Consider the following 278,452-nt stretch of genomic DNA (forward strand, 5'->3'; position numbering starts at 1 on the left):
CAAAACGCTTTTCCACTTTGCATCAGTCCATTTTAGATGAGCTTGGGTCCAGCAAAGCCGGATGCGTTTCTGGGTGTTGTTGATAAATGGTTTTCGCTTTGCATAGTAGAGTTTTAATTTGCACTTACAGATGTAGCGACCAACTGTAGTTACTGACAGTGGTTTTCTGAAGTGTTCCTGAGCCCATGTGGTGATATCATTTACACACTGATACCGCTTTTTGATGCAGTACCGCCTGAGGGCTCGAAAGTCACAGGCTTGCCGCTAACGTGCAGTGATTTCTCCAGATTCTCTGAACCTTTTGATGATATTACGGACCGTAGATGGTGAAATCCCCAAATTTCTTGCAATAGCTTGTTGAGAAATGTTGTTCTTAAACTGTTGGACAATTTGCTCACACATTTGTTGACAAAGTGGTGACCCTCGCCCCATCCTTGTTTGTGAATGACTGAGCATTTCATGGAAGCTGCTTTTATACCCAATCATGGCACCCACCTGTTCCCAATTAGCCTGTTCACCTGTGAGATGTTCCAAATAAGTGTTTGATGAGCATTCCTCAACTTTCTCAGTCTTTTTTGCCACTTGTGCCAGCTTTTTTGAAACATGTTGCAGGCATCAAATTCCAAATGAGCTAATATTAATATTAATATTAATTATTTTCCAGTTCAAACGTTAAGTATCTTGTCTTTGCAGTCTATTCAATTGAATATAGGTTGAAAAGGATTTGCAAATCATTGTATTCTCCATCCATCCCTTTTCTACCGCTTGTCCCTTTTGGGGTCCCTATTTTTATTTACCATTTACACAACGTGCCAACTTCACTGGTTTTGGGTTTTGTATAAATGTTTGTGTGTGTGTGTGTGTATATATATATATATATATATATATATATATATATATATATATATATATATATATATATATATATCAGTGACGTGCGGTCACTAGAGGCAGGTGAGGCAGGGCCTCACCTGCCATCATGGAAAGAAAAAAAATCTAAAAAGAAAACAAATTAATTAAATTATTATATGTATCCAGTGATTATACTATAAAGTTATTTTCCATTTAACTTCACCAGTTGTAGATTATTTTTATTCAAAATCGCTGAATTTTCACATTTGCCGTTCAAATACTGAGAAGAGACGGTGCGGTGATCAGCAGCCAGTTGAGGCACGTCACTCAGTTGTGCCTCACCATGGATTGCGCAATGACTCGGCTAACTGTTGGCCTGCTGTGCAGTGAGACCGTATTGCTATATGAATTATATTATACATTTCCATAGTTTAGTTAGCTGAGGTATATAATGTACAGCGTATTTTGTCAACAACTGTATGTGTGTAACATATTTCTTGTGCTGAGCAATCATAAAACTGCTGCGAAGACGCACTGTGTGAGGCTCGCAGTAATCCCGCCTCCTGGTGCCGGTTAATGCACCCCTGCCGCAGAATGCACCCCCCGACGGGAGCGCCACACCAACCAAAGCCCACACCCAAACCCTCCACGTGCAAGACCGAATCCACCCAAAAAAAGTCACTTAACAAGAAGCCAAAAAGTGCAAAAACAACAATGCTCGCGCCGGGGGAGCCGTGAACGACTGCAGGGACACAACATTAGGTACACCTGCAGACTGCAGCACGGATTTCATATTTCATTCATTCACAACTCCTCCAACACCAACACCACTGTTCCCGCACTTATAAGTAAAGGTAAGACCATAATAAGGTTTTTTTAATTAAATGTGCTTTTTTGTGTGCTACAGTTTGTATGTGTAAAGTTAAAGTTAAGTTAAAGTACCAATGATTGTCACACACACACTAGGTGTGGTAAAATTTGTCCTCTGCATTTGACCCATCCTCTTCTTCACCCCCTGGGAGGTGAGGGGAGCAGTGGGCAGCAGCGGCGCCGCACCCGGGAATAATTTTTGGTGATTTAACCCCCAATTCCAACCCTTGATGCTGAGTGTCAAGCAGGGAAGAATGCTGGTATGAGCTTTTAAAAATAACCTGTTAACTGCTGCCAATCAAATGGTGAATAAGATACTCTTTAGGGTTCATATGTTTGTAAATCTGACTGTGATGAAGTCAGTGCCTCACCAGCCATCAACCTCACTGCACGTCACTGATATATACCGTATTTTCCGCACCATAAGCCGCCCTGGGTTATAAGCCGCGCCTTCAATGAACGGCATATTTCAAAACTTTGTCCACCTATAAGCCGCCCCGTGTTATAAGCCGCATCTAACTGCGCTAAAGGGAATGTCAAAAAAACAGTCAGATAGGTCAGTCAAACTTTAATAATATATTAAAAACCAGCGTTCTAACAACTCTGTTCACTCCCAAAATGTACGGTAATGTGCAAATGTGCAATCAATAAGCATCAATAACTTAATGTTGCTCGAACGTTAATGTCACAACACACAAAATAAACATAACGCTCACTTTCTGAAGTTATTCTTCATTCATAAATCCCTCGAATTCTTCTCCTTCGGTGTCCGAATTAAAAAGTTGGGCAAATACGGGATCCAAAATGGCCGGCTCCGTCTCGTCGCAGTTCTGTGAATCCTGCCTTCCGGAAAGCTCGGACCACAGTTGTGACCGAAATATCCGCCCAGGCATTTACGATCCACTGGCAGATGTTGGCGTATGTCGTCCGGCGCTGTCTCCCTGTCTTAGTGAAGGTGTGTTCGCCTTCGGTCATCCATTGTTCCCACGCCGTTCGCAGTCGTGCTTTAAATGCCCTGTTGACACCAATATCGAGCGGTTGGAGTTCTTTGGTTAAATATTGCCTTAAGTTTAAATTCTGCGTTATACGCGTGTCGCTTAGTAGGAGCCATTTTGTGGTCTTTACAGATGTAAACACACAAATGAAATGAAACGCAATATCCGGGGGCTTCTTCTTCTATGGGGGCGGGTGGTTGCTTACAGTAGAAGAAGAAGCGCTTCCTCTTCTATGGGGGCGGGTGCTTACCTTGGCGGTTGCTTACCATAGAAGAAGAAGCGCTTCCTCTTCTACGGGGAAAAAAGATGGCGGCTGTTTACCGTAGTTGCGAGACCGAAACTTTATGAAAATAAATATTTATATTAATCCATATATAAGGTGCACCGGGTTATAAGCCGCACTGTCAGCTTTTGTGAAAATTTGTGGTTTTTAGGTGCGGCTTATAGTGCGGAAAATACGGTATATATATATATATATATATATATATATATGAGTGTGTATATATATATATATATATATATAAAATATATATTTTTGAAGTTGATTTTTCTAAATTATGAATCGATTTAGAATATATACATATATTAAAAAAATGTATATACACAAATATATATATATCTATATGGTTTTTTTTCTCACTTTTTTTTTTTAATCAATTCTTTTTTGAAATTATGAATCGATTTAAAATTGAGAGGACTAAGAATGGCGATTCGGATGTTACAGTATTCCCCATCTGAAAGTTTTTTTGTTTTTTTTTAAAAGGCACGTTAGGTGTTAAAAGTGTGCTGTATTTGGGGGCAAACCACCAATTAAATCGTTTTCAATTCATTTCAATGATATCTTTTGGCATCACATCTTCTTTCATTTTTTTTAAAATTGATATTATGTTTATAAACTCAGGAAATATGTCCCTGGACACACGACGACTTTAAATATGACCAATGTATGATCTTGTAACGACTTGATATCGGATCGATACCCAAATTTGTGGTATCATCCAAAACTAATGTAAAGTATCAAAAAAACAGAAGAATAAGTGATTATTACATTTTAACAGAAGTGTAGATATAACATGTTAAAAGAGAAAGTAAGCAGATATTAACAGTAAATGAACAAGTAGATTAATAATTCATTTTCTACCGCTTGTCCTTAACAATGTTGACAAAATAATAGAATGGAAAAGGACACAATATGTTACTGCATATGTCAGCAGCTAAATTAGGAGCCTTTGTTTGTTTACTTACTACTAAAAGACAAGTTGTCTTTTAGTTCACTATTTAATTGAAGGACAAACTTGCAATAAGAAACATATGTTTAATGGACCCTAATATGTTTTTGTTAAGATAAAGCCATTTTGTGGCCCCTTTATTTAGAAAAGTACCAAAAGTACCCAAAAGTATCGGAATAATTTTGGTACCAGTACTGGTACCAAAATATTGTTCTCGGGACAACACTACAACAGAATCATTTCACTTCTTCATTTGCTGCTTACTTCTGACTCTTATTTTGAAAAGATGCTGACCCCTGCTACTCTATGTACGGTATGTCCACTGTCAGTAATATGCTGGGAAAGACACATGTGGCGCATGTGATCGTCCTTGAACGCCGCAGACATATACATGACGTGTCAGTAAGTTTTGGACTTTTTCGTAGTGCAAACTTAACGCCTCTTAAATATTGGGCTTTTTCCGTGAAGGTCAAAGGTCGGGTGATAAAACCGCTGGCATGACACTATAGGAGGACTTTGGTAAGACTAAAGAACATGCGAGTGGTCGTCATCATCAGCTGCAAACTTCCCACAACCTGTCCAAATACCGTATTCTGGCTCCGCCTCCCCCGCCGACCGCGCCCAATCAGGGGCCGGCTTTGGTGTATAAAAGCTGCCGGCTGAGACGGAGAAAGCATGATCGAGCCATGGCCTTCCTGTGGATCCTCTCTTGCCTCGCCTTCGTCGGCGCCGCCTACGGTAAGCGATCGCCCTGAGGCAGCGCAGTTCTTGCGTGGGCCAGCAGGAGGTGAACATTTTGTCACATTGATGATGTCATCAGGTTGCGGCAGCCCCGCCGTCGCCCCCGTCATCACCGGATACTCTCGTATCGTCAACGGTGAGGAGGCGGTGCCTCACTCCTGGCCCTGGCAGGTGTCCCTGCAGGTACACACACACACACACACACACACACACACACACACACACACACACACACACACACACACACACACAAAAATTTGTTGGAATTTCACAAGAAAAACTTTGAATTTTGTCAGTATTATAATAACAGTCATCATTTTACTCAGCGGAAGTCAACATTTTCCGAGAAAAACTGCACATTTGTGCAATGTTATGATAAAAGTTGGAATTTTACTCAATATCAGTCGCAATTTTACAAGAAAAGCTTCAAATTTGGACAATTTTACGAAAATAGTCGTAACTTTACTCGACAAAAGTCACCATTTTTAAAAGAAAACTTTACAATTTTGGCAATGTTACGATAACAATCGGAATTTCACTTGGCAAAACGACGACAGACGTCATCATTTTACTAAAAGAAATGTCACTATTTTACAATAACAACAAACAAATTGGCGATATTGTGACAAAAGTCAAATGACAGGTGACAAATGTCACCAATTTTGCGTCAAAAAGTAATAATTTTACATAAAAATGTAATAATTTTCCGAGAAAATATTGCAATATTACAGAAACAGAAAGAATGTGAGAATTTTTTTCCCAATTTCATAAGAAAAAAGTCGACACATTGTGAGAAAAAGACTGCTTTTAGTTATTTAATTTTGTTTTGTTTGTAATTGGTTTTTAATCTTCATTACAGTATATCTCTATATACATATTTATTTAACTATTTTTTATTAATTTTGGCCAAAGGGGGCCCATTTCAATTCCTTACACACACTTGTTATTGAGTATGATGGCCAGAGGGGGCGCACTTCAAATTTTTGGACACACTTGTTATTTTATATTTTGACCAGAGGGGGAGCACTTTTAAAACCGACACACAGTCCATTTTTGGGACCACCCTAATTTTGATAGACTTCACCACCAGGGGTGCAAATGAGACATTCTCTGCAATGGTTTTCTGTATTGGGGCCATGATTTATGTCCTAACTTGTTCACACCTCCTCATATGGACGCTACTTTTCCTTGTTGATGTCTCAAGAAGGGTAGACATACAAGAACACACACGCGCACACACACACACACACACACACACACACACACACACACACACACACACACATACACATGTCTTGCCTACTTTGTGTGGACCCACGTTTGGTCAGTAGGTTGTGAGGGCCCCCCTTTCCACTATAGCTAGAAGGATGAAAAAAATATATTTAGCACTTACACACACACACACGAACACACACATGTTGTGATGTCACGGTTGTGTTGCAGGACTACACAGGCTTCCACTTCTGCGGCGGCTCCCTCATCAATGAGAACTGGGTGGTGACGGCCGCTCACTGCAACGTCAGGTGACATGCTACCTGTCACACGCTACTTGCTAAATGCTACATGCTACATCAGAGGTTTCATAGTTTAATGTAATGAATTGAAATAAGAGCTAAATTAGACTAGACAAGAACTACAATAACAGTGCAGACACAAGGAGGAACTCTGAATATCTCAACAGTGTCAAAACGTGATTTTTTTTAAGGCAGGGGTAACCATAATTGTTCCACTAAGGGCTCCAGACTGACAAATGAAAGGGTGCTGGGCCCATTTTGCTAGGTTTTACCTTCAAAACTATTACTATAGATGGATTTACTACAACGTAGATGCAATTTTAGCAGACATTTCCTGTGAATGCTGAAGATCCAAAGCCGAACTGAAGTGATAACAGTTAGCTAATAAAGCAAAAATGAGCTAATAGTAAAACGTTAACAATAGCATGCTTATAGTTAGCATTAGTAAAATACCAAATTATATGACACTTAGGGGTATACCTGCTAAATCATCTAAAAATAATGGCTAGCATGCTAATGTGAGCACGGTAAAATGTTAACGGTAGCATGCGTCAAGCACCAACATATATATATATATATATATATATATATATATATATATATATATATATATATATATATATATATATATATATATATATATATATATATATATATATATATATATATATATGTATATATATATATATATATATATATATATATACATATATATATATATATATATATTAGGGATGTCTGATAATGGCTTTTTGCCGATATCCGATATTCCGATATCGTCCAACTCTTTAATTACCGATACCGACATCAACCGATACCGATATCAACCGATGCTGATATCAACCGATATATACAGTCGTGGAATTAACACATTATTATGCCTAATTTGGACAACCAGGTATGGTGAAGATAAGGTCCTTTTTAAAAAATAAAATAAAATAAAATAAGATATAAATAAATTAAAAACATTTTCTTGAATAAAAAAGAAAGTAAAACAATATAAAAACAGTTACATAGAAACTAGTAATTAATGGTAATGAGAAAATTAACTGTTAAAGGTTAGTACTATTAGTGGACCAGCAGCACGCACAATCATGTGTGCTTACGGACTGTATCCCTTGCAGACTGTATTGATATATCCATCCATCCATTTTCTACCGCTTATTCCCTTTTGGGGTCACGGGGGGCGCTGGAGCCTATCTCAGCTACAATCGGGCGGAAGGCGGGGTACACCCTGGACAAGTCGCCACCTCATCGCAGGGCCAACACAGATAGACAGACAACATTCACACTCACATCCACACACTAGGGCCAATTTAGTGTTGCCAATCAACCTATCCCCAGGTGCATGTCTTTGGAGGTGGGAGGAAGCCGGAGTACCCGGAAGGAACCCACGCAGTCACGGGGAGAACATGCAAACTCCACACAGAAAGATCCCGAGCCCGGGATTGAACCCAAGACTACTCAGGACCTTCGTATTGTGAGGCAGATGATATTGATATATAATGTAGGAACCAGAATATTAATAATAGAAAGAAACAACCCTTTTGTGTGAATGAATCTTGTGTTTTTTATGTTGATTTAATTAAAAAAACACACACAAAAAAAAAAAAAAAAAAACCCGATACAGATTAATTAAAAAAACGATACCGATAATTTCCGATATAACATTTTAAAGCATTTATCGGCAGAAAATATCGGCAGGCTGATATTATCGGACATCTCTAATTAGAATTCTAACGATTGTAACAGGGTGTTAAGGAACTGCATACTGACCCGGGCCGCACCTTGGACACCCCTGACTTAAGGCCTAATTAGCTCAGGGTCACTATAGCTGCTGGTAGAAGTAGTTAACAAACGTGATTCTGAAGGAACCTAACCCAGACTGGGTTAGGTTGCTACATGCTACATGCTACATACGGCCTACTGTACGTACATTATTGGTCAAAACGCTATAAATGACAAAACATCGACCCGTCGTGCGTAGGACCTCCCACCGCGTGATTCTCGGCGAGCACGACCGCTCGTCCACGGCTGAGGACACCCAGGTCATGAGGGTCGGCAAGGTGTTCAAGCACCCCCGCTACAACGGCTTCACCATCAACAACGACATCCTGCTCATCAAGCTGGCGAGCCCCGCCCAGATGAACATGCGCGTGTCCCCCGTGTGCGTGGCCGACACCGGCGACAACTTCCCCGGCGGGATGAAGTGCGTGACCAGCGGCTGGGGTCTGACCCGTCACAACGGTGAGGGCGCCGACAGCAAGCGGGCGTGGCCTAGCGACACCCAGGGCGGTAACATGGATGTGTTGCGTTGCAGCTCCCGACACGCCCGCCCTCCTGCAGCAGGCCTCCCTGCCCCTGCTGACCAATGAGCAGTGCCGTCGTTACTGGGGCAGCAAGATCAGCAACCTGATGATCTGCGCCGGGGCCTCCGGAGCTTCATCCTGCATGGTGAGCGGGCCCCTCATCCGATGGCTCCTCTCTTGACACTCTCTTTGCTCATGATCTCGTTATTGTTTCCAGGGCGACTCTGGTGGTCCCCTGGTCTGCCAGAAGGACGGCGCCTGGACTCTGGTGGGTATCGTGTCCTGGGGCAGCGGAACTTGCACGCCAACCATGCCTGGCGTGTACGCCCGTGTCACCGAGCTCCGCGCCTGGATGGACCAGACCATCGCCTCCAACTGAGCAGTTTTTCCTTTCAAGTTCAATAAAAAAATTTAAATAAACTAATTGTGTCAATCAAATCGTTTTACTTCCATCTTGGCAGTCAGAATTTAGTACCAATATATACAGTCGCGATCAAAAGTTTACATCCACTTGTAAAGGGAAGTGAAGTGAAGTGAATTTTATTTATATAGCACTTTTCTCTAGTGACTCAAAGCGCTTTTACATACCGATATATCTAAGTTACATTTAAACCAATGTGGGTGACACTGGGAGCAGGTGGGTAAAGTGTTTGCCCAAGGACACAACGGTAGAGACTAGGATGGCGGAAGCGGGGATCGAACCTGGAACCCTCAAGTTGCTGGCACGGCCACTCCACCAACCGAGCCACACCGCTCCAATAATTGTCATTCTGCGCTTTATTCCTATCAATCCATCCATCCATCCATTTTCTACCGCTTGTCCCTATTGAGGTTGCGGGGGGTGCTGGAGCCTATCTCAGCTGCATTCGGGCGGAAGGCGGGGTACACCCTGGACAAGTCGCCACCTAATCACAGGGCCAACACAGATAGACCGACAACATTCACACTCACATTCACACACTAGGGCCAATTTAGTGTTTTAAAAACAAAACAAGTCGCCACCTGCGATGAGGTGGCGACTTGTCCAGGGTGTACCCCGCCTTCCGCCCGATTGTATCTGAGATAGGCTCCAGCGCCCCCGCGACCCCAAAGGGAATAAGCGGTAGGAAATGGATGGATGGATGGATGGATGGAAAAACAAAACAAAAAAAACACCCAAAAAAACCCGATACCGATTAATAAAAAAAACCATACCGATAATTTCCGATATTACATTTTAAAGCATTTATCGGCAGATAATCAACCTATCCCCAGGTGCATGTCTTTGGAGGTGGGAGGAAGCCGTAGTACCCGGAGGGAACCCACGCAGTCACGGGGAGGACATGCAAACTCCACACAGAAAGATCCCGAGCCCAGGATTGAACTCACGACTACTCAGGACCTTCGTATTGTGAGGCACATGCACTAACCCCTCTCCACCGTGCTGCCCACATAACAAGAACATGATGTCATGGCTGTCTTGAGTTTCCAAGAATTTCTACAACTCTTTTTTTTTTGTGATAGAGTGATTGGAGCACGTACTTGTTTGTCACAAAAAACATTCCTAAAGTTTGGTTCTTTTATGAATTTATTATGGGTCTACTGAAAATGTGAGCAAATGTGCTGGGTCAAAAGTATACATACAGCAATGTTAATATTTGCTTAAGTTTCACTGCAACAAGACGCTTTTGGTAGCCATCCACAAGCTTCTGGCAAGCTTCTGGTTTAATTTTTGACCACTCCTCTTGGTGCAGTTCAGCTAAATTTGTTGGTTTTCTGACATGGACTTGTTTCTTCAGCATTGTCCACACGTTTATGTCAGGACTTTGGGAAGGCCATTCTAAAACCTTCATTCTAGCCTGATTTAGCCATTCCTTTACCACTTTTGACGTGTGTTTGGGGTCATTGTCCTGTTGGAACACCCAGTGTTCAACTTCAACCTAAACCCTTTCGGTCTGCAACATTTTCAATTTATGAATGTACAACTGTTTGTTTATGTAAAACTGTTTGTTTATTTTGTTGACCACAATGCAAAAACTGAAATCTAAATAAGATTAAATACCTCAAATAAGGGTGATATTTGCTTATTTTCTGTCTGATAATATAATTCTTCTCACAAAGCATATTTTATGTTAAGAGTGTTTTACTTGTTTTAAGTGTTTTGGTCCTAAATGATCTCAGTAAGATATTACAGCTTGTAGCTGAGATTTGATGACCTATATTGAGTAAAAACGTGCTTGAAACTAGAATATCAACTGATGCAAAGCTGTGTCATCAACACTCACAAGTGTAAAACTACGTTTTTGAAGTAATAATTTCTTACTTCAAGCATGAAAAAAAACAACATGATGCCGAGCGCATATCATCATGTCAAGATAATGGCACTAGCATTTACTTATTTAAGAATATTTTTCAACATATTGAGCAAAAAGGTCTAATTTTTTTTTCTACCAAGAAAAGTGCACTTGTTATTAGTGAGAATATACTTATTTTAAGGATTTTTGGGTTCATTGAGGTTAGCTAATTTTACTTGTTTTGGAAAGTCTTGACAAGCCAAAATTTCTTGTTCTATTGGCAGATAATTTTGGTTACATGTCCCTTGGCAAGTTTCACTGCAATAAGGCGCTTTTGGTAGCCATCCACAAGCTTCTGGTTTAATTTTTGACCACTCCTCTTGACAAAATTGGTGCAGTTCAGCTAAATGTGTTGGTTTTCTGACATGGACTTGTTTCTTCAGCATTGTCCACACGTTTAAGTCAGGACTTTGGGAAGGCCATTCTAAAACCTTAATTCTAGCCTAATTTAGCCATTCCTTTACCACTTTTGACGTGTGTTTGGGGTCATTGTCCTGTTGGAACACCCAACTGCACCCAAAACCCAACCTCCGGGCTGATGATTTTAGGTTGTCCTGAAGAATTTGGAGGTAATCCTCCTTTTTCATTGTCCCATTTATTCTCTGTAACGCACCAGTTCCATTGGCAGCAAAACAGGCACTAGTGATGGGTCCGGCAACACCGATGCATCGGCGCATGCGTCGAGCTCATAGAGCAAAACCCTGTGTCGGTGCGCGTATCGCTTTTAGAAAGTCACGTGACCGATACGCGAACTGTGTCGAACTGACGCCTGCGCGCCAAACTGTGTTTATAAGGAAGCGCATCTGTCAACGAGATGCTGCTGCCAACAGAATCGCCGCACTTCTGTCGTTGGTCATTTGTAATTTATCGTCTACAGCCGGAGAAATAATAAATAAATGATAAATGATAAATGGGTTGTACTTGTATAGCGCTTTTCTACCTTCAAGGTACTCAAAGCGCTTTGACACTACTTCCACATTTACCCATTCACACACACATTCACACACTGATGGAGGGAGCTGCCATGCAAGGCGCTAACCAGCACCCATCAGGAGCAAGGGTGAAGTGTCTTGCTCAGGACACAACGGACATGACGAGGTTGGTACTAGGTGGGGATTGAACCAGGGACCCTCGGGTCGCGCACAGCCATTCTTCCACTGCGCCACGCCGTCCCAATAATAATAATAATATAATAATAATGATAACTAAGAGGAGAAATCGTCTAAAATTTAATACGTTGGAAAAACTGTTTTTTTTAATAAAAATGTGTAAAAAATAAATTAAAAAAATTCCCAATCCACAAGCATCCTCATTCACAACACGTTCTCTTAGATTTCCATGTTATGATACATCTTCACATTATTTATTGACTGTATCTAAAAAAGATAAAAATATGTTTTTATTTAAATGAAGATATGAAATAATCCTAAATGAAATACAATCAATGTTCCCTCAAATTGTTCATGTGTGTGAGCAAACACAAAAACTCCCTGAGCATTCAGTGGAGCACATGTGAGCAACATCACACGTGGCAATACCAGCAGCACACCTGTCTCAAACCAATCTTTTATAATAACACTCAAATGAGAGGAGTCATTTTCATGACATTATTTTGTAATATTAGTGAATTGGCCCACTTGTAATGAACATAAAATAAATCTTGTTTTTCATAAGCTATGGATTAGTATTGTACAATATGTCTGGGTGGGGGTCCTGCTTTGGAAATCCTTTGTACCCCTTTCAGAGATCACATTTAGTTCCCCTTAAACATCCTCATGTTGCACAATGAAATGTAAGCATAGGATGAAGTGTGCATTCCTGTAACTTTCTCTAGTAACAGCATTCCATGATTAATATCAATAAATTAACATTAATAATAAATGACAGTAGAATAAGCACACGTATGACTGAGGAGTCATAGTGTAACTTTGTGTGGTGTTTGAGTTGTCCGACTTTTTGTGTGGCCATAAACGCACCAGTGGCTTAGTGCTATGCGTGTTGGTGACAGATGACAAGTTGGTTTTGGCCTGGTTTGTACGGCAGAAAATGACTACTTTTTCGAGATAGAAGTTTTTTACTCATGTTTTTGGTGTGGTTATGGCCGAACATAAACAGTTTTGCTCAATAAAGTGATCGGTATAATTCCTGTCCTCGAAGCATCTCGATAGACGTTACTATAATTGAACGGTGTTGACGAACACCGTTAGGGCCGCTTGTTGTCACTGTCACTCAGAGTTGCATTGCAAAATTACACAGAATAAATGTGTTTATTTTGTTTAGAATTCAGATGGGTTTGATTTGGTGCGCGGCATATATTTGCTGTGCGCAGAGAACGCTTGAGCAGTGCGCAATTGCGCAGGCGCGCACCTTAGAGGGAACGTTGAGTACAATGACTTGGTTTATATTATTGTATATACTAGGTGTTATAAATTCCCTCTGTCAGTGATTACGATAGAAGATAAAGTTCCCTAGTTAATGTTAATTGTTGAATATAATTGACTATATTATTGCTGACGTAAACAAGTTACTAATGTAGTAATGCACCTTTAAGTTGAGTTTTTTTGAGTCAGGCAGTTTACCGGGCAGCTATGTTTACCTCTCGGGGTCCTTCGGGCAGTGTGTTGAACAGTGTGTACCAGAGTGTGCTTAGCTGCTGCTGCTACAAAGTCATATATAAAGAAGTTGAAACGTAAAACGGTGTCCTTATTCCCTAACCGGAGTACGCTCACGGGTGAAGAGTCCCAGCACAACAACAACATCAGTTTATCCATATAGTTCTTCAATATTGGTCCTTCGAGCCGGATTGCTTCACTCGCGACGGAGAAATGGACACCGCGCTAACAACAGCGGCAGACGGCGGCGCACTCGGAGCAAGACAGCGACAGCTTCCAACTCGTCTAGAAAGCTACCAGGTTAGCCTTCCACAGTCCCTCATTCCTCACGGTGCCCGCGCGGAGGACCGAGGAGAGAGCGTCGGCGCCCAGCGGCTGCAGTCACTCAGCCGCTGTGTGTATGGAGGATCAGCCGCACGGAGCGCACGCTATCTCCGATCGTCCATTATCGCCGGGAGCGGCCGACAAGGTGAGCGAGTGGAACATGGCGATACATGCTAGAGACTTGCCCAGCCAGCTAACATGCCATATGAGCCATCCATCGGCGGCACACGCGGGGCGGAGCTATCAAAGCAGGCAGGGTTCTCCTGTCCTACGGCCACCAGCTATTCTCAATATGAGCGTCCCAACATATCAATCACCCTGGCTAAGCTGTCCAGTAGTTCACAGCACCCCTCTGTCACAGCCATCCAGCCTCCATCTTGGATCATCTAGGCTGCTTCAGCATGAGCCACACCTGTCTACACTGCCACATACCACCTCTACAGCACTAAAGCTTCAAGCAGCGATGACTCCTACACCAGGTAGTAGACAGGAGAACTACACACTGACGCAGTCTCTGCCTTCAACTGTGACATCTGCATGGGCACCGTCTCCCCTCACTACGCTGAACGTTTCTATGCTGCAGCCTACACCTCAAGTTTCACAAGCAGTGAGTTATGCCAGCCCACAGACATCAGTTAAATCAGGCTACCCGTCTAACCAGCCTACCACAGTAATGATTAACAATGTACAGGAAAGAGTGCCACCAGCTGCACAACTGCAATACCTGCCCATGCAGAAAACACCAGTAAATCTAGCACCAGTGCAGCAATACACCCCACTCCCGTCCGCACAGCCAGTGTGGCAATACACCCCACTCCCATCTGCACAGCCCGTGCAGCAACACGCTCCACTGTTTGCACAACCAGCCTATCAACCCCCCCAGATAGCAACAGCGCCATATTCTGCACCACAGCTACCTGTTGCGGCTGGCACTCAGCCAGTTATCAATCCATCGCCCTACAGCGCTGCCACTCCCCTGGGGACTGTCTATCATTCTCCATCAACCATCGCTACACAGCCATTATACCAGTCACCACTGCCACCGCAAAACCAACAGCTGCAACTCTACCAGCCTGTGTCTCCGCCGTCAACTCAGCCAGCATATCAACTGGTGTCTCCCCCTGCTGGTTTCACTCTGCAACAGCCCCCATCAGCTCAACAGGTTCAGTACAGCCCCCAGTCTCAGTATACACCACTGCAGGTACCGTACACTACCCAGTCCCCCAGACAGCCTGTTCCAATACCTGAACTACCTAAGTTGATGCACGACAGTGAGAGAGAGTTTGCTGACTTAAAAATGGCGTTAGATCACCTGCTCAATCCACACACTGAACTTTCTGAACATTACAAATACCGTGTGCTTATAGAACACTTGGTCCTGGATGAAGCCAAGCTAATAGCTCAGTCACACAGACATTATGTACAGCCCTACACTGCCGCCATGCAGGCTTTGCAGAGACAGTACGGGCAACCACATCAGTTGGCACAAAGTGAGATTGCAGACATCCTGAACTCTCCTGATCTCAAATCAGGAGACCCTAAATCTTTCCAGAGCTTCGCCCTCAACGTTGACTTGCTGGTGGGAATGCTAACCTCATTGGAAGGGCCTAATGGGATGGAAGTGATGTCTACTGGCCATGTTGACCGGCTACTTAGCAAACTCCCTAGACACATGAGAGACAACTTTGTGGAGCATCTGCAGGTTGAGGGGCGCCTTAGCACCAGCAGCCTAAATCCATACAACCTCAGAGACCTCGCAGAGTGGCTCAAGGTGAAGGCAGAAGCTCAGAGACTGTCCGCAAAAATGGCACAGCGCCATCGAGCTGAAGGAGCACAGCCTGCCAATCGAGACAGACCTGTCCCTACTCCCCGGCCTCGGACTCGGCCTGTTTCTGTGTATCACGGTCAGTGTTGGGACTAACGCGTTACTTTGTAACGCGTTACTGTAACGCCGTTAGTTTCGGCGGTAACTAGTAATCTAATGCGTTATTTTTTTTTATTCAGTAATTTAGTTACCGTTACTACATGATGCGTTACTGCGTTATTTTACGTTACTTTTGATGTAGTATCGGCTAGAAACAGAAGCGCTGCGGTGCCGTTCTTCTGAATCTTCCTCTGTCACAAGCCGGAGAGAAGAAAAGAGGCGCGGTCTATGTGTGTGTGGGGGGGTGGGGGGGCGGGGAGGGGAGATTTGATCCGCGGTTTGATATATGAAACAAAAAAAAAAAGTTGTTGGCACGTTCAGTCCACACACAGCGTGGTCATGGCGAGCGCAATAACGGAGGAGCTTGAACGCCCAGCGCCATTGAATCGGTGTGTTTATAAGTGCAGATTCGGTTGTGCAAAACGAGGGTTTTAAACACATGCTGAATGTGCTTGAACCACGTTACGACATCCCGCCGCGCACCCACTTCAGCAATAAGATTGTGCCAGATCTTTATGAGCAGGAGAAGAAAAAAGTTGTGGATGAACTATCCCGAGCATCATCTGTTGCGCTCATGACAGACGGGTGGACGTCCAGCGGAACTATAAGCGCTCACTTCATCACAGCAGACTGGGAGATGAGAAGACACGCCCCCTCTACGAGAGTCACCTTGCGCAGGTACTGACACAAGCAGTGGAGGAATGGAAGATAAAGATATCCCAGTCACACGTGATAATGCCAAAAATCAAATAATTACAGAGAATGAGGCAGGACTGGGACCACAGATAGGTGCTTTGCACATGTAGTGAATTTGGCATCACATCTCAGTCAATAGGATGGAGCGCCTCCTTGGGAGGATCAGGAAGGTTTCTTACTTCCACCCAAGCACAACAGCTGCTCATGTGCTTAAGACAAAGCAAGAAATGCTAAAGCTGCCTGCTCATACATGATGTCCCAACGAGGTGGAACTCCACTTATGATATGTTGGAGCAGCAGGCAGCTATATACTCTGCATTGACCCACAACACCCTGAAGACAAATGTCACCCTGTCTGATGATGATGTGAGAGTGGCAGATGAGGTCCTCCAGGTGCTTAAAAGTGTTCCATCTCTACTGAGCACTGAAACTTCACCATCTGTGTCAATGATCCTGCCACTGAAAACAAGTATTCTACAATCCATGGCTCCAAGTGTGGAAGACAGCAGCATCACTCCAGATGTCAGGCTTTATTTCACTACCTATGTTTCAAGGAAGATGATGTTTCTTCTTATGTTGCACTTAAACTTGTTTTTTATTAATGGTCATTGGTCCAAGTTTAAAGAAAGGAGGAATGCCTTTTTATGTTGCACTGTTTTTCATTCATTATGTTAAAAGGAAAATAAAAATGCATGTCAAGTTGATCAACAGATTGTATTATTCTCCAGTGCAATAACAGTACTGAAATGAAGGCAAAAAGGGCATTAATGGGAGCTTTAAAAAAAAAAGAAGAAAAAAAGAAGTAACTAAATAGTTACTTTTCACAGTAACGCATTACTTTTTGGTGTAAGTAACTGAGTTAGTAACTGAGTTACTTTTGAAATAAAGTAACTAGTAACTGTAACTAGTTACTGGTTTTCAGTAACTAACCCAACACTGATCACGGTGCAGACCAGCCCAAATCAGCCGAAACGACTCGGCCAGCAGCTAAGCAACAAAAGTTTAAAAGGATGTGTCTCTTCTGCAAGAGTACAGAGCACTACTTGTCGCAGTGTCCAGATATTATTCAACGCTCAACACAGGAAATCGAGAAGTGGATAACAGGCGGAAAGCGCTGTCGTAACTGTGGCCGTACTAACCACGATGAAGAGAGCTGCACGTTAAAGAAACCTTGCAGTGAGTGTCAGGAGATCCACCTGAGAGTGCTGCATGACATCACCAGGCCGGGCCCCCAAATCTTCCTCATCACACCCAAAGACTGCACCTCAGCGGCTAACTCGATGCAGGGAGGGAAAGTATACCTCAAGGTGGTGCCAATCATCATCAGTCATGGGACCAGATCACTGCAGACCTATGCAATCCTCGATGATGGAGCTGAACGCACTATAATACTCCCGGCTGCAGTTCGAGACCTGAAGCTCAGAGGCAGAGCAGAGTCCCTCACCCTGCGGACTGTTCATCAGGATGTGGTTCACCTCAAGCAGATGTTGAAGCAGTGATGCCAAAGCTACGCAGCACAGAGAGACGACTGCTTAAAGACACTGTCAAAGCTAAAATATACAAAGCAGAAATCCAGAAGCTTATAGATGGTGGGTGTGTCACAAAGCTCCAGGAGGGAGAGGGAAACCGCTCCAGTGAGTCATGGTTCATACCTCATCACCTCGTCCATCACAATGGCAAACATCGCCTTGTCTTTGACTGCTCCTTTAATCATGGTGGTCTCTCTCTCAACGAGCAGCTTCTCCCAGGTCCAACCCTCGGCCCATCTCTCATCGGGGTCCTCCTGCGGTTCCGCCAGCACGCTGTCGCCATCAGTGGAGATATCCGAGCCATGTTCCACCAAGTTCGGCTGCTACCGGAGGACCAGCCGTTGCTGAGGTTTGTTTGGAGAAACCCGCAAAGGGAGAAACAGCCTGACGTATACCAATGGCAGGTGTTGCCATTTGGTACCACGAGCAGCCCGTGTTGTGCAACATTTGCTCTGCAAAAACATGTTAAAGAATGTGCTGCAGGAAATGAAGACGTCCTGCAGTCCATCGAACAGTCTTTCTACGTGGACAACTGTCTGCAGAGCCTGTCAACGACTGAGTCAGCCAAGCTCCTGGTGGACAAGATGCGACAATGTCTGGCCTCAGGAGGATTTGAGATTCGACAGTGGGCAAGTAACTTCTCATGTGTTGTCTCCCACTTGCCTTCCAGTGCTCAATCTGAAAGTACAGAGCTGTGGCTGGCCGAGAAGAGCAACGATCCACAGGAGCCGGCCCTTGGTCTGCGGTGGTATTGTCCATCTGATCAGCTCGGTTTCAAGCCAAAGCCTCCAGAGAGTGAGACCCCTACTATGCGGTACATCTATAAGGTACTCGCCCGCCAGTATGATCCGATCGGGATCATTATCCCGTACACTACATGGGCCAAGATTCTTGTCCAGAGACTGTGGGCAAAGAAGAGGAGCTGGGACAACCCGAATCTCCCTCCTGACATCCTCCAGGCTTGGTCCAGCTGGGAGAGAGAACTCCCCGAGCTGGCCAACATCTCCCTCCCTCGAACCTATGCACCATTGGAGCTTGCTACTGACACCACAGAGTACACTCTCCACGTCTTCTGTGACTCCTCTGAGCAAGCCTACGGGTCAGTGGCATATCTCACCACAAGAACTAATGACACTGTCTATGTCTCATTTGTGATGGCAAGGTCTAGAGTGGCCCCAAAACGCCAGCAGTCAATGCCACGGTTGAAGCTCTGTGCCGCGCTGACAGGAGCCCAGCTGTCCTCCCTCCTTCACAAAGAGCTCACCTTGTGTATTGCCCAGACCTTGTTATGGACTGACTCTACAACAGTTCTCACCTGGCTGACATCTCAGTCGTGCAGGTTCAAGGTTTTCGTGGGAACAAGGGTTTCTGAGATCCAGGAGCTGACTGCCTCACACACCTGGAGGTATGTGGATACAGCTAACAATCCGGCCGACGATCTCACCCGTGGCAAGACGTTAGCTGAGCTGGCTGCGCCAAATCGTTGGATCCAGGGACCAGCATTCCTTCGCCGTCCACTGGATGAATGGCCATCATGTCCTAGCATCACAGAGCCAGAGGACCGTGGTGAGTTAAAACACAGTGTTTTTTGTGCTCTCACACAGACCAGCCCACCACCCAAGATACCAGATCTCACCCGATTCAGCAGCTGGAGAGAGTTGGTCAAGGCTACGCAACAGTCTCTTCATGGGGCGGCAGCTGACCCTGCTTCACCTCTGTGTGACCTAAGAGATGCTGAAGTCCACCTGCCAAGCAGACGGCTTCTCTGAAGAAATCAGATGCCTCAGAGCCGGCAAGCCTGTACCACCCAGCAGCAGGCTGAGTACGCTCGCCCCAGAATTAGACCCTACATTGGGTCTTATACGGGTTGGAGGACGCCTGCGCCGTTTAAACAGCTCTAGCCCCACTGACATTCACCCAATACTGTTGGATCCCCGTCATGCAGTCACCACACTCCTCATTAAAGAGATGGATGCTCAGCTACACCACCCTGGACCTGATAGGGTGTTTGCAGAGATGAGGCGCTACTACTGGGTTCTGCGAGGAAGGCAGGCTATCAAGAAGTATCAGAGAGCTTGCACTGGTTGCATGAAGTGGAGAGGGAAGCCAGTGGTGCCGAGGATGGCAGACCTGCCCTCAGCCCGTCTGCGGCTGCTCAAACCTCCATTCTTCTCAACAGGCGTGGACTGCTTTGGGCCGTACATGGTCAAGACTGGGAGGCGAAGCGAAAAGCGCTGGGGGATCATTTTCAAATGTCTCACGACGAGATGTATACATCTGGATCTACTCACCAGCCTCGACACAGATGCTTTCCTCCTCGCACTGAGACGGTTCATCGCACGGAGAGGCACTCCCTTTGAGGTCCTCTCTGACCAAGGGACTAACTTCCGAGGGGGAGATAAGGAGCTGAAGGAGGCATTTGCAGCAATGGAGTCACAGTTGCAGGAGCGGCTTGCAGAAAAACAGATTAAGTTTCGTCTTAACCCGCCAGCATCTCCCCATTTTGGTGGTGTCTGGGAGCGTGAGATCCAATCAGTCAAGAAATCCCTACAAGTGGTCATAGGTGCACAAGTGCTCCAAGCAGAGGTTCTGCTCACACTCCTCATCGAAGTGGAAGGCATCCTCAATGCCAAGCCTTTAGGATACGTATCCTCGGATGTGGCCGATCCAGACCCAGTGACGCCCAGCATGTTGTTGATGGGGCGGCAGGATGCCTCTCTTCCACAAGTTACCTATGCCCCTGACACCCTCACCAGGAGGCGCTGGCGTCATTGCCAGATGATGGCCGACCACTTCTGGACACAGTTTATCAGGAACTACTTGCCCTCTCTTCAAACCCGCCAGAGATGGCGCCAACACACAGATCATCTCCCCCTGGACACAGTTGTGATGATTGTTGATCCTCAGCTTCCACGTGCTCACTGGCCAATGGGGAGGGTGGTAAAGCTGAATGCAAGTGATGATGGATGTATACGGACTGCTGAAGTCAAAGTTGGCGAGAAGACTTACCTGAGACCAGTTGCTCGGCTGGTCCAGCTGTCAGCTCTTCCTGAAGATAATCCTGGTTAAAGGATTGCTGTGGGAATTTATGTTTGTTTCAAAATTGCCATGCTATTTAGGGGGCGGCTGTTATAAATTCCCTCTGTCAGTGATTAAGATAGAAGATAAAGTTCCCTAGTTAATGTTAATTGTTGAATATAATTGACTATATTATTGCTGACGTAAACAAGTTACTAATGTAGTCATGCACCTTTAAGTTGAGTTTTTTTGAGTCAGGCAGTTTACCGGGCAGCTATGTTTACCTCTCGGGGTCCTTCGGGCAGTGTGTTGAACAGTGTGTACCAGAGTGTGCTTAGCTGCTGCTGCTACAAAGTCATATATAAAGAAGTTGAAACGTAAAACGGTGTCCTTATTCCCTAACCGGAGTACGCTCACGGGTGAAGAGTCCCAGCACAACAACAACATCAGTTTATCCATATAGTTCTTCAATACTAGGTCATAAAATCAGTGTCAGTTGAGTCGGTCCATAGGTTGCCTGTAGGGATTTTTAATGTCCAGCAGATGTCAGTATTTAGTGACACAGTATCGACACAGTATCAATACAGTTTTGCAATGTGTCGAAACGCTTCATGACGCCTCATCAACCCATCACTTACAGGCACAGAGCATAATACTACCACCACCATGCTGGGACGGTAGGAACGGTGTTCCTGGGATTAAAGGCCTCACCATTTCTCCTCCAAACATTTTGCTGGGTATTGTGGCCAAACAGCTCAATTTTTGTTTCATCTGACATCACATGGACAAAGATAAGACCTTCTGGAGGAAAGTTCTGTGGTCAGATGAAACAAAAATAATGTATGTAAACTTTTGATCACGAATGTATATATCGCTGTATACCACGTTATGAGTTCCCCCTATAGGTGGGTGGTGCAATATATTTCAGCTTTATTTTTTAGAACTTAAAAAAAATGTAAAATGAATAAGAGGACCAGATAAGTTGAAGGCAAGGGGAAGGGTCGAACCCCTCTGGCTTGGTGTGGTAATACCAACCTAACCAGCTCATCGCCTCGCCCTGCTGGCGGACAAACAAAAACAAACTCAGAAAACGTCAAGTTGATATTTGACGACATTTATTCCCTGGCTAACGAGAACATGCTCGTGTGTTAGGTGCGTCTAGGCGGGCAGGCGTGGCCCACGCGGCGGCAGTAGCAGATGGCGTTGAAGAAGCGGCAGTAGCAGGTGTCGCAGGGGTCGCAGCACGGCAGCGGGTAGCCCAGACACGACTGCTGGTGAGGGATACAGCGGCGAGGCGAGCGCATGGCGCGGCCTTGCTGCTGCTGCAACGCCGCCGCCGCCGCCACCGCTGCTGCCACAGAGTCCTGCAGGAGGACGTTGACAAGGTCACATTTGAGCGACAACATGGGGTTTTGGGTTGGGGTTATAGTGTTAAAGGGAAACTGAAATTTTGGGGTAATTTTGTTCCCATCATTCACAATGCTTGTGTAAGACAAGAACACATACCGTATTTTCCGGACCATAGGGCGCACCGGATTATAAGGCGCACTGCGGATGAGCGGGTCTAGTCGGGTCTATTTTCATACAAAAGGCGCACCGGATTATAGGGCGCGTTGAAGCAGTCATATTTTTTGATTATATGATTATATGAATTATATTATATGATTATTTTTTTCTAAATTGAAAACACTTCTTTGGGGCAGGGGGGTATTTTATTTTATTTTATTTTTTTGTCATAAAGAAATACAATCATCTGTGCTTATGGACTGTATCCCTGCAGACTGTATTGATCTATATTGATATATAATGTATGTATTGTGTTTTTTATGTTGATTTAATAAAAATAAATAAATATATATATATTTTTTTTTTTTTTACATTTCTTGTGCGGCCAGGTACCAATCGGCCCACGGACCGGTACCGGTGGTTGGGGACCACTGGTCTACATAACATGTAATGGTGGTTCTTTGTTCAAAATGTTGCATAGATTATGTTTTACAGATCATCTTCAAGCCACTTTCTGACAGTTGCTTTAGGATGCGCCGTTTTGTGGGCGGTCCGCGGAAAGTCCCAAGTCAAAAAAAAATAAAAATAATAATAATAATAATCATTTGAATTATTTTTTTTTTTAAATCGGTCCTTTCCAATCCATTTTCTACCACTTGTTACTCTCGGCGTCTCCTAGCCGCTCAGGCAAATCATATTGTCTAAAAATGCATTTTCCCATCGATAACGTGATGTATACAAAATAACCCCAAAAAACGACTTTCAGATGGGGAATACTGTAACATCCGAATCGGCATTCTTAGTCCTCCCAATTTTAAATCAATTCATAATTTTAAAAAAAATCTATTAAAAAAATAAGTGAGAAAAAAAAAACATGTAGATGTATACCGTATTTTTCGGACTATAAATCGCAGTTTTTTTCATAGTTTGGCCGGGCTCCAGTGCGACTTATATATGTTTTTTTCCTTCTTTATTATGCATTTTCAGCAGGTGCGACTTATACTCCGGTGCGACTTATACTCCGAAAAATACGGTATATATTTTTTAATCTATATTTTTGTATATTAATTTTTTATTTTATATGTATACATACATATATATATATTCTAAATCGATACAAATATATATATTATATATATATATATATATATATATATATATATATATATATATATATATATATATATATATATATATATATATATATATATATAGATATATAATTGTATTTTTTTAACTTTATTTATTAATTTATTTATTTTTTTCGGGTTAGTAGGATTTGAGTTAGGTGGTTTGAAAGTTAGGGGCCTTTAGCGCCCATCATCAGCCTCACCTCGGCATAAGAGCCCGCCGCCATCAGGAAGTGATCTTCCACTGAGTCGACAGGAAGGAGGGCGAGCGCAGGGCCTCTTTCTGCCCATTGAAATAAACAGACACATAATAAATCATATATTTAAGTGTCAAATGATTTTGAATTCATCATGAGTCACTTGATTACCACAGCATCACCGTCAAAAATCACTGACCCGTTTCGGACAGGTAGGAGGAGTCAGGCTGGCCCGGGGCCGCCAGGTCGTTGTCCGCCTGGAGGTTTTGGAGGTTCTGGTGGACCAGCGCAGACGAGAGCGTCAGCAGACCGAAGGCCCAGCAGGAGAGCAGCAAAGATCTCGCCATTCTGGAGTGACTGTGGTGCTGCTAAAACTTTTTTCAGTCAAACTTGTGGAGTCCTTTCTCTTTCCAGCCAAGTCCCCTCCTGACTAGGGAGAAACGTTTTTAGTTGAAGAATAAACAACCTCATCATAACATTTCCATACTGTTCATTTCTTTGTATGATGCTATCAGCAGGGGATAATATATATTTATATAAAAAAAAAAAATAAAAAATAAAAAAATAAATAAATAAATAAATAAATAAAAAATTAAAAAAAAATTATAATAATAAATAAATAAAAAAAAAAAAAAATATATATATATATATATATATATATATATATATATAAAGAATATATATATATATATGTACATACATATATATATATATATATATATATATATATATATATATATATATATATATATATATATATAAATTATATATATATATATATATATATATATATATATATATATATATATATATATATAAATAAAATATACATATAAAAAAAATTAAAAAAATTAAAAATAAATATATATATATATATATACATATATATATATATATATATATATATATATATATATATATATATATATATGTATATATATATATATATATATATATATATATATATATATATATATATATATATACACACATAACATTTTTTGAACATTTACATGTCAGGCACCCCCGGACTCTGTTGGGACGCGGCGGGACTTGTGGGACTCTAACCTGGGTGTGATTTTTTATCATTTTCCGGACTTTTGCCCACTTTTCCATCTTTTTCCCCCACTCACAGTGCGACTTTGCTGGGTGGGTTCTGGACATGTCAGGCACCCCCCGACTCTGGTGGGACGCGGCAGGACTTGTGGGACTCGAACCTGGGTGTGATTTTGGACCAATTTCGGGACTTTTGCCCACTTTTCCAAGTTTTCCCCCCACTCACAGTGCGACTTTGCTGGGTGTGTTGTGGACATGTCAGGCACCCCCGGACACTGGTGGGACGCGGCGGGACTTGTGGGACTCGAACCTGGGTGTGATTTTTGATCTTTTTCGGGACTTTTGCCCACTTTTCCAACTTTTTCCCCCACTCACAGTGCGACTTTGCTAGGTGGGTTCTGGACATATCTGGCACCCCGGGACTCTGGTGGGACGCGGCGGGACTTGTGGGACTCGAACCTGGGTGTGATTTTTGATCATTTTCCGGACTTTTGCCCACTTTTCCAACTTTTTCCCCCACTCACAGTGCGACTCTGCTGGGTGGGTTCTGGACATGTCGGGCACCCCGGGACTCTGGTGGGACGCGGCGGGACTTGTGGGACTCGAACCTGGGTGTGATTTTTTATCATTTTCCGGACTTTTGCCCACTTTTCCAACTTTTTCCCCCACTCACAGTGCGACTTTGCTGGGTGGGTCCTGGACATGTCGGGCACCCCCGGACTCTGGTGGGACGCGGCGGGACTTGTGGGACTCTAACCTGGGTGTGTTTTTTGATCAATTTCGGGACTTTTCCCCAGACATCCCCCACTTTTCTACCCCACTTCCCCTGTGCCTTTGCTGGGTGCGTTTTGGCCATGTTGGGCACCTCTGGGCACCCCCGGACTCGGGTGGGACGCAGCGGGACTTGTGGGACTCTAACCTGGGTGTGATTTTTGATCATTTTGTGGACTTTTGCTATGCATGCCTTCTCCCCGCTAGGTTGATGTGTGCTGCTGCAAAAGTCTCAAGAGGGCGTTTTTGCCCCCCCAAACTCCCTCTCTTTGTTTATAGAGTGTTACATGTTTAACAAATGTTCAAAAACGTTCCTGGGTGACATTCTGACAATATTATTGCATCTGTGTACAAATAACGTTAGCGTACCAATGATTGTCTCACACACACACTAGGTGTGGTGAAATGATCTTCTACATTTGACCGATCCCCCTCACCCCCTGGGAGGTAAGGGGAGCAGTGAGCAGCAGCGGTGGCCACGCTCAGGAATCATTTTGGTGATTTAACCCCCAATTCCAACCCTTGATGCTGAGTGCCAAGCAGGCAGGTAATGGGTCCCATTTTTATTGACTTTGGTATGACTCAGCCAGGGTTTGAACTCACGACCTACCGCTCTAAGGGCGGACATTCTAATATTGCGGTCTTTTCCTAAGCTAATTTCAATTATGCAATTAATCACCTGTGATTAATCACCATTAATCCAAATTCCAAAATGAGAGTGATTTAATTAGAATAAATAATCATTATATTATATCATTATATCATAATTATTATAATCATATTACATATTTTAATATTTTAAATCAAATTAATCACACTTTTGAATGTAGATTAAACGTGATTAATCACTGGTTATTATTCACCTAAAAAAACCAGCCCAATATATGGACACAAATGCAATTTTTTGCAACGATTTGAACGATTCTCCCAATATAATGTTTAATATAAAAATGATAATAAAACCTTTTTAAAACAGGTTACAAATTACAAAAGCTCCTTTCGGCTGCTGACATGGCATATAAGCGCAGCAAGTTGTCATGGCGTGGACTATGAGGCATGTTTTCCCGAGGTGCAAACGGACTTGACTGGACATAGTTTGCAGGTAAGTACATGAATAAATTTTACTCAAAAAAGAACAAACAAAAGGCGTGCACAAGGCGGAGACACAAACTTAGCGTATGGAACAAAACTAACACATGGACAGAAACTATGAACATGAAACCAAAAAAACACTTACTGTGACATGAAAATGATCAGCATAAACTATGGTATCAAGAGTAAACAAGAGTATCAGGGGTAATGTCTCCAGGCTGACTACCTGGCAACTACAGGCTTGAATAGTTATGTCATGATTGACAACAGGTGCGAGTGTCCAAACACCAGCAACAGGTGAAAATCATGCCACCATGGCAACCAAAACAAACAAGAGTGCATCAAAAAACAGGAACTAAAAGAGTCCAAAAAACAACGGAACATAACCAAACAAAACATGACCAAAGAACATGACACAAGTAAGATCAGACATGGCCTAAAAAAATATTTTTTTCCTAAATATATTCTTAAAAAAAAGAAAAAACATTTAAAAAATATGTATTTAATATATATATATATATATATATATATATATATATATATATATATATATATATATATATATTTGAAAATGATGACGTGATTTCAAATCTGAACGAATTATAATCACAATTCGGATGTGAATTTCATTGTTTTGAAATTTGAGCACCCCTAATATATAGAGTATATATATACAGTACAGGCCAAAAGTTTGGACACCTTCTCATTTAATGCGTTTTCTTTATTTTCATGACTATTTACATAATAGATTGTCACTGAAGGCATCAAAACTATGAATGAACACATGTGGAGTTATGTACTTAACAAAAAAAGGTGAAATAACTGAAAACATGTTTTATATTCTAGTTTCTTCAAAATAGCCACTCTTTGCTCTGATTACTGCTTTGCACACTCTTGGCATTCTCTCAATGAGCTTCAAGAAGTAGTCACCTGAAATGGTTTTCACTTCACAGGTGTCATAGTTTTGATACCTTCAGTGACAATCTACAATGTAAATAGTCATGAAAATAAAGAAAACGCATTGAAATGAGAAGGTGTGTCCAAACGTTTGCCCTGTACTGTGTATATATGGATATATATATATATATATATATATATATATATATATATATATATATATATATATATATATATATATATATATATATATATATATATATATATATATATATACAGTATATATATATATATATATATATATATATATATATACATACATATATTAGGGCTGTGAATCTTTGGTTGTCCCACGATTTGATTCAATATCGATTCTTGGGGTCACGATTCGATTCAAAATCTTTTTTTTTTTTTTTTTTTCAATTCAACACTATTCTCGATTCAAAAACGATTTTTTTCCCCGATTCAAAAGGATTCTCTATTCATTCATTACATAGGATTTCAGCAGGATCTACCCCAGTCTGATGACATGCAAGCAGAGTAGTAGATTTTTGTAAAAAGCTTTTATATTTGTAAAGGACAATGTTTTATCAACTGATTGCAATAATGTAAATTTGTTTTAACTATTAAATGAACCAAAAATATGACTTATTTTATCTTTGTGAAAATATTGGACACAGTGTGTTGTCAAGCTTATGAGTTGCGATGCAAGTGTAAGCCACTGTGACACTATTGTTCTTTTTTTTTTATTTATAAATGTCTAATGATAATGTCAATGAGGGATTTTTAATCACTGCTATGTTGAAATTGTAACTAATATTGATACTGTTGTTGATAATATTAATTTTTGTTTCACTACTTTTGGTTTGTTCTGTGTGGTGTTTGTGTCTCCTCTCAATTGCTCTGTTTATTGCTGTTCTGAGTGTTGCTGGGTCGGGTTTGGTTTTGGAATTGGATTGTATTGTTATGGTATTGCTGTGTATTGTTTTGTTGTATTGATTAATTAAAAAAAAAAAAAAATTCAATAAATAAATAAAATAAAAATAAAAATCGTTTTTTTTTTAAATGAGAATCGAATTAATAAAGTCAAATACAAATAAGGCAACAAGAGAAGTATCCTACACTTCTCTTTTGTAAAGTAAATCTGAACAGCCGATGTGGGCATCTACATCAACTATATGATTTGCCTGAGAAACTGGACAGGACAAAAAATAAAAAATAAAATTAAAAAAAAGAAAAGAGAATCGATTCTGAATCGCACAACGTGGGAATCGCGATTCGAATTCGAATCGATTTTTTCCCACACCCCTAATATATATATACACTAACCATAATCCTTTAATAAAAATATTAATCATAATACTAATGTATTTAAGCCTGCAAAGCAAGAAGCAGGCAACTGTCAGTTACAACATGTTTTTTTGGAAGAAAAAAAATGTAAATATGAATACAAACATTAATCAAAAAGACAACTTTTAGGACAGTGTTTCTTCACCATAGGTGAATCCCCCCTACAAAGGTGCCAAATAAATATCTGTTTCTCAGCTGTAGTTTGTATGGGCCGTAGCGGTACCCAGTTGTAATACACTTTCCACCACTTGAGGCAGTAATGTAATATATCAAACAAGCAGAAAAAGTCTGTAGCTATAAAATCAGAGAGATGTCTTAAGCGCAAAAATGATGACTAAAGTGGTGAAGCTGTATTTTATGCAGTTTATTTCAGAAACATATCTAGTTTTATCATTTATTATTAATTTAGTTAGAATTAGTGTATTTTAGCACTGTGTATGTGTATGTAAATGTATTTTATTGTTATCTTATGCAGTATATTTGATTAGTAATCATTTTTGTAATCAGCCTGACCTAACCTTGATACTGATACTTGTGGTTAACACGGTTTCATATCAGAAAAAAAGGTTTATCCTGTTAAGCTGTAAGTACTGTAGTTTAGCTATTATTGTTGAACATGATTAAAATCAAGAGTAAGACTACTAGTGTTAATATTTGAGTAGTGGAAATGTTGGGCCCCGAGGTCGAAAAGGTTAAGAACCCCTGCTTTGGGACAAGATCTAACATCAAATATTCCCAACATATCAATATTCCCATGGACAAGACAAATAATAAACATAATTGACATCAAGTGGAGCGACAACATATGGAGTGGAAAAGAGAGGAGACTCACCTGCGTCCGTGACTCTCCGCCGTCTCTCTCGCTCCAGGGCATGACGGCCATTTAAAGTTCATGAGAGGAGGTCACATGACCAGCCCAGGGATGCTGAGGGGGGTGCGGGGGGCGGGGTTACCCTCACCATCTCTGCAATGTCGCTGTGACCTTAAGGGTCATTAGAAAACTTCCCGATGACATCATCGCATCGTTTGTGCCAATTTTTGGTCGGCTTTCCCCCCCTCTACTCCTATACATGTTACCATGGCAACCAGCTCTCCTGACAACTTTTGGGGTCAAATGGAAACACTCGGGGGCGGGGGGTCACTTCATTAGGTACACATGATCAATTCAAGAGTGAAAACAAGCACAATAATAAATATAAAAAGTGTCAATCAAAAAGCAAAGCAAAAGCAGATTTCAGGTTAATGGTTAAAAACACATATTGCGTCACGTGTTCTTCTCCAAGCCCATGTTCCCCTCCTAATTGTCGTCTCCGCGCAGAACATTAGTTCCGTACTACTTTTATTAGCGGCAATCAGCGTGCGCATTAAGCTCGCAAACATGGCGCCCGTTCTCTCGGCCCGCTGGCGACTTCACCGCTCCACTCAGCACAAATTAAATCAGCGCTCTGAGGTCAAAGTCCAATCGGCAGGAAATAAGTTTTAACGAGAACGTAATGAGGCTGAACAACAACAGGACTCGGGCACTTCCTGTTTTTTTAAGATGGCTTGCGAGCGCTACCATCAAAGTTGTCATTATTTAAATCACCGTTTAAAGAAAGTAAGTGAGTGAAGAGGGGGATTTGGGGTCAGAGGTCACGGTTTGACGAGACCAGGGGTGTCAAACCCGTATTCATAACTGTATCGCAGTTATGGCCGCGTGTAAGAGTGAATAATATATGAGTTTGAATATAAAAGGATTCACTTCATGATATCATAACACAATTACAAATTTTTGTACATACACTGTAAAAAAAATGTATATAGATGTTTTTTGCAGTGTGGTGGTTTTATGGTAAAAAAAAATGACAGCTCAGTTGCCAGAGATTTACTGTAAAATGAACAACGTTTTTTTTTTTTTTCCCCCCACATATTACTGTAAATGGAAAAACGGGTGTTTTTACAGCAGGGTGGATTTTACAGCCTATTACTATAAAAGGAAAAACGTGTTGTTGTTTTTTACAGCGTGGTGATTTTTAGTTATTGTGTTATTGTGTAGAAATATGGGGGAACAACTACAAATGTGCGCTTCATTGACTAACGGTGTTACAAAAAAGATCAGTTAGAATAATACATAATGTTGGATATAGAGAACATACAAACTTTTTATTTATTGAATCACAAATATTGAAATTCAACGATTTGGTGCATTTGCAAACAGGTGAAATGATGTAAAAGCAAACTATAACCTGCTACCTAAGAATGTGCAACAATTAAATTAAAGTTAAAGTACCAATGATTCTTCTCAACAAAAGAGGAGAAATATAACCTTAGAGGAAAATCTAATTTAAAACATTTGTATGCGCGTACAACACTTAAAACCTTTAGCATATCAGTATGTGGAATTAAATTGTGGAATGGATTAACCAAAGAAATCAAACAAAGCACCAATATGATTCCGTTTAAGAGACTGTTCAAACTACAAAATGTTCACAAAGTACACAGAACAAGAATTAGGATGAATATCTTGAAACCTCTTTTTCTTTTCTTTTTCTTACTGAGACAAAGATTATTTATGTATTCAATATTGGTTTGCTTATTTTTTTAAATGTATTATTTATTTGTTCACTGTTACAGAGGACAAGGAAATTGGATAAAATTGCTAAGGTATGAAAAGGGGTAGGATTAAATAGGATCCGCTTCTCCCTACTCTTTTTCGGACATGCTGTAATGAAACAACTGGAATTGCGTAATGCATCACATTGTATTTTGGCATACTTGCCAACCTTGAGACCTCCGATTTCGGGAGGTGGGGGGTGGGGGTGGGGAGCGTGGTCGGGGGTGGGGTCGGGGGGCGTGGTTGGGGGCGTGGTTAAGATATATATATAAGAAATACTTGACTTTCAGTGAATTCTAGCTATATATATTTATTTTATTACATATATATATATATATATATATATATATATATATATATATATATATATATATATATATATATATATATATATATAAAAATAAATAAAATAAATACTTGAATTTCAGTGATCATTTATTTACACATACACACACACATAACACTCATCTACTCATTGTTGAGTTAAGGGTTGAATTGTCCATTCTTGTTCTATTCTCTGTCACTATTTCAGAACACACACATTATACAAATATACATTATAAAATCAATAAGAAAACGGGAGCTCTAATTTGGGAGTCTGAATTAGGATCAGAAGTTCCTATATAAACATTGCGCACTCACGTCGCCTTTTTGTATTGATTACTGCAGCTGTGCACTGGATTCATTCACAAATACAATCTACAACTCACAAACACTTTAGAGTTAGGCTCCACCATCAGAATGTGTACTTAAACTTATAAAGATCACATGGATATTATTCAGTGAGTTGATTCACCAAAACTAACCTGTTATACGGGAGGAAAAAGCACACAGGACGTTTCAGTTGTTCACAGACTGGTCGCTCTCATCAGAATGACAAGACACTTCCGGTCTGCAGGTGATAGCATTCAATTGGGAAGAAACGCCCTACTGCCCCCTACTGACCAATGTGAATACTGATAAATGTGTAATGACAGCTCCAAAAACGAATTCAAACCACAAAATAAAATAAATAAATCAACACAAAAATGTGACACATTATGGGTGGGTCACATATGCATGTACAGTAGATGGCAGTATTGTCCTGTTTAAAAGTGTCACAACATTGCTGTTTACGGCAGACGAACTGCTTTACGGTAGACGAAAACGTGACTGCTGTTGTTGTGTGTTGTTGCCGCGCTGCGAGGACGTTAATGAAACTGCCTAACAATAAACCCACATAAGAAACCAAGAACTCGCCCTCGATCATTAGCTGTTTATATTGTGAGAAAGCGGACGTGTGAACAGGCTGTCAACTAGTCACTCAGGTACGCATGGAGCTGGAGGGGGCGTGACCTCCAGCTCCGCCTGAATTTTGGGAGATTTTCGGGAGAAAATTTGTCCCGGGAGGTTTTCGGGAGAGGCGCTGAATTTCGGTAGTCGCCCGGAAAATCCGGGAGGGTTGGCAAGTATGTATTTTGGTAATGTTCCAAATAAACTGAAACTTGTATACTATTGGTTAAGTTTTATATTCATAAATGTAAGTTTCTCAATACCCGACTTGTTTTGTGTGCCTTTAAAAAAGATTTAGAACTAAATGGGTTATACTTGTGTAGCGCTTTTCTACCTTCAAGGTACTCAAAGCGCTTTGACACTATTTCCACATTCACCCATTCACACACACATTCACGCACTGATGCCGGGAGCTGCCATGCAAGGCCCTTACCACGACCCATCAGGAGCAAGGGTGAAGTGTCTTGCTCAAGGACACAACGGACGTGACTAAGTTGGTAGAAGGTGGAGATCGAACCGGGAATCCTCAGGTTGCTGGCACGAACACTCTACCAACCACGCCACGCCGTCCCCAACTCTACATTAAAGCACTCTCTATCTCTAACAACCAAAAAGCTGTGAAAATGATGATGCTGTGTTCCAAATTTAAGTTATTTACTGAGATTGAGTGAGCCTATGGCTTTGCACTTTGTTTGTTATTAGGGATGTCCGATAATGGCTTTTTGCCGATATCCGATATTCCGATATTGTCCAACTCTTTAATTACCGATACCGATATCAACCGATACTGATATATACAGTCGTGGAATTAACACAATAGTATGCCTAATTTGGACAACCAGGTATGGTGAAGATAAGGTCTTTTTTAAAATATTAATAAAATAAAATAAAATAAATAAATTTAAAAAAAATTCTTGAATAAAAAAGAAAGTAAAACAATATAAAAACAGTTACATAGAAACTAGTAATTCATGAAAATGAGTTAAATTAACTGTTAAAGGTTAGTACTATTAGTGGACCAGCAGCACGCACAATCATGTGTGCTTACGGACTGTATCCCTTGCAGACTGTATTGATATATATTGATATATAATGTAGGAACCAGAATATTAATAACAGAAAGAAACAACCCTTTTGTGTAAATGAGTGTAAATGGGGGAGGGAGGTTTTTTGGGTTGGTGCACTAATTGTAAGTATATCTTGTGTTTTTTATGTTGATTTAATTAAAAAAAAAAAAAAAACATACAAAAAAAAACAAAAAACAATACCGATAATAAAAAAACCAATACCGATAATTTCCGATATTACATTTTAAAGCATTTATCTCTATTTGTTGTATATATATATATTGCATTCTATTTTAGTTACTTTGAATTTACAACCCCCTGGCGCTGTTTTGTACAGTTTTTGTACTGTTTTGTACTTTTTTTGTACTTACTTTGATTATTATTTTCAACTGTTTGTAAATGTTGAAATTTATAAATAAAGGTTTGTATAAAAAATTTGAAAATAATAAATAAAAATAATAAAAAATAAACTCAAACTGAACTAAACAGACACGCCCTTCAGAAGGAATCAGCTGACTGATCGATGCGCTCCGCCCGCACTTGCTTCCCGCGTACGCACATACATGACTAATCGACGCAGGCGGCAGTCGCACACAGAGTCATCTATTATAAAGATGATAAAAAAAAAACGCTTGCAAGATGCGGCTAATGGGAGTCGCAAAGCCCTCTAAAACAACTTCAAAACCCTCCATCCACGTTTTATATACACACTGGAAGTCTTTATATAATGTAGTGACAGACACATTCATAACAATATTTAATATGTTCAATGTTTACCGTATTTTGATAATTTTAATCATTTACGGGACTGATTTATTCCGCGCATTGATTTCTGTTTCCATAGCAGCGCACGTCTGACTTCTGGCAACAAATGTATGTTCCTACTTCCGGAATGAAACACGAGTGTGTTCTAATCATGGCATACTTGGTAACAGACAACAAAGACAAATACATGGAACAAATGAGGATTCACAACCTTATACTTTTGAAGCTGAATATACTGAGGATGAACTGCTGCTTATAGAAGCCAGCACGAAGGAAGAGTGAGACGTTGGAGTAGACGGAAGTTGGGAGAGTGAGGTGAAAGTGATTTTGACGCTATAAAAATGGAACTTGGAGACAAGCTATTTCGACAAAAATGGATCGCTTAACCAAAATAAACCGGCTGTACCAAACCGACAACTGTCCATCGAGTGAGTCACACTTCATATTGATCATGATACACGCAGTTTATTAACATAATGTGAATTTTAAAAATCAAAAGAAGATTGTGTGATGCTAAAAAATATCGATGTAATCATAGTAGTATCGCTTGGATACGCTTCTGTACTTTGTATCATTACAGTGGATGTCAGGTGTAGATCCACCAATGGCGTTTGTTTACATTTTGACGCCGGTGAGCTACGGTGTGTAGTGAAACATGTTTAGCTATTCCTCGTTCTGCAGGGATGATACTTGAAAGAAACTTACTTTATTTGTCGCCATGGAGGCGAGGATTAGTGATTTAGAAGTAGCTACAACACTGCAGACGGATGGACTTTAGCCGCTAGTTAGCTAGCCATGTCTTAAAGCATCTCTTCCTGAGGCCGTTTCTGTGTTGTAACTTCACCTTTATTGTTAGTTTTTAAGCCAAAATGCATCCGTTCTCCCTTTTCTGTCTACACACCGTGTCTGCGTGTAAGTACTCTTTGATTGTGCGCTGCCGAACATGCTCTTCTTTTGTACTGTTTTGTACTTTTTTTTTGTATTTACTTTGATTATTATTTTCAACCGTTTGTAAATGTTGAAATGTATAAATAAAGGTTTATATTTAAAACAATAAATAAATAAATAAATAAATAAAAATAAATGTTGGCCCTGCGATGATTTGGCGACTTGTCCAGGGCGTACCCCGCCTTCCGCCCGATTGTAGCTGAGATTGGCTCCAGCGCCCCCCGCGACCCCGAAGGGAATAAGCGGTAGAAAATGGATGGATGGATGGAAAATAAAAAATCAACTGAAACTGAACTAAACAGACACGCCCTTCAGAAGGAATCAGCTGACCGATCGATGCGCTCCGCCTGCACTTGCTTCCCGCGTACGCACAGACATGACTAATCGACGCAGGCGGCAGGCGCAGACAGAGTCATCTATTATAAAGATGATAAAAGAAACGCTTGCAAGATATGGCTAATGGGAGTCGCAAAGCCCTCTAAAACAACTTCAAAACCCTCCATCCAAGTTTTATATACACACTGGAAGTCTTTATATAATGTAGTGACAAACACCTTCATAACAATATTTAATATGTTCAATGTTTACCGTATTTTGATCATTTTAATCATTTACGGTACTGATTTATTCCGCGCATTGATTTCTGTTTCCATAGCAGCGCACGTCTGACTTCTGGCAACAAATGTGTGTTCCTACTTCCAGAATGAAACACGAGTGTGTTCTAATCATGGCATACTTGGTAACAGACAACAAATACAAATACTTTGGGACAAATGAGGACTCACAACCTTATACTTTTGAAGCTGAATATACTGAGGATGAACTGCTGCTTATAGAAGCCAGCACGAAGGAAGAGTGAGACGTTGGAGTAGACGGAAGTTGGGAGAGTGAGGTGAAAGTGATTTTGACGCTATAAAAATGGAACTTGGAGACAAGCTATTTCGACAAAAATGGATCGCTGAACCAAAATAAACCGGCTGTACCAAACCGACAACTGTCCATCGAGTGAGTCACACTTCATATTGATCATGATACACGCAGTTTATTAACATAATATGAATTTTAAAAATCAAAAGAAGATTGTGTGATGCTAAAAAATATCGATGTAATCATAGTAGTATCACTTAGATATGCTCCTGTACTTGGTATCATTACAGTGGATGTCAGGTGTAGATCCACCAATGGCGTTTGTTTACATTTTAACGCCGGTGAGCTACGGTGTGTAGTGAAACATGTTTAGCTATTCCTCCTCCTGCAGGGATGATACTTGAAAGAAACTTACTTTATTTATCGCCATGGAGGCGAGGATTAGTGATTTAGAAGTAGCTACAACACTGCAGACGGATGGACTTTAGCCGCTAGTTAGTTAGCCATGTCTTAAAGCAGGGCCGGCCCGTGGCATAGGCCGTATAGGCAAATGCTAAGGGCGCCGTCCATCAGGGGGCGCCACGCCAGTGCCACAAATGTTGGAGAAAAAAAAAAAAAGTTGGTACTATTATTTCTAAATACAAAAAATAATCCCACGTTAATTAAAATGCAAAGTAAAGCCTATATACCGTAATAGAAATATTATTTGTTACAACATTACGTCCTCAGGGACATTTGTATTAGATCTTTTAAGCAGGTGTTTTTTGTTTACATTGTTATTGTACCATATGTCCCGGCAAGAAATCTGCGTTCAAAGAACTCCGGCTTATTAGTGATTCCCAGAGCCCAAAAAAAGTCTGCGGGCTATAGAGCGTTTTCTATTCGGGCTCCAGTACTATGGAATGCCCTCCCGGTAACAATTAGAGATGCTACCTCAGTAGAAGCATTTAAGTCCCATCTTAAAACTCATTTGTATACTCTAGCCTTTAAATAGCCCCCCTGTTAGACCAGTTGATCTGCCGTTTCTTTTCTTTTCTCCTCTGCTCCCCTTTTCCTTGAGGGGGGGTGGGGGGGGGGCACAGGTCCGGTGGCCATGGATGAAGTGCTGGCTGTCCAGAGTCGGGACCCGGGGTGGACCGCTCGCCTGTGCATCGGCTGGGAACATCTCTGCGCTGCTGACCCGTCTCCGCTCGGGATGGTGTCCTGCTGGCCCCACTATGGACTGGACTCTTACTATTATGTTGGATCCACTATGGACTGGACTCTCACAATATTATGTCAGACCCACTCGACATCCATTGCTTTCGGTCTCCCCTAGAGGGGGGGGGGGGTTACCCACATATGCGGTCCTCTCCAAGGTTTCTCATAGTCATTCACATCGACGTCCCACTGGGGTGAGTTTTTCCTTGCCCGTATGTGGGCTTTGTACCGAGGATGTCGTTGTGGCTTGTGCAGCCCTTTGAGACACTTGTGATTTAGGGCTATATAAATAAAGATTGATTGATTGATTGATATTGTCTTCTGGTTAGCTAATGTTTGCCCTGCAGGTAATAGTCACTTTTCCACTCCTTTATATATTAGGTATAGTTGTAAGCCTAGTTGTTAAAGTGCACATCATTAATGTAAATTAAGCAATATGTATGTAAAAAATATTGTATTTCATATATTCATTTTTTATATTTTGCATTCATTTATTTATTCATATTTCTTTTATCTTGTTAACTATTCTGATTGTTAATTTGCTTTATTTAAGTAAAAAAAAGGTCAAAGACAAAGCTATTCGGTTTCTTGTGAGTATATACACTTCACTGCCGATGTGGGGGGGGGGGGGGGGGGGGGGCGCCACCTAAAATATTGCCTAGGGCGCCAGATTGGTTAGGGCCGGCCGGGCCTGTCTTAAAGCATCTCTTCCTGAGGGCGTTTCTGTGTTGTAACTTCACCTTTATTGTTAGTTTTATAGGCCATAATGCGTCCGTTCTCCCTTTTCTGTCTACACACTGTGTCTGCGTGTAAGTACTCTTTGATTGTGCGCTGCCGAACATGCTCGTCTTTTGTACTGTTTTGTACTTTTTTTTTGTACTTACTTTGATTATTATTTTCAACCGTTTGTAAATGTTGAAATGTATGAATAAAGGTTTATATTTAAAACAATAAATAAATAAATAAAAGTAAATGTTGGCCCTGCGATGAGGTGGCGACTTGTCCAGGGTGTACCCCGCCTTCCGCCCGATTGTAGTTGAGATAGGCTCCAGCGCCCCCCTCGACCCTGAAGTGAATAAGCAGTAGAAAATGGATGGATGGATGGAAAATAAAAAATCAACTGAAACTGAACTAAACAGACACGCCCTTCAGAAGGAATCAGCTGACCGATCGATGCGCACTTGCTTCCCGCGTACGCACAGACATGACTAATCGACGCAGGCGGCAGGCGCAGACAGAGTCATCTATTATAAAGATGATAAAAAAAACGCTTGCAAGATATGGCTAATGGGAGTCGCAAAGCCCTCTAAAACAACTTCAAAACCCTCCATCCACGTTTTATATACACACTGGAAGTCTTAATATAATGTAGTGACAAACACCTTCATAACAATATTTAATATGTTCAATGTTTACCGTATTTTGATCATTTTAATCATTTACGGGACTGATTTATTCCGCGCATTGATTTCTGTTTCCATAGCAGCGCACGTCTGACTTCTGGCAACAAATGTGTGTTCCTATTTCCGGAATGAAACACGAGTGTGTTCTAATCATGGCATACTTGGTAACAGACAACAAAGACGAATACTTTGGGACAAATGAGGATTCACAACCTTATACTTTTGAAGCTGAATATACTGAGGATGAACTGCTGCTTACAGAAGCCAGCACGAAGGAAGACTGAGACGTTGGAGTAGACGAAAGTTGGGAGAGTGAGGTGAAAGTGATTTTGACGCTATAAAAATGGAACTTGGAGACAAGCTATTTCGACAAAAATGGATCGCTTAACCAAAATAAACCGGCTGTACCAACTGTCCATCGAGTGAGTCACACTTCATATTGATCATGATACACGCAGTTTATTAACATAATATGAATTTTAAAAATCAAAAGAAGATTGTGTGATGCTAAAAAATATCGATGTAATCATAGTAGTATCACTTAGATATGCTCCTGTACTTGGTATCATTACAGTGGATGTTAGGTGTAGATCCACCAATGGCGTTTGTTTACATTTTAACGCCGGTGAGCTACGGTGTGTAGTGAAACATGTTTAGCTATTCCTCGTCCTGCAGGGATGATACTTGAAAGAAACTTGCTTTATTTGTCGCCATGGAGGCGAGGATTAGTGATTTAGAAGTAGCTACAACACTGCAGACGGATGGACTTTAGCCGCTAGTTAGCTAGCCATGTCTTAAAGCATCTCTTCCTGAGGGCGTTTCTGTGTTGTAACTTCACCTTTATTGTTAGTTTTTAAGCCAAAATGCGTCCGTTCTCCCTTTTCTGTCTACACACTGTGTCTGCGTGTAAGTACTCTTTGATTGTGAGCTGCCGAACATGCTCGTCTTTTGTACTGTTTTGTACTTTTTTTTGTACTTACTTTGATTATTATTTTCAACCGTTTGTAAATGTTGAAATGTATAAATAAAGGTTTATATTTAAAACAATAAATAAATAAATAAAAATAAATGTTGGCCCTGCGATGAGGTGGTGACTTGTCCAGGGCGTACCCCGCCTTCCGCCCGATTGTAGCTGAGATAGGCTCCAGCGCCCCCCGCGACCCTGAAGGGAATAAGCGGTAGAAAATGGATGGATGGATGGAAAATAAAAAATCAACTGAAACTGAACTAAACAGACACGCCCTTCAGAAGGAATCAGCTGACCGATCGATGCGCTCCGCCTGCACTTGATTCCCGCGAACGCACAGACATGACTAATCGACGCAGGCGGCAGGCGCAGACAGAGTCATCTATTATAAAGATGATAAAAAAAAACGCTTGTAAGATATGGCTAATGGGAGTCGCAAAGCCCTCTAAAACAACTTCAAAACCCTCCATCCACGTTTTATATACACACTGGAAGTCTTTATACAATGTAGTGACAAACACCTTCATAACAATATTTAATATGTTCAATGTTTACCGTATTTTGATCATTTTAATCATTTACGGGACTGATTTATTCCGCGCATTGATTTCTGTTTCCATAGCAGCGCACGTCTGACTTCTGGCAACAAATGTGTGTTCCTACTTCCGGAATGAAACACGAGTGTGTTCTAATCATGGCATACTTGGTAACAGACAACAAAGACGAATACTTTGGGACAAATGAGGATTCACAACCTTATACTTTTGAAGCTGAATATACTGAGGATGAACTGCTGCTTACAGAAGCCAGCACGAAGGAAGAGTGAGACGTTGGAGTAGACGGAAGTTGGGAGAGTGAGGTGAAAGTGATTTTGACGCTATAAAAATGGAACTTGGAGACAAGCTATTTCGACAAAAATGGATCGTTTAACCAAAATAAACCAGCTGTACCAAACCGACAACTGTCCATTCAGTGAGTCACACTTCATATTGATCATGATACACGCAGTTTATTAACATAATATGAATTTTAAAAATCAAAAGAAGATTGTGTGATGCTAAAAAATATCGATGTAATCATAGTAGTATCACTTAGATATGCTCCTGTACTTGGTATCATTACAGTGGATGTAAGGTGTAGATCCACCAATGGCGTTTGTTTACATTTTAACGCCGGTGAGCTACGGTGTGTAGTGAAACATGTTTAGCTATTCCTCGTCCTGCAGGGATGATACTTGTAAGAAACATACTTTATTTGTCGGCATGGAGGCGAGGATTAGTGATTTAGAAGTAGCTACAACACTGCAGACGGATGGACTTTAGCCGCTAGTTAGCTAGCCATGTCTTAAAGCATCTCTTCCTGAGGGCGTTTCTGTGTTGTAACTTCACCTTTAATGTTAGTTTTTAAGCCAAAATGCGTCCGTTCTCCCTTTTCTGTCTACACACTGTGTCTGCGTGTAAGTACTCTTTGATTGTGCGCTGCCGAACATGCTCGTCTTTTGTACTGTTTTGTACTTTTTTTTTGTACTTACTTTGATTATTATTTTCAACCGTTTGTAAATGTTGAAATGTATAAATAAAGGTTTATATTTAAAACAATAAATAAATAAATAAAAATAAAAAATCAACTGAAACTGAAGTAAACAGACACGCCCTTCAGAAGGAATCAGCTGACCGATCGATGCGCTCCGCCTGCACTTGCTTCCCGCGGACGTACAGACATGACTAATCGAGTCGCACACAGAGTCATCGATAAGGACGCAGCTGTCATCGTCTAATGCGGAAGTCGCGGTAAAAAAGTGACGCTGTCCTCGGCAGCGAGGTGTTCTATCCGCGGGTGTCAGTCATGGTGTTCGAGTCTATGGTCGGTGACCTCCTCAACAGGTTTATCGGAGACTACGTGGAGAACTTGGACAAGTCCCAGCTCAAGATCGGGATCTGGGGAGGTGAGCTGCGCAGCTAGCTAGCTAGCCACTTACTGTAGCGTTACGCTCCAGAGCCAGACTTGGTGCAGTTTTGTCGCTATTCAAAACTCTCTTCTCTCTCTGCAAATAAATCCTGATTACAGTGAACCGTGGAGCATACAAATCCACACAACAAGGTCTTATCTCAACTTCGGCATTAATTTGAGCGTTTGAATGTAGTTTAATTCGGTGCAACTGTCATATTGTCAACAAATAATGCACCTTCCGCCAATAACTGTAAATATTGAGCGGTTTGTCATGCGTAGCCATTGGCAATAGTTCATCCATTAATGTGATTTAAAATACAATATGACACTTTAAAGTAAAATGTATCTATAAATGTGTGTTTGTAGAAACACTAACTCGTCATAATTCGCTTCATGTTTTCCCGCCTTTGTATTACGTCATCAAACAAACAAACAAGCCATCAAAACATTTTCAATTGTCAGTCAGCAGGAGCCACTTCATTTTGTTTAAGGGGAACTGCACTGTTTGAGACTTTTGCCTATCCTTCACAATCAATATGTAAGAGAAACACATATGCTTTTATTTTTTTTATGCATTCTAACTCGTAAATAAACGCTAACAAAAAGGATAAATATAATCTTAGAGAAGGAGAAATATCATCTTAGAGAAAAATGACATTTTAAAACATTTAAGACCTTCAGTATATCAGTATGTGGAATTAAATTATGCAATTGGATTAAGCAAATAAATCAAACAATGTACTAATATGATCCACTTCAAACTTTTTCTTTTTTTTCTTTAGTGTATTTCGAACATGAACACACTTACATCATAATACATCACACAATTTCATATCATTTCATTTTACATCATGCCCGAAAAGGAGTAGGAAGAAGCAAAGCTTATTTAATCCTACCCTTTTCCCCACTTCAGAGCGTTTACAAATATATAGAATCATTTACTGACCTTTTTATATAATAAAATAACATCTGTGAATTAGTATACACAACAGTTTTGTAATATGCAACTAATTAATTCAGTCATTATTAACATACTGAGATGAAGAATATCTTATTTTCAATAAGGTTGAAAGTATTTCTCATAATTCTTCTTCTTTGTACTTTGTAAGCACTATTATTTTGAACAACCTCTTAAACTGGATCATATCAGTACAATGTTTAACTTCTTTACTTAATCCATTCCATCATTTAATTCCACATACTGATACGCTAAATGTTGTACGTGCATATAAATGTGTTAAATTATTTTTTCCTCTAAAGTTATATTTCTCCTATTTAGTTGAGAAGAATTGTTGTACATTCTTTGGTAGCAGGTGATAGTTTGCTTTGTACATCATTTTAGCTGTTTGCAATTTTACCAAATCACCGAACTTTAATATTTTTGACTCAATAAATAAAGGGTTTGTATGTTCTCTATATCCAACATTATGTATTATTCTAACTGATCTTTTTTTGTAACACGGTTAGCGAATGTAGCGCACATTTGTAGTTATTTTCCCATATTTCTACACAATAACTCAGATATGGTAACACTAGCGAGCAGTAGAGAATATGAAGTGATTTTTGGCCCAGGACGTATTTTGCTTTATTATTATTTGCTTAAAGTGTTTACAAAGTACAAAGAATTAGAACCATGATAAACATTCTGAATTTATCTCACCCATGAATCTTACCATGAATTGATTAACGTGGACCCCGACTTTAACAAGTTGAAAAACTTATTCGGATGTCACCATTTAGTTAGCAATTGTACGGAATATGTACTGTACTGTGCAATCTACCAATACAGGTTTAAATCAATCAATCCATCCATTCATTTTCAAGATAATCTTACTCATCTCACCATATGAAATATAACTTACTTCACCAATTAATATTTGTTTATTTAAATTTTGTATTGTTATTACTTATATTGTGAATAAATTGAGAACAGGAAGTGAACAAAAGTTTTAGTGACTGCTATGTAAAGGAAAAGGGGTAGGATTAAATAAGCTCTGCTTCTTCCTACTCCTTTTCGAACATGTTGAATAGAGAAACTGGAAAACTGTGATGTATCATGTTGTATGCATGCATGTTTCAAATAAACTCAAACTCAACTCAAAAAACAAAAGGCAGTTAACAATGGAGCCTGTGGTAGTTGCTGTATAGTGCTCTTAAAAACATCCAAACACCTCAATCAAGGTTTTATATACATGCTGTAAGTATATATGTAATGTAGTAACAGGCACATTCATAATAACATGTCATATTTACGTATTTTGCTAATTTTAATTATTTGGCAGCACATTCATTTCACGGACACATTACACCGTTCGCTATTTCCTTCAACATACAACTGCTTCTACTCATGGCAGACTTCATAAAAGACAACAGACATACTGAAACAAACACTTAGTGTACAATGTCTGCTCTCACTGGGATGACGACTGATGAGATGTTAATACATTCCCGTTGAGATGAAGAAATACCAGCTTTTTGTGTCTTTCTCGCCATCTCCGGGTATAGGTTGGATGTCATAGTTGACCAACTTATTGGTTTATGTCCACACCCTTCTACTATCTACGTGAGAGGTATGATTTATAATCTAGAATTAACTTTCACCAGCTCAGAGGCGGTGCAGCAGCGCACCGGTTGATGATGTCAATATAGCAGCAATGGCTAGTTAGCTCTCTGTGATCAATGCGCTGCTAAAAGTAGGTACTTAACGTTAGCCCGTCTAATAACAAAATCGCTAATACTATTGTTGAGTATTGTTGGCATTTTAATGGGCCAATTACCTTGACTTGTATTTACAAGTTAAAATGCATTGAAAAAAGACGTGTTCTTGTCTCACAAAAGGATTGTGAAAAATTACAAAAAGAAAAGTGTAGTTCCCCTTGAAACTTTGCCCCATTATGCTTGTTACTCTCCTGTGAGGACACACAAACGCACGCATAATTATTAAAACACAACAACTTTTTTGACAAGTCCACTGGAATGTTGTAAATGTGTAACCTTCTGATGTGACGGTCACAATTAGAAATTGAATTTATGGCTGTTAGCAGGGATTCGGATCTTGTGGAGCTGTTCCTTTTAAAAGGGCCGTTCAAAAGACTGGCTCGTTATTATAGTTCTTTTTTTTCTTCTTTTTTTTTAAGATGTGGATCAGAATATTTTACATTTTCATAAATATAGTATTGGTAGGAATTATTCTGAAATATTGACAATATGTCTTAGTTTTAACTGTACAATAGGGAAGGGATTCATTTGGCCCCATTCGCTGGGTGGATCCTGCGTGAGAAGAAGCTGGTGGGGTTGGTTAATCATTTTGCAATGCAGTCTGCTGAAAAAGATGGAAAGCGCTATTCTACATAGCAATTTATGCTGTGGTTAAAGTTGGAATTGCAACAAAACACATTTTAAGACTTAACACTTGACTGCCGTTTGGTGGCTTAAGTGGATCATGCATTTCTCCAATTTGTCACGTTTCATGTGTCAGGTAAACTGCAATGAATGGGGCCATACAAATTCCCTCCCTACTGTAAATATTCCTTAAGGTGGTCCCACATATCCATGCTTTGACAGTAATATCACTATTTAGAATTTTTCCTGACCTAAAGAACGTTGGAGCATTTTAATGATACAGATAAAAATAGACAAATAACAAGTGAGACTAAAATGTATATATGTATATGAAAGAGTAAATAAAATTAAATAAAAATTAGGACATAATAGAAAAACTTACATAGGACATAAGAAAAATGTAAATAGAAAATTGTGCGTAGGCTTGACCTACATCAGAACAATAAGCCATAAGAGTGAATCTAAATTAAATAAAGTAACTTAATGAAATAAAAATAAATAAACAAATGATTTGAAAAAGTTGTATTTTTTAGTCCAGTTGCCTTGTGGGGGACATTGTATCTGCGTGTGCATAAAAACAGCTCTCAACTGCCAATCGGTTCTCATCGTTCACTTTTAAGAACCGTTCAAAAGACTTGATTCGTTCATGAACGTCACATTTCTAGTCACAGTGTTGGCGTGCAACATGCGCAGTGTTGTTGTTGTTGCAGAGAAAGAAGTGTAATTAGGTAGTTTCTTTAGCACTAACAAACCTGTATGTCAGGATGACATCCTGCTGGCTTCACATGTTTGACACACATAAAAGCATTCTGCCTTTATGGAGCCGTCAATCAGCCCTGTAAGGAACAGAAAGTAGCTGAGGCTGGTTTGTTGTTTTCATTTGATCCTTTTTTTGAGCGCCTGTGACTGAAAGTCATTTGGGGAAATAACAAAGAGCATCTCTTATACTGTTACGCTCCCGGGGGGTGGGAGCCTCGCCCAAGTGACTTGACAAAAATGTGAAAAGACTTCCAAATTTAGTGTTTAAAAAAAACAAAAACAGTTTGTGTCTGTGCACAAGATCATTTAAATGTTGTCCTATTTGCCCAAATATTGTGTGTCACCTGCATAAAAATGTTGTTGCCCCACAGTAAATCAAATAAACTCCTCTTTCTTCTGCATCCCCTTAGGAAATGTTGTGCTGGAGAACCTGAAAGTGAAGGAAAATGCGCTGGTAAGGCTGCCGCTGCTCCTCTGATGTCATCATCATCAGCCAGTATAAACTATCCATCCATCCATTCATTTTCTACCGCTTAGAGAAGTATACATATTTAGCTGTGATCTTCTTTCCCCCATCATTTTTCTGCATATTTTCACCGATTGAAATCAGCTCACACTTACATGGAACCCAGAAAACATTGTGAATGTTTTGTTTTTTTATTGCCTGTGCATGGATCCTATAACAAGCCTAACTTAACAACTTTTACAAAAAAAATGAGCTCATGTTGCACATGTTTTTATGACACAAACAAAAACGCTCCATTTTACCCGTCCACACAAGCATCGAGTTTTACAGCATGGCCAGTTGTGCAAATTAGACAATGACATGATTTAGTGCACCCTGAGGAACAAAATGGCATTACAAATAGGGGTGTTAAATTAGTGCATTATTTGCGATTCAATAATCCCAGTCATAATTAGGGTGTTATGGTTTTTAATGGCGTCAATATAATTTTTAATATCCGACATTACTGCCTCTGTATGCCTTTGTGTTTCTTCGCCCTCTTGTGCTTGACTCAGAGCAGCAACATCGTAATATCTATAAACAACACTCCCGCCATGCAGAACAAAGATAATACAGTATGCATGCAATTATTATCTAACAAATAGTGTAAAATATTCATAATACGCCTGAAGGAGAACTACACTTTGTAGAAATTTTGCCTATCGTTCACAATCATTATGAGAGACAAAAATACACGTCTTTTTTTTTTTTTTTTTTTTTTTTTTACTATTTTAAAGATGATTAAAAAACGCATGCAAGATGCGGCTAATGGGAGTTGCAAAGCCCTCTAAAACAACTTCAAAACCCTCCATCCACGTTTTATATACACACTGGAAGTCTATATATAATGTAGTGACAGACACCTTCACAACAATATTTAATATGTTCAATGTTTACCGTATTTTGATAATTTTAATCATTTACGAGACTGATTTATTCCGCGCATTGAGTTCTGTTTCCATAGCAGTGTATGTCTTGACTTCTGGCAACAAATGTGTGTTCCTACTTGCGGAATGAAACACGAGTGTGTTCTAATCATGGCATACTTGGTAACAGACAACAAAGACGAATACTTTGGGACAAATGAGGATTCACAACCATATACTTTTGAAGCTGAATATACTGAGGATGAACTGCTGCTTACAGAAGCCAGCACGAAGGAAGAGTGAGACGTTGGAGTAGACGGAAGTTGGGAGAGTGAGGTGAAAGTGATTTTGACGCTATAAATATGGAACTAAGAGACAAGCTATTTCGACAAAAATGGATCGCTTAACCAAAATAAACCGGAAACGTCCCCCGGCCAGCTGTACCAAACCGACAACTGTCCATCGAGTGAGTCACACTTCATATTGATCATGATACACGCAGTTTATTAACATAATATGAATTTTTAAAAATCGAAAGAAGATTGTGTGATGCTAAAAAATATTGATGTAATCATAGTAATATCGCTTAGATACGCTCCTGTACTTGGTATCATTACAGTGGATGTTAGGTGTCGATCCACCAATGTCGTTTGTTTACATTTTGACGCCGGTGAGCTACGGTGTGTTGTGAAACATGTTTAACTATTCCTCGTCCTGCAGGGATGATACTAGTAAGAAACTTACTTTATTTGTCGCCATGGAGGCGAGGATTAGTGATTTAGAAGTAGCTACAACACTGCAGACTGCGGATGGACTTTAGCCACTAGTTACATAACCATGTCTTAAAGCACCTCTTCCTGAGGGCGTTTCAGTGTTATAACTTCACCTTTATTGTTAGTTTTTAAGCCAAAATGCGTCCGTTCCCCCTTTTCTGTGTACACACTGTGTCTGCTTGTAAGTACTCTTTGATTGTGCGCTGCCGAACATGCTCGTCTGCTCGTAAACCAGCAATGACACGACGTGACGACGACGGGGCGAGAGGGGGTTGCGGGACCGGTACTTTTTAGAGGTGGTATAGTACTGAAAATGATTAATTGTATCGTGGTACTATACTAATACCGATATACCGTACAACCCTAATTTGAACAAAACCTTTTCAAAACAGATTCCAAAAGCTTCCCTGGGCTGCTGACGTATGACTTATTGTGTATGCACAGCGTTGGCCAAAAAACATCTTTTTAAAAATGTATTTTCCAAATTGTATTTACAATGTCACAGAATGTTAATCTAATAAAATAAAATACACAAACCCCTGCTGTAACCCATTCACTGCTTTACAATATTTAGGATTAAAAAAATTACAAATCAATTGAGAAAACATGCAAATACAATACTAAAAAAAGGAAAAACAAATATACTAAAAAAAGGAAAAACAAATACTAGTAAAAGCAACAGTGTCAATGACTCTTTTTTTGTTTTCTTTTTGTGTTCAGCACTTTGTTTGCCACTTGCCTGTGTATTAAATGTGCTATATAAATACAGTTAGATTTGATTTGAATAATGACAATAGTAATATCAATAAATTGATTCTTAAAAAAAAAAAAGAAAAAAAAGTTGTATTTTATATTTTTTAAATCGATTTTCGAAAATGATTAAACAGTAACAATTGCGATTTGGATGTAAATTGATTTTTTGGAGCACCCCTAATCTCTATACTAATGTAAATAATTTAAATGAAAATACTTCAAGTTGAGGGCTTTCCTCAGCTTTTCTGGTGAGTTCATTACATTTATTAATTACAGTTAATGATTAATTGATCACAATTTTTTTCTGAATCACCTCACAGCACTAATTACCAGTGAGTTGTAGTGGTGACATTGTTCTTGTATTTTGTATTGTAGAGTGAATTTGATGTCCCGTTCAAGGTGAAGGCTGGACAGATAGGTGAGTGGCTGTCAATCAAAAGGTGACGTCGCCTGATGGCGTGGTCCTCTCTATGTTTAGAGCGCATGTGATGAAAGTTCTGATGTGTCATGTTGAGCCAAAAAAAAAGACTGTACTGTGTATGTGCATATAATTTGTTCATATGCATCTTGACTATGGAGGTTAATTTGTGTCTTGATCCTGAAATCTTTTTTTTGGTCACATAATTTATGTAACTGCATTTTTTGCATTTGAATTTTGTGAACTTAAATTTTGTACACAATTTTCATAGAATAAAAAAATTGAAAAAAATTCAGTGCAGAAAAATTCAGTGTAAAATAAATTAATTGCAAAAAAAAAAACGTGTGTAAAAATTTAGTGTTAAGGAAAAAATCAGTGTGTAAAAATTCCATGTTACAATATTCAATGTAAAAAAATTAATTGCAGAAAAAAATCACTGTGAAAAAATTTAGTGTGAGGAAAAAATCAGTATATTAAAATTGTGTAAAAAACATTTAGTGTATAAAAACTGTGTATTCAGTGCAGAAAAATGTGTTGCTTCAAAATGTATCTATTTTCTACCGTTTGTTCCTCTTGACTTCTGCTAAATAAAAACTGAAGCACCTCGCTGTCTGGTTCTGAGACAGGATCGATTCAGTCTTAATTTACTTGAATATGGAGTTTTGAAGCAATGAATATGTCTGCATTGAATTTCTGGGCACTGAATTTTTATACAATGTTTTTTTTTTCCACACTAAATTTTAAAACACTTTAGTTTAATAAACAGAATTTTTAAACACGCAAATTTTTCTCACTATTTTTTATTCAATAAAATTTGATTCAAACGCAAAAAATTCACATTTAGTGTCAAAAAAAGCTGTCGTAATAAAGACACAAATGAACCTCCATACTTGACCTTTTTTGTGTCAGGTACGCTAACGCTGAAAATTCCCTGGAAGAACCTCTACAATGACGCTGTTGTGGCGACCCTAGATGGACTCTACCTGCTGGTTGTTCCCGGAGCCAGTAAGTAAACTTCCTGTTACTTGAGTGACAGCTGCCATTGTTTAGTGTGTACACAAGATTTTGATGCATGACAGGGAATATAAGCCTCATCTCGACTCCACAATGGTCCTGGGAATTCTAACGAGGCGACAAAACAAGGAAGTGGTCGTGCCATGAAGCGGTCACATGTTCTGGCCACGTCCAAGCCACTTATTTCCCAAACTAGCACACGTGTTGTTTTGTGTGTTCTCACATTACGTGTGTGTGTGTTCCAGCTGGATCTCAGCTGATAACATGTCCCTTTAACGGTAAGGCTGACGCTCACGACTGTGGTTGAGGTCGCTCCAATTGCCAGTCTTCTGTCAGGCTGTTGAGCATTTCCTGTTAGGCTGCTTGATCCCCGATTCACTGAAAAATATGTCATGTGACCAATCACAAGATGGCTCTGTGCAGCCCATTTAGCGCTTGGTATGGTCTGAGTGGTCTTAGCTGCAGACTAGTCTGGGCTTTCACTGGGTCATCCTTCTGGTGGGTTCTGGTTTCTGCACACTCTGAGACAACTACCCATAGAACCATGCTAGCTGAGGTGTTGACCTTCTTGTCTTCCTGGCAGCCATCAAGTATGACGCGGCTAAGGAGGAGCGCTACCAGCAGGAGGCGAAGCAGCGCGAGCTGCAGCGCATCGAGGAGGCGCTACAGATGGCAGCCCGCCGAGGTGAGCCCCTCTGGCCTCTTCACTGATGGTCACTCTGAGCTATGCTAATCCCCCACCTCTAATATTGGAGATTTCAACACGAAATTGTTAGACACAACAATAATGGCGTATTCCAAACAGGAGCTCAACTATGTGACAGTAGAACCTCTAAAGTGGAACACCCTATCTGTGCGCAATACTAGGAATTGTAGTATCGATCCGATACCAAGTACCGGTAAATACAGGGATAGTGTTGCTGATACTGATACTTTTGACTCGGGTTGTCCCGATACAACCTTTTCACTTCTCAAACAAAAGCTATATTGCAGCCTTGACTATTGGCCAATATCAACCTGATACGATATCAGCAGGACTAACACAGGCTTGTTTACTTATTTTATAGTGTGGAATGTTACAAAAGGTTTAATCAAATGATATGTTGTAATCATGTGAGCTCTGCATGCTGGATAAAAGTGCTCGAGCGCAGTCTAAAATGGACTGGATACTATTTTGTTTTTATACCTCGTTTTCTTTCAGTAAGTATGTTGCCATGGTCAAGAAGTAGGGGTGTTAATCATTGGGCATCTAACGATTTGATCTGATTCCGATTCCCTGAGGTGATTATTCAATTCGTAATAAATTCTCCATTTAAACCGATTCTCGCAATGTATTTCTATTATCTGTTAAAATACTTATAATGATGAAATGGAGCCTATCTCAGCTACAATCGGGCGGAAGGCTGGACAAGTCGCCACCTCATCGCAGGGCCAACACAGATAGACAGACAACATTCACACTCACATTCACACACTAGGGCCAATTTAGTGTTGCCAATCAACCTATCCCCAGGTGCATGTTTTTTGGAAGTGGGAGAAAGCCGGAGTACCCGGAGGGAACCCACGCAGTCATGGGGAGAACATGCAAACTCCACACAGAAAGATCCCGAGCCCGGGATTGAACCCAAGACTACTCAGGACCTTCGTATTGTCTGCCACCGTGCTGCCGACTTGAAAATCATTATTTGTAAATCAACTATTTTCATAGTTAGACATAAAACATTTTTTTACGACCTTTTAAATACATTTTTCAACATTATGAGAGCCCTCTAAAAATAAGATAACACCTTTTGGTCAACTTTAAACTCTTTCGATCCAATATAGCAATGCTGCATGAGCCTGAGCCAATCAGTGCCCACCATACTAAACAGTGCGCTCTGGTTGGTTTGGTCTCCTCTAGTGGCCAATACAACTGCAGTATTAATGTCTTTAGTTTATTTAGCAGTTTTTATGGTTGAAAATAATTAATTTAGGCCCAAAAAATAGTAGAAAATGCTTTAAAAATATATATAAATATCTTTAAATACATTTGCATTGTGGAGAAGCCCAATGTGGAAAGCGATGACTGTAATAATCTACATTTTAATCATTCAGTTTTACTACACATTTTTTTTATTACTTTACCGCAATAATTTCACAACATTATAGAATAAAGTACCTTGTCCTTTAAATGGTAAATGAGTTATACTTGTATAGCGCTGTTCTACCTTTAAGGTACTCAAAGCGCTTTGACACTATTTCCACATTTACTCCTTCACGCACACATTCACACACTGATGGCAAGGCCCTAACTACGACCCATCAGGAGCAAGGGTGAAGTGTCTTGCCCAAGGACACAACGAACATGACTAGGATGGCGGAAGCCGGGGATTGAACAAGGAACCCTCAGGTGGCATGGCCGCTCTACTCCCCTTTTTTTTTTTTAAGAAATAAATAAAAATTACAAAATACAATAAAAATGAAGTAAAGAAAAAAGTAAATAATTGTAGTACAAAAAAACTACACACAACTGTCTGATGAAAAATGTCACTATTGCAAAAAACTAAAATGAGCAACAATTTAACAAAGATATAAAATTGTCAAATGTAAACAAAACCACGAAAATAATAACATTACACGCAGATATTTATGAAAAATAACGTCAGTTAGTAGAGCAGAGAAGGGAGAGGAAAAGCATTCCTGACAGACTAGAAAAGATGCTGCAGTCCTATAATAAACTCTGTGACGTATAGAAAAAAACCTGCAACAAAAGTATCAATCCCATCACGCTAATATCGATCTATAACCGAGGTCTCTCTACTATCGACAAAAATTGAGCTACTATCGATATTTAGATCCCACTCCTACTCCAGAACACCCATGAGGGTGTTTAATTCCGAATTCAACCAAAATTGTCGGGATCTCTACATAAAACTTCAAACATTGCCTGTACACTTAAAGGGGAACTACACTTTTTTGGGAATGTTGCCTTTCGTTCACAATCATTATGAAAGACATGATGACAGATGTTTTTTTTTATTTATTGCATTTAAAATAGTAAATAAAAGTCTGCTTACAACGGAGCCAATGGGAGGTCCTCTATTCCGCCCATAAAACCCAAAACAAAAACATCCAGAAAGCGCCAACAATACGCCATTTACATTTCGTGACTTGAATATTAACCAAGTATTAATTATATTGTTATTATAAGCGCTAACACAGACAAACTATTTATAGCGGCGCCGTGATCACAACCTTGTGTGCCAATGTTGACATGATCGCCTGATCAGCTGCTTCCTCGTTTCCTTGCTCGTCAAACTTTATTGTAGATCATAAATCATGCCTCTCACCTGGATAGTAATAGGACGAGGATGTAATCCAACAAGTTGGTACACTTTGACAGCCAATTTAGACCTGGCAATGGCAAGAATAACACAAAAAGACGCTTGGTTCCACCCCCCTTTTCTTCACAAGGATTATGAGTCATTCGTCATCTAAATGGGAACATATGAACATCCTAGGAGTTGGCATCCTAATGACAGCAGACATTGTACAATATGTGATGAGTTTTTTGGCTCTCATGAAATCTGCAGTGAGTAATAATCAGTGATGTACTCACCCCCAAATCCTCCACGCGACACCTCCGCTCCGGACAGGATAACCTCCTCCAACCTCAGAGGACAAAGCTACGAACTATGGGAGACCGGGCTTTCTGCTCCGCCGCTCCCAGTCTGTGGAATGCTCTCCCTGACCACCTGAGGGAACCACAGACTGTGGATGCTTTTAAAAAAGGCTTCAAAACCGTTCTTTTAAAAAAAAGCCTTTTTATAGATATATGCATACTAGTTCTAGCTATTAGGCTGTTATAGCTTTTTTTTAAATTTATTTTAATTGTATTATTATTATTTTTTTTTTTTTTCAATACACTGTAGCACTTTGAGGTTGTTTGCTCAATGTAAAGTGCTTTTTTACAATTAAAATCTATTATTATTATTATTATTATGTGGTAGAAATGAATGTGCCGCGTATGCTTAAAATGATCAAAATATAAAATATTGTTATAAATGTGCCTGTTACTACATGATGTATATACTTAAATAATGTATATAAAACCTTATTGGAGGGGTTTGCCTGTTTTTTAAGGGCGTTAAAGGCAGAATACCTTAGGCTACTTTGTAAGCGGACTTTTGAGCATTTATTTACTATTTACAATGCATTAAAAAATACATCCGTCATCATGTCTTTCATAATGATTGTAAACAATAGGCAAAAAAAAAAAAAAAAAGTGCAGTTCCCCTCAAAAGCTTTTACAATGGCCACAGCTGGACTCTAGAACAGATCATTTCCATTTCCAATATTTCTTAAGTTGAAAAAAACGGCTTCTAAATCTGAACATTTCAGACTGTCCCTGAGACTGGTGTCCTGGAAGGGATTGTGTTCCACTTTAGAGGTTCTACTGTATGTTACATGACGTGTGGTTCTCAGGAGAAAAAAAAAAAAAGAGTTCTAGTCCAGTGAAAGTGTTTGACGAACGTAACAATTTTGTGTTGTGTTGTGTTCACGCTGCGTTGACTGACAGCGTCGCACACTGGCGAGCTGCTCTTCAGTCTGGAAAGCGTTGTTTATAAGGAGCCCGTGGATGGTAAAACACACATGCATGCATACCTGAAAGTAGCACTAGCGTAGCACTGGCATGCTAAAGCTAGGTTAACATGGTTCCCGTGATTGTATTGTGGAATTTAATGTTAAAAAAGAATGTGTGTTCCTTTTCTTCCCGATAACACATTAATATCATCCAATACACATGTAGACATAAATGTGCAAAGGTTTCATTCAGTTCCTCAAACTACAATATGAACCTCCAAATGTCTTTGCTGTGCGTTCTAAACTCTGCTCAGTGATTAGTTGCTCTACTCACACGTCCACCTACCTCCTCCAGGTGGGCGCTTTTGACCTCCTTCTTTCTCCTTCTCTCCTATTGACTGCTTTCTCTTTCTTTAATGCTGCCAAAGTCCCCAAAGGACATAAAAAATTTAAAAAGCACAAAAAAGCTCTGAAGAAGCTGAAACATCGCGTGAACAAATCAGGTGAGTCTAATGATTTTTACTGCCAATCAAAGATGGCGTTAACCTCCAGAGTGAAGTTTCAACTGAGCAAAAAAGATGTGATGTGGTTTTTGGGAGCATCTTCATCGCCTAAAAGACGTTTTACTGATTCAAGCTTTTGTCTAGGACCGCGTCTGGTCAGTCCGGGTTTAGATCTTAGGAGTCTTCTGCTTGCTGCTTCCAGAAAAGCCTCAGGAGGAGAAGAAGGACACGTTCATGGAGAAACTGGCCACCCAGGTGATCAAGAACCTGCAAGTAAAGATCAGCAGCATCCACCTGCGCTACGAGGATGATGTAAGCTTTGCTTTTTACAGCCAGGCTTAAGAAAGTGTAGGAATTTTTAGGTTAAAGTTCCAGTCAGGATTTGGTTCTGTCTACTCGGCCTGGGCAGTATGGCTAAAAACTGTATCATCATCTGTGTCATCATTATGACCTATCAAAAATATGTACCAGGACAAAAAAAAATTAAATTAAAAATGTAACCTTCTTCTGATTGTAATCCCCCCTGCTATCAAGGCAGAAAGGAAATTATATGTCATCACAAGCATGGAAAACACTAAATCAATGTTAATAAAATTCTAAAATCACATTGAACACTCTGAACCTCTTAGAATGCAAAAATAAGGAATATGCAAGAAATGCTGAATAAAGTGTAGCAAAATAGTGCAAAGTGTGAAAATGTAAACATAGAAACCTGAGAAGATTTATTTTCTGCAGTTGTAGTGCCAGGAAGTGTTGGCTGTGCTCTAAAGGGTGAGCGCGGCTAAGGTGGTGTGGTGTTACCAGTCTTGGTGGGGACGAGCGCCGTGTGTGTGTGTGTGTGTGTGTGTGTGTGTGTGTGTGTGTGTGTGTGTGTGTGTGTGTGTGTGTGTGTGTGTGTGTGTGTGTGTGTGTGTGTGTGTGTGTGTGTGTGTGTGTGTGTGTGTGTGTGTGTGTGTGTGTGTGTGTGTGTGTGCACGCACATATATATATATATATATATATATATATATATATATATATATTTTAGGGCTGGGTGATATATCGAGTTTGTAAAATATATAGATATATTTTAAAACAAGATATGTATTAAGAAAATATCGTAATATCGATATAATTTATTTCACGTTAAAATTGCCAAACGCCGCTTATTTGTTGTGTTCCTTGTTCTCCCCCGCTTCCCCTTCAAGGGCTACTAAACCGCTCCCCTACCTCCTTCCAAGACGTGCTTGCACGTATAAGAACATCCATGATTGGTTGGTTGTTTACTATGATGAGTCACGACTGGTTAGAGACAGGCCAATCAGAAGCAAGATAGGGCGGGTCATGGAACCAGGAAGGGAAATCACAAAGTGCCTGCCTGCAAATGTATTTTTTATCGGAGTTTTTGATACATTTTGTATTATTTGCACAGCTATGTTATTTATTTTACGTAGAAAGAATATTTTTCTATTTTATTTATGTTGTGTAATTCTGTGCTACTTTTGTTTATTTTCTGTGCTGTTAATACCCATCTTGACTAACTGGGTTAATAAAAGTGCCACTGACTGTTTACAGTACAGTTGTCATTCACTTCAATTTCACTGAATATCGCTCAAAAATGAATATCATTATACATATACTTTCACTGAAAAATATATCGAGATATACATCAAATATCGAGTTTAAGTAAAAATATATCGAGATATACTTTTTCGTCCATATCGCCCAGCCCTAATATATATACAGTACATACTGTATGTATGTATATACATAGGTGTGTATATCTATGTATACATATAAATGTGTGTGTGTGTGCGTGTGTGTGTATATATATATGTATATATATATATATATATATATATATACATATATATATGTGTACATACTATATATAAATATATATATATATATATATATACATATATATATGTGTACATACTATATATAAATATATATATATATATATATATATATATATATATATATATATATATATATACATATATATATATATATATATATATATATATATACATATAACGTTTTATCAAACACATTTTTTATAGATATCGATTACGTGTCTATCGCAATATATATTGATATCGACTTATCACCCAGCCCTACTGTCTACTGAAGTTGAGGTCCATCTTTCCATTAAGGCTTTGATTATGAGTGCTCTGGTCATGAAACTTGACTTACCTGGAGATGTTTGTGGATTTTTAGGTTTCTGACCCACAGCGCCCCCTGTCCATGGGAGTCACTCTGTCAGAACTCAGCCTGCAGGTAAGACATGCCCTTGTGTGTTCTTGGTCTGAAGACGTCTTCTCATCCTGCTCTTGCATCTTTGTCTTCCCTTAGACCACTGATGAGAACTGGAAGTGCTGCATCCTCAACGAAGCAGCAAAGATCACCTACAAGGTGAGGATTTCAATTACGTAGATCTCGTTTGTTTGTTCTTATCATCATTGATGCATTTTATGTTTGGACCTGTTAGCTCGGCCGTCTGGAGTGTCTGTGCGCCTACTGGAACGTCAACAGTCAGATTTTCTACAAAGACTCATGGCAGGACATTGTGGTGAGTTTTAAGAGGTCACAAACAAGCTACAGTATGTACAATCTTTGGAAACAGGGGATCATGGCTGTGTCCCCATTCACACACTTCCAGGCGTATACTGAAACACGTGCAAACTTGATAGCGCACGTAAAGCTGATCTAATAAATGTGTGCAAAGTGGATTGCGTCTGTTAAATGAGTAAAATAAGGCGTGCAAGCCATTTTGCGTCTCTGTCTTCATCAATATACAAAATATATGCTGATCAGCAAAAGGCCCACAATACTGGGAGAAGAAGATGCAAATATAGATAATTTAGCTCGCGTAATGTGATTTATCAACACTCTTCACCGTTTTGCGAGCACTATTTTACGTTTTATATGTCATGTCAGAATGACGAGAAAACTGACAGTTACACACACGGCTGCATGATCAGTGCTCGTGCTGCACAGACAAATGATGGACAGACGAGAATCCCCCGTCCTACATGTGTGTGTGTCAACATTTTGCACGGTCAGAAATAAAACATATTAGACACATTGTTTATTTAGCTACATCATTTTATAGCTGCCAGAGGAATTAAGCGGCGAATGAAAACAAATTCTATTGATGCGTTTTGGTGTCTTTTAGTATTTTTTAATGACGTTTGTTTAATTTACTTATAATATGTATTATTAAAATACTTCTTATATGAAAAAAAAATCCTAAATATTAGCGATATTATCGGCCGATAAATGCTTTAAAATGTAATATCGGAAATTATCGGTATCTGTTTCAAAAAGTAAAATTTATGACTTTTTAAAACGCCGCTGTATGGAGTGGTACACGGACGTAGGGAGAAGTACAGAGTGCCTATAAACCTTAAAGGCACTGCCTTTGCATGCCAGCTCAGTCACATAATATCTACGGCTTTTCACACACACAAGTGAATGCCAAGCATACTTGGTCAACAGCCATACAGGTCACACTGAGGGTGGCCATATAAACAACTTTAACACTGTTACAAATATGCGCCACACTGTGAACCCACACCAAACAAGAATGACAAACCCATTTCGGGAGAACATCTGCACCGTAACACAACATAAACACAACAGAACAAATACCCAGAACCCCTTGCAGCACTAACTCTTCCGGGACGCTACAATATACAACCCCCCTACCCTCTACCCCTCACCCCCCCACCTAAAACCCGCCCCCACCAACCCCGCCCTCCTCAACCTCCTCATGCTCTCTCAGGGAGAGCATGTCCCAAATTACAAGCTGCTGTTTTGAGGCATGTTAAAAAAAATAATGCACTTTGTGACTTCAATGATAAATATGGCAGTGCCATGTTGGCATTTTTTTCCATAACTTGAGTTGATTTATTTTGGAAAAGCTTGTTACATTGTTTAATGCATCCAGCAGGGCATCACAACAAAATTCGAAATAATAATGTGTTAATTCCACGACTGTATATATCGGTATTGGTTGATATCGGAATCGGTAATTAAGAGTTGGACAATATCGGAATATCGGCAAAAAAAGCCATTATCGGACATATCTACTAAATATGCATTTTTTGCGTTTTGAAAAAAAAAAAGTGGTTTCAGTAGATGCAATGCAGTCAATAAGATTGTCCTTGTGGCGATGCCCCGTACAGTACACGCAAAATCCCCCTTTAAATAAGGCGGTCTGCACCACTTTTCAATTGCACAAGTATTGTTAGTAAACCGCACGCAACACGCCCCCTTATAGTACACGCTATTTTATATATTACACACGTTGTTTAACGCATGGTGTTAGGATCTCAGTTAATCAGGCCCTTAGTCTTTTGAGTATTTACATTGAGAAGTCTAAAGGCCGAGTGTGCAGTGATGGACCTTTTACCACCCTCTGTAGTCGCCATCTTGGCTACGTAGAGGAACGGGAGGGACTAACTCAATAACTAGAAATTCATAATTTAAAAGGAGAGAAGAAAATGTTTCCAGTAAATACACAACAATAGTAATGGATCCTTCCCATCATGCCTTGCTGCAGCATGGTCAACCATGGTCTCAATTATTTTCTGCTACACTCCCTTAGGAAGAAGAAAACATTTTGCGCCCCTCCCCCTACTCTCCGCCATGACTATAATAGTGTAATTTGTCTATACAATTGTTATAAAGTACACCTATGCACAACATTGTATCCAAAGTCTTCTCAATAATAAGGTGACTGTATCAAACGAAAACTTGGTGAGTGTATTTTTTTTCTGGCGTTTTGTAAATAAACTACATCTCCCAGAATCCTCTGCTCAGCGCAGGAACGGCATGGTGGGGGCATTGAACACTGTAAGCGGGAGGTGAATTATGTTCGTTTTTTTGGACATTAAATCTGTCCATAACTGGTTGAGTTATGTTGTTAACAGACAAACAAGCAGGCCAAAACATAACCTCTTTGAAGAATGAAGATATAATATTATTCTATTAGCCGCAACATGTAAGTGTAAAAAACAACAACATTATGATTTGTACATTTTTAGAATGTGATTGTTCTATTTTTAAACAAAGAAAACAATTTGAAATTGTCGTTATTTTTAAGTTATTGTGCTTAGATTTTACCAGTCCGGCCCACTAGGGAATATATTTTCCTCCATGCGGCCCCTGAGCTAAAAATAGTTTGACACACCTGCACTAAACTGTACATTATTGTTTTACACTTGTTTACATTGTTACTTTAAATACATCAACTGGAAGTTATTCTCTTAAATATTAGCTTGAATTATTTGGGGCCTGATTTACTAAGATCCAAACACCATGCAGTAAACAAGGTGTACAAAACATAAAATAGCATGTACTATAAAGGGGGCGTGTTGCGTGCGATCTACTAACACTACTTGCAATTGAAAAGGGGTGCAGACTGCCTTATTTATCTTGAATGTATAATAGACTGTATTTATATTATTCACTTATGAATAATGCTGTATAATAGACTGTATTTATATTATTCCCATGTGAATAATGCTGTATAATAGACTGTATTTATATTATTCACATGTAAAAATACCTAAGTGTTTATTGTTTATTGTGAGCGAACTGTGGTGCTGAATTTCCTCCAGGGATCAACAAAGTACTTTCTATTCTATTCTATTTAAACAACAGTAATGGATCCTTCCCATCATGCCTTGCTGCAACATGGTCAACCATTAGAGCATTGCTTCTCAATTATTTCTGTCACGCCCCCTTAGGAAGAAGAAAACATTTTGCGGCCCTCGCCCCACTCTCCGCTGTAAATAGTATAATCTGTCTATAAAATTGTTGTAAAGTATACCTGTGCACAACATTTTATCCTTATTAACATTTAAAAAAATATATATAGATCAACTTACAACAAAGAATAACTTTACCAACATTGTTTGTTGGTCTGTTACAGAAAATATTTAAAGTGCATCAATTTGCCTGAAATGTAAAAAACATTTTTAATCCTGCATTACATGAAGGGTTCTGCAGCTGTGAAACATTTCCATGTCTCCTGTCATAATCATGATTTACAATGTAGTAGGATTATTTTTTACATTTAATGATTTCACATGACCCTCAATGGCTTGCACAGGACTGTAATCTATTTGTGGCAGTGGGTTGCAGTGTCATCCTATAATGTGTATAATTGGCCATGACGCATGTGCATGTCATTTTTGGATGCTGTGGAAGAGACAACAAGTAAAAATGAAGAGCAAAACAAAAAGGTTTAGAAAAAAAATAAGTTGCTAGATTTATCGCTAGTCGTTTTTTTTAAAGCTTGCGAAATACTCATCCCTCCTGCTGAGTCATTTTATTTTCTGACAGACCAGGTACGTATTAGAAGTGGAGATATGGTGCATGCCGCCACAAGCTACATTGACAGACAGTTCCGTTATAATGTGTTTATGAGTAAGGGCGGACAGATAGCGACAAATCTAGTGGTCGTGTGCCACAAATAAATGAATGTAAAACACTGACATTATTATTTTCAATTTAGCTCAGCCATTAGATATTAGCACTGTAAAAGATAAAATTAATACTAACTAAATAAAACACATGTAATTTTTCTGCATTGATTATGTGTGAAGCGTTGTAATTCCAACTAATCGTGTGTGTGTGTTGCAGGATAAATTGAAATGTGGGATCAGCACTAAGGATCAGGAGCTACCTCAATATCACTACAGTGAGTCCACCAACAACTCAGCCAAGTCTCCTTTTCATCGTTCGCCTCGTCTTACTGGCCGATGGGTCGCTTTGTTTGTGCTTTTCAGTATTTAAACCCATCTTTGCGTCCGCCAAAATGCGCATCAACCCAAACGCCGAGCAGGAACTGCAATCTCCAAAAGCCAAGCTGCACCTGGAGGTCCAGGACATCGCTATAGAGATGACCAGACCTCAGGTAACATGTCTGCCTGACTGTTGAGGTCACATGACCACTGTTGTCCATGACTAGCAGCTTTTGACCATCACTTGAATGCATACTGGCTCAGTGCAGATGTTTGTGTGTTGTCACGTGCAGTACGCCACCATGGTGGAGCTGCTGGAGTCCATTGACCGCATGGTGAAGAACACTCCTTACAGGAAGTTTAGGCCTGAAACTCCCATCCATGCCAACGCCAAAGTTTGGTCAGTCCAACATTAAAGCAAACATCACATCACGTAGTAGGGGATAGATTTGAGACATTTGGGGTATTTGCAGTATAGGGACCCTCCCTCATAGAAGGAAAAACTCCTACCAGATCATTTAGTTCTAAGGCTGTTTAAAATGATGAGAGGTGGCTACAATAAAAGTTTAACAATTGAAAGAACCTAGCTACCTAAAGCTCGAAGCAATCTCTAAAATGGACACCCCCCTCATCTGCGTTTGTCCTCCTTGGTTTGCAACGCCTTGGGGGAAATCAAAACTGAAAGTTAACTTGACGTGTGTGCCTAGCTCACACACATTCTCCTCCACTCTCTCTCTCCCGGCTAATAATGATATATGTGTGTGTGAGGGTGCATAGATATAAAACACAGGGTGCGTTCATTGTGATTATTTTCTTCAAACAGAACCAAGGCCAAATCTAGTCATTTCTAAGGTGTTCCATTTTGTCCAAATGAGGGAAATTATACCTCAAACAGCAGCATGCATATTTTATTTCAAATTCGCTGGAAGAAGTTAGATTTTACACAACGGTGGCTAAAATCTAAATCTTCTCCCGATCTCATTTCCACTAGGTGGCGTTACGCCTTCAACAGTATCCTGGAGGTCCACATCCGCCACACCAGCCGCATGTGGTCCTGGTCCAACATCAGACACCACCGCGAGAACGTGAAGGCCTACAAGTTGGCCTACAAGACCAAAGTACTGAGCCAGAACAAGCTCAACGCCGACACCGAGCGCCACATTCAGGTCCAAAGAGTCTCATGGACAACCCCATCCCCGCACCCCTGCCTTCTCAGTGGATCAAACAGCCTCATGTGACTTCTTTGTCTTTCTGCCAGGACCTGGAGAAAGTTCTGGATGTGTTCAGCATCACATTGGCTCGCCAGCAAGCTCAGATGGAGGTAACGCTATGGTAGGGCTGGGCGATAAAACGATATCAATACATATCGCGATAGACACGTAATTGATAACTATAAAAAAAATGCTAAAAATGTATAAAATATGTATACAAATTTAAAAAATGTCTAAGTCTAAGTTTGATTATTTTTTGAAATTCCATGGCAGAAGACAGTTCTGAAGTTGCGATTAAGGTTGGTTGCATGAACAAAGGCAGTCGCTCTATGGTAACCCAGCAACACAGGATAAGATCAGTGGGAGTGACACGCTAACAGCCAATCAGGTAACAGTGTCAACTATCAAGATTGGTTTCGCCATCTTGTTGTCTCGCTGTTGATTCTTTACATGGAATGAGAAGAGAAAGTAAAAATGAGTGCTGCAGAGAGCGAATAAATAAATAAAACTTAACAGTATGGCAGTTTTTGGGGGGATTTTGTCAAACGGATCATAGTCAGACCAGTTTGGCCTGTAAATTTAGCAAGTGGCTCGTCCCTACCAAGATCAGTAATACCACACCACCTTTAGAGCACAGCTGTTACTTCCTTCCAAGCACTAAACCTGCAAAAAATGGTTATTCTCGAGTTTCTCTTTTTACATTTTCACGTTTTGCACTATTTTGTTACACTTTATTAAGCATTTCTTACATATTCCTTATTTTTGGATTTTAAGAGGTTATTGTTCAATGTGATTTTATAAATGTGTTTACATTGATTGTTTTCCATGTTTGTGGTAACATTTTGTTTCCTTTTTGTCTTGATAGCTGAGGGGATTATAATAGAAGGTTATGTGTAAAAAGAAATGGTTACATTTAATATGTTTAGTCCTGGTCCTTTTTTCGATAGGTCATAAAAAATATAAATGATTTTCAATACCGACCGATATAAAACACTTATATCATGATATATATTTTTAGCCATATCGCCCAGCCTTACACTATGATGATGATGCATAAGGCTGCGAGGTATTTAGATCTTTCCCCTTCCTGCAGGTGGTCCGCTCAGGGCAGAAGCCGGGGAGCAAGAAGGCATCGGGAGGGCAGAAGCAGGGAGGAGGCGGTTTCTTTAGCAACTTCTTCAGCAGAAAGGCCAAGAAGGAGGAGCAGGATCCTGAGGAGAGCAAGGAGGCTGAGGGTGGGTGGTCGACTGCGTGACGGCAAGGAAAATGTCAGGTGACGCCAGCGTCTTTCTGCTCCCCAGGTTCAGCTTTGGACGGGATCATGACTGCAGAGGAGAAGGACAAGCTCTACACTGCCATCGGCTACAGCGGCAGCTCTCACAACCTGACTTTACCCAAACAGGTAGACACGCCCACCGGGCTGCGTGGGTCCTCGTCCGCCGTGTCCATATCCATCTGATCTCTTTCATCTTCACGCCGCAGTACGTCGCCGTGGTGGTCACCTTCCAGCTCTGCAGGACCTCGGTGACAATCCGAGACCAGCCGGACGTCCCAGAGATCCTCAAGGTCCAGATGATTGACCTTAGTTCTAAAATCTCTCAGCGCCCTGGAGCTCAGGCCGTGAGGTGTGTGAGGTCACACGTTGGACTCTCCTGTAATGTGACCGTGTCTACACTCTGACGTGTGTTGTTGTGTGCCCCTGCAGGGTGGAGGCGGCCCTGCAGCACTGGTATGTGACAGGCTTACTGCAGCAGGGGGCGGTGCCCTCGCTCATTGCTTCAGTAGGTGACTCCACCTCTTCACTGCTCAATTTTACCTTTGAGTTGAACCCAGAAGAGAGCGCCGCCGACCAGCTGCTGAGGGTGGACTCGCAGCCCGTGGAAATAATCTATGACGCTGTAAACGCCAACACTGCAGTCAGCGTGTCAAAATCGCAGGATCACTGCTCATCTCTCTGCTTGTGTTCCTTCCTCAGATGACTGTCAACAGTTTGGTAGAATTCTTCAAGATGGGGAAGGGTGTGGACCTGGAGGTCTTGGCCTCTGCTACACTCTCCAAACTGGAGGAGTTTAAAGAAAAAACAGCAACAGGTTAGTTAGATTGTTCTACAGGTTCTCGGAGCATTAGAACAGTCCTAGAGGCTTCATTAGGGGAAATTTAGACTCAATCTGTCGTCATTTGGCTCCTCCTCCTTAGAATGTTGATGATTTAGCCCAGGGGTGTCCAAACTTTTTCCACTGAGAGTTGCACGCTGAACAATCAAAGCATGCAAGGGCCATTTTGATATTTTTCAAACCAATACAAAATAATTAAGGTTTTTTTTACCTTTGGGGCCTCTCTCAAGTTTGGTTCTGGGGACCCGAAATGTTTTAAAAAAAAAGGCTCATGTAATTTGAAAAAAACCCAGAAGATGTATCCAATGCTTAAATCTCTAGATCAGCTTGTCAATATAAAGGTTTTTTTAATTTATTTTTTATGCCTTTTTTGTCAAAAGCCTGTTTTTATTGCAAAAACACTAAATAGGCAATATTTTACCCCAAAAAATATGTCTAAATAAAATATTTGATCTGAAGGAATGTGGAGGCTTCAATAGGTCAATGTCATGACAGAATTTATTGTAACTCACTATTGTTTTTTGAGCAAATACAGTTAAAAAAAAAATCCCACCAAAATTCTTGGGGATTCAAAAGAGCCCCACTCATAAAAGTGTTTAAAATTAGGTCTGTTTTTTTTTTTTTTTTACTTTCAACGCTTAAGTCTCTAGATCAACTTTAGAGCTATTTTATGTTTTAATCTTTGAAAGAAAAACAATTTTTTATGACAAACACACAAAATATGCAATATTTCCCCCCAAAAAATATTTCAAAGTTGAATTTTTTATGTGAAGCAATTGAACTTTTGAATAGGTCAATAATTCATAACAATGATTGTGATTTATTATTATTTTTTAAACAATGACAGCTTTAAAGAAAAAAAACAGCCTGTATGGCAGCTGTGTGTTATTAGTCAACATTGAAACATTTTCTTGTTACATTTCACCTGTTTGCTCTTTTATTCCACTTTTTTTTTTGTTTAATAGTATTTTCAGAATGTGCTGCAAACCGTTAAAAAAACCACTTAGGACACCCCTGATCTAGCTTTCTGACCCAGTTCAGCTCAGTTTCAGCTCTTTGCAGGTTTATCCCACATCATTGAGACCCGTAAGGTTCTGGACTTGAGGATAGACCTGCGTCCGTCCTATCTGCTGTTACCCAAGTCAGGATTCTACTGCAACACGTCTGAGCTCATTATTGTCGACTTTGGCAGCCTTAAAGTGAGTCGCACCTGAATGAGCCAATGTAGGCGTGGCCTCCCTTGTAGACCACACACACACACACACACACACACACTGAGTAGAGCGTGCATGCTTAACGTGTGGACACCATGTGTGGCAGTTCAACAGCGTGGAGCAGAACGCTCATCAGACGTTATCGCCATCCTTTTCGTCTCTGGAGGAGATCATGGATCGGGCGTACGAGCAATACAACATAGAGCTGCGAAGAGTCCAAGTCCTCTACAGCAAGTCAGGTACACACACTTACACACACACACAACTTTGCTTGTGGGGAAGGCGTCACACTGTCTTTTCCTGCTCAGGTGAGACCTGGAAGTCAGCTCGGTTGCAGAGTTCGTCCGTCCAGCACATCCTTCAGCCGCTGGACTTCACTGTGCGTTTGTCAAAGTGTATGGTGGACAATGACGCCAGAATGCCTAGGTACGCTTCCCACCTTTCTGACGCCACTGCCAATGACTGGCTCGCACACCTCCGACCTCATCCGCTCTGTTCTTCGTGCTGCAGGTTGAAGGTTTCAGGCGAGCTGCCGCTCCTGCACGTGAAGATCTCAGATCAGAAGATCCAAAACATTATGGAGTTGGTAGACAGCATTCCTCTGCCACACGTGGGCTCAACCCCCTCCACTCCAACTGAGAAGGTAACCATTCTAGAACATTAGATATTTCAATAGCAGTTCATTAGGGCAACTCAACTTTTATTTGATTGATAGATATCGTTGACTATATTTGGGCGTGTTTCCTTCTGCAGGTGCTCTCATTGGCGGAATCGCGACCACGTGCGCTCAGTCTTCCCCCCGCCCTCCTCAGCACGGCAGAGACAGGTTTATTGTTGTTGGTAATTATGATGATGATGCTCCTACTCTAATGTATGGTCATTGGGATCAATTCTGTCACATGTCAGATTCCGATGAGGACGCCAGCGGGAAGTCCACTGATGATGAGCATCAGCGCTTGGCTGTTGAAGATCTCACAGACCTTCATTTCAAATTTGAGGTCAAAGAGGTTGGTCTGCTGCCGTTTGCCTCCTTCTACTACGTCCAGTTCAGGTGAAAGTAACAGTGTTGCGTTCAGGTGCTGTTAGAGCTGACGCGGCAAGCGGACCAGGAGAAGACGGTGCTGTCGCTGAGTGTCTGTCAGCTTGGAGCTGAGGGGAAGAGTCGGAGCTTCGACCTGAGCATCACGTCATACCTGCGCACAGTCGCGCTGGATTATTGTGATGTTCCAGGTAACATATCTGCTAGGAAACTTCTAAACCTGACCTGCTCAGTGGTCTTGTGGTAAGAGTGTCTGCCCTGAGATCGGTAGGTTGTGAGTTCAAACCCTGGCCGAGTCATACCAAAGACTATAAAAATGGGGACCCATTACCTCCCTGTGTGGCACTCAGCATCAAGGCTTGGAATTGGGGGTTAAATCACCAAAAATGATTCCCGGGCGCAGCCACCACTGCTGCTCAATGCTCCCCTCACCTCCCAGGGGGTGATCAAGGGTGATGGGTCAAATGCAGAGAATAATTTCACCACACCTAGTGTGTGTGTGTGACAATCATTGGTACTTTAACTTTTAAAATCCCATTTCCACCAGGTGGTCCAGTCCAGTAAATGCTGTTTTTAGCTCCGGTGTTGTGCGGTGCAGTTCGTGCATGGGCTTTAACCGGCTTAATCCACCTCCTAACACCGCCACTGTCACGTTATAATTATATAAACCATCAATAATATAGTTTAGAAATCTAATTGGTTAAATAAACAGGCCCATTGGTATTATAGATTAAGGGGGGGTCTATTGATTGATTGATTTAAACTTTTATTAGAAGATTGCACAGTACAGTACATTATCCGTACAATTGACCACTAAATGGTAACATCCGAATAAGTGTTTTAACTTGTTTAAGTCGGTGTCCACGTTAATCAATTGATCTACATGAGTTTAATCTACATTGAAAAAACGTTTTTGTGGTCTAAACCAGTGTTTCTTAACCATAGCTGGGCCAAGAGGGCTCCATAGATGGCCACCAAAAAAGATATGTTTCTCTGTATGGGGCGCAACAGTACTCGGTTGTAATTCACTTTTCTCCCACTTGTGGCAGTAATGACAATCTCAACAAACAGAAAATGTCTGGACCTTAAGTCATAGAGAAGTTTAAGCGCAGAATTTATGACTTAAGTGGTAAAGCTGTAATTTTATGAACAGTTAAGTTAAGAAACATATTAATTATTAATTTAGTGTATTTATTTTGGCACATGATTATATGTACATGTATTTCCAAGTTATTAATAAGTCCCTTCTTATACGGTATATTTGATTAGTACTTATTTTACGAATTAACCTGACCTAAGGTTTATGGTTTATGTGTTAAATGATTAATCATCTTTTTGATTAATACATGCTTTCGTATCATTTGACAAGCCCAATGCGGCCCCCCAAGTCACAACGTAGCCAGACTGCAAAACCCTGCAGAAAAAGGCATCCAAAACTGCAAACAAGTTCACGCCAAAATACATGAACTTCATGATTTGGTTCTTTGACATTGTTTAACATGAGTATCCAACATTGTAAAAACATTTGTAAGTCAGAAAAGACTACATTTATCATAGGTCCCCCTCAAGTGACATCGGCCTGCGCTACTAATTCTGAAGGCCCTGGGCACAGAACTTTGACATGGCAACACATAGAAGATGAAATCTGATTGGACGTAAAAATCTAGCAGTGCAGTCAAAAGAAACTTTGCAAAATGAAGAATAATAGACTATATGGAATAACGAGTACCGTTTCATGGAACAAATACTAGAAGTGAAGTTATGTCAGTGCTTTTGAAAGTGTTTAGGCCAGCAGAGAAGGCCTTGCTGGCCTTGAAATGGAGAGCCGAGCGTAATGTGACAGGGTTATTAATAAAGGATCTGTCAAGCCATATTTAATTGGACAATCACGGCAGCGTATTTTAACTTTGCAGATGACGGCAGTCCTCCACTTCACCTGATCAGCTGCTCCGAGCAGCAGAGTTCGGACCTTCTCAAGGTGGCGTTCATCAAGGTAAGTAACAAAATAACACACAGGAGTCCCTTCCACTGAGACACCAAAGGTGACGCCGCTTTGACTATTTTCATGTCGTCGTGCAGGCTGATCCTAGCGGGCCCAGCTTCCAAACACTGTTCAATAACACCGAGCAAACGCTGAAGGTGGGACAAAGAAGCGTTTCCCTAGTTACCACAAGCCATATGTTATCCGTGCAGCCTGGACCTCAAGGTGTCGCTCTGCTGCAGGTGGAGTTTTCTTCCCTGGACTTCCTCCTTCATGCTAAAGCGTTGCTTGCAACCATCAACTTCCTGACCAGCGCGATGCCACCACAGCTGCTCTCTCCTCGCAACACTGATGCAAGGAAGCAAGTGGAAAAGGGACGGGGCTGGACGGGTGAGTCGGAAGATGCTTGATGCTTGTACATTCCATCAGTAAGCTAAGATTTTTAACTGCCCCTCCAGTGTCCAAAGGAGTTAAAAATGTTGAAGTGTTCAACTTCAAGTTGTTCGCCATGTTGGGATGTTTCCACGTGGAGGTGTGTGACGACCGCCGTCGCATCGCCGACATTCGGGTCCAAGGTAGGAAATATGAAGGGAAGAATTTAGGGTTGTTTTTGTTGCTGTGATGTTTGTGCGCATGACTGTCGCCGCCCTGCAGGTATTGACGCGTCAGTGCTGGTGCAAGCGAAGCAGACCGAGGTCTTTGCCCGACTCCGAGACATTGTGGTCAGAGACGTCAACCCTCAAAGCATTCACACCAAGGTCTGTTTGTTGGAGTCCCCGTGAAGACCCACCCACCACATCTTTCTCACCGCAGTTCTGAACCTCAATGTTATCTTACTACTGTTTGTGTATTTATTGTTTATAACAGGGGTGTCCACAGTGCAGCTCGGGGGCCATTTGCGGCCCGCAGCTAATTCTTTAACGGTCCATTCAAAGAAATATTCCCAAAAAAACCTTAAAAAGTGGCATGACAGAGCAGACAGGTGAAATGTAACAAGAAAAAAATGCAATGTTGACTCTAATAACACTAAACTGCTATGCATTCTGTTTTTTTCCCTTTAAAACTGTCATTAGTCAAAAAATAATAATGAATCAAAATTAATGTTGTTATAAATTATTGACTTAGTCATGGCCCCGATTCCTTCACATCAAAAATTCCGCTTTGAAATGTTTTTTGGGGAAAGTAATGCATATTTTGTGTGTTTGCCATAAAAAACAAAGTTTTCTTTGACAAAAAGAGCATAACACCCAAAAAAAAAATTTTTAAACTTATAATCGAGATCGAACATATATTTAACACTAACCCTTTTCCATCCCTAAAGATTTTAGTGGGATTTTTTTTTTCACTGTCATTGCTCAAAAATAATAATGAATAAAAATGAATGTTGTTATTAAATATTGACCTATTCAAAGCTCAAATGACTTCAGATCAAATAATTCACTTAGAATTTTTTTGAGGAAAACATTGCATATTTAGTGTTTTTGACATTAAAAACAGGGTTAAATCATAAATCATAAAAATCCACTTAATATTGACAGATAGATCAAAAGTTGATCTGAAGTGGATTTACTGATCAAGATATTTAAGTGTTGAAAAAAAAATATTGTATGACTTATTTTTAAGATTTTTATGACTCAGACCCTTCTGGGCCCCTGGGACTAAACTTGAGGGGAGTCCTAAAGGTGAAAAAAAATCAATATATTGTATTGGTTTTTATTATTAAAAATATCAAAACAGCCCCCGCATGATATGATTTTTCATTGTGCGGACCTCTGTGGAAAAAGTTTGGACACCCCTGATTTATAGGAGAGGATAGACTTTATTTATCCCACAATAGGCAAATGATGTGGCTGCAGTGCAGATTAAAAAATATTAGGTCAAAAAACACATGAAAACAAGAGGGACACATAAACAACACGAAAGAGGACAGTTGTTCATTGCTCACTGGCATCTTGTCCTTCTTCACCAGGCGGTTTCCATCGTAGGGGAGGAGGTGTTCAGCTTCCAACTGTTCTTGTTTTCGGGGGCGACCGAGGGGGACAACTACAGCGACATGTCCAAGGTGGACGGGAAAGTCACCATGCGTCTGGGCTGCATTCAGATCGTCTACCTGCACAAGTTCCTGATGTCCCTGCTGGTCAGACAACTGCACACAAACACAAACACATTCATACCCAGAAGCGCGTGGTCATGTACTCAAATCCTGACACGTGCTGAAGAACCGGCCGAAGGTTTCTCCCTCCTGCGCCCCTTCCTTCTGTCGCTCATATTTCCTGTCTTTTTTGTCATGTCTTTTGTCCTTTCAGGCTTCTTTAAGCTTTCATTGTGCGTCTGCTGACGAGGTATAGCCTGTAGCATGCGGCCACACCACACCACGACACCCCATCACACCTTCACACCTCAGTAATCATTTGCTTGTTGTTGGTCCAAGAAAGCCTGTTTTTGTTTATAGCTCTAACATATCATGTACGATTTTTGATTCAGTCTTGATTAGCTGCAAATTGTTCATTTAGATAATCTAAGTGACACTTCAACAGCAGACTTTCAAATCTCATATGCCGGATTTTACCTTAACTTGAGCGGCCTTTTTTTAAAAAAAATTTTATTAATTAAACCAGGCACTGTCCCGTAAACATAATTGAGAGCACTTCCATCCATTAACCCCGCCCCCTCACAGTCATATGACCTGCCTGTTCCTTCTTCACTTCCTGCTTCATCCAGGCGGATTCATGAAGAATCAATTTTATTTTAAAGGGGAACTGCTGTTTATCATTCACAATGTTTAGGTAAGACAAGAACACATGTTTTTCTTTTTTCAATGCATTCTAACTCGTAAATAAACGCTTGTAAAAGTCACCTAACAATGGAGCAAATCGGATTCGCTCTATTCCGCCTATAAAGCGTGCTAAAAACATCCACCTCCATCAACATTTTATAATACAGGGTGTAAGTATACACTATATTGCCAAAAGTATTTGGCCACCCATCCAAATGATGAGAACCAAGTGTCCTAATCACTTGGTCCGGCCACAGGTGTATAAAATCAAGCACTTAGGCATGGAGACTGTTTCTACAAACATTTGTGAAAGAATGGGCCGCGTTCAGGAGCTCAGTGATTTCCAGCGTGGAACTGTCATAGGATGCCCACCTGTGCAACAAATCCAGTCGTGAAATTTCCTTAATATTCCAAAGTCAACTGTGGGCTTTATTGTAAGAAAATGGAAGAGTTTGGGAACAACAGCAACTCATCCACCAAGTGATAGGCCAGGTAAACTGACAGAGAGGGGTCAGCGGATTCTGAAGCGCATAGTGTAAAGAGGTCGCCGACTTTCTGCACAGTCAGTTGCTACAGAGCTCCAAACTTCATGTGACCTTCCAATTAGCCCACGTACAGTGTGCAGAGAGCTTCATGGAATGGGTTTCCATGGCCAAGCAGCTGCATCTAAGCCATACATCACCAAGTCCAATTCAAAGCGTTGCAGTGGTGTAAAGCACGTCGCTACTGGACTCTATGGAGACGCCTTCTTTGGAGTGATGAATCACGCTTTTCCATCTGGCAATCTGATGGACCAGCCTGGGTTTGGAGGTTGCCAGGAGAACGCTACATTTCGGACTGCATTGTGCCGAGTGTGAAATTTGATGGAGGAGGAATTATGGTGTGGGGTTGTTTTTCAGGAGTTGGGCTTGGCCCCTTAGTTCCAGTGAAAGGAACTTTGAATGCTCCAGGATGCCAAAACATTTTGGACAAGTCCATGCTCCCAACCTTGTGGGAACAGTTTGGAGCAGGCCCCTTCCTCTTCCAACATGACTGTGCACCAATGCACAAAGGAAGGTCCATAAATACATGGATGACAGAGTCTGGTGTGGATGAACTTGACTGGCCTGCACAGACTCCTGACCTGAACCCGATAGAACACCTTTGGGATGAATTAGAACGGAGACTGAGAGCCAGGCCTTCTCGACCAACATCAGTGTGTGACCTCACCAATGCGCTTTTAGAAGACTGGTCGAAAATTCCTATAAACAAACTCTGCAACCTTGTGGACAGCCTTCCCAGAAGAGTTAAAACTGTAATAGCTGCAAAATGTGGACCCATATCATATTGAACCCTATGGGTTAGGAATGGGATGGCACTTCAAGTTCATATGTGAGTCACGGCAGGTGGCCAAATACTTTTGGCAATATAGTGTATATCTAATGTAGTAACAGCCACATTTAGAATAACATGTAACCTTTACGTATTTTGCTCATTTTAAGCAAACGGCTTAATAGACTCATTAAAACGTTTGCTCTTTCCTTGAACAACAACAACAACACTACTACTCATGGCAGACCTTGTGAGAGACCCCAAAGACTACTTTGGGACAAAGTTATGATCTAGAAACTTTTATTTTTTTAGCATGAATATAGCTGGGTTGCATATGACACAATATTTCTTCTTCACAGCCTAATTTGCATGATGGTCAAGCAGCTTGAGCGTAGCATTAAAACAAGTGAGAGTGAGTGTAGAGTTTGATTAGAAAATGCGGTATTGCTGTTCTGTTCTTGGATGTTCCAATTGTTCAAATGGAGAGATAGGTAAGAGCTTTGATGGAGTCGGGAAAGAAGTGGTTCATAAAGATAATAAAGTCAGGGAAAAAACAAAAGTGTGTCAAAGAAATTGGCTCTTGAAAATATCACTTTCATCATCTTGTGGAATACAATCAGACCATGCTTGTGTCTGCAGCAATCACTTTGTGAAATGTTTGTTTGAACATTTGATTTGTTTGAGAAACTTTATTCTCGACTATATTAGTTTTCGAGAGCTGAACTAGACGTAAAGAAAGGTTGCTCTGTGTAAATATAACTATGAAGAAGTGGCTGTGCAAATAAACTAACATCATGTTAAGTCCTAGTAATATTGTTATATTTCAGCTGTATTGTTGGTCCAATCCACCGTATATTTTTTTTCTCGATTTTCATAACCGAAACTAAAAAGTTAGTTGTTGTTGTGCGGGAAAACCAAGTGCTGTATTGGACACGGATGACCACAGTATAGCGTCTTTGGTTTTATTTGTTACCATTATTAAAATATCCTTAATAGTATTAATAAACTAGATCAGGGTTCGGCAACCCAAAATGTTGAAAGAGCCATATTGGACCAAAAATACAAAAACAAATCTGTCTGGAGCCGCAAAAAAATTAAAAGCCATATTACATACAGATAGTGTGTCATGAGATATAAATTGAATTAAGAGGACTTAAAGGAAACTAAATGAGCTCAAATATACCTACAAACGAGGCATTATGATGCAATATGTACATATAGCTAGCCTAAATAGCATGTTAGCATCGATTAGCTTGCAGTCATGCAGTGACCAAATATGTCTGATTAGCACTCCCCACAAGTCAATAACATCAACAAAACTCACCTTTGTGCATTCATGCAAAACGTTAAAAGTTTGGTGGACAAAATGAGACAGAAAAAGAAGTGGCATAAAACACGTCCTAGAAAGTCGGAAAAAGTTATACATGTAAACAAACTAGGGTGAGTTCAAGGACCGCCAAAATTAGTAGGACAAAACAGCGCTCGCCAAATACTCGAATCAGTGAAGCATGTTTAATATAAACAGTGGGATTTATAACAATTAGGGAGGTTTGTGTCATGTTTGTCCTCCTACAGAAACCATATTAAAACAAAAAAAAATTTTTTTTCCCCTCATCTTTTTCCATTTTTCATACATCTTTGAAAAAGCTCCAGGAGCCACTAGGGCGGCACTAAACGGCTCTAGAGCCGCGGGTTGCCGACCCCTGAACTAGATGAATACATCTCTTGTAGGCTCAACAGCATAAACTGAATCTTGATATCTCTAGCAAACATTGCTCTATAACAGGGCGATATAAAGCTAAATAATGAGACAAAATATGAACTTCACAGCATAAAAACAACTCCAGACATGAATTGTAGATGAGACTAATATTTGAAGCAGGAAATCAACTGGCATTCTTTACTGGAGGTCTTCATCTCGTGGCGTCATGTCTGCCTCTCCTCTCTGATTCTTCTTCCAGATGTTTGTCGACAACTTCCAGACAGCCAAAGAAGCTTTGAGCAGCGCCACCGCTCAGGCAGCCGAGAAAGCGGCGTCCAGCGTTCGCGACTTTGCCCAGAAGAGTTTCCGTCTGTCCATGGACATCAAGCTGAAGGCGCCGCTCATCATTATCCCCCAGTCGTCCACCTCCCAGAATGCCGTGGTAGTGGATCTGGGTCTCATCAAGGTGTCGAACAGCTTCTCCTTGCTGCCAGCCGAAGGCTTCTCACTGCCGGCCGTGGTGGACAAGATGGACGTTCGTCTGACGCAGCTAAAGCTCTCCAGGTAGCCGCTACACACCAGCATCAGAAACCAAACGCCACTGAACTGGCATTCCTCCACAGAACTACGCTGAGCAAAGACTCCTCATTGCCAGAGATTGAGATGCTGCAGCCAATCAACGTTGAGCTCCTCGTCACCAGGAACATGGCCGCCGCCTGGTACACCAAGATCCCTGGTGTCCACGTCCAAGGAGTCCTGCGGTCCCTGAAGGTAACACTTCTTGGGTGTAGTGTTGGCTTTGTGGTCGCAGCGACACTCACGTTAGGTGTGTCCGCCAGGTGGGTCTAGGAGAGGAAGACGTGAGTGTGCTGATGAAGGTTCTGCTGGAGAACATTGGAGAAGGAAGCAGAGAGCACAAAATGGACGCCAACCCACGCAAACCTCAAGGTGAGCATGTTGGGAGATGATGGTGATGTTAAAATGAATCTCTTCTCTTCTGTGATTGGACCATTTATTTGCATCCACAGACACTGCGGAGCTTGCAGAGCGGCAGGTAGAGGTGACGTTGCCATCGGAACGTGGCGGCGGCGCCATCGCTAACGGCGGTCCGTGTGAAAACACCGTCAACGTCCTGCTCAACTTTGAAGTCCAAGAGGTAGTGTGGCGGCGTGAGCGTGCCGGATGTTGGATGGTGGGTGACCATAGGTTGTCCTTCAAGGTTCTGCTGACCGTGAAGAAAAAGAAGCCAAGCGAGCAGAAGGAATCTCCTTTCTTGGTCTTCACCCTTGCTCACCTGGGCGTGGACACTAAAGTCAGGAAGTACGACACCTGTGCCACCACCTACATCAAGAAGATGCTCCTCACCTGTTTGGAGTTCAAAGGTCAGCGGTTGCCCTCTTTTCACCTGCTTCATATTCTAACTTTGTCGACACCCCTTGTCCGTGGCACCAGACGCCAACGGCGAGCCGCTGTGTCTCGTCAACTCATCGGTGGGGTCTGGAGCCGAGCTGCTCAAAGTGCAGTACTTCAAGGTGATGACATCACTGATCACCTGATCTCACCAGGCAGGGATGGGCAAGGCACTCAATTTGATTTAATTGGTTATTGAGAAAAATTGACCATGGATTATTATGCCCTTTCCTAGCACCAGGTGTATTGTGGGACGTAGGTGCTGCCAACCTAGTTGACAGCAAAGTAAAAATTCGGACTGCCTTTATCTTAACGATTTTTCCACAACTTCAGGCTGATCGCCACGGACCCAATTTCTCCAGCGTGTACAAGAACACGGAGCAAATGATTAACGTGAGTACAGTACATACAAATACGTATGAGAAAATGTAACATTAGACTTTCTCCACTGAGAGCCGCAAACTGAAAAATCAAAGCATGCATTTTCTACCATTTTGATATTTTTTATTTTCAAAACCAGTACAGTATATAAACTTTTTCAACCTTTAGGTCTCCCTTCAAATTTGGTCCAAGGTACCTGGATTGGTCTCTGTCATGAATTTTTTTTAAATAAGTCATCTTTTTTTTCCCCTATTCAACGCTTGAATTGCTATTTCAACTTTACAAGGTCTATCTGATGATATAAAGTTTTTTTTATGTTTTATTCCCTTTTAGTCAAAATCCTGTTTTTATGGCAAAAGCACAAAATATGTAATATTGTCCCCCCAAAAATGTCAAAGTGGAATATTTGATGTGAAGTAATGGGAGCCTTAATAATTAATCACGACACTGATTTTCATGTATTATTTTTTTTTTATGACAGTTTTTTATTAAATCCTACTAAAATTATTGGAAATCCAAAAGGGCCCCACCCATAAAAGAGTGAAAAATAAGTCATACATTTTTTACTTCCGCTGCTTAAGTCTCCAGATAAGGCCTAGCCAACCCCGCGGCTCTCTCATGAGGCTCTTATGAGTTGACACAGAGGTTTTGATTAGTGCAATAAATAAATAAATAGTATTTGTTTTTTCCCCCGCCATCACAGCCATTTGAGTGTACAGCAAAGTAACAAAAAATAGGAATATTTCAGCTTCAAATTGGATGGGCAATATATGCCCATTAACACGGATGAACAAGCAAAATGCGGTGATCACGTGATGGCAACAAACAAAAAGACAACACAACCCTGTTTTTTAACTGGCAAAAAAATGCACTTTAAGATGTTTAATATTTATTGAAATTATTATTATTATTACCTTATACGTCAGATGTCATTAGCACATTTCAAATCTTCAGCGCCTTGGACTTGGTGGAACTTTGACCTTGCCTGTGTGAGACATTGAGACTGGCCTGTGGTCTTAGGACTGTAGGAGGCAATTTTTGTCATTATGTTGGTGTGTGACATTTACAATAAATCTGGCTAAGCAGAAGTGGGCGTGTGCTACTACTACTACTACTACTACTACTACAACTACTACTACTACGAGGGAATAATGAACAACAAATCAAATAAGTGACAAGCTTGCAATCCTACAATACAATGTCTGACTGTTGGCCACCCCTGCTCTAGATCAACTTAGATCTATCCGTCTATTATACGTTTTTGTTATTTTTTTCATAACACAAATGGCCAGGTTTTGTCAATAATAATTACCAATAATCATTTTTCATTACAAAAATCCGCCAATAGGTGAGGGATCCACTGTAATGCCATAGTCGCTCCAACAGACCACCTCGTCAGTACAGTACAGTACAGTACATCTTCTCCAATTGTCCTCCCTTTCAGGTGACTTTCGCCTCGCTCGACCTCATGCTCCACACCCAAGCTCTCCTGTCTGCCGTCAACTTCCTGTCAGGAGCGCTGTCTTCAAGCAGCATGACGTCTTCAGAGAAAACTGTTAGGCTCAAAGCGGAAGACAGCAAAATGATGACCGCCAAGTCGAGTACGTACAAAGTCACAGCAGTACATTTTCACAAGAGACACTCTTACAGTTCAGTTCTGTTCAGTTTCAGTTAATTTTGAACATGCATACGATACAATGTAATGCATCACATATTCCCTGTTGTTTCATTACAGCATGTCCGAAAAGGAGTAGGAAGTAGCAGAGCTTATTTAATCCTACCCCTTTTCATATTTTAGCAATTTTATCCCATTTCCTTGTTCTCTGTAACCGAACAGTGAATAAATAAATAATGAATATACCATAGTAAGTAAACAAATATAAAATACATAAATAATCATTATCTAAAAAAAAAAAAAAAAAGTTCAAGATGTTCATCATATTTGTTCTTCTATGTACTTTGTGGACACTTGTAGTTTGAACAGTCTCTTAAACTGTATCATATTGATTCTTTGTTTGATTTCTTTGGTTAATCCATTCAATATTTCAATTCCACATACTAATATGCCAAAGGTTTTAAGTGTTGTACGCACATACAAATGTTTTAAATTATATTTTTTTCTAAGGTTATATTTCTGTTCTTTGTTGAGAAGAACTGTTGTACATTCTTGGGTAGCAGGTAATAGTTTGCTCTGTACATAATTTTAGCTGTTTGCAAATTCACCAAATCGTTGAATTTCAATATTTGTGATTCAATAAATAAAGGGTTTGTATGTTCTCTATATCAAACATTATGTATTATTCTAATTGATATTTTTTGGTAACACTATTAGTGAATGAAGTGTACTTTTGTAGTAGTTTTCCCATAATTCTACACAATAACTCAGATATAGTAACACTAGCGAGCAGTATAGAATATGAAATTAATTTTGGTCCAGAGCATATTTTGCTTTATTCATTATTGATGTATTTCTTGCTACTTTATGTTGTATATTTTTTACATGAGGTTTCAAGTTCATTTTATCACCTATTATTACACTTATTTTACCCTTTCAATGTCTTTTGACTTTCCCTTCTACTGTTACCAAATAACATTATTTTAGTTTGACTGAGATTCAAAGATAGTCTGTTTTTGTCAAACCATCCTTTTAATTTGTTAATTTTTTCTGTTATTTGTATTAGCTTTTCTGTGTTTTCTCCTGAACAAAACGCAGTTGTACAGTGGATAAACTCCTTTTTTTGGTTTCTGTCAGACGTGTCCACGTCGCCCGCACATAGCGAGGTCATCGACCTGAAGGTGATGGTGACACTAGGGGCCTTCAACGTCCTGGTGTGTGACCAGAGCAGCAACATGGCCGACATCAAAATCCAAGGTACCAAGTCACAGCAGTTTGGAGTCCATCTTTTACGTCAGGGGTGTCCAAAGTGTGGCCCGGGGGCCATTCGCTTCCCATAGCTAATATTTTAACGGCCCGCTGCACATTTTAAAAATACTGTTAAATAATAAGTGGAATAAAAGAGCAAACAAGTGAAATGTTACGTGATAAAGTTGCAATGTTCACTCTGATGACACAAAGATGCCATGCAGGCTGTGTTTGTCTTTTAAAGTGTAATTGCTAAAAAAAAATAATAATAAATAAAAATCAATGTTATGTATTATTTAACTATTCAAGGCTCCTACTACTTCACATCAAAAATTACACTTTGAAATATTTTTGGGAGGAAATATTACATATTGTGCTTATTATTCTTTGACAAAAAGGGCATAAAACAAACAAAAAAATATGAAAAAATAATTAAAACTTGTTATCGACAAATAGATCTGAAGTTAATGTAGAGAGTTAATTGAAATTGAAAGTTATAAAACAAAGAAAAGAAAAAAAGATTTAAACCTTTTTTTTAACACTTTTGGATTCCTAAGAATTCTAGTTGGATTTTTTTTGAAGCTGTCATTGCTTAAACAGTAATAATTAATTAAAATCAGTGTTGTCATGAATTGTTGACCTTTTTAAGACTCCAAATACATTAGATATAATATTCCACTTAGAATTTTTTTTGCGGGGAAATATTTTGTGCTTCTGCCATAAAAAACAGGGCTTTGACAAAAAGGGCATAAAATGTTAAAAAAATTACTTTATATTAACAGATGCCTGAAATTGAGCTAGACATTTAAGTATTGAATTTAAAAAAATATGTGACTTATTTTTTAACATTTTAATGACTGGGACCTTTCTGGTCCCTCGGAACAAACTTTAAGGGAGCGCTGATAGTAAAAAAAAAAAATCTATATTTTGTATTGGTTTTGAAAATGTAAAATATTAACATAGCCCCCGTATGCTTTGATTCTTCAGTGGAAAACGCTTGGACACCCCAGTTTTACGTGTTTGTTTTGACATGTTGACTTGACATGTTCTACAGGTATAAACGGCTCGCTGCTGGTGCAAGGACCGCAGACTCACATGTCAGCACGCCTCAAGGACTTCATCGTCCTCAACGTGGATCCTGCAAGCATCCACAAGAAGGTCATATATGCACCTTTATTTTACAGCAAAGAATGAGAAAGTTGGAAACCATCAGTGTCTTCGCAAACGTTTTCTTTGTGAATGAAGTTCACCGGCCGCATGTGTTCTGCCATCCTCAGGCCATCTCAATCGTGGGCGATGAGGTGTTCAGTTTCTCTATGAGTCTGACTCCCAATGCCACAGAAGGCTCTGGATACGCAGACACGGCCAAAACCGATGGCCGTGTGAAGCTGAACGTGGGCTGCATCCAGGTGGTCTACCTGCACAAGCTGGTCATGTCGCTGCTGGTGAGTCTCAGCTGTGTCCTCTTTTCAGTCAAAGTCGCTTTTTGACACGTTTCAGCTCATCCCTTTGTTCGTTTTGAATATTATGACGTCCACAATGGATGTGGCTCACTTCGGTGTCAATGACCTTGCCTCTAGAACTTCACCAACAACTTCCAGACAGCAAAGGGAGCTCTAAGTGCCGCCACAGCTCAGGCAGCGGAGAGGGCGGCATCCAGCGTCCGGGATTTTGCTCAGAAAAGCTTCCGCCTGTCCTTGGACGTCAAACTGAAGGCGCCACTCATCATCATCCCCCAGTCATCCACCTCCCATGATGCCCTGGTGATGGACCTGGGTCTGATCACAGTGGCAAACACCTTCTCTCTCCTGCCAGTTGACGGATGCCCCCTCCCCGCCGTCATCGACAACATGGACATTCAGCTGACACAGCTAAAACTATCCAGGTCAGTCCCGCTATAGAAAATAAGACTAGCTGAAAAGATCCACCTTCGGAAACTGTGATAGGTGAACGAAGCTCTCCTTTGCAGAGTGACTTGTTGGATAATATCTGTTGTCCTTCAGGATCTGTTTGGACCAGACTTTGGGTCGACCCTCCAGCGATCTGCTGGAACCCGTCAACCTGCACTTGAGGGTCAACAGGAACTTGGCAGCATCCTGGTACAAGAAGATGGCTGCTGTGGAGGTGGACGGCGACCTTAAACCAATGAAGGTAGGAAGAGTAAGAGGTTCGGTATTATTTCGGAAGAATGGAGGATCAGTCTGAAAGGGCAAGAGGATCAGTATATGATGAGTTTCAGGAGGATGTTTTTTAGGGAAGTGGATTGTTTGTGCAAAAAGACGAAACAAAGTTTTGTGGTGATTTGATGCTGATGCTAACTCGTCTCTCGTTGTCCCTGCATCCAGTCCATGTGTCATCCTCCGAAGGTATTGTGTGTCCTCAGGTCCCCTGGAGAGTATTATCGCTAATATTGCTAGTCTGAGAGTTACCCTTCCTTTCAAGTTCCACTTGTACCTGTGATCCTTTAAAACAAGGCTGTCCAAACTACAAACTATGGCCCGTCGGCCAAGTGCGGCCCACCAGCCCCTTCAATTTGGCCTGCAAGACATCATGAGTTCAACAAAGCATCGCACTACGGAGTGCTTTTAAATTCATCTTAATTACCCCGATTACTACGTATTTACTGCCATCTTGGGGACAATGTGAGTAAATCAGATCTATGACCCTTAAAAGCACTTTTGAATAGTAGCACAGCAATTACTTATATGACACAATCCAAACAACCTTCTTTGTCATGGTGCAAAAAAAATATGCAACTAACATAGAGGTCCACACACATAACACAACCTGCTCAATGAACATCGTGTATATAATGAAAACACCTTAAAATAGTTGAAAATTACACCCATTTAAATCCATTATAGTGCATGATGGGAAAATGTAAAACACTCTCCACACTCATCCAAGTTTGGCGCATTTTAGCTGCTTGATATTTCTGATTGATTACAAAACTTTAAGGTCGTTACAGAAGTAAAAAAGGTAGGAGTCAAACTTTCACATACTCTTAATTTTCATTTATATCAATTATGTATCCATTTTATTAATCATACATCCATAATATTTATATATATATATTTATATTCAATTTATATTGTATATATATTCAGTTATATATAGTGTTTTATACATATATATATATATATATATATATATATATATATATATATATAGCCATATGTATATATAGCCATATGTATGTATGTATATAAGTATGTGTTACTTTACATGCAGTCGGCTGGCCAAATTCTTTTAGCTCAATGCAGCCCCAAGTCAACAGGTTTGGACTTCCATGCTTTAAAAGTTGTTTCTCTGTGTCAAAGGAATATCTTTCTTTCAAAACTTTGGTCCACGCTTGTTTTGTGATCTTGGACTGTTCAGAAGGACTGGGTTTCAGTTTCAGACCAACCCCATCCTCCTTGGAACTATCTTTGATGCTGAGAAACATCCAGAGACTCCCTGGCTATAGTTTAGAAAACCAGAACGGTCTACTTAGGCTAAACTAGGACCTTGGATCCCTCTCATCTGATCTGATCACTCATGCTTCGGTGTTCTATACTGCTTGGCCCTGTAGGTGGAGATTAGCCAGGAAGATCTTAAGGTGCTGCTGAAGATTCTCACAGAGAACCTTGCAGAGGCTGCTCAAATGGAACCAAGTGCCCCAAAACCAGAAGCAAGTCTACCGCTGCAAGCACCTGTTGGCCCTCAGACAGGTCTCAAAAGGGTTTATCTTCTTCATGTTTTGTAGTTTGTTCCAACAAACTTGAAGATATTTTAAATACTTACAATCCTGCTGATGTGTTGGTGCTTCAGGTGGCGCTGAGAAGCTACGTGTGAATTTGGACGAAAAGGATGAAACTTTGGAGTCTGTGAAGTTTAACTTCAGCATTGAATCTCTTGGTCTGGTTCTGTACAGAGATGAAGCCAAACAGGTTGGTGAAGAAACCTCAATTGATTGTATTATTTTCAGACAAGAGCTGAATTCCGAAGTTTAAAATTTTGAAACAAGGATCCAGACGCTTCATCTTAGATTTAACACATATTTAGCGTGGACCTGTGGAAACAGAACCTCTTCTTAAAGAGCTATAACTGACATCAGATAGTATCTGTATCATATCAATCACGTGCTCCACGATTAGGTGATTTGGTTCAATATACCGGCAGTCTGAGTCTCAGTGGTCTGTCCTGCAGTCTTCCGGCGTCCAGCACCAGGAGAACCTCCGCCTGGGGGAGTTTGCCCTCCACCTCTTGAAGGCTTCAGGGAAGATCCGTAACAACGGCAGCATAGAGGTCAGCACCATCCTGACTAACTGCATTCTGGATGACCAGAGGACGGGCATGGAGAGGGTGACCTCACGGTTAGTCCGCCTATATCCAGTTTGAGCACAAGTCACATGGTGGTCATTTTGGTTTCGCCGAAACTAAACATTTACCCGCAGGATGGTCGGCCGGCAAGACTCGGATAGCTCCGAAGTGATGATCGATGTGACGTACCGGCAATGTGCTGGGGAACGCGAGGTGGTGGCCGTACTGCAGAAACTCTATGTGTGTGCCAGCGTGGAGTTCCTGATGGCCGTTGCAGATTTCTTCCTCCAGGCTCTGCCGCAGGTGCCGACTCACGGTGTCAGCTCAGCACCGAGTGATAGGTTGGCCCTCAAACAGGTGGCAGAAACTCAAACTGATGTGAAGAACGGTAAGAAACAGACAGGGAAGACCTCCGATGTTTCAAAATAAGAACATGCATTCTGTAGCTGTTAATTTATTCAGTTATCCATCTTATTTGGGTGAACGAGACAGAAAAGATAGAGGCAAAGGACTGAACTCTGAGGCACACCACAACTAAATAAAATCTAAACTCATTGAAGAGTTAATAAAGTTAGAGCTAAACCTAACATTTTTTACGTTTGTTGTCTTTGCCCTTATTCTTAAATGTGTTCTCAGTCCCAAATAATAATCAATAATCCAGATGCTTCATTGATATCAAGAAAACCAAGTTCTTAAGATGCTAACATGCAAACACGTTTTGTTTTTTTACTCGGCAGCGTCCATGACGAGGACACGTGTCCGTGCGGTGGTTGTGGACCCAGAGGTGGTGTTTGTGGCCAACCTCATGAAGGCTGACGCCCCCTCCCTGGTGGTGTCTTTCCAGTGTGACTTCAACATGCAGGTGGAGGATGACGGTGCCCAGACCATGAGAGCTAACTTGAGAGCACTCAGGGTCCTGGCCTGTCCTTTCATCCGCAACAAGCAGGACAAAGCCGTAACCACGGTAACTTTTCCCAAAGTGATGATGTGTGGGAATGTTTTAGTAAGGACTGAACCACCTATTATAATGGTTTAATGACAGTCTGCTTAGGAAGAGTGGACTGTATATCAGGGGTGTCCAAACATCTTCCACTGAAAAATCAAAGCATGAGGGGGTCATTTTGATATTTTTCATTTTCAAGACCAATACAACATAAAGATTTTTTTAACCTTTAGGGCTCTCCTCAAATTTGGTCCCGGTAACCCCGAAGGGTCTCAGTCTTAAAAATATTAAAAATAAGTCATGTTTTATATTATTTTTTTTACTCAACACTTAAATCTCTAGATCAACTTCAGAAGTATATCTGTCAATATAAGTTTTTTTTGTTTTTGTTTGTTTGTTTTATGTTTTATGCCCTTTTTTGTCAAGCCTTGTTTTATATGGCAAAAGCACGAAATATGCCATTTTTCCCCCATAAAATGTCGAAGCGTAACATTTGATGTAATTGGAACATTAAATAGGTCAATAATTCATACCAAAATGTATTTTAATTTATTTTGTATTTATTTTAAAAAATCCCACTAAAATCCAAAAGGGACCCACTCATAAAAGTCTTAAAAATAAGTCATACATTCTCTTTTTTACTTTTAACGCATAAGTCTCTAGATCAACTTCAGTTCTATTTGTCGATTATAAGTTGATATTTTTTATGTATTTCTTTTATTTATTTGTAAAAAAAAAAAAAAAAACATTTATATGGCAAATACACAAATTATGCAATTTTTTTCCCCAAAAAATATTTCAAAGTGGTGAATCTTAGAGGTGAAGTAATTGCCGCCTTGGATAAGTCAATAATTCACAACAGCGTTGATTGTGATTCAATATTATTTTTTGAGCAATGACAGTTTTAAAGAAAAAAACAGCTTGCTTGTCAGCTTTGTGTTATTATAGTCAACATGGCAACTTGTTCTCATTACATTTCAACTGTTTGCTTTTTTCTTTAATAGTATTTTTACAATGTGCCGTGGGCTGTTAAAACATTATCTGTGGGCCGCAAATGGCCCCCGGGCCACACTTTTGACACCCCTGGTGTATATGAACGTGAAAAGGGAGGAATCTCCTGACTGAGGTGACATGCTGACTTTGTCAAATAGGTGTTGAGGCCCTGCTCCGTTGTCCTGGAAACCAAAAAAAATCCCACCCAGCCACTAAGCGGCTCAGTGACGGTGGAAGAGGTCATTGTCAAGGTAAAAAACAAAAAAAGTTATAATTTACGCGAGATGTTTAATCGTGTAAAGTTATGGATCGCGATGTCCTCATCATCATCGTCTTTCGGCAGATCTCACCTTTCATCCTCAACACAGTCAGCACTATAACAGCGGCCATGACAGCGAAGAAGAGCGGCGAGCAGAGCCATGACTTGCGGCCGGATGTCAGCACCCTGTGGTCTGTCAGTAACATCTACACGTGTAACTTCTGGTTTCTGGGAGTGGACCAGGCCACCGAGGTCACAGAGAGCTTCAGAGACCAGGATGGACTGAATGTGGGCGAGCGCTTTGCCGCCGAGGTCAAAGTAAGACTTTCCAGCTTCTGGAAAAAACGTTTTTATCTCAAAGGCTGATTTTTTGGTGTTCTTGATGGTGTTCTTTCCTCGCAGGTCATCCAGGTGACGCTGGAATCTGGTTTAGGTCATCGGACCGTCCCCCTGCTGCTGGCAGAGTCCTCCTTTAACGGCTCCGCCCAAAACTGGTCGTCTTTGCTGCAGCTGAAAGCCAACATGACGCTGGAGGTAGTGAATGCTCACCCTACCATACATACATACATCTGTCAAACGTCATGGCTGCACAATAATAAGAGCCATGGAACTCGTTTTTGTGTAGGTGAACTACTTTAACGAGATCCATGCCGTGTGGGAGCCTTTGATTGAACGAGTCGACGGCGGCACACGCAGATGGAACCTGGACCTCGAGGTGCCACTGTTAGCTTTTAAATGCTGATGCTAACTGCTATCTGTTTTTGCTAACAGAGCTGCTGTGTTTAGAAATACATCAAATGTGCAGCTAACCATGTCAAAGAGTGTCGAAAAGAGTCAAAGTGGATGTGATGAAGCACATTTTCTGTTTCTCAGTTTCATTACAGTCTGCTGTTTTTGGTCCTGCAGATAAAAAGCAATGCAGTTCAGGACAAGAGTCCTGTCCATGGAGACGACTTTGTCATCCTCCCTGAACCTCTTACGGCCATCAACATCTGCTCCACCGACACCATGAACGTAACAATGACTCAGTGCACTGTCAACGTCTTCAACAACCTGGCTAAGGTAAGACAACTAATAATTACATCATCCCTGCAGTAAAACATGTAGTAAGTACAACCTTGCATACTCCAAATAACTACTGTACATTATTCCTAAGTTTTATCGAGATAAGGTAAACTTCTTCATAACTACAGTGCATGATCTTAATGATACAATGAAAATGGATAAGTTAAAAGTTAAAGTTAAAGTACCAATGATTGTCACACACACACTAGGTGTGGCGAAATTATTCTCTGCATTTGACCCATCACCCTTGATCACCCCCTGGGAGGTGAGGGGAGCAGTGGGCAGCAGCGGTGGCCGCGCCCGGGAATCATTTTTGGTGATTCAACCCCCAATAACAACCCTTGATGCTGAGTGCCAAGCAGGGAGGTAATGGGTCCCATTTTTATAGTCTTTGGTATGACTCGGCCGGGGTTTGAACTCACAACCTACCGATCTCAGGGCGGACACTCTAACCACTAGGCCACTGAGTAGGTTACGAGGCCTCTGAGTAGGTCATGCTTATGTCCACAAAACCTGGGGCCTCATGTATTAAAGGGAAACCACACTTTTTTTTAAATGTTGCCTATCGTTCACAATCATTATGAAAGACATGACGACGGATGGATTTTTTAAATTTAATACATTCTAAATATTAATTAAACGTAAATAAAAGTCTGCTAATAGTGGAGCCAAAGGGAGCTCCACTATTTTGCCCATAAAATCCAATAAATAACCATCCAAAAAGTGCCAACAATACTCCATTTACATTTCGTGACTTGAATTATTAACCAAGTATTAGTGATATTGTTATTACCAGCGCTAACACAGACAAACTATTTAAAGTGGCGCCGTGATCACAAGCCTGTGGGCCGATGTTTACATCATCGAGTGGTCTGCTGCTTTCTTGCTTCCTTGCTCCTTGGAAGTTTATTGTAGATCATAAATCATGCATTTCACCTGGAAAGTAGATGTCTGAGTAGGTATTCCGACAAGTTTAGGACCTGGAGCTGGCGAGAAAGATACGAAAAGCGCTTCTTCCCCGCTGCCCCACCACCCCATTTTGTGATGATTATGAGACATTTTTCATCTAAATGGGAACATCCTAGCAGTCGACATCCTAATGACAGCAGACATTGCACAGTAAGTGATGTTTTTTTATGTTTGTTGGCTCTCATAAAGTCTGCAGTTAGTAATTAGTGATGAAGAAAAAGAAAAAAAAGAAAACGTCGTGATGGGCTTTTGAAATTAATGCGCCGCGAAAGCTTAAAATAAGCAAAATACATAAATCTTATTATAATTGTGCCTGTTACTATATTACATATATACTTACATTATGTATATAAAACCGTAATGGGGGTGTTTGGATGTTTTTTAAAGGGCTTTGTAGGTCGGAATTGCGCTGTTACTATAGGCTCCATTGTAAGCGGACTTTGATTGCATTTATTTAATATTCAAAATGCAAAAAAAAAAATCCATCGTCATGTCTCTCATAATGATTATGAACAATAGGCAAAATTCCCCAAAAAATGCAGCCCCTTTAAGACTTGTGTGGATTTCCTACTAAACGCACAAAAACATTCAGATGTATTAAAATGTGCGCACGCATAAATCCAAGCACATTTATTTTGTACATCCCAATTAACGTAGAATTAAAGCGCACGTGTTGGAGTGGCCCGCCACTCCCCATCTACAGCCACATTTAAATACTCAAATCATATTTAAATTAGCAAAGTGCCTGAGATTCTGCGCTCCACACAGTCAGAAAACACAAAGATAACGAGCAAGACAGCAAAAAATAAGAATTTCACAGACAATGAGTTGGAGGTGCTTCTTGTTGGAGTAGTATATTCTACTATTGTTGAAAACAGCAAGCTGCCAACTTTAACCACTGATGCTGTAAAGAAGAGGTACAACATTTGGGAGGCACATGTGCTTCCCGTCAGGTTAATATTAGGACAATTACATCAATAAATGTACTCACCAAGAACCTACAGATCACACAATGCCAGCTTGTAGTCTGTTCACAACCATGCTGTTGCTTAGAACGTAAGAATCATGCGTTGAACCAGGCCACATCGCTACAACGTTGCTTCCATACATTTACGCATCACATACGATCTGTACATTGATCAATTAAAATGTTTCCTGTTGACATGTACATTTTGTCAAATGACGGCGCTTTTATAGCAATGTGTGTGTGGTCGATACCTTCGATTACATTAGGAAAACTGGCCGTTGCTTCAAAATGAGCTTTAATGTTGGCCTGTTGTATGGGCATTTAATATACTTGGCTAACGTGCCAATGATGTTATGTTTTTTGCAGCACTTTGCCTATGCTTTTATGTCCATTTGTGCAATTGTGATTGTTTAACAGTTCTTCGTTTAAACAGTTAGCCAGCATCACCTCTGTGTCCACAGCTTGTAGAAATGTTTGTACGACAGCCATTAAGTTAGCGTGAGGCACCGCACATTTCGAAATAATAATAACAGCGTTACTAAATAGTAACAAGTAATCTAATTAATTACTTTTATATATGTCACAAAACCTTAGTGAGACGTTTGATGTAACGTGGCATGCTACTTTTGATGTGGTTGTATGTCAACAAGACAGCGTCAGAAGTACAGAAAGTTCAATGCAGGAAATATATTTTTGCTAATGAAAGTAATAACTATCACCGTTAACTTGATATCAAATAGAAGGAGGCAACATCACACAGCAAATATCACACAAGTTCACGCACTCATACACACAAAGAGGGAATAATGAGCAACAAATGAATGTTCAAAGTGACAAACTTGCAATGCTACAATACACCGTTTGTGAACATGAGTCTACAGCCACCCAAGCACAGTCAATCTCTTTATTAACTAGTGCGAACACAATTTAGATAAAAGATTTAACAGAGCTGCCGTCATTGCGTGCAAACTGCGAATCTGAGCTAACAAACACAACTGAGCTGTTGCTGCTCTGTCTGGGCGCTGACATCACACTTCACTTAGCAACAGATACCACCTTTTAAAGGCACACCAGCACACTTTGGTCTCATGAAACATCTCAACTGCACATGTAATATATTTAAAGTAACACAATAAGTAATTCCCCAATTATTATTACATTTATTAAAGAGTAATTCTGTTAGCAATTAAATTACTTTTTGGCAAAGTAACAAATAACTATAATTTATTACATTTTAAAAGTAATCACTGCTCTTGATACATCTCAATATTTCCGTGAATAATGGCGTACACCAGGTTTTTGTGCGTATGCACGTTTGATACATGAGGCCCCTGGTCCACCGTGTTCTTAAAATTACTAAAAAGTCCCCGCTGAGGTCAATGTCAACAAACATGGCGATTTATTTTTCTCGACATTAACTACAAGAACCCAAGAGATAATTTGTATTTAAAAAAAAAGCTGATCAGTTTATGTCGATGTATTGTTGACTTCATCAACAGCAACACTGTCTATTTACACAGCATTTGAAAAGGCCATACATGGACTTCCTGTTAAGTGCAAAGTACTGTAATCCTTACAAGAAAAGCATGGCAGTATTAGCCAGGATTTAACCACAGCAATAACAAAATTAATCCGTTAAAAAAAATGTTGTTGACTTTTTAGCCACAGGAAAAAAGATTTGCATATGTGAGAAAGCTTTATTGCCATTGTAGTCAACGAGATTACTGCAGCAGCTGTGTTATAGTGTGAGATCATATGAAAACAGAGTAATAAACAATAACATTTACAAATGGAGAAAAAGCATGCCAACAAACAAATATATTGTTGTCATTAGAGATGTCCGATAATATCGGACTGCCGATATTATCGGCCGATAAATGCTTTAAAATGTAATATCGGAAATTATCGGTATCGGTTTCAAAATTATCGGTATCGGTTTCAAAAAGTAAAATGTATGACTTTTTAAAACGCCAATAAACCTTAAAGGCACTGCCTTTGCGTGCCGGCCCAGTCACATAATATCTACGGCTTTTCACACACACAAGTGAATGCAAGCATACTTGGTCAACAGCCATACAGGTCACACTGAGGGTGGCCGTATAAACAACTTTAACAGTGTTACAAATATGCGCGACACCGTGAACCCACACCAAACAAGAATGACAAACACATTTCGGGAGGACATCCGCACCGTAACACAACATAATCACAACAGAACAAATACCCAGAACCCCTTGCAGCACTAACTCTTCCGGGACGCTACAATATACACCCCCGCTACTCCCTACCCCTAAACCCCGCCCCCCCAACCCCGGCCACCTCAACCTCCTCATGCTCTCTCAGGGAGAGCATGTCCCAAATTCCAAGCTGCTGTTTTGAGGCATGTTAAAAAAAATAATGCACTTTGTGACTTCAATAATAAATATGGCAGTGCCATGTTGGCATTTTTTTCCATAACTTGAGTTGATTTATTTTGGAAAATCTTGTTACATTGTTTAATGCATCCAGCGCGGCATCACAACAAAATTAGGCATAATAATGTGTTAATTCCACGACTGTATATATCGGTATCGATTGATATCGGAATCGGTAATTAAGAGACAATATCGGAATATCGCATATCGGCAAAAAAGCCATTATCGGACATCTCTAGTTGTCATCCATTCCTCTCAAGTCTCTGGCCAAAGTCACAAGTATACAGTCGGGAATGTTGTATTTATGCCTTATTCCTTTGAGAATCCTACGAGTAACTGAAGCATTAAAATGTGGGACTATCCAGGTCTAGCTGCAGTGTGCTCAAATAACCACCAAGTGGCATCTTTGAGCAGATAATACTGAATCATATCTTTCTCTTTCGGACGTATCAGGTCTTATTAGGCCGGTAGTGCATTCTTCACTCACGCTTTAAGTGAGGGATGAGGCAAAAACTAACCCAGACCCACTTTATGGTTAAGTTTCTGATCTTGTTGTTGACAGCCACTAATTTCAACACGAACGCTTTTCACAATAATTATGCTGTTCATGCTGTGATCAGGCCTTCTCAGAGGGAACCGCCTCCACCTTTGACTCCTCCATGAAGGAGAAGGCTCCATTCACCGTTCGCAACGCTCTAGGCATCCCCGTCATCGTGCAGCACAGCGCCAACTTGAGGCCGGTGGGCGTCCCACAGCAAGGGAAGCTTCTCGAGCTTTCGGTGGACCAGACCATGGACCTGGAACATTCCGTGTTTGAATCCTCCTCTCGGGGCAAACTGTCAGCTCTGCAGCGTCAGGAGAGCTCCTTGTTCTACTTCACCATCGGTCAGAACGTTTCTTTCATTTATTCTGAAGGCGTTTCTGAGAATGAAGGGTAAAGATGTCCGACTGTCTCTGATCCCGCAGTGCCAACGGGATACAGCGAGATTGCCAAAATTCCCGTGGACAAACCGGGCCGCTGCCTCTACAACATCCGGGGTCCGATGCTGCAGGAAGCCGTGTCCGTGCTGATGCAGATCGATGCTGCCGAGGGCAACAAGGTCATCACCATCCGCTCTCCTCTGCAGGTTTGCCCCATCTACATGTCTGTGTTGTCATGGTTACTGCGTCCATTCAACATTCTTGCTTTCAGATCAAGAATCACTTTGCGATGCCCTTCAGCATCCTTAAGTTCTGTCCGAAATCCCGTAGCCTGCAAAGTCTGGGACAGGCCCACCCCGAGAAAGAATTCCACATCCCGTTAGACACTTACAGGTAGTAACCTCGTGCTGCCCGTATGTGGCGTCACACAACATGAGCCCACTCTGACCGCTCTCCTTGCAGGTGCCAGCTGTACGTGCGTCCAGCAGGGCGTCTGGACCACCAGTACGGGCCGTCGTCCACATGCGTGGCGTGGAAGGAGGAGGTTCACCGTAGCTCGGAGGTGCGCGCAGTGCTGCAGTGCCCGGCGGCCGACAGCAGCCTGCTGCCACTCATGGTCAGCACCCTGGCCATGCCAGACGTCCTGCGCCACATCACCAGTTACGGCGAGGACGACTGGGACCCCGCCTACGTCATCCACCTCCACCCGGTGGCCACCTTGCGAAACCTGCTGCCGTACACAGTCCGCTACATGATGGAGGTACCAGGACGCTCACTCATCTTTGCAAAGCAGGACATCACACTTTTGTCTTGCTTCATTTTTTTTGTTGAGTCGGCTTATCTGGCCAGGTTTATGTTTTAGTTACAGCGCCACCTACAATCAAAAACTGGGGGTTTGCAACACCAATGGCACAGGTGTCCAAAGTGCTTCCTGCAAATTTTGTTGGCCCGCAGTATATTATAACAGTGAAAATGTAAGAAAAAAGAGCAAAAAATTAAGATGTAATGAAAAAAAGTAATTCATAATAATATACTTAGTCACCTATAATAACAAAAATCTGACACAAAGGTTTGTCTTTAAATATACATAATATCTGATTTCAGCATTTATTTTAAATGAAAAGATATGAAAAGGGCCCACGCATACTTTCCAGTATGCGGCCCTTGGTGGAAAAAGTATGGACACCCCTGATCTAAAATATTACAAGCTCTAAAAATAAAAAAATAAATATATAAACAAAGTATAGTTAGTTAGTTCAAAAATAAAAAATAATAGTCATTTATGCTTAAATATTAGAAAAATTACAACATCAATAATAAACACTGTAAAATGTGTAACTGAACATTAATACTTTTGAAACGGCACCATTTTTTAAACACTAGGTTATGATTGATTGATTGGAACTTTTATTAGTAGATTGCACAGTACAATACATAGTCCGTACAATTGACCACTAAATGGTAACACCTGAATAAGTTTTTCAACTCCACGTAAATCAATTCATGGTAAGTTGCAGTTAGAAAACTGCAATAATATTATTCTATTTATACAGGGAAAAAAAGCAGCAAGAGTAAAAATGTAAGAAAAAAAAAAAAGAGCAAAAAATCGGAATGTAATTAGAAAAAGCTGAATAGTTCTAACTAATAATTAATATTATTATACTTAATCCCATATGACACAAAGTTTTGTTTTTTAATACATATACAATATCTGTTTTTAGCATTTTTTTTCTTAAATGGAAAAATATCCAAATGGCCCCCACATACTTTGACACTTTGACTTTTCAGTATGCAGCCCTTGGTGGAAAAAGTTTAAACACCCCTGATCTAAAATATTGCAAGCTGTAAAAATAAAATAAATATATAAACAAAGTTTAGTTAGTTAGTTAGTAGGGATGTTACAGTTTAAAATCTCACAATACGATATTATCACAGTATTAAAGCCACAAAACAATATTATTGCGGTTTATGTCCAAAGAAAATACTTAAAAATGCCATAGTGTGTAAAATGAAGTGTCAGGAATGTTTAGGATGAACAAACACACTTAGTGTAATGGAACACAAACATTATGTTAAAATGTTCCAATTATATTTATTACTGCAAACAAATATTTCTATGTTCAAATAATTGTGCAGGAACATCCACTGTTTCAAGCAAATATTTAAAATAATAACTATAAAGTTATTTAAAGTCTGTTTAAAAGTGTAAAACAAAAATGTACTGTTTAGTGTCTCTCAATGTTTACATTATGGGAAGCAGTGTCCTCTACAGCAGTGGTCCCCAACCTTTTTGTAACTGCGGACCGGTCAACGCTTGAAAATTTTTATTTTTTATTTTTTTTTGTCATAAAAAAATACAATCATGTGGCTTACGGACTGTATCCCTGCAGACTGTATTGATCTATATTGATATATAATGTAGGAACCAGAAATATTAATAACAGAAAGAAACAACCCTTTTGTGCAAATGAGTGTAAATGGGGGAGGGAGGTTTTTTGGGTTGGTGCACTAATTGTAAGTGTATCTTTAGTTTTTTATGTTAATTTAATTTAAAAAATATAAATATATTTTTTAATTTCTTGTGCGGCCCGTTACCAATCGATCCACGGACCGGTACCAGGCCTCGGCTCGGTGGTTGGGGACCACTGCTCTACAGTGGTCATTTTTTACATCAGTCTGGAAAATGTTGTTTCTCAGAAAAGTAAACTACCAGTATAACTTTTGATAATGTAAGTACTTCACAAACTCATGTTTGGCTTCACTGGCTTCCATTATCTTTTCTGTTTGACAGTTCATGAGGTGGCAACTTGTCCAACCCTGCCTTCTGCCCGAGTGCAGCTGGAATAGGCTCCATCCGCCGCGCGAAATCAACAGACAAGCATTGAAAAATAGATGGATGGGTTGAGGATGTATCAAGTAGCTTTTTAGTTTACTATTATTTCCCGCGTAAATATTTTTTTTGTTTTGGGTGAATTAAAACCGTGCAATGCACCGTGATCGGCTGACTCTGTGTCGCCTTGGAAACGTTCCAAACGAAAGCGGCGCGCTTCGCTTTGCGGAATGCAGACTTTCTTACCTCCGCCAAAGAGGTTATGTTTTGGCCTGTGCTTGTTTGTCTGTTAGCAACATTACTCAACCAGTTATGGACAGATGTAATGTCCAAAAAGATTTCATTTTATCTACGACAAGTACGAACACACTTCACTTCGTGCTTATGGCGTTCAATGCCCCCATCTAGGATTCTGAGAGATGTAGTTTATTCACAGCCCAGGCCAAAGCTTAAACGCCAGTTTAAAACCGTCATGCGTCACAGTATTATTGAGAAGAAAACATTGAAAAAAATCTCAATACGGGCTAATTTCTAAACTACGACAATTTTAAAAAAAAACATTGTTTTACAAGCTTTATCACATATAATGGCTGCCATTTTACTCAAGGTATCATGCTGCACTGTTGTTAGCATGATGCCCGACATTTTCTCGGGCCTTGCCGCCATACTTGCCAACCTTGAGACCTCCGAATTCGGGAGATGGGGGCGGGGTTACGGTGCGGATGTTCTCCCGAAATGTGTTTGTCATTCTTGTTTGATGTGGGTTCACAGTGTGGCACATATTTGTAACAGTGTTAAAGTTGTTTATACGGCCACCATCAGTGTGACCTGTATGGCTGTTGATCAAGTATGCCTTGCATTCACTTATGTGTGTGTAAAAGCCGCATATATTATGTGACTGGGGCGGCACGCTGTTTGTATGCAGGAAAAGCGGACGTGACGACAGGTTGTAGAGGACGCTAAAGGCAGTGCAGTGCCCAATATTGTTGTCCGGGTGGAAATTGGGAGAAATTCGGAGAATGGTTGCACCGGGAGATTTTCGGGAGGGGCAATGAAATTCGGGAGTCTCCCAGGAAAATCGGGAGGGTTGGCAAGTATGCTTGCCGTCCAGGGCGAGTTGGCTCTGTTGTCCTGTCCAGCTGCCAGTCATTCATCAGTTATTTCAGTGTTTCTCATACAATTCATGTGTAGAGAAATAATATGGCCACAAAGACATGGACCGCCACAATTATTTGGCGCTACCTGTTCGCCGTCGCTCATGAACACATTATAATGGGACTCTCTGTGAGTATAGCTGGTAGTTACAACTCCATTCAGTAGATGGCATCGTAATGCTGCTGCGTCTGTCAGAAAATCAGAAGGTATTGCGACTTTGTCGTTATAATTGATAATGTTTCCTCACCAGAATTCTGCCGATTCCTGTGAGCTTCCAGAAGGCAGCACGTCGGACCTCCTGAACGCTCGCGTGGCGGGCGAGATCATGTCGCTGGTTCTGATGAAGTACCAGGGTCACGACTGGCACGGGCACATTCGCGTGGAGCAAAGCATACCGGAGTTTTTCCCCGTGTGCCTCACGAGCGACGCCAACGCCAGCATGACGGTGGACGTGAGTGTGCACGTGGCGCGCACGCCCAGCCGCCTGCTGCTGTCCCTCTTCAGTCCTTTCTGGATCATCAACAAGACGTCCCGGGTGCTGCAGTACCGATCGGACGACATCTTGGTCAAACACCCGGCTGACTTCCGAGACATCATCCTGTTCTCTTTCAGGAGGAAAAACCTTCTCAGCAAGAACAAGGTCAGATGCTGTGCGACTGCTCGGCACCACCAGACGCCGAATCAGAACTCTCCATTTGCGTCCCTCCGCACTCTAAGTCAACTTAGTAATCTTTTGTGTTGACATTTCAGCTGCAGTTGTGCGTCTCTACCAGCTCGTGGTCCGATGGGTTCTCTCTGGACACGGTGGGAAGTTATGGCTGCGTTCGCTGTCCTGCCAACAACCTGGACTTCCTGGTAACACCCCGCCTTGTCCTCACAACTCATCGCTGTTACTTTATGTGGACGAAAGTATTGGGACAGCTGCAGGAAGTGAAACGTGAAAATATGGGTTTGTTTTTGCGGCTATAACAGCTTGCACTCTTTCTACAAGATCTTGGGGAGGTCAGAGGTCACGGATATGAAAACCTAGAACAGACAAGGACCTTTTGACAATGCATACAGTTGTCCAAAATGTCTTGATGAAATGAATAATTCAGGACAATAAGAACTCTCGTCCAAAAGTTTCATTTATGTATTAAGACCCGTGTCTAGGATAGGTACCAAATCGAGTGATTTTTTTGCCACCATCCGAATCCGTCCAGTCCTACCGATTCACGTAAAAGCCATGCCATGTTACAGTACCTGGGTTGCGTATGACGTCACGGCAGTCACTCCAGCAGCACTGAGAGCGGTCTCAGCCAAACTACCTCTAGGTAATGTTGCAATTTTCAACGGCTACAAAGAAATTGACTCAAAAAAACGCTCCAACCTAAGTAACGTAAGACTCAACTTTTCCAAAAATGCACTAGTTTGATGCCAATATACATTGGCTTTGCTTTTGACATGCTACTTATTAGCATTAGCGATTATACATGGCGATTTCAACACCTCCTAATCTGTTGATGGAAACTATAACTTAGATGCACGTTACAATCAAACACCTGGTGTGTAATAAGTACAACATTTACAGTATTAACACTTGTTAAGGCGCAACAACACCCAAAACAACACACCGTAAACTATACATTACTACCCTCTAACGTCTTGGACTTGCAACTGTCATAAATGTGAGACTTAGGAAATGTGGTTATAAAACAATATGCAACAACTGGACAGCAGTTACCATAATCAGCTCATTTTTAAATGTCAAAATAAAAAACATTATTTTGTGTATATATATATATATACAGTATATATATATGTGTGTGTATGTATATATATATGTATGTATGTATATGTATGTATGTATGTATGTGTATATATATATATATATATATATATATATATATGTATATATATATATATATGTATATGTGCGTTGTGAAATGAATTATTTACACAGAAATATTTTATAAATGTTTATTTACATACCTTAATTAAATTGTTTCCAAACGGTGCCTGTAACATGGCAGTAAAACAGCTGATCAAACAAAACAGAAGTCAATGTCATGGACCCACTAGCTGCAGAAGCTAGATCTCCAATCAGCTAAACAGACTCAATAACGTCTCGGTGACGTTTTGGTAAGTTTACAAAACTGAAACAATACAAAAAGAACGCCATTCTAAGTTAATACCAACACTGACACTCGTATACGTGTTAGCATATTAGCTAATGCTAACAACGCTAGCTTCATTACATTACGATAGCACGTACAAATATGCATGAAAACACTCCTACAGACATTACACATGGAACAATTTAAGTATGAATTTTTTTAGTTGTAAAACTTACAAAGGTTGCTTGGAGTGATGAAAGAAGAATCCATACGAGTAGAAACGGTCTGGATGATTAGAAGACGGAACGGCAATTGTACTTCCCGTTTAAAGCTCTAAACAGAATGGCACTGCAGCAACTGCCGTGAGCGAACACGCTCAAAAGAGCGTCATAGCACACACATATTTCAGTGTCTTTGACTGTTTTTGTTTTTTGTAAACTATTTGCAGTATGGCTGTCAGCAAAGAAAAATCCATAAATTAGCCGCACAGTTTTATAAGCAGCAATGTTTAAAGCATTGGAAAAAAGTAGCGGCTTAATGTCCGTAACTTATGGTGATATTTAGTAACACACAAAAAAGTACTGAAAATTGATACCCTTGAGTACCGGTATCGATTCCCAGGTATCGGGAATCGGTACGGTATTGGTACAAATGTGAATGGTACCTGTGTCCCTCTACTTCTGTCCACATAGTTATTGTAAATGTTTCGTTATTATTGTTATTTTCCAAATGTTTCCTTGTATTTTTGGGTGCCTTAACTTGTATGAAAACTGACCAAAGTTTGCGAGTCCATCAGGCTTGGTACAAAATGGAGTACTTTAACTCACCCAGCTGCGCACCCTAAATTCAAAAGGAAAAAAAATTGCCCTTGGCACCAGTTTCACAGATTGTCAGTAAGTCTGGGAGAGACGTCTGTCATGACAGGACACATAACATTTTCAAGAGTCCATGTTGAAGTTGGGCCATTTTTGCTGAAAATTACGAACTCATCTTAGGGACTTTGACCAAATGATTTCAAATAAATCCCAGATACTCCACAAATGGGTGATGACAAATTGAATTGCCTACACTGCAAAAAGTCAGTGTTCAAAAACGAGAATAAAAAATATAAAAATTATGGGTATTTTATTTAAACTAAGCAAAATGATCTGCCAATAGAACAAGAACATTTGGCTTGTCAAGACTTTCCAAAACAACTCAAATTAACCTCAATGAACCCAAAAATACCTTAAACTAAGTATATTCTCACTAATAACAACTGTACTACTATATGAGTACGTATTTTCTATTGTTTCATTAAAAATGAAACAGCAAAGTCCATTTGGCTGTCATCTGTTTTAATATGAGACACAATTGTGTCAAAGTCATGATTTTTTTTTTTTCATGCTTGAAATAAGAAATTATTACTTTAAAAAAGTAGTTTTAAACTTGTGAGTGTTGATGACACAGCTTTGCAACACTTGATATTCTAGTTTCAAGCATGTTTTACTCAATATAGGTCATAAAATCTCAGCAACAAGCTATAATATCTTACTGATATCATTTAGGACCAAAACCCTTAAAACAAGTAAAACACTTAAACATAAAATCTGCTTAGTGAGAAGAATTATCTTATCAGACAGAAAATAAGCAAAGATCACCCTTATTTGAGATATTTAATATTACTTGGATTTTAGTTTTTGCAGTGTACGCTTCAGTGTGTGGGCGAGGCATGGTGACAAACTCTCATTCTGAAGATTTGCCCAAAAAAGTGCTTACCTGCGTGAACCCTGAGTTACATGCTCGCAGCTTTAGTTGTTTGATCGGCTGTAGCTGACCACACCGAACACGTTAACACAGGTGGGCGTGAGCATCCAGATGAGCAGTTTTAACCTGACCAAGATCGTTACCATGAGTCCCTTCTACACCCTTGTCAACAAGTCCTCCTATGAGCTGGAGGTGGGAGAGGTCACCAGCCCGACGACGGCAAGGTGGCACTACATCTCGTCCACTGAGGTGAGAGGATCTTGTCTGCGTGTCCCTGCGTCATCGAGCATGTCACGCGTGCTGAGAGTTTGTGGTCACGCCGTTGCAGTGCCTCCCTCTATGGCCCGATAGCAGCTCGGAGAAACTGTGTGTGCGCGTGGTTGGATCCGAGTCGGCCTCCAAGTTCTTCTTCTTTAATCGCCAGGACAACGGCACGCTGCTGTGCCTGGCCACGGTGGGTATCTCCTTTTGGACCATTCACATGGCAGCTTACTGATGAGGAAATATTTATTCATGCAGTGTGGCGGTATCATCGTGGACGTCAACATCTCCGACCACTCGACGGTCATCAGCTTCAGTGATTACTACGAAGGAGCGGCGCCCGCCTTGCTGGTCAACCACACGCCGTGGGTCAACCTCAGCTACAGACAGAGGTCAGAGGTCAATCTGCTTCCCACTCACACTACCACTGCCACTTTAGGCATGTGAAATGTCCACAAAATTGTGCAAATCCGCATTTTTAAACAAAACATTTTTTGCGTCGAAATATCACTTGTGCTTTTTTTAAATGAAATATCAATAAAAATAGGATCCACACAAAATGTGTTGAACGCTCGCTGTTTCTCTTGTCTAAAATGCAGCACCGAGTTGCAAGACGGGAAACAAGCTCGCTAGTTTACTAACCATCAAGCTAGCTTACTAGTTATCTCCTTCGTTTCGCTCTCCGAGCCACAACGTTGATGCCGGTTATCCACTTTGCTAATCATATTTGGATAATTACAATCCAAACATTGTTAGTTCCCAACCAGTTGTAGTTCTAGAGCAGGGGTGTCAAAGTCATTTTAGCTCAGGGGCCGCATAGAGGAAAATCTGTGCAGAGCGGGTCAGGATATTAAAATCATGGCATTAAAACTAAAAAATAAAGACAACTTCAGATTGTTTTCTTTGTCTTACTTTGGCCAAAAATAGAACAAACACATTCTTAAAATTATACAATAAAAATATAGAAAAAAATACCGGCAGCGGTAAAGTTTAAATCCATGAAGTAAAGAAGAAACAGAAAGTGAATGAATGTTTATAACTGAATACATTTACATATGCATAACATTTTTTTTTTTTATGAATTAAGTAACGTTTATGACAACCTTTTTCCAAAACACAATATAGAATGTAAGATATAACAGGATAATGCATACATTTATCATTTGTTTTCAAAACGGTTACAAAAAACTGGGACCCCCCTAAAATTTACTGTGGGACCCCATTTTTATGACTTGATTTTGAAAATTCCTAGCGCCAACACTGATGGAGTATTGGTGCGTGCAGCAGCAGGCGGCTGTGGCCTGCGGGCCTGGTTCTAATACTAATCAAATATCATCTCAGGGGCCATAGATCCATCCCGCGGGCCTTGACTTTGACACATAGGTTCTAGAGTATTAGTAGCCAGCAGGAAGGTGTATTTTTGACGTGACGGATAGTAAACAGAGGTCACCGAAAATATGTTACCCAAGGGAGCGTGGCTACATGTTAGAGTTGCCAAATGGGGAACATTTTCTGAGGTTTTTGCATGCAGGTTATAGAATTTTGCTTTACATTTTCAATTATCATAATGTGAGAAAATGATGTACCGAGCTGCTGTGATCGTGACGCTAATGAGAAAAAGGAAACGTTTGTTTGCAGTTGATTTCCTGCTACAAATATTAGTCTCATCTACAATTCATGTCTGCAGTTGTTTTTATGCTGTGAAGTTCGTATTTTGTCTCATTGTTTAGCTGTATATCTCCCTGTTGTTCAGCAACGTTTGTTAGCGATATCAAGCTGTTGAGTCTATGAGAGATGTATTCATCTAGTTTAATAAAAGTATTAAGGATATTTTCTTGATGCTAACAAATATCACCAAAGACGCTATAATGTGGTCATCCGTGTCCAATAAAGCACTTGGCTTTCCTGCATACCAACAACAACTAAGCTTTTAGTTTCTGTTATGAAAATGGTCAATGAAAATACGGTGGATTGGACCAACAATCATGATATTTATTATTAGGACTTAACATGAAGTTAGTTTATTTGCGCAAGCAGGTCTTTGTAGTTAGTTATATTTAGGCATAGCAACCACAAAATAACACAAACTAATGTGATCTATTGTTTTTTTTTATTTACGTTTAGTTGTGCTCTCAAACACTACTAATATACTAGAGAATAAACTCGATTGCATCACAGAAAGTTTCTCAAACAAATCAAATGTTCAAACAAACATTTTACAAAGTGATCACTGCAGACACAAGCATGGTCCAATTGTGTTCCACACAAAGATGAAAGTGATTAATTTTAAGAGCCATTTCCCTCGACGCACTTAGGTTTTTCCCTGACTTCATTACCTTTATGAACCACTTCTTTTGGGACTCTATGAAAGCTCTTTCCTATCTCTCTGTTTGACTGACTGGAACACCCAAGAACAGAACAGAACAGCAATACGGCATTTTCTGCTCAACTTCTACACTCACTCTCACTTAATGCTACGCTCAAGCTGCTTGACCTTCGTGTGAATTAAGCCGCGAAGAAGAAAAACAGATGTGATGTCATATGCAACCTTCTTATTGCTTGGATTTTACTGATGCCACGTCCATCTCACATCCCGCCCAATAAATATGTGTGGTGGTCAAGCTCGCGCTGTTCTCAATGGGTACTAGGTGCCATTTAGCCTTTCTAGATGAAAAATGCCTTATTATTGTGTTGTTTTCAGCTGTACAAATCGTTCAAAAGATAAACCTTTCTTCAGACTTCGAAAGGTTATCAATAGGGCGGATGATGCAAGATTTTACAAGACGACATCTAGAAAAGCAGCTCACACTACAGTCCAAGGGAGCAGAGTTGAAGAACGCACTTCGTTAAAGTTTTGTTTGATATACTTTTAACGTTTAATATTTCCCATTTAAGTATTATCTTGATATTATTTGTATTTCTTAAACACGTTTGCTACGAGTGTTTCGAAAAGCACCAACTCGGCGAGCCAAAATAAAATAAATCAAATGTGAGCAAAACCTGAAAGAGTTAAGATTTTACCAAAGGCAACAATCATAAATGAAACTTTCAGCACATACACAATGTTGACATCTGTAGTTATATTTTGATAAAGGCGGGAAAAACACGCAACTCGTTAACAACGCGTGCAACAGCAACAAACATGGCAGTTGTAAGTAGGCGCAATTTCATGAAATGCAACCTTACCTGAGGAGAAACGATGCAGGAGAGTCTTGATACCAATTTCCTTGACCTAGCCACACACAAAGAAGTTGTAGACCTCCTTGCTTTTCCAAGTTTTCATCTGTGTAGAATTATGTCTGGAGCACAATCGTTAGATATGTCTGGTAAGGCGACCAACGTATAATCCTGGATATCACTTGACAAATCTTTTTTCAATAAATTATATGGATCTATTCCATTGCATAGTTTAATATTTGCTCATATCTGCTTTTTGCAGGAAGATTAAAGCCTGTTTTGTACTCAGGTAGTTTACGCGCTGCTTGCTGTATAACAGCCATCTTAGCTTGGTTGACAGCCACTGCTTTTCAATTCCGGGAAGAAGTCACATGACGGAATACAAGGAATTGCAGGAAATGTAGTCTTGATTTTCAAAATGTTATTTTCGAGTTTTGCATGGCAACACTTTGTGCTGATAGAAATGTCCCCTTTTTCTCTCAATTTTCCTCTTTTTTTTCTTAATTTTCCACTTTTTTCTAAACAGTGCTCACATCTCTGCTGCTTTGTGTCTGCCGATGCTAACTGTATGTCTTGGACTCCACTGAGACATCTGCGGCTTTAGAGTAGAAAAGACACTCAGATCTGCTCTTCTTTCTCAGTGGTTGTGACGCGGTACATCAGCTGAAACCCGGCGAGGCTCGACGTTTTGCCTGGGACGACCCTGCTGGGCTTCGAACCCTCAGCTGGAGCTGCATGGAACACTCTGGACAGACGGACCTTCTCAAGGTCTGACGCACTGGAGTGCACTTGACTTCAGGGACCCTCCAAGTTTGACATCTTCTGAACTTTGTCACAGGACGAGGTCGGTCAGTTCTCCTACGACAGCCTGTCCCAGGTCCACTGGGTGTCCTTCTTAGACGGACGCCAGCGGGTGCTGCTCTTTACCGAAGATGTTGCTGTGGTGACCAAAGCTCGACAGGCCGAAGAACTGGAACAGTTTGAACAGGAAATCAAGGTCTCACTCCAAAACCTTGGCCTCTCTCTGGTCAACAATGCCAGCAGACAGGAAGTCGCCTACATCGGCATTCCCAGGTATCGTATTTGTGTGTTTTTTACACATGTTATGCTGCTATTAACACCATGGAAATATTAGGATTTGTTTTATTTAATATCGTTATGGTTTAAGTTTATTTCGAACATGTATACAATTACAATATGATACATCACATATTAGATTTTTTTCATTTCTCTTGAAACATGTCCGGAGTAGGAGTAGGAAGAAGCAAAGCTTATTTAATCCTCCTACCCCTTTTTCCAATTAGTAATTACTAACACATATTCACTTCCTGTTCTCATTTTGTAAAACAATTTACGTCACTGAATTCTAGAGACAACAGCTATCTTAATAAGTATTTAAGTCAGTTATGATTCACATAATGAGAGGAATAATATCTAATTTTCAATAAAGTTCTAAACATTTATCATTATTCTTCTTCCTTGTACAGAACTTTGCAAACCCTTTTAGTTTAAACAGCTGTCTAAACTGGATCATATTAGTACATTGTTTGACTTCTTTGCTTAATCCATTCCATAATTAATTTCCACATAGTAATATACTAAAGGTTTTAACTGTTGGTATATTTCTCCTCTTTTGTTGGGAAGAATTGTTGTACATTCTTAGGTAGCAGGTTATAGTTTGCTTGGTGCATAATTTTAGCTGTTCACAAATGCATCAAAGCTTTGAATTTTAGAGGTTCAACTACCTACTTTTTAAGGGCTATCAAAACACATCACAAGTTAACATTTATTAGGAACGTATTTTGTGCACTAGTGAACTACAAAAAAACAAACAAAACTGATAAGAGTAACTTTACGCACAGAGCCCTGACACGTTCTACACTAATGGAGGCTGTGGTAAGATAAACACATGTTTGTATCGAGGAAATACTTGTATGTGACAAAGAGCTGCCTTATTTTTGATTAGGTGTTTAAAATGGAGCTAAACAGCATTGAGGACATGTATATTGGATCTGCGCAATTTCTTGTAAACTTACAGTAATTATGCAATATAATTATGTGTAACTAGATATGTTAGTAAGTCAATTTTATTTATATCGCACTTCTCACAGAGAGAGCTCACAAAGTGCTTCTCATGGTTAAAATACAACTAGTACAATCAAAACAAGCAACAGAAACATTGCAAATAAAATAATAAATATATATATGATAATAAAAATAACAAAATAAAATAAAAACTATATATTTAGATGCAAATATGTTAACAAAACAACCACTAAGCCTACGCATGGCACAGCATAGACGGGCAAAAATATTCAGGCAAAGACTCAGTTGTCTACTTGCACCTCAGGGAGAAACAGCACTCCTTTGAGAACACAAATTTACAGATTCTGGACAGGGAGGACGCTTGGTACTAAAGAGGAGTGAGGGAAGCCATCTATGTAAAGGTTGAAAAACTATCCCTGAACAAAGGGCGAGGTGTGCGACACCACCTCTCTCCCACATACAACATTGTCCTTTCAACCATTCCGAAAAGACTGCAATTTAGCCTCCAACAAATAACAGGAGTTAGAAATGTCTGTAACCAGAATGCCATTTGTTTACAACTGAATGGAACAATAACGTGGATGATTCTGACATTTTTGGGCTGGTAGTAGTCGACCCACAGCGATCGTTCTGCCACACAATTTCTTTAATGCTAACGAGGGGAAATTACACTTCAACGACTGTCGTTGGCTTTGACAGTTAGGATTGTCTTGTTTGCATCAAAGCAATTGTTTTTCTCACTACGATGGGGCGAAACCATCCTTGCCCAGGCACACCCTAATGGTTTTTGGAGTACAGTATAGTATTTGGGGTTTTGGCACCAGCCGCTAGACTAGATGTGACCAACCTAAGTTTCAGACTAGATGTGACCAATCTAAGTCTAAGACTAGATGTGACCAATCTAAGTCTAAGACTAGATGTGACCAATCTAAGTCTAAGACTAGATGTGACCAATCTAAGTCTAAGACTAGATGTGACCAGTCTAAGACTAGATGTGACCAATCTAAGTCTAAGACTAGATGTGACCAATCTAAGTCTAAGATAGATGTGACCAATCTAAGTCTAAGACTAGATGTGACCAGTCTAAGACTAGATGTGACCAATCTAAGTCTAAGACTAGATGTGACCAATCTAAGTCTAAGACCAGATGTGACTAAACTAAGTCTAAGACCAGAAGTGACTAATCTAAGTCTAAGACTAGATGTAACCAATCTAAGTCTAAGACTAGATGAAAATGGTAAATGAGTCGTACTTGCGCTTTTCTACCTTTTTTTTTTTTTTTTTTTTTTTTTTTTTTTTTTTTTTTTTTTTTTTTTTTTAAGGAACTCAAAGCGCTTTGACACTATTTTCCACATTCACCCATTCTCACACACACATTCACACACTGATGGACCAATCTAAGTCTAAGACTAGATGTGACTAATCTAAGTCTAAGACTAGATGTGACTAATCTAAGTCTAAGACTAGATGTGACCAATCTAAGTCTAAGACTAGATGTGACCAATCTAAGTCTAAGACCAGATGTGACTAATCTAAGTCTAAAACCAGATGTGACTAATTTAAGTCTAAGACTAGATGTGACCAATCTAAGTCTAAAACTAGATGTAAATGGTAAATGGGTCGTACTTGTATAGCGCTTTTCTACCTTTTTTTTCTTTTAAGGAACTCAAAACGCTTTGACACTATTTTCCACATTCACCCATTCGCACACACACATTCACACATTCACACACTGATGGACCAATCTAAGGCTAAGACTAGATGTGACTAATTTAAGTGTAAGACTAGATGTGACCAATCTAAGTCTAAGACTAGATGTGACCAATCTAAGTCTAAGACCAGATGTGACTAATCTAAGTCTAAGACTAGATGTGACCAATCTAAGTCTAAGACTAGATGTAAATGGTAAATGGGTCGTACTTGTATAGCGCTTTTCTACCTTTTTTTTTTTTAAGGAACTCAAAGCGCTTTGACACTATTTTCCACATTCACCCATTCGCACACACACATTCACACACTGATGGACCAATCTAAGTCTAAGACTAGATGTGACTAATCTAAGTCTAAGACTAGATGTGACCAATCTAAGTCTAAGACTAGATGTGACCAATCTAAGTCTAAGACCAGATGTGACTAATCTAAGTCTAAGACTAGATGTGACCAATCTAAGTCTAAGACTAGATGTAAATGGTAAATGGGTCGTACTTGTATAGCGCTTTTCTACCTTTTTTTTTTTTTAAGGAACTCAAAGCGCTTTGACATTATTTTCCACATTCACCCATTCGCACACACACATTCACACACTGATGGACCAATCTAAGTCTAAGACTAGATGTGACTAATCTAAATCTAAGACTAGATGTGACCAATCTAAGTCTAAGACTAGATGTGACCAATCTAAGTCTAAGACTAGATGTGACCAATCTAAGTCTAAGACTAGATGTGACCAACCTAAGTCTAAGACTAGATCTGACCAACCTAAGTTTCAGACTAGATGTGACCAATCTAAGTCTCAGACTAGATGTGACTAATCTAAGTCTAAGACTAGATGTGACCAATCTAAGTCTAAGACTACATGTGACTAATCTAAGTCTAATACTAGATGTGACCAATCTAAGTCTAAGATAGATGTGACCAATCTAAGTCTAAGACTAGATGTGACCAATCTAAGTCTAAGACTAGATGTGACCAATCTAAGTCTAAGACTAGATGTGACCAATCTAAGTCTAAGACCAGATGTGACTAAACTAAGTCTAAGTCCAAATGTGACTAATCTAAGTCTAAGACTAGATGTGACCAATCTAAGTCTAAGACCAGATGTGACTAAACTAAGTCTAAGACCAGATGTGACTAATCTAAGTCTAAGACTAGATGTGACCAATCTAAGTCTAAGACTAGATGAAAATGGTAAATGAGTCGTACTTGCGCTTTTCTACCTTTTTTTTTTTTTTTTTTTAAGGAACTCAAAGCGCTTTGACACTATTTTCCACATTCACCCATTCGCACACACACATTCACACACTGATGGACCAATCTAAGTCTAAGACTAGATGTGACTAATCTAAGTCTAAGACTAGATGTGACCAATCTAAGTCTAAGACTAGATGTGACCAATCTAAGTCTAAGACCAGATTTAACTAATCTAAGTCTAAAACCAGATCTGACTACTTTAAGTCTAAGACTAGATGTGACCAATCTAAGTCTAAGAGTAGATGTAAATGGTAAATGGTTCGTACTTGTATAGCGCTTTTCTACCTTTTTTTTTTTTTAAGAAACTCAAAGCGCTTTAACACTATTTTCCACATTCACCCATTCGCACACACACATTCACACACTGATGGACCAATCTAAGTTTAAGACTAGATTTGACCAATCTAAGTCTAAGACTAGATGTGACCAATCTAAGTCTATGAGCACGAACTGATGAAGCCTACTCGGATGAGTGGCGAAACGTCTTCTAAGACAAACCAAACCGTCCAGTTGCGATCGATTGAATGCCCTGAGATTACAAATATGTAAACATATTCTCACGATAATACAACTAGATGATAAAACATCCAAGTGCTGCATTGTTTTTGTTGTATCTTTTTGGCAGGATGCTAGTAACTCTAATCACACTTACCCCTCGGACAATAATAATATTAATAATACAATATGACATTTAATTGACAAACCATATCAGTGTGTTTTTTTAATCAATGTTTTTGAATCAATAACGACGTGACGGTAAGTGATTGATTAGGTATTAAAAAAACAATAAGTAAATAAGTGTAAGACACCGATGTATATTGGCTTCCATTGCACGTAGGATCAATGTGTATTTCTGACATGTGACTTTACTGTGTGTTGCCTTCATTGGGACCCACCCTTTACGGGGGAAAAGTCCACCCAGACTATTTAATTCTAAAGCTGTCTAAAGTAATGAGAAGTGACTATTATATTATATTAACAAAGATTAAGTACAGACAATGGCAATGCCAGCGCTGGAGAGAGGACCGAGCCGTCTAAAGTTTGGCGCATTTTCTAAAATGGTTGCCCTCCTCATGAGCTTTTGTCCATATTGCAACCTCGCCTTGGCAGAGATGAAAGCGAAAGTTAACCTGGCGTGTGTGTTGAGCACAGATACATTTTTGTCCACTCCAACTCGGCGCACCTGGTATTTTGTGACACCTTTAGAACTTGAGAAAATAATATATGTGTGTGTGCGTGTGCTACAGTTCAGGTGTAGTGTGGGAGATGAAGAGGAAGAATCGTTGGAAGGCATTCAGTCAGAAGATCATCAATTTATTGGAGAAAACCTACCAGAATCAACTCAGTGCGAAGACCCAGGGCGGCTGGGTCAAAGTAGACACCAACGTGGAGGTCAGAGGTCAACACTTTCACAGACTGTGAAAGTGATTGTTCAAACGTTTAAATGTCCCTGTTTGTTAGGTGAACCTCAGTGGCGCCATCATGATGATGCGAAAGCCCTTTTCCTGCCCAGTGAGGAGGAACTTCCTGTCTGGGATCCAGGTTGAGTTCAAACGGTCTCAGCATCAGCGCAGCCTGAGGGCCCAACTACACTGGCTGCAGGTAAACACACACACACACACACACACACACAGGTGAGCACATACACACTTTTATGTATGTTATCACGCATGTCCAGGTGGACAACCAGCTGCCGGGCGCCATCTTCCCCATTGTCTTCCACCCGGTTCCTCCCCCGAAGTCCATTGCCTTGGATTCAGGTGGTCAACTCGTCCCAAACACTTCCTGTTGTGATGTCACTGTCCTGTGGTCTAACCCCAAGCTCCGCCTCTACAGAGCCGAAGCCCTTCATCGACGTGTCCGTCATCACGCGCTTCAACCAGCACAGCAACGTCATGCAGTTCAAGTGAGTGTGTAACCGCGGGCGATCGTCATAGCGACAAAGTGACGAGCACTACGCACGTGTCACCGCCTAGGTACTTCATGGCCCTGGTCCAGGAGATGGCGGTGAAGATCGATCAGGGCTTCCTGTCGGCCGTCTTGGCTCTGTTCACGCCCGCCGCTGACCCTCAGGCGGAAGGACAGGAGGTAGCGATGGGCGTGTCGCCAGGTGTCATGTGACGCGCACGGGCCTCATGTGACTGGTGTGTTTCAGACTCAGCTGATCAAAAAAGACGTGGAGCAGCTGCAGGCTGAACTGATGGAAAGTTCTCTGAGTGACACGTCAGGACTGAACTTCTTTGAGCACTTCCACATCTCTCCCATCAAGGTCCACACACACACACACACACACACACACACACACACACACACACACACACACACACTAACATGTTTTATGTTTGTTTACCAGAAATCGACTCATATGTTTTTTTCAGGGACGATACAGATATCGATTATAAGTGGTCAAGAAGGCCGATGACTGATATTTACAGCCGAAATTAATTTGCAGTAAAAGTTAACTAATAGTATACGTCAGCAATCAGCTGGACAAGGCTTTTAGTTGTTTTATTTTTTTAGGAAACCTTGGACAGTAGAAAATGGATGGATGATAGCAACATTTATGCGGCACTAATGTTGTGGTTAATTTAGCAGCAAAAAACATCAGGGGATTCCATAAACATCTTTATTACTTGTGTCTATAAAAGTAGCATCAACATTTGCATTTGAAAATATGGGGAATCTCATGGGAAAATTGGTAAAAATATGGGATTTCTCTACATCCCAATAACTCACTATCCTCAATTTTATACAATTTTATAACAGTTCATGGATTTAATACGTTATAAGGTTTCCTTGTGAGGAACCCTGAAATATTGCCAACATTTAAATAAAACAATTCTGGGTTTATTCACTTAGATTATAGTTGAGACATTTTTCAAGATGGCTGACATAACTTCATCCTGGATGTTACAAAAAGTATGAAAATGTGTGAGCTGCTGCCTGCTCTTCTTTACTTCTAGAATAAGTCTCCTATTTGTCAAGATATTTAGAAAAAGTTTAGATTTTTGGCAGAGATATCCTTTCTGCGGTCTTCATGTCCATCCATCTCTGTCACGTTATTTGATTGAATCACGGAACATGAAACTCTCAGGCTCCTTTAATGAGCCCACACTCCGAGTGTTGCGGACATAGGCTTGTCGGGCAGACTCCATCAAAAACAAACAAAACGGGGCCGTGAAGACACCTAGAAAGAAGGACAAAAACTGGATTTCCCAGCAGACAGGTAAGCAGAGGAGACGTACTGCAGGCGACCAGCCCTGCATTAGAAGGAGAGAGGAAGCCGATGAACAGACAGAAGAAGATTTCCATCCATCCATCCATTGTCTACCGCTTATTCCCTTCAGGGGCGCGGGGGGCGCTGGAGCCTATCTCAGCTACAATCGGGCGGAATCAAATCAAATCAAATCAACTTTATTTATAGAAGGTGGGGTACACGCTGGACAAGTCGCCACCTCATCGCAAGGCCCAGAAGAAGAATTGTCACAAGAAATCAAATAAATGCCCTGTTAGACATCAAAACAGCTTTGGAGAGAATTCTTGACAATAGAGTCATTTTATTCTTAAGCGAAACAAATTTTACTTTTCTCAAGCAGGGCCAAAGGGCTTATGCTAGAGCAGTGGTTATTACTGTCTACTAGGGCTGTGAATATTTGGGCACCTCTCAATTCCTATTCGATTCTTGGGTATAACGATTCAGAATCGCATCTGGATTTCTTTTTTCTTTGCCAGTTCTATGATTAACTACATTCCTCCATACAATATCCAACACTTCTCTTTTCTAAAGTAAATATGTACAGCAAATACGGGCATCTACATCAACAATAGGGGTGTGTGAAAAAATCGATTCTCATTTTTCAAAAATCGATTTATTTATTTTTTTTTTAATTTATTTATTTTTTTATTTTTTTATTAATCAACCCAACAAAATAATAACACAGCAATACCATAACAATGCAATCCAATTCCAAAACCAAACCCGACCCAGCAACACTCAGAACAGCAATAAACAGAGCAATTGAGAGGAGACACAAACACGACACAGAACAATCCAAAAGTAGTGAAACAAAAATGAATATTATCAACAGTATCAATATTAGTAACAATTTCAACATAACAGTGATTAAAAATCCTTCATTGACATTATCATTAGACATTTATAAAAAAATTAAAAAAAAGAACAATAGTGTCACAGTGGCTTACACTTGCATCGCATCTCATAAGCTTGACAACACATTGTGTCTAATATGTTCACAAAGATAAAATAAGTCATATTTTTGGTTCATTTAATAGTTAAAACTAATTTACATTATTGCAACAGTTGATAAAACATTGTCCTTTACAATTATAAAAGCTTTTTACAAAAATCTACTACTCTTTCTTTCTTTTTTTTTCTTTAGTTTATTTCGAACATGAACACACTTACATCATAATACATCACACAATTTCATATCATTTCATTTTACATCATGCCCGAAAAGGAGTAGGAAGAAGCAAAGCTTATTTAATCCTACCCCTTTCCCACTTCAAGCGTTTACAAATATATAGAATCATTTACTGACCTTTTTATATAATAAAATAACATCTATGAATTAGTATACAACAGTTTTGTAATATGTAATTAATTAATTAATTCAGTCATTATTAACATACTGAGATGAAGAATATCTTATTTTCAATAAGGTTGAAAGTATTTCTCATAATTCTTCTTTTTTGTACTCTGCTTGCATGTCAGCAGACTGGGGTAGATCCTGCTGAAATCCTATGTATTGAATGAATAGAGAATTGATTTGAATCAGGAAAAATATTGTTTTTGAATCGAGAATCGCGTTGAATCGAAAAAATCGATTTATAATCGAATCGTGACCCCAAGAATCGATATTGAATCGAATCGTGGGACACCCAAAGATTCGTAGCCCTAATCAACAATATGATTTGCCTGAGTGGCTGGACAGTACAGATAAAAAAAAAATCTAATAAAAAAAATTGATTTTAGATTATTTTTAATCGATTAAGAATCGTTCCAAATAAGAATTGCGATTAATCCGAAAATCAACATTTTTGGACAACCGTACTGTCTACTTCACTAATTATAATTTTTTTAAATACCGTTGTCATATGTGTATATTGTATCTGCGATGTAGTTCTGTTGTAAAAAAAATACATTAAAAAAAAGATATAAGTCAAAATGGCAAATATCAGCGCTCATAATCGGTCAATCCCAGTTGTTTACACATTTTGTTTATTTATGTTAGATTGAGAAGAAAGTCTGCTTTTCATTTCAAGCGATTTCAATTGTGTGTCTCCGTCCTTCAGCTCCACCTCAGTTTGTCCCTGGGCTCAAGCGGAGATGACTCGGCTCAAGACGCGGCCGTTGTTCAATCCCTCAACCTGCTCTTGAAAAGCATCGGCGCCACGCTGACGGACGTGGACGACCTCATCTTCAAGTAACACGCCTCTTTTCGCACGGCACTGTGCTCACGTGTGAATGGCCGCTGTGTTCTGCCCCCTGACAGGCTGGCCTTCTTCGAGGTCAAGTACCAGTTTTACCGCAGAGAGAAGCTGATGTGGGCGGCGGTGCGGCACTACAGTGAACAGGTCTTGGTCCTGCTTCTCTCTTCTTCCTGTCTAGTGCTGTGGGTTCTTGTCGTCTGATTGGCGTGTCATGTCTGTGGGTACAGTTCCTCAAGCAGATGTATGTTCTGGTGCTGGGTCTTGATGTCCTGGGAAACCCGTTTGGACTGATCCGAGGTCTGTCTGAGGGTGTGGAAGCCTTCTTTTACGAGCCTTTTCAGGTAAGACACACACACACACACACGCTTGTCGCATAGTGAGTGAGCACGTCATATCTCTGTTGGGTCAGGGGGCGGTCCAAGGCCCTGAGGAGTTCGCGGAAGGTTTCGTGATCGGCGTCCGCAGCCTGCTGGGCCACACTGTTGGTGAGACAAAGAGGAACGGACTCTTCTTTGTATTTTGAGATGATCTGAGGCTCGTGTGTTTCTCTGGCATTCCCGCAGGCGGCGCCGCAGGAGTGGTGTCCAGGATCACGGGCTCGGTGGGAAAAGGTCTGGCCGCCATGACCATGGACAAAGAATACCAGCAGAAGCGACGCGAGGAGATGAATCGCCCCCCGAAAGACTTTGGCGAGAGTCTGGCTAAAGGAGGGAAAGGCCTGCTGAAGGTGGGAATGAAGCAGTGCAGCTCCCCCGTGTGGTGATTGCACTACTGCAGTACACTTACAGCACAGGTGTGTGTGTGTGTGTGTGCAGGGCGTCATGAGTGGAGTGACAGGCATCGTCACCAAACCTGTGGAGGGTACGTGGTAACCCGCGGTGTTGGTCGTTGGCGCTGATGTGGCTCCAGCTGACCCATTGCTGGGTTCTGTGTGCAGGGGCCAAGAAGGAGGGCACGGCTGGGTTCTTTAAAGGCATCGGGAAGGGTTTGGTGGGCGTGGTTGCCCGACCCACGGGCAGCATCGTGGACATGGCCAGCAGCACCTTCCAGGGCATACAGAGGTATGGTCCACATCACGTCACGTCAGCATTTTTTCTCGTCTGCTGACTAATGTTCATATGTTCTCTTTTTTTGGGGGGCTCGTGTGTAATCGAGCTCCAGTGTCACTTTATTTTGCTGTGAGTATTTAACATGTTAAGCTCCTGCTAGCTTAACATGCTAACTTTGTGTATGTGGTCATCACACTGTGCAGTCATCATCAAGTCACTTTTAACTTACATTCAACTGTCACCGTTTTTTCTTAAAACCATCTATATGTTCACTAAATACCAGTGACCCTCTCTATGCTGTTGAATGTAGAGTTACTAGAAAGGGATTTGTATTTTTTTTATTCCCTTTCTTTGTTTGTATTTTTCTTTTATTGATGGAAAAGCGCAACTTTGTTGTTTTAAATGTGCTCTATAAATGAAGTTAGTCTGGAGTACACATGATGATGTTCCGAGTACAGTGGAACCCTCCTCTTGATTGCTTCGACATAGAGCCAAAGGTTTTCTTCTTCTCAGCTCTCTTTCATTCGCTTTTCTGCACTTGACAAAGTGCCTCCAATTAAATTTTGCACAAATTGATGAGAACGATGTAAACAATCTGCCATAAGTTGAAAGATCCTTTATTAGCATGCATTTTCCTCACGTCTCTGGCCAAAGTCACAAATAGTGTTCAAGCAATGGCTGTAATGTTTGTCGACCTAAAAGGGTTCCACTGTATTACACTTTTTCTTATTCAGTATTGTTCATTCTGGACGTTAGCTGCAGCAGACTGATGGTAAGTTCTCCCTGAAAAAACAATGTTCAAGTGTGACAAATTTATGCACATCACATGACATCACACCGGCCCTAACCCTGCATAACCAACCCTAACCCTGCTGCATACTGAGTTGGTTGACCAAACCTACAGAAAGTAGTGCATGTTGAGGCAGAAAGAAGACTATAAACATGGCACAGCACTGCAAATATGTCGCAGGACTACAAATATGTCGAAGGATCACTTACGTGACACAAGACTACAGTACAGAAATGGCACAGCACTGAAAGCATACCATTGGGCCACAAATATGGCCGATGTTTAGAAGCATGACACAAGACTACAAATATGGCAGAGAATGAAAACCATATTACATGACTATAAAAATAGCACAGCACTGGAAACATAGCACAGAACTACACATATTGTGAATTACTACAAATGTGTCGGATGATTACAAACATACCACAGGACTACAAATATGGCGAAGGATTAAAAATATGAGACTTGTCTTCAAATATGAGGAAAAATGAAAAAAGCATACCGCATGGCTACAAAAATGACACTGCAAACAGCACAAGACTACAAATACGGTAGGGGATTATGTACGCAACACACGTCTCATCCTAGGATCATTGGGACACGCAAACTCCTCTATCACGATAAGGTGGCTGCTTAGAAAGGAGCTAACGTGACACATGGCTACAAACGCGACACATGATTACAAACCTGGTGGATGATTACAAAGAGGGTACAGGACTACAAAGATGGGGGATGATTACAAAGACAACATAGGACTACAAATCCGGCGGCTGATTACAAACACAACACATGACTACAAACATGGCGGATGATTACAAAGAGGGTACAGGTCTACATACATGGTGGATGTGTACAAACACGATGTAGGACTACAAAAAAATAACGCAGGACTACAAACATGGCAGATGATTACAAACACGACGCAGGACTACAAACATGACATATGTTTACAATGATTACAAACAACGCAGGACTACAAACATGGCGGATGATTACAAGCACGACATACGACTACAAAAGGGCAGCTGATTACGAACATAACGCAGGACTACAAACATGGCGGACGATTACAAACACGACACAGGACTACAAAAGGGCAGCTGATTACAAACACAACGCATGACTACAAACATGGCGGCTGATTACAAACACGACATTGGACTATAAAAGGGCAGTTGATTACAAACATAACGCAGGACTACAAACATGGCGGATGATTACAAACACAACGCAGGACTACAAACATGGCGGCTGATTACAAACACGACATAGGACTATAAAAGGGCAGCTGATTACAAACACAACGCAGGACTACAAACATGGAGGCTGATTACAAACAATGCAGGACTACAAACATGGCAGATGATTACAAACAGGACATAGGACTATAAAAGGGCAGCTGTTTACAAACATTACGCAGGACTACAAACATGGCGGATGATTACAAACACAACGCAGGACTACAAACATGGCGGATGATTACAAACACGACATAGGACTATAAAAGGGCAGTTGATTACAAACATAACGCAGGACTACAAACATGGCAAATGATTACAAACAACGCAGGACTACAAACATGGCAGATCATTACAAAGAGGGTACAAGACTACAAACATGGTGGATGATTACAAACACGACGTAGGACTATAAAAGGGCAGCTGTTTACAAACATAACGCAGGACTACGAACATGGCGGATGATTACAAACACAACGCAGGACTACAAACATGGCAGATGATTACAAACACGACATAGGACTATAAAAGGGCAGCTATTTACAAACATAACGCAGGACTACAAACATGGCGGATGATTACAAACACGACGTAGGACTATAAAAGGGCAGTGGACTACAAACATAACGCAGGACTACAAACATGGCAGATGATTACAAACACAACGCAGGACTACAAACATGGCAGATGATTACAAACACAACATAGGACTATAAAAGGGCAGCTGATTACAAACATAACGCAGGACTACAAACATGGCAGATGATTACAAACAACGCAGGACTACAAACATGGCAGATGATTACAAAGAGGGTACCTGACTACAAACATGGCGGATGATTACAAACACGACGTAGGACTACAAAAGGGCGGCTGATTACGAACATAATGCAGAACTACAAATATGGCAGATGATTACAAACACAACGGGCATAGGACTAAAAACATGGCAGATTATTACAATGATTACAAACACAACGCATGACGACAAACATTGCAGATTATTACAGACATGACACAAGACTACAAACATGGCAGATGATTACAGACATGGCAGATGATTGCAAACATGACAAAGGACTACAAACATAGCAGATGATTACAAACACGACATAGGACTATAAAAAGGCAGCTGATTACAAACATAAGGCAGGACTACAAACATGGTACATGATTACAACACAACGCAGGACTACAGACATGGTACATGATTACAACACAACGCAGGACTACAGACATGGCGGATGATTACAAACATGACATAGGACTACAAAAGGGTGGCTGATTACAAACACAAAGCAGAAGTACAAATATGGCAGATGATTACTAACACGACGTAGGACTACAAACATGACCGATGATTACAAACACTGCGCAGGACTACAAACATGGCAGATTATTACAGACATGACACAGGACTACAAACATGGCAGATTATTACAGACATGACACAGGACTACAAACATGGCAGATGATTACAAACATGATAAAGGACTACAAACATGGCAGATGATTACAAACATGACACAGGACTTCAACTATGGTGGATGATGACAAACGTAACGCATGACAACAACACTAAATTAGAGAAATGACGACTATATAAAAACGCTGTTAGCCTTTGTGGCAGCGTTGTTCAGTAGCCTGCTGAGCGTGGATACTGTGCATGTGCGCGTGCATGTGTACTCCCCATGGTGATTGGCTGACTGATCACGTAGTTTGGCCGCCATAGCTTGCGTTCAGCGGGTGGAGTCTATTTGACGAGTCGATTTCAACACACATTCTTTCATCTTTGGTCCGCCGCGCCAACCTCGCTCTTCCTGATTGGTCACGTGACTCACACACCTGTTTTATTTTGTATTTTTTGACGTGACTGTTCCACGCTGTCGTGCAGAGGTCACATCAGGTGAGACGCTGCAGCACCGTGTGTACCCACAATGCACTGCCTCTTCTCAGCATGCCCACGCGTCAGCCGCCTCGTCATTATTCACCTGTATTACAGCTCTGTGTGTTTGTGTGTGTGTGTGTGTGTGGCAGGGTGGCGGAGTCCACAGAGGAAGTGACCAAACTTCGTCCAGTACGACTCATCAGAGAGGACGGAATCATCCGACCTTATGACCTAACAGAGTCACAAGGCTTTGACCTTTTTCAGGTGGGAACACTTTGACTCTTGTCTTCATGCGTCCTTCTATTTGTCTTTGCAGGAGATTCTATATATGACACATTTCATAGAAATATTAATACTATTAACCTCACGTAGGCAAATGTTTTTTATTGACGATTAAGAATAAAAACATTTATAAAGCAGATAATGATCAATCAATCAATCAATGTTTATTTATATAGCCCTAAATCACAAGTGTCTCAAAGGGCTGCACAAGCCACAACGACATCCTCGGTACAAAGCCCACATAAGGGCAAGGAAAAACTCACCCCAGTGGGACGTCGATGATGATAATACTAATGATAAAAATGGTGAGAAAATACTTCATTTCCCAGAATGCTTTCCTTTATCTAATTAAAGTCTTCCCTCGTATATTATGTTAATTAGTACCAGGCATGACTGTGTAAAACGAATTTCCACGAAGTAGGAATATTATAAAGAAATCAATTTTTTTCATAGAGCATTAATTAAAGCCCAAACATGAAGTCACAACCATATACAGTGGAACCCCGATTTACAAACTTAATTACTTCTTGAACAAGTTTGTGAATCGAAAGGTTCGTATAGTGAAGCAAAGTTCTCCACAAGAAACAATGTGATTATGAATAATGGGTTCCACCCTCGACTAGGGTTGTCCCGATACCAATATTTTGCTACCGGTACCAAATGTATTTCGATACTTGGAGGGAATGTGTGTTTAATTTTAGTGTTTGTAAAGTATTTAAAATAATTGATTTAATAATAATTTAATTAACAAATGATGTATGTTGCTATAAGGCATTGATTCTCAAACTGTGTGGTACACAGGTTCCATTATGTCCAGGGGTGTCCAAATGCGGCCCGCCAGTATATCCAATTTGGCACGGAGATGTCATGAGTTTAAGGAATTTTACCGACAGGGAGACTTCCTTCATTTTAGTAATCTGACAATTTTGACAATACTATTATGTCGCAAATTAGTGGCCAAAGTTAGGAATTGAGGGCAATGACCTCTAATTATGAGCTGATTGTAATTATGCAAACCTTTTTCTTATATGACCCAATGCAAACAACCTTCCAGAGTCATGGTGCAAAAAAAACAAACAACTAATCAACACAAAATGTCAACATACATGTTCACACATAATACAACATGCTCACTGAACATTGTGGACATCATCAAAAAAAATTCTTGCACCATAAAAAAAATGAAACCAAATTTCACCCATTTTAAATGGATGAAATGTCGTTTAATTTTACAAAGCATGATGGGATAAATGCAAAACACTATCCACACTTGTCCATGTTTGGCGCATTTTAGCTGCTTGATATTTCTGATTGATTACAAAACTTTAAGGTGGTTGTACCGGAAGTAAACAAGGTAGAAGTCAAACTTTCACATACTCTTAATATCCAGTGGTATTACTTATTCATTATAAATCCATTATAATAATATAATATGTAGAATACGTGTGTGTGTGTGTGTGTGTGTGTGTGTGTGTGTGTGTGTGTGTGTGTGTATATATAAATAAATGTGTATACAAAAATACACATATACATATATGTGTGTATATATGTATACATCTGCATATATATGTATATACGCGTATATATAAACATACATATATACACACACACACACATACATATATATATATATATATGTATATATATATGTATATGTATATGTGTATATATCCATCCATACATCCATTTTCTACCGCTTGTCCCTTTTGGGGTCGCTGGAGCCTATCTCAGCTGCATTCGGGCGGAAGGCGGTGTACACCCTGGACAAGTTGCCATCTCATCGCAAGGCCAACACAGATAGACAGACAACATTCACACTCACATTCACACACTAGGGCCAATTTAGTGTTGCCAATCAACCTATCCCCAGGTGCATGTCTTTAGAAGTGGGTGGAAGCCGGATTAGCCAGAGGGAACCCACACAGTCACGGGGAGAACATGCAAACTCCACACAGAAAGATCCCGAGCCCGGGATTGAACCCAGGACTACTTAGGACCTTTATATTGTGAGGCACATGCACTAACCCCTGTCACACCGTGCTGCCATGTGGGTATATATATATATGTATATATATATATATATACTGTATATACTGTATATATTTATACATATATATATATATATATATATACTGTATGTATTTATACGTGTATATATATATATATATATATATACTGTATGTATTTATATGTGTGTATATATATATATATATATATATATATATATATATATATATATATATTTGTATACATTACGACCCTCTACCAAAAATGTTAAGCCCAATGCGGCCCTCAAGTCAAAATGTTTGGACACCCCTATCTAGTGGTACGCCAAAGAATCAATTAAATATTCAAACACAGTGTTACTGTTCAAACTGTGTGTAATGTTGCAGTGGACAAAATATTAAATATACTTGTTAAGTAAAACCTCTGCCTTGTTTTTAATGAATACTTAGGCCGACTACACGACTGTATTTTAATATTGGTCACTAAGGTGGTACTTGGGAGTGTTTTCTGAGGTGGTTTTTGGCGACACAAGTTTGAGAACCACTGCTATTAGGAATTTCTCTGAATTCCACTTCCTGTAATTCCAATTCTTCAAATGAACTTCAGTGAAATTCCAAATTCTCCACGAGTGTCTCGTCACTTCTCCATGTTTGCTTTTTCCTGTTGAGAATTCCCAGCATGCTTCACTAACACGCTAACTTCTCACCTTTCTTCTTCTTCTTCTTCTTCTTCTTCTTCTTGGTCTTCTTGTGTGTTTGTCTCACATGCAGCACGAAGTCGACTAAAGCTGGTGTGATTGCATCGTCTTGACCAGGCTTTCCTTACTGTCATTTCATGGACATGTGCACAGTATACACTTCTGTACATACTGTAGTTTGCCCCAGCGATATTTTTGTAGCAGTGTATCCACGTTGTGTAACCGTGTGTCAGCATGATCTCTTGTGTGTTAATAAAAGTACACAACTGAAGAAGCCATCACTTCCATGTGACTAAACCTGCATCAGGTGGGCGTGTCCACTCACCTGACGCCTCATTGGACAAGAAAGTTAACTTGCAAGTGTGTGTGTTCGCATATGTGTGTGTGTGTGTGTGTGTGTGTGTGTGTGTGTGTGTGTGTGTGTGTGTGTGTGTGTGTGCGTGCGGTCGCAGCGCTCTGAGATCAAGCAGCTGGAAGGAGAGGTTTTCCGAGACTATTGTCCGTTTCCTGGACACAGAAAGACCAACATTGTCGTCACCAACAGGTACACACAATGCACATGTGTACACAACCACTACGTTGTTGTCATGTTGTCGCCGTCGCTTGTGTAGGAGGGTTGTGTGTGTCAAGGAGCTGGACTTTGTGGGTCACTTCACCAAAGACTGGGAGTGTTTGTTTGACAACTTCTACGCTCCTCCCACTGTCCTCGGAACGCAACTCAACATCTACTGCAAGGTTAGGCACTACACAACTGTAACACAACAACAAGGTTACGCACTACACGACAACAACGAAGTTACACACTACACAACTGTAACACTCACAAATAATAAGGTAGCACACAACTATAACACTTAAAAAAAAACACTAAAAAGGTAACAAAGTATACAACTACAAAGTAGCACACAACACAACTACAACACTGACAATAACTACGAAGTAGCACACAACACAAGTACAACACTGAGAAAAAAACAAGGTACTTAAGTACAAAACTACAACATTTAAAAAAAACAACAAGGAAGCACACAACACAACTAAAAATAAAATGTCAATTTAACATAATACACAACTAAAAATAAAATAAAAAAACAAGGTAGCACACTACACAACTAAACATGAATTAAAAACAAGGTAGCACACTACACAACTAAATAAAATAAAAACAAGGTAGCACACTACATAACTAAACATGAATTAAAAACAAGGTAGCACACTACACAAGAAAAATGAATTAAAAATATGGTAGCACTGTAGCACATTGCACAACTAAAAATAAAATAAAAACAAGGTTGCACACAAGACAACTAAACATGAATTAAAAACAAGGCAGCACACTACACAACTAAAAATAAAATAAGTTAGCACATTATACAACTAAAAATAAAATAAAAACAAGGTAGCACACTGCACAAGAAAAGTGAATTAAAAACAAGGTAGCACACTACACAACTAAACATGAATTAAAACAAGGCAGCACACTACATAACTAAAAATAAAATAAAAACAAGGCAGCACACAACACAACTAAATAAAATAAAAACAAGGTAGCAAACTACACAACAAAAATGAATTAAAACAAGTTAGCACACTACACAACTAAAAATAAAATAAAAACAAGGTATCAAACTACACAACTAAACATTAAATAAAAACAAGGTAGCACACAACACAACTAAAAATGAAATAAAAACAAGGTAGCACACTACACAACTAAAAATGAAATAAAAACAAGGTAGCACACAACACAACTAAAAATGAAATAAAAACAAGGTAGCACACTACACAACTAAAAATGAAATAAAAACAAGGTAGCACACTAAACAACAAAAATTATCAAAAATAAGGTAGCACACTACACAACTAAAAATAAAATAAAAACAAGGTAGCACACAACACAACTAAATAAAATAAAAACAAGGTAGCACATTACACAACTAACTACGAATTAAAAACAAGGCAGCACACTACATAAGTAAAAATAAAATAAAAACAAGGTAGCACACCACACAAGTAAAAATGAATGAAAAACAAGGTGGCACACTACACAACTACAACAACAAGGAAGCACACAGCACAACTAAATAAAATAAAAACAAGGTAGCACACTACACAACTAAAATTAATAAAAAAAAAAAAAAGGTAACACTATACAGCTAAACATGAATTAAAAACAAGGCAGCACACTACATAAGTAAAAATAAAATAAAAACAAGGTAGCACACTACACAACAAAACATAATTAAAAATAAGGTAGCACACTACACAACTAAAAATAAAATAAAAACAAGGTAACACAACTAAATAAAATAAAAAAATAAGGTAGCACACTACACAACTCAATTAAATAAAAATAAGGTAGCACACTACACAACTAAAATTGATTAAAAATAATGTAGCACACTACACAACTAAAATTGATTAAAAATAACTTAGCACACAACTAAAAATAAAATAAAAACAAGGTAGCACACTACACAACTAAAAAAATGTTGAAAATAAGGTAGCGCACTACACAACTAAATAAAATAAAAACAAGGTATCAGACTACACAACTAAAAATGAATTAAAAACAAGGTAGCACACTACACAACTACAACAACAAGGAAGCACACTACACAACTAAAACTTAATTTAAAAATAAGGTAGCACACTACACAACTAAATAAAATAAAAACAAAGTAGCACTCTACACAACTAAATAAAATAAAAACAAGGTAGCACACTACACAAGTAAAAATGAATGAAAAACAAGGTAGCACACTACACAACTAAATAAAATAAAAACAAGGTAGCACACTACACAACCACAACAACAAGGAAGCACACTACACAACTACAATGAAAGTTGTCAAAAACATGCAACATTTGTCTTCCAGGAGCAGCACAAGTTGAAACTTCCCAAAAAAGACGTTCATGATTCTGTACGCGGCGTTCAGCTGAGAGACGCAAACACAGCACAGGTGTGTGTAGTGCGTGTGTTTACATCTGAGTGCGTAACTCCTTCCCTTACACTGTTGCCATGGATACCCACAGAAAATGATGGCGTCCATATCCGATGCTTATATGTCACAACAACAACACCACATGAGCAGACGGAAGTCACAACGCTTCCTTAAACCCACCAGCAAGCACTGAGTCCACTTCCTGTCCACGGACTGACATTTGAACACCCACTTCCTGTCTGCAAGTACACTTCCTGTTTGTAGGCACACTTCCTATATGGCAGTACTCTTCCTGTTTGTAAGTACACTTCCTATATGCAAGTACACTTCCTGTTCAAAGGTCAATTTCCTATATGCAAGTACACTTCCTATATGCAAATACACTTCCTATATGCAAGTACACTTCCTGTTCAAAGGTCCATTTCCTATATGCAAGTACACTTCCTGTTCAAAGGTAAATTTCCTATATGCAAGTACACTTCCTATATGCAAGTACACTTCCTATATGCAAGTACACTTCCTGTTCAAAGGTAAATTTCCTATATGCAAGTACACTTCCTATATGCAAGTACACTTCCTATATGCAAGTACACTTCCTATATGCAAGTACACTTCATATATGCAAGTACACTTCCTGTTCAAAGGTCCATTTCCTATATGCAAGTACACTTCCTATATGCAAGTACACTTCCTGTTCAAAGGTCCATTTCCTATATGCAAGTACACTTCCTATATGCAAGTACATTTCATGTCTGTGGACTCCAGAAAATAAATTCTTCTTCCAGAAGTTTTCTTAGCAAAGCACAAAGCCAAGATCAGGTTTGACTTAGTAAAATGTTGTGAAGTTTAGACAATGATTCACTTTAATGGCGGACGAGATGTTAGTTTACATTTGACTTATTAAACGTCAGAAGGAATGCCAGAGAAAATATTTTTGTATGATTTGGTGACCAGCTTGATAGCTGATGGATGTTGTTGAGGTCACTTCCTGTCTGGGCGAAGACTTCCACGTTTTTTTTTATGTTTTGCAATCCAATTGTTGCATTTGTCTTTCAATGGAAACCCAAAAGATGTAAAAAGTCTGAGATATTTAATTTTTATGTCATTTTCACACTGAGCAAATGTTTCAATTCAATGTTCAGATTTTTGCACAAAGAAAAAATAATTATACTGAATCAATAAAAAAGTGTTTTTTGTATGCATATGAGGAGTTGTGTATGTTTGTGTACTTTAAAACAGAAAAGACAATACAAGCTGCTGACTAAATGTAAATACAGCTGCAGCAGGTGTGTCCAAGTGGTGGCTCACGGCTTAAAAATAAAGTTGTATCCTCTGTAGTGGACTTTTGTTTTCGGGTGTTTTATTTTGTCGGTAAAAATAGTTTTGTTATGCAAAACACTATTGTCCACTGCAGAGGACGCAAGTTGTCAGGAGCAGTGTTCATTTTTGTTGACTAAAAATGTTCGTCTTAGTTATCGTCAACGATAACCAGGAAAAAAACGACAAAATCAAAAGAAGGTAAAAGTAGGTGAAAAGTTAAGCCTGTCTCATTTCTGTACTTAGAAAAAATCCCAGCCAAAAAAAAAATCTCATTGGATTTGGATGAGATTTTTTTCTAAGTACAGAAACGAAAGAGGGTAAAAGGAGGTGGTTTTTAGCCTCTCTGGTTTTTGTACTTAGAAAAAATCCCAGATTTTTTCTCTGTTTTATTTCTAAGTACAGAAACGAAAGAGGGTAAAAGGAGTTGTTTTTTTAGCCTCTCTCGTTTTTGTAATTAGAAAAAATCCCAGATTTTTTCTCCATTTTTTTCCTAAGTACAGAAATTAAAGAGGGTAAAAGGTGTTTTTTAGTCTCTCTCGTTTTTGTACTTAGAAAAAATTCTCAGTTTTTTTTCTAAGTACAGAAATGAAAGAGGGTAAAAGGTGTTTTTTAGCCTCTCTCGTTTTTGTACTTAGAAAAAATCCCAGATTTTTTCTCTGTTTTATTTCTAAGTACAGAAACGAAAGAGGGTAAAAGGAGTTGTTTTTTTAGCCTCTCTCGTTTTTGTACTTAGAAAAAATCCCAGATTTTTTCTCCATTTTTTTTCTAAGTACAGAAATGAAAAAGGGTAAAAGGTGTTTTTTAGCCTCTCTCGTTTTTGTACCTAGAAAAAATCCCAGATTTTTTCTCTATTTTATTTGTAAGTACAGAAACGAAAAAAGGGGAAAAGGAGGTGTTTTTTTTAGCCTCTCTCATTTTTGTACTTAGAAAAAATCCCAGATTTTTTCTGTTTTTTTTCTAGTACAGAAACGAAAGAGGGTAAAAGGAGGTGGTTTTTAGCCTCTCTCGTTTTTGTACTTAGAAAAAATCCCAGATTTTTTCTCTGTTTTTTTTCTAAGTACAAAAACGAGAGAGGCTAAAAAAAACACCTCCTTTTCCCCTTTTTTCGTTTCTGTACTTAAAAATAAAACAGAGAAAAAATCTGGGATTTTTTCTAGGTACAAAAACAAGAGGCTAAAAAACACCTTTTACCCTTTTTCATTTCTGTACTTAGAAAAAATCCCAGATTTTTTCTCCATTTTTTTTCTAAGTACAGAAATGAAAAAGGGTAAAAGGTGTTTTTTAGCCTGTCGTTTTTGTACCTACAAAAAATCCCAGATTTAAGATAGGACGATAACGATTCACAACAAAAGCATGTTGAAGACAACAATGACAAAATTAGTTGACGAATAAAAACTAGACGAAAATAAGTGACAGAGAAGAAATCCAATCATATTTAATTTCGTCTTTAAGTGGGTGGGACAAGTTAGAAATCTAGCCAATCACAAGCGGGAAACAAGACTGTATTGTAGGGATAGCCGTTAATGACAGCGACAACACGGTTAGTATTTTCAATTTAATTGATCTAAAAACCGATAACTGCACTTTTGTAAACTCACGAGCCACGGCAGCCTTACTGGTGCCAGCTGGCTCGATTTAAATGCTAACATGAAAACACGAGGCATTAACGTCTTTCCCCGTTAAATACTGTGGAGAATGCATATATGTTTAAGAGTTCTTTCTTTATTCATAGTCATGTTTAGAGTATCTAGTGTTTTTCCATTTGTACTCTTTCTGTGTTTGTATCTTATGTCCGCAAGTAAACTGTGTGCTTTACCTTGAAAGTCGAAGGAATGTGGGAGTTGGAGTACTCCCCTTTTGTGTCTTATCTGTATTAGAACAATGAGGCTGTATTTCTTTCTGGACAGGGTGGGGGCTGTTTTCGTATTCAAGAAGTTGTCTCTTCCGTTTGAATGTTAGACCAATTCGAGAAGCCGGTATGAATGTATTGGTGTGGGCTGGTTTCCTTAAGCTTTAGTAAAACTTGATAATATTTCTATTCTGTCTTGATGGTCCTTCTTACTCTGCATATATGTCATCTAAAGAACTTGGGATTGACAAGTGGCTTTAATTCCCTGGGAGGGAAGGCTGGTCAGACGCAACAAAACATACCCCAATCAGAACTTATATTACACATTACTGTCTGAGCAACTAAGCCAGTGGTTCTTAACCTTGTTGGAGGTACCGAACCCCACCAGTTCCATATGCGCATTCACCGAACCCTTCTTTAGGGAAAAATTAAAATATATATTTTTTTCAAATTCAAGACAAAGTTATATGTTTTTGCTAACACTTTAGTATGGGGAACATATTCTAAGTAACACAGACTAAATTTAGAGTTATGTGGACACTAGGGGAACATATTCTAAGTAACAAAGATTACATTTGGAGTTATTTGGACACTAGGGGAACATATTCTAAGTAACAAAGACTACATTTGGAGTTATTTGGACACTAGGGGAACTTATTCTAAGTAACAAAGACTAAATTTTTAGTTATTTGGACACTCGGGGAACATATTCTAAGTAACAAAGACTTAATTTAGAGTTATTTGGACACTTGGGGAACATATTCTAAGTAACAAAGACTAAATTATGAGTTATTTGGACACTCGGGAAACATATTCTAAGTAACAAAGACTTAATTTAGAGTTATTTGGACACTCGGGGAACATATTCTAAGTAACAAAGACTAAATTATGAGTTATTTGGACACTCGGGAAACATATTCTAACTAACAAAGACTTAATTTAGAGTTATTTGGACACTCGGGGAACATATTCTAAGTAACAAAGACTTAATTTAGAGTTATTTGGACACTCGGGAAACATATTCTAAGTAACAAAGACTAAATTTAGAGTTATTTGGACAATCGGGAAACATTCTAAGAAACAAATACTTAATTTAGAGTTACAGTATTTGGACACTAGGAGAACATATTCTAAGTAACAAAGACTTAATTTAGAGTTATTTGGACACTAGGGGAACATATTCTAAGTAATAAAGACTTAATTTAGAGTTATTTGGTTAGGGTTAGGGTCAGGGTCATGCCGAATAAGGCATTAATAAGTACTTAATGACTAGTTAAGAGCCAATATGTTACTAATTTGCATGTTAATAAGCAACTAATTAATGGTGAATATGTTCCCCATACTAAAGTGTTACCATGTTTTTTTACTGGTGCACAAAATGAACCGTGCATGAACATCACCTTGTTCAAACAACAAAACCAACACAGTGCATAAACTCACAACAAATTACACACCTGCAAATCAGTCTGACTTCTGCTGTTGCCGTATCCGTAATACGCCGATAGGGAGAAGTTTTTATTTTGACCTCCGCCGAACCCCCGAGGCCGACTCACCGAACCCCTAGGGTTCAATCGAACCCAGGTTAAGAACCACTGAACTAAGCTATTCAGTTGTGCACATTGAAACCTACAAGCTGTGCTCTCTTAGCAAGGATTTGTGAGGATCCAACTTTTCTGTACTTAAATATCTTGTCTTTGAAGTCTATTCCAAGTTGGAAAGGATTAGCAAATCATTGTATTCTGTTTTTATTTACCATTTACACAACGTGCCAACTTCACTGGTTTTGGGTTTTGTAGTCGACTAAAATGTGACTAAAACTAAAATACATATCAAGTTTGTAGTCCGTGGTCGTGGCGTTACGATGAAGTCTGGAAAGAAAATTGATGAAAACGTTTTGAAAGTTAGTTTTCCATGTTTGTGCGGTTGTAGCGAGGAGCAGGTGTCAGCTGATGTCATCCACCTCCTGGGCGGAGCGGGATGACATAATTCAACCTGGGCGTCATCAGTGGACAATGATGCCACTCGTGCACCTTGATGACATCACCCAACTTTGATGATTCGGGCGAGAAACAAGGGCAACTTTTTCCATGGTGGTCTTACAAAGAATTGTTGAGAGGACTGACAGCTTTTCTGTGTTCATGTCAGCAGCTGGAGCACATGTTGGCTGACTGGACATGTCTGCACCCGCCTGACCGCCTCACGCCTGGCCACAGATGACCCAGGTAACCACCCGTGGGGTTAAAGGTCGTCGCCACCATCCCAGCTCTTATTTCACTAGGAGCGAGCTCTGGGACCACTTCTGGATTAATTTCTTTTTTATGGACTTAGTCCTTGTCTCCAGGTTTAAACCCTGTCGTCTCTTCTAAAATAGACTTGGGTCTAGGTCCCATGTTAGGTTCTGTCCACTGGTCTGGGTTCTTCGTTTTTAATCTTTGGACAGGGTTACATACTGTACACAGGTCTAAGTGGTTGTAGTCTACGTACTATCCTCTGAACATGGTTCTGGTTTCCAGGTTAGGGTTGAGCCACCGGACTTGGTTCTTAATGACAAACGACTGCGGTTCTGGTCTAACGGGGGCCAGCTGCGCCAGATGTACGTTGGAAAACCTCACTCCTCGGCAACTTCGAGAGTGAGGGCTTTTAGTCCAGTGGTCAACACGCTTGCCTCTCAATATGAACGGCCAGGGTTGGAGTTCCCGTGAAGAATGTGGTAAAATGCCGGCTGGATTACTCTCGTTCTGGGCTAGGTTATAGCCACTTGTTTACAAAACCCCAAAACCAGTGAAGTTGGCATGTTGTGTAATTTGTAAATAAAAACAGAATACAATGATTTGCAAATCCTTTTCAATTTATATTCAATTGAATAGACTGCAAAGACAAAATATTTAATGTTCGAACTGAGAAACTTATTTTTTTTTGTGCAAATAATCATTTAATGGCAGCAACACATTGCAAAAAAGTTGGCACAGGGGCATTTTTACCACTGTGTTACATGGCATTTCCTTTTAACAACACTCAGTAAACGTTTGGGAACTTTTATGCTTCATAATGCGTCACACATTTTCAATGGGAGACAGGTCTGGACTACAGACAGGCCAGTCTAGTACCCGCACTCTTTTACTATGAAGCCACGTTGATGTAACACGTGGTTTGGCATTGTCTCGCTGAAATAAGCAGGGGCGTCCATGATAACGTTGCTTGGATGGCAACATATGTTGCTCCAAAACCTGTATGTACCTTTCAGCATTAATGGTGCCTTCACAGATGTGTAAGTTACCCATGCCTTGAGCACTAATACACCCCCATACCATCACAGATGCTGGCTTTTCAACTTTGCGCCTAGAACAATCCGGATGGTTCTTTTCCTCTTTGGTCCACAGGTCACGACATCCACAGTTTCCAAAAACAATTTGAAATGTGGACTCGTCAGACCACGGAACACTTTTCCACTTTGCATGAGCTCGGGCCCAGCGAAGCGTTTCTGGGTGTTGTTGATAAATGGCTTTGCATCGCAGAGTTTTAACTTGCACTTACAGATGTAGCGACCAACTGTAGTTACTGACAGTGGTTTTCTGAAGTGTTCCTGAGCCCATGTGGTGATATCCTTTACACACTGATGTCGCTTTTTGATGCAGTGTTGCCTGATAATAATATCATCGCTTACGTGCAGTGATTTCTCCAGATTCTCTGAACCTTTTGAGGATATTACGGACCGTAGATAGTGAAATTCCTAAATCCCTTGCAATAGCTTGTTGGGAAATGTTTTTCTTGAACTGTTGGACAATTGCCTCATGCATTTGTTGACAAAGTGGTGACGCTCGCCCCATTCTTGTTTGTGAATGACTAAGCATTTCATGAAAGCTGCTTTTATACCCAATCATGGCACCCACCTGTTCCCAATTAGCCTGTTCACCTGTGGGATGTTCCAAATAAGTGTTTGATGAGCATTCCTCAACTTTTGCAGTCTTTTTTGCCACTTGTGCCAGCTTTTTTGAAACATGTTGCAGGCATCAAATTCCAAATGAGCTAATATTTGCAAAAATTTTGAAAGTTAAGTATCTTGTCTTTGCAGTCTATTTAATTGAATATAAGTTGAAAAGGATTTGCAAATCATTGTATTCTGTTTTTATTTACCATTTACACAAAGTGCCAACTTCACTGGTTTTGGGTTTTGTAAGTTTTCTCTGGACTCAAAACTAGTCTCCAGGTTAGGTTCTGTCGTCTAGTCCAGTAATTCTCAAACCATCTAGTGGTACGGCAAATAATTAAGTACAGTGTTTTATTTTCTTATATTCAAACACAGTGTTACTGTTCAAACTGTGGCCAAAAATGTAAAATAAAACCTCTGCCTTGTTTTTATGAATACTGAGGCCTACTATGCTACTGTATTTTAACGTTGGTCATTATGGTGGTACTTGGAGAATCAAGTGTTTGCTAAGGAGGTACTTGGTAAAATAAAGTTTGAGAACCACTGCTCTAGTCTAAGTTGTATAGTGTGGACTAAGTACTCGTCTCCAAGTTAGATCTTCAGTCTCGGTACTATCCTGTGAACATGGTTCTAGTTTCCACTGGAGTTCTATCCATTGGTCTAGGTTCTTAAAGTGGAATTTTTCTAGTCCTAGCTGGGTTTTTAAGTTTAGTCTCCAGGTTAGGTAATGTCTTCTAGTCTATGTTCTATCATGTGTACCAAGGTTTAGTCTCCGGTTTAGGTTCAATCCACTGGACTAGATTCTTAATATGGATTTAATACTCGTCTGGACTTGGGTTTTTTTTTCTGGCTTCAAGGCTAGTCCTGGCTTTTGTCCTTTGGTGTAAGTTCTATCATGTGGACTTAGTTCAGGTCTCCAAGTCTCCTTAAACACCGTCTCTTCGCAGTGCACCATTAGAGTTTGTGTAATTGCACACACGAGAGGTGTTAATTGTTCATGTCTCTGATGTGCTCATCAGTCAGTCTGAGGAGTGATTGTTACAGCTGTAGTTACCCAGCATCACCTCTGTGTGTCGCCAAAGTATCCACAGCGTGTAGAAATGTGCGTACGTAGCGTGAAGTTGGGGTGAGGCGCCGCACATTTCCACATTCAGTTCATTCTTGATACATCTCCACTTTGCCTTAGGCCCACGAGTAGGATCTATCCACTGGATTAAGTTATTTTGTTTGGAATTAGTCTAGTCTCCAAGCTAGGTTCTGTCCACTGGCCTATGTTCCTCTCACTGGGGCGTAGTTCTAGTCCCTACCCAAGTTAGGTTCTATCCACTGGTCTATGTTCCTCTCCCTAGGATGTAGTTTTAGTCCCTACTCAAGCTAGGTTTTATCCAAGGCCTATGTTGCCCTCTCTAGGACATAGTTTTAGTCCCTACCAAAGCTAGGTTCTATCCACTGGCCTATGTTCTTCTCTCTAGGATGTAGTTTTAGTCCCTACTCAAGCTAGGTTCTACCCAAGGCCTATGTTGCCCTCTCTAGGATGTAGTTTTAGTCCCTGCCAAAGCTAGGTTCTATCCACTGGCCTATATTCCACTATCTAGGACGTAGTTCTAGTCCCAACCCAAGTTAGGTTCTATCCACTGGTCTATGTTCCTCTCTCTAGGACGTAGTTCTATTCCTAACCTAAGTTAGGTTCTCTCCACTGGTCTATGTTCTTCTCTCTAGGATGTAGTTTTAGTCCCTACCCAAGCTAGGTTATATCCACTGGCCTATGTTCCTCTTTCTACGACGTAGTTTTAGTCCCTACCAAAGCTAGGTACTATCCCTTGGCCTATGTTCCTCTCACTGGGACGTAATTGTAGTCCCTACCCAAGTTAGGTTCTATCCACTGGTCTATGTTCCTCTCTCTAGGATGTAGTTTTAGTCCCTACTCAAGCTAGGTTCTATCCAAGGCCTATGTTGCCCTCTCTAGGACGTAGTTTTAGTCCCTACCAAAACTAGGTTCTATCCACTGGCCTATATTCCACTATCTAGGACGTAGTTCTAGTCCCAACCCAAGTTAGGTTCTATCCACTGGTCTATGTTCCTCTCTCTAGGACGTAGTTCTAGTCCTAACCTAAGTTAGGTCTATCCACTGGTCTATGTTTCTCTCTCTAGGATGTAGTTTTAGTCCCTACTCAAGCTAGGTTCTATCCAAGGCCTATGTTGCCCTCTCTAGGACGTAGTGTTAGTCCCTACCAAAGCTAGGTTCTATCCACTGGCCTATGTTCCTCTCTCTAGGACGTAGTTCTAGTCCTAACCTAAGTTAGGTCTATCCACTGGTCTATGTACCTCTCTCTAGGACGTAGTACTAGTCTCAACCTAAGTTAGGTCTATATACTGGTCTATGTTCCTCTCCCTAGGATGTAATTTTAGTCCCTACTCAAGCTAGGTTCTATCCAAGGCCCATGTTGCTCTCTCTAGGACATAGTTTTAGTCCCTACCAAAGCTAGGTACTATCCACTGGCCTATGTTCCTCTCACTAGGACGTAGTTTTAGTCCCTACCCAAGTTAGGTTCTATCCGCTGGTCTATGTTCCCCACTAGGATGTAGTGCTAGTTTTTACATTAGTTTCCATCCTGTGTTTCTAGTCCCTGGACTTTGCTGCATAGGGTTGTTCATCATGCATGTTGGCATGTTGATGGTATGATCCCCCCCACTGACCATCCCACAGTCTGCCTTCTCTCCATATACTTCAGGGTGTTCGTCCCAAACGGAAACCCACGGTCTGGCTGAGATGGAAGGTTCCATCGTGAAGAGCAACACAAGTTTCTACCACATCCAGAAACTTTTGGATCGAGGAACCAGCAGCCACGTCTTCAGATGTAGCAACTTGGGGACGGCAAAGAACATGGCCCTGAAAGTCCACAAAAACTACGCCTTATTTGAAAATGAGGTTGGTGCGTCCAAGCGTCTTTGGTGGTCTCAGTGAAAGGTAGAACCTGTAGAACATGTGATGCGGTCTGCTGTATACAGATCGACATGCAGGAGATCGTGAGCGTGCTGGACCCGGAAAAGAAGAGCATCGTGGAGTTTATCGAGACGTTTACCTTCAATGGACACCCTTGTCTGGTCTTTGAGCTGCTGGACACCAGCTTGTTCAGCATGGTCTACGACAAACGCTGGAAGACCTTCTCGCCCAACGACATCCGACCCGTTGCCCAGCAGGTAGAACACACACATTAAAAGGTCCTTAGTTAAGAATAGCGCGTCAGTCAAATCTTTGACACTTCTCCAGCTGCTGACGGCCTTTGATGCTCTTAAGAGCATCGGCGTGATCCACACAGACCTGAAGTCGGACAACATCATGCTAGTCAACCATGCAATTCAGCCCTTCAGGGTCAAGCTCATCGACTTCGGCTTGTCCATCACCACTTCGGAAGCGCCGCTCAGTTACGGCGTGGCCCTGCAGCCCATGGGCAACAGGTCTGTAGAACAGATCCCCTTTTTGTTACCTCCAGTCATCAAGTCACATGACTCTGCTGTCAACAGGGCACCCGAAGTCGCTCTGGGTCTTCCCTTCGCCGAAGCCATCGACATGTGGTCTCTGGGCTGCGTCCTGTCCTTCTTGTACCTCGGCAACTACCTCTTCTTGGCTAACTCCAACTACAACATGGTCAGTCGACATCACCTACGATCCGTGAAGACTTGATGTGTGCACTACTTGTGGACTTGTCTCTACAGCTGCGCAGCATGGTCGAGGTCGTAGGACGTATTCCTGACCATCTCCTTAGCGCCAGCAAAAACACTCACAAATATTTCAAGAGGAGCAACAGAGACATTGACGGCGATCACCCGAAGTGGCGACTGATGGTACGGTCTTCTGGACATTTGTCTTCGAGGAAGCTCCATGACTGACGTGAGTTGTGTTCGTCTCCGCTGCAGACGGAGAAGGAGTACCACGACAAAACTGGCGTCCGTCCTGATGCATTGCCGTGGTCTTTCAAATGTTTGGACGACCTGGTCAAAGTAAGTCCGCTGAAGTTAAGAAAACACTAAACTATGTAATGTGACCATGACAAACTGTTTGGGACTTCCTCTAGCTTAACCCACAGGTGAACGAGCCCGTTGAGTTGGAGGACCGTAAGGCCTTTGTGGACCTCCTCACGTGTCTTCTCCATATGGACCCTGAGCGGAGGATCACCCCTGAGGAGGCTCTTAAGCACCCCTTCCTGACCATGAGCCACCTGAGTGAGCACCGGAACAGCAGCTTATAGTGAGTCCAACAAGATCCAGAACTTTTGATAGAACCTGAAGACCAGAATTAATTCTAGGCAGGGAATGTCTCCATTTTTGACTGTGTTGTTTCAGTGTGGCGGACAGCTTTGACAAGATGAAATTCTGCCCAGCCAATTACTTCCACAAGGACCCCACTGACCCTAAACCTGACGTGGGTCTTATCACCAACCCAAAGAACTGGCGGCAAAAGTTCTGTCAACTTTTCAGGACTAAAAAAAGGACAGATGAACCTGTTCCGCATGTCAAGCTGAAGACCTGGTTGCAGAACCTTTGTCAGACCAACAGCAGACCTGATCCGCCGACACAAGGTCTCGGTTCCCCGGGTCTATGTCCACGGCAGCAGTCCAAAAAAAACTGGTGCAAAACAATCCGGCACTTCTTTCGAAGGAACCAGATCGGTCCAGAACTGGAACACCAAAGCCACATCAAACCAGACCACAACAACAAGTCACCACAAGTTAAAAAGGACGAGTCATCAAATGTTAAAAAGGACGAGTCACAGAGAGATAAAAAGGACGAGTCGGCAGCAGCAAAAAAAAGAGCCAAAGTTGACTTGAAGACAACTCGGATGGCGACTAAAAGGCGCAGGGACATGACCTTTGACATGAACTACCTCAACTACCTACGCTCTGATGTCAACCAGAAACCCAGAAAGTCCGACACTTTGGAGAACCTCTGACCTCAGCTACCTCTCAGATGAGATCACCTTGACCTCGGCTACCTCATGATTTGCACAAGCGACCGACGGAACGCTCTAGACTGTTCTGTTGCAGGACTTGTTTCTCAAGGAGCACTTTATTGGACCAAAGCAAGTTTACCTCAAAGCACAGGTTCAAGAATACACAATGGGTATAGAACCAGTCTAGCACCTTTAAAACCAATGTTGTACCAGTTTAGAACCTACACAGTATATTATTATTATATAATTATAATTAGGTGCGGCTAGGTTGGGTCTACATGGACTCTTATCTTGGTTCTAATTGCCGGTTTTAATGACGCAGAAAGTTCTAGTCCCTCCAGGTAATGCGACTGGTGTCTGTTGACAGACCTAAGAGCACCGTGGTTGGGCTTCCTACAAGAACCCAACAGAACTTTGGTGTTGAATAAATTACAGCTCATCTTCCTCGCCAACATAGTTAAAATAAATATTCATGACCTATTGAAATGTATGCACATCAGCCGTGTGGTAAGCGCACCAGCTGGGTCCACAATAATTCCGCTATGTGCCTGTCTCTGCTCTTTGCTTCTCTTTCAGTGTGCCGATGGACTCAGCAAGCACCGCCGTCTTTAGAAGGACCACAATCCTGAGAACCGGACCGTTTGTCAGAAGCATCGTACTCTGCAAAGGGGAAGTACTCTCAAGGCCACATTTTTTATTTGCAGCTGATTTGATCTACATTTGGACTATTAGTATGCATAATTCTCCTGCCCATTGGTTATGGCCCTCCTAGTACGGGATGCGAATGTTCCAGGTTTTTAGTTAGCCAGTCTTAAATAGGTCCAAGGGCTGATTCTTCAGTAGTTTTAGACCCTGGTTTTAGCTGGGCCTCATTTACCACCGAGACAGCGGAGGCATAGAGGCTAGACCTTCCACTAAAATTAGGTACACGTAAGGCCAAAATATTAGGTACACGTAAAGCCAAAATATTAGGTACACGTAAGGCCAAAATATTAGGTACACGTAAGGCCAAAATATTAGGTACACGTAAGGCCAAAGGATTAGGTTCAAATAAAATTAAAACACTTTTAGCCTGAATTTGAAGTAATATTAAAGAAAATATTAAGTACAAATGAGGCCTCAGTATTCTTTGCAGCTAAAAACACATTAGGCTAAAATAAGGGGTGGGGCGACCATCAATTTCCCATTTACGTCAGTATTGAAAATAAATCTTGCTTATTTATCGATATTAATTAGGAAACATTCTTTGTCAAATAAAGTAAAAATAAAAATATAATGACCCAAGGGGTTGTAACCAAAGGGTTACAACAATATAAAGACACTAACTAAACCCTTGTGCACACTTCGAGCCCAAAATGGGAATTACAATTTCACCAGCAAATTTCTTACAAGTTTATTTAAGTTATAAAAATGCATTGTGTTTTTGATTGCAATGTTAGAATAGATATGAAAATAAAGTATACACACTTTCTCTTAACATCTCTTTTAGCCCCATTGACTTCCATTATGACTGTTATTTGTTAACAGACTAATCCTGGGGTATATTAAAATGCTTTTTCCACAAAAAACTAATACATTTCATTCTTGCCAATTAAAAAACAAGACAAGACAGTTTTGGTGTAATCGCGCCCCATAACCACAAGAGCTCACCAGAAAACTATGAGCATATCATATATATATATATATATATATATACATATGTATTTGTATATACATACATACAGTATGTATTTGTGTATATATACACACATATAAATATAGATTTGTATACATATATATGTATATATACTATATGTATGTATATATATATATATATATATATATATATATATATATATATATACACACTAATATGTATGTATATACACATATATGTATGTGTGTATATATATATATATGTGTGTATATACACACATATATATGTGTGTGTTTGTGTGTGTGTATATACACACACACACATACATATGTGTGTGTATATATATATATATATATATATATAGAGAGTATATATATGTGTGTTTATTTGTATATACATGTACATACACATATATAATATGTATATTTTTTAATATATATTGTAGCTTAAAGTAGTGTTGTGGTGTTTGCATTATTGTAGCTTTTGCACTTGTGTTTTGTTATTAATTCTGTTGTGGCGTTCACAATTGCAGTGACCTTTCTCATCCACCGTAGTTTCAGGCCACTTTGGAGTCGTTTGGGCCCCACCTTTGGTGCAGTACCACCTGTGACCGCTGGGTAGCACAGGAGTGTCATTGTACAAGTGCGTTCTTTGGCCCATTCCGAGTTGACATTAAAACAGTGTAGTGGATGCTAGTCGGGTCCTCACTCTCTTACGCCTAAAGAGTCGTGCTGGGCAACGAGCTAACAACCATTGGCTCGAGTTTTAGTGCTCTCGTTAGTGAAGTTGCGACCCCTGTTTAATATCCAGGCAGGTTACAAGTAATAAATCGCATGTTCATAGCCTGAATAAATGTAAGGTGTGTGCAATACTAACTTTTTCCACAAGATGGCCTCAGTGGATACAACACTAACCACTTCAATGGCACCACGTGGTTTATTCAAAACACTAATAAAGAATATTCAACTTAATGCTGCAGATTTATTTGGAGTTTTACCAGCATTGTGATGAGGCTGAAATTGTTGCACATACGCTTCAGTGGAACACTTTACATCAAACCTTATGAGTTGGGAACATTAATCCAATTCCCCAGTTTGTTTGAACGCAGCATAACTCACCTAAGACTGACTGAGTTCATTTTCTAAGGAGCAGTGCTTTGAAGGCCTCTTTGCATCCTCAGCACATTTAAAGCACATTTTGTACTGTACTCTTTTATCATTACTATTGTACTTTACATTATACTGTAGTTTTTAAAATGTTTTCCCTCCATTTTATATGTTTTGCAGTTGTTACTAACAATACTGTAGTTTTGTTTTTTACCAGTTATGTTATACTGTGGTGTTCTTCAGTTTTTACTACCAGTACATTATACTGTAGTTGTTTTTGTTTGTTTTTACCAGTTATTATACGTTATACTGTGGTGTTTTTCAGTTTTTACTAGTACCGGTAGTCATACTTGCCAACCTTGAGACCTCCAATTTCGGGAGGTGGGGGGAGGGGGCGTGGTTAAGAGGGGAGGAGTCAAGTATTTCATATATATATATATATATAAGAAATACTTTACTTTCAGTGAATTCTAGCTATATATATATACATATATATATATATATGAGAAATACTTGAATTTCAGTGTTCATTTATTTACACATACACACACATAACACTCATCTACTCATTGTTGAGTTAAGGGTTGAATTGTCCATCCTTGTTTTGTTCTCTGTCACTATATTTCTAACCATGCTGAACACCCTCTCTGATGATGCATTCTGCTTCGTCTCCTTGTTGTGTGCGCAGTTGTGCACTGCACTCTCTAAAAGCCCTAGATGTTATTGTCACATATGCATGTGCACTAGATGGCCGTATTGTCCTGTTTAAGAGTGTCACAACATTGCTGTTTACGGCAGACGAACTGCTTTACGGTAGACGAAAACGTGACTGTTGTTGTTGTGTGTTGTTACCGCGCTGGGAGGACGTTAATGAAACTGCCTAACAATAAACCCACATAAGAAACCAAGAACTCGCCCTCCATCATTCTACAGTTATAACGTGATTGGGCAGGAACGCTGTTTATATTGTGGGGAAAGCGGACGTGAAAACAGGCTGTCGACAGTCACTCAGGTCCGCCTGAATTTCAGGAGATTTTAGGGAGAAAATTTGTCCTGGGGTTTTTTTGGGAGAGGCGCTGAATTTCGGGAGTCTCCCGGAAAATCCGGGAGGGTTGGCAAGTATGCTAGTAGTTAATTTCATTGTACTTTTTTTTTTTTTTTTACCAGTTATTGTATTTTATATCATACAGTAGTGTTTTATCAGTTATTGTATATTTTACTGTATTTTTTATTTTTTTATATTTTACCAATACATTATAATTGTAATGTGTTTACCAGTATATATTTCATATCATACTGTGGTGTTTTGTCTTTTTTACCAGTATATTATAATGTAGTCTTTTTTTAATCAGTACTGTATATTGAACTTTATATCATACTTTAGTGTTTTGTAGTTTTTACCTTTATATTGTAATGTGGTGTTTTTTCCAGTATCATATTTTATATTATATGATATTGTATATTATACAGCAGTCTTTTTATATTTAATGGTACTGTAGTGTTTTTATCAGTATGTATACATTATATTGTAGTGTTTTCACAAGTACTGTGTATTATAGTGTAGTGTTTTTATCAGTACTGTATATTATATTTGTGTTTTACCAAAAAATGAGCACTGCTGCCAATAAAAACAAATGAAAAACTAAGTAGAAAAATACACTTGACATATTTTTGATTGTTTTTTTTGTTTTGTTTTTTTAAAACATGCTCATTCAAATAACCCATTTTATTGTGTACTCTTTGTATCAGTACTGTATATTACACTACTTTTTGGCTAATACCTTTACTTTAGTGTGTTCACTAGTACTGTATAATATACTGAAGTGTAGTACAAAAAGTACCCTTGATGCTGTCATGTAGACTTTTAGTAACAACTGTTCTCTACTGTAGCTTTAGTGCTAATAAGTTGTCTCCAAAAAAGCACAATTATGCACTATATCCACATATTTACAAATACCACATAACTCTGCACTTGTCCAACGTTTTAAAAACATTTTGTATCACATATAACGTAATATTAAAAAGTTACTACATTTTAGCATATTCACTGAAGAAAGGAAAAGACCAACTTACATCTCTCAGGTCCCATGCCGAGTGACAGTTGGCAGAGCTCTGGGTTTATTTTAAGATGTGTAGCGAAGCTTGTTTTTCCTCCCCTTTCATGACGTCAAAACGTATATCCTGATCGGCTGTAGGGACACACGCTAGTTAGAACACCGATTAAAAAGTCACTGGTCACGGCCGCCGACACATCCTGGTGATGATTATTGAAATACTAATAATGAAGAGAGTTATTTGTGCCGCTCTCATGTGGACTGCTCAGAGAACCAGGCCAGCACGCGGGCTTTGTTCTCCGTCACCCACTTGATGTTGGCCGAGATCCTCTCGATGGTCTGCTGCAGGGCCAGCTTGGCCGAGCCGAAGCCGATGTGGAGGTTGTCTTCTCTGAAGCGCTGCAGCTGTTTTCACGAGAAGGGCACACAAGGTCAACGCTCGCACTACAGCAGGGGCCGGTACATCATGATGGAGTGGTGGGTCTGAGGCTACTTTTTGCCTCGTCCCTCACTTAAACCGTGAGTGAAGAATGCACTAAAACAGTGATTTTCAACCTTTTTTGAGCGAAGGCACATTTTTTGTGTTGACAAAATCCAGAGGCACAACGAAACTTAGTTGACAGTAAAAAAGTCGTCGCAATTGTTGGATTTGAATTTAAACCATAACCAAGCATGCATCAATATAGCTCTTGTCTCAAAGTAGGTGTACTGTCACATCACGCCGTGACTTATTTGGAGTTTTTTGCTGTTTTCCTGTGTGTAGTGTTTTAGTTCTTGTCTTGCGCTCCAATTTTGGTGGCTTTTCCTCTTTTTTTGGTATTTTCCTGGAGCAGTTTCAAGTCTTCCTTTGAGCGATATTTCCCGCATCTACTTTGTTTTTATCCTTCTTCGTGGGGACATTGTCGATTGCCATGTCATGTTCGGACGTACATTGTGGACGCCATCTTTGCTCCACAGTAAGTCTTTGCTGTCGTCCAGCATTCTGTTTTTGTTTACTTTGTAGCCAGTTCAGTTTTAGTTTTGTTTTGCATAGCCTTCCCTAAGCTTCAATGCCTTTTCTTAGGGGCACTCACCTTTTGTTTATTTTTGGTTTAAGCATTAGACACCCTTTTACCTGCACGCTGCCTCCCGCTGTTTCCGACAGGGCTTTCTCTGTTGCGGGTCCCAAAGTCTGGAACGATCTCCCTCTTCTTTGGCTGTTTTTAAGACCCTTCTTAAAACCCATTTTTATTCACTGGCTTTTAACCCAGCATGAGACTTTGAACTGTTTTTAGCTTTTAACTTTTTGAACTGTTTTTAACTTTTAAACTGTTTTTATTTAACAAACTGTTCTTAGGGTAATTTATATTTGCTTTTTAAATGTGTATTTTTATTTCTGTTTTAAACGTTATTTTTTAGTCTGTCCTTTGCCTTCATTTCTTTGTGGTGTACAGCCCTTTGTTTTTCAACTGTGCTCGTCTTTAAAGGGCTTTATAAATAAAGTTGGTATGGTATGGTATGGTATCTACAAAGCAATTAGCTACCTGCTGCCACCTACTGATATGGAAGAGTATTACACGGTTACTCTGCCAAGCTCTAGACAGCACCAACACTTAACAACAACACATCATTTACAGACTATAATTACTGATTTGCAAAAAATATTTTTTACCCCAAATCGGTGAAATTAGATAATCTCCCACGGCACACCAGACTGTATCTCACGGCACACTAGTGTGCCGCGGCACAGTGGTTGAAAAACACTGCACTAAAAGATGATAGTGTTAAAAACCAGTGAAGTTGGCAAGTTGTGTAAACGGTAAATAAAACCAGAATACAATGATTTGCAAATCCTTTTCAACTTATATTCAATTGAATAGACTGCAAAGACAAGATATTTGACATTTGAACTGGTAAACTTTGTTATTTTTTGCAAATACTAGCTCATTTGGAATTTGATGCCTGCAACATGTTTCGAGAAAGTTGAGGAATGCTCATCAAACACTTATTTGGAACATCCACAGGTGAACAGGCTGATTGGGAACAGGTGGGTGCCATGATTGGGTATAAAAGCAGCTTCCATGAAATGCTCAGTCATTCACAAACAAGGACGGGGCGAGGGTCACCACTTTGTGAGCAAATTGTCAGGTTCAAACACTGATGACAACTATTAAACAGACAAGAAGCAAGGAATCATGCAGAGACAGAGTTAAATTTAGCTCAATTAGGAGACATTTTGGGCCTTACTCTACCTACACTCTAAAGTCCAGCCCACGTGCTCCTCTATTTATGTGGGAGGTGCCTGGTTACATCACTGAGGCCGCCTCTAAAAAGGAGTGGCCACACATTTCATGCAAAGCAGCTTCCAGTACGCACAATACGTGACGGAATGTGCTGGGGCCTTGTGATTGCCTTGTCTCTGCTTCGTATGTGTGCTGTCGTCTTATTTTCTTTAACTTCCTTGAAGTCCTTGGCTGTTAGTGGGCTCGGACAAACAAAATATCTGCGGCGAGGCAACCCCTCATATGCCGTGACTGATAACAAGTTTTGTCCTTGCACAGATAGAAAAGTACAACTTGAGCACAATAGCTAATAACTATAGCAATGGCCTTTCAGCATAAGAGTTGTGTGATAACTTACACATAATTATTCTAACACAAATTGTCCAACAGTTTAAGAATGATAATGATAAATGATAAATGGGTTATACTTGTATAGCGCTTTTCTACCTTCAAGGTACTCAAAGCGCTTTGACAGTATTTCCACATTCACCCATTCACACACTGATGCCATGCAAGGCGCTAACCAGCAGCCATCAGGAGCAAAGGGTGAAGTGTCTTGCCCAAGGACACAACGGACGTGACTCGGATGGTAGAAGGTGGGGATTGAACCCCAGTAACCAGCAACCCTCCGATTGCTGGCACGGCCACTCTACCAACTTCGCCACGCCGTCCCACAACATTTCTCAACCAGCTATTGCAAGGAATTTAGGTATTTCACCATCTACGGTCCGTAATATCATCAAAAGGTTCAGAGAATCTAGAGAAACCACTGCACGTAAGCGATGATATTACGGACCTTCGATCTCTCAGGTGGTACTCCATCAAAAAGTGACATCAGTGTGTAAAGGATATCACCACATGGGCTCAGGAACACTTCAGAAAACCACTGTCAGTAACTACAGTTCGTCGCAACATCTGCAAGTGCAAGTTAAAACTCTACTACAGGGGCACCGAAAAGGGGGGGTAAAGGAGACGGATTCTAGGGGCCCATGATGGACGGGGCCCAGAGAGGCCCCTAAAGATGATGAAATTATAATACAGAAAAAATAATGACACTGTGTTGGGGGCCCATCCATCCATCCATCCATCTTCTTCCGCTTATCCGAGGTCGGGTCGCGGGGGCAGCAGCCTAAGCAGGGAAGCCCAGACTTCCCTCTCCCCAGCCACCTCGTCCAGTTCCTCCCGGGGGATCCCGAGGCGTTCCCAGGCCAGCCGGGAGACATAGTCTTCCCAACGTGTCCTGGGTCTTCCTCGTGGCCTCCTACCGGTCGGACATGCCCTAAACACCTCCTTAGGGAGGCGCTCGGGTGGCATCCTGACCAGATGCCCGAACCACCTCATCTGGCTCCTCTCGATGTGGAGGAGCAGCGGCTTTACTTTGAGCTCCCCCCGGATGGCAGAGCTTCTCACCCTATCTCTAAGGGAGAGCCCCGCCACCCGGTGAAGGAAACTCATTTCGGCCGCTTGTACCCGTGATCTTGTCCTTTTGGTCATAACCCAAAGCTCATGACCATAGGTGAGGATGGGAACGTAGATCGACCGGTAAATTGAGAGCTTTGCCTTCCGGCTCAGCTCCTTCTTCACCACAACGGATCGATACAGCGTCCGCATTACTGAAGACGCCGCACCGATCCGCCTGTCGATCTCACCATCCACTCTTCCCTCACTCGTGAACAAGACTCCGAGGTACTTGAACTCCTCCACTTGGGGCAAGATCTCCTCCCCAACCCGGAGATGGCACTCCACCCTTTTCCGGGCGAGAACCATGGACTCGGACTTGGAGGTGCTGATTCTCATCCCAGTCGCTTCACACTCGGCTGCGAACCAATCCAGTGAGAGCTGAAGATCCTGGCCAGATGAAGCCATCAGGACCAAATCATCTGCAAAAAGCAGAGACCTAATCCTGCAGCCACCAAACCGGATCCCCTCAACGCCTTGACTGCGCCTAGAAATTCTGTCCATAAAAGTTATGAACAGAATCGGTGACAAAGGGCAGCCTTGGCGGAGTCCAACCCTCACCGGAAACGTGTCCGACTTACTGCCGGCAATGCGAACCAAGCTCTGACACTGATCATACAGGGAGCGGACCGCCACAATCAGACAGTCCGAAACCCCATACTCTCTGAGCACTCCCCACAGGACTTCCCGAGGGACACGGTCGAATGCCTTCTCCAAGTCCACAAAGCACATGTAGACTGGTTGGGCAAACTCCCATGCACCCTCAAGGACCCTGCCGAGAGTATAGAGCTGGTCCACAGTTCCACGACCAGGACGAAAACCACACTGTTCCTCCTGAATCCGAGGTTCGACTATCCGGCGTAGCCTCCTCTCCAGTACACCTGAATAGACCTTACCGGGAAGGCTGAGGAGTGTGATCCCACGATAGTTAGAACACACCCTCCGGTTCCCCTTTTTAAAGAGAGGAACCACCACCCCGGTCTGCCAATCCAGAGGTACTGCCCCCGATGTCCACGCGATGCTGCAGAGTCTTGTCAACCAAGACAGCCCTACAGCATCCAGAGCCTTAAGGAACTCCGGGCGGATCTCATCCACCCCCGGGGCCTTGCCACCGAGGAGCTTTTTAACTACCTCAGCAACCTCAGCCCCAGAAATAGGAGAGCCCACCACAAATTCCCCAGGCACTGCTTCCTCATAGGAAGACGTGTTGGTGGGATTGAGGAGGTCTTCGAAGTATTCCCTCCACCGATCCACAACTTCCGCAGTCGAGGTCAGCAGAACACCATCCGCACCATACACGGTGTTGGTAGTGCACTGCTTCCCCTTCCTGAGGCGGCGGATGGTGGTCCAGAATCGCTTCGAAGCCGTCCGGAAGTCGTTTTCCATGGCTTCCCCGAACTCCTCCCATGTCCGAGTTTTTGCTTCCGCGACCGCTGAAGCCGCACACCGCTTGGCCTGTCGGTACCTGTCCGCTGCCTCAGGAGTCCCATGAGCCAAAAGAACCCGATAGGACTCCTTCTTCAGCTTGACGGCATCCCTCACCGCCGGTGTCCACCAACGGGTTTTAGGATTACCGCCACGACAGGCACCAACTACCTTGCGGCCACAGATCCAATCAGCCGCCTCGAAAATAGAGGTGCGGAACATGGTCCACTCGGACTCAATGTCCAGCACCTCCCTCGTGACATGTTCAAAGTTCTTCCGGAGGTGGGAATTGAAACTCTCTCTGACAGGAGACTCTGCCAGACGTTCCCAGCAAACCCTCACAATGCGTTTGGGCCTGCCAGGTCTGTCCGGCATCCTCCCCCACCATCGCAGCCAACTCACCACCAGGTGGTGATCGGTAGAAAGCTCCGCCCCTCTCTTCACCCGAGTGTCCAAAACATGAGGCCGCAAATCCGATGACACAACTACAAAGTCGATCATAGAACTGCGGCCTAGGGTGTCCTGGTGCCAAGTGCACATATGGGCACCCTTATGCTTGAACATGGTGTTCGTTATGGACAATCCGTGACGGGCACAAAAGTCCAATAACAAAACACCACTTGGGTTCAGATCCGGGCGGCCATTCTTCCCAATCACGCCTCTCCAGGTTTCACTGTCGTTGCCAATATGAGCGTTGAAGTCCCCCAGTAGAACGAGGGAATCACCCGGGGGAGCACTCTCAAGTACTCCCTCGAGTGAATCCAAAAAGGGTGGGTACTCTGAGCTGCTGTTTGGCGCGTAAGCGCAAACAACAGTCAGGACCCGTCCCCCCACCCGAAGGCGGAGGGAAGCTACCCTCTCGTCCACCGGGTTGAACTCCAACATGCAGGCTCTGAGCCGGGGGGGCAACAAGAATTGCCACCCCAGCCCGTCGCCTCTCACTGCTGGCAACGCCAGAGTGGAAGAGAGTCCAGCCCCTCTCGAGAGAACTGGTTCCAGAGCCCTTGCTGTGCGTCGAGGTGAGTCCGACTATATCCAACCGGAACTTCTCTACCTCGCGCACTAGCTCAGGCTCCTTCCCCCCCAGCGAGGTGACGTTCCACGTCCCAAGAGCTAGCTTCTGTAGCCGAGGATCGGACCGCCAAGTGCCCTGCCTTCGGCTACCGCCCAGCTCACATTGCACCCGACCTCTATGGCCCCTGCTATGGGTGGTGAGCCCATTGGAGGGGGGACCCACGTTGCCTCTTCGGGCTGTGCCCGGCCGGGCCCCATGGGGACAGGCCCGGCCACCAGGCGCTCGCCATCGTGCCCCAACTCCGGGCCTGGCTCCGGAGGGGGGCCCCGGTGACCCGCGTCCGGGCGAGGGAAATCTGAGTCTCGGTTCTTGCATTTCCATAGAAGTCTTCGAGCTGCTCTTTGTCTGATCCCTCACCTAGGACCTGTTTGTCTTGGGAGACCCTACCAGGGGGCATGGAAGCCCACGGACAACATAGCTCCTAGGATCATTGGGACACGCAAACTCCTCTACCACGTTAAGGTGGCAGCTCAGAGAGGAGGTTGGGGGCCCTGTAGAGCAGGGGCGCCGCTAGGGATTTTGGGCCCCATGAAAATAATCTTTACAGGGTTGGGGGCCCTGTAAAGATTATTTTCATGGGGCCCAAAATCCCTAGCGGCGCCCCTGCTCTACTATGCAAAGCCAAAGCCATTTATCAACAACACCCAGAAACGCTTCACTGGCCCCGAGCTCATCTAAGATGGACTGATGCAAAGTGGAAAAGTGTCCTGTGGTCAGACGAGTCCACATTTCATATTGTTTTTGGAAACCGGACGTCGTCTCCTATGGACCAAAGAGGAAAAGAACCATCCGGATTGTTCTCGGCGCAAAGTTCAAAAGCCAGCATCTGTGATGGTATGGGGGTGTATTAGTGGCCAAGACATGGGTAACTTACACATCTGTGAAGGCACCATTAATGTGCAGGTTTTAGAGCAACATATGTTGCCATCCAAGCAACGTTATCATGGACGCCCCTGCTTATTTCAGCAAGACAATGCCAAGCCACGTGTTACAACAGCGTGGCTTCATAGTAAAAGAGTGCGGGTACTAGACTAGCCTGCCTGTAGTCCAGACCTGTCTCCCATTGAAAATGTGTGGCGCATTATGAAGCCTAAAATACCACAACTTAAGCTGTACATCAAGCAAGAATGGGAAAGAATTCCACCTGAAAAGCTTCAAAAATTAGTCTCGGTTCCCAAACGTTTACTGAGTGTTGTTAAAAGGAAAGGCCATGTAACACAGTGGTAAAAATGCCCCTGTGCCAACTTTTTTTGCAATGTGTTGCTGCCATTAAATTCAAAGTTAATGATTATTTGCAACAAAAAAAAATTAAGTTTCTCATATCTTGTCTTTGCAGTCTATTCAATTGAATATAAGTTGAAAAGGATTTGGAAATCATTGTATTCTGTTTTTATTTACCATTTACACAACGTGCCAACTTCACTGGTGTTGAGTTCTGTACAACCTTACCTTCTGTATCAGTGTGTGTCTACTGGGTCATTGAGTGTTTCAGACACATAAAAGTGTTTATTAGTCGGCTGATGTTTGCTGTCACGTACCTCCTGCAGCTCAAACTCTGTGGTGAAGCGCATGGCGATGCCGCTGATCAGGTTGGACATGGAAAAGGATCCTTTGCCATATCTGAACACATGAAGACAGAGAGGTGGTGGATACCAATATGTTAGGACGTTTTATTTACAATATTTTGAATTCAGTCGTACTTCAACACATCGCGCTTTAAAGTCTACTGCAGGTATTTTTAAAACATACTCTACATATTTTTGCCATCAGTTCATGATTTTCAAGCATAAACATGGCTAAATGAAGTAGAAATATCAATACTAACGTAGTATTGGCCAAAACCAATCAGATCACGCTGTTCAGTATCGTGGCCACTGATTGGCTGAGCCTCAGGCAGTGTTATTGTTATATTGGAGTGTATGTGGGTGTTTTTTTCATGTCTAATGTTTAAAAAAAAAAACATGTTTTGAAGGTTGTGAACAGGCTTTTGCTATTAAAATATTTGACTTACTACTCAGTGGCGTAGTGGTTAAACCAGGGGTGTCAAACTCAAACACAGAGTGGGCCAAAATGTAAAACTGAACAAAGCCGCGGGCCAAGGTTGAACAAATTAACCTTTTAATAGGGACCCAAACAGGTTTTGCATTGAATATTGAACAAGCAAGGCTTATATAACTTTATAGTGACATGCAAAGTCGAGTTTCAAATAATAATAATAATAAAAAATATCAATGGCATATCAAATACAATTTAAATAAAAATTGAATGCCCCTTTTCTATTTGCAGCCTTCTGAGGTAAATATCAACATTAACTTTTTCCACAGGCTAATACATTTGAAAATAAAATAACAATGAATAAACCAACCATTCAGGACTTTAAACTGCTCAGTTTGCAACACACTGATCTAATCTGATGTGCCCAAGCCAGATACCTGCCATCTTTTCTTGGATGCTAGTTCATTAATGTCGGGGCTCAGGCTTTGAGCTGAGGCAACCTTCATTATCCAACGAAGATGTTCATTAGTCATTATATCTCGTAGTCCACCCGGACCACAGTCTTGGGGGCGTGCCTTAAAGGCACTGTTCTAATTTAACGTCCTCTACGAGCTGTCGTCACGTCAGCTTCTCATCCATTCTAACAACGTGTCGGCCCAGTCACAAGATATGCGCGGCTTCTGTACGCATACACACGTGAATGCAATGCATACTTGATCAAAAGTGATACAGGTTACACTGAGGGTGGCCGAATTAACACAGATACCTGCCATCTTTTCTTGGATGCTATTTCATTAATGTCGGGGCTCAGGCTTTGAGCTGAGGCAACCTTCATTATCCAACGAAGGTGTTCATCAGTCATTATATCTCGTAGTCCACCCTTTGCAGCATTAACTCTTTCGGGACGCTACAAAATACACCCTCGCTACCACTAGAGTGGAATGTTAGAAAAGGTTTGATAAAGTAAAATTACACGGATAACGGGAGGTATGAAAAACACTCATCTTACGACATATTTTGCTTTTGATAATAATAATAATAATAATTAAAGCTGCAAGCAGCGTTGTTCGGGCCCGCGTATTTGGCAGGTGCTAGTCCTAAGTGTCCCAATACTTTTGTCTACTTTTAGTCTGAAGTGTCCCAAGACTTTTGTCTAGTGTACCTACCTTGTCTGCATTGTGTGGGCACGTTAGTGCTTCCTGCTTTTAAGCAGCCATCTTTAAAAAACAGCACCGCAGGAGCATCAGCGCAGCGGGTCTTTGAAGGGTCATAAAATCAAAACCGGAGCAGGTATTACAAATCCCATCTATACTTTTAATCACAAGGGTTGTATCTCTCTCCTGTGTTAATTTGAAGGCGAAACGACAAACGCGCTCAGAGGAGATAGATTTTGAAGGAAGGTGACCGGTTTGTACAAAAATTTTGTTTTGAAGGGGGAATAACAAACTTCCTGTAGATTTTTGCTGGGGGTTGTCAATTTATGAAATGTAGGTCTAAGTGAGACCTACATTGAGGTATTTGTTTCATGTCTCTCTGACCTTCCCAGTGGGAGTTACAGGCAGTTTTGTAATTATTTTCTTCCGAGAAGCAGTTATTTCTCCGTTTTATTAAAAAAATTCTGTAGAGCGCAAATTTTGAATTTGGGGTTAGGTTTTTTCATTAGATCACAGTTTTTGCCAGTCCTGATGTGTGCGTTCAGTTTGGTGAGTTTTGAAGCATGTTAAGGGGGTGCAATTACAGCTGAAAGAGGCAAAAGAGACTGATTTGACTAAAATTTAGTGTTGAAGGGGGAATAGCAAACTTCCTGTAGATTTTTGCCCGAGAAAATAAATTAAAAAAATTTAAGTCTAAGTGAGACCTACATAGAGGTTTTTGTTTCATGTCTCTACGACATTCGTACGGGGAGTTAGAACAAGTTTACTAGGTAGGGGGCGCTAGAGCGCAATTTTGAGTTTTGGGGTTTGGTATTTTTACCAAAGAGTTTTGTTCGCGTTTTTTTATGTGTGCGGCAAATTTGGTGAGTTTTGAAGCATGTTAAGGGGGTGAAAGTAGTGCGCAAAGCTGCGGAAGAATAAAGAAAGAATAAAGAATAATAATAAAACCTTAGAATAACAATAGGTCCTTATGTCCCATTGCATAAGGACTCCCTGTGGGAGTCCTTTTGCAATGGGCCATGGCGGGCCCTAATAATAATAATAATAATACATTTTGATTATAAGGCGCCTTTCTGGGCACTCAAGGACACCGTACAAAATCACAACAATAAAATCAAATTGGATAAAAAAACAACAAAGAGAAAAGAAAAGATGATTACAATGGATAAGCAGTGATGTGGAGTCACATTTTAAATTAAAAATAAGGGCATGAAGCAGTGAGTTGAATGGTGCAGACACGTTTGTTACTGAGTACTTTCGAGTATACTTCTGCCTTGTAGACTTATTATGTGTCATGTCTGTGTAATCATGTTTTGTTTTGTTTAGTTATTGGACTCTTTAGTTTCTGGCTTTTCACTCCCTTGTCTTGTTTCCATGGTTACCCATTAGTTTCACCTGTTCCACGTTTGGATTCATTGTGCACTCTTGTTTGTCACCATAGCAACCCATTAGTTTTCACCTGTCACGTCACGCACCTGTTTCACGTTTTGAGTCACGCACCTGTTTTCGTTAATCATGTCTGTAGTATTTAAGTTCATTGTTTTCAGTTTGTCTTTCTGGTGACATCCCCACATTTATGCTCTGCACATTTCTGACTCTTTTTTCATGTCCATCGTTCACGCTGCTCCTTTTTGTCCATGCCAAGTAAGTTTTGTTTATTATTGCCACAGTTAGTGTTTTTTGTTGTTCATAGTTTTTGCCTTTGTGCAAGTATTTGTTTTCATAGCCAAGTTGTTTCTCCGCCACTGTGCGCGCTTTTTGTTTGTACTTTTTTTTTGTCCTTTATTAGTGTAAAAAATAAATTATGTACTCTCATTGCCGTCTCGACCGAGCCAACTTTCCGTTGCCTTCTAGAAAAACTAAACCCCAGGACCTAGTCTTGACATTATGTACGTGATATGCAACTATAACTAATTGGTACTTGTTTATATTGACGGATGCCATGTTTTAGACTGCGCTATTATTCAATTAAGGACACTTATTACGAATGTGGAGCTTGTGTGCTTAGCTGTTGTGTAGCTGCTAGCTCCTAGAAGCCTATGACTAAAATAGAAGAAAAGAGCAACTTTGTGTGTTTATTGGAGGACACTTCGATGTTAACTGGCTGTCAAATTTCGGAGAAGTAAAGAGGGTTGCTTGTATCGGAGATTTTAAATGCAAGTCGATATCATCCGCTTTCGGACAGATACACTCGGTCCAGCCCTAATCACTACCAGAATGCAAGGTGCTACTGTATACTGTTTTTGATAAAGCACTTCTAAGAAGTGACAGTCATAGTTCTAATACTTGACGAGTTGATTGAAGTGAGAGTTCACCGCTGGAAAATGTCGCTCCATCTCGCTCGGACAAAGTTCCAGGCCAGGGGCGCTCCCACGTTGTTCCTGGATATGGACACGATGGTGGAGATGGCGTCCTGCTTGCGGATCCTCGCCGGGTCCAAGGTGTACTCCAGATACCTGGCGAACAGGTGACAGTTTGTTTGTTCACTAGACGTTTAAAAAGGCTGCACCGTGACGTCCGAGCACGAGTGCTGCATATACAGTCGTGCTCATAAGTTTACATAACCTGGGAGAATGTATGATTTCTTGGCCATTCTTCAGAGAATATGAATAATAACACAAAAACCTTTCTTCCACTCATGCTTAATGGTTGTGTGAAGCTATTTATTGGCATACAACTGTGTTTACTCTTTTTAAATCAAAATGACACAAGAAAGTACCCAAATGACCCTGATCAAAGGTTTACATACCCCAGTGACTTTGCAAGAGTGCAAAAGTTGACACAAACAGGTTTGAATGGCTAATCAAGGTTCCAATCCTCACCTGTGACATGTTTGTTTGTAATTAATGTGTGTGTATAAAAGGTCAGTGAGTTTCTGGGCTTCTGACAGACCATTGCATCTTTCATCCAGTGCTGCACAGATGTTTCTGGATTCTGAGTCATGGGGAAGGCAAAAGAATTGTCAAAGGATCTGCGAGAAAAGGTAATTGAACTGCATAAAACAGGAAAGAGGTATAAAAAGATTTCCAAGGAATTGAGAATGCCAATCAGCAGTGTTCAAACGCTGATTAAGAAGTGGAAAATGAGGGATTCAGCAAAGATTTCAGCCACAACTGCCAGGAAAATTGTTCGAGATGCAAAGAAAAATCCGCAAATAACTTCTGCTGAAATACAGGACTCTCTGAAAAATTGTGGTGTGGCTGTTTCAAGATGCACAATAAGGAGGCACTTGAAGAAAAATGGGCTGCATGGTCGAGTCGCCAGAAGAAAGCCATCACTCCAAATTACTTTGTTCCAGAAGTTTTGAGGCTTGTCTCTGTGCTGTTTGGCGTAATGCAAGCGGGATACTTTGTGACATTTGCGCAGAAATGGCTTTCTTCTGGCGACTCGACCATGCAGTCCATTTTTCTTCAAGTGCCTCCTTATTGTGCATCTTGAAACAGCCACACCACAATTTTTCAGAGAGTCCTGTATTTCAGCTGAAGTTATTTGTGGATTTTTCCTTGCATCTCGAACAATTTTCCTGGCAGTTGTGGCTGAAATCTTTGCTGGTCTCCCTGAATCCCTCATTTTCCACTTCTTAATCAGCGTTTGAACACTGCTGATTGGCATTCTCAATTCCTTGGATATCTTTTTATGCCCCTTTCCTGTTTTATGCAGTTCAATTACCTTTTCTCGCAGATCCTTTGACAATTCTTTTGCCTTCCCCATGACTCAGAATCCAGAAACATCTGTGCAGCACTGGATGAAAGATGCATTGGTCTGTCAGAAGCCCAGAAACTCACTGACCTCTTATACACACACACATTAATTACAAACAAACATGTCACAGGTGAGGATTGGAACCTTGATTAGCCATTCAAACCTGTTTGTGTCAACTTTTGTGCATGTTATCAGATCAAAGTCACTGGGGTATGTAAACTTTTGATCAGGGTCATTTGGGTACTTTCTTTTCTCATTTTGATTTAAAAAGAGTAAACAAAGTTGTTTGCCAATAAATAGCTTCACACAACCATTAAGCATGAGTGGAAGAAAGGTTTTTGTGTTATCATTCATATTCTCTGAAGAATGGCCAAGAAATCACAAATTCTCCCAGTGTATGTAAACTTATCAGAATCAGAATCAGAATCAGAATCAGCTTTATTGTCATTACACAAGGTAACGAGATTGAGGCCATTCCATACAGTGCGATGTGTGCATGCTAGAAAAAAACAAAAAACAAACCAAAAAAAAAAAACAATGTGCAAATATATAAAAATATAAAAAATGTAGAAGTGCAATGAACATGGTGTGAAATGAATATATACATGAAAAAACAAAACAAAAACAGGGTGGTTGGTGGAATGGGTTATTGCACCGAAGAGAAGGCAGTTATGAGGGACAATGGGGCAATGAGCAATGAGCACAACTGTACCGGTTCAGAAGCCACGGCACTTTGGTGCAGGCCAAGGCCGCCCTGAGCCTGGACTCCTCCGCTGCCAGGGTGGCGTTCTTGAACATTCTCCAGACAAAGTCCCACTCCTCCATGCCGCCGTACTCGATGCCGATGCGATAAACTGTGCTTCTCAAGTCGGGCTGAATCCTGGTCAATAGAAACATATTTAGTACGCACCTCATTTTATATTACACTTTATCTTCTCAGAGAGTAAACATGGATATACTTTAGAGTAGTCTGTGTACAGCTTGTATGGAAGATTTACAACAGCTGGCAACACCCGTCAGTTGCAGGAAAATGTTCTCCACAGTCAAAAATGGCGGCGGTAGCATCATGGTCAGGGGCTGCCAACAGGAGGAAGCTACGGTTCATTAACCCTTATGCAACCCTAGTACCCAAAACGGGCATTACACGTGTTCCTTAGTTGATATAATTGTTCAGTCAGAAGGTTAGTGGTCTGAAATTTCGGCAGGTCTTTTTTTTATGTTTTTTTTTCCCCCTCAAATTGCATTGTGGCTTTGACTGCAAAGTTGTTAGAATTGGATACAAAAATAAACACACTTTTCCTGAAGACCTTTTTTGGGCTCCATTGACTCCCATTATAACTGCTACTTTGCAACAGACTGGTATATTACGATGCTTTTTCCATGAAAACCGAACAAATCTCCTTGACGAATGAAAAACTGGAAAATATTGTTTTGATGTAATCGCGCCCCTTAAACACCACATGGCGTCAGAAAACCAGAATGCATAAGTTTCAGAGCTTTGATGAGCGTAAATGAGTTAAAATGCCATTAACTCTAAAGGCTTAGTTGGCCACGTGCGTGGACAGCACCTTTTAGCTCTTATTTCCAAAATTGTGTACACTACTGAATTGGGGTCTTATGTGCTTATGTGGACACGTATACTGCCATCTGGTGGTGTCAGAAGAGTGGAATTTGGAAAAAAAAAAGTGTAAAAATAAGAATTAACATGTCACTAAACATGAAGTACACGTTTGTGTACTTATGGACTAAGTACATCATATCTAAAGATGATTCTTAGTTTTTATTTAATTAGGGTCCAATAAGCCCAAATAGCAAAGAGAAATAAAAAAAACATGTAAACAAACAGCTTAATGTAATTAAAATTATGTTACATTATTATACCGTTTATAATACTTGTATGAACTCAGTAAACTCAACCAAATCCTGCCGGCTTTCTCTATCATTCTCGCTCAGTAGGACCTGTAAAAATAATATTTTTTGTCTACTAGTCTAATGTATCAAAATCCATGTTGTTGTACTCATTGACCTATTCAAGGCTGTAATTACCCAACCCAAAATATTCAACTCTGCAACTTATTTTTGTCAAAATATTTTTTTTAAACTGTAAAAAAAAAAAAAAAAAACATTAAACACTTTATATAAATAGATATATCTGAAGTTGTTTCAAGTACAAATAAAAAGGTATTGCTGATTTATGAGACTTTTATGAACAGGTCCCTTTTGGGTCCCAAGAGTAAGTATCTAATGGTTAATGGTAAACATGAATTCCAACATGTACTGTACATGTAGCCCTTATCCAATACATAGCAATTTAGTAGCACATATTCACTTCCTGTCCTCATTGTGTAACACAATTTACAACAATGAATACAACAGATATCTTAGTAATTAGTTAAGTCACTTAAGGTTTACCTATGACAGGGGTCAGCAACCCTCGGCTCTGGAGCCACATGCGGCTCTTTAGCGCCACCCTAGTGGCTCCCTGGACCTCTTTCAGAGATGTGTAAAAATGGAAAAAGATGAAGGAAAAAAACATTTTTTTTGTTTTAATATATTTTCTGTAGGAGAACAAACATGACACAAACATTCCCAATTGTTAGAAATCCCACTGTTTTTGTTATGCATGCTTCATTAATGAGAGTATTTGGCAAGCGTCGTTTTGTCCTAATTTCAGCGACCCTTGAACTCATCGTAGTTTGTTTACATGTACAACTTTCTCCGATGCTGCCACAGAAAGACGTGTTTTATGCCACTTCTTCTTTGTCTCATTTTGTCCACCAAACGTTTTATGCTGTGCGTGAATCCACAAAGGTGAGCTTTGTTGATTTTATTGATTTGCTGGAGTGCTTATCAGGCATATTTTGGTCAATCCATGACTGCAAGCTAATCGATGCTAGCATGCTATTTAGGCTAGCTGTATGTACATATTGCATCATTGTGCCTCGTTTGTAGCTATATTTGAGCTCATTTAATTTCCTTTACTTATGTCCTCAGTGTATTTAATGTATATGCGCATGTCTCATGACACATTATATGTATGTAATATTGGCTGCATTTCTCATCATTGTTTGAGTGCCATGTTGTTCCAGACCACAGCAAACGTTACCCAACTTGCAAAGATTGTAATAAATCCATTAGAAGAAGTCAGCCTGCCGTTTCCTTAGACTTGGACACACACGTACACCTTCGGCCATTCTGAGACAGTAATTTCCAGAAGTTATCTCATCCTGTGAGAAGCCTCAATTTTACTAATCATTTCCAATGTTGCAAAAATGTGTAGAATAAAAATTAAAATACAACCTTTTTAACAAAGATTTGCGTGAGCCTTTGATAGTAGGCTAAAATAGCTAATATAGACACTTACATCATGTGTTGCCTTCATTATAACACTTATATAAGGCTTTTAATTTTTTGCGGCTCCAGACAGATTTTTGTTTTGTATTTTCGGTCCAATATGACTCTTTCAACATTTTGGGTTGCCGACCCCTGGCCTATAAGATGAATAATATCTCATTTTCAAAAAAGTTAAAGATGTTCATCAACATTCTTATTTCTTGTACTTTGTAAACATTTTGTCTCCTAAAATGGATGATATCAGTACGTTTTTATACTTCTTTATCTATTCCATAAATGAATTCCATATACTGATAAGCTAAAGGTTTTAAGTGTTGCACGTGCATACAAATGTTTTCAATGAGATTTTTCTCTGAGCTTATATTGTTAAGTAAAGCATGATTGCCTCCCTTTTTTTCTTTCTGAGTTTAATGAGGCATAGCAGCCTGCAGCATATCATGCCTTGTCATCTTGACACTTTGTTCCAAGATCGTAGCCTTAAACTGTCAATAGCAACGAAACCAGCAACAATCCCTGGTCTTTTGGCAGGATAATTGGGGCCTGGATAACATCCAGCATGGTAGCATCATGGTCTTGGGTTGCATGAGTGCTGCGGTTCATTGAAGGGAAACATGGATTTCCAATTTCCATTTTTTTATAATTATTATTTTTATAGTTTGTTTTTTATACCTCACTCCACCCTTTCCCCTAAATTTAAAGGCCTACTGAAACCCACTACTACCGACCACGCAGTCTGATAGTTTATATATCAATGATGAAATCTTAACATTGCATGTTTTAAATTTCGCGCGACATATCCTGCTGAAAACGTCTCGGTATGATGACGTCAGCGCGTGACGTCACGGATTGTAGAGGATATTTTGGGACAGCATGGTGGCCAGCTATTAAGTTGTCTGTTTTCATCGCAAAATTCCACAGTATTCTGGACATCTGTGTTGGTGAATCTTTTGCAATTTGTTCAATGAACAATGGAGACAGCAAAGAAGAAAGCTGTAGGTGGGAAGCGGTGTATTGCGGCCGACTGCAGCAACACAAACACGGCCGGTGTTTCATTGTTTACATTCCCGAAAGATGACAGTCAAGCTTTACCATTGGCCTGTGGAGAACTGGGACAACAGAGACTCTTACCAGGAAGACTTTGAGTTGGATACGCAGACACGGTACCGTGAGTATGTATGCAGCTGCGGCTTCCAAACATTTGATCGCTTGCCCGTACGTGCGTGCCGCTATGTGCATGTCACGTACGTAACTTTGGGGAAATATATGTGCTGTATGAACTTTGGGGAGGTGAACGGTACTTTGGGCTGTGGGATTGAGTGTGTTGTGCAGGTGTTTGAGTTGTATTGGCGGGTTATATGGACGGGAGGGGGGAGGTGTTTGTTATGCGGGATTAATTTGTGGCATATTAAATATAAGCCTGGTTGTGTTGTGGCTAATAGAGTATATATATGTCTTGTGTTTATTTACTGTTTTAGTCATTCCCAGCTGAATATCAGGTCCCACCCGCCTTTCACAGCATCTTCCCTATCTGAATCGCTCCCACTGCCCTCTAGTCCTTCACTCTCACTTTCCTCATCCACAAATATTTCATCCTCGCTCAAATTAATGGGGAAATCGTCGCTTTCTCGGTCCGAATCGCTCTCGCTGCTGGTGGCCATGATTGTAAACAATGTGCAGATGTGAGGAGCTCCACAACCTGTGACGTCACGCTACTCGTCTGCTACTTCCGGTACAGGCAAGGCTTTTTTATCAGCGACCAACAGTTGCGAACTTTATCGTCGATGTTCTCTACAAAATCCTTTCAGCAAAAATATGGCAATATCGCAAAATGATCAAGTATGACACATAGAATGGACCTGCTATCCCCCTTTAAATAAAAAAAATCACATTTCAGTAGGCCTTTAATTAGATTTAAAAAATAATTAAATTAAAAATAAATATATTAAATAAAGGAAAATAACAGTCTGACGTATTAAAATGAATACCATAATGTGTTTAGACTCATTTTCATTGACTAGTAAGTGTATACTACTACACAGCTGTACACTGACTACTCTGAAGTGTGGCCATTAGGGCTGCGAATCTTTGGGTGTCCCACGATTCGATTCAATATCGATTTTTTCCCGATTAAACGCGATTCTCGATTCAAAAACGATATTTTCCCCATTCAAAAGGATTGTCTATTCATTCAATACATAGGATTTCAGCAGGATCTACCCCAGTCTGCTGACATGCAAGCAGAGTAGAAGATTTTTGTAAAAAGCTTTTATAATTGTAAAGGACAATGTTTTATCAACTGATTGCAATAATGTCAATTTGTTTGAATAATTAAATGAACCAAAAATATGACTTATTTTATCTTTGTGAAAATATTGGACACAGTGTGTCATACTTGCCAACCTTGAGACCTCCAATTTCGGGAGGTGGGGGGTGGGTGCGGGGGGCGTGGTTGGGGCGGGGGCGTGGTTGGGGGTGTGGTTAAGAGGGGAGGAGTATATTTACAACTAGAATTCACCAAGTCAAGTATTTCATATATATATATATATATATATCCCTGCGACCCCGAAGGGAATAAGCGGTAGGAAATGGATGGATGGATGGATGGATATATATATATATATATAAGAAATAATTGACTTTCAGTGAATTCTAGCTATATATATATATATATATATATATATATATATATATATATATATATATATATATATATAAATAAAATAAATACTTGAATTTCAGTGTTCATTTATTTACACATATACACACACATAACACTCATCTACTCATTGTTGAGTTAAGGGTTGAATTGTCCATCCTTGTTCTATTCTCTGTCACTATTTTTCTAACCATGCTGAACACCCTCTCTGATTATGCATTGCTGTGTGGCACGCACAAAAGTGCTTTCATCAAATGCGCTAGATGGCAGTATTGTCCTGTTTAAGAGTGTCACAACATTGCTGTTTACGGCAGACGAACTGCTTTACTGTAGACGTTCTTTATATTGTGGGAAAGCGGACTCAGGTCCGCATGGAGCTGGAGGGGGCGTGGCCTCCAGCTCCGCCTGAATTTCGGGAGATTTTCGGGAGAAAATTTGTCCCGGGAGGTTTTCGGGAGAGGCGCTGAATTTCGGGAGTCTCCCGGAAAATCCGGGAGGGTTGGCAAGTATGCAGTGTGTTGTCAAGCTTATGAGATGCGATGCAAGTGCTATGTTGAAATTGTAACTAATAATGATACTGTTGTTGATAATATTCATTTTTGTTTCACTACTTTTGGTTTGTTCTGTGTGGTGTTTGTGTCTCCTCTCAATTGCTCTGTTTATTGCAGTGTTGCTGGGTCGGGTTTGGTTTTGGAATTGGATTGCATTGTTATGGTATTGCTGTGTATTGTTTTGTTGGATTGATTAATTTAAAAAAATAAAAATAAAATAAAATATCGATTTTTTAAAAATGAGAATCGATTCTGAATCGCACAACGTGAGAATCGCGATTCGAATTCGAATCGATTTTTTCCCCACACCCCTAGTAGCCATGTTTACGTCTCTTGCTTGCTGAAATGTGAGGGCTGTACTCGTTTCTTACGGGTTACGATGGGGATCGTCCATCCACCGCTGGAACCAGCCTTTGGTCAGCTCCCTGCAGCCCGCCACGCCCGTAAAGCACGCCACGTGGACAGCATTGATCAGATTGTACCTGAGGCCATGAAGAATGTCAGGTTAGACCAGGTGGAGTAGAGAGTCAGGCATTGTCCGGTGAAACGGTTCCTACTGGTCGGTGATTCTTTCAGGCACCGTGGTCCAGTTGCGCGTCACGGCTTCGAAGTGCTCAAAAAGCGGTTGGATGAGTTTCCGGGTGTACGCCTGGATTGAAAACAGCACATCTGGGAATCAAGACCTGGACTGTTGGTTTACTGTCAGCAGGGAGGCGGTAAGAACCTGTAGAGGTCCGTAGACTGCAGTGCGGTCAAACAGGACGAAGTATTCGTACAAGTTAGACAGTGCCATCTGCCAAGGGAAGTATTCTCTCTCCTCAGTCAAGTACTTGGTGGTCCTCAGCGCCAAGGTGGTGTCCAGGATTTTGGCTCTACACGAGGCAGAGAACTTTCACTTGCTTTTCTTAAGGCGTCATTATGCTACAGCGTAGTCACTACTTTTCTATGCTATATTTGCTATTGAGCGCATGGCCTGCAATCCCCTGCCAAAACACTAAGGGGCAGTGTTTTTTTTCTGAGATGGCCTTGCTATTTAGCTTCCAGTCTAAAGTAGTGACTGATGGCAAAATCCTTGTCAACGTTGGAACTAATCGGTGTGGAACATTTGTGGCCCTGAAACGGATGATAATAACAGTATGTTGTAATTAGTGGTGTACTGGTTAGAGATGTCCGATAATGGCTTTTTTGCCGATATCCGATATTCTGATATTATCCAAATCTTAATTACCGATTCCGATATCAACCGATACCGATATATACAGTCGTGGAATTAACACATTATTATGCCTAATTTTGTTGTGATGCTCCGCTGGATGCATTAAACAATGTAACTTTACCATGAATTGATTAACGTGGACCCTGACTTTAACATGTTGAAAAACTTATTGGGGTGTTACCATTTAGTGGTCAATTGTACAGAATATGTACTGTACTCTGCAATCTACTAATACAAGTGTCAATCAATCAATCAAAAACAAGGTTTTCCAAAATAAGAGAACAACTTCTACTCCAGTTATGGAAAAAAATGCCAACCTGGCACTGCCATATTTATTATTGAAGTCACAAAGTGCATTATTTTTTTTAACATGCCTCAAAACAGCAGCTTGGAATTTGGGACATGCTCTCCCTGAGATAATACTGATACCCACTACAACTATAGGAAATACTATACTTTGACTTTCACAAAGTGCATAATTTTTTATTTTTTTTAAACATGCCTCAAAACAACAGCTACAAAAACAATGAAGGCACACAGCTTCAGTCCAGAGTATACTAGAGCATACTTGCCAACCTTGAGACATTCGAATTTGGCAGGGTTGAGATGGAGGGAGGGGGGGGGGGGGGGGGGGTTGGTAGTAGCGGGGGTGTTTTTATTTTTAGTGTCCCGGAAGAATTAGTGCTGCAAAGGTTTCTGTCGCCGTTTCTTGACAGTTAATATTTCAACATTTAACATTTAACATTTCAAACAATTTTGAACAGAGATAGTTCATGCACATTCAGATAAATTCCTCAAAATTACAATTTAAAAAATTTTGGCCGGGGCCCGGGCTGTATATATGCGCACTAATTGACTGACAGAGCACGCACTTGGCGCGATGATGTCATGTTGTCAATGGAAAAATTTATTTTTAGACAATATGATTTGCCTGAGCGGCTAGGAGACCCCGAGAGTAACAAGCGGTTGCCTTGTTGCCTTTCCATTAAGAACAATAAACTAGTTTTTAGTATAAGTTTGCTGGTTTCAAGAAATGTAATGCTGAGCGCATATCATTATGTCAAGATAATGGCACTAGCATTTACTTCATTTAAGAATATTTTTCAACATATTGAGCAAAAAGGTCTTTTTTTTTCTACCAAGAAAAGTGCACTTGTTATTAGTGAGTATATACTTATTTTTAGGTATTTTTGGGTTCATTGAGGTTAGCTAATTGACTTGTTTTGGAAGGTCTTGACAAGCCAAATTTTCTTGTTCTATTGGCAGATAATTGTGCTTAGTTCAAATAAAATACCCCTCATTTTTGTATTTTTTTTTCTTGTTTTTGAACACTGACTTTTTTCAGTGTGGCCAAATGAATTCGACCGGAACTTTCAGACTGCAGTCACATCGCATACATATCTGATCCATATCCACATTACAAAAGAGGCCTGGGTCGGGTTTGAAAAATTCGGGAAAAATATCCAATACTAGATCGGAATTGACTTGCAGTCTAAACAAGGCCTACGTGTCTTCCAAAAGAAAAAAACATTTACAAAAGCAAAACATAGTAGGCTACTAGGAGCTAGCAGTTACGCAACAACTAAGCACACAATAGCAAACGAGTTAGACCCAATTGAACAATACTGCAGTCTAAAACACGACATTTGTCGATATTAAGGAGTATCGAACAATTATAGTTGCATACTATAATTGCGTATTGGAGCGTATTGGACAATTTCCAGTAACAAACGTGTCCGGATCCTTCAGATTACTGTCATGAGCTCAACTTTAAGAATTATTGTGGCCACTAGGTGACGCCAAACTAACAATTATCACTCCACTTCAACTGAAAGACATTCCAGACGGTCAATAATTAATAGGTTAGTGTTTTTCATGCCTATTATCGTTTTCTGATTGAATAATTGCACTCATTCAAGCCTTTTTTTTAACATTATACACTACAAAATAATACAAATATGTATGATTCTTGCTGATATTTCATCGGGACAGCAAAACCAAAAGTAATGTAGCGGACCAATCACAGCCATTGTGTTCAAATTTGTTGCCGGAGCATTACATCAGGGTCTGCTGGAGTGCTTTCAGGGGGAGGAGCTAATACGTATGTAGCATAATGAAGAAGCCTTTACACTTAATTTAATAATTTGCTATAACAGATGTTTTCACCTGACTAGTTTGAAGGCGTCGTCCATGATCTGACCTCGGTTTATGGTGGGAATAGTCTAGAAGAGGAAAGAGACATATGGCCACGTTTACGTGTTAGCATGTGGCTGTTGTTAAGGAGACAGATTTTATACATAAGAGACTGAGGGCAACAAGAAAAAATGAACACAGCTTACATTGTTTCTGCATTATTAGCAACACTCCATAGTCTCCACTTTACTTAAAATAACAGTACATTGAAGGTCTGCTGTACTAACTTCCTAGTGTGTAGCTGTGAGGAGAGAAAGTTTAGCCTAGAGGAGACTGAGGGCATGGATAATACTTGCCAACACACACGTGTTAACGTTATCTTAACCTGTTGCTCGGGTATTAATGATACTCCACAGTCTCCACTTTGCTGTAGCTATCTGCTTTCTTGCCGCCCTCAGTCTCCTGTTGGATAAATGGATCTATATGGAACTCTGGCTGACCAGGTACTACAAATAATACATGTTATTCGGTAATATAATGTTTTTTGCCAAAGCAACAAAGGTAAGTAGCGCCATGCCAAGCTGAGCTTACCATTTAGTAGAAACCTTGTTTCTCCTAACTCGGGGGTCGGCAACCCGTGGTTCTAGAGCATACTTGCCAACCTTGAGACCTCCGATTTCGGGAGGTGGGGGAGGGGGGTGGGCGTGGGTGTGGTCGGGGTGGGACGGGGGCGTGGTTGGGGGCGTGGCTAAAAGGGGAGGAGTATATTTACAGCTAGAATTCACCAAGTCAAGTATGTCATATATATATATATATATATATATATATATATATATATATATATATATATATATATATATATATATATATATACGTATATGTATATATATATATTTATTTTATTATATATATATATATATATAAAATAAATACTTGAATTTCAGTGTTCATTTATTTACACATATACACACACATAACACTCATCTACTCATTGTTGAGTTAAGGGTTGAATTGTCCATCCTTGTTCTATTCTCTGTCACTATTTTTCTAACCATGCTAAACACCCTCTCTGATGATGCATTGATGTGTGGCACGCAAAAAGTGCTTTCATCAAATGCACTAGATGACAGTATTGTCCTGTTTAAGAGTGTCACAACATTGCTGTTTACGGCAGACGAACTGCTTTACGGTAGACGAAATGCTGTTGTTGTGTGTTGTTGCCGCGCTGGGAGGACGTTAATGAAACTGCCTAACAATAATCCCACATAAGAAACCAAGAACTCGCCCTCGATCATTCTACAGTTATAACGTGATTGGGCAGGTATGCTTGTTTATATTGTGTGCCTGAATTTCGGGAGATTTTCGGGAGAAAATTTGTCCCGGGAGGATTTCGGGAGGGGCACTGAATTTCGGGAGTCTCCCGGAAAATCCGGGAGGGTTGGCAAGTATGAATGACACAACCCTCCCTAATTGTTAGAAATCACACTGTTTATATTAAACGGCGGGAACTCTCGTTCAACCCTTTTTCGATCACGCATGCACCTCCTGGTACCCTAGCACCTCCAAAACCCTCAAATCTAAACTCCAAACATCCCAGAACAAGCTAGTCAGATTACTTCTAGACCTCCACCCCAGATCACACCTCACTCCTACCCACTTCTCCAAAGTGGGCTGGCTCAGGGTGGAGGACAGAGTAAAACAACTTGCACTGAGCCTAGTCTATAAAATCCGCTACACCTTCCTGATACCGAAGTACATGTCAAACTACTTCCTTAACGTAAATGACCGCCATAACCACAACACCAGGGGGAGCTCCACTAACCACGTTAAACCCAGATTCCGATCTAACGAAGGTCTTAACTCATTCTCTTTCTATGCCACATCAATGTGGAATGCACTCCCAACAGGTGTAAAAGAAAGGGCATCTCTATCCTTCAAAACCACACTAAAAGAACACCTCCAGGCAACTTCAACCCTAAACTAACACCCTCCCTTCCACATCATACCTCTTCGGATTGTAAACAATCAAATGTAAACAATCAAATGTAGTCACTTTTTCTAATAATTTCTGATCTCTCTCTCTGTGTCCAATACTTGCTGTACATATCCTAACAAGTCAGACCTACACTGTTCCAATGTCAATTTCTCTGATGATGCAATTGTTGATAACTGAAGTGTTGATACCAACCAAATTTACCCCCCCCCCCCTCCATATCCCACACCCCGGATTGTAAATAATGTAAATAATTCAATTTATATACTGTGATGATTATCTTGTGTGATGACTGCATTATGAAAAATATATATATATATGTATCATGAATACCCCGACTTAAACAAGTTGAAAAACTTATTCGGGTGTTACCATTTAGTGGTCAATTGTACGGAATATGTACTTCACTGTGCAATCTACTAATAAAAGTTTCAATCAATCAAAAAAAACATGCTTCACTGATGACAGTATTTGGTGAGCGCCGTTTTGTCCTACTAATTTTGGCAGTCCTTGAACTCACCATAGTTTGTTTACATGTACAACGTTCTCCGATACTGCCACAAAAAGACTCCTTTGTCTCATTTTGTCCACCAAACCTTTTATACTGTGCGTGAATACAGAAAGGTGAGCTTTGTTGATGTTATTGACTTGTTGGAGTGCTGATCAGGCATATTTTGTCACTGCATGACTGCAAGCTAATAAATGCTAACATGCTATTTAGGCTGGCTGTATATACATATTGCATTATACCTCGTTTGTAGGTATATTTGAGCTCATTTATTTTCCTTTACTTATGTCCTCTGTGTATTTAATTTATATTTGCATGTTTCATGACACATTATCTGTATGTAATATTGGCTGCATTTCTGATAGTTTGTTCCAGACCACAGCAAACGTTACACAATGTGCCAAAGATTGTAATAAATAAGTTGTTTCCTTAAACTTGGACACACACATTCATTCAGTCAGTCATTTCCGGGAGTTATCACATCTTCTGAGAAGCCTCCATTTGTACTAATGTTTTCCAATGTTGTAAAAATGTGTAGAATAAATATTAAATTTCAACATTTCTATCAACGAAGATTAACATCAGCCTATGACACATACTCATTTTGATAGTAGGCTATTATAGCTAATATAGACACTTACATCATGTGTTTCCTTTATTAAAACACTTATATAAGGCATTTAATTTTTTTGCGGCTCTGGGCAGATTTTTTTGTTGTTGTTGTATTTTTGGTCCAATATGGCTCTTCCAACATTCTGGCTTGCCGACCCCTGTCCTAACCCAGAGTTAGTAAGGAGGTGTTACATGTAAATGAAGATAAATTCACCAGGTGGTCTGTTTCGAGCACGGAGATGAGGCCATTCCAGTTGTCAAGATCGTAGTTCACCCTGAAGTAACCCGACACGTTCGTGTTGGCCAGCACCCAATTGTGTTCCGAAACCTTCATCTGAGGGTAGGTGTCTGTTGAAAATGTTATAAAAAAGGAAGTTGAAGCGAGTAGTGTAATACACAAGTACACCAGTACTACAGTCACACAAGTACAGTACCTGTCTTATGAAGGAGCCAGTACTGTTGCTGTTCCACACCTGTCTTTATCCATTTAATAGGCACAAACCATGTATAACTGGGAGGAGAAAGAGCAGGTACCACTAAAAAATGAAGAAATACAATGTATACAGCATGCTATGCACTCTTGTGACTATTCTAGTGCAGTGTAACTCACTGGTGTGCCGTGGGAGATGATCTAATTTCACCTATTTGGGTTAAAAATATTTTTTGCAAACCAGTAATTATAGTCTGCAAATGATGTGTTGTTGTTGCGTGTCGGTGCTGTCTAGAGCCTGGCAGAGTAACCGTGTAATACTCTTCCATATCAGTAGGTGGCAGCCGGTAGCTAATTGCTTTGTAGATTTCGGAAACAGTGGGAGGCAGCGTGCAGGTAAAAAGGTGTCTAATGCTTAACAGTGGGAGGCAGCGTGCAGGTAAAAAGGTGTCTAATGCTTAAACCAAAAATAGACAAAAGATGAGTGCCACTAAGAAAAGGCATTGAAGTTCAGGGAAGGCTATGCAGAACAAAACTATAACTGAACTGGCTACAAAGTAAACAAAAACAGAATGCTGGACGACGGCAAAAACTTACTGTGGAGCAAAGACGGCGTCCACAATGTACATCCGAACATGACATGACAATCACTGTCCCCACAAAGAAGGATAAAAACAACTGAAATGTTCTTGATTGCTAAAACAAAGTAGATGCGGGAAATATCGCTCAAAAGGAAGACATGAAACTGCTACAGGAAAATACCAAAAAAAGAGAAAAAGCCACCAAAATAGGAGCGCAAGACAAGAACTAAAACACTACACATAGGAAAACAGCAAAAACCTCAAATTAAGTCATGGCGTGATGTGACAGGTGGTGACAGTACACCTACTTTGAGACAAGAGCTATAGTGATGCATGGTTGGTTATGCTTTAAAGTCATTTCCAACAATTGCGACAACTTTTTACTGTCAAGTGAGTTTTTTATTTTTGAAGGATTTCTGCTGGTGGTGTGCCTCTGGATTTATTCAACGCAAAAAATGTTCCTTGGCTCAAAAAAGGTTGAAAAACACTGTTCTAGTGTATAAGTGTCACTTGTGTTCTGTATCAAATGTGGATCTGAGCTCATCTAAAGGGTGCCCCTTGTTGTCCAAGAAAGTTTGTACCCAGTTTGTTTTCATGTTTATTCCCACAATTTCCCTTGTGGATCATTAAAGTTGGTCTAAGTCTAAATTTAGAGGCAACGCAGCATATCATGCATTGTTGTGACTTTTCCAGTGGCACTAACGTACCCTTTTGATGAAAGGACCAGCGTCAAAGTACATTAAAGCATGTCATGTGACCACTCAGCTATAAATTCCGCAAACCCCCAAGGCATCTGCAGACGGCATGCCATGCACTTTCGTGACTAATCCAGACTAAAAGGGTCATTTGTCTTCTATATCTGATGTGGATGGTCAGCCCATACAAACAAAGAGTGCCCTCTTGTTGTCCAAGAAAGTGTTTGTTTTCATGTTTAGAAGCAAGGCAGCATATCATTCAATGTCAAGACTTTTCCAGTTGCTCTAACATACCCCTATGATGAAAGGACCAGCGTCAAAGTACATTAAAGCATGTCATGTGACCACTCAGCTATGAACTTGTCAGGCTTGCCCCTGACAGTTTGGTTGTGTTTTAGTTTTTCCTCTGTGTGTAGTATTTCCTGTCAGCGCTCTTGTTTTGGTTCTGTTTCCTGTTTGTCTCCCTGAGTGCTGTGTCCCCTCAGCTGTGGCTGATTGGCACCTGGCCACACCTGGTGTCAATCAGCCAGCTGCTATTTATACCTGCCCTACCCTCCAGTCACTGCTGGAATATTGTCATTGTCATTACTACCTGTCTTAATACTTGTCGTTGTAGCTCTGTCTACTTTTGTTTCACTCTGCTCATGTCCTAGTTCCTTCGTGTCACAGTAAGTGTTTTTGTTTCTTGTCCACAGTTAGCCTCTGTACTATTTTAGTTCATAGCCAAGTTTGTTCTCCGCCTTGTGCGCGCCTTTTGTTGTTACCCTTTTGTTTGTTTTTTTGCCATAGTGTTTAATTAACTCATGTTTTCTCGCACAATGCCTTCCGCCTTCTCTGCATCTTGGGGTTCGGCACCTACAAACTCTGACAGAACTCTGCAAACCCCCAAGTCATCTGCAGACAGCATGCCATGCACTTCCGTGACTATTCCAAAGTAAGAGTGTCATATGTGTCAGGAATTGTTGGTGACGAACCCCAAGATGCAGAGATGGCGGGCTTGTTGCGGGAAAACATGATTTTAATGTCCCAAAAAAATGCAGGGAAACAGGATACAAGATACGAGGAACCTGGAGGGTGAGGCAGGTATAAATAGTAGCTTGATTGGCAATTGCCACCAGGTGTGCCAGGCTGCCAATCAGGGACAGGTGAGGGGAAACGAGCGCTCAGGCAGACGTGCAAAAAATGGAACCAAAATAAGAGCGCTGACAGGAAATAAAACACAAACACGGAGAAAACCCCGAACATAACCAAACTGTCAGTGACAAGCCTGACAATTTTAGACTTAGACTTAGACTTCCTTTTTATTGTCATTCAAATTTGAACTTTACAGTACAGATAAGAACGACATTTTGTTGCATTAGCTCATGGTAGTGCAGGATAAAAAAAGCAATAAGGTGCAGATATAAATAAATAAATAGGTTACAGCGGTGTTTTTCAACCTTTTTGAGCCGAGGCACATTTTTTTTCATGGAAAAAATCCAAAGGCACACCACCAGCAGAAATCATTAAAATATGAAACTCAATATTGACAATAAAAAGTTGTTTGATATGACTTTAAACTATAACTAAGCATGCATCAATATAGCTCTTGTCTCAAAGTAGGTGTATTGTCACATCACACCCTGACTTATTTGGACTTTTTTGCTGTTTTCCTGTGTCGTATTTTAGTTCTTGTCTTGCGCTCCTATTTTGGTGGCTTTTCCTGTTTTGTTGGTATTTTCCTGTAGAAGTTTCATGTCTTCCTTTTAAGCGCAATTCCCCGCACCTGCTTTGTTTTAGCAGACAAGAATATTTCAGTTGTTTTTATCCTTCTTTGTGGGGGACATTGTTGATTGTCATGTCATGTTCGGATGTACTTTGTGGACCCCTTCTCTGCGCCACACGCTGTAAGTCTTTGCTGTCGTCTAGCATTCTGTTTTTGTTTACTTTGTCGCTAGTTCAGTTGTAGTTTCGTTCTGCATAGCCTTCCCTAAGCTTAAATGCCTTTTTTTTAGGGGCACTCACCTTTTGTGTGTTTTTCAGTTTAAGCATTAGATACCTTTATACCTGCACACTGCCTCCCGCTGTCGTCTGCATATTGTGATCACAATTAGCTACCTGCTGCCACCTACTGATATGGAAGAGTATTACACGGTTACTCTGCCGACACTCAACAACAACACATCATTTGCAGACTATAATTACTGGTTTGCAAAAAATATTTTATACCCCAAATAGGTGAAATTAGATAATCTCCCACGGTACACCAGACTGTATCTCACGGCACACTAGTGTGCCGCGGCACAGTGGTTGAAAAACACTGGGTTACAGTACAGATAAATATATTGCACTTTTTCATATGCATCCACGTTTATGGATGTATGTTATATTGTCTTTTTTATTTAATGTCTAATTTAAGTCATTTAAGTCCCATCTTAAAACTCATTTGTATACGCTAGACTTAAATAGACTCCCCTTTTAGACTAGTTGATCTGCCGTCTGTTTTCTGCTCTGCTCCTCCTCTCCTGTGTGGAGTGGTTATTAGGTGACCACAGAAGTTGAGCGAGCTGTTCAAAGTCGGGACCCGGGGTGGACCACTCATCTGTGCATCAGTTGGGGACGTCTCTGCGCGACTGACTTGTCTCCACTCAAGATGATCCCCTGCTGGCCCCACTATGGACTGGACTCTCACACTATTAACTAAATCCACTCGGCGTCCATTGCACCGGTCGCCCACATCTGCGGTCCCCTCCGAGGTTTCTCATTGTATCCCATTTGGTTGGGTTTTTTCTTGCCCTGATGCGGGATCTGAGCTGAGGATGTCGTTGTGGCTTGTACAGACCTTTGAGCCACTTGTGATCAAGGGCTGTATAAATAAACTTTGATTGATTGGGCTCTTTCTGTGTGGAGTTTGCATGTTCTCCCCGTGACTGCGTGGGTTCCCTCCGGGTACTCCGGCTTCCTCCCACCTCCAAAAACATGCACTTGGGGATAGGTTGATTGGCAACACTAAATTGGCCCTAGTGTGTGAATGTGAGTGTGAATGTTGTCTGTCTATCTGTGTTGGCCCTGCGATGAGGCGTAGACTTGTCCAGGGTGTACCCCGCCTTACGCCCGAAGCAGCTGAGATAGGCTCCAGCACCAACCGCGACCCCGAACGGGACAAGCGGTAGCAGATGGATGGATGGATGATTGATTGATTGATACAATGATTCTTACTTGAACTGAGACGGCCTCTCCACCTCAGAGTTTGGATCCACCAGAAAGTGTTTCTGGGTGATACTTCCAGTCCGGGTGTCAACGGTCACCAACGGGAAGCCCATTTGAAGAGTCCAACGATGCATGATATCATGGACAGTGCGTGGGATATGCACGTCGGGAGTGTTGTCAACTGCCTAGAAACCAACAGGAGGAAGAAATGAAACCAAGGCATGGGAACCCCAAGACAGTCCAACCAACCTTCTGGAGATGGTCCCACAGGTCTGAATACATGGTGCTGCCAAAGGCAAATGATTTGAGGTAAGACTGGAGAGAGAAAGCAACATCAGAGCAATCAACCAAGCTGAGGACGGTGCAAGCTACTCACACTGAGCCCCTTGGCGAATACAGGCTCACTCAGAAAGCCGGACAGCATCCTGAGCACCGCCGCCCCCTAAAAGCGACACAAGACTTCGGTTGTCCTCGGCTTCTCATAATCGCAGATGACAACATTTCATCGCTGACCTTGCTGTAGGAGATGCTGCCGAACATCTCGCTGATCTGAGCGGGGCTGTTGACCTCATCTTCTCTCCGAGACAAAGGGTGAGAAGAGGCCAGGCTGTCTACGGACATCACCCTATAGATGTCGTCTAGAACGATCTGGTCTTTCTATAGCCGAGCACAAAGGTACACTTAGAAGAATTCGGGTGTGAGGGAACTGAGACTGATGTCTCACAATGTTCCAGGTGGGCTCGGCGTAGTCAGCACCCAGGTACTCCACGTAGGACGCAAAGCCTTCGTTCAGCCACAGATCATTCCACCATTGCATGGTCACCAGGTTACCAAACCACTATAATAAAACACAAGCGGTTGGAAACAGTTTTAACCACAGTTTTTAACAGTTCTTGACTCATACAATCCTAGGTGATGATTTGTCATCCTGCTTTCTAAGCACATAATGATGCAGAACTGCAAAGTATGGAAGTATTTGTATTATCACAATCCGGTGTTGATTCTGCACTGACTGCTGGACAGAAGACGTATGGCTGAGACCTGGTGTGCGAGCTCGTGGGCGATGACGCCTGTGACTCGATATTTGTTTCCCATGGAGGATTTGGCGGGGTCGTACAGCAGGGCCGTCTCCCTGTACATGACCAGGCCCCAGTTCTCCATTGCACCGGCGCTGAAATCAGGCAAAGCCACTTGATCTGGTTGGTCAAAGAATAAAAAACATTTCAGTACAGTAAATTAACAGATGTAAAAGCTACCTTACTACTTTTTAGGACAATAAAGGTGTGGACATTTCTGTGGATGATGCCTTAAAATGTTCCAGTTCCATTCACACATTTAAAAAAACGAAGACCAATGTCCTAGAAAATATATCCCTCTTGAATCAACACCAGTAGTTAATACTATGATCGATGTTTGTTACAAAACAAAATGTGGGACATAAATAATAATGGAAGTATAAGTGTTTGTATACAGCATACAAACCCTGTTTGTTGGGAAATTGTGTTAGATGTAAATATAAACAGAATACAATGATTTGCAAATCCTTTTCAAGCCATATTCAATTGAATGCACTACAAAGACAAGATATTTGATGTTCAAACTCATTAACTTTATTTATTTATTTAGAATTTCATGGCTGCAACACGTGCCAAAGTAGTTGGGAAAGGGCATGTCCACCACTGTGTTACATCACCTTTTCTTTTAACAACACTCAATAAACGATTGGGAACTGAGGAAACTAATTGTTGAAGCTTTGAAAGTGGAATTCTTTCCCATTCTTGTTTTATGTAGAGCTTCAGTCGTTCAACAGTCCGGGGTCTCCGCTGTCGTATTTTACGCTTCATAATGCGCCACACATTTTCGATGGGAGACAGGTCTGGACTGCAGGCGGGCCAGGAAAGTACACGCACTCTTTTTTTTACAAAGCCACGCTGTTGTAACACGTGCTGAATGTGGCTTGGCATTGTCTTGCTGAAATAAGCAGGGGCGTCCATGAAAAAGACGGCGCTTAGATGGCAGCATAAGTTGTTCCAAAACCTGTATGTACCTTTCAGCATTAATGGTGCCTTCTGTGTAAGTTACCCATACCTTGGGCACTAATGCACCCCCATACCATCACAGATGCTGGCTTTTCAACTTTGCGTCGATAACAGTCTGGATGGTTCGCTTCCCCTTTGGTCCGGATGACACGATATCGAATATTTCCAAAAACAATTTGAAATGTGGACTCGTCAGACCACAGAACACTTTTCCACTTTGCATGAGTCCATCTTAGATGATCTCGGGCCCAGAGAAGCCGGCGGCGTTTCTGGATGTTGTTGATAAATGGCTTTCGCTTTGCATAGTAGAGCTTTAACTTGCACTTACATATGTAGCGACCAACTGTATTTAGTGACAGTGGTTTTCTGAAGTGTTCCTGAGCCCATGTGGTGATATCCTTTACACACTGATGTCGCTTTTTGATACAGTGCCGTCTGAGAGATTGAAGGTCACTTTCATTCAATGTTGGTTTCCGGCCATGCCGCTTACGTGGAGTGATTTCTCCAGACTCTCTGAACCTTTTGATGATATTATGGACCGTAGATGTTGAAATCCCTAAATTTCTTGCAATTGCACTTTGAGAAACGTTGTTCTTAAACTGTTTGACTATTTGCTCACGCAGTTGTGGACAAAGGGGTGTACCTCGCCCCATCCTTTCTTGTGAAAGACTGAGCATTTTTTGGGAAGCTGTTTTTATACCCAATCATGGCACCCACCTGTTCCCAATTAGCCTGCACACCTGTGGGATGTTCCAAATAAGTGTTTGATGAGCATTCCTCAACTTTATCAGTATTTATTGCCACCTTTCCCAACTTCTTTGTCACGTGTTGCTGGCATCAAATTCTAAAGTTAATGATTATTTGCAAAAAAAAATGTTTATATTTACATCTAACACAATTTCCCAACTCATATGGAAACGGGGTTTGTATTATTGGTACAAATGTTTAACCAACACGAGTACAAGGATATTTCACAACCAATTGTCTATGTGTTTACTGTGTATATATTTGAACAGTGTTTATGTTGTATACAAGGTGTATACAGTATTTATAATATGTTGTGTAAAAGAAATTTCACATTTCTATGAAGCTCAAAATCAGAGCCTGATGTCTAAACCCTTTTGGTCTGTAAAATTGTCAATTTATGAATGTACAACTTTTTGTTGATTTTGTTGACCACTGACCGAAGAAATAATAAACTAAACCAAACTAAATTCATACAACTTTTCCACGTCTAATATGATATACAGCTATAGGAACCTTGAGTAATGGTCGATACAGACATTGATCTGATACGATATCAGCATGAATCATACATACTTGTATTATTTTGTAGTGTGGAATGTAAGAAAAGACTTGATCAAGTGAAATTACACAGAGAACAATGGTTATGGTTTAAAATTATTTCAAACGTACAGTTACAATATGATACGTCACATCTTTCCAGTTTATGGCCGAAAAGAAGTAGGAAGTAGCAGAGCTTATTTAATCCGACCCTTTTTCCATTTTAAAGCAATTACTAACACATTTGTTCAGCTCCTCTTCTCAAATTGTACACAACTTAAATCCATAAATAGTAAAGTTGCCAATAAATAGTTGAATAGGTTGACATAATTAGATCAATAAGATTATAAGATATACCATGAATTGATTTACGTGGACTTAAACAAGTTGAAAAACGTATTCGGGTGTTACCATTTAGTGGTCAATTGTACGGAATATGTACTGTACTGTCCAATCTACTAATACAAGTTTCAATCAATCAATCTAATTTTTCAACAAGGTTCAAGATGTGTTCAGATTTCTTCTTTGTACTTTGTAAACACTGAACAGTTTCTTAAACTGGATCATATTAGTGTTTTGCTTGACTTATTTGCATAATCCATTCCGTAATGGTAGATATATATAAAAAAAAACACTAACATATTTCTTATGAACTGCCTGGAATTAACTTATACTGTCTTTAAGCGGAAGTGGAGTGGTAATTGATTTTTTTTGGCAACACCTCGTGGCCACAATAATTCATTAAGTTACACATGACTAGGGATGTATATACTGTAATTAGGATTTTATCGATACCGATACTAATATCGACATTCCTTCTCGATACCGGTATTCATCAGTACTCTTTTCGGCACTATAAGTAAATAAAGATGGGAAAAAAATGCATTTTTTACGAGCATAAGAGGTGGTGCACCAACTTTTTTGCAGTGCAAGGTGCAAACATCTGTTGTCATCATCATGTAAAGACCACACAGATCAATTACTGTGTGTCTATTCGTTACAATTAGGGATGTCCGATAATGGCTTTTTTGCCGATATCCGATATTCCGATATTGTCCAACTCTTAATTACCGATACCGATATCAACCGATACCGATATATATATACAGTCGTGGAATTAACACATTAATATGCCTAATTTGGACAACCAGGTATGGTGAAGAGACTTAGAGCCAGGCCTTCTCCACCAACATCAGTGTGTGACCTCACCAATGCGTTTTTGGAAGAATGGTGGAAAATTCCTATAAACACACTCCGCAACCTTGTGGACAGCCTTCCCAGAAGAGTTGAAGCTGTAATAGCTGCAAAAGGTGGACCGACATCATATTGAACCCTATGCATACTTGCCAACCTTGAGACCTCCGATTTCGGGAGGTGGGGGGTGGTCGGGGGGCGTGGTTAAGATATATATATATAAGAAATACTTGACTTTCAGTGAATTCTAGCTATATATATGTATATTTATATTTATTACATATATATATATATATATATATATATATATATATATATATATATATATATATATATATATATATAAAATAAATACTTGAATTTCAGTGTTCCTTTATTTACACATACACACACACACACATAACACTCATCTACTCATTGTTGAGTTAAGGGTTGAATTGTCCATCCTTGTTCTATTCTCTGTCACTATTTCAGAACACACACGTTATACAAATATACATTATAAAATCAATAAGAAAACGGGAACTCTAATTTGGGAGTCTGAATTAGGATCAGAAGTTCCTATATAAACATTGCGCACTCACGTCGCCTTTTTGTATTGAATACTGCAGCTGTGCACTGGATTCATTCACAAATACAAACTACAACTCACAAACACTTTAGGGTTAGGCTCCACCATCAGAATGTGTACTTAAACTTATAAAGATCACATGGATATTATTCAGTGAGTTGATTCACCAAAACTAACCTGTTATACAGGAGGAAAAAGCACACAGGACGTTTCGATTGTTCACAGACTGGTCGCGCTCATCAGAATGACAAGACACTTCCGGTCTGCAGGTGATAGCATTCAATTGGGAAGAAACGCCCTACTGCCCCCTACTGACCAATGTGAATACTGATAAATGTGTAATGACAGCTCCAAAAACGAATTCAAACCACAAAATAAAATAAATAAATCAACACAAAAATGTGACACATTATGGGTGGGTCACATATGCATGTACAGTAGATGGCAGTATTGTCCTGTTTAAAAGTGTCACAACATTGCTGTTTACGGAAGACGAACTGCTTTACGGTAGACGAAAACTTGACTGCTGTTGTTGTGTGTTGTTACCGCGCTGGGAGGACGTTAATGAAACTGCCTAACAATAAACCCACATAAGAAACCAAGAACTCGCCCTCGATCATTAGCTGTTTTTATTGTGGGAAAGCGGACGTGTGAACAGGCTGTCAACACGTCACTCAGGTCCGCATGGAGCTGGAGGGGGCGTGGCCTCCAGCTCCGCCTGAATTTCGGGAGATTTTCGGGAGAAAATTTGTCCCGGGAGGTTTTCGGGAGAGGCGCTGAAATTCGGGAGTCTCCCGGAAAATCCGGGAGGGTTGGCAAGTATGACCCTATGGGTTAGGAATGGGATAGTTCATATGTGAGTCAAGGCAGGTGGCCAAATACTTTTGGGCAATATAGTGTATACCAAGCTAGTATAATCCAATACTTGTTTTTGTTCTAACATCTCCATCGGATCAGGTGACCCCAAAAATTCACTGCAGTCCATTGATTGGTCTGCAGAGAATCATCATTAAAGAGCGCAAAGATATATTTTCCAAAATAAAGCTGCTTTGATAGCACACTAATAAATGCACTGACGCAGATGGCCTAAGCCCCCAGTGACTAATGGAGCTAAATAACAAACAGGCTACGACTTAATGACCTGTTTCTCAAGGATTTATGAGGTGGTTGGAAAAAAACTCCACATATTTTTGGATTATTTGGAAAAAACTGTGAACGCACCAGTCAAAGATCCTCTACATGAGTTGTTTTTGGTTATGTGTGCTACACTGACTCACCTGACTTGGGGAGTGGATACGCAATGTTGTAGTAGCGTTCATAGAACTGCAGAATGCGTCCGGTGATATTGAGAGCGTAATCGCCCTGCCCGTCTTCGATGGCCTTTCTCCGCGCCCAGACGCGCACCTGTCCGAGAATACAATCAGATCTCTGGAACCGAGCACCGTGGAGAGTTTGTTTCTTACCCGCACACCCTCGTGTTGCTCCAACTCTTTGTAGGAAAAGTCGCTAACGATGATCGCCAACAGGTAGGTGGACATTCTGGCTGTGGGCTCGAAGGTCGTGACTCGGACCGCAGTGCCGTCAATGACGGTGTCTGCCACATCTACAGGGAGAAGGTGATACAGTCGTGGTCAAAAGTTGACATACACTTGTAAAGAACATAATGTCATGGCTGTCTTGAGTTTCCAATCATTTCTACAACTCTTTTTTTTGTGATAGAGTGATTGGAGCACATTCTTGTTGGTCACAAAAACATTCATGAAGTTTGGTTCTTTTATGAATTTATTATGGGTCTACTGAAAATGTGAGCAAATGTGCTGGGTCAAAAGTATACATACAGCAATGTTAATATTTGCTTACATGTCCCTTGGCAAGTTTCACTGCAATAAAGCGCTTTTGGTAGCCATCCACAAGCTTCTGCTTGAATTTTTGACCACTCCTCTTGACAAAATTGGTGCAGTTCAGCTAAATTTGTTGGTTTTCTGACATGGACTTGTTTCTTCAGCATTGTCCACACGTTTAAGTGAGGACTTTGGGAAGGCCATTCTAAAACCTTCATTCTAGTCTGATTTAGCCATTCCTTTACCACTTCTGACGTGTGTTTGAGGTCATTGTCCTGTTGGAACACCCAACTGCGCCCAAGACCCAACCTCCGGGCTGATGATTTTAGGTCAGGGGTGCTCACACTTTTTCTGCAGGCGAGCTACTTTTCAATTGATCAAGTCGTGGGGATCTACCTCATTCATATATATAATTTATATTTACTTATTTATGAAATATAAGTTTTTGTTAATAAGTTAAAGGTGTTTAATGATAATGCAGGCATGTTTAACACATATAGTTAATATTGTTAATAAATTAAAGGTGTTTAATGATAATGCAATAATGTTTAACACATAGTTAATATTGTTAATAAATTAAAGGTGTTTAATGATAATACAAGTATGTTTAATACATATAGTTAATATTGTTAACAAGTTAAAGGTGTTTAAAGATAATGCAAGCATGTTTAATACATATAGTTAATATTGTTAACAAGTTAAAGGTGTTTAATGATAATACAAGTATGTTTAATACATATAGTTAATATTGTTAACAAGTTAAAGGTGTTTAAAGATAATGCAAGCATGTTTAATACATATAGTTAATATTGTTAACAAGTTAAAGGTGTTTAATGATAATACAAGTATGTTTAATACATATAGTTAATATTATTAATAAGTTAAAGGTGTTAAAGATAATACAAGCATGTTTAACACATAGTTACTATTGTTAACAAGTTAAAGGTGTTTAATGATAATACAAGTATGTTTAATACATATAGTTAATATTGTTAATAAGTTAAAGGTGTTTAAAGATAATGCAAGCATGTTTAACACATATAGTTAATTTTGTTAACAAGTTAAGGTGTTTAAAGATAATACAGGCATGTTTAACACATATAGATTCCTTTCTTTCATGAAGACAAGAATATAAGTTGGTGTATTACCTGATTCTGATGACTTGCATTGATTGGAATCAGACAGTGGTGCTAAAAACGTCCGCATTTTCGAATGGAGGAGAAAAAAAGTCCTCCTTTCTGTCCAATATCACATGAAAGTGGTTGGTTTTTGGCATCTTATTTGTCCAGCTTCCGTACTCCTTTGTATACACTTTACAAGAAATACATTGTCGGCAAACTCCGTAGCTTGCTAGCTTGTGCACGCCAGCTTTCTGAGACTCTTGTTTTGTTAGCGCAACTGTGCAACTGTGCAGTCGGTCTTTGGAGTTTTGACGACAGGTACGGCGCCAGAGTCTGTTGAAATAAAGTGTTTCTCGCCTTCCAGTCGGTAATTTTAATGAGCTGGCAGCAGCCAGCGTCATCTCAGAAGACCCTCGGGTGCCGTGAATGTTAATCAAGTGACGAAAGTGACGTCATAGTGAAGATTTATGATCGCTCATTTTTAGGACTATTTTTTTAATGCCTGGCTGGTGATCGACTGACACACCCTCCGAGATCGACCGGTAGCTCGCGATCGACGTAATGAGCACCCCTGTTTTAGGTTGTCCTGAAGAATTTGGAGGTAATCCTCCTTTTTCATTGTCCCATTTACTCTCTGTAAAGCACCAGTTCCATTGGCAGCAAAACAGGCCCAGAGCATAATACAAACCCCGTTTCCAGGCGGCACAGCATTAACCGTGTGGTTACAGGTCCAGAGTTTGGTAGTATTGTTGATCTTAATTCTGTCTATCCTTCCAGTCAGGGGCTTATTTCTTTTGTATCTATCTGCATTTAAGCACGATGCTATCACGTTAGCTCCGAAGCTAAAGTGCTTCCCCGATGTATTGTCGTGGAGATAAAAGTCACTGTTGTAGCTGCTGACAGAAGCACATTGTATATATGTTATATAATTTCATAGTTGGTTAGAGTAAATAAATACAATGTATAAATATAAGTTCATATTTACATTTAATGTGATTAAAAATGTATTTTCTTTGGTAATTTCATGCAAGTATAAGTTAACTTTATTTTTGTTACAAAACTCATGCAAATTGGAGAGGAACATATTTTTTGTTCCGGTTTGGTCACATTGTTGGCGGGACAATTAATATGTGACGGAAAAAAGGGAAGCAGCATGAGACAGCAAATGGAAGAGGTTAATGGAGTCTCGGCTTGAAAATAAACTTTATTCCCTCAGAGTTTGTGAGGCCAATGAGGTATGATTCTTTTTGATATGTATGTAAAATCAATGTGTTTTATGTTATTGGATGTCAGACTAATTGTAAGTTCTGTTTCTCTTATTTATTAGTTCTGACGGCATTATTTTGGCATTGTGTTGGCATCGTTGTGACGAGGAGAAGGCGTGGCTGAAAATAAATGTCTGTTTGAGAAAAACGAACAACTTGAGCCTTGATTAAGACCTCGGAGGGAGTAACAACTGTGAATGTCCATTTCGCGTTCTCGACTCTCATTTTCAAGAGGATATAGTATCCGAGGTGGTTTAAAATACAAATCCGTGATCCACAATAGAAAAAGGAGAGAATGTGGAATCCAATGAGCTCTTGTACCTAAGTTACGGTCAGAGCGAAAAAAGATACGTCCTGCACTGCACTCTAGTCCTTCACTCTCACGTTCCTCATCCACGAATCTTTCATCCTGGCTCAAATTAATGAGGTAATCGTCGCTTTCTCGGTTCGAATCGCTCTCACTGCTGGTGTAAACAATGGGGAAATGTGAGGAGACTTTCAACTTGTGACGTCACGCTACTTCCGGTACAGGCAAGGCTTTTTTTTATCAGCGACCAAAAGTTGCCAACTTTATCGTCGTTGTTCTATACTAAATCCATACTTGCCAACCTTGAGACCTCCGATTCCGGGAGGTGGGGGGTGGAGGGTGGCGGGGGGCGTGGTCAGGGGCGGGGTGGGGCGTGGTTGGGGGCGTGGTTAAGAGTGGAGGAGTATATTTACAGCTAGAATTCACCAAGTTAGGTATTTCACACACATATATATATATATATATATATATATATATATATAAGTAATACTTGACTTGGTGAAGTCAAGTATTTCATATATATATATATATATATATATATATATATATATATATATATATATATATATATATATATATATATATATATATACAGTATATATAAGAAATACTTGACTTTCAGTGAATTCTAGCTATATATATATACATATATATATATATAAGAAATACTTGACGTTCAGCGAATTCTAGCTATATATATATATATATATATATATATATATATATTTATTTTATTATATATATATATATATATATATTTCTATTTTTTTATTTTATTTTATTTTTTTATTTTATATATATATATATATATATAAAAGAAATACTTGATTTTCAGTGTTCATTTATTTACACATATACACACACATAACACTCATCTACTCATTGTTGAGTTAAGGGTTGAATTGTCCATCCTTGTTCTATTCTCTGTCACTATTTTTCTAACCATGCTGAACACCCTCTCTGATGATGCATTCCGCTTCGTCTCCTTGTTGTGTGCGCAGTTGTGCACTGCACTCTCTAAAAGCCGTATATGTTATTGTCAGATATGCATGTACACTAGATGGCAGTATTGTCCTGTTTAAGAGTGTCACAACATTGCTGTTTACAACAAAACGTGACTGCTATTGTTGTGTGTTGTTGCCGCGCTGGGAGGACGTCAATGAAAGTGCCTAACAATAAACCTGGAGGGGGCGTGGCCTCCAGCTCCGCCAGAATTTCGGGAGATTTTCGGGAGAAAATTTGTCCCGGGAGGTTTTCGGGAGAGGCGCTGAATTTCGGGAGTCTCCCGGAAAATCCGGGAGGGTTGGCAAGTATGACTAAATCCTTTCAGCAAAAATATGGCAATATCGCGAAATGATCAAGTATGACACATAGAATGGATCTGCTATCCCCGTTTAAATAAAAACATTTCATTTCAGTAGGCCTTTAAGACAATCAAAGTTTACAACAATGGGATTTTTTGTTAACCTCAAAAAACGAACCCATTTGTCGTCCGTTGGACAGAGCCGCTTTGTCCCGGTCGTGGATGATGGTGACGTTGAAGACGGCTTTCATGGCAGGCTCGTCAAAGCACGGGAAGACTTTCCTGGCGAACGTGGCCTGCATCTGAGAGGTGGCCACCACTCTGCAAAATCATCACCACGTTAGGAATCGTGTGCCCGCGGACTTCCCGCTCCTTTCAAGAACGTACTTCTTCACGCCGTCCTCAGTGTATTCACTTCTGTAGAATCCTTCCAGGTCGTCCGCCAACTCTCCCAGGAACTCCGTGTACAAGACGTAGGACGCCCCCTGGGTGAGGCTGCTCCCCAGCTGAAGGACCAGATACTCGGTCTCCACCACCAGCCAGGACTTACGGATGACCGGCGCCCAGGTTGCATCCAACCCGGTCAACCTGGCAAGGTGCCCGTCCAAGGACGTGAGGTTGAGCTTGCTGGAGTGAATGAGGATTAGATCGGTCGCCTTCAGACATTTGAAGACCACCGTCGAGTGTCCAGTGAAGATGAAGAGGCCGCTGCTCGCGTTGGGCTCCAAGCGGGGCCATAGCGTCACCTCGTAGGAGTCTGGAACGAGCAAGCCTGGGAGTCTGTACTGGTCCCACGGATCGTCCGAGACGGGCACAGGTGTGCTACTTGGTGTGGTGTCCGTGCTCTTGCTTGCTACTGCTTGGTCTCTAGCGCTGAATCGGTTCTTAATCCTCTCCTTGTTGTAAGCGACAGACAAAGCGATGATGGTCACCAGGGCGCTGAACGCCAGCAACAGAAGCACGAATCCCACGTTCCTGCTGATATAGTAGACCTTCCCCATGTCCAGGATGGGGGTCACAGCAGGACTCTGATGGCTCTCAGTCAGATGGTATTTCACTTTGGAAAGTCCCGTCTCCCGGCAGTTAGTGGTTCAGCTAATAGCATGGCAGGAGGACATGGTTATAAGACCTGGAAAGGGAGGTAAGGGTGGACTGTCAATATGCAGCGATTGATTGGTATAGGTATGTCAATATGCGTCCATTGATTGGTAAAGGTATGTCAATATGCAGGGATTGCCTGGTATAGGTATGTCAATATGCAGCGATTGATTGGTATAGGTATGTCAATATGCGGGGATTGATTGGTATAGGTATGTCAATATGCAGCAATTGACTGGTATGGGTACAGTATGTCAATATGCGGCGATTGATTGGAATAGGTATGTTAATATGCGGCAATTGATTGGTATAGGTATGTCAATATGCGGGGATTAATTGGTATAGGTATGTCAATATGCGGTGATTAATTGGTATCGGTATGTCAATATGCGGCATTAATTGTTATAGATATGTCAATATGCGGCAATTGATGGTATAGGTATGTCAATATGCGGCGATTGATTGGTATAGGTATGTTAATATGCAGGGATTGCCTGGTATAGGTATGTCAATATGCGACGATTGATTGGTATAGGTATGTCAATATGCGGTGATTGATTGCTATAGGTATGACAATATGCAGCGATTGATTGGTATAGGTATGTCAATATGCAGCAATTGACTGGTATGGGTATGTCAATATGCTGCGATTGACTGGTATAGGTATGTCAATATGCGGAATTGATTGTTACAGGTGTGTCAATATATGCGGCGATTGATGGTATAGGTTTGTCAATATGCGGTGGTTGATTGCTATAGGTATGTCAATATGCGGCGATTGATTGGTATAGGTATGTTAATATGCAGCCATTAATTGGTATATGTATGTCAATATGCAGGGATTGCCTGGTATAGGTATGTCAATATGCAGCGATTGATTGGTATAGGTATGTCAATATGCGGCGATTGATTGGTATAGGTATGTTAATATGCTGCAATTGATTGGTATATATATGTCAATATGCGGTGATTAATTGGTATACGTATGTCAATATGCGGCATTGATTGGTAAAGGTATGTCAATATGCAGCGATTGACTGGTATAGGTATGTCAATATGCAGCGATTAAATGGTATAGGTATGTCAATATGCGGCGATTGATTGGTATAGGTATGTTAATATGCTGCAATTGATTGGTATATATATGTCAATATGCGGTGATTAATTGGTATACGTATGTCAATATGCGGCATTGATTGGTAAAGGTATGTCAATATGCAGCCATTGATTTGTATAGGTATGTCAATATGCAGGGATTGATTGGTATAGGTATGTCAATTTGCGGGGATTGATTGGTATAGGTATGTCGCTATGCGGTGATTAATTGGTATAGGTATGTCAATATGCGGCCATTGATTGGTATAGGTATGTCAATATGCAGCAATTGACTGGTATGGGTATGTCAATATGCTGCGATTGACTGGTATAGGTATGTCAATATGCGGTGATTAATTGGTATAGGTATGTCAATATGCGGAATAGATTGTTACAGGTATGTCAATATATGCGGCGATTGATGGTATAGGTTTGTCAATATGCGGTGGTTGATTGCTATAGGTATGTCAATATGCGGCAATTGATTGCTATAGGTATGACAATATGCAGCGATTGATTGGTATAGGTATGTCAATATGCAGCGATTGACTGGTATAGGTATGTCAATATGCGGCGATTGATTGCTACAGGTACGTCAATATGCAGCGATTGATTGGTATAGGTACGTCAATATGCAGCGATTGATTGGTATAGGTATGTCAATATGCAGCGATTGATTGGTATAGGTACGTCAATATGCAGCGATTGATTGGTATAGGTATGTCAATATGCGGCGATTGATTGGTATAGGTATGTCAATATGCAGCCATTGATTGCAAACATTATTTTCGTGTACTTTTTTGTCCCTGTTTTTTTCTGTTGTATTAGCTTGGCTGTATTGTTATTCACGCACTCGCACAATATACTTTAGTTTTAAATAAAATAAATATATAGTATTAATAATAATAATGATAATGGAATATAATAATAAATATTAATAATAAATAATACATAATAAAAATAAATAAATAAATAACTATATTCTCTATGGTATGTTATTATTTAAAATACACAACTTTTTCAATTTTAGCAGACACAGTGGGTACATTGGCACTAAGTATCGGTATCTGATCGGTATCGCCGATACCAGCCTGAATTTTACAATTGCACATCACTAATGGCTGCGCTGAAAGTGATACTTGTAACAGTAAACAATATATGAATAAAAAAAAGGATAAGCCTCATGATATTATTACACAATTCCCTAACCATTTGATTACTATATTTTTTTACGTACACTGTGGACATTTTTTTTGTAAATTATACGATTAAAAAACTGGCAGCTCAGACACCAGTTTTTTTTTATGGTAAAATGATTTTACCATACAACCTACAGTTGATGTTTCTACAGTGTATTACTGTAAATGAAAAAACGCTGCCAAAGTTTTGTTTTTTCAGGTAAAAAGATGGCAGCTCAAATGCCAAATTTCTACTGTAAAATCTGTTGTTATTTTTACAGTTTATAAGTTGATGGATAACTTGTTTTGAAATCATAAGTCAAGGAGATATTCAATTATTGTTTGTTTTTTATTTTAACAAAAAAAATGTTTGGCATGTGTAATGTATTTGTTGTATTATTATAGATTTTTTTTTTCTGTTGAAATAGAAAGAACAAAATAATAAGTACTTTATTGACACAGGCAATTTTCTAAAAGATAATTATGAGGTAAATATAAGGGAAACTGTTTGGATCTCTTGAAAGAAAACAATGAATAATAAAAAGAAAATACATTTGTTCTTCAAAAAGGTGTATGTTTTTGGTTTAATGAGCTAACTGGCTACACATGTGATAAGTTAGCAAATATCAAGTGGGATATATATATATAAAGTTATCAGCCGTTTTAAGAGACTTTTAGAATACAAACCCTGTTTCCATATGAGTTGGGAAATTGTGTTAGATGTAAATATAAACGGAATACAATTATTTGCAAATCCTTTTCAACCCATATTCAATTGAATGCACTACAAAGACAAGATATTTGATGTTCAAACTCATAAACTTTTTTTTTTTTTTGCAAATAATAATTAACTTAGAATTTCATGGCTGCAACATGTGCCAAAGTAGTTGGGAAAGGGCATGTTCACCACTGTGTTACATCACCTTTTCTTTTAACAACACTCAATAAACGATGGGGATCTGAGGAAACTAATTGTTGAAGCTTTGAAAGTGGAATTCTTTCCCATTCTTGTTTTATGTAGAGCTTCAGTCGTTCAACAGTCCGGGGTCTCCGCTGTCGTATTTTACGCTTCATAATGCGCCACACATTTTCGATGGGGGACAGGTCTGGACTGCAGGCGGGCCAGGAAAGTACCCGCACTCTTTTTTTACGAAGCCACGCTGTTGTAACACGTGCTGAATGTGGCTTGGCATTGTCTTGCTGAAATAAGCAGGGGCGTCCATGAAAAAGACAGCGCTTAGATGGCAGCATATGTTGTTCCAAAACCTGTATGTACCTTTCAGCATTAATGGTGCCTTCACAGATGTGTAAGTTACCCATGCCTTGGGCACTAATGCACCCCCATACCATCACAGATGCTGGCTTTTCAACTTTGTGTTGATAACAGTCTGGATGGTTCGCTTCCCCTTTGGTCCGGATGACACGATGTCAAATATTTCCAAAAACTATTTGAAATGTGGACTCGTCAGACCACAGAACATTTTTCCACTTTGCATGAGTCCATCTTAGATGATCTCGGGCCCAAAGAAGCCGGCAGCGTTTCTGGATGTTGTTGATAAATAGCTTTGGCTTTGCATAGTAGAGCTTTAACTTGCACTTACAGATGTAGCGACCAACTGTATTTAGTGACAGTGGTTTTCTGAAGTGTTCCTGAGCCCATGTGGTGATATCCTTTAGAGATTGATGTCGGTTTTTGATACAGTGCCGTCTGAGGGATCAAAGGTCACGGCCATTCAATGTTGGTTTCCGGCCATGCCGCTTACGTGGAGTGATTTCTCCAGATTCTTTGAACCTTTTGATGATATTATTGACCGTAGATGTTGAAATCCCTAAATTTCTTGCAATTGCACTTTGAGAAACGTTGTTCTTAAACGGTTTGACTATTTGCTCACGCAGTTGTGGACAAAGGGGTGTACCTCGCCCCATCCTTTCTTGTGAAAGACTGAGCATTTTTTGGGAAGCTGTTTTTATACCCAATCATGGCACCCACCTGTTCCCAATTAGCCTGCACACCTGTGGGATGTTCCAAATAAGCGTTTGATGAGCATTCCTCAACTTTATCAGTATTTATTGCCACCTTTCCCAACTTCTTTGTCACGTGTTGCTGGCATCAAATTGTAAAGTTAATGATTATTTGCAAAAAAAAAAATGTTTATCAATTTGAACATCAAATATGTTGTCTTTGTAGCATATTCAACTGAATATGGGTTGAAAATGATTTGCAAATCATTGTATTCCGTTTATATTTACATCTAACACAAATTCCCAACTCATATGGAAACAGGGTTTGTATATTATAAGTAGGTAAAAAAAGGTGCAGTGTAAACGCAGACTATTTACAATTTTAAAGAACCAACGTTGAATTATTTTTAATTATTTCCACTTTCATTCTGCGCTAGATATACAGTATAACAGTGGTTCTCAAATTGGGGTACGCGTACCCCTGGGGGTACTTGAAGGTATGCCAAGGGGTACGTGAGATTTTTTTTAAATATTCTAAAAATAGCAACAATTCAAAAATCCTTTATAAATATAAATAAAAACCTATCTTTTTTTTCCAAATAGTTCAAGAAAGACCACTACAAATGAGCAATATTTTTGCACTGTTATACAATTTAATAAATCAGAAACTGATGACATAGTGCTGTATTTTACTTCTTTATCTCTTTTTTTCAACCAGAAATGCTTTGCTCTGATTAGGGGGTACCTGAATTAAAAATTAAAATTAAAAATTCACAGGGGGTACATCACTGAAAAAAGGTTGAGAACCACTGCAGTATCAATCAATCAATCAATCAATCTTTATTTATATAGCCCTAAATCACAAGTGTCTCAAAGGGCTGCACAAGCCACAACGACATCCTCGGTACAAAGCCCACATAAGGGCAAGGAAAAACTCACCCCAGTGGGACATGTATAACACAACAAGCAATAAGAACATCCCAAAATAAATGATATTACATTACTGCTGCCACTTTTACTACTGGAGTAGATCTGAGAAACGTTCATAAGTCGTTCAATCTCACTGACTTTATGACCGCAGAGCTGGTAGGCAAAAACAAAGAACAAACAAATACAAAACACCCTAAATGTGGCGTTGTGTAAACGGCGATAAATTGGCGTTAAATCATTTAGAAAGAACTCTTTGTGGTGACATCCAACCAAATGCGGTGGAGATCACATGAAAAACAACAATAGTGTATTTTAACAAGGAAACCGCGATTGCGTGATAACGGACATAGAGTACTGAAAGATATGTGCTACTCATACTTGCCAACCTTGAGACCTCCGATTTCGGGATGTGGGGGCGTGGTCAGGGGTGGGGCGGGCGTGGTTGGGGGCGTGGTTAAGAGGGGAGGAGTATATTGACAGCTAGAATTCACCAAGTCAAGTATTTCATATATATATATATATATATATAGATATCTACATCCTGAAAATATGCAAACAAACTGTGTTTAGATAATTGATACTTCAAACTTGCATAAATAAATATTAAGGAATATAACATAACTTGGCTTCTGAGAGCTTCAAAATGTAATGAATAAAATGCTAAAGTTGTTGATAAACAAGCAATTATTTTAATAATTAAATATGGTCATTTTAAATGAATTATTATGATAATTTAAAATCAATTATTTCAAATATGTTTATTTTCATGTAAAATTCTATGGATGGATGTAATAAGGAGTCACGAAAAATACAAATAAAAATACAATTAATTTTGATGTTTTTAGCAAAATATAGTAAAAATGTATTTAGTTTTTTTTTAATTAATAAATATATTTATTTTTAGGTAAGATAAACATAATAATACAATTTATCTCTAGTCTGGATGATTTAGTTCTTGTCACCCTGTTGTCCTCCCGTCATGAAAAAAGGCTGTCCTCACTCAGGTCCGCATAGAGCTGGAGGGGGCATGGCTTCCAGCTCCGGCTGAAAATCGGGAGATCTTCGGGAGAATATCTGTCCCGGGAGGTTTTCGGGAGAGGCGCTGAATTTCGGGAGTCTCCCGGAAAATTCGGGAGGGTTGGCAAGTATGGTGCTACTTACACAACCACGTCACATATCAAGCACACTAAACGTTATGATTTATGGATATCTTACCTTCGGAGAAAATGACACACCACAATATCCATTTCTTTGTGCCAGCACCACCAACTATCTCCCAAAATCAGCGGGACAAAGCATTAAATCTTAGCAAAAATGTGTCTCTCCATTGACCTAGCCCCGTTCCGTGCCAGTGACCTGGGAAAACTGCGTCAAATTCCAGGCTTTAATAGGCAGTGTGAGAGGACCCTAATTTACTGAGCTTGACGACACGGGGGCACTTAGAGGTAACTTTACAAGCACCTTCTTGCAGAAGACATCAATGAATCTTTCAGGGCAGTCAAAAGAAATATCATTCACAGTCCGGAACTTTACACCTCAAAGGTATACAACATCTGGAACCCATGCACACAATCAAGACCCCCACCAAGACCACACAAATGGAGTGCAGTACACCATTCAGGTTTTTATTACAGTGCATCTTGTCAAAGGACAATGCTATAAAAGGCCAACTTGGATATACTTTAGAGCAGGGGTTCTTAACCTTTTTAACCTCGGGACCCAACTCGTCCATGACACAGGGGCCCGGGAGCCGGGGCCCGGGGCCCACTCAGATATTACCACTGAATTAGTAATCTTACTCTTGAGGGGTGTCAAACTAATTTTAGCTCAGGGGCCGCATGGAGGAAAATCTGTGCACACGCGGGCCGGACTTATTGAAATCTTAGCATTTAAACTAAAAAATAAAGACAACTTCAGGTGGTTTGGCCAAAAATAGAACAAACACATTCTGAAAATATTACAATAAAAATGTAGAAAAAAATACCGGCAGCGGTAAAGAAGAAAGTGAATGAATGTTTATAACTGAACACATTTACATATACCTTACTTGCCAACCTTGAGACCTCCGATTTCGGGAGGTGGGGGTTGGGGGCGTGGTTGGGGGTGGGGTGGGGCGTGGTTGGGGGCGTGTTTAAGATGGGAGGAGTATATTGACAGCTAGAATTCACCAAGTCAAGTATTTCATACATATATATATATTAGAGATGCGCGGTTTGCGGACACAACCGCGGAGTCCGCGGATTATCCGCAGGTCGGGCGGTTGAAATAAAAAAAAAATTTGATTTTATCGTCGGGTCGGGCGGTTGAAATAAAAAAAAATTAGATTTTAAATAGATTCAGGCGGGTGGCAGTTAAACCAATTCGGAAATATATATACATAGTTAAATGTTGTTACCCACATACGAAAAACGAGCAGGCACCTGCAGCACGCCACAACAGAAGAAGAAAAAAAAAGAGATGGCAACGCCGGCAGCAAACGTGGTATGCGACAAACTAAAAAAGGGAATACTAAAGACCAGGGGGAAAAAAGGCCAGAAAAGTTCAGCGTGGACTCGTTTTTATGAGGTTGTAAATCAGGATGATAGTAATGCTGGCTACGTGATTTGCAAGAGCTGCGACGCTGTTTATGTCTACGACAGTCACAAAACCGGGACATCTAACATGGTGCATCACATTTGTGCAAAACCCCGAACCTCCACAAACACCCTGAGCATGAGCAGTTTCGTCCGCCGTGATCCCAGAAGAGTGCCACAGGATGTTAAAACAAGATAGAACGCAGCTGCCTGCAGCAGTTTGAGTGGCGCGAGCGCGCTTGGAGGTGCGCTCAGCGCGGCTCCCAGATGATTGCGCACTGGTGTGCGTCTGGGCCGTGACAGCGTGGCACACATTGAATGTCTCTGCTACATTGGATCAGTCTCCTTTCTTTAACAGGCAAAAGCTTTATAACCTCACTAATGCCTTGCATCGTCTATATTAGATATATAACAACGGGCGGGTGGCGGATGGCGCGCGGGTGCGGTTTTGATTAAATGTTAGTTCGGGTGGATGGCGGATGGTTGACGACTTTTGTGATGTGGTTGCGGATGAAATAATTGCCTATCCGCGCATCTCTAATATATATATAAATATCTACATCCAGAAAATATGCAAACAAAACTGTGTTTAGATAATTGATACTTCAAACTTGCATAAATAAATATTAAGGAATATAACATAACTTGGCTTCTGAGAGTTTCAAAATGTAATGAATAAAATGCTAAAGTTGTTGATAAACAAGCTATTATTTTAATATTTAAATCAATCAATCAATCATCAATCAATCAATCATTGATAATATTTAAATATGGTCATTTTAAATGAATTATTATGATAATTTAGAATAAATTATTTCCAATATGTTTATTTTAATGTATAATTCTATGGCTGGATGTAATAAGGAGTCAGGAAAAAATAAAAATAAAAATAATAAATTTTGATGTTTTTAGCAAAATATAGTAAACATGTATTTATTTTTATTTTTTATTAATAAATATATTTATTTTTAGGTAAGATAAACATAATAATACAATTTATCTCTAGTCTGGATGATTTAGTTCTTGTCACCCTGTTGTCCTCCCGTCATGAAAAAAGGCTGTCCTCACTCAGGTCCGCATGGAGCTGGAGGGGGCGTGGCTTCCAGCTCCGGCTGAAAATCGGGAGATTTTTGGGAGAATATTTGTCCCGGGAGGTTTTCGGGAGAGGCGCTGAATTTCGGGAGTCTCCCGGAAAATTCGGGAGGGTTGGCAAGTATGACATATACCGTATTTTTCGGACTATAAGTCGCAGTTTTTTTCATAGTTTGGCCGGGGGTGCGACTTATACTCAGGAGCGACTTATGTGTGAAATGATTAACACATTAGCGTAAAATATCAAATAATATTATTTAGCTCATTCACGTAAGAGACTAGACGTATAAGATTTCATGGGATTTTTAGCGATTAGGAGTGACAGACTGTTTGGTAAACGTATAGCATGTTCTATATGTTATAGTTATTTGAATGACTCTTACCATAATATGTTACGTTAACATACCAGGCACCTTCTCAGTTGGTTATTTATGCATCATATAACATACACTTATTCAGCCTGTTGTTCACTATTCTTTATTTATTTTAAATTGCCTTTCAAATGTCTATTCTTGGTGTTGGCTTTTATCAAATAAATTTCCCCAAAAAATGCGACTTATACTCCAGTGCGACTTATATATGTTTGCTTCCTTCTTTATTATGCATTTTCGGCCGGTGCGACTTATGCTCGGAAAAATACGGTATATTGACAAATTGCAATACTGTTCAATTAAGGATACTTACTGTGTATGTATGTCTAGCTTGTGTGCTTAACTGTTGTGTAGCGGCTAGCTACTCGCAACCTGTAGCCTGCCATGTTTACCTTTTGTAAGTGATGACCTAAATAGAAGAAAATACTTTTAAGGAGGACATTTATTGTATATTGTATATATGTTATAGACATAATATAATATATCTGTATATATATTATTCTGTACACATATTATGTATATATTCGTATATATGTTAGATTTTTTATCGCTATATTAGTCTATTTATACCTGCATTGTCCTTTCCATCCTTACACTTTCCATCATTGTAACTGAGCTACTGTGTTGAACAATTTCCCTTGTGGATCATTAAAGTTTGTCTAAGTCTAAGTCTAAGTTTAGCTGTTGACTGCCAATCTAAACAGGACTGCTTGTATCGAAGCGCTCATATCGGGGATTTTTCATGCACGCCAATATCCATCCATCCATCTTCTTCCGCTTATCCGAGGGCGGGTCGCGGGGGCAGCAGCCTAAGCAGGGAAGCCCAGACTTTCCTCTCCCCAGCCACTTCGTCCAGCTCCTTCCGGGGGATCCCGAGGCATTCCCAGGCCAGCCGGGAGACATAGTCTTCCCAACGTGTCCTGGGTCTTCCCCGTGGCCTCCTACCGGTTGGACGTGCCCTAAACACCTCCCTAGGGAGGCGTTCGGGTGGCATCCTGACCAGATGCCCGAACCACCTCATCTGGCTCCTCTCGATGTGGAGGAGCAGCGGCTTTACTTTGAGCTCCCCCCGATGGCAGAACTTCTCACCCTATCTCTAAGGGAGAGCCCCGCCACCCGGCGGAGGAAACTCATTTTGGCCGCTTGTACCCGTGATCTTGTCCTTTCGGTCATAACCCAAAGCTCATGACCATAGGTGAGGATGGGAACGTAGATCGACCGGTAAATTGAGACCTTTGCCTTCCGGCTCAGCTCCTTCTTCACCACAACGGATCGATACAGCGTCCGCATTACTGAAGACGCCGCACTGATCCACCTGTCGATCTCACGATCCACTTTTCCCCCACTCGTGAACAAGACTCCTAGGTACTTGAACTCCTCCACTTGGGGCAGGGTCTCCTCCCCAACCCAGAGATGGCACTCCACCCTTTTCCGGGCGAGAACCATGGACTCGGACTTGGAGGTGCTGATTCTCATCCCAGTCGCTTCACACTCGGCTGCGAACCGATCCAGTGAGAGCTGAAGATCCTGGCCAGATGAAGCCATCAGGACCACATCATCTGCAAAAAGCAGAGACCTAATCCTGCAGCCACCAAACGCCTTGACTGCGCCTAGAAATTCTGTCCATAAAAGTTATGAACAGAATCGGTGACAAAGGGCAGCCTTGGCGATATAATCCAGTATTTGTTTTTTTGCTGATCAATATCAAAACACCCCTTCTATGCACTGTCTCCAACTGCAGTGCTGACATGATGGGCGTTCATTTATGTTTAAACTAGGGCTGTCGATATTAACCAGTTAACTCAGGTGATTAATCATAATTTTTTTTGATTGATTGAAACTTTTATTAGTAGATTGCACAGTACAGTACATATTCCGTACAATTGACCACTAAATGGTAACACCCCAATAAGTTTTTCAACTTGTTTAAGTCGGAGTCCACGTAAATCAATTCATGTACACAATTTATTTTGAGCGTATAAGCTCTTTTACCCATACTTGCCAACCCTCCCGAATTTTCCAGGAGACTCCCGAAATTCAGCGCCTCACCCGAAAAACCTCCCGGGACAAATATTCTCCCGAAAATCTTCCGATTTTCAGCCGGAGCTGGAGGCCACGCCCCCTCCAGCTCCATGCGGACCTGAGTGAGGACAGCCTTTTTTCAGACGGGAGGACAACAGGGTGACAAGAACTAAATCATCCAGACTAGAGATAAATTGTATTATTATGTTTATCTTTCCTAAAAATAAATATATTTATTAATTAAAAAAAAAAAAATAAATAAATACATTTTTACTATATTTTGCTAAAAACATCAAAATTAATTGTATTTTTATTTGTATTTTTTCCTGACTCCTTATTACATCCAGCCATAGAATTATACATTAAAATAAACATATTTGAAATAATTAATTTTAAATTATCATAATAATTCATTTGAAAGGACCATATTTAATTATTAAAATAATTGCTTGTTTATCAACAACTTTAGCATTTTATTCATTACATTTTGAAGCTCTCAGAAGCCAAGTTATGTTATATTCCTTAATATTTATTTATGCAAGTTTGAAGTATCAATTATCTAAACACAGTTTTGTTTGCATATTTTCAGGATACATCTATATATATATATATATATATATATATATATATATATATATATATGTATGAAATACTTGACTTGGTGAATTCTAGCTGTCAATATACTCCTCCCCTCTTAACCACGCCCCGCGCCACCCCGACCACGCCCCTCACCCCCCCCCACCTCCCGAAATCGGAGGTCTCAAGGTTGGCAAGTATGCTTTTACCTTAACCGCTATACAGTCAGTGATCAGATTACTCATTTCATTTTCATTTTTTTAACCAGGTAAAAACGCACTGAGATTAAAACTCTCTTTAACAAGAGTGACCTGGCCAAAAGGCCAGCAAAAAACAGGTTTCATCAATACAAAGAAGCACAACAAACCGTAGCAGTCCTACACTATAGTTATCAGCACTAATTACTTGCAAGATAAAAACACGCAATAGGTTAAAAAAATGAAATGATTCAATAAAAACAATTTTCAAAAAGTACAGTGCCCAATCGAACCGGTTTCTCGATCCTTTACAATGGCCTGAAATTCCCCCAAAGTGATACATTCAGGTAGCCTCAGATACTTTTGTAATTCATTCCATGACTATGGAGCAGAATATTTGAACGCTTTTTTTTACTGAAACTTATTTTGGCTCTAGGGATCAACACAGCAAGAATGTCCTGTGACTGCAAACTGTAGCGACTGGAGTCTCTACACATAAAAGAACATAAAAAAGGGGGAACCAGACCAAGAAGTGATTCATAAATTAAAAAAAAACATCCAACGAGAAAATCTGCGGACTGACAAAGATAGACAGTTTGCCTTTGCATACAAAGTGCAATGGTGGACAAGGTTGCCACAACTAGTAATAAAACATAAGGCACAGTGATATACAGTATCCATTTTTTTCAAATAAAAGTCGGGTGCATTCATCAAAAGCAAGTCTCCATAATCTAGCAAAGGCATAAAAGTGGTCAGGATCAAGCGTTTCCTAACTTGTAAGAAAAACCCAGTTTAACTTTAAGTTTAGCCACAAGTTTTTTCTATGTGAGATTTAAAAGACAAGTTCTCACAACAACAATCCTTATATGTCGTTATTATTTTATATTCAACCATATGAGTAGCTAATATTTTTGGAATGTTCATTGGCGTTTGCCATTTGAAAATAACACCACCTTAGATCATACTTGCCAACCTTGAGACATCCGATTTCGGGAGGTGGGGGGTGTGGGGGGGGGGGGGCGTGGTTGGGGGCGTGGTTAAGAGTGGAGGAGTATATTTACAGCTAGAATTCACCAAGTCAAGTATTTCATATACTGTATATATATATATATATATATAAGAAATACTTGACTTTCAGTGAATTCTAGCTATAAACATATATTTATTTTATTATATATATATGTGTATATATATATATATATATATATCTCCTCTCTGAGCTGCCACCTTAACGTGGTAGAGGAGTTTGCGTGTCCCAATGATCCTAGGAGCTATGTTGTCCGGGGGCTTTATGCCCCCTGGTAGGGTCTCCCAAGGCAAACTGGTCCTAGGTGAGGGATCAGACAAAGAGCAGCTCGAAGATCTCTATGAGGAACACTGACAAGGAACCCAGATTTCCCTCGCCCGGACGCGGGTCACCGGGGCCCCCCTCTGGAGCCAGGCCCGGAGGTGGGGCACGATGGCGAGCGCCTGGTGGCCGGGCCTGCCCCCATGGGGCCCGGCCGGGCACAGCCCGAAGAGGCAACGTGGGTCCCCCCTCCAATGGGCTCACCACCCATAGCAGGGGTCATAGAGGTCGGGTGCGATGTGAGCTGGGCGGCAGCCGAAGGCAGGGCACTTGGCGGTCCGATCCTCGGCTACAGAAGCTAGCTCTTGGGACGTGGAACGTCACCTCGCTGGGGGGGAAGGAGCCTGAGCTAGTGCGCGAGGTGGAGAAGTTCCGGCTAGATATAGTCGGACTCACTTCGACGCACAGCAAGGGCTCTGGAACCAGTTCTCTCGAGAGGGGCTGGACTCTCTTCCACTCTGGCGTTGCCGGCAGTGAGAGGCGACGGGCTGGGGTGGCAATTCTTGTTTCCCCCCGGCTCAGAGCCTGCACATTGGAGTTCAACCCGGTGGACGAGAGGGTAGCTTCCCTCCGCCTTCGGGTGGGGGAACGGGTCCTGACTGTGGTTTGCGCTTATGCGCCAAACCACAGCTCAGAGTACCCACCCTTTTTGGATTCACTCGAGGGAGTACTTGAGAGTGCGTCCCCGGGTGATTCCCTCGTTCTACTGGGAGACTTCAATGCTCATGTTGGCAGCGACAGTGAAACCTGGAGAGGCGTGATTGGGAAGAATAACCGCCCGGATCTGAATCCGAGTGGTGTTTTGTTATTGGACTTTTGTGCTCGTCACAGATTGTCAATAACAAACACCATGTTCAAACATAAGGGTGTCCATATGTGCAGTTGGCACCAGGACACCCTAGGCCGCAGTTCCATGATCGACTTTGCAGTTGTGTCATCGGATTTGCAGCCTCATGTTTTGGACTCGGGTGAAGAGAGGGGCGGAGCTTTCTACCGATCACCACCTGGTGGTGAGTTGGCTGCGATGGTGGGGGAGGATCCTGGACAGACCTGGCAGGCCCAAACGCATTGTGAGGGTTTGCTGGGAACGTCTGGCAGAGTCTCCTGTCAGAGAGAGTTTCAATTCCCACCTCCGGAAGAACTTTGAACATGTCACGAGGGAGGTGCTGGACATTGAGTCCGAATGGACAATGTTCCGCGCCTCTATTGTCGAGGCGGCTGATTGGAGCTGTGGCCGCAAGGTAGTTGGTGCTTGTCGTGGCGGTAATCCTAGAACCCGTTGGTGGACACCGGCGGTGAGGGATGCCGTCAAGCTGAAGAAGGAGTCCTATCGGGTTCTTTTGGCTCATAGGACTCCTGAGGCAGCGGACAAGTACCAACAGGCCAAGCGGTGTGCGGCTTCAGCGGTCGCAGAGGCAAAAACTCGGACATGGGAGGAGTTCGGTGAGGCCATGGAAAACGACTTCCGGACGGCTTCGAAGCAATTCTGGTCCACCATCCGCCGCCTCAGGAAGGGGAAGCAGTGCACTATCAACACCGTGTATGGTGAGGATGGTGTTCTGCTGACCTCGACTGCGGATGTTGTGGATCGGTGGAGGGAATACTTCGAAGACCTCCTCGATCCCACCAACACGTCTTCCTATGAGGAAGCAGTGCCTGGGGAGTCTGTGGTGGGCTCTCCTATTTCTGGGGCTGAGGTTGCTGAGGTAGTTAAAAAGCTCCTCGGTGGCAAGGCCCCGGGGGTGGATGAGATCCGCCCGGAGTTCCTTAAGGCTCTGGATGCTGTGGGGCTGTCTTGGTTGACAAGACTCTGCAGCATCGCGTGGACATCGGGGGCGGTACCTCTGGATTGGCAGACCGGGGTGGTGGTTCCTCTCTTTAAGAAGGGGAACCGGAGGGTGTGTTCTAACTATCGTGGGATCACACTCCTCAGCCTTCCCGGTAAGGTCTATTCAGGTGTACTGGAGAGGAGGCTACGCCGGATAGTTGAACCTCGGATTCAGGAGGAACAGTGTGGTTTTTGTCCTGGTCGTGGAACTGTGGACCAGCTCTATACTCTCGGCAGGGTCCTTGAGGGTGCATGGGAGTTTGCCCAACCAGTCTACATGTGTTTTGTGGACTTGGAGAAGGCATTCGACCGTGTCCCTCAGGAAGTCCTGTGGGGAGTGCTCAGAGAGTACGAGGTATCGGACTGTCTGATTGTGGCAGTCCGCTCCCTGTATGATCAGTGCCAGAGCTTGGTCCGCATTGCCGGTAGTAAGTCGGACACGTTTCCAGTGAGGGTTGGACTCCGCCAAGGCTGCCCTTTGTCACCGATTCTGTTCATAACTTTTATGGACAGAATTTCTAGGCGCAGTCAAGGCGTTGAGGGGATCTGGTTTGGTGGCTGCAGGATTAGGTCTCTGCTCTTTGCAGATGATGTGGTCCTGATGGCTTCATCTGGCCAGGATCTTCAGCTCTCACTGGATCGGTTCGCAGCTGAGTGTGAAGCGACTGGGATGAGAATCAGCACCTCCAAGTCCGAGTCCATGGTTCTCGCCCGGAAAAGGGTGGAGTGCCATCTCCGGGTTGGGGAGGAGATCTTGCCCCAAGTGGAGGAGTTCAAGTACCTCGGAGTCTTGTTCACGAGTGGGGGAAGAGTGGATCGTGAGATCGACAGGCGGATCGGTGCGGCGTCTTCAGTAATGCGGACGCTGTATCGATCCGTTGTGGTGAAGAAGGAGCTGAGCCGGAAGGCAAAGCTCTCAATTTACCGGTCGATCTACGTTCCTATCCTCACCTATGGTCATGAGCTTTGGGTTATGACCGAAAGGACAAGATCACGGGTACAAGCGGCCGAAATGAGTTTCCTCCGCCGGGTGGCGGGGCTCTCCCTTAGAGATAGGGTGAGAAGCTCTGCCATCCGGGAGGAGCTCAAAGTAAAGCCGCTGCTCCTCCACATCGAGAGGAGCCAGATGAGGTGGTTCGGGCATCTGGTCAGGATGCCACCCGAACGCCTCCCTAGGGAGGTGTTTAGGGCACGTCCCACCGGTAGGAGGCCGCGGGGAAGACCCAGGACACGTTGGGAAGACTATGTCTCCCGGCTGGCCTGGGAACACCTCGGGGTCCCACAGGAAGAGCTGGACGAAGTGGCTGGGGAGAGGGAAGTCTGGGCTTCCCTGCTTAAGCTGCTGCCCCCGCGACCGGACCTCGGATAAGCGGAAGAAGATGGATGGATGGATGGATATATATATATATAAGAAATACTTGACTTTCAGTGAATTCTAGCTATAAATATATATTTATTTTCTTTTATATATATATATATATATATATATATATATATATATATATATATATATATATATATATATATATATATATATATAAGAAAATAAATATATATTTATTTTCTTTTATTTATATATATATATATATATATATATATATATATAAGAAAATAAATATATATTTATAGCTAGAATTCACTGAAAGTCAAGTATTTCTTATATATATATATATATATATATATATATATATATAAAATAAATACTTGAAATTCAGTGTTCATTTATTTACACATATACACACACATAACACTCATCTACTCATTGTTGAGTTAAGGGTTGAATTGTCCATCCTTGTTCTATTCTCTGTCACTATTTTTCTAACCATGCTGAACACCCTCTCTGATGATGCATTGCTGTGTGGCAGGCACAAAAGTGCTTTCATCAAATGCACTAGATGGCAGTATTGTCCTGTTTAAGAGTGTCACAACATTGCTGTTTACGGCAGACGAACTGGGACGGCGTGGCGCAGTGGAAGAGTGGCCGTGCGCGACCTGAGGGTCCCTGGTTCAATCCCCACCTAGTACCAACCTCGTCATGTCCGTTGTGTCCTGAGCAAGACACTTCACCCTTGCTCCTGATGGGTGCTGGTTAGCGCCTTGCATGGCAGCTCCCTCCATCAGTGTGTGAATGTGTGTGTGAATGGGTTAATGTGGAAGTAGTGTCAAAGCGCTTTTTTTTTATTTATTTTTTTATTAAATCAACATAGAAAAAAACACACGATACACTTTCAACTAGTGCATCAACCCAGAAAAAAAAACCCTCCCTCCCCTATTCACACTCACACACACCCACTCACACAAAAGGGGTTGTTTCTTTCTGCCAACAATATTCTGGTTTCCACAACATGGACAACACTTCTGCAAGGGACACAACACAGTCCCTGAAGCACACTTGATTGTTCGTGCTGCTGGTCCACTAACATTTTCATTTAATTACTATTTTTTCTTTCCCTTTTCTCCCTTATGTAATTATTTTTATATTGTTTACTTTCCTCTTTATCCAAGAAAATATTTATTTATCCTATCTATAAAAAAATAAAAATAAAATAAATAAATAAAAAAAGAAAGAAAGGACCTTATCTTCACCAGACCTGGCTGTAAATGAAATTAGCTTTGTTTAAAGGTTGTTGTTTTTTTTTTAAAACCAGGTCCAGTCCAGATAATGTCCAAGTCGGGTCCAGCAACACACACCTTCATTCATGTACACTGAGAAAACAAACAAACAAACAAACAAACAAAAAAAAAACAGAAAATTTTGGAACACAACAGATTGCATATAATCTATAAACAAAATTACATTTTAAAAACAAAAACAAAAAAAGTATTTACAGTCCAGCTTATGTTCAGGTCACTAAAAGTTAGGGAATACAACAACAGATAGCATATAATCTATAAATAATTACACTTTCAACATAAGCCTTTGAGGACTTCCCATCTTTTTTTATGTTTTTTGGCATCATTATTGTTTTCAACCATGTAACTTTCTAAAGTTAAAAAATACTGAATAAATGTTTTAAAGAAAGTAATACTAAGTGAATATCTGTTTTTGGCCTTAAAAATAAACCTTTTACCGAGTACTATAATTAAATTGATTAAATCATGATTGTCAATGAACTCTCCCAAAATAACAGAAACCACATCAAGCTTCATAAACAAACCAATCCTTAAACACATTTTTTCAACTTCCACCCAAAAAGAAGACACAATATGACAATACCAAAACAAATGCAGGGTGGATTCAGACTCCTGACAACAAAATCGGCAGTCATCTGACTCTGTCATATTCCATAATTTTAACATTTTCCTCGTGGGTAAGAAGTTATAAATAATTTTGATTTGAAAATAACGATTTTGCACATCAATAGTAGTTTTATAGATTAGTTTGAATATGGCATCCCACGGCAACGGGCAGTCAAAAAAGTCCTCCCATTTTCCAAATGTGTTGTATGGGGCAGCCTTCAAAGATTTCTTTATTAAATAAAACTTATATATTTTTCTATTTATTTTAGTTCCTTTTTGCCAACTCGAATTTCTTATTAGAGGTTTACAAACTAATAATTTAGTAGTTCCATAATTAATTATTTGTTTCCATCTTTTCCCAATGACTCCAGTTAGTTGATTAAATGAAAAGCTTGAGCAAGCATCACCATACATAGTTATAAATTCTTCATACTTCATAATCTTACCATTCTCATTTATAATATCATTGACAAAAATGATTCCTCTTTCAAACATATTTTTCCAAAAGAAAGGCTTTCCATCTATTACAATATTAGAGTTCATCCATATTATCTGCTGCAAAATATCGTCTCTTTTTTCTGGCACATAAAATTGAAAACACCACCATGAGTGGATTGTTTCCTTTATGAACCCCGCCATGTTTCCCAGCAGACTCTCTACATAAGAAAAATGGGAGGGGATCACTTGTAAAAAAGGATACAATTTATTTTGATAAAATACATGTTTTTTGTCCAACAGGACACTTGTGTACCACTCAGTGTTGAAATACATCTTTGGAACAATTGATGCTTTTAAAGACAGACACATAGCTTCAAGGTTGAGAAGTTTCAGGCCCCCATATTCATACTCATTGTACAAAACCTTTCTTTTAATCTTTTCTGGTTTGCCGTCCCAGACAAAATCGAAGACCCTCCGCTCACAAATCTTAAAAAAGTTTTGTGATGGAGCTGGTAATGACAAAAACAAATAAATAAATTGAGGAAAAATTAACGAGTTGACAATAGATATTTTACCATACAAGGTTAAGGATTTCCCTTTCCATAATTGCATAATTTTGTCCAGCTTTCTTAGTCGATTATCATAATTTATTGAACCTAGGTCTTCCAGATTCTCTGGGACAACAACACCAAGTATATTAACTGGACCATCTGTCCACAAAACAGGCACTTTGCATTCCATTCGAAAGGATGTTCCCTTTAGTTTTCCGATCCTTAACATTTTACATTTATCATAATTAAGCTGAAGGCCAGATTGCTGTGAAAATATATCCAAAAGATCAAGAAGGTTCCGCAAACAATGGGGATTGGGGCTGATAAAGAAGCTTGTATCGTCTGCATACATTGTTATTTTACTTTCAATATTATTATTAATGAGCCCGTCAATATTTTCATTTAATCTAACTTTAATCGCCAATATTTCCATAGCAATAATAAATAAGTATGGAGACAAGGGGCACCCTTGTTTTAGACCTCTTAATAGCGGTATTGTCCCAGAGATGTATCCATTGTTAATAATTCTACAGTTAGTTTTATTATATAGCGTCTTGATCCAGTGTAATAAGGAGTTGCCAAAATTGAAAAAAACTAAGCTTTTACAAATAAAATCTACGCTAATTTTGTCAAATGCCTTCTCCAGGTCAGCTACAAAAATTAATCCTCTTTTATTTTCCATATTATAATTTTCTATCATTTCTAATAACTGTCTAATATTGTTTCCTATGTTTCTTCCATGTAGGAAACCTGATTGATCTTGGTGAATAATATTTGACAAAACAGACTTAAGTCGTGTAGCCAAACATTTTGCCAGTATCTTAGCATCGTAACACTGAAGTGTTATTGGCCTCCAATTTTTTAGATAAACTGGGTCTTTGTACTGACCATTTATTTCCTGTTTCAATAGTAAAGAAATAAGACCTTCTGTTTGAGTATTAGACAAAAAACCTGTTTTATACGAGTAATTAAAACTAGAAAGCAATGGTTTCTTAAGCTCTTCATAAAAAACTTGATAAACCTCAATAGGTATTCCATCTAATCCTGGGGTTTTCCCTGGATGAAAGGATTTAACAGTTTACACAAGTTCTTCCTCTCTAATGAGGCCTTCACATGAATGGCTTTCTTCTGAATTCAATTTTCTTTCATAATTTTCTGGAAAAAAATGTGTAATTTCTGGAGGAATTACCGGATTAGAAAAAATATTTTTAAAGTAATTTTCCATTTCTTTCAACAATGTAGTGTGTGTGTCCAATACCTTTCCATTTGTTTTAATAAGCTTGGAAATGTTCTTTTTAGAACGATTTTTTATTTGGATATTTAAAAATAATTTTGAACACTTCTCACCTTTTTTCATCCAGATTGCTCTGTTGCAGTCATAACTTTTCAATAATTGTTGTTCAACTAAATCTGCTAACTCCTTTTGTTTGGCTGTAAAGGAATTCAGTTGCTCACTAGTTGGATTATCATTACTATCAATGTTTTTTTGTAAATCCTCAATTTCTTTCTTTAATTCCTGTTCTGCCATTTTAAGTAGTTTTTTTTTCCATGAAGAATACGAAATGGCATATCCCCTAAAACAACATTTGAAGGCTTCCCAGACTATTTGGGGATTTGATGATCCTACATTATTTTTAAAAAAGTCAGTAATAAATTGCTTTGTTTTTTCAATAAATTCTTCATCCTGTAAAAGCATTTGATTAAACTTCCAATATCCGGGCCCACGTGTATTTTCTTCAATTGCAATATTTAATCCTATACAATTATGATCAGAACGTAATTTATCATCGATTGATATTGCAGTCACTTTATTTAGCAATGAAAATGATATCAAAAAATAGTCAATACGACTTGCCTGGTTTTGTCTTCTCCATGTATACCGTACTAACCTAGGATTTTTGAATCTCCAGATATCAATTAAATCAAATGCATCCATAACATTTTGAATTTTTTGTAAAGATTGAGGATGATAATTCATTGAAAAATTCCCTTTTCGGTCCAGAACCGTATCCAAAGCAACATTGAAGTCCCCCACAGCAATAATTTCCCCTTGTTGTTCTTGCAACATGTCACTTATTTCTTCAAAAAAGGAAGGTTCATCAACATTTGGCCCATACAGATTCAAAACACACATCTTTTGACCTTGAATAATCATATTTAATATTAACCAGAGTCCTTGTGGGTCTTTTTCCATAGAGTTAAATTGAAAATTAAAAGCTTTTTTAATCAAAATCATAACACCTTTTGAATTTCTGTGACTATGTGAAAAGAAAATCGGACCATCCCATTCTTTTCTCCATTTTTCTTCATCTAATTTTGTTGAATGAGTTTCTTGAAGACAAAAAATATCTTGTTCTTTTTCATTCAGCCACATAAATATAAGTTTTCTTTTTCTGTTGTCTGCAAGACCATTGTAATTATAACTAATTATTCCAACTTCATTATCATTCCTATAAACCATATGACCTGAGTAAATTCATAATATATTTGATTGATTCTCTTAATACCATACATTTCATAGACATGAAAATCTTGTAACTAAAAACTGCAGCATCACTTGCTATTTCCAAGGAAACCAATATCCCCTCTACTAAACCCACAAACACACCATTCACACCACAGCACACGAGACAAACAAACACATAACCCCTAAAATATATTATTCGCTGACCGTTTCCCAACATCTAACTACATTGTCCAGTCCCAGAATAAACTATAAAGTGTCAAAGCGCTTTGAGTACCTTGAAGGTAGAAAAGCGCTATACAAGTACAACCCATTTATTTATTTATTTATCATTTACGGTAGAAAAAAACGTGACTGCTGTTGTTGTGTGTTGTTGCCGCGCTGGGAGGACGTTAATGAAACTGCCTAACAATAAACTCACATAAGAAACCAAGAACTCGCCCTCCATCATTCTACAGTTATAACGTGATTGGGCAGGTACGCTATTTATGTTGTGGGTTAGCGGACTCAGGTCCGCATGGACCTGAGTCCGCCTGAATTTCAGGAGATTTTCGGGAGAAAATTTGTCCCGGGAGGTTTTCGGGAGAGGCGCTGAATTTCGGGAGTCTCCCGGAAAATCCGGGAGGGTTGGCAAGTATGCCTTAGATATCTCTGCATTTAGTACAAGTTTCAGCTGAGTCAACTGGGACTGAACAACATCAAAAGCAGACTGCAGGAGCTCAAAGGTCGGGGGGGATGTGGGGGATGAACAATATATGACCGCGTCATCTGCATAAAAATGGAGCGCTACATCCGACACATATCACAGAGAATATTCAAATAGATGGAAAATAACATCGGACCTAATATGGAACCCCTTTAAAACAGGGGGAAAAAGACGAGGGGGACACAGCAAACTTTGGGTTCTATCAGACAGGTACCGTATTTTTCGGAGTATAAGTCGCTCCGGAGTATAAATCGCACCGGCCGAAAATGCATAATAAAGAAGGGAAAAAATATATATAAGTCGCACTGGAGTATAAGTCGCATTTTTGGGGGAAATTTATTTGATAAAACCCAACACCAAGAATAGACATTGGAAAGGCAATTTAAAATAAATAAAGAATAGTGAACAACAGGCTGAATAAGTGTACGTTATATGACGCATAAATAACCAACTGAGAACGTGCCTGGTATGTTAACGTAACATATTATGGTAAGAGTCATTCAAATAACTATAACATATAGAACATGCTATACGTTTACCAAACAATCTGTCACTCCTAATCACTAAATCCCATGAAATCTTATACGTCTAGTCTCTTACGTGAATGAGCTAAATAATAGTATTTGATATTTTACGGTAATGTGTTAATAATTTCACACATAAGTCGCTCCTGAGTATAAGTCGCACCCCCGGCCAAACTATGAAAAAAAACTGCGACTTATAGTCCAAAAAATAGGGTAATTAGAAAGCTGAGATAGGCCAATCTTGTGCAGTCTGTCTACCAAAATGCTTTTGACAGGTCAATAAATAGACCTGCAATGCAATGCTTCAATAATGTCATTTACAACTGATAGCAGTTATGGTGCTATGTCTCTTTCTAAAACCTGATTGATGTTCAGAAAGCAGACCATTAATGCATATGTCAGTACAAAAATCCCTGACTGGTGTGCTCGCTGGCAAATTTCACTCCAAAATACATCTTTTGATAAAACTGTAACCAGGTTTCGTGCAAATAAATGATATGCATTCTAGTAAAACGTTCAAAACTAACCTCTATGGCCCACACCTATGAAACAGCCTGCCAGAAAGCCTCAGGACTGCAAGACAGTTGATATCTAAAAAAAATATGTTAAAAACACATTTTTAATCTGGCTTTTTACTGATCATATTAAACTTTTCTTAGGTTTTTTATTTGTATTCTGTTATTTTCTATTGTATTTATTACTATGTTTTAATGAATTTATTAGTGTATTTTTTATATTTTATTTTTACATACATTTGATCATGTTTCATACTGTTTTTTAGATAGTGTTTTTCTTCAAATTTTTGTTGTCAGTAGTGCAGTGTGCGCGTTTCTTGTCTTCTTTTATGGGGTTTTTTTGGTGCCACTTGTCTGTGTATGAAAAGTGCTATATAAATAAAGTTTGATTGAACTATACCAGGGGTCGGCAACCCAAAATGTTGAAAGAGCCATGTTGGACCAAAAATACAAAAACAAATCTGTCTGGAGCCTCAAAAAATTAAAAGCCATATTACATATAGATAGTGTGTCATGAGATATAAATTGAATTAAGAGGACTTAAAGGAAACTAAGTGGCCTCAAATATACCTACAACTGAGGCATAATGATGCAATATGTACATATAGCTAGCCTAAATAGCATGTTAGCATCGATTAGCTTGCAGTCATGCAGTGACCAAATATGTCTGATTAGCACTCCACACAAGTCAATAACATCAACAAAACTCACCTTTGTGCATTCACGTACAACGTTAAAAGTTTGGTGGACAAAATGAGACAGAAAAAGAAGTGGCATAAAACACGTCCAAGAAAAGAGAGTCGGAGAAAGTTATACCTTTAAACAAACTAAGGTGAGTTCAAGGACCGCCAAAATTAGTAGGACAAAACGTCGCTCGCCAAATACTCGAATCAGTGAAGCATGTTTAATATAAACAGTGTACTTTATAACAATTAGGGAGGTTTGTGTCATGTTTGTCCTCCTACAGAAACCATATTAACACAAAAAATATATATTTTTTCCCCTCATCTTTTTCCATTTTTCATACATTTTTGAAAAAGCTCCAGAGAGCCACTAGGGCGGCGCTAAAGAGCCGCATGCGGCTCTAGAGCCGCGGGTTGCCGACCCCCGAACTATACAAACGTTCCTGGAAGACATTCTGACAGTAAAATTGCATTTGTGTACAAACACTGCTCTTTTCTTGAGCAAATTTTAACTATGCTCAAGCGAGTAATCACAATTTATTATTTGGTATAGTAACTATAATAAAAGTTATTCAAAACAGGTTACAGGTTAGCAAAGTTATTTCTGGTTGAGAGGATATGGGCTAAAATGTCTTTTTAAAAATTGGTTCTTATAAAAGGAAAAATTAAACATTTTTAATTATCTTCTTATGCAAATTTTAATTATGAAAGCAAATAATCACCTGTGATTAACCATGATAAATCCAAATTGAAAATGTCATTAATCTGATTTTTTTTTTAAACAATCATTTGATAGCCCTATTTTGAACTTTTGTTGTCATGTATTATGCATACTTTTTTTCTAATGTGTTATCCCAACAGAACCTAACGATTCGATTTTTGGGGTGACAATTCGATTCAGAATTCTCAATTCAAACCGATTCTCGCAATGTATTATTTGGTATACTAATTATAATGAAACTTTTCAAAACAGGTTATAGGTTAGAAAAGCTCCTTCTGGTTGCAAGGATATGGCCTTAATATGTATTTTTATAAAATGGTTTTTATAAAAAATAAAAGGACCAAATATGTTTTAATTATTTTCTTAAGCAAAGTTGTAAATCAAGTAATCACCTGTGATTAATCATGATTAATCCAAATTCAATATGTGATTAATCTGATTTTAAAAAAATAATAATAATTTGACAGCCCTATTTTAGTACTTTTGTTGTCATGTATTATTCACACTTTATTTCTAATGTATTACCCCAACAAAACCTAACGATGCAATTCGATTCTGATTCATGGGGTGAGAATTTGATTGAAAATCGATTCTCAACTCAACACGATTCTCGCAATGTATCATTTGGTATAACAATTACAATGAAACTTGCGGGTTAGAAAAGCTCCTTCTGGTTGCCAGAATATGGCCTAAAAACCTATTTGAAAAAATTGGTTCTTATAAAAAAATATAGATAAAAACTCATATTTTAATTATTTTCTGAAGCAAATTTTAATTATAAAGGCAAGTAATCACCTGTGATTAATGATGATTAGTTCAAATATCAAAATGTAATTGACTGATTTAAAAAAAATAATAATTTGACAGACCTTTTACTGTCATGTATTATGCACTTCATATAAAATGTATTACCCCAACAGAACCTAATGATTCCATCCAATTCCCATTCTTGGGGTGACAATTCGATTCACAATTCTCGATTCAACACGATTCTTGCAATGTAATATTTGGTATACTAATTATGATGAAACTTTTCAAAACAGGTTATAGGTTAGAAAAGCTCCTTCTGGTTGCAAGGATTTGGCCTAAAAACATATTTTTAAAAAATTGGTTCTTATAAAAAAAATATATAGATAAAAACTCACATAAAAACTCAAATTTTAATTATAAAGGCAAGTAATCACTTGTGATTAATGATGATTAATTCAAATATCAAAATGTAATTGACTGATTAAAAAAAAATAATGAAACTTTTCAAAAGCTCCTTCTGGTTGCAAGAATATGGCCTACATTTTTTGTATTTCTTATAAAATGGTTTTTGTAAAAAAAATTATGAAAAAATATGTCTTAATCATTTTCTTAAGCAAAGTTTAGTAAGTAAAGCAAGTAATCACCTGTGATTAATCATGATTATTCCAACTTCAAAATGTGATTAATCTGATTTTTAAAAAACGAATCATTTTACAGCCCTATTTTAGAGCTTTTGTTGTCATGTATTATGCATACTTTATTTCTAATGTATTACCCCAACAGAACCTAACGAATCGATTCGATTCTGATTCTTGGGGTGACAATTTGATTCAGAATCGATTCTCAACTCAACACGATTCTCGCAATGTATTATTTGGTATAACAATTATACCAAAACGTTTTCAAAACAGGTTATAGGTTAGAAATGTTCCTTCCGGTTGCAAGGATTTGGCCTAAAAACATATTTTTTTGAATTGGTTCTTATAAAAAAATAAAGATAAAAAGTCATATTTTTTATATTTTCTTAAGCAAATTTTAATTATAAAGACAAGTAATCACCTGTGATTAATGATGATTCATTCAAATATCAAAATATAATTTACTGATAAAAAAAAATAAAAAATGATTTGACAGCTCTAATTTAAACGTTTTACTGTCATGTATTATGCAAACTTCATTTAAAATGTATTACCCCAACAGAACCTAATGATCCCATCCAATTCCTATTCTTGGGGTGACAATTCGATTCACAATTCTCGATTCAACACGATTCAGACTGATTCTCGTAATGTATTATTTGGTGTACTAATTATAATGAAACTTTTCAAAATAGGTTATATGTTAGAAAAGCTCCTTCTGGTTGCAAGGATTTGGCCAAACATTTATTTTTAAAAATTGGGTCTTATAAAAAATATAGATAAAAAATAATATTTGTATTATTTTCTTAAGCAAATTTTAGTTATAAAGGCAAATAATCACCTGTGATTAATGATGATTAATTCAAATATCAAAATGTAATTTAAACAATAATTTAACAGCCCTAACCTTTTTACTGTCATGTATTATGCAAACTTCATTTATAATGTATCACCCCAACAGAACCTAACAATTTGATCCAATTCCGATTCTTGGGGTGACAATTCGATGCAGAATCGATTCTCAGCTCAACACATTTCTTGATTTAAACCGATTCTCGTAATTTACTATTTGGTATAGTAACTATAATAAAAGTTACTCAAAACAAGTTACATGTTGGAAAAGTAATTTCTGGTTGAAAGGATAAATCATATTTTTTTAAATTGGCTCTTATAGAAAAAAAAAAACATTTAATATGATTTTCTTAAGCAAATTTTAATTATGAAAGCATGATCACTTGTGATTAACCATGATTAATCCAAATTCAAAATTTGATGAATCTGATTTAAAAAACTAATCATTTGACAGCCCTATTTTAGAACCTTTTACTGTCATGAATTATGCAAACTTAATTTCTAATGTATTACCCCAACAGAACCTAATGATTCGATTCAATTCCCATTCTTGGGGTGACAATTCGATTCAGAATTCTCAATTCAAACCGATTCTCGCAATGTATTATTTGGTATACTAATTATAATGAAACTTTTCAAAACAGGTTATAGGTTAGAACAGAAAGAATATGCAAGAATATGGCCTAAAAATGTATTCTTATAAAATGGTTCTTATAAAAAGTAAGAGAAAAAAATATGGTTTTCATTTAAGCAAAGCAATCATGCTTAATCCAAATTCAAAATGTGATTAATCTGATTAAAAAAATGAATCCTTTGACAGCTCTATTTTAAACCTTTTACCTTCATGTATTATGCAGACTTTATTTATTATGTATAACCCCAACAGAAATGTCTGTCCAACAGTAGATCCTACCTCACTCTTAAACAACAAGATGTCCGGTGGGATTCATTGTTGTCATCTACGACCATGAATGAGTTTTTACCTTAGCAGAGTTGTGAGTAGAGCTCTTGTATCGACACGAAGAGCGTGTCTCCAGTAATGAGGCCTTTTTGAAAACTCTGCCGAGGACAAGACCGTCGATTACTGCAGGAAACAAAAAAGTATTCCAAAACATCGTAAAAAGTAAGACGTTTTATCTTCCCGACGCACAAAAAACCCCACAGAAGACAGGCGTCATTGTGAAGAATATTAGACGTGGAAGTTGGTACATACCCGCATGTGGATGTCGGCCGTGAGCCTGCAGGGGCTGGAATGAGCCTGGCTGATGGGAAACAGTCTGCGAAGGCGGAGTTGCTGAGAGCTACCACAGGTTTTCCTATCAATGCAGGGAGGGGGAATGACTCCCCATATTTGAAAAAAAATAAAAAAATCAAAGAGAAACGGGGTTGGCAGAAAGAATGCGTTTGTATCAACAAATCTAGGAGGGGGTGGAATTCCTCGGCGGTACAGTGAGCGCGTGACATGATGCTGACGGACAAAGCCCGGTGACCTGGGCAAGAAAAAGTGCAGGTGCTTTTGTGGCAGCTTTTATTTTCTCGTCTCACGTTACTGCTAAATACAATAATAGGGCACATTTTGTACAAAGCCGTCGTGGGGACTCTGCCCTCCGATAGGTGCAGAACCATGCCGCCCTCCCCGGCCGAGAGGACGATCACGTGACGGTGCAGCCGCGCACATGTCAGGGAGATTAACAGCGAGAAGAAGCGATGGATTGTGAGGAGAAGAAGAAGAAGAGCAATCACAGACGGTGGAGGAGCCAAAAGGGATCGTGTTACCGCGATAAGTCCCAACGCTCCCGCCGGATAGGAATGTTTCGAAATCTCCGGTGGCGATAATAGTGATGATGATGAGCGTCCGGTTGGGGAGGAAAATATGCAGGCGCCGCTTCTCTCAGAGACGCAGTGGACGTCAGCCAACTCATAAGACATACATAAATATTAACGTTGATGATTTACGAGTACATATTCACATTACTGTGCAACTAGGACCCAAACAAAAGAAAAATCACTACTCCAACGACTCACAGCTTTTTCGCCGCACACGTGATCTGGAGAGTTCAAGTCCGTGGCGGCGGCAATGAGGGAGGAAGGAAGATGGGTTGGGTTGGCGGGCAGGACCTCACCCATCCCCGAACGCACGCCGGGCGGCTCGGTGGGGGGGGAGCGGCGCTCAAAACGGGGAGAGGCTCGGCACTTTGATGTTGATGTCTCCGATGTTGATGTTGCGCGGAATCTCGGGCAGGTTCATGTTCTTCACGGCCGAGACGGCGCGAGCAGGCGCCGCTGACAGGCCTCCCTGCACGGTGACATAAGACAATTAACATGTTGGCTTCTGGTCAAGAAAAAGAGGATTTGCCGGTGTTTGCTTTAGTTGCGATGCACCCAAAACATACACACGTTTCCACAAAGTGAAAGTATACTATAGGCCAGTGGTTCCCAACCTTTTTGTAGCCGTGGACCGGGGGGGGGATGATTTTCAAGGTAAAAAATGATTTTCAAGGTAAAAAATGTATTTCAGAGTAAAATAAATGTTTTCAAGGTAACAATTTTTTCAAGGTAAAAAATGATTTTCAACGTAAAAAATGATTTTCAGGGTAAAAAAAATTTTTCCAAGGTAAAAAATTTTTTTCAAATTAAAAAATTATTTTCAAAGTAAAAAAATGACTTTCGGGGTAAAAAAAATTTTTTTCAAGGTAAATAATTTTTTCATGGTAAAAAATGATTTTCAAGGTAAAAAATGTATTTCAGAGTAAAAAAAATGTTTTCAAGGTAACAATTTTTTCAAGGTAAAAAATGATTTTCAAGGTAAAAAATGATTTTCAGGGTAAAAAAAATTTTTCCAAGGTAAAAACATTTTTTCAAATTAAAAAATTATTTTCAAAGTAAAAAAATGACTTTCGGGGTAAAAAAAATGTTTTCAAGGTAAAAAAATGTTTTCAAGGTAAATAATTTTTTCAAGGTAAAAAATGATTTTCAAAGTAAAAAAATGTTTTCAAGGTAAATAATTTTTTCAAGGTAAAAAATTATTTTCAGGGTAAAAAAAAAAATTTCAAGGTAAAAAAAAATTTCAAATTAAAAAATGATTTTCAAAGTAAAAAAATGACTTTCGGGGTAAAAAAATGTTTTCAAGGTAAAAAAAATGTTCAAGGTAAATAATTTTTTCAAGGTAAAAAACAATTTTCAGGGTAAAAAAAACAATTTTAAAGGTAAAAAAAATGTTCAAGGTAAAAAATGATTTTCAAGGTAAAAAATGACTTTCAAGGTGGGGGGGTGTGATTTTTTTTGTCATAAAGAAATACAATCATGTGTATCCCTGCAGACTGTATTGATCTATAGTGATATATAATGTATATATTGAGTTTTTTATGTTGATTTAATAAAAAAATAAATAAATAAAAATATATATTATTATTATTTTTTATTTTATTTTTTTTATTTCTTGTGCGGCCCGGTACTAATCGGTCCACGGACCGGTACCGAGCCGCGGCCCGGTGGTTGGGGACCACTGCTATAGGCTAACACTTAGACTTAGACAAACTTTAAAGTTAAAGTACCAATAATTGTCACACACACACTAGGTGTGGCAAAATTATTCTCTGCATTTGACCCATCACCCTTGATCACCCCTTGGGAGGTGAGGGGAGCAGTAAGCAGCAGCGGTGGCCACGCCCGGGAATCATTTTTGGTGATTTAACCCCCAATTCCAACCCTTGATGCTGAGTGCAAAGCAGGGAGGTAATGGGTCCAATTTTTATAGTCTTTGGTATGACTCGGCCGGGGTTTGAACTCACAACCTACCGATCTCAGGGCGGACACTCTAACCACTAGGCCACTGAATGATCCACAAGGGAAATTGTTCCACACAGTAGCTCAGTTACAAAGGATGGAAAGGATAAGGATGGAAAAGATAATGCACACAAGGGCACAAAAAGAGGGCGAAAACAAAAGGTATAAAGTAGACTTAAAAAGTACCATAGTAGCAATATAAAATATAACATATATGTAATATTTACATATTATATATACACAGTATATAATATATATTATACAATATATAACAAATCCCAATTACCATGTCCAATATTACAGTATATGTAACTGTAATATTGTACATGATAATTGGGATATTAAAACAGTATAGGCCCTATACTGTTTTATTATTATTGCCTTACAGCAGGGGTGTCCCAACGTTTAACACTGAAAAATTAAAGCAAATTTTTATATTTTTCATTTTCAAAACCAATACAATATATAGTTTTTTTTTTTAACCTTCAAGGCTTCCCTCAAGTTTGGTCCCGGGGACCCAAAAGGGTGTCAGTCATAAAAGTTTCAAAAATAAGTTGTGTATTATTTTCATTTTTTCATAAATCAACACTTAAATCTCTAGATCAATTTCAGGGTCTATCTGTTGATATAAACTTAAAAAATATATAAATATTTTTGGTGTCCTTTTTGTGTAAAGAAAACCCTGTTTTTTACGCCAAAAACACAAAATATGCAATATTTTCCCCCAAAAAAATTGTTAAAAGTGGAATATTTGAGGTGAAGTAATAGGAGCCTTAAAAAAGTCAATTATTCATAACGCCTTTCACAATAAAAAAAAAAAAAAAAAAAAGGTAATCCCACTAAAATTCTTAGGGATCCATCATAAAAGTGACGGAATGAATGATCTATGGCCCCCGGGATGATATTGGATTACTGTTAGAAACGGCCCGCAGGCCACAGCTGCCTGCTGCTGTTTTGCACGCACCAATACTCCATCAGTGTTGGCACTAGGAATTTTCAATATGGGGTCCCAGGAACCCCATCAAGTCATAAAAATGGGGTCCCACGATACATTTTTGGGGTCCCACTTTTTTGTAAGCGTTTTGAAAACAAATGATAAATTATCCTGTTGTATCTCACATTCTATGTTGTGTTTAGGAAAAAGGTTGTCATAAACGTTACTTAATTCATTAAAAAAAATTATGCAAAAGAAAACACATTTTTATACATATATAAATGTATTTAGTTATAAACATTCATTCACTTTCTTCTTTCCTTCATGGATCTAAACTTTACCGTCGCCTGTATTTTTTTCTATATTTTTATTGTAATATTTTCAGAATGTGTTTCTTTTATTTTTGGCCAAAGTAAGACAAAGAAAACATTTTTGAAGTTGTGTTTATTCTTTAGTTTTAATGCCATGATTTTAATATACCGGCCCGCGTGTGCACAGATTTTCCTCCATGCAGCCCCTGAGCTAAAATGAGTTTGACACCCCTGATCCAGATCAACTTCAGGTCGATCCGTCGATCATACATTTTTTTATGTTTTGTTTTTTTATTTGTTTTATGCCTTTTTTGTTAAACAAGCCTTTGTTATATGACAAACACACAACATATGCAATATTTTCCCCAAAAATATTTCAAAGTGGAATATTTAATGTGAATTAATTGGAGCCTTGAATAGGTCAATAATTCGTAAAATAGATTTTAATTCATTATTATTTTTTGAGAAATGACCGTTTTAAAGGAAAAAAACAGCTAAGAGTAAACATTGAACATTTTCCTTGTTACATTTCACCTTTTCCTCTTTTACGCCACTTTTTAATGGGGTTTTTTGACAGTATTTTTAGCTGCGAGCTGCTACAAAAGTTGCGCTATTTGAGGCGTATTTCTTTTTAATGACCATTGAATCAACTCGCACTTTTATCAATTCGTCATCAATGTTTAAAATGTTGTAACCTAACCTCAAAAAGCACAGGATTTCAACAAACATTGAAAAACAAATACTATATTGATGTTTTACTTGTATTATACTGCACAGACATAAATATAAACACGAGATGGCAGTAAAAGCACATAATCAGAGCTCATTTTCAATTAATTGTACAGTTTTGATTAATTATAATTAATGATAATGAGTTATAACTATAGAAAAAAACACCACCAAAAGCTTTATCGTCCGCCGTCTGCTCTGTCGTCCACAACTTGTAGACATTCTCCGTGTATGTTTTACGCTTAAAGGGGAACATTAACACCAGACCTATGTAAGCGTCAATATATACCTTGATGTTGCAGGAAAAAGACCATATATTTTTTTAACCGATTTCCGAACTCTAAATGGGTGAATTTTGGCGAATTAAACGCCTTTCTATTATTCGCTCTCGGAGCGATGACATCACGTTGTGACGTCACATCGGGAAGCAATCCGCCATTTTCTCACTTTCCTTGGTGTGTTGTTGGAGGGTGTAACAACACGAACAGGGACGGATTCAAGTTGCACCAGTGGCCCAAAGATGCGAAAGTGGCAAGAAATTGGACGAAATTTGTTCAAAATACGAGGGTGTGGAAAAGCCGACGAAATGGTCAGTCGTTTGTTCCGCACACTTTACCGACGAAAGCTATGCTACGACAGAGATGGCAAGAATGTGTGGATATCCTGCGACACTCAAAGCAGATGCATTTCCAAAGATAAAGTCAAAGAAATCTGCCGCCAGACCCCCATTGAATCTGCCGGAGTGTGTGAGCTATTCAGGGACAAAAGACCTCGGTAGCACGGCAAGCAATGGCGGCAGTTTGTTCCCGTAGACGAGCGAGCTAAACCCCCTGGATGTCACCGAAGATGATCAAGAGAAGAATATCGACCCTAGCTTCCCTGGCCTGCTGACATCAACTCCAAAACTGGACAGATCAGCTTTCAGGAAAAGAGAGCGGATGAGGGTATGTCTACAGAATATATTAATTGATGAAAACTTTATTCATTACTCACGGTTTTACGTAAATTATTATACATAAACTGTGTTTACCAATAATTTAGCTCAAAAACAATTATTTTTTTGAATCATTCGAGTACATTCGGGTAGTCTTGTGTAATGCAGTATTTTGTGTCTATTTAGGTATGGTTAACCTGAGTGCTGAAATCGTGGAAAAATATATGTTCTTAGCGTGCCTGAAATGGGCTGTCTGCACTCTCAAAGTGCATGTTGTTGCCGAATGTATTTCATATGCTGTAAACCTAGTTCATAGTTGTTAGTAATTATCTTATCAGACAGTGTTAAGCCGCTGAAATCCGAGTCTGAATCCAAGCTAATGTCGCTATACCTTGCTGTTTGTTTGTATTGGCATCACTGTGTGACGTCACAGGAAAATGGACGGGTGTTTATAACGATGGTTAAAATCAGGCACTTTGAAGCTTTTTTTAGGGATATTGCGTGATGGGTAAAATTTTGAAAGAAACTTCGAAAAATAAAATAAGCCACTGGGAACTGATTTTTAATGGTTTTAACCCTTCTGAAATTGTGATAATGTTCCCCTTTAAAAAGTGTGTCCATCTTAAACTTTCATTTATGTTCCAACACATTTATCCACACATGTTAAGAACATTTGTGAACTGGTGACAGCGATCTACAGCGCTAACTTTTGTTGGAAAATGAAAGATAATGAAAGATTGTCATCACACTTCAACATCTCTAACATGTAAACGCCGAGTTTTGCAAATTAGAATCTGTTATTAATTGCCTTACCGAGATAAAATAAGTTAAATAAATGTATCGATACTTTTAAACCAGGAAGTGATGACCTTGATCTGTTGCTATATGTTTATATGCTGCATTACCCAGAAGGCTAAACGTTGTAGACCGGAACAGGAAGTAGGTCTGAGCTACGCTGGATTTCTCTTTTCTTTTGTTTTCTGTAGGGAAACGGTTTTGGCAAAAATTGGCAGTTCAGTCAAGTGTTCTACTTTTAAGTCTCCTTCTAACTTTTACATTCTCTACTAACTATTTGTACAGATACCCCTGCTTTTTTATTGGCACTCTGGTTATAGTGTACCGTATTTTTCGGAGTATAAGTCGCGCCTGCCGAAAATGCATAATAAAGAAGGAAAAAAACATATATAAGTCGCACTGGTGTATAAGTCACATTTTTTGGGGACATTTATTTGATAAAAGCCAACACCAAGAATAGACATTTGAAAGGCAATTTAAAATAAATAAAGAATAGTGAACAACAGGCTGAATAAGTGTACGTTATATGAGGCATAAATAACCAACTGAGAAGGTGCCTGGTATGTTAACGTAACATATTATGGTAAGAGTCATTCAAATAACTATAACATATAGAACATGCTATACGTTTACCAAACAATCTGTCACTCCTAATCGCTAAATCCCATGAAATCTTATACGTCTAGTCTCTTACGTGAATGAAATAAATAATATTATTTGATATTTTACGGTAATGTGTTAATAATTTCACACATAAGTCGCTCCTGAGTATAAGTCGCACCCCCGGCCAAACTATGAAAAAAACTGCGACTTATAGTCCGAAAAATACGGTATATATATTTTCTCATTCTGTTTTGCACACTCTTGGAGTCAACATGTGCATAGTCATGTACATAGTGTATATACTCTCCCCCCACCCCCCACATTTTTTGTATATATTGTTTTTCAAATCACCCGACATATATACTGTGTATATGTACATAATTCATCCATTTTTTTAACGTAATTTTTTATATACATGTTACAGGTTATATATCTTTTATTATTGAATGAATCAAATGTGATGAATATTTAATGGACCACAAAGGAAACAAGCCTTTTGGCTTTTTGTGCCATCCATTTGCTTTTTTAAAGCCTTACATGGATTAAATTCTTTAAGATGTCAATACACTTCTCAATCAATCAAACGTTTCAATTTTAATTATTATTTCTATGGTGATTTTTTATTTATTCAAGATTTTATTCATCTTTTTCTTATATGAGTCTTCAAAGCAAGTTGATTGCAAAATAATTGAAACATTTATGTTGAAGAGGTTCATTTAGCCTACTGACGTGTATTTATAATTAGTTGATTTATGTAGGCTAGCCCGGTGTTTTTCAACCTTTTGTAAGCCAAGGCACATTTTTTTCATTGAAAAAATCCAGGGGCACACCACCAGCAGAAAATGTTAAAAACGAAACTCAATAGCCTATATTGACAATATAAAGTTGTTCTCATCAAATACCTGACGCAATTGTTCGATATGACTTCAAACCATAACCGTCCATGCATCATTAATTCTCTTTTCTAAAAGTAGGCTTACAAAGCAATTAGCTACCTGCTACTACCTACTGCTATGGAAGAGTATTACATGCAGGCACGTGCACACATAGGGCCCTATGGGTGCTTTTTTTCTTTCTTCAAACAACATTAATAAATTCCTGTCAGGGATGTAAAAAAAAAAAAAAAAAAAAAAAAAACGGTACAAAAACTCCACATTTTCTTGTAATACCGGGTTGTTTGAGCGGATATAAATACATTTTGTGCCAAATAAATGTGTTTGCTATTATCCATATTAACGTGCAGTAATTACTACTACTGATTGTGCACTGATTTCACAGCATTTCATGGAAGCCCTGAATTTACATTGAGGAGCATATTTGGGTATGGGTGGCCTCCATCCTACAGCCCTCTACTGGCCCCTGGTCCAAATTTTTGGCCCTGTATTGCGTTTCAGTTGTTTAGTCTGAGCATTAAGTGAGAAAGGCCATAAGTTACAACTTGATGGTGTTTTCATCAAGTTAAGGGAAGAAGGACAGATTTTCACATTTAAGTTTTTTCCATTTGGGCATTTATTTTTGTATTTTTTTTTTCAAAGTTCATGTTGCACTGTTCAATGTTCAATATTAAAGTGCTTATCTTTAACAATAAAAAGCCTAATAATAAACCAGTGTTTTGTTGCTTTTCATGTCTTCCAAGCCTATGATAATGTGAATTAACTCATTATGACAATAATTTGTTGACACAAAAGAAATGGCAATCACTTTTACCTACAAAGGACATACAGCTAAGTAGTTAGCTTCCTATTAGCAAATTTAATTTTACATTAATTTCCATATTGTGTAAAAGGACCAAAAAAAATGTCCTGCCCTTTTCTGACTTTGAGCCCCTGCCCCTCTATAATCATGTGCACGTCCCTGATTACATGGTTACTCTGCTGAACTCTAGACAGCACAGACACTCAACAACAGCACATTATTTGTGGATTATAATTATTGGTTTGCAAAAAATACTTTTCCGACCAATTAGGTGAAATTGCGTAATTTCCCACGGCACACCAAACAATATCTCACGGTACACAGTGGTTGAAAAACACTGGGCTAGCCTATATAAATCAACCATTTATAAATAATTGAAAAATTAAAAAAGAAACTTTCCTTAACTGCTTTTTTGCGTGAAAGAATAGACACAGCAGCTATTGTTTCAGTTACAATACACCCAAAACACACATTTTTGTTCCAGGAAAAAAAAGCAGCTACTGTTGAGGCCCCAGAGTCAAATGCTCTTGAAGCCATCAATTCAGAAACTGGCCTAAACTGTGGGAAAATTACGCATCCAAAGTCACATTCAATTAAACTTGAAACCTCACACATCTCACTAGGAGTGTTGTGTAGTTAGTTTTTTCTACTTTTATGCAACTGTGCAGATATAATCTTCCTTTTGCACTTGTACGACTGATAAACTATTCTTTAAAATATTGCCGATACATTTAATAAAAGTGTGTTGATGGTCACAGCGTGAACCTGGAACAGAGTATTTCTATTCACATGATTTCCAATTGTTTTGGACTTAAAAGTGTACTTTTACACATTTTTGCAATACATTCCTTACTAATTCTATTTATTTCTATCGGTATGCTGATTTTTTATTTGAGAAAAATAGATTAAGCGGCTTTTGTTTGAGTTGAAAGACACCCAAAACACACTTTTTTTTTCCAGGAAGTGAAAGTGGCTACTGTGGAGGCTCCAAAGTCAAATGCTCCTAAGGCCATAAATTCAGAAAATGACCAAAATTGTGGGAAAAATCACATAAACCTTAAGTACTCCAGACCTCACCATAACTCAATTGTAGTTGTTGTGTAACATTAAGCTCTATCTCCATGTTTTACAGGTTACTTTTCTTTTTAAATGAACTATTTCTATCAAAAACTTACATCTTACAGCTTCCCCAAAACCTTAAAACAGGGGTCTTCAACTTTATCCAGGCCAAGGAGCCCCAAACTGATGAGTAATGAAGCAGAAACCCAACTTATATATCTTGTAAAAATTGTGTTTTATATTGAACTGGTTGTAAAGGTACCTTGTTATTGCGCAATACTAAGATATTCAAATTATAGCAGTAGTGTCACTAATTGCGAGCTGGCAAATAGTGTGCTAACCGCTAGCTTGCAACTGACATGCAATTGTTTAGCTGGCAAGTAGCTCACTAATCGCTACCTGGCAACTAGAGCACTAATTACTAGCTGGCAACTAGAGTGTGAATTGCTAGCTGGCAACTACAGCGCTAATCACAAGCTAGCAATTAGAGTGCTAATTACTAGCTGGCAATTAGTACGCAAATTGCGATTGACAACTAGTCCAAAAATCGCTAGCCTGCAACTAGAGTGCGAATCGCTAGCTGGTAACTACAGCGCTAATCGCAAGCTGGCAACTAGAGTGCTAATTATTAGCTGGAAACTAGTACGGAAATCGCTTGCTGGCAACTAGTCCGCAAATTACTAGGTGGCAACAATTCGGCAAATCGCTAGTTGTCAACTAAAGCGCTAATCAATAGCTGGCAACTGGCGTGCTAATCGATAGCTAACAACTAAAGTGCCAATCTCTAGCTGGCAAATAGAGCGCTAATCGCTAGCTGGCAATAAGAGTGCTAGTTACTAGCTGGCAACTCGTACGCAAATCGCTAGCTGGCAACTAGAGTGCTAGTTACTAACTGGCAACTCGTACGCAAATCGCTAGCTGGCAGCTAGTCCACAAATCACTAGCTGACAACTGGAGCGCTAACCGCTAGCTGAAAACTAGCGTTTTAATCTCTTGCTGGCAATTAGAGTGCCTAATACTAGCTGGCAACTAGTACGCAAATGGCTAGCTGGCAAGTAGCTCATTAATCGCTACCTGGCAACTAGAGCACTAATTGCTAGCTGGCAACTAGAGTGTGAATTGCTAGCTGGCAACTACAGTGCTAATCGCGAGTTAGCAATTAGAGTGTTAATTACTAGCTGGCAATTAGTATGCAAATCATGATTGACAACTAGTCCATAAATCGCTAGCCTGCAACTAGAGTGCTAATCGCTAGCTGTTAACTACAGCGCTAATTGCTAGCTGGCCACTAGAGCACTTATCGCAAGCTGGCAACTAGAGCACTAATCGCAAGCTGGCAACTAGAGTGCTAATTATTAGCTGGAAACTCGTACGGAAATTGCTAGCTGGCAACTAGTCCGCAAATTACTAGGTGGCAAGAAGTCGGCAAATCGCTAGCTGGCAACTAAAGCGCTAATCAATAGCTGGCAACGGGCGCGCCAATCGATAGCTGACAACTAAAGCGCCAATCTCTAGCTGGCAAAGAGAGCGCTAATCGCTAGCTGGCAATTAGAGTGCTAGTTACTAGCTGGCAACTCATACGCAAATCGCTAGCTGACAACTAGTCCACAAATCACTAGCTGACAACTGGAGCGCTAATTGCTAGCTGGCAACTAGTCCACAAATCACTAGCTGACAACTGGAGCGCTAATTGCTAGCTGGCAACTAGTCCACAAATCACTAGCTGACAACTGGAACACTAATTGCCAGCCGGCAACTAGAGCGCTAACCGCTAGCTGGCAACTAGCGCTTTAATCTCTCGCTGGCAATTAGAGTGCCTAATACTAGCTGGCAACTAGTACGCAAATGGCTAGCTGGCAAGTAGAGCACTTATCGCAAGCTGGCAACTAGAGCACTAATCGCAAGCTGGCAATTAGAGTGCTAATTATTAGCTGGAAACTAGTACGGAAATCGCTAGCTGGCAATAAGTCAGCAAATCGATAGCTGGCAGCTTGTGTGCTAATCAATAGCTGGCAACTAGAGGGCTAATTGCTAGCTGACAACTAGTCCACAAATCACTAGCTGATCGATAGCTGGCAGCTTGTGTGCTAATCAATAGCTGGCAACTAGAGGGCTAATTGCTAGCTGACAACTAGTCCACAAATCACTAGCTGACAACTGGAGCGCTAATTGCTAGCTGGCAACTAGTCCACAAATCACAAGCTGACAACTGGAACACTAATTGCCAGCCGGCAACTAGAGCGCTAACCGCTAGCTGGCAACTAGCGCTTTAATCTCTCGCTGGCAATTAGAGTGCCTAATACTAGTTGGCAATAAGTCAGCAAATCAATAGCTGGCAATAAGTCAGCAAATCGATAGCTTGCAGCTTGTGTGCTAATCGATAGCTGGCAACTAGAGGGCTAATTGCTAGATGACAACTAAAGCACTAATCTCTAGCTGGCAACTAGCGCTTTAATCTCTCGCTGGCAATTAGAGTGCCTAATACTAGCTGGCAACTAGTACGCAAATGGCTAGCTGGCAAGTAGTCCCCAAATCTCGCTAGCTGGCAACTGGCACGCTAATCAATAGCTGACAACTACCACGAATTGATTAACGTGGACCCCAACTTAAACAAGTTGAAAAACTTATTGGGGTGTTACCATTTAGTGGTCAATTGTACGGAATATATACTGTACTAATACAAATTTCAATCAATCAATCAAACAGCGCTGATCTCTACCAGGCAACGAGAACGCTAATCGCTAACTATTTTAAATGCTAATATGTAAACAATAAAATATTTATGTTATGTTTTTATTTGCAAGGCGCAGTGAGTAGGCTGCCCTAGCCAATGCCATTTATAAACAACACTTAATGTTTAGTGTATTTAAAAACATTCAAATGTGTATCATATGTATGGGAAGTAGAGATATCCGATAAATGCTTTAAAATGTAATATCGGCAATTATCGGTATCGGTTTAAACCTCCCAATTTTCCCGGGAGACTCCCGAATTTCAGTGACCCTCCCGAAAATCTCCGGAGGCAACCATTCTCCCGATTTCCACCCGGATAACATTATAAGGCCTTTAGCGTCCTCTACAACCTGTCGTCACGTCCGCTTTTCCTCCATACAAACAGCGTGCCGGCCCAGTTACATAATATATGCGGCTTTTACACACACACATAAGTAAATGCAAGGCATACTTGATCAACAGCCATACAGGTCACACTAAGGGTGGCCGTATAAACAACTTTAACACTGTTACAAATATGCGCCACACTGTGAACCCACACCAAACAAGAATGACAAACACATTTCGGGAGAACATCCGCACCGTAACACAACATAAACACAACAGAACAAATACCCAGAACCCCTTGTAGCACTAACTCTTCCGGGACGCTACAATATACACCCCCCATCTCCCGAACTCGGAGGTCTCAAGGTTGGCAAGTATACTCTAGTATACTCTGGACTGAAGCTGTGTGCCTTCATTGTTTTTGTAGCTGTTGTTTTGAGGCATGTTTAAAAAAAATACAAAATAATGCACTTTGTGAAAGTCAAAGTATAGTATTTCCCATAGTTGTAGTGGATATTAGGATTATCTCAGGGAGAGCATGTCCCAAATTCCAAGCTGCTGTTTTGAGGCATGTTAAAAAAAAATAATGCACTTTGTGACTTCAATAATAAATATGGCAGTGCCATTTTGGCACTTTTTTCCATAACTGGAGTTGAAGTTGTTCTCTATTTTGGAAAACCTTGTTTTTGATTGATTGATTGAAACTTGTATTAGTAGATTGCACAGTACAGTACATATTCCGTACAATTGACCACTAAATGGTAACACCCGAATAAGTTTTCCAACTTGTTTAAATCGGGGTCCACGTTAATCAATTCATGGTAAAGTTACATTGTTTAATGCATCCAGCGGGGCATCACAACAAAATTAGGCATAACAATGTGTTAATTCCGTGACTGTATATATCGGTATCGGTTGATATCGGAATCGGTAATTAAAAGTTGGACAATATCGGAATATCTGATATCGGCAAAAAAGCCATTATCGGACATCTCTAATGAGAAGTCCAATCAACTAAATACTTGACAACCCCCTGGCAGTACATCCGCGGTTAAGGACCTATGCCTTAAAGCACGGTAAATAACATTTTTAAAATGATAATTTTACTAAATTATAATGAAACAAAAAGTAATTAAAGCTGCAAGCAGCGATGGACGGGACCGACTTTGAGGGCTCATACAATCCAAACCGGAGCAGTAATTAAAACTTTTTCATTAACTTTTAATCAGAAGGGTTCAATCTCTCTCCTGTGCTAATTTGAAGCCGACACGACAAACGCGCTCAGAGGAGATAATGTTTGAAAAAAGGTGACTGTTTTTACACAACTTTTGTTTTGAAGGGGGAATTGCAAACTTCCTGTTGATTTTTGCTGGGGGTTGTCGGTGTATGAAATATAGGTCTAAGTGAGACCTACATAGAGGTTTTTGTTTCATGTCTCTACGACATTCCTACTGGGAGTTACAGGCAGTTTTGTCTGTGTTTTCTTCCTAGGGGGCGCTAGAGCGCAATTTTGAGTTTTGAGGTTTGGTTTTTTGATTAGATCGCAATTTTTGCCAGTCCTGATGTGTGTGTCCAATTTGATGAGTTTTGAAGCATCAAAGAGGTGGCGGTATAATAATAAAAGGCTAGAAATACAATAGGGTCCTCTGTCCCAAAGGGACTCGGTCCCTAAAAACATGTTTGTGATAGAGGGATGTAAAATGTAAGAGTTGTTTAAAAGCAGTACAAAGTGTGTGTGCTCTTCATGGCACCTGCTAAGCTCTAGTGTGTTTTGTTCTTTCACGCTTTCAGGCCGTGACCTTCAGAGTCGAACACAAGGAGTGTTTTCCAGCCCCCCGAAAACAAACACGGCATGCTTTTCCTTTCATGTGTGCGGCGGGGGTCTGACCTCTGACTTCTCCATGCGGTTCTGCAGCTCCACCTGACCCACGATCTCGTTCATGTTGGTCTCCAGCACCATACCTCCCATCACCACCTCCTGCAGGATGTAGTGGACCTGTGGCAGCGGGAGCGTTGACAACCAGTAGTTAGCCAACATTGCTGAGCCCCTTAATATTTCACAATTAGTAAAACAAAAGGAAAAAAATTGCTCTTTTTGCATTCAGACGTGTCTCGTCAAGTTTCAGATATGCTTCCACTCTATCGTGGCGACAACATAAAGAAGACAGTCTATTTTATCAACTTGAATTTAACTCAGTGGTGTCCAAAGCTCTTCCACTGAGGGCCGCACACTGTACAATTAAAGCTTGCGGGAGCCATTTTGATATTTTTCATTTTCAAAACAAATACAATACATAGATTTCTTTTAACCTTCCCTCAAGTTTCGTCTATGTCAGGGGTCGGCAACCTTTACCACTCAAAGAGCCATTTTGACCAGTTTCACAAGTTAAAGAAAACAATAGGAGCCACAAAAATCTTTTGAAATTTAAAATGATATAACACTGCATATAAAGTTTTTATTTTACTTTGTGCTATGTATAAACCAAGGGTATCAGACACACGACCCACACCTTAATATGAAAATTGAATGTTAGTGCGGCTCGCGGGTTTAATAAGAATGGCGCTTGACAGCGTCATACTTGTCAACCCTCCCGATTTTTCCGGCAGACTACAGATTTCAGGGCAACTATTCTCTCGAATGTGCCGTGATGGTATGGCGGGGGGTTGTTGATGTGTGAGAGAGCAGGGTTGGGGTGGGGGCGGGGTTTGGTAGTAGCAGGGGTGTATAATGTAGCCCGGAAGAGTCAGGGCTGCATGGGATTCTGGGTATTTGTTCTGTTGCGTTAAGGCGCAGATGTTCTCCCGAAATGTGTTCGTCATTCTTGTTTGGTTTTGGTTCAAAGTGTGGCGCATTATTAGTAAGAGTCTTAAAGTTGTTTTATTTGGCCAACGTCAGTGTAACCTGTGTGGCTGTTGACCAAGTATGCGTTGCTGTCACTTACGTATGCAAGTAGAAGATGCATACATCAAAAGGCTGGGCTGGCACTCTGTTTGTACAGATTGTAGAGGGCGCTAAATACTGTACCATCATGGCACGCCCTTATTATTATTGTTAGGGTGAAAATCAGAGAATATTAATCCCGGGAGTTTTCTGCGAGAGGCACCAAAATCCGGAAATCTCCCGGGAAAATCGGGAGGGTCGGCAAGCATGCAGCTGAGCCGCATCAGAGTGATCAAAGAGCCGCATGTGGCTCCGGAGCCGCGGGTTGCCGACCCCTGGTCTATGTCATAAAAATTTTAAAAATAAGTCATATATAAAAAAAATTCATTTTTTTAATTCAATGCTGAAATCACTAGATCAACTTAAAGTCTATCTGTGGATATAACGTTGCTTTTTAAATTTTGTATGCCCTTTTTTTGCCTTATGGTAAAACATAAAATATGCAATATTTTTCCCCATACATTTTCAAATAAAAAGCCTTAAATAGGTCAATAATTTATAACAACAGTAATTTCAAATCAAATATGACTTATTTTATCTTTGTGGAAAATATTGGACACAATGTGTTGTCAAGCTTATTAGATGCGATGCAAGTGTAAGCCACTGTGGCACTATTGTTCATTTTTTTAAATGTTTTTATTTTATTTTTTATAAATGGATGTGATGACAATGTGAGTGAGGAATTTATAATTAATATTATTATTGATTCTGTTAGTGATATTATTCATTTTTGTTTGACTACTTTTGGATTGTTTTGTGTCATGTTTGTGTGTCTTCTCAATTGCTCTGTTGATTGCTATTCTGAATGTTGCTGGGCTGGGTTTGGTTTTGGAATTGGAATTGTATTGTTATTGTGTATTCTTTTTTTCGACTGATTAATAAAAAATAAATAAAAAATAATCATTTTGACTAATTTTTAAGAAACAATTTAAGAAAAAAACACTAAAATCCTCATGGATCCAGAAGAGCCCCACTCATAAGTGTTAAAAATAAGTCACACATATTTTTTTAAATCTACTTTCCACGCTTAAATCTCTCGATCAACTTCAGATGTATCCATCGATTATAAGTTTATAAATGTTTTTATTTATTTAATGCCGTTTTTGTTATAGAAAACGTTGTTTTTTATGGCAAAAACACAAAAATTGCAATATTTTCTCCAAAAAATATTTCAAAGTTAAATATTTGATGTGAAGAATTGGCACATTCAATAGGTCAATAAATCATACAAACAATGACAGTTTGTTAATCTCACTAAAAGTTGGAATGATGCAAAAGGGCTCCACTCTTAAATGTGTTAAAAATATGTCATACATTTTTTTTAAATGTTTTTTTACTTTTCACTGCTTAGATCGCAAGACCAACTTTAGACCTATCCATCGATTTTAAGTTGTTTTTATTTTTTTTTCCTTTTCCTAATGTTTGTTTGTTTATTTTATGTCCTTTTTGTCATATAAAACTTTTGTTTTTTATATGGCAAACACACAACATATCTAATACTCTCCCCCCCAAAAAACTGGAATATTTGATGTAAAGTAATTGGAGCCTTGAATAGGTTAATAATTCATAACGACATTGATTTTGATTTAAAAAGGCTCATAAAAGTGTTAAAAATGGTCATACATTGTTTTGCTTTTTTTTATTTCCATTGCTTAGATCTCTAGACAAATCTGTCAATTTTAAGTTTTTATTATTTCTTTCTTTTTTTGTTTTGTTTATGTTATGCCCATTTTGTTATATAAAACTTTTTTATATGGCAAAGACACAAAATATCCAATACTTTCTCCAAAGTGGAACATTTGATGTAGTCATTGGAGCTTTGAAAAGTTCAATAATTCATAACAACATTGATTTTGATTCATTATTATTTTTAGAGCAATGACAGTTTTTATTTTGAATGATCCAAATCGGCCCGGCTCATAAAAGTGTTAAAAATAGTCATACATTTTTTTTCTTTTCTTTTTTTTTTCTCCCGAAACATATCCGTCGATTTTAAGTTGTTATTATTTATGTATTTATTTTTTTGTTTGCTTATGTTATGCCCTTTTTGTTATGTAAAACTTTTTTTTATATGGCAAAGACACAACATATCCAATATTTTCTCCAAAAAATATTTCAAAGTGGAATTTTTGATGTAAAGTCATTGGAGCTTTGAATAGTTCCATAATACATAACATTTATTGTGATCCATTATTATTTTTAGAGCAATGACAGTTTTAATTTTGAATGATCCAAATAGGCCCGGCTCATAAAAGTGTTAAAAATAGTCATACATTTTTTTGCTTTTTTTTTTATTTTTTAGAAACATATCCGTCGATTTTAAGTTGTTATTATTTATGTATTAATTTCTTTGTTTGTTTATGTTATGCCCTTTTTGTTATATACAACTTTTTTTATATGGCAAAGACACAAAATATCCAATACTTTCTCCCAAAAATATTTCAAAGTAAAATATTTGATGTAAAGTCATTTGAGCTGTGAATAGTTCAATAATTCATAACATTGATTTTGATCCATTATTTTACCTGTATGATCTCTTATTCCACATTTCATGTTTTTACTGTAACAGCATTGTTAAAAAATTAGCTGTGGGCCGCAAATGGCCCCCGGGCCGCACTTTGGACACCACCGATTTACCTCATCTATTGTGTTTTTTTTTAATCTGCATTTAAATTTGCTATTGTTGTGTTTTTTCCACTTAGGAACATTTCCAGGTCTCGTCTCGGGAACATTCCAGAGAAACCTCACCGCAACACATGACATCCATTTCCTGCGGGGAGAATTAAATCAAGATGCTGCGGAAAAACGGGTCGTACTCGTGGCGGCTAAACCCTCGGGAGAAAACAGGAGGGCTCCGCATTGTTGAATATTCAAATGTGCCGTGGCGCAACATGTCATTAAAATTGATGTATTAGGAGCTGGTGGGTCACCACAACCTTTTAAAGCACCTCACATTCCACGTGCTGTTAATCATTACAATTCTCGTTATAATCTTGAGACCATTTCTTCTAACTTTCATTTATCCAGAAAAACTCCCGGAGATGAAGAATATTTTTGAAGCAGTGGTCCCCAACCTTTTTGTAACTGAGGACCGGTCAACGCTTGAAAATTTGTCCCACGGGTGGTATATATAAATATTTTTTTGTCATAAAAAAGTGAGTATAAATGGGGGAGGGAGGTTTTTTGGGTTGGTGCACTAATTGTAAGTGTATATTGTGTTTTTTATGTTGATTTAATAAAAATTAAATTAAATTTTTAAAAAAAGTTTAAATTTTATTTTTATTTTTTATTTGTTGTGCAGCCCGGTACCAATCAATCCACGGACCGGTGGTTGGGGACCACTGCAGGGAGTCCTGCTACAAGCACTCATGCAAGGTAAGTTGCCCAAGGACACAGCGGCAGTGACTAAAAGGGGGAAGCTGGATTTGCACCAGGAACCCTTAAGTTTCTGGATGACCGCTCTACTATAGGATCCACACCACCGGATTAGGGATATCCAATAATAACAACCAACTGATATTGGCCTATGAGTTCACATCGGTATCTGTATCGAGCCTGTTCGGAGGCGCCGCCGCCAGACTGGCTAGACTCGCTGGAAATTGTACCCGCACACTAGGGATGGGTACCATTCACATTTGAACCGATACTGTACCAATTACCGTAATCTGGGAATTAATACCGGTACTCAACATTACCAATTTTTGGTTGATAAATATGAATTGTTTGTGATTATAACATCTTATTTTGATTGCAACATTTAAAAATGAATGAAAAATTGTTTGTGCGAAGATTGTTTTAAGGTTAATGTTGTTTTCGGATAATAGCTATTCAGCTATACTTTTTTTTATATAGTTATCATCACTATCAATCACTCTGAAACAAGCGTAAAAACTACATTTAGTTCAAGTCAGGGGTGACCAAAGTGTGGCCGGGGGACCGGGGGGGGGGGGGGGGGGGCTTTGCGGACTGTAACACATTCTAAAGACAAAAGAAAAACATCCCTGGATTAAAACATTACACAAAAAAACGAGACTATGCAATTTTTTGAGAAATTGCGTTTGAATGCTGAAATGCGCAAGACAAACCTAAATGCTAACGTTAGCATGCTAACAGTTAGAATGCCTCAAGTATCAAGTCATATGAAAAATGTACAATTTGCTAGAAAAGTTAGCACGCAAATGTGCCAACATTTGCATACTAGTCATATGAAAAATGAAAAATATGAAAAATGCAAAATTTGCTAAAAAAGTTAGCATGCAAATGTTAGCATGCTAACATTAAGTTTGCATGTGTCAAGTACCAAGTTATATGACTCTGAGGTGTTCAACTGCACAATTGGCTAAAAAAGTTAGCATGCTAACGTTAGCAAGCTAGAATGCTAACGTTAACATGCTAACAGTTAACATACGTCAAGCATTATGTCATATGACTCCAAGGTGTTTGGCTGCAAAATTGGCTAAAAAAAGTTGGCACGCTAATGTTAGCATATGTCAAGTACCAAGGAATGTGAGTCTGAGGCGTTTGGCTGCAAAACTGGCTAAAAAAGTTAGCATGCTAATGTGCGAACATTTGCATACTAGTCATATGAAAAATTAAAAATATGAAAAATTAAAAATTTGCTAAAAAAGTTAGCACGCAAATGTGCTAACATTTGCATACTAGTCATATGAAAAATGAAAATTATGAAAAATGTAAAATTTGCTAAACAAAAAGTTAGCACGCAAATGTTAGCATGCTAACATTAAGTTTGCATGTGTCAAGTACCAAGTTATATGACTCTGAGGTGTTCAACTGCACAATTGGCTAAAAAAGTTAGCATGCTAACGTTAGCAAGCTAGAATGCTAACGTTAGCAAGCTAGAATGCTAACGTTAACATGCTAACAGTTAACATACGTCAAGCATTATGTCATATGACTCCAAGGTGTTTGGCTGCAAAATTGGCTCAAAAAGTTGGCACGCTAATGTTAGCATATGTCAAGTACCAAGGAATGTGAGTCTGAGGCGTTTGGCTGCAAAACTGGCTAAAAAAGTTAGCATGCTAATGTGCGAACATTTGTATACTAGTCATATGAAAAATGAAAAATATGAAAAATTAAAAATTTGCTAAAAAAGTTAGCACGCAAATGTGCTAACATTTGCATACTAGTCATATGAAAAATATGAAAAATGTAAAATTTGCTAAAAAAAAAGTTAGCACGCAAATGTTAGCATGCCAACATTAAGTTTGCATGTGTCAAGTACCAAGTTATATGACTGAGGTGTTCAACTGCACAATTGGCTAAAAAAGTTAGCATGCTAACGTTAGCAAGCTAGAATGCTAACATTAACATGCTAACAGTTAACATACGTCAAGCATTAAGTCATATGACTACAAGGTGTTTGGCTGCAAAATTGGCTAAAAAAAGTTGGCACGCTAATGTTAGCATATGTCAAGTTCCAAGTAATTTGAGTCTGAGGCGTTTGGCTGCAAAACTGGCTAAAAAAGTTAGCATGCTAATGTGCGAACATTTGCATACTAGTCATATGAAAAATGAAAAATATGAAAAATTAAAAATTTGCTAAAAAAGTTAGCACGCAAATGTGCTAACATTTGCATACTAGTCATATGAAAAATATGAAAAATGTAAAATTTGCTAAAAAAAAGTTAGCACGCAAATGTTAGCATGCCAACATTAAGTTTGCATGTGGCAAGTACCAAGTTATATGACTCTGAGGTGTTCAACTGCACAATTGGCTAAAAAAGTTAGCATGCTAACGTTAGCAAGCTAGAATGCTAACGTTAACATGCTAACAGTTAACATACGTCAAGCATTAAGTCATATGACTATAAGGTGTTTGGCTGCAAAATTGGCTAAAAAAGTTGGCACGCTAATGTTAGCATATGTCAAGTACCAAGGAATGTGAGTCTGAGGCGTTTAACTGCAAAACTGGCTAAAAAAAGTTAGCATGCTAATGTGCAAACATTTGCATACTAGTCATATGAAAAGTGAAAAATATGAAAAATTAAAAATTTGCTAAAAAATTTAGCACACAAATGTGCTAACATTTGCATACTAGTCATACGAAAAATGAAAAATATGAAAAATGTAAAATTTGCTAAAAAAAAAGTTGGCGCGCTAATGTTAGCATATGTCAAGTACTAAGTTATATGACTCTGAGGTGTTCAACTGCATAATTGGCTAAAAAAGTTAGCACGCTAACGTTAGCAAGCTAGAATGCTAATGTTAACATGCTAACAGTTAACATACGTCAAGCATTAAGTCATATGACTACAAGGTGTTTGGCTGCAAAATTGGCTAAAAAAGTTGGCACGCTAATGTTAGCATATGTCAAGTACCAAGGAATGTGAGTCTGAGGCGTTTAACTGCAAAACTGGCTAAAAAAAGTTAGCATGCTAATGTGCGAACATTTGCATACTAGTCATATGAAAAGTGAAAAATATGAAAAATTAAAAATTTGCTAAAAAAGTTAGCACACAAATGTGCTAACATTTGCATACTAGTCATACGAAAAATGAAAAATATGAAAAATGTAAAATTTGCTTAAAAAAAAGTTGGCGCGCTAATGTTAGCATATGTCAAGTACCAAGTTATATGACTCTGAGGTGTTCAACTGCATAATTGGCTAAAAAAGTTAGCACGCTAACGTTAGCAAGCTAGAATGCTAATGTTAACATGCTAACAGTTAACATACGTCAAGCATTAAGTCATATGACTACAAGGTGTTTGGCTGCAAAATTGGCATGCTAATGTTAGCATATGTCAAGTACCAAGTAATTTGAGTCTGAGGCATTTGGCTGCAAAACTAGCTAAAAAAGTTAGCATGCTAATGTTTGTAAGGCTGAGCCAATCAGTGGCCACGATACTGATTGTTTTTGGTGTCGTCTAGTGGCCGATACTCCTGTAGAATTGGTATTTTTACCTAATTTAGCCATTTTGTGCTTGAAAAGTCTTTAATTAGGGCTCAATTAAGTAGAAAATGCTATGTGACCGATAACACCAAGCTAAGATATGGATGTTGTGTTCAGATGGTTTAGCATATATTGATAGACATACAGTTTATTGTCATGGTTTTAGTCAATTAAATGTACAAAATGTTTGAAAGTAGCCCCCGCACATTTCAGTTTTTATTGATGCGGGCCTCACGTCGAAGTTTGTACAAATCTGGTTTAAGTGATCCACTATTTAGTCTGGCAGACAGGGAAAGGAGATGCAGTCCAGCAAAAGAAGCCTTACCTTGTCCATGTGGAATATGAGATCCAGCTCACAGACGTTCTCAAAGCATTTGTCCAGCGTTTCCACAAACACCTGCACAGACGACAATGTGGATACGTAACGGAAAGAACCATGACAGGTTCGAAAAGGAATTATATTTGGTAATAATGAATCATTGTATAAACAAGCGTGTTATTGAATGGGGAGGAGCATTGAGGTGTGTTTTGATTCCAAATCGTGCATGCAGTAGAAAAATAATAATAAACCAAACGGTGCAAAAATATAATCTCCACAGGACACTCGGACACAAGTGTCAGCTGACCTGGATGAGGTCCAGAATGCCCAGCTCGCTCTCGGAGGAGTCCACACAGAAGACAAAGTAGAGGGTGGCGTAATGTCGGTAGATCAGCTTGTAGTCAGACCCGCCGATGAGACTGGAAGATCAAAAAAAAAAGGATGTTTTAGGTTTAAATGACAAATCTACAGCATCAGTATGGTTTCCCCATTTACCCGGGCAAATAAAGTTCCCCCTGTTTCCACCAAAAACTACCCACATTGCAAAAAGTGAAATCTAAGTAAGATTAAATATCTCAAATAAGGGTGATATTTGCTTATTTTCTGTCTGATAAGATCATTCTTCTCACAAAGCAGATTTTATGTTAGAGTGTTTTACTTGTTTTGGTCCTACATGATCTCAGTAAGATATTACAGCTTGTTGCTGAGATTTTATGACCTATAATGAGTAAAACATGCTTGAAACTAGAATATCAACTGTTGCAAAGCTGTGTCATCAACACTCACAAGTATAAAACTGCTTTTTCAAAGTAATCATTTCTTATTTCAAGCATGAACAAAAAAATCATCGCTTTGACACAATTGTGTCTCATAATTAAAACAGATGACAGCCAAATGGACTTTGCAGTTTTATTTTCAATGAAACAAGAGAAAATACGTACTCGTGTAGTAGTACAGTTGGCACAGTACAGTAAACGGACAGTTAATATTTAAACATTTAACATGTGACGTTTCAAACTATTTTGAACAGAAATAGTTCATGCACATTCAGGTAAATTATTCAAAATTACAATAAAAAAAATTTGGCTGGGGGCCGGGCTGTATGTATATACATATATATATATATATATATATATATATATATATATATATATATATATATATATATATATATATATATATATATGTATGTGTGGGAAAAAATCACAAGACTATTTCATCTCTACAGGCCTGTTTCATGAGGGGGGTTCCCTCAATCATCAGGAGATTTTAATGGGAGAATTCACATACCATGGTTTATATAGGGCACAGAGTGGGTGGGTACAGGCTGGCGTAGGGGCGTGGTGATTGGCTCATGTGTTACCTAGGAGGTGTTTCCGTCTGTGGCGGCATGCTGTTACAATTTCGCTGCGCTTGTTGAGGGATGACAGGTCTGGACGGTAAATAATAAACAGTTTCTCTTTCAAGCATAGGTTGCATCTTTTATTACCACTATTGTAAGGTGTGCTGGATGCAAGAATTTGCCATGTTATTGAATATTCAACATTATTGTCTTTGAGGTCCCAAATGTGTTTGCTGAGTTCTGTGGTATTCCGCAGGTTTTGGTTCCTGAAAGAAGCCTTGTGATTGTTCCATCTGGTTTTGAACTCTCCCTCGGTTAATCCTACATATGTGTCGGATGTGTTAATGTCCTTGCGTGTTACCTAACACGCAAGGACATTAACACATCTGACTATCTATCTATCTATCTATCTATCTATCTATCTATCTATCTATCTATATATATATATATATATATATATATATATATATATATATATATATATATATATATATTCCTTGCGCACTAATTGACTGAAAGAGCACGCACTTGACGTGATGATGTCATGTTATCGATGGGAAAATGCATTTTTAGACAATATGATTTGCCTGAGCGGCTAGGAGACCCCGAGAGTAACAAGCGGTTGCCTAGTTGCCTTTCCATTAAGAAAAATAAACTAGTTTTTAGTGTAAGTTTGCTGGTTTCAAGAAATGTAATGCCGGGCGCATATCATTATGTCAAGATAATGGCACTAGCATTTACTTAATTTAAGTATATTTTTCAACATATTGAGAAAAAAGGTCTCTTTTTTTTTTTTTCTATCAAGAATAGTGCACTTGTTATTAGTGAGAATATACTTATTTTAAGGTATTTTTGGGTTCATTGAGGTTAGCTAATTTTACTTGTTTTGGAAAGTCTTGACAAGCCACATTTTCTTGTTCTATTGGCAGATAATTTTGCTTAGTTCAAATAAAATACCCCTCATTTTTGTATTTTTTTTCTTGTTTTTGAACACTGACTTTTTGCAGTGCAGGTAGATTTATTTATTCAGGAACCATATTTAGCTCCTCGTAGCGAGCTTGGACTTTCGGACAGTTCCAGGAAATTTACAAGGCGTGGGCTGTGATCTCGACCGCTGATTGGTTGAACACAGTTGGGGGCGTTCCTAAAACTTTGTATTGTACGTTTCAACCGCCATTACAGTGTGTGAGGCCACCTTTTTTATTTACACTAGTATGCAGCTAAATGTTATTCTTTTTATTATTATTTACAAACTTCATTTTAATGCGCAACGCTACAAAAAGTGGACGGACTCGTTTAAAAGTATTCACAGAGGAATGTCAAGTACCGTATTTTACGACTATAAGTCGCACTTAAAATCCTTTCATTTTCTCAAAACTCGACAGTGCGCCTTATAATCCGGTGTGCCTAATGTACGGAATCATTTTGATTGTGCTTACCCACCTCGAAGCTATTTTATTTGGTACATGGTGAAATGATAAGTGTGACCAGTAGATGGCAGTCACACATAAGAGATACGTGTAGACTGCAATATGATGGCAGTCACACATAAGAAATATGTGTAGACCGCAATATGACTTAAGTTAACACCAAAATTGTATATGTCCATCCATCCATCCATCCATTTTCTACCGCTTGTCCCTTTTGGGGTGGCGGGAGGTGCTGGAGCCTATCTCAGCTGCATTCTTCCATTGAAAATATAGAACATTACACACGGTGCTCAAAAATCTATCAAAATGAAATCAAAGTGGAGCGAAGGTAAATCACATCATTTATTCATTATTTACATTGCAAACGCTGTCAAAGTAGTCAAGTGACACGCCATTTGTGTGGTTATTTGTGAAACAAATGCTAATGCTAACAAGCTAACGCTAAATCTGATCGTTTATGTTGTCGCTGTGGAACAAACACTGACATTTATTATTTATATATTGTTATTTACAGCTGAAATGGACCATAAGGACTCGCCTGACCCTCATGAATTCATATTTTACTGAGGGGACGACTTTCTGACTGTTGGACTCTTGACAAAAAGCCTGGTTGATTTCTTTTTAATGTAAAATCCGGTACACTTTGCTTTTATTTATGTACTTTCTGTATATTATTGCTTTGTATTTTATTTACTTACACTTCAGTAAAATAAATATAGTCAATTATTGTCTGTTTATTTACATGATATCGGTGTAGAAATATAATTACTGTACCACTCATTCATTCGTCATCAATCTAATTTGTATAAACTACCCTGAACTATGCAATGTGGTGGAAACACACACCTATAGTTCCAAGAAAGGCGAGTGATGTCTGTATTTTTTAACGTTTGGCTCCATCTATTGGTTCTATGGTGCAAAGGCAGTGAACGCCAATTACCTTCCACCCTCCAGGAAGTTACAAACGTTGTCGTCTCTCTTTGACACCAAATGGAAAGTCTCCCGAATTATCTGCTGTTGCATGTCCTCTGCCTGCAAGAAAACAAAGGACAAAGTTTAACAGGTGCTTGAAAACACAACACACTAAAAACCAGCGTCCAGTGCAGTGGACATTTGTTTTTGCTCTATTTTATTTATCAGATTTACATGTTTTGTAAAAAAAATAAAAAAATAAATAAATAAATACAAATCGATGACTAAATTAATCGCCAACTATTTTTATAGTCGATTTTAATTGATTTCATCGATTAGTTGTTGCAGCCCTAATATATATATATATATATATATATATATATATATATATATATATATATATATATATATATATATATATATATATATATATATATATATATATATACATATATATATTTGTTTTTGTTTTTACATGTTTTGTAAAAAAAAAAATCAAATAAATATATATATATGTATATATATATATATATTCGTTTTTTTGTTTTGTTTTTTAAATACAAATAAATATATATATATATTTGCTTTTTTTTTTTACAAAACATGTAAATATATAGTATTACAGTAAATATATATATATATATATATATATATATATATATATATACACACACACACACACACACACACACACACACACACACACACACATATATATATATATATATATATACACACACACACACACACACACACACACACACACACACACACACACACACACACACACATATATACATATATATATATATATATATATATATATATATATATATATATATATATATATATATAAACTAGTAACAATAACAAAAATAATTCTGTTAAGCTAAACAAAAAACGTCCACGTCCATGTTTTTGCTCTATTTCCTTCTCAGTTACATACTTTGTAAAAAAAATTAAATCATAATAATAAAGAAAATAGCAATAGTGACAATAACAACAACAATCATGTTGTGCTCAACATAAACATCTACCAAAAAGGACATTTACTTTGCTCTACTTCCTGAATGAGAGTAAAAAAAAAAAAAAGACAAAACAAAAACATAATAATAATCCTGCTAATAACAATCCGGTTATGCAAAACATAAACATCTACTGCAGTGGACATTTGTTTTTGCTCTATTTCTTTTGTCAGAGTTACATATTTTGTAAAAATAATAATAATAATAATAAATTTAAAAAAAAAAGATAATCCTGTTATGCAAAACATAAACATTTGCTTTTGCTCAATTTTGTCACACGTTTTGTAAAAGAAATAAAATAATATTTGTCGTTTTGTTATGCAAAACAAACGTCCACTGGAGTAGACATTTGCTTTTGCTCTATTTATTTTGTCAGAGTTACACATTTTGTAAAAAATTTGAAAGAAAATACAGATAATGTTATAACTACAACCCAGTTATGATAAACACAAGCATTCACTGCAGTGGACATTTGATTTTGGTCTATTTCTTTGGTCAGAGAGTTACACATTTTGTAAAAAAAAAAAAAATAATAATAATAAAATCAAATACCAATAATGGCATAACTACAATCCAGTTATGATCAACACAAGCATTCACTGCAGTGGACATTTTATTTTGCTGTATTTATTTGGTCATAGAGTTACATATTTCGTTATACAAATAAATAAACGATAAAAAATAATAATATTACAAATAATATCACACCAACAACCCAGTTATGCAAAACACAAAAGTCCACTGAAGTGGACGCTGGTTGTCAGGAGGTATAATGTACAATAAATAAAAATTACACCCATTATGTATATGGTTGGATTACATTATGGCAATAATACATGTTTAAAACTCATATGTATGTCAATATTGTATATGTTGGCAGTAAATAAATATTATTGGTGTTTGCCTGCATGGACAGGAAGGAAGATGCTTAAAATACTAAACATGTTTCTACTGTATTGTTCGTATTAAGGTGAGAAGACACTCATGTCAAAATATTGTGATGAATAAATCAAAACAAATAACTAATTTATATCTCATTTGACAGAAAACTGGCACCCAAAATCCGGGTACTTTGCTAACATTTAAGGCGATAATACTCACAAAATACTGATAGAACCTGATGAGTCGCGGCTTTCCGTGGTTGTTGAAAATCAATATAGCCTTAATCATCTTTACTATTTTCGAACACAAGGTGATAGACTTTGAACAATTTATATATATCAAATATTAAGGCTATGCAACGGCTTGGACTGACATTAGCTTGAGAGATAAACAGGAAGTGTTTTTAACACCGACCATTTCCGGTTTTGTTGTGTGCATTCAAGAATCGTCTGGAAACGAAGACGTAACGAGGATGTGTTCCGGGGCCATATTTGTTTGTGTGGCGCACTCTCACTGGGAGATGGCGCTCGTTGATCAATAATAAACCACACAGTCGTTCAATAATTGTCAAAAGTAAATTAGTTTAGTTTTCTCACTTGTGGTGGGCAATACGACATTGCATCCATGTATTACAAATAATACTAATTATTAATAATAATAATAATGAATTTAATTTATATAGCACTTTTCTATCGAGTGTCAGTATCACCGATGACTATACGGTATTTTTTACTGAATATTTTTCAATATCATTAATAGTTTTGTGGATTATTTTCCTTTAACTATTCATCAAGATAATAATCAGAATGCAATACAGGAAAAACGACTTTGGGCAAACAACTTATTTGTGAACATTTTAATAATTATCTTTTTCCCTTTTATTACATACCCTTGTTTGAGGGGTAAAATACAAACAATATATATATATAATTTTTTTAATGGCCTTGTTTTCTAATTTTTTTTTTCGTCTGATCCTTTTTATGCATTTTACATTCTTTAAATTATATGTTTTAGTCCGTCTCATTCCTTTGCTTATCTGCTTTTTCTATATGTGTACATGTTTGTGGTGTTTTTCCAACTGTTTTATTTTTAAAAGGCTTTTATTGGATCTTGTATTGGATCTCTGTAAACTATTATTGTATCTTTGTAAACAATAAAGCAATATATACTACTGTATATATATTTGAACAAACAAGAAAAACATTTGTGAAAATGAACTGAAAAATATCAATGTCATCACACTTGTATCGATCCAGTACTGATGCTACTTTGGTGTCAGTAATATTATTGTTTGGAACGATCTGCCCACCAATGCCACAGCCACTAGTGGTGTATTTACAAGATACTGTATCTACAGTTGTCATGATGATATCATATCACATATTAATCAGGATTATGGTTCTCTATTCCTCAACAAAATGCACTGAACAATAAACATTGAATCAGGGGATCTTTTGCAAGAGAGCAATTTAGTTGTCCTCAGTACATCACCCGCTCTGTGTCCTAACTCCCATCAGTACCTTGGATATTGAAATATTATGCGCAAGACATATTTCATTTTCATGCGTCATCTGCAATACAGATTATGCAATTATGCCCCTTTGTGATGAATCCTCCATAGAAACGGAGGCTACCGTGTAAGTAATGATGGGCGGAGAGGCTGTATGGGATCTTTATGTGCACTACAAACACAAAGCACTAGCCTTTTGGGCAAAATCAATTAAAAACACAGTATATATATATATATATATATATATATATATATATATATATATATATATATATATATATATATATATATATATATATATATATATATATATATATATACATATATATATATATATATATATATATATACAAACCCCAAAACCAGTAAAGTTGGCACGTTGTGTAAATGATAAATAAAAACAGAATACAATGATTTTCAAATCCCTTTCAACTTATATTCAATTGAATAGACTGCAAAGACAAGATATTTAACGTTCGACCTGGAAAACGTTGTTATTTTTTGCAAATATTAGCTCATTTGGAATTTGATGCCTGCAACATGTTTTAAAAAAACTGGAACAAGTGGCAAAAAAGACTGAGAAAGTTGAGGAATGCTCATCAAACACTTATTTGGAACATCCCACAGGTGAACAGGCAAATTGGGAAAGGTGGGTGCCATGGTTGGGTATAAAAGCAGCTTCCATGAAATGCTCAGTCATTCACAAACAAGGATGGGGCGAGGGTCACCACTTTGTCAACAAATGCGCGAGCAAATTGTCGAACAGTTTAAGAACAACATTTCTTAACGAGCTATTTGCAAGGAATTTAGGGATTTCACCATCTACGGTCTGTAATATCATCAAAAGGGTCAGCGAATCTGGAGAAATCACTGCACGTAAGCAGCAAGGCTGGAAACCAACATTGAATACCGGTGACCTTTGATCCTTCAGGCGGTACTGCATCAAAAAGCGACATCAGTGTGTAAAGGATATCACCACATGGGCTCAGGAACCCTTCAGAAACCCACTGTCAGTAACTACAGTTGGTCGCTACATCTGTAAGTGCAAGTTAAAACTCTCCTATGCAAGGCGAAAACCGTTTATCAACAATACCCAGAAACGCAGCCGGCTTCGCTGGGCCTGAGCTCATCTAAGATGGACTGATACAAAGTGGAAAAGTGTTCTGTGGTCTGACGAGTCCACATTTCAAATTGTTTTTGGAAACTGTGGACGTCGTGTCCTCCGGACCAAAGAGGAAAAGAACCATCCGGATTGTTATAGGCGCAAAGTTGAAAAGCCAGCATCTGTGATGGTATGGGGGTGTATTAGTGCCCAGGGCATGGGTAACTTACACATCTGTGAAGGCACCATTAATGCTGAAAGGTACATACAGGTTTTGGAGCAACATATGTTGCCATCCAAGCAACGTTATCATGGACGCCCCTGCTTATTTCAGCAAGACAATGCCAAGCCATGTGTTACAACAGCGTGGCTTCATAGTAAAAGAGTGCGGGTACTAGACTGGCCTACCTGTAGTCCAGACCTGTCCCCCATTGAAAATGTGTGGCGCAATATGAAGCCTAAAATACCACAACAGAGACTGTACATTGTACACTGTACACGCTGTACATCAAGCAAGAATGGGAAAGAATTCCACCTTAAAAGCTTAAAAAATTGGTTTCCTCAGCTCCCAAACTTTTACTGAGTGTTGTTAAAAGGAAAGGCCATGTAACACAGTGGTAAAAATGCCCCTGTGCCAACGTTTTGCGATGTGTTGCAGCCAATAAATTGTAAGTTAATGATTATTTGCAAAAAAAAATTAAGTATCTCAGTTCCAACATTAAATATGTTGTCTTTGCAGTCTATTCAATTGAATATAAGTTGAAAAGGATTTTCAAATCCTTGTATTCTGTTTGTATTTACCATTTACACAATGTGCCAACTTCGCTGGTTTTGGGTTTTGTATCTCAACATTCTTGTTCACATATATTATGCAAAGCAGGTCCAGGACGCACGATACGTGACGGAATGTGCTGGGGGCCTTGTGATTTCGCCTTGTCCTCGCTTTGTCTGCGTGTTGTCATCTTATCTTCGTTGAGGTCCTTGAAGTCCTTGGCTGTTAGCGGGCTAAAACAAAGATAACATCTACGTCTGAGGCCACCCCTCAGACAAGAAGTCTTTGCCCTTGCACAGATTAGAAAAGTCCAACTTGAGCACAATAGCTAAATAACTGAAGCAACGGACTTTAAGCATACTAAAGTTAGTGTGATAATATACACATAATTATTCTAACAATATACAAAGAGGATAAAAGTAAAGAATATTAAATTAGCTCAAATATACCCACAAACGAGGCATAATGATGCAATATGTACATACAGCTAGCCTAAATAGCATGTTAGTATTGATTAGCTTGCCTGATTAGCACTCCAACAAGTCAATAACATCAATAAAGCTTACCTTTGTGCATTCACGCACAGCAGAAAAGTTTTGGTGGACAAAATGAGACAAAGAAGGAGTGGAAGATTTGACATGTAAACAAACTGTTGCATCACAGTCCACATTATACCTCTAAAGGCCTGAGTGGCCACATGCGTGGACAGCACCTTTTAGCTCTTATTTCCAAAATTGTGTACACTACTGAATTGGGGTCTTATGGCCGCTTATGTGGACACTTACACTGCCATCTGGTGGTGTCAGAAGAGTATAACATACAATGGAATTAGGGGGGGAAAAGTGTAAAAATAAGAATTAGCATGAAGTACACGTTTGTTACTTATGGACTAAGTACATCATATCAAAAGATGATTCTTAGTTTTTATTCTAATTAGGGTCCAATAAGCCCAAATAGCAAAGAGAAATTGAAAATAAAGCATGTAAACAAACAGCTTGGGCCTTAAGAGGATTTATGGTGAGTTCAAGAACCGAAATTAGTAGGACAAAACAATGTTCACCAAATACTCGCGTCAGTGAAGCATACACACAAACATATTAAACAGTGGGCTTTCTTACAATTGGGAAGGTTTGTGTCGTGTTATTCCACCCCCACGTCTTTTTCCATTTTCAATCCTTTTTTAAAAATGCTCCAGGGAGCCACTAGGGCGGCACTAAAGACCCCCGACCGAGGCCTACTATGCTACTGTGTTTCAATATCGGTCATTCTGGTGGTAGTTTTGAGAGTGAGGTGTTTTCCAGTGACGTGCAGTCACTAGAGGCAGGTAAGGCCCGGCCTCACCTGCCATCATGGAAAGAAAAAAAATGTAAAAAGAAAGAAAATTAATTAAATTGTTATATGTATCCAGTGATTATACTATAAAGTTATTTTCCATTTAACTTCACCAGTTTTAGATAATTTTCATTCAAAATCGCTGAATTTTCACATTTGCCGTTCAAATACTGAGAAGAGACAGTGCGGTGATCAGCAGCCAGTTGAGGCACGTCACTCAGTGCCTCAACATGGAACTGCTGGCCTGCTGTGCAGTGAGACTGTATTGCTATATGAATTATATTATACATTTCCATAGTTTAGTTAGCTGAGGTATATAATGTACAGTGTATTTTGTCAACAACTGTATGTGTGTAACGTATTTCTTGTGCTGAGCGATCATAAAACGGCTGCAAAAGACGCACTGGCTGAGGCTCCAGTAATCCCGCCTCCTGCACCCCTGCCGTAGAATTGTTATATCAACTAAAGCCCACACTTAAACATTCCACGTGCAAGATTGAATCTATTTAAAAAAGTTATTTAATAAGAAGCCAAAAAGTGCAAAAACAATAATGTTATTGTTGGAGAAGTTGTGAATGACTGCAGGGCCACAACATTATGTACACCTGCAGACTGCAGGTGTATCTAATTCACAACTCCTCCAACACAAACATTATTGTTTTTGCACTTTTTGGCTTCTTATTAAATAACTTTTGTAACCTATTTTCATGGGCTTTCCTCTTTGTGATGTTAAGTTCCTGTTATGCGCTGTTATACAGTATATGCCTTGAGCTCTTATTTTGAAGGCGCTAAGAGCGGAAGTGATGACACGGAGTGGAGCGCAAGTTTTTGAAAGAAGGTAAATGAAGTGGTCCTCGTGTAAACTGGAGCCTCCGTGTTTGTTATTTTGTAGTTTCATACAGTATAGGCGACATTTATAAACCCTCGGTTACACTTTTTTTAAATAGATTCAATCTTGCACGTGGAAAGTTTAAGTGAGGGCTTTAGTTGCGGCGCATGGACTTCATTTATAAGTAAAGGTAATACCATAATAAGGTTTTTTTTAATTAAATGTGCTTTTTTGTGTGTGTAAAGTTAAAGTTAAGTTAAAGTACCAATGATTGTCACACACACTAGGTGTAATGAAATTTGTCGTCTGTATTTGACCCATCCCCTTGTTCACCCCCTGGGAGGTGAGGGGAGCAGTGGGCAGCAGCGGCGCCGCGCCCGGGAATCATTTTTGGTGATTTAACCCCCAATTCCAACCCTTGATGCTGAGTGCCAAGCAGGGAAGAATGCTGGTATGAGCTTTTAAACATAACCCGTTAACTGCTGCCAATCAAATGGTGAATAAGATACTCTTTAGGGTTCATATGTTTGTAAATCTGACTGTGCCATGAACCTCACCGCACGTCTCTGGTGTTTTCCGAGGCGGTACTTGGTGAAAAAGGTATGAGAAGCACAGTTGTACAACACCTTTTGGCGACACCATATCCTACTGTGTCCATTATGATGACAAAAATGGCCAGTTATGCTAATTAGACGATGACATCATTACTTTAGAGACGACACCTGCGATCTTACGCTTTTCCGTCATTGTGCCCGCCAAACCACCTGGCGTGTTGTTGCTATTATCTGCACACACACACACACACACACACACACACACACACACACACACACACACACACACACACACACAATAAAAATAACAAAAATTCCCTTCCTCCTGCATGAGCACGCCGGAAAACAAACAGACACTCATTAGCATGTGTGACCCGCTGGTGGCAAACAGGCTGGTTTCTACATGAGTGCAGCCTGACAATGGACTCGGAGCGGGACGGTCGGGGTAGGTGGGCCTTGGTGGGGACTTCCAGAGGGGACCGTCCAAATGCGAGCGGACAGCCTCTTCGTTCTACCGCTGAAGCGGGTCGTGTTTGGTACAGTGAGCGCTTGTTCCAGGGTGACTCACTGTACTCGGACTCTTGGGTGGCCACCATATTCATGTCCATTTCGGGGCCCCCGCCCTCCCCAATAAATGTCGCGTCGTGTGAGGTCATGTTCCAGTAACGCCTCTGGGAAGTGAAGAAAGAGGACGGGAATCTGCCCGGAACCCTACGCGTCCCGACCACCCGGGCCCCAGACACCCACAGACTGCTGTTACTGTACTTTGTTTACCTCATCGACAGTCAAAGTATCCTCTAGGCCAGGGGTGTCCAAACTTTTTCCACCGAGGGCCGCACACGGAAAAATTAAAGCATGTGGGGGCCATTATGATATTTTTCATTTTCAAACCACAACAAAATATATGGATTTTTTCTATATTTTACCTTTAGGGGTCCCGGGGACCATAAAGGGTCTCAGTCATTAAAATGTTAAAAATAAGTCAGATTATTATTTTTTTAAATTATTTAATGCTTAGAGTAAATCTCTATATCAACTTCAAGTTGATATAAAGTAATACAAATAAAAAAATGTTTTATGGCTTTTTTATATATTTTACCTTTAGGGGTCCCGGGGACCATAAAGGGTCTCAGTCATTAAAATGTTAAAAATAAGTCAGATTATTATTTTTTTATTATTATTTAACGCTTACAGTAAATCTCTATATCAACTTCAAGTTGATATAAAGTAATACAAATAAAAAAATGTTTTATGGCTTTTTTATATATTTTACCTTTAGGGGTCCCGGGGACCATAAAGGGTCTCAGTCATTAAAATGTTAAAAATAAGTCAGATTATTATTTTTTTTAAATTATTTAACGCTTACAGTAAATCTCTATATCAACTTCAAGTTGATATAAAGTAATAAAAAAAAAAAAATGTTTTATGGCTTTTTTATATATTTTACCTTTAGGGGTCCCGGGGACCATAAAGGGTCTCAGTCATTAAAATGTTAAAAATAAATCAGATTATTATTTTTTTTTAAATTATTTAACGCTTACAGTAAATCTCTATATCAACTTCAAGTTGATATAAATTAATTAAAAAAAAAAAATGTTTTATGGCTTTTTTATATATTTTACCTTTGGGGGTCCCGGGGACCATAAAGGGTCTCAGTCATTAAAATGTTAAAAATAAGTCAGATTATTTATTTTTTTAATTATTTAACGCTTACAGTAAATCTCTATATCAACTTCAAGTTGATATAAAGTGATTTAAAAAAAAATGTTTTATGGCTTTTTTATATATTTTACCTTTAGGGGTCCCGGGGACCATAAAGGGTCTCAGTCATTAAAATGTTAAAAATAAGTCAGATTATTATTATTTTTTAATTATTTAACGCTTACAGTAAATCTCTATATCAACTTCAAGTTGATATAAAGCAATAAAAAAAAATGTTTTATGGCTTTTTTATATATTTTACCTTTAGGGGTCCCAGGGACCATAAAGGATCTCAGTCATTAAAATGTTAAAAATAAGTCAGATTATTATTTTTTTTAAATTATTTAACGCTTACAGTAAATCTCTATATCAACTTCAAGTTGATATAAAGTAATTAAAAAAAAAAATGTTTTATGGCTTTTTTATATATTTTACCTTTGGGGGTCCCGGGGACCATAAAGGGTCTCAGTCATTAAAATGTTAAAAATAAGTCAGATTTTTTATTATTTTTTTTATTTAACGTTTACAGTAAATCTCTATATCAACTTCAAGTTGATATAAAGTAATAAAAAAAAAAAATGTTTTATGGCTTTTTTATATATTTTACCTTTAGGGGTCCCGGGGACCATAAAGGGTCTCAGTCATTAAAATGTTAAAAATAAGTCAGATTATTATTATTTTTTAATTATTTAACGCTTACAGTAAATCTCTATATCAACTTCAAGTTGATATAAAGTAATAAAAAAAAAAAATGTTTTATGGCTTTTTTATATATTTTACCTGTAGGGGTCCCGGGGACCATAAAGGGTCTCAGTCATTAAAATGTTAAAAATAAGTCAGATTATTATTTTTTTAATTATTTAACGCTTACAGTAAATCTCTATATCAACTTCAAGTTGATATAAATTAATTTAAAAAAAAAATGTTTTATGGCTTTTTTATATATTTTACCTTTGGGGGTCCCGGGGACCATAAAGGGTCTCGGTCATTAAAATGTTAAAAATAAATCAGATTATTTATTTTTTTAATTATTTAACGCTTATAGTAAATCTCTATATCAACTTCAAGTTGATATAAAGTGATTAAAAAAAAAAATGTGTTATGGCTTTTTTATATATTTTACCTTTAGGGGTCCCGGGGACCATAAAGGGTCTCAGTCATTAAAATGTTAAAAATAAGTCAGATTTTTATTATTTTTTAATTATTTAACGCTTACAGTAAATCTCTATATCAACTTCAAGTTGATATAAAGTAATAAAAATAAAAAAATGTTTTATGGCTTTTTTCTATATTTTACCTTTAGGGGTCCCGGGGACCATAAAGGGTCTCAGTCATTAAAATGTTAAAAATAAGTCAGATTATTATTATTTTTTAATTATTTAACGCTTACAGTAAATCTCTATATCAACTTCAAGTTGATATAAAGTAATTAAAAAAAAAAAAAGTTTTATGGCTTTTTTATATATTTTACCTTTAGGGGTCCCGGGGACCATAAAGGGTCTCAGTCATTAAAATGTTAAAAATAAGTCAGATTATTTATTTTTTTAATTATTTAACGCTTACAGTAAATCTCTATATCAACTTCAAGTTGATATAAAGTAATAAAAAAAAAATGTTTTATGGCTTTTTTCTATATTTTACCTTTAGGGGTCCCGGGGACCATAAAGGGTCTCAGTCATTAAAATGTTAAAAATAAGTCAGATTATTATTTTTTTAATTATTTAACGCTTATAGTAAATCTCTATATCAACTTCAAGTTGATATAAAGTAATACAAATAAAAAAATGTTTTATGGCTTATTTATATATTTTACCTTTAGGGGTCCCGGGGACCATAAAGGGTCTCAGTCATTAAAATGTTAAAAATAAGTCAGATTATTTATTTTTTTAATTTTTTAACGCTTACAGTAAATCTCTATATCAACTTCAAGTTGATATAAAGTAATTTAAAAAAAAAATGTTTTATGGCTTTTTTATATATTTTACCTTTAGGGGTCCCGGGGACTATAAAGGGTCTCAGTCATTAAAATGTTAAAAATAAGTCAGATTATTTATTTTTTTAATTATTTAACGCTTACAGTAAATCTCTATATCAACTTCAAGTTGATATAAAGTAATTTAAAAAATATATATTTTATGGCTTTTTTATATATTTTACCTTTAGGGGTCCCGGGGACCATAAAGGGTCTCAGTCATTAAAATGTTAAAAATAAGTCATATTATTATTTTTTTTAATTATTTAACGCTTATAGTAAATCTCTATATCAACTTCAAGTTGATATAAAGTAATAAAAAATAAAAAAAATGTTTTATGGCTTTTTTATATATTTTACCTTTAGGGGTCCCGGGGACCATAAAGGGTCTCAGTCATTAAAATGTTAAAAATAAGTCAGATTATAATTTTTTTAATTATTTAACGCTTATAGTAAATCTCTATATCAACTTCAAGTTGATATAAAGTAATACAAATAAAAAAATGTTTTATGGCTTTTTTATATATTTTACCTTTAGGGGTCCCGGGGACCATAAAGGGTCTCAGTCATTAAAATGTTAAAAATAAGTCAGATTATTATTTTTTTTAATTATTTAACGCTTACAGTAAATCTCTATATCAACTTCAAGTTGATATAAAGTAATTTTAAAAAAAAATGTGTTATGGCTTTTTTATATATTTTATCTTTAGGGGTCCCGGGGACTATAAAGGGTCTCAGTCATTAAAATGTTAAAAATAAGTCAGATTATTTATTTTTTTAATTATTTAACGCTTACAGTAAATCTCTATATCAACTTCAAGTTGATATAAAGTAATTTAAAAAAAAAAATGTTTTATGGCTTTTTTATATATTTTACCTTTAGGGGTCCCGGGGACCATAAAGAATCTCAGTCATTAAAATGTTAAAAATAAGTCATATTATTATTATTTTTAATTATTTAACGCTTATAGTAAATCTCTATATCAACTTCAAGTTGATATAAAGTAATAAAAAAAAAAAAATGTTTTATGGCTTTTTTATATATTTTACCTTTAGGGGTCCCGGGGACCATAAAGGGTCTCAGTCATTAAAATGTTAAAAATAAGTCAGATTATTTTTTTTTTTAATTATTTAACGCTTACAGTAAATCTCTATATCAACTTCAAGTTGATATAAAGTAATAAAAATAAAAAAGTGTTTTATGGCTTTTTTATATATTTTACCTTTAGGGGTCCCGGGGACCATAAAGGGTCTCAGTCATTAAAATGTTAAAAATAAGTCAGATTATTTATTTTTTTAATTATTTAACGCTTACAGTAAATCTCTATATCAACTCCAAGTTGATATAAAGTAATAAAAATAAAAATAAATGTTTTATGGCTTTTCTGTCAAAAACAACTTAGTCTTTTTATAGTAAAACTGAAATATGCAGTATTTGTCATGACTTGGACTATGGAGTTTTTGTTTTCCCAAGATGCAAGTGAATTTGGATCGGACATGGCTTGAAGGTGGGTACATGATTTATTTATTACTATGAAAAAGGAACTAACGAAAAGCGCGCAGGTAAAAAAAAACTTGGCGAATGAAAACAAAACTTGCACAAAGGCAGAAACTGAAAACGAAATAAAAAAAACACTTACTGTGGCATGGGACCGTGAACAGGGCTTGAAACGAGAGGATAGGGTTAGAAAAGATATGACACCAGGACGAACAACAGAAAATGAAAAGCTTAAATAACACAGACATGATTAACAACAGGTGCGTGACTCAAAACAGGTGCATGTCATGACAGGTGAAAACGAATCGGTTGCTATGGTGACAAACAAGAGTGCATAATGAGTCCAAACGTGGAACAGGTGAAACTAATGGGTAACCATGGAGACAAGACAAGGGAGTGAAAAGCCAGAAACTAAAAAGTCCAATAACTAAACAAAAAAAAACATGACTAAAACAAAACATGATTACACAGACATGACAGTATTTAGTAATTAGCGCCGTAAAAGATCAATATTGCAGGACACCATTGATTTTAATTCGTTCATATTTTTGAGTAATCACAGTGAAAATATAAATAAAAAATCACTAAATATATTTGGGATCCAAAAGGTGCCCCACTCATAAAGTGATACATTTTTATTAGGTTTTTCTTTTACTTTCAACACTTAAGTTACGAGATCAACTTCAGATATATCTGTCCATTTTATGCTGGAACTATTATTTTGTTTGTTTTATGCACTTTTGTCAAAGAAAACTTTGATGTTTTTATATGGCTACTACACAATATATGCAATATTTACCACACATTTTAAAGTGAAATATTTGAAGTAATTGGAGCCCTGAAAATAATTCAATATAACATGGATTTTTTGTCTTTTTTTTTTTTTTTTTTTCAAGCAATGGCAAAAAAAGAAAAATAAAGAAAGACAAAAGAAAAAAAACAGCCTGCATGGCAGCTTTTGTGTCAACATTGCAACTTTTTCTCGTTAGATTTCACCTCATTTACAATAGTATTTCCAGAATGTGTGGCGGGCCGGTAAACAATTAGCTGCGGGCCGCAAATGGCCCCCGGGCCGCACTTTGAACACCCCTGCTCTAGGCGGCGGCATTTTCACAGGCAACGGCTCTAAACGGCTCTCAGCACATTCTACAGAGGCCCTATAGAGAGCCTACTGACCAACTGCATCTCTGTCTGGACTGGAGCCTGCAGTGCCTCGGACTGGAAGTCTCTGCAGAGAGTGGTGAGGATGGCGGAAAAGATCATCAGGACTCCTCTTCCTCCTATCCAGGAGATCGCAAAAAGCCGCTGCCTGACCAGGGCTCAGAAAATCTGCAGAGACTCCTCCCACCCCCACCAAGGACTGTTTTCACTGCTGGACTCTAGAAAGAGGTTCCGCAGCCTCCAAAGCAGAACCTCCAGGTTCTGTAACAGCTTCGTCCCTCAGGCCGTAAGACTCTTGAACGCATCATAATAATCCCCTCAATTCTCCCCAAAAATGGATTAACTCGCTGGAATATAAAGACAATACAACATACATTCATAAACGTGGATGCATATGCAAAAGTGCAATAAATGTATCTGTACAGTAATCTATTTTTTTATATCTGCACCTTATTGCTTTTTTATCCTGCACTACCATGAGCTAATGCAACAAAATGTTTTTCTTATCTGTACTGTAAAGTTCAAATTTGAATGACAATAAAAAGGAAGTCTAAGTCTAAGTCCAAGTCTAAAAACCTCATCCTGTACCGTTTGGGATCCCAACTGGACTTTATTTGGGAAAAAAATGCAAAAAAAAAAAAAAAAAAAAAAAAAAGAATTACCTGCACTGTTTGGTTTTTTTTTGGCTTTTTGTGCAAAGCAAAATGCTTTTATTGTCATTCAAATTTGAACTTTACAGTACAGATAAGAACAACATTTTGTTGCATTAGCTCATGTGGTAGTGCAGGATGCATACTTGCCAACCCTCCCGAATTTTCCGGGAGACTCCCGAAATTCAGCGCCTCTCCCGAAAAACTCCCGGGACAAATATTCTCCCGAAAATATCCCGATTTTCAGCCCCCTCCAGCTCCATGCGAACCTGAGTGAGGACAGCCTTTTTTCACGACGGGAGGACAACAGGGTGACAAGAACAAAATCATCCAGACGAGATAAATTGTATTATTATGTTTATCTTACCTAAAAATAAATATATTTATTAATAAAAAAATTAAAAAAACAAAATAAATGTTTACTATATTTTGCTAATAACATCAAAATTAATTGTATTTTTATTTGTATTTTTTCGGACTGCTTTTTACATCCAGCCATTAGAATTATACATTAAAATAAACATATTTGAAATAATTAATTTTAAATTATCATAATAATTCATTTAAAATGACCATATTTAATTATTAAAATAATTGCTTGTTTATCAACAACTTTAGCATTTTATTCATTACATTTTGAAGCTCTCGAAGCCAAGTTATGTTATATTCCTTAATATTTATTTATGCAAGTTTGAAGTATCAATTATCTCAACACAGTTTTATTTGCATATTTTCAGGATGTGTATATATATATATGTATATGTATATGTATATATATATATATATATATATATATATATATATATATATATATATATATATATATATATATATATATATATATATATATGTATGAAATACTTGACTTGGTGAATTCTAGCTGTCAATATACTCCTCCCCTCTTAATCACGCCCTCAACCACGCCCTGCCCCACCCCCGACCACGCCCCCACCCCCCACCTCCCGAAATCGGAGGTCTCAAGGTTGGCAAGTATGGCAGGATGAAAAAGCAGGTGCAGATATAAATAAATAGATTACTGTACAAATAAATATATTGCACTTTTGCATATGCATCCACGTTTATGGATGTATGTTATATTGTCTTTATATTCCATTGAGTTAATCCATTTTTGGGGAGAATTGAGGGGATTATTATGATGCGTTCAAGAATCTCCCGGCCTGAGGGAAGAAGCTGTTACAGAACCTGGAGGTTCTGCTACGGAGGCTGCGGAACCTCTTTCTAGAGTCCAGCAGTGAAAACAGTCCTTGGTGAGGGTGGGAGGAGTCTCTACCACTTGGTAGCATTGCTATCTGTCTGCATGTTGGTATGTTGTTATCATAATCCCATACTCTAGCCCAGTGGCCCCCCAACCTTTTTGTAACTGCGGAACGGTCAACGCTTGAAAATTTGTCCCACGGACCGGGGGGTTCGGGGGGGGGTATGTTTTTTTGTTTTATTTGTTTTTGTTTTTTTTGTCATAAAAAAATACAATCATGTGTGCTTACGGACTGTATCCCCGCAGACTGTATTGATCTATATTGATATATAATGTAGGAACCAGAAATATTAAAGGGGAACATTATCACCAGACCTATGTAAGCGTCAATATATACCTTGATGTTGCAGAAAAAAGACCATATATTTTTTTAACCGATTTCCGAACTCTAAATGGGTGAATTTTGGTGAATTAAACGCCTTTCTATTATTGGCTCTCGGAGCGATGAGCGTTGTGACGTCACACCGGGAAGCAATCCGCCATTTTCTCACTTTCGTCGGTGTGTTGTCGGAGGGTGTAACAACACGAACAGGGATGGATTCAAGTTGCACCAGTGCCCCAAAGATGCGAAAGTGGCAAGAAATCGGACGAAATTTGTTCAAAATACGAGGCTGTGGGGAAAGCCGACGAAATGGTCAGTCGTTTGTTCCGCACACTTTACCGACGAAAGCTATGCTACGACAGAGATGGCAAGAATGTGTGGATATCCTGCGACACTCAAAGCAGATGCGGACATCAACTCCAAAACTGGACAGATCAGCTTTCAGGAAAAGAGAGCGGATGAGGGTATGTCTACAGAATATATTAATTGATGAAAACGTTATTCATTACTCGCGGTTTTACGTAAATTATTATACATAAACTGTGTTTACCAATAATTTAGCTTAAAAACATTTATTTTTTTCAATCATTTGAGTACATTCGGGTAGTCTTGTGTAATGCAGTATTTTGTGTCTATTTAGGTATGGTTAACCTTAGTGCTGAAATCGTGGAAAAATATATGTTCTTAGCGCGCCTGAAATGGGCTGTCTGCACTCTCAAAGTGCATGTTGTTGCCAAATGTATTTCATATGCTGTAAACCTAGTTCATAGTTGTTAGTTTCCTTTAATGCCAAACAAACACATACCAATCGTTGGTTAGAAGGCGATCGCCGAATTCGTCCTCGCTTTCTCCCGGGTCGCTGGCTGTCGTGTCGTTTTCGTCGGTTTCGCTTGCATACGGTTCAAACCGATATGGCTCAATAGCTTCAGTTTCTTCTTCAATTTAGTTTTCGCTACCTGCCTCCACACTACAACCATCCGTTTCAATACATGCGTAATCTGTTGAATCGCTTAAGCCGCTGAAATCCAAGTCTGAATCCGAGCTAATGTCGCTATACCTTGCTGTTCTATCCGCCATGTTTGTTTGTATTGGCATCACTGTGTGACGTCACAGGAAAATGGACGGGTGTATATAACGATGGTTAAAATCAGGCACTTTGAAGCTTTTTTTAGGGATATTGCGTGATGGGTAAAATTTTGAAAAAAACTTCGAAAAATAAAATAAGCCACTGGGAACTGATTTTTAATGGTTTTAACCATTCTGAAATTGTGATAATGTTCCCCTTTAATAACAGAAAGAAACAACCCTTTTGTGCGAATGAGTGTAAATGGGGGAGGGAGGTTTTTTGGGTTGGTGCACTAATTGTAAGTGTATCTTGTGTTTTTTATGTTGATTTAATAAATGAAAAAAATATATATATATATATATATATATATATATATAAATATATATATATGTATGTGGGGGGAAAAAATCACAAGACTACTTCATCTCTACAGGCCTGTTTCATGAGGGGGTTCCCTCAATCATCAGGAGATTTTAATGGGAGCATTCACATACCATGGTTTATATAGGGCACAGAGTGGGTGGGTACAGGCTGGCGTAGGGGCGTGGTGATTGGCTCATGTGTTACCTAGGAGGTGTTTCCGTCTGTGGCGGCATGTTGATACAATTTCGCTGCGCTTGTTGAGGGATGACAGGTCTGGACGGTATATGATAAACAGTTTCTCTTTCAAGCATAGGTTGCATCTTTTATTACCACTATTGTAAGGTGTGCTGGATGCAAGAATTTGTCTCCAGCACACCTTACAATAGTGGTAATAAGGCTCTAGCCTTTAAATAGACCCCCCTTTTAGGCCAGTTGATCTGCCGTCTCTTTTCTGCTCTGCCCCCATCTCATGCGTAGAGTGGTTATTATGTGACCACAGATGAAGTGCTAGCTGTTCAAAGTCGGGACCCGGGGTGGACCACTCATCTGTGCATCAGTTGGGGACGTCTCTGCGCTGCTGACTTGTCTCCACTCAAGATGATCTCCTGCTGGCCCCACTATGGACTGGACTCTCCCTATTATGTTAGATCCACTATGGACTGGACTCTCACTATTATGTTAGATCCACTATGGACTGGACTCGCACACTATTGTTAGATCCACTATGGACTGGACTCTCTCACTATTATGTTAGATCTACTATGGACTGGACTCTCACAATATTATGTTAGATCCACTATGGACTGGACTCTCACACTATTATGTTAGATCCACTATGGACTGGACTCTCACAATATTATGTTAGATCCACTATGGACTGGACTCTCACAGTATTATGCTAGATCCACTCGACATCCATTGCACCGGTCGCTCAGGGGGGTCCCCACATCTGCGGTTCCCTCCAAGGTTTCTCACTGTATCCCATTGGGTTGAGTTTTTTCTTGCCCTGATGTGGAAACTGTGGCTTGTGCAGCCCTTTGAGACTTTTGTGATTTAGGGCTATATAAATAAACTGATTCACTGATTAAAGTGCATACATTTACATGACATCATGCAAACTCCCATGTCGTCACAATTTTTCCACGCAAGTTGCTATTTTGGTACCGGTACCAAAATTATTGGTATCCAGACAACCCTAATCCATTGTAATGGATTTAAATGGTTGTAGTTTTGATTTTTTTATATTGGTTTGATGTTTTTTTTATAATATCCACAAATTTCAATGGCCAGGTTGTGTCAGGTTCAAACACCGATGACGTCTATTAAACAGACAAGAAGCAAGGAATTAAACCGAGACAGAATTCAATGTTGCTCATTGAGGAGAAACGTCTGGGCTGTACTCTTTGCACCGTCTTCCACCACGCTCTGACGAAAGGTTGCACGCCTCCTCTTTTATTTGGACTTTGCCTGATTACATGGCAACAGCTGTTCCTAAGAGGAGAGGGGGGTCGTAAACAGCCGTCGCCCTTGGTCACAAAACAGTTCAAAGAAAAGATGCCTGGAGCTTGTGTCAGGTCCTGCTTCCTAGATCTCGGGCCAAGACAAAATCTTCCTGTGGATTACAATAGATTACAGAAACCGACACCTTCATGTCGTTTCCCATCCTACACAGTGGAGTTTTACAAGCCTTTGTCTGCTCACCAGGAACTCATGGAAACACAAAGTTTTGTGATAACTTAGATACCATTATTCTGACAGGTTGTGTTATGTGTGACCATTTGTGTTGACTTTTTGTGCTGGTTGATTTTTTTTTGTTTCCTGCACCATGACTAGAGAAGGTTGTTTGGTTTGCTACTAGAACTAAATTAAAGGTGTCAAACGTACGACCCGCCGGATCAGGCCCGCGAACAGGTTTTATCCGGCCCACAGAATGAGTTTGCTAAGTATACAATTGAGCCAACATTTTTGAATGAAAGAAACTGCTGTTCTAAATGTGTCCACCAGATGTAGCAATAGCAATTATTTGAATCTTTGTAGATTATACTATATATGTAAAAATATAAATAAACCGCATGTTAGTGCATCAGTCGAGAAAAATGAGCAAACTACATAAATAACTATAAATAATTTGATTTTTATATTATTTTTTTATCTTGATAGATTGAAAATGAACACCAATGAGTTGACTGAGGAACATTATCACATAATTTATTCAGAAAGTTAAAAAAACATCGGCGTGGCGAAGTTGGGAGAGTGGCTGTGCCAGCAACCTGAGGGTTCCTGGTTCAATCCCCACCTTCTACCATCCTAGTCTTGTCCGTTGTGTCCTTGAGCAAGACACTCCACCCTTGCTCCTGATGGGTCCTGGTTAGGGCCTTGCATGGCAGCTCCCTCCATCCATACTTGCCAACCTAACCATGCTGAACACCCTTTCGCAGGTACCCAGAAAGGTTTCGAGTACCACCAAAAAAACTGAATCTCTGAAGACAGTATAAAAATCTGTGTTAAAGGTGTACAAATACTGTTTGTATAATAAGCATGTTATTTTTTTACAAATGAGGGTTAAGAGTTCAGTACTAAAAAAAAAAAGAAAAGAATGTGGCTTAAGTACAGTTTTTTAATTGAGCTGCTGCATTTTTTGGTTGGGTTGTTTATTTATTTATTTATATTTTGAGTAACTTCTATACATTTCTAAAAGGGGAGGAATGTAATAGAGTGATCTATGTTTGTCTGTTGCCATCTCCTGGTGAATGTTGGCTATAGCGTACTGGGGTTACTTTTTGGTTGGCCAACGATTTACGTGGTGTTGTGCACCTGACGTCACTCAGGTCCGCATGGAGCTGGAGGGGGCGTGGCTTCCAGCTCCGCCTGAATTTCGGGAGATTTTCGGGAGAAAATTTGTCCCGGGAGGTTCTCGGGAGAGGCGCTGAATTTCGGGAGTCTCCCGGAAAATCCGGGAGGGTTGGCAAGTATGCCTCCATCAGTGTGTGAATGTGTGTGTGAATGGGTGAATGTGGAAATAGTGTCAAAGCGCTCTGAGTTCCTTAAAAAAAAGGTAGAAAAGCGCTATACAAGTATAACCTATTTACCATCACCATTTACCATTTACAAATAAAGATAGAATACTATTAACCGCAACATGTAAGTGTAAAAAAAACAACAACAACATTATTATTTGTACATTTACAGAATGTGCTTGTTCTATTTTTAAACAAAAAAAACAATCTTGTCTTTATTTTTAAGTTATCGTGTGTGGCCCTCTAAGGGCTCTCCCTTAGAGATAGGGTGAGAAGCTCTGTCATCCGGGGGGAGCTCAAAGTAAAGCCGCTGCTCCTCCACATCGAGAGGAGCCAGATGAGGTGGTTCGGGCATCTGGTCAGGATGCCACCCGAATGCCTCCCTAGGGAGGTGTTTGGGGCATGTCCGACCGGTAGGAGACCACAGGGAAGACCCAGGACACGTTGGGAAGACTATGTCTCCCGGCTGGCCTGGGAACGCCTCAGGATCCCCCGGGAAGAGCTGGACGAAGTGGCTGGGGAGAGGGAAGTCTGGGCTTCCCTGCTTAGGCTGCTGCCCCCGCGACCCGACCTCGGATAAGCGAAAGAAGATGGATGGAGATTGAAAATGAACACCAATTAGTTGACTGAGGAACATTATCACATAATTTATTCAGAAAGAATAAATAACGACAAATAAAGATAGAATACTATTAACCGCAACATGGAAGTGTAAAAGAAAAAACCCAACAACATTATGATTTGTACATTTTCTGAATGTGCTTGTTCTATTTTTAAACAAAGAAAACAATCTGAAGTTGTCTTTATTTTTAAGTTATCGGGCCGTGATTCCACCAGTCACCAGTATGACACCCCTGAACTAAATACTTTGCTGTTTATTCAAGCAAGTATGATTAATGGTTGAAGTACCTTTGTCATCCACTAGATGGCGACAAATCGGCAGACAACAGACCCCTGGCACTTTGTATTGGAAATGAATACATCGCTCCCAGTCATTGTTTATAGAACTCCTGCAGTCTAACGCGGGCCGTTGATTGGACACCTCTCGTGGAAACAGTATGATCTTTCACCGTGCCTCATCTAAAATCAAGCCATGAGAGTTTTTTCCTGCTTATTTTTCCACGCAAAACACGCACGCACACACAATATATGTACTGTATAGGAAGGAGCCCTATTTGCCAATATCGCGCAGCACGTTTCTGGAGAGCAATAAAAGAAGAATATGTGCGCTCCCACAAACGTCACCAATGTTGTTGACGTGCAAAAAAAAATAAAAAAAAATGCAGGAATGTTTTGCTAAGAATCTTGCATTTGTAGAATTCCCACCCTTTGAATAAAAAGCTCTTCATATTTGTTATTGCGCATTACGTAACCCTTCATTTTACGACCTTTTTTTAATGCCTCCAATTTGACTGCAGGAGCGGCGTGTTGTTTTTGAGGGCTGCAAAACAAGCCTGATCCTGGATCAGCGTCCTGGGTTTCCATCACACCGCGCATGGAGCAGAGAGCAGAGAGGGGAGCAGGGAGGCGATGTCTCACTCGGCTGGTATTTTGGTGAGCGAGAGCGTCTTTGTAGGCTTTTTAGCTGCTGTTTCATTCTTTTTAAGGACACGTGGTTATGTTTAATTGTCTTGTCATGTTAGCGGTTACTATGGTAACTGATGGTTTCTGCTGTGTATCAGCAATGAAAATAGAAATAAAAAATAAAATCAAGACACAAGTTACACAAGTAGAGGTCTTCAGTGCCATTATGGAACATTCTGGATTGTTCATTTGAATTGAGAAACAATGGTGTCCAAAGTGTGGCCCCGGGGCCATTTACAGCACATTCTAAAAATATATTAAGAAACATAAATAAGTGGAATAGAAGAGCACACATGTGAAATGTATTGCAATTGACTCAAATACTGCAAAGCTGCCATGCAGGCTTTTTTTTTTTTTTTTAAAGCCACCATTACTAAATAAATAATAATGAATAAAAATCATTGTTGTTATGAATTATCGACCTATTTAAGGCTTCGTTTACGTCACATTAATTATTTCACATTGAGATATTTTTGGATGGGGAAAAAAAAATCATATTTTGTGTGCTTACCATATAAAAAACTAAGTTTTCCGAGATAAAAATGGCATAAAACAAACAAAACTTAACACAAAAAAATAACAATAATAAAAACCTTTAATCGATGGATTGAGCTAAGGTTGATCTAGACCAGTGGCTCTCCAAGTACTACACACATATATATATATATATATATATGTGCCCTATACAAACCATGGTATGTGAATGCTCCCATTAAAATCTCCTGATGATTGAGGGTACCCCCCCCTCATGAAACAGGCCTGTAGAGATGAAATAGTCTTGTGATTTTTTTCCCCACACATATATATATATATATATATATATATATATATATATATATATATATATATATATATATATATATATACATATATACAAAACGCAAAACCAGTGAAGTTGGCACGTTGTGTAAATGGTAAATAAAAACAGAATACAATGATTTGCAAATCCTTTTCAACTTATATTCAATTGAATAGACTGCAAAGATAAGATATTTAATGTTCGAACTGAGAAACGTAATTTTTTTTTTGCAAATAATCATTAATTTAGAATTTAATGGCAGCAACACATTGCAAAAAAAGTTGGCACAGGGGTATTTTTACCTCTGTGTTACATGGCCTTTCCTTTTAACAACACTCAGTAAACGTTTGGGAACTGAGGAGACCAATTTTTGAAGCTTTTCAGGTGGAATTCTTTCCCATTCTTGCTTTATGTACAGCTTAAGTTGTCCAACAGTCCGGGGTCTCCGTTGTGGTATTTTAGGCTTCATATTGCGCCACACATTTTCAATGGGAGACAGGTCTGGACTACAGGCAGGCCAGTATAGTACCCGCACATTTTTACTATGAAGCCACGCTGTTATAACACATGGCTTGAAATAAGCAGGGGCGTCCATGATAACGTTGCTTGGATGGCAACATATGTTGCTCCAAAACCTTTAGATGTGTAAGTTACCCATGCCTTGGGCACTAATACACCCCCATACCATCACAGATGCTGGCTTTTGAACTTTGCGCCTATAACAATCTGGATAGTTATTTTCCTCTTTGCTCCAGACGACACAATGTCCACAGTTTCCAAAAACAATTTGAAATGTGGACTCGTCAGACCACAGAACACTTTTCCACTTTGCATCAGTCCATCTTAGATGAGCTCGGGCTCAGCGAAGCCGGCGGCATTTCTGGGTGTTGTTGATAAATGGCTTTCGCTTGGCACAGTAGAGTTTTATCTTCCACATACAGATGCAGCGACGAACTGTTGTTACTGACAGTGGTTTTCTGAAGTGTACATGAGCCCATGTGGTGATATCCTTTACACACTAATGTCGCTTTTGGATGCAGTATTGTATTTGTAATTAGATGAAGCATCTAAATGAATTAAAATATCTAAATCCCTACACTAACTTCACTTCAGAAGTGTATAAAGAAAGTTACAGTAACTTGTAGTTACAATTCAAGGAAAAAACTTTTTTTTTTAATTTCAACTCATTGTGTCATTGTGCTAAACTGTCTGAGTGCTTGCGTGAGAGCAACAGATGTTATAACACGGAACGACCAATGAGGGAAAGGTGTACAGGCCAGAGTAGTGAAACCAGACAGGAAGTGAACCAAAATAAGAGCGCTGGACAGGAAACAAGTACAGAAAATAAGGAAACACAAGAACATCTCAGGCCTAACACAAGAAGTCATGACAATAATAATGAATCAAAATTAATGTTGTTGTGATTTATTGACCTGTTCAAGGCTCGAATATTCCACTTAGAAAAATTTCTGTGGAAAATATTGTACATTTTGTGTGTTTGCTATTAAAAAAAACCCCAATATTTTCTTTATCAAAAAGGGCATAAAACAAACAAACAAACAAAACTAAAACAATTATAAAAAGTTATAATTGAAGGATAGATCTAAAGTTGATCTAGAGACTTAAATGTTGAAAGTAAAACAAGATGTACAACTTATTATTTACGCTTTTATGAGTGAGGCCTTTTTAGATCCCCCAACATTTTGGTGGGATTTTTAAAACACTGTTTTAGCTAAAAAATAATAATGAATCAAAATCAATGTTGTTATGAATTATTGACCTATTCAAGGCTCCAATTACTTCACATCAAATATTGCACTTAGAAATATTACTGGGGAAAATATTGCATATTTTGTGTGTTTGCCATATAAAAACAAAGTTTTCTTTGTCAAAAAGGGCATAAAATAAACAAACAAACAAAAAAACATGATAAAATAATAAAAAAATTATAATAGACAGATAGATATGAAGTTCATCTAGAGATTCAAGCATTGAAAGTTTAAAAAAAAAAAAAATGCATGACTTATTATTAACACTTTTATGAATGGGGCCCTTTTGGATCCCGAATAATTTTTGTGTGATTTAAGAAAAAAAAATGTCATTGCTCAAAAAATAATAAAGAATCAAAATCAATGTTGTTATGATTTATTGACCTATTCAAGGCTCCAATTACGTCACATAAAATATTGCACTTAAAAATATTACTGGGGAAAATATTGCATATTTTGTGTGTTTGCCATATAAAAAACAAAGTTTTCTTTGTCAAAAAGGGCATAAAACAAACAAACAAACAAACAAACAAAAAAACATGATAAAATAATACAAAATTATAATAGACAGATAGATATGAAGTTCATCTAGAGATTCAAGCATTGAAAGTTTAAAAATAAATAAATGCATGACTTATTATTAACACTTTTATGAATGGGGCCCTTTTGGATACCGAATAATTTGTGTGTTATTTAAGAAAAAAAAATGTAATTGCTCAAAAAATAATAAAAAATCAAAATCAATGTTGTTATGATTTATTGACCTATTCAAGGCTCCAATTACGTCACATAAAATATTGCACTTAAAAATATTACTGGGGAAAATATTGCATATTTTGTGCGTTTGCCATATAAAAAACAAAGTTTTCTTTGTCAAAAAGGGCATAAAACAAACAAACAAACAAAAAAACATGATAAAATATTAAAACATTTATAATAGACAGATAGATATGAAGTTCATCTAGAGATTCAAGCATTGAAAGTTTAAAAAAAAAAAAATGCATGACTTATTATTAACACTTTTATGAATGGGGCCCTTTTGGATCCCGAATAATTTTTGTGTGATTTAAGAAAAAAAAATGTCATTGCTCAAAAAATAATAAAGAATCAAAATCAATGTTGTTATGATTTATTGACCTATTCAAGGCTCCAATTACGTCACATAAAATATTGCACTTAAAAATATTACTGGGGAAAATATTGCATATTTTGTGTGTTTGCCATATAAAAAACAAAGTTTTCTTTGTCAAAAAGGGCATAAAACAAACAAACAAACAAACAAACAAAAAAACATGATAAAATAATACAAAATTATAATAGACAGATAGATATGAAGTTCATCTAGAGATTCAAGCATTGAAAGTTTAAAAATAAATAAATGCATGACTTATTATTAACACTTTTATGAATGGGGCCCTTTTGGATACCGAATAATTTGTGTGTTATTTAAGAAAAAAAAATGTAATTGCTCAAAAAATAATAAAAAATCAAAATCAATGTTGTTATGATTTATTGACCTATTCAAGGCTCCAATTACGTCACATAAAATATTGCACTTAAAAATATTACTGGGGAAAATATTGCATATTTTGTGCGTTTGCCATATAAAAAACAAAGTTTTCTTTGTCAAAAAGGGCATAAAACAAACAAACAAACAAAAAAACATGATAAAATATTAAAACATTTATAATAGACAGATAGATATGAAGTTCATCTAGAGATTCAAGCATTGAAAGTTTAAAAAAAAAAAAATGCATGACTTATTATTAACACTTTTATGAATGGGGCCCTTTTGGATCCCGAATAATTTTTGTGTGATTTAAGAAAAAAAAATGTCATTGCTCAAAAAATAATAAAGAATCAAAATCAATGTTGTTATGATTTATTGACCTATTCAAGGCTCCAATTACGTCACATAAAATATTGCACTTAAAAATATTACTGGGGAAAATATTGCATATTTTGTGTGTTTGCCATATAAAAAACAAAGTTTTCTTTGTCAAAAAGGGCATAAAACAAACAAACAAACAAACAAAAAAACATGATAAAATAATACAAAATTATAATAGACAGATAGATATGAAGTTCATCTAGAGATTCAAGCATTGAAAGTTTAAAAATAAATAAATGCATGACTTATTATTAACACTTTTATGAATGGGGCCCTTTTGGATACCGAATAATTTTTGTGTTATTTAAGAAAAAAAAATGTAATTGCTCAAAAAATAATAAAGAATCAAAATCAATGTTGTTATGATTTATTGACCTATTCAAGGCTCCAATTACGTCACATAAAATATTGCACTTAAAAATATTACTGGGGAAAATATTGCATATTTTGTGCGTTTGCCATATAAAAAACAAAGTTTTCTTTGTCAAAAAGGGCATAAAACAAACAAACAAACAAAAAAACATGATAAAATATTAAAACATTTATAATAGACAGATAGATATGAAGTTCATCTAGAGATTCAAGCATTGAAAGTTTAAAAAAAAATAAATGCATGACTTATTATTAACACTTTTATGAATGGGGCCCTTTTGGATCCCGAATAATTTTTGTGTGATTTAAGAAAAAAAAATGTAATTGCTCAAAAAATAATAAAGAATCAAAATCAATGTTGTTATGATTTATTGACCTATTCAAGGCTCCAATTACTTCACATAAAATATCGATTTTTTGGGGATAAAATATTGCGTTTATTATGGTGCAGGTATGGGTTCCTGAGACTTTTATGTGCGTCCCGTCATGGTGGACGTCTCCTGCGATTTTCGTAGGAGGGGGCTGATGTTTTTTCGAACATTAAAGGTAGCGTTAGTGAGCTAATTTTGAAATGTTATTTTTGAGACTCAAAAGTATTACATTTTTACCCATACCCGACGCAACTACAACGTGTGGAGACTTTTCATGCATGATTAGGGCCTCAAAAAGGCATCCAAACACATAGAAGAAAAAACAGCAATTTCAACAGGGCCCTAATAATATATGACTTATTTGTAAAACAAAATATGGCTTGAGGGAGCACTAATATATATATATATATATATATATATATATATATATATATATATATATATATATATATATATATATATATATATATATATAATTGGTTTTGAAAATGAAAAATATCAAAATGGCTTCTGTATGATTTAGTGGAAACATTTTGGACACTTTGTGTTCAGAAATGACAAAACAAAGAAGTTACTTTACTGCCATGGTTGGAGGTACAACATGCTTTGGTGTAGTTCGAATGATCACTTTTGACTTTGTTATTTTGTACATCTTTAATGTGTATTTTGTACAGACACGGTCTCGGTCTAATTGTTCAATATGTGTCCTTTTGCAGATAGAACGCGGCGATCGGAACATGAGGAAACCCTCCAAGCGGAATAGAATAGAATACTTCATTTAATAAGGTGACACTTTCAAAGCAAAAGTTTTCAAAATAAGAGTCTTTGCATGTATAGAGAATTAGTCGCAGGTTGTTTCAAATCTATTTGTGGTGGGCTAAATGTTTTCATGGTGGGACGCCTAAATGAATGTGTGAAAAAATTAATCAGTGAACACTTTTCCTTCATCCGCCTTACAGGTACAACATACCAGACAGCATGATTAAGGCCACAATAAAAGGCCACATCAATTGTGCCTTTTATTTTTTGTGTACAAGTGTTGTACCCACCACATGCTCAACATGTTGATGGCAAGTATGCTGGCCATGCCAGAATGTTTTGTGTATGTATGTATTGTATGTGTATGTGTTATTATATATTATATATATATCATAATGTATTGTGTACAGAGTTGTGCAACGTGGGGCCGTGCATTGTCATGCCGTGACATGAGATGATGGTCGTGGATGAACGGCACAACAATGTAGCCCCAGGATCTCGTCGTAGCATTTGTGCAATCCAAATGCCGTCAATAAAGGATTCAAGGAGTTTTATTTGCACATTTGCACATATTTAGTACAATAAAAATACAAATTTAAATTAAAAAAAAAATAAAAAATGAATAAAAAAATTAAAAAAAATATTACATTAAAAAGGTAAACGAGTAAAAATAAAAAAATTAAAAATAAATAAATAAGCAAATCTATTTACAATGAAGAAATAATAATGAAACAAAATTGGTTTTTTTTAATGTACAAAAGAATCGGGCTGTCAAAAACAAGTTAACTCATGCAATCAATCACAAAAAATATTGCATTTATCATGTATACAGTAAAAACTGGCAACTCCGTCACCAGAATTTTACTGTAAAATATACATTTATTTTTCTACAACATATTACGGTAAATGATAAAACAGTTGCACTGGTTTTTTTTTACAGAAAAAACTGGCAGCTTAGTCACATAGAATTATACTGTAAAATTTGACTGCGTTTTTCCCCCCCAAAATATTACTTTAAACGGAAAAACAGTGCCACTTTTTTTGGAAAATTCCGACAACTAAGCTGCCAGTTCTTTACCTTAAAAAAAATGCGGTACCGTTTTTTTCCATCTACAGTAATACACCATAAAAACAACAACCGTACATTTTACAGTAAAAAACTAGAAGCTCATTCGACATAATTTTACCGTAACATTTTACAGTGTACATTTTCATGGGTGATTTCCTTTGGAACCATAGGTTAAGCCGAGGGTCAGCAACCCGCGGCACTAGAGCCACATGCGGCTCTTTAGCGGCGCCCTGGTGGCTCCATGGAGCTTTTTCAAAAATGTATGGAAATGGAAAAAAAAATTGGGTGAAAAATAATTTTTTTGTTGTAATGTGGTTTCTGTAGGAGGACAAATACGACACAAACCCTCCCAATTGTTAGAAAGCCCACTGTTTAATATGTTTGTGTTTATGCTTCACTGATGAGAGTATTTGGCCAGCGCCGTTTTGTCCTACTAATTTCAGCAGCCCTTGAACTCACCGTTGTGTGGACTGTGACTCAACAGTTTGTTTACATGTATGACTTTCTCAGACGCTGCCACAGAAAGACCTGTTTTATGCCACTCCTTTGTCTCATTTTGTCCACCAAACCTTTTATACTGTGTGTGAATGCACAAAGGTGAGTTTTGTCGATGTTATTGACTTGTTGGAGTGCTAATCAGGCATATTTGGTCGGTGCATGACTGCAAGCTAATTGATGCTAACATGCTATTTAGGCTAGCTGTATGTACATTTTGCATCATTATGCCTCATTTGTAGGTATATTTGAGCTCATTTAATTTCCTTTACTTATGTCCTTATTTAGTTTATTTTTCCATGTCTCATGACACATTATCTGCATGTAATATTGATTGCATTTCTGATAGCTGTTAGTATGCCATGTTGTTCCAGACCACAGCAAACATTACCCAGCTTATAAGGAATGTAGTAAATCCATTAGAAGAAGACAGCCTGTCGTTTCCTTTAACTTGGACACACACATCTATACCTTTGGCCATTCTAAGACAGTCATTTCCAGGAGTTATGTCACCCTCTGAGAAGTTTTACTAATGTTTTCCAATGTTGTAAAAATGTGTAGAATAAATATTAAATTTCAACATTTATGTCAACGAAGATTTGCGTCAGCCTGCGACACATAGTCATTTTGATAGTAGGCCGGTATAGCTAATATAGACACTTACATCATGTGTTGCCTTCATTATAAGACTTATATACGGCTTTTCATGTGGTAATCTCAAATGCATTGCTCAATTCTGTTTTGTTTGTCTCCTGTTCACTCTCTCTCTCGTCCACAGTGTGGGGTGCAGCTGGCGCGAGGCAGCAGCACACACCTGAGGACAATTAAGTAGCAGCTTATTTAACCTGGCTGCTGACAACATGTGCGCGCCGGAACTTTGTCTTCTGCTTGCAACAGACGCACATGTTGTTGGTCTTGCCAGAGAACTCCCTAGTTCGTCTTGTGCCCATCTTCTCAGGTTTGCCTGTATTTTTCCTAGCCTTGTCTTGCGTTTTTATTTTGTACTTTGTTTTTCTGTTTACTTCTTTCATAAAGTATTTTTCCTAGCCTTGTCTAACGCTTTTATTTTGTACTTTGTTTTTCTGTTTATTTCTTTCATGAAGTATTTTTCCTAGCCTTGTCTAGTGCTTTTAGTTCTGTGCATTTTGTTTCTCTTAGTAGTTTTTTACGTGGTGTGTTTTTTGTGTTTACCACCATCGCCTTTGTTTTGCTACTTTGTGTTTTCTCCTAAATAAAGGAAGAACTATTGTCCACACACAATACGTTTCTGCATCCTTGGGATCCACCTCACCAATTCCTAACATTTCATTTATTGTGGCTCCAGACATATTTGTTTTTTGTATTTTTGGTCCAATATGGCTCTTTCAACGTTTTTGGTTGCCGACCCCTGACCCCTGTTCTAGATATTTATTATTATTATTTATTAAAAGCGCCCATTTTCTCCTAACCCCGGATGGTTACCTGAAAGGTGTGTGTTATGCTTCTCTGGTATTGTTCAAACATTACTAATGAATCAAAGTCAATGTTGTTATGAATTATTGACCTGATAATTGGTCAATAATATACTGTAGCTAATATGTTACTTACATGTGTTGTCTTCATTATAACACTTATGTAAGACCTTTTTAAAGTAATTTTGATAGGCTAATATTGACAATTACATCATGTGTTGCCATCATTATGACACTTATATAAGTCTTAATTTTTTGCAGCTCCAGACCGATTACCTGTTTGTGGTCCAATTTGGGTTGCCGACCCCTGGGTTAAGCAGATATATGTTTTTATTTTGAAAAAAAAATTAGCTTGGATAATGTCGTATTTGGCTGAAAATTGGATACAGTTAAAGTTTAAAAGGTGTACAATGTCATGCAGTGCATGTATTTTTGGGGTCAAAATGGAAAGAACGAATACTTTTACATACAAAAAAATATAAGGTACTTTTATTAATGCATATTGGGACCTACGTTATTTATACTTTATTTACATTATATTTGTTCGGTATCTAATACATTTAAATGTATTATGTTTGCAGATGATACAAATGTATATTGTTCAGGAGAAGACTTGAAGGAAGTGTTGAGGATAATAGAGGTTGAGTTGCTTCAGTTAAAAAAAAAAATTGATATTAACAAGTTATCATTAAATGATAAGAAAACTACATTTATGGTGTTTAGTGGTGCAAGGACAAATTGTGAAGCAAAATTAAAATTAAATCAAGTGGAAATTGATAGAGTACATGACAGTGTTTTTCAACCACTGTGCCGCGGCACACTAGTGTACCGTGAGATTTTGTTTGGTGTGCCGTGGGAGATTATGTAATTTCACCTAATTGGGTTAAAAATATTTTTTGCAAACCGGTAATTATAATCCACAAATGTGCCGTTGTTGAGTGTCTGTGCTGTCTAGAGATCGGCAGAGTAACCATGTAATAATCTTCCATATCAGGAGGTGGTAGCAGGTAGCTAATTACTTTGTAGATGTTGGGAACATGGTTTGTCGCGGTCACAACATGCAGACAGCGAGAGGCAGCGTGCAAGTAAAAAGGTATCTAATGCTAAAACCAAAAATAAGGGATGGCTATGCAAAATAAAAATAAAACTGAACTGGCTGCAAAATAAACCAAAACAGAATGCTGGATGACAGCAAAAACTTACAGCGTGTGGAGCAGATGGCGTCCACAAAGTACATCCGAACATGACATGACAATCAACAATATTCACACAAAGAAGGATAGCGTCCGCACAACTTAAATAGCCTTGATTGCTAAAACAAATAGCGCTCAAAATAAAACATGAAACTGCCACAGGAAAATACCAACAAAAGAGGAAAAGCTACTAAAATAGGAGTGCAAGACAAGAACTGAAACACTAGACATAGGAAAACACCAAAAAACTCAAAATAAGTCACGGCGTGATGTGACAGGTCGTGACAGTACACCTACTTTGAGACAAGAGCTAAAGTGATGCATGCTTGGTTATGGCATACTTGCCAACCCTCCTGATTTCCCCGGGAGAGTCCCGAATTTCAGTGCCCTCCCGAAAATCTCCCAGGGCCACCATTCTCCCGAATTTCTCCCGATTTCCACCTGGACAACAATATTGTTACACCATCCTTCACTGTGCGCCGTTTCCGGCCGGACAATAATAAAAAAAAAAGTTACACCTCGAAGTCAAGCGCGGCAATCAGAACAGAAGAAGAAGAAGACGAAGCAGAAGAAGAGACATGGCGACGATGACTAAGAAGAAGATGTACGCTTGCAAGTTCCAAAATGATTGGAAAAAAGAATTTCAGTTCATCCAGGACAGCTCGAAGGGGAAGGGGTATGCTGCCTGCAAATTCGGTAGATCAGACTTCTCCATTGAACACGACGGCCGAACGGATAAAGTCACTCATGAACGGTCAGAGAAGCACAAGGCTGCGGCAACGCAGCACCGGTCACAGCCCGGTATTATGGGCCACCTTGCTAAATGGAGACCCGAGAGTGTAACTTATGCCGAGACAAAGATGGCTATGCTGATAGCTACAAGCAACGTTCTCCTGTTCTCATTTGTGGATGTTTTCAACAAATCCGTGAAGGATATGTTCCCGGATTCAGAGATCGCTTGCCAGTACGCAAATGGCAGAACAAAGGCTATATATATATATATATATATATATATATATATATATATATATATATATATATATATATATATATATATATTTTTTTTTTTTTTTCATTGAAAAAATCCGGAGGCACACCACCAGCAGAAAACATAAAAAAATGAAGCCGATATTGACAATATAAGTTGTTCCTGCAATTGTTGGATATGAATTTAAACCATAACCCATACTTGCCAACCTTGAGACCTCAGAATTGGGGAGATATTCAAAAGGCCTGCTGGGGGTCATGTATATATATATATATATATATATATATATATATATATATATATATATATATATATATATATATATATATATATATGTATGTGTGGGAAAAAATCACAAGACTATTTCATCTCTACAGGCCTGTTTCATGAGGGGGGGTACCCTCAATCGTCAGGAGATTTTAATGGGAGCATTCGCATACCATGGTTTATATAGGGCACAGAGTGGGTGGGTACAGGCTGGCCTAGGGGCGTGGTGATTGGCTCATGTGTTACCTAGGAGGTGTTTCCGTCTATATGCTGTTACAATTTCGCTGCGCTTGTTGAGGGATGACAGGTCTGGACGGTAAATAATAAACAGTTTCTCTTTCAAGCATAGGTTGCATCTTTTATTACCACTATTGTAAGGTGTGCTGGATGCAAGAATTTGCCATGTTATTGAATATTCAACATTATTGTCTTTGAGGTCCCAAATGTGTTTGCTGAGTTCTGTGGTATTTCGCAGGTTTTTGTTCCTGAAAGAAGCCTTGTGATTGTTCCATCTGGTTTTGAATTCTCCCTCGGTTAATCCTACATATGTGTCGGATGTGTTAATGTCCTTGCGTATTACCTTAGATTGGTAGACAACTGATGTTTGTAAGCACCCCCCGTTGAGAGGGCAATCAGGTTTCTTTCGACAATTACATCCTTTGTTGGTTTTGGAGTCGTTCTGTCTGAGGGCCGACGGCTCATTTGCAATTGTTTTGTTGTGGTTTGAGATGATTTGTCGTATATTGTTCATGCAGCTGTAGCTCAATTTAATGTTGTTCTTGTTGAATACTTTTCTTAGGATGTTGTCTTTGGGAAAGTGTTTGTCAATCAGATTGAGGAATTTGTGTCCAATGTTCGTTGAGACGTTTTTGCTGTATGGGGGGTTGTACCAGATGATGTCGTTCCGTTTTCTGTTCTTTTTTGGCTGGTTTCCTGGCGTGGGTTCATAGGTGAGGGTGAAATTGTATCCGCTTTCATCAAGGGCTTTTTGGTACGGGGGGGTTGCTTGGTCAAATTCAGCTTTGCTAGATGACAGCATCGATAGCCTTTTATTGATTCCGGTAGGTATTCTTTTCGTGGTGGTGGGTGGGTGGTTGCTGTCATGGTGCACGTATTGGAGTGTTGTGTTGGGTTTCGTGAATGGTTGGTAGCTGTTATTTCTCAGGTTGAAAGTGACGTCAAGGAAGTTGACGGTTTGCTTGTTGGCTTCAATCGTGATCCGTAGGCCGTTCTCTTTGAAAATTTGGCATATGCGCTTCTTGGTATTCTCGCTGCTCCTTGGCGAGGCGCGACACACTGCCAGTCCGTCATCACGGTAAATACCAAGGTTCAGATTGAGGCTAGCGAGCTGGGAGAGGAGGAAACTCCCAACGAGTTCACACGTTTCTGCTCCGTCAAAACTTCCCATAGTGACGTCAAATGTTGCATTGTTCTTTTTTTGCCATGGTGTACTGTTGTGGATGAGAATGGAGTTTTTTGCGTGGATGATGATGTTTCTTTCGTTGCCTGTGATTGAGTCGTAGTCTGAGGCGAAGTCTAGTGCTTGAGTCAGTAGGTCTTGCGTGATGGAAGGGTAAAATTCCTCGATATCAAAGGAGATAAAGTTGTGCTGTTGTTTGTCTTGGATGTTGTTGAACCATTTGATTACTGCTGCTGTATTTCTCCATTGGTTGAGTGGTGTTTTGTCCTTGATTTTTGTGTTGACTCTGTCCAGGATTATTTTGCTGATTTTTCCTATTTCAGATTTAGTTGGGTTTATTAGTCGGCATGTTGGGTTATTTGCGAAGTTGGGTTTGTGGTCCTTCAATGTGATGAAGGATTCCTTGTTGGCTGTGGCGTCCACCCTGTCCTCAATGTCCAGTTCAGCCGCGATCCTTTTATTTTCCAGGTGGATGTTCTGTAAGGTGTTGGGTTGCGCTTTTTTGTATGATTTGGTGATGCTTCTGTCCAGTAAGGTGTGGTGTTCTGGTATGTCCATTCTGTAGAAGTTTGTGGTTTTATCGGCAGCTATGATGAGGTTGTTTACTTTCTTGATGCGCTCCTCGTCATTTTTCAGCTTGGTGAGGAGTGGGTTGCGGATTGGCTTGAATTTGACTGATTGTATCATTTTGAGCATGTCGTTCTCAAAATCCTTTAGTTCCTCAACTGTGGGTGGGTTCTTGGTAGATTTGAATCCGTAAGTTTCCTTTTGCATTCCTTTTGTTTCAGGGTGGAGGAAAAAATGTGCTTTCCACCGCATCCTTCTTAGGAAGTGTTCCGTCTTTTCTATGAGCCTTAGCTTGTAGTCATTCTGCGCGGGTATGGGAATGTTCTTCGTGGAGTAGTCGATGTTGAATTTTTCCATTTCTGATCGTCGTACAGTGCTCAACAAATGTCAATTTGGAGCGGAGTGTATGTCTTAATAAGGTTATCCAAAAAATAGTGCTCGATACCGTAGTAGAGCGCAATATATGTATGTGTGGGAAAAAATCACAAGACTATTTCATCTCTACAGGCCTGTTTCATGAGGGGGGGGTACCCTCAATCGTCAGGAGATTTTAATGGGAGAATTCGCATACCATGGTTTATATAGGGCACAGAGTGGGTGGGTACAGGTATACATATATATATGTGTGTATATATATATATATATATATATATATATATATATATATATATATATATATATATATACATATATATATATATATATATATATATATATATATATATATATATATATATATATACATATATATATATATATATATATATATATACAGTTAGGTCCATAAATATTTGGACATTGACACAATTTTCAGTATTCCAGCTCTGTACAACACCACAATAGATTTGAAATAAAACAATCAAGATCTGCTTTAAGTGCAGACTTTGAGCTTTAATTTGAGGGTATTTACATCCAAATCAGGTGAACGGTGTAGGAATTACAACACATTTTATAAGTGCCTTCCACTTTTTAAGGGACCAAAAGTAATTGGACAATTGGCTACTTAGCTGTTCCATGGCCACGTTTGGGTTATTCCCTTGTTTTTTTCCCATTTATTTCATTTACAAAGAGCAGATAAAATGCCTAGATGGCATTTCAAGTGTGGTATATTCATTTGGAATCTGGGGAGGTCATCTCTTAATATGATGTCCAAAGAGCTGTCACTATCAGTGAAGCAAGCCATCATTAGGCTGAAAAATCAAAACAAAGCCATCAGATAGATAGCAAAAACATTAGATGTGGCCAAATCAACTGTTTGGTACATTCTTAAAAAGAGAGAACACACTGGTGAGCTCAGCAACACCAGAAGACCTGGAAGACCACGGAAAACAAGTGTGGTGGATGACAGAAAAATCCTTTCCCTTGTCAAGAAAAAGCCCTTCACAACAGTTGGCCAGATGAAGAAAAGTCTCCAGGAGGTAGGTGTATCTGTGTCCAAGTCAACAATTAAGAGACGACTTCTCCAGAGGAAATACAGAGGGTTCATCACAAGGTGTAAACCATCGGTGAGCCTCAAAAACAGGAAGGCCAGATTAGAGTTTGCCAAGAAACATGTAAAAGAGCCTGTGCAGTTCTGAACAACATCTTATGGACAGATGAAACCAAGATCAACTTGTAGCAGAATGATGGAAAGAGAAGAGTATGGAGAAGGCAAGGAACTGCTCAAGATCCAAAGCATACCACCTCATCAGTGAAGCATGGTGGTGGTAGTGGCATGCATGGCTGCCAGTGGAACTGGATCTCTTATATTTATTGATGATGTGACAGCTGACAAAAGCAGCAGAATGAATTCTGAAGTGTTTGGGGCAATATTATCTGCTCATATTCAGCCAAATGCTTCAAAACTCATTGGACGGCGCTTCATAATGCAGATGGA

General features: G+C 39.2%; 6 protein-coding genes across 14 annotated transcripts; 3 read left to right on the plus strand and 3 right to left on the minus strand.

Moving 5' to 3' along the window:
- Positions 1–4,617: 4,617 nt before the first annotated feature.
- Positions 4,618–8,930, plus strand: LOC140678842 (chymotrypsin A-like). Its single transcript, XM_072913319.1, has 6 exons — positions 4,618–4,684; positions 4,767–4,870; positions 6,131–6,210; positions 8,189–8,448; positions 8,522–8,655; positions 8,728–8,930. The coding sequence occupies exons 1-6, from the start codon at positions 4,633–4,635 to the stop codon at positions 8,887–8,889; spliced, it is 792 nt and encodes a 263-aa protein (XP_072769420.1). The 5' UTR covers positions 4,618–4,632; the 3' UTR covers positions 8,890–8,930.
- Positions 8,931–22,094: 13,164 nt separating this feature from the next.
- On the minus strand, positions 22,095–29,798 carry agrp (agouti related neuropeptide). Its single transcript, XM_072913320.1, has 4 exons — positions 29,778–29,798; positions 23,979–24,209; positions 23,786–23,865; positions 22,095–22,310 (listed from the first exon to the last, which is right to left on the minus strand). Exons 2-4 carry the CDS (start codon positions 24,124–24,126, stop codon positions 22,095–22,097), a joined length of 444 nt encoding a protein of 147 aa, XP_072769421.1. The 5' UTR covers positions 24,127–24,209; positions 29,778–29,798.
- An 11,962-nt stretch (positions 29,799–41,760) lies between these two features.
- vps13c (vacuolar protein sorting 13 homolog C) lies at positions 41,761–126,883 on the plus strand. 4 transcript variants are annotated; one of them, XM_061963789.2, is made up of 87 exons: positions 41,761–41,972; positions 46,489–46,532; positions 49,351–49,393; positions 50,303–50,398; positions 50,653–50,685; positions 50,991–51,092; positions 54,966–55,028; positions 55,399–55,473; positions 55,676–55,785; positions 57,676–57,735; positions 57,811–57,870; positions 57,947–58,027; positions 62,110–62,167; positions 62,256–62,383; positions 62,504–62,610; positions 63,202–63,376; positions 63,469–63,531; positions 64,515–64,656; positions 64,723–64,823; positions 64,904–65,046; positions 65,127–65,319; positions 65,397–65,511; positions 66,598–66,734; positions 66,856–66,988; positions 67,058–67,175; positions 67,260–67,392; positions 67,503–67,575; positions 67,656–67,756; positions 67,826–67,979; positions 69,702–69,781; positions 69,868–69,927; positions 70,012–70,159; positions 70,228–70,344; positions 70,424–70,527; positions 71,739–71,906; positions 75,818–76,122; positions 76,182–76,329; positions 76,398–76,506; positions 76,587–76,714; positions 76,778–76,940; positions 77,011–77,090; positions 77,302–77,361; positions 78,794–78,950; positions 80,102–80,221; positions 81,267–81,370; positions 81,490–81,657; positions 81,793–82,097; positions 82,216–82,363; positions 83,784–83,922; positions 84,023–84,141; positions 84,401–84,567; positions 84,649–84,902; positions 85,252–85,478; positions 86,609–86,701; positions 86,794–87,027; positions 87,112–87,243; positions 87,335–87,424; positions 87,616–87,771; positions 92,745–93,009; positions 93,091–93,251; positions 93,317–93,438; positions 93,508–93,805; positions 97,281–97,670; positions 97,781–97,885; positions 100,966–101,121; positions 101,201–101,326; positions 101,392–101,525; positions 104,952–105,078; positions 105,149–105,384; positions 110,574–110,718; positions 110,788–110,928; positions 111,005–111,086; positions 111,163–111,232; positions 111,303–111,414; positions 111,482–111,595; positions 114,643–114,773; positions 114,843–114,924; positions 115,008–115,121; positions 115,190–115,265; positions 115,344–115,507; positions 115,596–115,641; positions 115,718–115,841; positions 119,898–120,012; positions 123,187–123,278; positions 123,346–123,469; positions 125,614–125,697; positions 125,771–126,883. In XM_061963789.2, the coding sequence occupies exons 1-87, from the start codon at positions 41,873–41,875 to the stop codon at positions 125,870–125,872; spliced, it is 11,262 nt and encodes a 3,753-aa protein (XP_061819773.2). In that variant the 5' UTR covers positions 41,761–41,872; the 3' UTR covers positions 125,873–126,883. The 4 variants fall into 4 exon arrangements, with proteins under 4 accessions (XP_061819773.2, XP_061819774.2, XP_061819775.2 ...); XM_061963790.2 differs by lacking the exon at positions 50,653–50,685; XM_061963791.2 differs by lacking the exons at positions 54,966–55,028; positions 55,399–55,473.
- Positions 126,884–128,279: 1,396 nt separating this feature from the next.
- Positions 128,280–138,207, plus strand: LOC133608518 (homeodomain-interacting protein kinase 2-like). Of its 3 annotated transcripts, XM_072913346.1 has the most exons (9): positions 128,281–131,070; positions 135,484–135,705; positions 135,786–135,977; positions 136,048–136,235; positions 136,302–136,425; positions 136,494–136,622; positions 136,695–136,778; positions 136,853–137,025; positions 137,121–138,207. In XM_072913346.1, exons 1-9 carry the CDS (start codon positions 131,062–131,064, stop codon positions 137,725–137,727), a joined length of 1,728 nt encoding a protein of 575 aa, XP_072769447.1. In that variant the 5' UTR covers positions 128,281–131,061; the 3' UTR covers positions 137,728–138,207. The 3 variants fall into 3 exon arrangements, with proteins under 3 accessions (XP_061819778.1, XP_072769447.1, XP_061819781.1); XM_061963794.2 differs by having other exon boundaries at positions 128,280–131,070; positions 136,048–136,425; XM_061963797.2 differs by having other exon boundaries at positions 135,509–135,705; positions 136,048–136,425.
- A 4,229-nt stretch (positions 138,208–142,436) lies between these two features.
- Positions 142,437–214,085, minus strand: LOC133608519 (aminopeptidase N-like). 4 transcript variants are annotated; one of them, XM_061963798.2, is made up of 22 exons: positions 214,002–214,085; positions 213,772–213,872; positions 184,824–185,565; positions 184,615–184,757; positions 180,063–180,202; positions 179,877–180,003; positions 174,553–174,707; positions 174,236–174,349; positions 174,025–174,168; positions 173,888–173,953; positions 173,761–173,826; positions 173,521–173,696; positions 169,051–169,127; positions 168,831–168,964; positions 165,537–165,592; positions 162,879–163,026; positions 162,712–162,803; positions 162,526–162,636; positions 156,306–156,473; positions 154,207–154,347; positions 150,281–150,362; positions 142,437–142,928 (listed from the first exon to the last, which is right to left on the minus strand). In XM_061963798.2, exons 3-22 carry the CDS (start codon positions 185,435–185,437, stop codon positions 142,776–142,778), a joined length of 2,907 nt encoding a protein of 968 aa, XP_061819782.2. In that variant the 5' UTR covers positions 185,438–185,565; positions 213,772–213,872; positions 214,002–214,085; the 3' UTR covers positions 142,437–142,775. The 4 variants fall into 4 exon arrangements, with proteins under 4 accessions (XP_061819782.2, XP_061819783.2, XP_061819784.2 ...); XM_061963799.2 differs by having other exon boundaries at positions 213,772–213,847; positions 214,002–214,025; XM_061963800.2 differs by lacking the exon at positions 214,002–214,085 and having other exon boundaries at positions 213,772–213,890.
- Positions 214,086–214,302: 217 nt separating this feature from the next.
- ap3s2 (adaptor related protein complex 3 subunit sigma 2) lies at positions 214,303–242,895 on the minus strand. The gene is made up of 6 exons (XM_061963494.2): positions 242,676–242,895; positions 240,578–240,669; positions 237,173–237,284; positions 236,872–236,943; positions 228,583–228,690; positions 214,303–215,084 (listed from the first exon to the last, which is right to left on the minus strand). Exons 1-6 carry the CDS (start codon positions 242,742–242,744, stop codon positions 214,959–214,961), a joined length of 579 nt encoding a protein of 192 aa, XP_061819478.1. The 5' UTR covers positions 242,745–242,895; the 3' UTR covers positions 214,303–214,958.
- Positions 242,896–278,452: the final 35,557 nt, after the last annotated feature.

This window comes from Nerophis lumbriciformis, linkage group LG06 (genome assembly GCF_033978685.3).
Source record: "Nerophis lumbriciformis linkage group LG06, RoL_Nlum_v2.1, whole genome shotgun sequence".
In the NCBI taxonomy this organism is placed as follows: Eukaryota; Metazoa; Chordata; class Actinopteri; order Syngnathiformes; family Syngnathidae; genus Nerophis; species Nerophis lumbriciformis.

Excerpts from the sequence above, each read along its gene's own strand:
- LOC140678842 (XM_072913319.1), top strand. The coding sequence starts at position 4,633 with ATGGCCTTCCTGTGGATCCTCTCTTGCCTCGCCTTCGTCGGCGCCGCC. Across the intron at positions 4,685-4,766 it reads CTTCGTCGGCGCCGCCTACG|GTTGCGGCAGCCCCGCCGTC; the intron begins GTAAGCGATCGC and ends TGATGTCATCAG. Across the intron at positions 4,871-6,130 it reads CCTGGCAGGTGTCCCTGCAG|GACTACACAGGCTTCCACTT; the intron begins GTACACACACAC and ends GTTGTGTTGCAG.
- agrp (XM_072913320.1), bottom strand. The coding sequence starts at position 24,126 with ATGGCGAGATCTTTGCTGCTCTCCTGCTGGGCCTTCGGTCTGCTGACG. Across the intron at positions 23,866-23,978 it reads CTCCTACCTGTCCGAAACGG|AAAGAGGCCCTGCGCTCGCC; the intron begins GTCAGTGATTTT and ends TTCAATGGGCAG. Across the intron at positions 22,311-23,785 it reads CGGCGGGCTCTTATGCCGAG|GACTCTGTGGCAGCAGCGGT; the intron begins GTGAGGCTGATG and ends GTCCTCCTGCAG.
- vps13c (XM_061963789.2), top strand. The coding sequence starts at position 41,873 with ATGGTGTTCGAGTCTATGGTCGGTGACCTCCTCAACAGGTTTATCGGA. Across the intron at positions 105,079-105,148 it reads GACAGACGGACCTTCTCAAG|GACGAGGTCGGTCAGTTCTC; the intron begins GTCTGACGCACT and ends ACTTTGTCACAG. Across the intron at positions 111,087-111,162 it reads GTCCATTGCCTTGGATTCAG|AGCCGAAGCCCTTCATCGAC; the intron begins GTGGTCAACTCG and ends CCGCCTCTACAG.
- LOC133608518 (XM_061963794.2), top strand. Across the intron at positions 136,623-136,694 it reads ACCCGAAGTGGCGACTGATG|ACGGAGAAGGAGTACCACGA; the intron begins GTACGGTCTTCT and ends TCTCCGCTGCAG. Across the intron at positions 137,026-137,120 it reads CACCGGAACAGCAGCTTATA|TGTGGCGGACAGCTTTGACA; the intron begins GTGAGTCCAACA and ends GTGTTGTTTCAG.
- LOC133608519 (XM_061963798.2), bottom strand. The coding sequence starts at position 185,437 with ATGGGGAAGGTCTACTATATCAGCAGGAACGTGGGATTCGTGCTTCTG. Across the intron at positions 156,474-162,525 it reads GACGATCCCCATCGTAACCC|GATTCAGCCCGACTTGAGAA; the intron begins GTAAGAAACGAG and ends TCTATTGACCAG. Across the intron at positions 154,348-156,305 it reads GTGCCGTGGCTTCTGAACCG|GTATCTGGAGTACACCTTGG; the intron begins GTACAGTTGTGC and ends CCTGTTCGCCAG.
- ap3s2 (XM_061963494.2), bottom strand. The coding sequence starts at position 242,744 with ATGATTAAGGCTATATTGATTTTCAACAACCACGGAAAGCCGCGACTC. Across the intron at positions 237,285-240,577 it reads AACTTCCTGGAGGGTGGAAG|TCTCATCGGCGGGTCTGACT; the intron begins GTAATTGGCGTT and ends TTGATCTTCCAG. Across the intron at positions 215,085-228,582 it reads ACCGCATGGAGAAGTCAGAG|GGAGGCCTGTCAGCGGCGCC; the intron begins GTCAGACCCCCG and ends GTCACCGTGCAG.